Below are 288,358 nucleotides of genomic sequence, written 5' to 3' on the forward strand. Positions count from 1 at the left end.
CATCTGGTTTGCAATAATAAGGAGATTTTTAAAATGCAGGAGGGCAAGCTTATAACAAACAGTGCCTTTCTGAGCTATCTCATGAGAGATTACACACATTTTCCTGCAAGCGCAGTAAATACAACTTTTGACTGTACTTGTGTAAGAAGAGGAGGTTTAGTGCCTCTTTAAAACTCAAGTGTGGCTGCTTAGTCAGTACTGGCTCCCCTCCCACCCCCCTTCTTCCACTGCTGGGTAACTTTTGTTGCAATATGGGTGTGACTTTTGATGGAGCTCCCCCTCCCAGTTATGTCATTACTTCAGTTCCTTTGAATCAGAATAAAAAGTGCAGCAAACTTCAGACTTATTGACTGCAGGCTTAACAAGCGTCCGGACTTTTCTTCTTTCCGCAGCTTGCAAGGATATCTGGTTTTTGCAAAACAGTTCCGAGAAAACAATGGTCACCTTCTCCTTACGGGCAACTTTTGGATTATGTTTGCTGAAGCTTTGTCTAACAGAAACACGTACGTTTTTTATGAATTAAAATACTTATGATTGCTAATAAGTTTATGCTTCAGACAGCAAGAGCTCTTCTGCTAGATAGCTAACAGCTTTCTTGCGTCTATCTTTATATAAAGTTTTATTATTGGTAAGAGTTATCAGAGATGCTTTAGAACTGTAACCTCAGCTGTGCTGGTCTGTACAGTCACGGGAAGCTGTGTATTGCTTGGAAAGGGCAATTCCAGATCTGTAAAGTGAATTGTAGATCATTAAAGTTAAGTTTAAACTAAGAACAGAAGTACATTAGGGAATTTAGAACAGCTCTGGTAAAGCTCGGTTCAACAGTGTGACTGCTGTTACATACTTAGTTTGCTCTCCCAGCTGCATTTCAGACAGTAGGGAAAAGAGAGGGGGATGAGGGGGATGGGGATGGACCCACCCCCCAGCACAAATGCATTCTTGAGTTTACATGGGCTCAATTAACAGCTAATACATACTGCGTTTGGACACAGCCTTGCTGAACAGAAGCAAAACTGCAGTGATCTGTGACTGAAATTTGGAGAGCTTTTATGCCAAGCATGCTTGTTTCTGACTTACTAAGGTTTCTTTGGGGTTGACTGATGAGATTTTGGAACAAAGAGGGTTAGAAATGACCACAAAATTCAGTTGTTTATCAATTAACTTTCTGTAGCTTGGTTACCTGCTTCGAATATTTGTATTTAAAAATTATACGTTAATACAGAGACAAAAATAAACATTTTATGTTCAGAATGACAAAATGCTTTTGAAATTTCACATGGTGCAGGCTCAGCCGTGTTTGAGGGAAATGGCCATGCTTTTAATACACTCTCACTGTGACAGCAACTGCCTCGAGGCATTTTGTGGTTAGGGATAACAATTATGCTTCTACATTATTTTTCTACTCATCGGTTCCAGGAGTCTAACAAAATACATTTTTCATGGCCATTGTCATCCAAGGGCTGAGTGTGTGTATATTAAATATATATCTCATTTGTTTGAGCAGCAGTGGATACTTCTGTAAGGGTTGCAGTGCTGCTGGGCTGTGAATGGGTATATCGGAGTGAACAGTTCCCAGCGCATCTGTGATAGCTGAAGAACCCTCATTGCTTTTCTTTCTAAAATTGTTTGTTTGTTGTACTAAAATGCGTTTGCTAAAATCAGGTATATGGATAAAGCCCTTAGAGAAAGGGCAGGGGTACTGTAGGCAAATAAAGTATGTATGTCTCAGATGTGTTTAAAACCTTGGCTTGGTCCAAGTCTGTATGCTGTATAAGTATTATAATTATTTAGTTACCGCCTGCTCAACTGTTTTCCTTTTATGAGCTGCCAGGAGCGTCCTAAAGAAGCAGGGTCTGCACTGACTCTGGGAGTTATGCATTTTTACAGTGAGACGTAGCAGAAAACCCCATCATCTAGTCTTCAGCATAGCTAGAAAAAGTATTTCAGACTTCACATATGCCCCACAGGGAAGTTTCTTTATTGGCTTAGCAAGGTATTAGACTATAGCTACAATATATTTTAGTTGGTATGCAGTACATTCCAGCATGACTTTGTAGTCAGTAATGACTTCAAAACAACAGTTGATGGTGGTTTTATTTTCTTTTTTAAACCAGTGACTTTGCTGTGTATCATAGAGTAGTGGCCATTGCTGTTGGGAAACGCCTTGCTTGAAGACAAAATTCAGATCTGCTCCTGAACTGGAATTTTGATTCTTTTAGTACAGAATTTGGCAAAATTAGAAAGGACCTGGGATTACTGTTAACGTGATTACTAAAGGAGAGATGAGTTATAGCGAGCAGCTGAAAAACTTACTCATCCTGACTTCTGTGCTGTTGTGACCATACTGTCGCTGACATATGAGTGAGGTGTACTCATGGTATTGAGGTGACTTTTTTGTCTAAGGAGTCTGGAGCCAGGACGATATAGATGCTGACATCTTGGTTAATGATGATTCTGGCAGAGATTTTCCCCTGTGAGCATTATGTATTTGTAAAAATATTTCTCTCAAAGTTTTCCTTGATTAACACAAAGCAAATCCTAGAATTTTGACCCCCAAACTGGAAGAATCTGGAATAGATATAGTAGTGTGAAGATGAAATGAAAAGAGGGAGAGTGAGTCCACCAGTGGGAGGGAGGAGTTTAGCTATTAGCACTGGAGAGGTTGTCAGAGTCTCAGGTAAGAGGTAAGGCTTTGAGACAGGGCTACTATAGCTACAGTCAGTCACAAAGGAAGGGACCTGCCTGCCTCTTGGCTTATATATCCATCATGTAAATTTGTAAATAAAGCAGTTTGAAGAAGCTCTTTGTGCTAGTTTATTTTCACTTAGTCCTTACAGTGTGTATCTTGGCTATTTTCCCAAAGCTGCAAAGTAACTATACTTTATTAAAGTTCACTTGAACTTCCATCATTGTTTAATGGAAAAGTTATATACCTGCCCTTGAAATACTCTCACACACAGAGCCAACAAACCATGGCAGAGGAATGTCTTGCAGTCTTTGGAGAAATGTTTGTTGATTCTTTAGTTACTGGTGTTCACCACAATGCAGAACCATTACCTTGAAAACAGGAAGTAAGAGGAAGGCTTAATGAGGAAAGATAGCATCATACAATTGAGGAAGAACTTTTTAAACTAAATGTTTTTAAAACCACTGGTAGCTCTAGCCAAGTTTAAGTGAAATGCTCCCCCATACCTGGTGTGTCTTTCTTTCCAGAACAGTTCCCATGACTTTTATAGGCCAGGACTTGAAGACAGTATTAATGTTGCAGTTATTAATCTAGCACCTAAACATGCATGAGGTTCTACTGTAGCAAGAATGTGCCAGCAGGATGAGATGTCCTGAGATGCTGACAGACAGGTATAAACAGCAGAGAGAATCATGAGCTCATTACTGCTAAAATACTTGTAGAAAAGATGGGTTCTCAAGAATTTCATGAAGGGATAAAAAAAAATTCTTTCTTTGAAGGACAACTTCCATTTCAAATGAAAGAACTTATGGAAGAGAGCAGGAAAATATGGTGAGGAAAAATTTAGATCTCAAAGGGTTGTATGGCAAGGAGCATGGTGGATTGCAGGAAGCAACTAAAATTAGTTATATAGACTGCATGAAGTCTTGAAGAATTTCAGTTAGAGAAGAAATCTGAAAGGTATCCAAGCAAGAACCTAGTGTAAACCTCTGTAGACATTTCCACTAATTTGGATAGCAACTGTCAGGAACAGGGGAAAATAAATGAGGAATAAAAAAAGATAGCAGCAGCAATCAAGTTAATGTATAATAGGAGTGGAGCGTATAGATATGTGAAAAGTTGGAAAAAGTAAAAACTGCATTGCTGATGTGGAGGAGGAAAAACCTCTGGTGAGCTCTGTGGTTAATTAAAAAGGGTTAATTAAAAAGCAAAGGGCAGACAATTGCAAGATGGCAATGTTCTTGCCAGAGAAGAGCTGGTATTCAGAGGGAGTGGCTAAACAGCAGCAGTAATTAGGTTTGAAAATAAGTTGCTAAGAGACATTGTTTTTAAGGACAGATTAGATAAGCACAGACTAGATAAACATCTTTAAAGGACAGTTTGGGTATGGTGATGGTGCTACTGGGTAAGAAGACAGAGTAGAAGACTGGTAACTCTATTTCTTCTTTGATAAAAGGATAATTCTGGTTCTGAATGTAGTTGACTGGTAGTGGAATACATTGTAGAGAAGCAGGGAAAAAATGATGTAGAGCTTTTTATATGAGAGGATAAGTCAGCCCAAGAACTTAAAAATTTGTTGGAATTCCAGATGCTGTAAGAAGGCTTCTCCATTTGCTTTCTGGTCTTCTTGCCTCACATTTCTGTTCCTGCACTAATGGATAAGTGTTTGAAAATACACTCAAGATAGAAGATGATAATTCTCAACTTCATATGACAAGTATTCCGTTGTTTATAAAACATTGATTTATTTTTTTTTAAAAGAACCCTATGCGAGAGAGCAAGGGAAGGTGTTCTGCCAAACTCTCCTCTAAAATTGCTTTTTCCAGGACCAAGGCTAAATGTACATAGTTACCTGTGAACTGTAACTTCACAGAGAGGATAATCACGAAACCAACATGACCCACCACAGTAATCTTGCCTACTTTGAAAACAATACAACATTGTACTGGCACAATTCACAGTGTTCAAAACAAGTGATATTTTAGCATCAGCTGGTAACTGAGAGCATGCTTTATCAAATTTCACTTTTCAACACTAAATTGAATTCTTACACTAGAGAAGTTCAAAGTTCCAATTGAAGGCCAGCAAAGTGAGAGGAGCAAGAGAGAGGTTGGGTTTGTTGCCAACACATCTCTGATACACACATCATGGTTGCTACCGAGTAAAACCCACATCCACAGTCTATTTTGTTCTTTGCCTTTACCTGTAAGGGTTTATTTGTGATATATCTGGTGGTTATATCTGGCACCAGGACTGATGCCAGAGAGGATTGTGTCAGTCCTGAATGTTTGTCAGTTTTCTCCCCACCAAATCACAGGCTTCCCAACAGTGGCATCAGCAGTAGTATCAGTAGCAGCTGGCTGTGATTTTACTCCCTTGCCACGGCTGCCGGAGCTGACCCCACCCAAGGGACGACAGAGCAGCTTGTCATACGAATGAGTTTGCAGGCAGTAATGTGAAATGGCAACTGAGAGAAAGAGGGGTTTTCCTTGGAGAATCTTTTCAGTCAGACTGAAAGTTCAGCTAATTGCAATTTAAAGTTCAAACCTCCGTGACTGTTTCCTGCCTAAAGAAACCTGCAGTCATTTTTGGAGTCTGTGCCTACAATTAGTTGAACTCTCTTTTGTATGCACTGGCTTTGGGACTTTCCAGTTCCTCTACATAACAACACTGGCTACATTATATAATGCAGCAATCTTATTTCAGTACAATAACCTTCAACCCTCACATTGTGAAACAGAAAAGAAAAGAAGACAGAAAGGAGTTGAAGAATAATCTACAATTTTGGCAATTACTAACATGGAAGCTCAAGCAACCATGCCAATTCAAAGTAAAAATCACAGAGAAAACCTGAATTTTACTTACATTTGCAGTTTGAGAAATACATTGCTTCACTTCTTTCTTTCCTTCTATTGATGACTGTGCTAGGCTCAGTAGCTGGAAGCTCTAAGAGACTGCGTTGTATCTTTGCAAAAAAAAAAAGAAAACAAATCAGACATGCAGCAGCTGTGGTAAAGCTTCCGTCTCTGTTTCTGCTAATGATACTGTTCCAAAAGCAATGCGAGATGGTTATAAAAGAGGTTGCCAGGGTACAGGCTGGCAGTTGCCTGGGAAAAGGGAACTAGCTGGCAATCATCAACTACACAGTTAATGTCTGTTTTACTAAATACGTGCTTTTGTAAATAAGAAGCTTCCCTTGACAGAACATATAATAGTAAAAAAATCTGCTGTGACATAGCTTTTGTTGATTACATGTATCTCACAGTGGCAGCATGTTAGGAAAACAGGTTCTCAGAAGTATATTTCCCTAGGGGGCTTTTTTATTGTTATTTTTGTTAATGGATAGCTGTCTGTAAAGAAGCAGGGTGTGGTATGTGTGGGTAGATGTAATGAATAGTTTCTTGCAGTGTTCCCATACAGAAGGAAAGGTTAACTGGAGCTCAGCGTATGGTCTATGACCACCCAGGACCCTGTGGGCAGATGGGAGTGAGCTCTGTCCAGGCAAGCAACCTGCTATCCAAATTGGAGTCTAAAAGTCAAGCACCAACCTTAAGTTGGCAGCCTCTCTGAGAGAACATATCTTGCCACCAGGGAGGCTTATCAGCAAGGGATTGGTATCACACTCGTCAGAGCAGCATGACTGCAGCCGTTTTCAGAGAGCAGGCAGAGCCCACATGCCCACTCAAAACAGACCAAGCAAGCTGGCACCTGCTCTTTCTACAGCATGTAAATGTAAGAGTTCAACAGTACCGTAGGGATGATTGTGATGGTAGTGATTAGTCATCTACCTACTCTTTGCCATTGGCCGATGCACATCTTATAGGTAAGATGGAGTATCCCTATCGTGGAATGAGAACACTAAGGCAGTGATACAGTATGTCACTGCTAGGGGCAGCCAGGTCTTCCCACCTCCATCACGGTGCTCTGGGTGAAGCTTCCGCACCAGGAATATGGAATAGTTAACTGGGCAGGTTCAAGGGAAAGTAGTATTTGCCAATTATAAAGAAACATGATTCATTAATAATGAAGAAACTGAGGGTGAGGCCTGAACTCATCTTAATGTTTTGCCTTCACTCACTTCCCTATTCTTCCTCCTCCTGCTTGATTAGGTGTCCTCCATTAATTTACATGTCCTTTGCCTTTTCCATCATTCACTCAGGCATGTAAGTGTAGAAAAAAAGCCTCTTTTGCTAATGAGTCTTCATATTTATAAATGTAGGTTTTTTGCTCTCTGTTCCTATATATTGCTTATGCATAAATTCAACATATAGGAACATTTAGAACATGGAAGTGAAATGCTATGTACTGTGTTCAAATCAATTTCTCCAGTAGCAGTGCTATAAAAATCAGATATAACTTTTCTTTGTCGCTCTGACAGTTTTATCCTGTTTACTTATGTGTGTACTATCTATATAGCAAATGCAAAGTGTAGTTTTCTTAAAAAATTCTTATTCAAGACTTATCTTTTTATGATTAGGGATGTTTGAAGCTGTTTGGCAAATGAGAACTGACTTACATCTTTTGTCCTACTGTCAAACTTAACACTTCTTCAGGTTCAAGAACTTTAAAATTGATTTAATACTTAACTGAAGAATCATGTCTTAAATTTAGTCAAGTTTCTCTCCTGTTTGAAACAATACTTTCTAGTGATAACTATCAGCTATCTTCTTGAGATCTTGGAGGTACTTGTACATGAAGGCTTGATACTCTGGGAAGGCCAAGTGCCAAGAGACATAAAATACCCAGCAAGTCAGAGGAGGAGCCAAGAATAGACCTACTGTCTGTAACCCGAAGGTGGGCCACCTGGTCACAATGCCAGAAGGCCATGTGACCAGAACATTACAAGTCCAGAGAAGTTTGAGTGTCACTGTGCAGGAACTATGTGTGTCCAGGTGGTACCCAGGTATATCATTTAAATGTCCGTGTCTTCTTTTGAACAACTTTTTTTCTGTTTCTCACACCTATTTACTGTTTTCCCCACTAATCCATCTCCGTCTCTCTGGGACATCTGGCTGAAGCAGTCCAATAAATCTGATAGATAGACTCTTGTCAGCGTGTGTCTGTGATAGAAGGTTATATCCATTTGATCCAGTAAAACTTCTGCTCAGCAGGTTACTCATTCTCAGGAAAAATGAAGTGTACAGACCAAGTTCTTCTTCCAAGAGACAGGCCTCAGAGAAGACTCAATTGACAAGAACATTCTCTTACTCATATTTTTTATGATTTTCTTTTTATTTCGCCCTACTGTGCTGCTAAGTCTGACTTACTGTCATTGTGTTCAACATCAGGCTAATAGGGCAGGAGCATCCAGTGACTTCAGAAGATTGGTATTAACACAATACCACTGTTATATTGCACTAATAAGAGTCACTTTGCCTTCTTGGGAGGAGCAAAAACTCTTCTAGCACAGAAAATAAAAATACTTTTCTTGAAATCTCATATTGAGCTCTAAACTCTTAAACTCCTCTTTTCTGGAATGTAACAAAATAATTTTATAGCCTACAGAGAATAGATACTTGGTGGTTCCAGTTCATCACTGAATGAGCACAGCTAAGGTTTTAGACAGGCAGCTATCCAATTCACAATTCTTGTATTAAAAGCAGTAACAGGCAGACGTTGTGAGTATGTGAGACATGTTCCCATGGTGACTGCCCAGAGAGAAGTTTCTTTCCTGCTTTTGTGGCTTGCCTCAGAAAACGCTGGATCTATTTGCTCGCTGTTGTGGTGTAAAATGGTGCAGAGCTCTTCTCAGAGTGTGTATGATGATTTTTGTGTCTCCTGACATTTCTATTAGATCAGTCCTGTTCATTCTTTTTCTTATGGCTGTATTTCCTGGCTGCTTGTTCAGTGGGAAAAGATCACAGTAGTTTTGCTTTATTTTCTCAACATCTTCTTGACCTGCCAAGTCTCACACATTATCTAGCAGTCATATAGTTAGTGTTCATGCTGAAGAGAGCACAGCATTAACTGGCTTTTAAAACAGTGAAGCAGACACAATCTTAGAGCATCATGGAAGGGTCAGACCAGCACAGTTATTCAGTTTTTTTCAGAGCATCTCTAGGCATATGTGCTAGACAGCATTTTCTGTCTCTGGGGGTTGTTGTGAATTAGAGAAAAGTCCGATCGTCCAGTTTTCCAGGAGGAGGCATATCCTGTGACTTGGAGATTAAGACCAACGACTGAATCCAAATTTGTTTTCTGTTAACGCTTTGCTGAGAGTATATTTTTATCCAGGTAGTTCATATAACAAGTAGTTTGTGTTTCTTTCTGGAGCTGGAGATCTTTTTTCTTTGTCTTTTATATTTCCTAACAACTCATATTATTTATATACATGCCAGTGGGGGCCAGCCCTATGGTAAATTAGTGTAGCGTACCCAATATATTACATACAAAACAATGCAAGACTGGGAAAATGTTGCAACAGTACCCTTAAAGATTAGTGGAATTTCTATACAAAATTTTGCATTTGCAAATGAATGAATTAATTAATTAATTTCCTTTGCTGAGCAAAGGAGGAAAAGTTCAAAAAACTCTCTCTACCTGACTAGGTTACCCTTCAAAATAAAATATAGGCAATGTTATTTTCTTCAATTTCTTCTATGTTGTCACAATCCCATTTAAAAAATATAGCATAGCCACAGCATTGCAAGGCTTGGGCCCAGCAAGGGTTATATCCATTAATAACCTACAAGAGTGTTTGTTGATAACATCTACTTGATGATCTACATCCACATCTTCAAAGCTCAAGGTGGGCATCAGTAACAAAATGCAGTGGTCTCTCCTCGATATATCCTACAGCACCTTAAACATTTGAACATTTCGACATCAACGTATGTCTGAGATGTATTCCTTCCACTTGTCATCTGCTGGATTCTTCCAAGTACGGTAGAAGAAGAACTCTTCTTCAAAGAGATTTGACATCTTACGCTTTCTCAATGTATCACTTCAGAAACAGGTGGTATCTCTGAGGAAATTTTGTTCTGTGTAGTGCTTCTTTTTCTTGCATTACATGGAAACGTTACAGTTTGCATTACAGTTCTTGTTACAGTTCTGTAACTTGCATTACAGTTCACATAAATATTACAACATTTGGTCTAGACGGGGTTACTGTCTTATCTGGTGTGTTTCATCAACACATTCAGCACAGTTGGAATCAGTCTGAATGTGTTTAAATTACTGTAGAACTTAAAATTTCAAGTCTGGATGTAGTGTTATTTAACAGAGTAAAGATGATCCCAGCTAGTGAGAAAGAAGTGAACTGACAAATATGCTGATAGCAGACAACAATAACTAGGGTTTTTTGCAGCCCTTTGGAAGTCAGTGATTTTATTCCTGCCTCACAGGTAAACAGAGAGACAGCAAAATAAGTCACCCAGCAATGTAGTTGTAAATAGAATATTTTCTCCTAAGTCCCAGCCTGGTGTTCCATCAACAAGATTAGTGCCTCTTTCACTTGAATTTCAGAAAGCAGCTATGATTTCACATACAAGGATATTTCAGCTGAAATAAGCATTATTATTATTATTCATAAGAAAAAAGTCCTTGTGCACACATTCTTCTACTAGTGCAGAAGTGAACAAGAGTACAGAGGACCGGAGCATTCTCTGGAAAGCTGTTATCTTAAAACCAGGAAACTCTGTTCAGTTACTGACTGTTTGATAATCCATCATTGAGCCTGGCTACACAATGCTTACTTCAGCTGAACAATCTATGTAAGAAAATACTCTTTATGAGTAAGAGCTAAGTATTTTCCTAATTTTTGAAACACCCTTGCAACTCATTGTTTGCAGACCTGCACTGAATTTATTAACAGTATCAGTCAAATACTTTATCTGACTTTATTATTCATACTCATAGTGCTCAGGTCATACCACTTTATCAACACCAGTCACAATCGTATTACTGGTGACTCACAGCAATTGCAAGGCAACATATTAACACCTTTTTTCCACCCCTGACATGATACAAATATATCCACAATGATAGTCATAGCAACATGTTCAAGTCTTAATGTAAGTCTGTCTTTTGCTTTTTAACTTACTGGTTTGGTATCTTGAATTGATTGTTATATTGGGAGGTATCCCAATATCTCCCATCCATCCAGAGCAAATAGTTTTAAAAGTCAGCTGAATTAGCAGTGTTTCAGGAATTGATATAGTACGGTGTGCCTAAGACATGCTTTCAGACTGTTCAAGGAAGACAAATGGGATCTATACACAATGACTGGTAGCAGATCATCTGGAAAAGTGGTTCCACGCTATGTCGGCTACTTCTGCTGTTCCTAAGAGAGATCTCTGCTTTGCTTAAAGAACTTACTTTTATTTTTTGCAAGTACGTGATAAGATCTTCTTTCTTCTGATTTCAGAGTTCTTTGCTGGCTTGCTTTCCTTTTCAGCTCTGATACAAGCTTACTGGTCTTGATCCATCTTTTGTACTGTATATAGCTTGCTATTAATACTCATTATCACATGGTAATAATGGGTGACACAAGACGAGTTTTTTGCTTTGTCTAGTGTACTTGACAGACAACTCAATTAATTTTGCTTCAAGAAAGTTATTTCCTTGGGGGAACAAAAAAAATCTTGTGGTGCTTTATTAATAACAAATTACTACCTATCTAGGATTTTCTATTTATTAATATGGCTTATTCCTGATTTGCTATTTGAATTTACTCTTGCTTGAGTGAATCTGACTTCATGATGCCTTCCAATGTCATGAAACTCACAGTACTTGAATTGAGGTCTGTCACTGTATCATTTGCCATTCAAACATTGATTTAATTCTGGATCTTTTTGTAAAATCCAGCTATATCTCATTAAAATAGAAGATTACTAGAATCAATGAGCATCACAGCAAAATCACTGGCTTCACAATGATTCCAGCACTTTTGGGAGACAATGATGCTTCACTATTTGAGGATGATTACATGCAAACAGTAGTGCATTGCCCTTACATATCTCCACTGCCTATATATGTAGAATTTAATATAGTATTTGAATTCACAGAATATCGAGGCCACGCTGCCCATGCCTCTTTCCCATTCTTCCCCCATGCAAGTGAATCTTCACTGCCTCTCATGAATTAAGTTTAAATAAACTTTTTTTAAAAAAATAGGAAAAAATATATTAAACCCAAGGCATATCATTATTCTCAACACATTTGTGATAGCAACAGCATTGTGTACATACTAATGTTAATTGCAAGCTCTAGTTATTAAACATACCTTTTTCCTAAACCAGTTATAAAAGATTCAAAACTAAGACTGTAAGAATTATTAAAGAAATTTAACTGAACATCTAGCTTGGGATACAAATAACCTGCATGCATCTTAGGAAAGTTTCTTGCTAGTCAGTATTTTCAGTATAAATCACAAGATTCTTGAAACTGTAGTATATGGATGGATAGAGTGATACAGAGTCCAGAAAATGGAAACATTTTGCCACCAAAAATTCCAGTAGAAGTTGCCTGCTGGCCTAGGCATTCTGGTTACAGGCTACGGGATCCCTGCCCTTCTGATATTAGGGAAAAAACAGAGGGAGTAGTGTATGTGGCAGTGTTCTCTTCCATCGTCAGAAGCTTGCACTGATTTAAGGTAGCGTAAGACCTTTCCCATTGATTTCTATAGATTCTAGACTAGATTGGATTAAGTAGATTGTGTTAATCATTATATGTTTTTTACAAAGTGATCATTTCCAAAGGTAGCTTTTTGTTTGAACCATACTTACTTCAGGTCCCAAGCCAAGTCTTTCTGTCAGTGAAAATCTTAAGTTTGCTTTTTTTTTTCACTCTTTGTCCCAATATTTCCAGAGCAAAATTTCAAGGTCTTCAGCAAGTGGAAATGAAATGTGCATTTCATGAGTTTTATTTTTTTCAATAGTGTGTAGTATGCTCCCCAGTGCTTCTAAGAGCACCATAGTTGCCATCCCTCTATTGAAAATGTACTTACAGCTGGGTATTTCTTGGGTTTTTATGGAGAGGAACACATTGAGATCAACCCACTCTCCACCTCTGAAACTGCAGTAGCTCGTACACACAGCTGGATATGCAACTTTCATCTTTCACTATTGCCTGTGAAGTTCTTCAGACTTCTTCCATAATCTGTTCTTCAGAGAACGCTTTCTTCCAAGATTGTTTCTTTACTTTGTCTTTCATATCCAGCATTTCTGATCTCTTCAAATCACACCATTTGTAAGGTCTTGTGAATAACAATGACCAGACAGCACTGGTAGTGGAAATTACTCAAAATCCCACTGGGGAAAGAAAGCATGGTTTCAGTGTAACTTCACAAAGCGAGTCAGCTGCTTTTTGCTAACCATTGATTCTAATAAGTAACTTTATTCAGTTTTTCCAAGACTGGTACGTCTCTTGCTTGGGCAGTCCTCTCCTGCCATTATTTGTTACTAGGAAATCTGCATGGGTCATTTGTCCTTTGACATGTCTTACATTGTGAGGCATATTCTAAGCAGCCGCCTTCTTTTTAGTATGTCTGCCAGACTAATGTTATCTTTGTTTTAACTGGCTGGCTTTTAGAGCTTTTAAAAAGATTCTTGCGGTTCCTTTCTCTGTTGTTTTCTTGCAAAGTGGCCTTGTTAAAGTCAATAGATGTTCTACTTCTTATTCAACATCTTTTTTTCTCTTTTTCAGTTTTGATCATTGCTTGCTTTTCCATAATGAACTTATTGTACAAATGAGTTTAAAATGTTGAGAATGCTTATTCGAGGTTTTCCTGTATAACTCAGAGGAGCAGAGGAAATATAAAAAGCATAGTTTTCTAGTTTAGAAATTGTTTACCAAAAAAAAAAATAAAATTCAATATCATGTGAAAAAGTTTCAGATTACACCTGGTATTATTATTGAGTAGCATACTGCAAGTAATTAAAATTCAAAATCTGTCATTTAATTGGACTTGTTAATCATAGGTCTGATTTTGTATTAATTTGTTATCTAAATAACCACAGAACTTAAATCAGACTTTCTGTGACTTGCCAAAGCTTAGATGGAGGCTGAATGTAAAAGCTGTAAGAACACAATAAAATAACAATGTAATAGTTCTTTGCTCTTACAGCATTCTTTATCAGTAAATCTAAAATTGCTTTATTAAGGAGGTTAGTTGCAAACTGAGGTAAAGAGAGATGAATTGGCTTATCCAGGTTATATCAGCAGGCAAATGACAGAGCAGGGAACAGGGATAAGGCCCTTTGAGCTCCGGGCTAGGGATCTGGCTGTTGAGCAACACTGTCTCTTACCTGCTTTTATCCCAAATGACTAAACAATTTGCTTTCAGTCAAACAATGAAAATCAGACTCCAACTATTATTCACCAGCTTCGTTTCATGTATGTTTCTTCATCTGGATTGCATGGAACTGATCCCAACTGATACACTTCACAGTCCCTGTTACTCAGCCTTTGGGGTTAGACTACTCATTGTATAGCCTGAAGCTTTCCTAGTATCGACAATGATGATGTTTTCATCATCTCGAGGGGGGCATATCTGATAACTGTCTAATTCCAGGACTATGATTTCACTGCCTGCAATTTTTCCACTGAGGTGCTGCACAGCTGTACCATGTTCTAGTGGAGTCTGAAAACTTTCAGCTCACTGTTGGTGTAACTATTACAAAAAGAATAATATTAATGTCAGCAGCAAGGAAGTTGATCATAAGTGATGACACTGTATAGGCTCACTCAGGATGTTTACCAGAGCAACAGTTGCCAAGCAGATAAAGTATGTTTGGAAAATGCATTAGCAGACTTTTTTCTTCCCGCAGCAACTGCTGAGGAATGAAACATATGTCTTATACTTACTTGCATTTTGAGTGACTCTATGGATGCTTGATTCATTAATAGTGCCAGCCCTATCCCCACTTTTTTAAATTAGTAGCCAGGAAAGCTATCAGATTAAGAGACTGAAAATTTTTGCCCATCAGTAAACAGATACAGAGACAATGACTTTGGTGGCCAGTAGGCAGATCCGTTAAGAAGAACAATTTAGAAGGAAGTCAATGGCTTGAGCTTTGTCCCACATCCTGTTTCCAGTGTGCACTTACTGAAGTAACACAGAAATGTAAGGAATACTTATTAACATTTGGTGGAGAAAGGAGATCCTCCTACTGTAGCCAGAGCCCTCTCTGGCTACTGTGTATATCCCCAGCCACATGTCTCCTTTTCATTTCAGAGATTCAATTGAGCCCACTTGGATCACAGCATTAGCATGGCTATGTCGTGACTTTTTATGTAGTTAACAGCGTACAGGAGAGTGAGGAAGCTACTATCTTACTTGCCTTTTCAGCCCAAATTACTAGGTACCCAAATATAACTGAGTAGTAGGAACGGCTTTGGCACAACTTCAAAGAAAGGTCTGATTTTATGCCTTTGGATCTATGGAGAGACATCTTCACTTTCTTGTCACCACACCCAACTACTAAGAATATGTTATCTCTATTTATAGCAGGCACTCCTTGCAACATGCAGGTAAATTCCTTTTAAAGTGTTTTCCTGGACTTTATTGTCTTTAAAAAGCCAGGTGTGCAGACATTTTTTTCCCCCCTGAATATCAGCAATCTATTAAGGATATAACTATGTTTTTTTTTTTCCCATGAAAATTTTCAAGACTTAGAACATTTTCTGATGCCAAACTGAAATGAAAATATGAAATTTTAAAAAATTCTACAGTGAAATTTTGGACTAGGTTCCTTAAACCATCTACTTGTATTGTAACCATGTAAACATTTAAACTTAACTTTCTTAAATTTTTTTATTATATTTCATGCAAACTAATTAATTAAGTTTCAAAATGAAAGGCAGTTTCAAACTGAAAAACAAAGCCCTTGTTTTGCTTTATTTAAGTATCCAAGAGGGATACTTCGAGAACTGAAAATATGGTTTATTCCCACTGAATCTGGAAATGTATTTCCTATAAATCATTTCAGGTTTCACAACTTGGCAATACCCCAAGGAAAGTATTTCATCTGACAGCTCCCAAGAATCTGTATAGACTTACTTTCACTGTCACTATTTGGAGAAGCCTCACTTATGGTGCAGGTTTTTTATTTCCAGGTTTGTTTCTCTACTTTCTGTAGAGAATGGTGGCTAGCAGAGCAAGAATATCATAACTGGGAGAACAGAAAAACATCACCCAGCCACACTAATGACTATACATGTTGCTTGATCCTTGAGACTTTTTTGTTGTGATGGTAAAGGACTGCAGTCTCATAGACACATGCTTGCCTAACTCATGTGGATCCTGCAGAATTTGACTTCTAAATTTTGATCAGTGTGTAGTCTGATTTTCCCAGCACAATTTTCCTTTCCTCATCAAGCCCTTAGGGATTCAGGTATAGGTGTTAATGATGTCGACACATGTCTATTAGTGACTGGGGCTGAGATTAATGAATCATTTTACATAACCTAGCAAACAGCTATCCAGTGGTTTTTATCACTACTGACCTGGGCTTTAGTCCAACTTCTGACATAAAGGTGGAAGCCTCTGTATCCTATTACAGTTGTCTGGGCTGCGAATTGCTTTAGTGAATGGTTTTACTAATAGCCTCTAAAGAAATGGTGGAATACTCAGCAAATAATAATGCCATCCAGGCCCATGTGTATCGTAGTGTATTAGGTAATCACTGAATGATATTTTTGTACATTCAAGTTCTCCCAGATGTCAAAATGGCGGTAATTGGGCTATCTTAGTATGTCTGTTGACAAAATGTCTTGGATCCTGAAATGTTTCATGAATCCATCCCATATGAAATCTTGTATTCAGAGGGCATTTCCTCTAGTCAGGAATAAAATATGCATTCTTATTTAGCCATGAAGTAGTTGTCCTGAGGAACATTTAAAAAACCAAACATCAACTGGAGGTAGTCTGAACTGAGAGCCGAGATCTGAACTGTCCAGACCTCCTCAGATCTTAGGACTCATATGGCCCAATTTCTAGATTTGCCTGGAGAGGAACCGTAGTTACTAGGAGTCTCTTTTAAACAGATATTAGTCTGTTTCCAATGTGCCACTTTTTTCTCTATTTCATTACTAGCATGCATTAAAGCAGGTGCTAATATTAAAAATGTAGATATCAGTGCTAAGCTAATGGTAGTTCCTGTTCAGAAGTGTCAGTACAAGATTAAATGATCTGTGATTATAAGGAAACGTTTACCCATGTATATCCACCTAGAACTTGAAATCTGTTTAATAAATTTAGAACAAAGTTCTTACAATAAATGTAAAAACTATATTATATTAAAGCAAACAGAGAATGAAAACTCTCTGCACTGTCAAACCCCTAGTTCTGTCCCTGTTTTCAGCCCCAGTTTATCACATCCTGGTCACCTATCAATCATCTTGAACCACAAACCGAAAAGGAAAATCCCCATGAGAACAGCACGCTAACATTTCCTGGTTGCCATGCAATGCAGACTGTGGTTTTACCAAGAAGTCTGTTAACAGCCTTGTGTCTAAGTATTCTTCTACAGGTTTTCATTTAAGAGGGGGCAGTGTTTTTGCAAATCTTCCACTTCATTTGCTTTGATGTATCTCTGCAGTTGTTAAAATAACATTTTTTTTATATAAGACAGCATCCACCTTGAGAATGAAACCTCTAGGTATTGTCTTGAAAACAATGAAAAGCATGGAGCAATGCATGAAACATCCATGCAGTGGATAAAAAATCTTTATGGAAAATCAGCTCTAATGGGAAGAGTTTGCATGAGTCAGTGTTACTCATGTGTAAGGGTTGCAGAACCAGGGTGGAAATGGACATTGCACCTGGCTGTGACAGCTTCTAACAAGCCTCTAGAATTAATAATCAGGGTGTAACTCACACTTTCATGAAAGGACAATGCTCTTTAGTCTGTCTCAGCCAATTCTATCACACCAGTGGGCTCTAGCTAGCAAATTGTCTGTGGAACTGGAGTTAGTGATTTTGGCTGAAAAGTATTAATTGAGCCTGGTTTAGATACATGAATGGCAATAGCAGAGAAGGGCTTGCATGCAGCTGCTTGAGAAAGAGCACCATAAATCCCAGGAAATACAGGGAGAAGTGGCCTGTGTGAAAGTTAATGTTCTCCATGTTCATAAAACTCAGTGCAGGCTTAGGGGGATTCCATGGCTTTGGGTTGAGTCACCCAAGTCTCATGGTCTGGATGAGGTTAATGATCATGACAAGTCAGGCATGTCTAGTACTTTTTGCCTTTTTGAAGAGCTATTATTAAACATTTTTGTCTTCTAGCTGTAGCAAATCATGTGGATGTCGGGTAAAGATCCACGGCCTGTCAGCCCCCAAAGCCTGCCAGCTATGAGAGGGCAGAAGGGAAGGTTTGCGTGCTGTTTGTGATCCCTCTGTGAGTCCACTCTGAATCAGACCCTTTGAAACTTCAAAAGGATTGAAGGGATCAGTAATGGTTTGGCACACAGTGTGAGTTTTGCATTGCCTTGTCTCTTGAAACAGAGAAAAAATTCCATCTTTTGCATAACTGTGTTAAAGCCAGCTAAGTAACATCAACATAAAATAAATGGATTTGACCTTCCTGCACAATGGGAAAAGGTGGAATATGTGTTTAGATTTGGATTTGACAATCATGTTTCTTCCTTAACTCAAAATTAGTTTATAAGCCTCAGCATGGAAAAAAGAATTTAAGGTGTTAATTTAGTTTAGACCCCGTCTTTTATTTTTGGTAAGTTTTGTATTGATATGACTAGAAATATTTTCATTAATTCAGTTAAGGGTCCCCATTGTCTGGACGTTAAAATATGAGACCATAAAGTAAAAACTCTGGGTTCCCTGACAGCTCTGGGCAGTATGCTCTGCATCTGTATTTTGCCATTTTTAAAATGTGGTAATTATTGTCTTCACAGAGGACATGCTGCGTTTATGCAATTTGCTTAGACTGTGAAATGTCATGTGAGTTTTAGGTACTGCTGTAGTCCTTTTTCCACACTCACTGCTTCACAAACAGACTGTCTATACTACAGCAATGTTACAAACATTTTTAATAATAGATGTAGAAGATATCATCAAAATAAAAACAAAGCATGCTGTCTCAACATTACTTTAGGGCAAAGTGCCAACTAGTTGGATGGCCTCAAAACCAGTTTTGAGAGTTGGATTGCCACATTTTTGCCCGGGGTTTCCTGGAAACCCATGTGATCTCCCACGCTGCATGAGCGAGGCTTCCTGGGAGCTTTGGCCCTTCTGTGTATGCATGCAGTGCAGTTGGTCAGCACATGTGCAATAAGCCTGATACTTCCCAGAAGTGTCCTGGTGTACACTATGTACACTGTAGAGCCAGGCTGAGCATTTCCATGGAAAATGTACATGCATGTAACTGTAGCCCACAAGTAGTTCCATTAAGCCTATTTGTGTAAATAAGCCTATTTATTTTCAACAGTTGGAGTTTAAGGAATTGGCTGCCTAATAAGTGGGATTCTGACTATGACTGGATCTCTGGATGGTAATGGAGCATATATTGCAGCATTTTAAAACCATGAGTGGGCTGAGGTTTGATGAGAGCTGAATCAAATTCACTCTAAACAAAAATGAACTTCACTTAACATTTCAGTGAATCTGGGATGAACTGTGAGATTAAAATACAACCCAAAGCAAGTGGATGTGGTATCTGATTTCATAGCGAAAGTTCTTCAGGTATTAGCCTAAAGTTATTGGAAGAGGTGTTGATGTTCTAAACAAATCTAGTTCCAAAATCAGTAAGCTTGTTACTTTTAAGTAATCAAATAGATCTTTGTGATCTGATCCCCAAATTTAATATTAAGTCTTGGGCTTCACAGAGTATCTTTAATTATTAAGAAATTTAGGCCTGCCTTGTTCTACAGAGAACAGAGAATCAAGAAGGGAAAACTAAAGAGAAGCCTTTTTCCTATCTAGGTCATTTATGTTTAATACAGCTACTGACTGGACAACTTCCAAAATAATGTCAGGCTTTGAATATGGAACATTCAGAGCCAAAGTAGAAGTCACTCACATGGCAGCTGTGAGAGTAGCTCCATCTGATAGCAGTAGTCGTGGACCACATACTTCTGTGCAGAGTAGCTACTCGTTGTGTTGTTGTAAGAAAACATCTGTTGGGATCTGCAACCTGAACGTCTGTTGACTACATCTGTGACTTGTAGGTACACGTGGCAATGACTTTTGAGCATACAGTGCTGTTCAGTGAGGGGTGTGGCTGCAGAAGGTCTCTAGTGCATCAGCTATCCCCAGGACCAGTGCTGTGCATGTCTGCATCTGTCACTTGTGGAAGCACTGTGACTATTTCAGAATCATGTGTGGGAACTTGCTGAGACTATCATTCTGTGTTAATCTACTAGCTTCTCCTCAGACTCTGAAACTCAGCCCTGTTGCAAGACATTAAGTCCTCCAGGAAAGAAAAATGCATTTGTTAGTGTCCTCTTCCACACAGGTCCCTCATTCTTGCCTTCAAAACCTCTCATGACATGGCTGTCATCAGAGAAATTTTAATAGAACTATTTTTCTCTGGAAGAAAACAGCTGTGTCAAAGACATTTTGAGAAAACATGTTAGTCTTGCATAAATTTTACAAAACTGAAAATTATGTCCTCTTTTTTTATAACATATGATAATAAAAATATTAAGAACTGTAATAATCAAGACTGTTAAACAGCTATGCAACATATATCAATTTTGTCTACATTAAATGTTTTTGTCAGCCTAAATAATTGGGGGGGCAGGTGGGAGAAGAGATATTTTTTACATTGTTTTTGTGGAAAGGCAATCCAAGTAACCATAATGATTAATTCTGTTGCCTATGGTAAACGTATTTAAGCACAGCTTAAATACTTAAGTATTGGATGCACAGCTTCTGAGCTCCTTCGGACAAGCAGTCATCGATACTATTGGACTCCTACCTATGCTGCGAATAATGGTTGTCTTCTCATACACCATACAGTCTGGATCTAATCTGGTATTTTATCTCCTTGATGGTTTCCTGTTACCTGCGGAAAGGAACATTCCTTGCAGTTTACACTGAGTAGGTAGAATAACCTCAGTTTACCAATGAACAAAAGCAATTGAAGGAAGAGTGCACGCCTTGATTACTATCATTTGCTTTCACATCTATGCAATAGAAGAAAATAGACTGTCAAACAAAAATGACATTAGGAAAGTTACTTGTTATTCACATAGAATGTGTCAATGCAAATGTGCATGAATTGCATTTCAGGTCTTTTAGGAAAACAGTTATTATATGGCATCTTTTATATCAAATAGATGGTAAAGACACCCCCTTTTAATATTTGGAGAAGACTGGTCTATTTTTCCCTTTCTTGCACATGGAACTCCCATTAAAATTAAGAAAAAAATGAGGCATGCTCCTCTCTTCACTGGGAATAATAGGCTACTCCAATTAAGTGTGCTTTGCAGTTGTCATTCTAGTCTGGAGTTGCAACAACTTTTTTCTCTTGAGGGAAAGGTGGGGCAGGAACAGAGTTAATTCACATTGCTTTGAAGCATCCTGATCTTTCCCGTTTTCTCCACCCACGTGATTGTTCTTATTTGTATTATTATTATTATTATTAACTCTTTCTTAGCTGTTCCTGTTAAAAAGAGATGATAAATGTTTATTTTTCCTCTCATTTTACTCAGTCACAGACTTACCTTGGATTATACCATTTTCCCACTGTACCTGTTGCACTGTGTAGGTAGTATCTTTCCAACATAAAGATGAATGGAGTGTGATGTCCTCAGAGCCTCTAGCCCTTATGCCTTTTGTTCAGTGTCTGTAGTGAATTGTATGAGGTGCTCCTCTCCCATGTACAGCTTGTTCAGGGTTCCTAGGCTGAAGGCTAGAAAACAAATTGCACAACATAACTGTGGCACCTAAATTTTTTTAAAATTATTTTATTCATTATTTTTATCCTCATACTGCTTGCCATTGGAAGTTACTTCCATGTGCAAACTTTTACAATATTATTAAATTAAAATCCATCTAAGACATCCTTGAACATTAAATAAGCTCATTGCAGTACATGTTGAAACTCTGACATGGGTTGGCAGTAAGATACTTGTGTGTGAGTGTGAGCTCAGCAAGAGGAAGCCTTTCAAAATGGAGGGAAATACTGTCAAGATGAATGAACAGGGAGCGTGAAGTTCATTCACTCTTATATAATGTATATTTGACGCTTCTCTATCTGCCCTGGCAGGCTGAATAAGAAGAGCTTAAAGATTACTTTTTAGGGAGTATTAACAGCATAATGTTGTTCTAGTTCAGAATATCTGTGCAGCTCACTTAGTTTTTGTCTCAGGTAGATCATGCAACATCAAACCAATGCAAGCTTTCTGCTTTTATCTAGCTAATAACAGGAACACGTTGCTTGAACTAGTTCTGAAACTGGGGATTGACGTATATATTCATTTAAAAGGATTCTCTGTGAAGGGATCACAATGAGATAATTAAGGAACCTTATGATCATAAAGGCTCTGATTATATACCATTTGATCTTTAAAAAATTCTGTTATGAATTAAATATTTTGTTTTCAAATACATTTGGATATTCAGTTAGTTTTGCAGTAATGTGGCTTCCAAGACTTTCACAATGTTATTTACACCTTCTGCATGTTATTGTTAATGGTATGTTAATACTGACAGATACCACACAAAAACATGTTGTATTGCTGTTTTGGAAAGGCTGAAGATTTGGCTTGTGTCTCAGCCCAAAGAAGGGAAGTATGAAGAAGGTGACTGAAAGTGCTAGCTCTCTTTCTGAACGAATCGGTAGCTGCTACTTGTTGCTGGTTTGCATTGAAAGCTCTATACTTGAAAATAAATCATTTCCAGGTCTTGAGTGAAACATTAAGTCCAACAATTTGTAATTCCTTTTTTGTCTTTTCTTTTGATAACAGAATTCAATGTAAGTTGCAGATATGGAGGAGTTTTTCATGTTGAGAAAAATGGTCGCTACAGCCTCACACGATCTGAAGCAGTCGAACTCTGCAGAGCTCTCAATAGTACCTTGTCAACACTAGAGCAGTTGAAGAAAGCTCATGAACTTGGATTTGAAACTTGCAGGTAAAGAAATTATTGAAAAAATCATGACAAGTCCATCCATCCGTGCTATAGTGTAATAATTACAGTTGACTTCATATAGCTGTTAATTAGAAGGCCATGTCAGTCCTCAAGCAAGTTACATTCTGTGAGGAACAAAACATCTTTGTGCATGTGTATGTTTGCTCTGGGTCTGGTAATAAATAAGTCCTTGACTGCATATACTTTTTAACAATTATCTTTGAAAAATCGTAACCTCTTACAGATAAAATCTAAAGATAACAAAAGATTGACCGTATAATAAACGAATTAGGAAGATGTTCAGATCATACTGTATCACTGACTAATTGGTAAAATAAGTATGTGAAAAGTATTTACGATTTTTAATGACCTGATGTAAGGTCAAAGACTGAAGATGGTATATACAGTATAGGGAACTCTGTCTTGCAAGAAATAGTAAAAAGTAGCAAGTGGTACTGTGAGGGATGAACTCCTGACATCCCAGTGAAAAATATAGCCACAGGACTAGTGCATTCTTATAATCTGTGAATGAAGAAGTTTCAGAAAACAACCATAAAAATGATTAAAAAATGCAAAACCACGTTGTCAAGTGACTTAATTACCCTCTGTAATTAATTATGTATAGGGCAACAAGTGCAGATAATACAGATTCTTCAGTTTAGCAAAAAATAACTAGACCAAGAGACTGTAAGTTACTCACAGAAAATTTTGGATTCAAAAAATTGAGTATTAACACAACAAAATATGTGAGGATAATAATTATTGGCTGAAACAACTTACAAGGTTTGTAGTAGATTCTTTGTTACACCAAAATTTCATCAAGAGGAAATATTTTCCCCAAGGATGCCCTCTGTTCAAGCAGTAATCCAGTCGGGACAGTCCTATGGTCTGTAAATACATCAGACTAGATGATCATGTGATCTTGCTTTACAAAATACATGATACATTTATTATGGAAGTCATCCTGAACATTCATATGCATAAAAGAGATTGAGCTCAGGAGCTGTAAATTTGAAGTTTGATTCAATTTTTTAAAAATCAAATAACATAGATTCATCTTGGTAAACCATTATAGAGTTGAAATAAACTTCAGTAGATTTTCAACAATCTAAAATAAACAGCAAATATGGAAAAATGGAATTTATCTTCTAACTGACTGGAGTAGAAAAGTTCAGTGGACATTTCTCCAAAATTTAAAACTTTCATTCTGTTACCATGTTACCTGTACCATGTACAGGCATCAATACTGCTTGCAACTATTTCCTGTGAATTATTTCATTTCAGTTTAGTCAGTGGTGCTTTACTTTTTTAACGCCTAATGCATAAATGTTCTTTCCCACTGGCTTGCAAGCCCATGAGAATTGAATAAAGCTCCTTTCAAATTAATAGTATCTGAATGAAATAATTTGTAATCATGGAAAGATATATGTGCAGTACCTTGAAAGCATGCTTATACATATGTCATGCACTGCTATTGATGACAGCATATGGCATGTTCATTTTCACAAGCATTATGCCCTGCACAGTGGTGAAGGAGGTGGACAATAGTGCCAGGGAACAATGGACAGAAAATTCTTAGAAGATTCTTCCATGAGAAGTGGAAATGTCGTTTAAAATAATACCGCATAAAAACTATAGAGACAATTCTTTACTCTGAGGGAAAAGTCCTGCATAATATAGTAGGCATGTTCTTTCTCTAACATTGGCATATGAACATACTTAGCATTCTGAATTGTCCAGCACTACACAATATGTAGAGACTGAGGATCAAATCCTAACTAAACACTTAGGGGTGGAGATTTCTAGTGCTAGCAATTACGAATATTCTGCAACGTGGAAAGTCTTTTCTGAAGTTAAAATATAAAGATAATTGAAAGAAAGAGTAGAGGGAAATGTATTTTGCAGTGGGGAGCTGTAGTTTTTCATTAATGTTACAATTCTCCCTAATTCACTGTTTAGCGGAGGACAGATTTGGACATGTAAGGCATGTAGATAGGATTCCTTCCTCCCTTCTGGCCAGCCCTCCCACCCTCTTACTTTTGTTTGTTGATCCTGTGCTAGAAATCCTTGTCAGTAAGGCTAGGCTCTTATCAAGGTTGAGTAGGAGAGAAAAAATATACCGCATATAATCATCAAAATACATGTGGAATGGTGAGTGAATAAGATGAATCAACAGACCATAACACAAGTAGGTGATTAATGGATTATAAAGTGTCAACATCGTAGGCTCAGTTGGAAGTGTGAGTAAAGCAGTTTATAATTCCATCTACAAGAGAGTTTCAGAATTGCAAGTATCTGCACATTAGACATGTAACTGGAATGGGACTCACAGATAAAAAACTGCAAAGCTATGAAATTTACTCCTCCCTGATAAATTGTACCTCTCAAGAAGTAAAACAAAACCCAAACCAAACCCCAGTCCTTGTTACCATTCTATCACACCTCCCAGCTAAAGACATTGGAACTAATCAGGTATTATACGATTGCTAAACAGTAATAACGCATTGTGCATTATGTAGCTCTGTTAACCACAGTCTTCACTGAAATATGTGAGCTCTGTACACAATAGCCACATTGTTCCACTGAAAGATTCAGTAAGAATCTGTGGATGAATGAGTGTTATATCTGAATATTGTATTAAGCTGTCAGCTTTTGCAGGAAGTGATGTGTCTTACAATCATTCTCTAAATTCATAAATTGAGCCCCCAACATTTCTGTGTGAAATGTCACTGAGCAGTATGTTATGCTCAAAGCAAAGAAAATGTGAATCCCTGAAGAAAAAAGAAGCCAGTCTTCAGTGTCAGGTAATACAACCTCACACTGAATAAAAAGTGCACTTGCCTCCCAGTCCCTCACTTTCACTGCCTTGCTCTGGAACTGACCGTCCTAGCTAATAAGATTAATCACTTAATTAAATCACTTAATTAAAATGGGTTTAGCTCTAGAAATTACATGCAAAATGGTGTTGAGTGGCTGCAGACTGATGTAGCTACATGTGAGAAAGGAACACCTTTCATATACAAAAAGTATACATAAATGCATGCACTTTTTAAAAAATAATGTAAGAGGTGTCTTTGTAGCTTCTTCATGTTTGAGATATGTAGAACATTTATGCCATCTGCTATAATATGTAATATGGTGTATTTTCCTCTGTTCTTCCCAGGTATGGTTTTGTAGTGGGGAATATTGTTATCCCACGAATCAATCCCTATCATCTTTGTGCAGCAAATCATACTGGCATTTACAAACTTTCAGCAAACACAACTGGTCGGTATGATGCATACTGTTACAATGCGACAGGTATGTATATGCTTTTATGATGTATTTTAAATATAGCTTGACTAACAATAACATATGTAATCTCCTATTTAAGATACTGGAATGAGGGCTTCTATATGAAATAGAATCTGATTTTCAGCTGAGAAGAAATACAGTTTGTCAGCCTCTAGAAGTGTATCTATAATGCCAGCAATGAATTTGACCCATTTTGTCATTAGTGTGTTTTGAACTAAACCATTGGGACTGCCCTTGGGACTAACTTAGTAGCTTCAGAATGGTTCATTATAATGGCTTAGTGCAGTGAACCACTGCAGCGGTGAATCTAAAAGACATAACTGTTGTAGGCAATGGTGCTCAGCTCTTCTGTTCATGCACACATGAGCTTCTATAGCAAGCAACAGTTATTCGTGTTAAGGGATGCTAGGGTGGCCATCCCAGGTCCATGGACATGGCTGCTGCTCTCCTGTTTGCAGATTCATCCAGTGTTTGCTCTCAGGCAAATCTCCATTCACACATTGGACAGTTAGATAGCGAGGTGGGTCAGAAGTAGACTGCTTTCTTCTAAGGTTTTGAACTTTTTAATAGTTGGAAATATTTTACTACATTATTAGGAAAATGTAGATAATCTTGTGACAGATGCTGAACACAGTATTTGAAGATAAAATCCGGACTAACTTCAAGTGTCTTGAATTTCAGTAGATTATTACATTCACAGTGGAAACAGACAGATCTTACACAGAAAGCTGTAGGCAAAATTCATTGATGATTTGAATGGCAGTGACATTTTTTTATTTTGTTCTTGGTGGTTGTATCATTAAAAATCATCTTTGCATTGGCATAGTATCAGGTGAGCTGCCATCCTCTGTCACCCACAGGTGACTCTTCTTGTGCTACAGTGATGTCCATCCCCACGAGACCTTTATAACTCCTCCCAAGTCTTATTCCCTTCTGGCACTATGAGCAGGTGGCTCACACACTGGCCCCGAGTGTGGCACTGCAGCCTGCTGGAGCAAGCAGTGCTTATCAGACCAGGGCACACTCTGCCTGTGCAGAGCCCTCCGTGGAGGGGTCGGGGTACCTCCGGCTAAAAAGGATTAGAGCTGCCACTGCTGCCACAACAGTGGGGCTGTCTGCATTGAAACTGGGTCATAGGGCTATTTTAACTGGCATTGATTGCAACCATTTTCTGCAAAAGTTACAGAAATGGAGACTGTCATTGTTAGCTGACAGAACAATCTTGAAGTGCCCCACCTGGGTAGGAGCAAAAAGGGAACGTAGGTAGATCAGTGAATGTTTGATTTGGAAATTTGTTTTCAGTTGTCCACATCTGAAGCTGATGTTTTGTGATTATGTACAATTAATATGGGTATACATGTGACTTTTCCCCCAGTTTTCTCAAATTAATATTTTCTATATTCCTTCTTTTACAGAAACAAGGGACAAAGCGTGTGAGCCAATTGGCAGACTAGATGATACTTCTTTCCTCAATAATCAGGGTGAAATAGGTACAGTATTGATTAGAAAGACCTGCCACTTGTTTCAGTTTTAGGATCTGGTTATCTTTTTTTACATAAACAATTGCTAATATTAAAAATCAAGCCAAACATAAGAAAAAGAAGTCAAGAAATGTTCAACAGCAATTAAAGCAATTAGTCACTTGTCTTCCCCTAAATCCTATGGAGCTTGTTTTGTCTCAAGGTGCTACCAAACATTTTTTATATAGGTATTTGACATTTTTTAGCACCTCAGAGCTGCTAATGTTTCTTTGACATATAGGACTTTGCTTAAGACAGCAACCTTTTTACATCTCATTTGAGCTGCTGGTTAGAAAAGCAGCTGGAAGTGGAAGAAAACTCTCATAATAAATTATTTGTCCCATTTCTAAAATTCTGATTGACTTTACAGAGGCCAAGATTTCATGTTCAAAATAAAACTGTCTGATCAAAATATCAAAATATTTGATGCAGAGTAAGCCCTGTATGTTTGACAAATATATACATTAGCATATATCCATTAGACGTAGTTTAGTGATGTATGATCCAGACAGATTAGATAAGATGGCAAAAATGGATGAACTGATATTAATCCACAACTGTTTCTCTTTATTTTTTTGTTATAGGACTTAAACTGTTTAGCATTACTGAAATATAGCTATGTAGCTCCTAGATATTATCAGCTGCTTAATTTCCTCTTTCCAACAGAATTTCCTCTTTCCAACAGTCATTGACAATACAGATGACTCACGTTATAATGCACATGGCACGCGCCATAGCGGGGAGTCCTCAACCTCAGATGATGAAAATGTAGGTAGTGGATCAACACATGACACAACTCCCATGGATACCTCCATCAGGAGATCCAGCCCCTCATATTATGGAACTGCTACTCCAGTCTCACAACTGCCAGATCATTCTTCTGGAGGGGGTGAAAAAGAAATTCCTAGAAAAGATTCTGGTAAGGACAGTAGGTTGCCACTATATCCCCTTTAAAATAACTGAGTGAAGGATTACATTGCTAGTTAAAGGATATCATGAGGGAATGAGAGGCACCATCTATAATTTTGTACGCTGGAGAAATAAAAGGAGAATGTGTGTCTTTGAAAGAAGACAGAAGCATTCTCAATTTCTAAGGATTTTTTTGACTGCACAGGAGTACAAAGCGGCCACACATCAGCATAGTTTCCCACATAAACCTTCCCAGAATGTTGAGAATAGATGGTTCTAAGAATTTTCTCTTGTTCTTATTAAAATATTTATTTCATTAGTCTCAAAAGAATATCTAGCAGTGAACACAGAGAGGTTAGTGAGGCTGAGGGTATGGGTATATAGAGATAAGGATAACATATTCTTATCTGTTCTCTAAAAGGATGAATTGACATTAAGTAGTAAGAACAAGGAGGAGTTTACAGTACAAGTGATTTATCTTTGTACAAATACAGGGGGGGCGTTTAGGACATCTTCTTACTACAGCATATTACAGAATGCACAGAGAGATAAAAATGTCAAATTAAAGTGTTATTAATATCTTCTTCCTTTAGCTGGTAAAGCCGAATTCTATTTTCCTGAAGCCCTACCAAATACAAACGCCATACTCTTTTCTAGGGCATTGTGCAGGGTGGCAAATTAGTGAATTAGAGTGCCTTTCCTGTATCTTGGTTTCTTGTGAAAGTGGCATGTATTTTATTTCATCTTTTATGTTGCTTGTGTGGCTGAAATCATCAGAGGTCTGAAAGACTAGCTCCCATTGAACCTAAGGGATACAAATATAATTCATCCTCTAAGTACAGTAAAGTTTACTGTGTGATCTCTGACTACAGGCTTTTTATCAAATCACTAATAACTCACTAGTAGTTTATCACCAATCACCAATCAAATCACCAATAACTTACTACTAGTAGATACCAGTAGTTTGCATCATTATCCTCAATAAATACTGAAATTAAAAAAAAAAAAAGGGCAGAAGCATTAGGATTATAAAATTACTTTTCAGTGGTGGTATACTCATAATGTTATGCTTGTTTTTCCATATAGTTAGCATTATGAAAGGTGCTAACTATAACATTCTCTTCCTAACATTCTCTTCCTAAGGAACTATGACCAGAGCCATTCCCCAAGGTGTATGCCATGTATTTCAATTGCTTGCCATGACAACTCTTTATCAATTCTGCTTACATGCAGAGTTTAGATTTTTGGACTAAATCTCAGAATCTCAGTAAAGAGGGGAATACAAATAACTTCACTCGTTGCTCTGGAATCCCTGTCCAGATGGTACAATTAGAGCTTGAATCCCATGAAGAGATCATTGCCAGAATGTTCATTATCACTGTAATACATACTCCTCTTTAAATAATCTGTTTTGGTGATATCCTTATTATGTTAGTAAAGGAAGGCTATTTGGGGTTGAATTATATGAAGAACCTAGTCTGTATCTTTCTTCTCTCTTGGATCAATAAATGAAGGAATGAAGCTTGCAGTATAGAATAGTTGAAATAGTTGTGAGTACTGAGTTGCAACTCAGCTAATGAAATAGTAATGATTCATCCATCACCAGATGATGAAGTTTCTCCTGTATCAACTGACATCTCTTTGATGACGGCAGCTGATCGTTCCCCTGAAAAAGACGGTGGACAGTATCCTGCGAGTACTAGTAAGATTTATGTATTATAATAACTATGTCAAATATAGATTGCATTAAAACTGCTTTCTTCTTCCAGCAGGACATTCTGGTAAGTGGTGAAATATACATCATCTCCAATTTTGGAAAGACATTGAAAGACATTACTTTCCAGACTGGTTAAGTCAGAAATAAACTTCACTCTCTGGGAAAAGGGGAGCAAAAACATTTACTGTAGGTTTACTTCAACGTTTATACATGAGTTCAGGAAGATTGTTGTTTTGTGTTTCCCACTGCTTTTTTATCACACCTATTTACTTTATGAGGCACCACAAATTAGTGCAACCAATTATCACTTGAAGTCAATTTATTTCTGAGATAGAAAAGGACATTTTTGTCAATTTGTGATGAAAGTGGTTCTAATATATTTATGGTTGTGAATGTGGGTAATCCACGTCAAAACCATGGCCTTGTTCACCAAAGCAGTACTTTAAGTGGCAGTTTCAATTGCCAAGCCATTTGTGCACTGCAAAAACTGATTTCTTCCTTGTTGTTGGCAATATGCATGAGAAAAAATTGGGGCCTGTGGTCCCTTCACATTTTCTCTTCATCTCCCATCTTCCCTTCATCTTCCCTTCATCTTCCCTTCATGGTCCCTTCCCTTCATCTTTTGAGATCAGTAGCCATTTTCTCTGCTTGTGAAAAACTGCTTGTGATGTTTTTATCAAATATGTAGTGTAGAGCAGCTACAGCAGATAAAAAACTTTTAAAGTCATCTTACATGTTTTAAAGTGGAACTCTACATATATTCACTCTAGTTCTTAAGTTTAGAGTGATAAAGATCTTTGCCCCAGAAAATAAAGGGAGAACATTTTTATTATACAGAGGAGATCTACAGAGGTGTGTTGTAGTAAAGACTGAACTGATAGAAATAAAAGTTTCTTCCTGCTGACTCTTTTTTTCCTACCATGGAAGCCCATGAGGAGTGAGGAATTTGCTTAATTATTTGTTGGTTGCTGATAGATGGTCAAATGGTCTGTGTGACTTGGAGGGACGGTGCCCTCGTTACTGTATTTAGAAATCACAGGATAGGGTAAGAATGATTGTATGTCTTACACAGTTAGCAAAAGCTTTACTAAAAGACACAAATCATTCAACCAAGCATCGGATGTGAACGTTAGTAACACCTTATAAATATGTACATGGAAAAAAGAAATATCAGGTTGATTTCCCCCCAAACCTTGAAAGCAAGTAGAGAATTTTCTGGTGCTTGTTTCAAGTGAAAGGTTTTGCTGCAAAGTATTGTCTGTAAGTGGGGGGGAAAATCCCACCTGGTAACAGTGGGGAGTTTGTCTGGTTGACTGGTGGTGATTTTTCCTTCATGTTTATTTGCTTTTGTATGCATGTGTGACTTACTTAGTGCTTCCTTGTACAGATGTTTCTGTACCCATTGCAAAAATCTGTGCATTGTTTCTAGGCAGGAAAGCTTTCAGTTTTCCTTTTACTACTTGATTATCAAATGTATTGATCCTAGATACGTATGTCCCTTCCTGAGCTAACAGTTCTCTCTCATGGGCATGACTATTTTACAGAGGGAAACCTAGAGGTATTTAGTATTTTAAAAGATCAAAATAACTATAGAGCTATGTAATAAAAGATGTTAATACTGATATATGTGTATCACAGAAGTGATAGCATTGGCATGATTGCTTATTGGTTTAGGGTTCATAGATTGATTCTCTGGAAAAAGCCATGAAGGTACTACACCTGGGCTTTTCTGATAGCTTTAGCTATTCCTCAGCAGCATCACTTTAAAGCCAAACAGGCCCATTTCATTTAATTTTACTGCATTACAAAAGAATGAGTAATTTAGCACTGCTTTCAGAAGTGAAGTATAAGCTATGCAACTCCATGAGAAGTCATCAAATATTCAGTGGCATAGGAGAAAGTGACATGGAGAACAAACAAAAAATAAGATAAAACCATGCCCCAATGTCTGCTATTTGCATTGTGCAACAATGCAGGCTCATTGGAATATCCTGGCCGCAATTTAATTTCCCAGAGAAAAATTCCACAGACAGGAAAGTAAAAAAATTAAGAAATAAGTAAAGAACACTATACGGCATGTATCTTCAGATAGATGGCTAAAAATATATCTATCTAATTCTACAGTGTGTGAAAGAGAGAAACAAAACCAGTGGCTCTCCATCTGTACTACACACCATTTGTAAACTTCAAGTTTGGTAAAAAGGTGTCTAGCTTGATCAAAACACTTCTTAGCAATGGGTTTGTAGTGAGCAATTGCCACAGCTCCTTGTTCGTCAGATGATCCTCTTTCATTATTGCTCTGGCTTTGGACATTATTGGTGATGTTCTCCATCAAGTTCACGGTCCAGATTAATACACTGCCAGCACTTTGCCATTGACTTTCTCTCCTGGCTGATACAAGTTTTTCTCTTTGTTATTAACAAGTTATGATTCATCTGTAGATGTGCCATGGATCAGATGTCATAAAATTCTGCTGCTGATCGATGAGATACCTCCCTAAGTTATCAGAGCTAGTTACTCAAACAGTAACTGTGACTGATTTTGTTCATCCGTATGTAACAGACATTTTTATGCTCTGGTGGATTTTCCTTTTATTTGGTTTGGAGCATTCCCTGAAAAAAATCTCATCAGTGAAAAAAGTCTTATGTCCATACTTTGGCTGATCTGATAGGAAAGCATCTGCATTGGTATTTTGTATGTGGAAGGAAGCCATAAATACATATTCATCACTTAAGAAAATGAGCTCCTAAGGCCTGTTATGGAAAGCAGGTAGAGGTGAGAATTTTGCTGTGATTACAGCAAGTCAGATGGCAATTACTTGGTTATTCAGTTATTTTCTTGTTAACAGATTTTTTTGGCGTTATCATTTTGTTCACAGTTCCATCCCAATGCTCCAAATCTAACACCACCTAAGTATTGGTGGTCTGTTGCTCAGAGATCAGATTTTGAATGTCCAGGTTTCCCATTTTCGGACACCATATTTATTCAGTCAAGGACAGCTTATCAGAAAGACAAAATCTGTTAGGTATTGCTGCCAAAATAGCCACATCTTGAAAAAGTGCAGTTCTGAGTTTAAGTCCATACACTTTGTACACTTTGCAGTTTACAGATAAGCAAAACATAACTACTGCAGACTGAAAAATATCAGTTTATCCTGTTTGATCATTAGAACTTTGATTCCTAGGTCTTGAATTTTCCAATGCATTCATATATTGCACAACAATTGATCAAAACCAGTGTCTTTGATGTTAGTCATCAAGGTATTTTTCTAAATTAATTATTTAAAGATTTTTTTTCTGAATGAAAAAGAGTACTTATTATCTTTTCTTCATCTTCAAGATATAGAAGTAAGATGGTCTAAATGCTGATAAAAATATTGCTTATGAGGAATTGCCAGAATAAAAATATTTCCTGAGAAACATTTTGAAATAGATTTTGCTTTCTTTTGGTGAATATGTGTATGACTTGAAGCGCAGCACTTCTTGCAAACTCTGCTTCTCAGTTTATTGATGAATAACTTTCTTAGCAGAGAGAAAGGTTAAACTATCAACAGGCTTGCTTGAGGGATTTCAATTTCTATGGTGTGCATGCTTCTGTAAGCTTTGAATGCTTTTTCTATTTCAGATACAGTACATATTTTGATCTGTTACATGTACAAATGCTATGCAGAATTCATTGACTTTACAGGAATTTCGGAGCTGATAAGATAATCTTATACTTTAGTAGAATGTTTCAAACTTCAGTTACACTAAAAACTTCGGATATTTTTGCTGTTGGAGGAATGTAATGATACCATGGGTTCATACATTCACCTTGCACTCACATCCATCTCAGTAGCATGAGCATGCTCAAGGTGCCGGTGCTGATGGACTTGACTTTGCTGGAGGAAAAGTGCTTCTCAAGAAATACTAACAAGATCTTGGTTGAATGAACCATGTCCTAACAGCTCCAGGGCCTCATCATGACAACCTGGAGAAGGCCACCACCCAAGCTCAGTGGAATCCATTCTCAAATGACTGGTGGTGGTCACATCCTGGAGGGAAGATGCAAGAACCCACGCAAGCAACCAAGGGTAAAGAATGTCATGCGAAGAGGGTGCTTTGATTAGGGGCTGAATAACCAGCGCACCAGGGTAGCAAGCTTCAGAAGCATTAAGTGGAGGGGGGCTGAATGTGTGGTATATGTCACTGCTTTTCGTTACCACGTGTTTGAAGTGGGAAGAGCAAAGTACTGGGCTATGTCTCACTGACTGTACGTTTGGTAGCGATAGAGCAGTTGTCCGCATTGTTCATGTACTGCGGAGGTATTCTGCGTGTCTGAAAGAGATGAGTATGAGAGTCATTTTATAAGGATGTACCTTGGGTTTTTCTTTTTTCCTGTTTGGAGGCAATTTAGAAGTAGACTATTCCAATGAGGAGGACTTGTGGGAGAAAGGAAGAAAATGTTTTCAAGCCAGTACACTATGCTCACTCTGCTAGAAGAGGACAGAGTATGGTTAGTGCTGCGAGCATGCATAGGGCACTGAAATGTAGCTAAGAGCCATGTTGGGGCAGCTTCAGCAGGGCCATGGCAGAGTGATGAATCCCTTGTGGGTGGAAGAACCAGGAGGAGATACGGACCATGGGAAGCACGGTGCTGTACACTCTCCTCTGTGACTGTAAGGCTGCATGTAGGGGAGACAGGAAAGCATAACTGCTGTCAGCAGAAGACCTTGTTATTTAGGGCTTCATGGCAGATTTAACATCATCACAGCAGATGTGACCTCAAGTGGCAATGGTTCAGATGACGAAGACTCTTCAGAGGAGACGACTTACCCAACAGTGTTTCCAGGCTGGGACAGGAGTGTGGCCAAGGACGAGTATGCTCCAAGTACTAGTAAGGAACTTCCTTTCTCTTTGGATGGTTTCTTTCTTCTTTTACCTGTCCTGCCCGGTATTCCTTCTCCTTTGCTACACATATATCGTGTGAAAATTGGATGCTCTCCCGATCAGCTCTTGTTTCAAACAGATCTCCCATGCTACAGGAAAAGACTTTTAGATCTTGTGAGGTCCGTATCCTTAGAAGCACCATCTTCCATTGCTTCTAGAATTGATGTCTTGTCTCCATTCACATCTGATTTGTGGGCTTCCCTCGTGGCATGTTGTGTCTCAAGGAATAATTCCTCTTTGGAGGGAGTTTCCAGCCTCTATACAAGTGGCACAATTATTTTTGTTTGCATGCCAATACCTATTTGGCTTGCCTAGCACAGTGGACAAAAAGGCTGTAGATTCCTGTAGTTTTTCTAAACAAAAATCTCTTTGCATCCTTAAATGCCTGTCACAAACCTATATGGAACATTACTATTTGATATGCTATGTTCTGCAAAAATATTGTGCATAGTTAATGTGATAGGAGTAAAGCTGCGCCTCTCTCTCCATGCTATGCTGACGCCTAACTGGAAAGCGTTTCTGGTGTGGAGTTTGCTGACAGCATCAGGCCAAGGGGAGTGCATGTGTCTTGCGAGTGGAATGGCCATAGTTCTGAGCCCAGGTCCTTGGCAGCATTGGCTTCATGGGGTTGTCAGTAGAAGAGGAGGCTAAACTAATGGGTGTGCATATCTCTAGGTGTCCTTTTTGCCCATCATGGATACTTCTTTTACCTTTTGTATGTGATTTTATGTCATCTTGGTGGATGTTCCTCATTCTGTATTCTATCTAAGGCCATCTGCTCTCTCCTGCTGGCAAAGCCTGTGAGGAACTCATTAACCTTGTGGAATGTGAAGGGCTAGCAAAGACCCGCAGGGCTTTTTGATGACTCCTCTCAAGGGACCATGTTCTTTCTTGGGACTGCCACTAGTGCTTGCATCTGGCTAAGTGTTGGAGGAATGTAATGATACCATGGGTTCATACATTCGCCTTGCACTCACATCCATCTCAGTGGCATGAGCATGCTCAGGGTGCCGGTGCTGGTGGACTTGACTTTGCTGGAGGAAAAGTGCTTCTCAAGAAATACTAACAAGATCTTGGTTGAATGAACCATGTCCTAACAGCTCCAGGGCCTCATCATGACAACCTGGAGAAGGCCACCACCCAAGCTCGGTGGAATCCATTCTCAAATGACTGGTGGTGGTCACATCCTGGAGGAAGATGCAAGAACCCACGCAAGCAACCAAGGGTAAAGAATGTCATGCGAAGAGGGTGCTTTGATTAGGGGCTGAATAACCAGCGCACCAGGGTAGCAAGCTTCAGAAGCATTAAGTGGAGGGGGGCTGAATGTGTGGTATATGTCACTGCTTTTCGTTACCACGTGTTTGAAGTGGGAAGAGCAAAGTACTGGGCTATGTCTCACTGACTGTACGTTTGGTAGCGATAGAGCAGTTGTCCGCATTGTTCATGTACTGCGGAGGTATTCTGCGTGTCTGAAAGAGATGAGTATGAGAGTCATTTTATAAGGATGTACCTTGGGTTTTTCTTTTTTCCTGTTTGGAGGCAATTTAGAAGTAGACTATTCCAATGAGGAGGACTTGTGGGAGAAAGGAAGAAAATGTTTTCAAGCCAGTACACTATGCTCACTCTGCTAGAAGAGGACAGAGTATGGTTAGTGCTGCGAGCATGCATAGGGCACTGAAATGTAGCTAAGAGCCATGTTGGGGCAGCTTCAGCAGGGCCATGGCAGAGTGATGAATCCCTTGTGGGTGGAAGAACCAGGAGGAGATACGGACCATGGGAAGCACGGTGCTGTACACTCTCCTCTGTGACTGTAAGGCTGCATGTAGGGGAGACAGGAAAGCATAACTGCTGTCAGCAGAAGACCTTGTTATTTAGGGCTTCATGGCAGATTTAACATCATCACAGCAGATGTGACCTCAAGTGGCAATGGTTCAGATGACGAAGACTCTTCAGAGGAGACGACTTACCCAACAGTGTTTCCAGGCTGGGACAGGAGTGTGGCCAAGGACGAGTATGCTCCAAGTACTAGTAAGGAACTTCCTTTCTCTTTGGATGGTTTCTTTCTTCTTTTACCTGTCCTGCCCGGTATTCCTTCTCCTTTGCTACACATATATCGTGTGAAAATTGGATGCTCTCCCGATCAGCTCTTGTTTCAAACAGATCTCCCATGCTACAGGAAAAAGACTTTTAGATCTTGTGAGGTCCGTATCCTTAGAAGCACCATCTTCCATTGCTTCTAGAATTGATGTCTTGTCTCCATTCACATCTGATTTGTGGGCTTCCCTCGTGGCATGTTGTGTCTCAAGGAATAATTCCTCTTTGGAGGGAGTTTCCAGCCTCTATACAAGTGGCACAATTATTTTTGTTTGCATGCCAATACCTATTTGGCTTGCCTAGCACAGTGGACAAAAAGGCTGTAGATTCCTGTAGTTTTTCTAAACAAAAATCTCTTTGCATCCTTAAATGCCTGTCACAAACCTATATGGAACATTACTATTTGATATGCTATGTTCTGCAAAAATATTGTGCATAGTTAATGTGATAGGAGTAAAGCTGCGCCTCTCTCTCCATGCTATGCTGACGCCTAACTGGAAAGCGTTTCTGGTGTGGAGTTTGCTGACAGCATCAGGCCAAGGGGAGTGCATGTGTCTTGCGAGTGGAATGGCCATAGTTCTGAGCCCAGGTCCTTGGCAGCATTGGCTTCATGGGGTTGTCAGTAGAAGAGGAGGCTAAACTAATGGGTGTGCATATCTCTAGGTGTCCTTTTTGCCCATCATGGATACTTCTTTTACCTTTTGTATGTGATTTTATGTCATCTTGGTGGATGTTCCTCATTCTGTATTCTATCTAAGGCCATCTGCTCTCTCCTGCTGGCAAAGCCTGTGAGGAACTCATTAACCTTGTGGAATGTGAAGGGCTAGCAAAGACCCGCAGGGCTTTTTGATGACTCCTCTCAAGGGACCATGTTCTTTCTTGGGACTGCCACTAGTGCTTGCATCTGGCTAAGTGTTGGAGGAATGTAATGATACCATGGGTTCATACATTCGCCTTGCACTCACATCCATCTCAGTGGCATGAGCATGCTCAGGGTGCCGGTGCTGGTGGACTTGACTTTGCTGGAGGAAAAGTGCTTCTCAAGAAATACTAACAAGATCTTGGTTGAATGAACCATGTCCTAACAGCTCCAGGGCCTCATCATGACAACCTGGAGAAGGCCACCACCCAAGCTCGGTGGAATCCATTCTCAAATGACTGGTGGTGGTCACATCCTGGAGGGAAGATGCAAGAACCCACGCAAGCAACCAAGGGTAAAGAATGTCATGCGAAGAGGGTGCTTTGATTAGGGGCTGAATAACCAGCGCACCAGGGTAGCAAGCTTCAGAAGCATTAAGTGGAGGGGGGCTGAATGTGTGGTATATGTCACTGCTTTTCGTTACCACGTGTTTGAAGTGGGAAGAGCAAAGTACTGGGCTATGTCTCACTGACTGTACGTTTGGTAGCGATAGAGCAGTTGTCCGCATTGTTCATGTACTGCGGAGGTATTCTGCGTGTCTGAAAGAGATGAGTATGAGAGTCATTTTATAAGGATGTACCTTGGGTTTTTCTTTTTTCCTGTTTGGAGGCAATTTAGAAGTAGACTATTCCAATGAGGAGGACTTGTGGGAGAAAGGAAGAAAATGTTTTCAAGCCAGTACACTATGCTCACTCTGCTAGAAGAGGACAGAGTATGGTTAGTGCTGCGAGCATGCATAGGGCACTGAAATGTAGCTAAGAGCCATGTTGGGGCAGCTTCAGCAGGGCCATGGCAGAGTGATGAATCCCTTGTGGGTGGAAGAACCAGGAGGAGATACGGACCATGGGAAGCACGGTGCTGTACACTCTCCTCTGTGACTGTAAGGCTGCATGTAGGGGAGACAGGAAAGCATAACTGCTGTCAGCAGAAGACCTTGTTATTTAGGGCTTCATGGCAGATTTAACATCATCACAGCAGATGTGACCTCAAGTGGCAATGGTTCAGATGACGAAGACTCTTCAGAGGAGACGACTTACCCAACAGTGTTTCCAGGCTGGGACAGGAGTGTGGCCAAGGACGAGTATGCTCCAAGTACTAGTAAGGAACTTCCTTTCTCTTTGGATGGTTTCTTTCTTCTTTTACCTGTCACATATATTTTCCTTTCACATATATCGTGTGAAAATTGGATGCTCTTCTCATCAACTGTTCCTTCAGAAATGTCTCTTTTGTGATTGGATAAATCATATGAGGTCCATATCGATAATATGAATATCTCTTCTATCACTACTTGAAATTAACTTATCAGTTTCATGCCTATTTGAATGCATGCATTCCAAGAAAAAAAATGTTTATCTTTTTTATCTTTTTTCTTTTTTTGTGAAAACAGTGTTAAAAGAATTCTAGTTCTTGTTATTTATAATCTACATCTATACAATAGTAGACTTCCTCTCTGTGGTAGAAGATGTTCAGGCAAAATTTGGGGAGGCCAAACCCCAAGTGCCCTTTTCATTGGGAAGTGTCAGCAAAACAGTCTCATATTTGCTACCTTCCACACTCTTCCTATGCACTCTTCTAACATCATCTCATTTGTTTTGTGACCTCAGATGTTTAGGCATGATCCAATACCACAACTGAGATACAGCCTTTAAGACATAGCCTTATTTTCCTGATATGAATAGTCCCACAGTGATCATCTGATAGCTCTTTTTTAACTAAAAAAACCATCTGTACCTAAAACCATTTTGTCTCAAAACCAGAAAACCACCATATATGAGGATCAAAGCCAAATTCTGTGTGTCACTGAAGCACACAGTCTGCTACTTGGTCTTATGACCAGGGAATGGCCTCAGCCCTGGTTTTATTTTTCAGTGTAGATGTTGCCATTAATGACTACACTCTAACATTCTTATTTGTCAACAAATAATAATCTGTATTTAATTTAATTTGAGCACATCTTAATGTGTCTTTTGTCTGTGCACTTATTTACTCAGTAGTGTTTGTAAATCACTGTTTATAAGCAATTTTTTTTCTGAAGATAGTGGAGTATTTGGTTTTTTTCAGCAGTGGTCTTCATTTTTTGAAGAAAATACAAAATGAGCAAGTCATCTTGCGTTCGGATTTTTTATTCTTTTGCCTAAGTTTTGGGTATTTCTGGTGTTAGTTTATTTATCTTTGAGACTCTGCATTGGTGACTTATTCCACATGGCATACTGCATTCCAACTACCTTCTATGGCCTAGTGGTGTCTGCATGCTCCATGGGTGACAATGTATACAGTCTCTGATCATAGACTTTTGTGGAAGTTTTATTTTATCTGTTCAATTGTATTATAACTTTCTTGACTAATATTGGCTTCCTGGTGGCTGTCAAGGTGCTTCCGGTTTTTTTGCTGACCATAGATTTTGATCTCAGTGGTGGATATTCTAACATGAATCTGAGTACTTCTTGAGTACTTAGCAAGCATGTTTTACATGTATTCAGACATCTACCATATTCCTTAGGTCCAGCATTATTCTTCAAACTTGAGTTTAAATGTCTATAACTGCTGTAATGGTTTTGCACTACTTCCGCTATACATTATTATTCTATTGCTTGTTTTCCCCACTCTTCTTGGGAAACTGCATCTGTCCAATGCAAAGAAAAGAATGACTGGTTTGATGTAAAGGGATTTGATAAGAAGAGCAGAGAGCCTACAGTTAAGCTATGCATGAATTTCCATTTTCCATCACCTTTATGGCACACACTAACAGTAGAGTAATAGCTGTAGATGTAGAGCATGGTCAGCATTGAATCCTCCATTGTCCTAACAGCTGTGGACTCGCAACACAAAACACTTCTGGAAATCTCCACACAAGATCATTGGAACCCCGCCTATACAGATGAAGAGGAGCAGTATCCTAGCTCTGCTGGCAGGGGTAAAGCAATTAAGCATTTCAGATAATATTCAGATTTGTGACATAATTCAGTGAAGTATGAGACTGTTACGGTGCAACTGGTTGTAATTCCCATACCATTAGCCTCAGTTCAGTATAATACCTTTATATTATTTGTACTAGAGCCCCCAGAGGTGGCATCTATAACATTCATCTGTCATTCCAAGTCTATCTTTTGCATCTAATCTTCATTACTTGCCACTTTTCCTCACGTCTCTGGGATTTTTAAACTTGCATTGCCGTAGTGTAATAAAACTGAGCAGATTGTAACATTTGGTGACCCACCTTGGTGAGAAAAAAAAATTCCCTTTTTTCCACTTCAAAATTTCTATTGTAAAATCTGAAGACAAAAGACAAAAAAGGGAGATAGTGATTCAAATACATGAAAGTGTGCTACAAAAGATAATATACCAGGTGAATGTGAACATTTTGCTACCAGTGTTAGTGCCAGTAGCCAACTGAGATACTGAAGGTGTGCTCAAGTTCTTCAAGCCTAAAAACCTCTGTACGCAAAGGCTTATGGAGTGCATTCTCTAGCTATTTTTGCTGTGTACCTAAATAATTTCTAGTTACATCTTTTTGAAAAGCATAGCTGGATATGAGCTTCGTTTTTAGGATGTTTTGGCTGTAATGCACAGCTTTACCCTGTTAAGGAGAGGTGCAAAACTGAATAGCTGGAGGCACAGCTATATACAGCTGGACTGGGAGCCAGCCTTGTAATTGCATAAAGTTAGATTGTATTGAAAAGAAATACATTTCACTGGGACTTGTGGAAAGCCTCCTTATCCCTCCGTAAAAACAAGCATTTTCTACATCCTGTGGTAGTTCTTTGGATTTATACAATCTGCCTTCAATAGCTAGATACCTGTCTTTCTGGTTCTGAGGTTGTTTTGAACAGTGAAAGTTTATACAGTTGGCATCAGAACAGGTGTTATAATCACCCAGAAATAATTTTTGTGTTAACTTTCTTTTAGTTCTGAAGTATTGTTAGGTCAGTTGTGTTCATACATTAGTTAATTTTAACTTATTTTCTACAAGATTATCTATATGTATTGGGTTTAATTACAACAATAATGAATTACATTTGCATGAGTGCCCTCTTTATGAACATTTTATTGCCTGAATGTGAAGATAAATATTCTTCCAGTTTTGCTCTTTTTGGGAAATAGCGTAGATTTCTCTAGCTGGTGACTTATGGCATATGCAACAGGTCCAGCTCATTCTTTGCATGGTCTGATTAAGGACCTTTGCTTTACCTTTAATATATCACTCATGGAAATGTTTAGTACCTAAGGCAAATACATTTCAAACTGAGTTCTAATGCTGATCTCAGTGTTACAGGTATTCTTTTTTTTCTGGTGTATCTTTTCTAAGCCTTTTAATGTTCATTAGAAAATCTCTTATGGTGGTGGTACTTCAGGTGATTTCTGACTGCATCTTCTGCTATGTAAACAACAGCAAATTAAAGAGGGAGCAATGCATTTATTTTATCAAAGAGCTTTAATTATTACTGAATTCAAAACAAGTATGCTTTTCAGCTTTGAATATATGAACCTACTTATTTCATTCATCCAGTCCCAGAAGAAATGACAATTTCCTTGGAGCCAGCCTTGTAATTGTGTAATTGAGATATTAACTCAAAAGAGAAAGTTCATAATCTTTTTCACTTTTAAAAACCCAGAATACACAGACTCAGCAGTTAAGTTAGTATAATAAATATGAACTAGAGATGCAAGCTGTTGTTTCTATGTGTTCTTTCACTGCTTCTCCTATAGCTTTTCTCTGACATTAGTCATTGGGATACTTTCTAGCACACTTAAATCTTCTTCCAATCCTGGTCATGCTTTTGTGTGATAGGGTTTCCAAAGGACTTTTGTTTTCTTTCATCTTTCATTTCACATCAAATGCAACAATGAAAAGGAAAAGCCAAAACACAAAAGCCAAGCACCCTTGCTGTGTAGACCATGAAGATGAGAATAACATGACTGGTGTTTCATATTTTGATCATTATTGATTCAATCATCATCTTATCAGCACTAGTTACAAGTGAAAATGAAAAACGTCAAGGACCAACCCAACATCCACTATTACACAGTGTTCATTCTGGATGGATCAGTCAAGAAGAAAATCCTGCAAATACCACTGGGAGTATTGAACAACATGAATTTACTGTTGCAGGTGAAAATGATATTGAAAAGGAATCTTCTCATACAGGTAATATTACAGGTCACATTTAAGTAAATTATCAGGGTTTACTAAAGGTTTAGTTTTAGGATTTTTTTACTAACAGTTTTGCATTCTGAGGCCATAACAGAGGTCCTGTGAATAAACCTGAGGAATTCTGATGTTGTATTATATTTTTTAAAAATTATTTTGTTCTTCAGACCTATTCCTGGAGGTTTGTTTTCTCTCCTATTTGGATTGCACATCAAGACCTATAGTAGATTAATTCCGTAACTGTCTCCTACATTTTGTGTTCTGTGTTATGCAGTCACAAGGTTTTAAAAGGCTATCTACCAGGATTGTATCCGTAGGAAACAGTGAATGTTTGAATGGAAAAATAATAATGTCCCAGTATTTTTCCAATATTTGGGAGCTGTGTTCACTCCCCTGTTGCAAGTCATTATTGGACCTGGGTTTTTTTTTCAGTTTTTGTTAATATGGCAATTATATCTAAAAATTTTTATCTAAAATATCTACTCACCGCACTTTTGAACTATGACAAGGTGATGAAGGGAAGAAAACAAAGCGTAGTGTAGTATAAAAGAGAGGCTTCTCTCTTCCATCGGTCGAAGCAATTGAAATATAAAAGAACAAATTATACTATAAAGGTAGTAACTGAAAATTGCCATATATTAGTTTCTGTTCCTGTGAGTGTACTAAGTTTACTAGTTAATGACTGATGTGCAGTACTAAGCACTGCCAACGGTGAATGTAACACAGTCATCATCTGCTCCTGCAGATTATCAAATACAGGCCACTGAAGACAAGCATATCATAAACATTATTTGAGATGCTCTATAATGTGGATCTATTCCTTCAACTAAATGTAATCTTAATAGCAAAATTTTGTGTCGCTCACTGCTTCAGTAGTCCCTAAGCCCACATTCCTCTAAGGTATTCACCCCAGGTGTTTCATCAACATCCTTCAAAAATCTGGTGATGCAGTACAATGTATTACTGATATATAAAAATACTATACTATACTATGCTATACTATACTACTATAGCAACATAATTTGGCCTAGTTGCAATTATAATTTTAACACGCTATGGCAATTTTCTTGGGTTTTTTTTATTGGGTTAGGAGGGGTTAAGGAGGGTTGTGCTACTTGTAAGATGTGGGTGACACTCTGTTGCTGTGACTGTCTAATAAAAGCTACAGATTGGTTGATATGGTCAATATCATATTTTTCTAAATAACTGCAATATCAAATATTCTCCAGTTGAATGCTGTCTTATTTATTGTGTGCACCATTCACAAATCTGCAGCATGTGCTAGCCTTCCCCTCTGTCAGAATTCCTTGGCTATTTTCCTGGAAATGCTGCAACTAATAAAACAGTGAAATTTTGAGGGGAAAAAATTGGATATAGTCAATACGCTCTAATTCTGTGATTAAGATCTTAGTAATGGGTCATATTCTTGCAGTTATTTCTGCCTTTGCTGTTCTTAATTCTGCATCAGTGGGTATTGGTTTGATATTCAACCAATACAAAGTCAACAGGATGATTTGGGGCAATACTTTTCAAAAACAATGAGATATCTTGATTCTGAAAAGCATATGCTCAGTTTGAGGAAGAGGTCAGTTCTACTGGTGACAGTAGGCAGCTTTTCTAAACATAAACCAGGATGAGAAGGAAATCTGCTTCACTTCTCTTTGCCATTAAATGTGGTAGACATGTGAGCAAGGCCTGTCATAGAGACAAGAACTGAAGAGGAGAATAATATGAGAAATGGATCTTTATATACTGAGTTCATAATTGCTTCACCATCGTCATAACAGCTATGGCCTCCAACCATGGGGCCAAACAGAATGACTCAGCGCAAGACACATTGGTGTATCCAGGTTGGGACAAGGGAGAGGATTATACCACACAACCTGCTATAATGGATAGAATTATTCCTTCCAGAGAGAATAATCATGAAAAAGGATCTTCCACAACAGGTACTAGTAATACTGTCAATTATGTATATTTCATACTTCTGTCTCTCAGATGGCCTGTCTTGGAAAGATATTGCATGAACTTGTAGAAAGGAGTAACTTACTGATCTCTTTAACACAAAGATATAAATTACAGTGATTAATTTTCTCTGTGCTCTGCCTGGATGGTGGTGAGATAGAAGTTTTCAATTTTAGCTCTGTATAAAACATTTCTTTTTTACTTACCAACAGCACTTTTAGTGCTTTCTGTTCCCTAGTGAAGGATGACTAGGGAATTACATCCAGCTCATTACATAAGTTATATTATTTGGTGTTGCCAAACTGTCTTTACCATAAAGTTGAATTCATACTTATGTATATTTGTACATCAACAGGTTAATGCTTTTAATTTGTGAATATTCATCTGGGGAAAGAGTGTTCCTTTCATAGGTTTATGGAAACATTTGTCCCTCTGGTTCGTAGAATGATGAGAGAAAGGAATTTACAAAACTGGCATGACACAACATCATGATGCAGTCTTGTATAACACATACCATTTATACCATCAAAATAATGTTCTAAAAACATGATATGAGAAACACATGACTTATTCCTGAAATAAGAGGAAAGGTAACTTTAATCCTTTAATCCTTAAACAGACAATGCTCAGAACCTATTTTTAATTTTGTGACAACTAGTTAAATTTATTTTATGGTTGCTGTGTGTTCCTCTGATGGGATCTGTTCTTTTTCATTGCTTCTGCCATTATACAGCATTAGCCATTAGCCAGCTATTCTAAAAAAGCAAGGACAGCTTAGGTTATGAAGTTGGAAAGCTGATGACAATGAAAATAAATAGAAAAGCCTGTTTCCTTTTCTTCTTCGTGATCCAATTAGAATAAAAAACATGAAGTCTACTCTGCATATAAGGAAGACAAAAACAGCGTGGGTGGTGGGTTTAGTAAACAACCACACCACAAAGTAATTCTAACAGGTAAAATCCTTCAGTAATGCCAAAATTTGAAGCTGATTCTGGGAAGAAACCTAGTCTTACGGCTACCATGAACAGAACAACAAATTATAACCATTTTCTGTAACTTGTTATCACTCACAGAGTCTTGAGCAACAAAGGAGAATCAATGCCTGTAGAAAGGGTTCTTCACTGTCAGTACTGATATCTGTAATGTAAAACACACTGTAGTAGCACTTGACAGTGTCCCTGAAGCTGGAGATCTGTGGTAAGCCTGGGATGCAAGTCAGGGAATTCTCCTGACTGCTGTCTCTATGTCCTTTCCCTGTGCCCACTGTCCTTGGGAATCTTTTGGATTAACTAAAAAAGTGGATGAGAATAACAAATGAAAATGTCTGATCAATACATTGAGAGGGCAGTGATGATGTATGGGAGGACAGAAGGTCTCCCTTCTCTTCCCCTTTTGTGGTGAGAAAAGGGTAGCAGTGTTTTAAAGTGAACAGGAGACTTGAACGTGGTGGGAATGGGAGGGGCACGGCAGCACACACATGGAATTCACAGCTGATTAAATCATTGTAGTAACAGCTGTTGCCTCTCTTGATGGTGCCCACCACGAAGACCCAACTCAGCCACCTCTGCCTTCAGATGATGAACCAGGACAGGGCACTGAAGGCACCATGCATCCCACAGATGCCCCTGGGGATGAGGTCCTTATCACTGCTAGTATGAACAAAGCTGGTGATGACTCTCCTCTGACGGGTACCAGTAAGAATAATGGATCATGCTCATTTCTCATGCCTGGTGTGAAATGAGACATTATTTCTTCTGAAATTGACTCCTTTCCCTATCTTTCTCATCCTGGGGTCTACATTCTTGTTGTGAACTTGCAATGCAAACGTTTTTATGATTTTGTTGCATGTGAACATCCCAACAAGAATTGCTATCTGTTAAGGATATTTTTTCCCTGGGTCCCTTGTTTCTTATGTTCCCCAGCTTTTCTCCAGTTTAATTTCAGTAGAAGGTGATACTGAGAAAGCAATTGATTTGTGGGGGTGGCAGGTGGTATAAATGAATGAGAGACTTAAAAACAGGTTTTCATATCTGATCATTCCTGGTCTTGGCATTGCCAGAGATCCCCTTAATACTCTAAACTTTGAATTAACTTACTGCAATTTATTCATGTAGTTCTGCAAGGTTCTGACTTTGATCCCTAAGCTCTCTGCGTGTTATCCAATTAAAATTATCCCCAATCAAAATATTGCTTTTTTTATTCTAATGTTTTTATTGTTTAATGATGGATTTTTATGACATCATAGTGCTTTGGAACTTTTTGTTTCTTTCTTGCATTTTCTAAAAAAAATTTCTAAGGAAAAATTAGCATGTATGCTTTTCCTTTTCTTCTTTAAAATCCATTTTCATCAGGATTATTTAATCCACAACATTTAGGATTTGCCAAAGAGCTATGAAAACCAGAGATTGTGTGGATTACAGTACAGCTCTTTTCTGTACTCCCTACTCCTGTTTTCTAAATATGGAAGAGACCCTGTAAAGCTTCACAGTTCATTGTCATCAGCCTGTTAAGCTTCATGTGGTGTGACAGATCAACTGCAAATATGAAAACCCAAGTACAATTTTCCAATTTATTCAAATGTTTTCAATCAAGTCATTCGAATCTTATTCCTATGTATTACATGTATGTATTACATAGGAATACATAATTACATATTCCTATGTATTACATTCCTATGTATTACATGTAAATTCCTATGTATTACATAGGAATACATAGGAAGGACTTCTTATACTCATTTTATTCTGAAAATAATATATTTTTTCTCCCTTCTAAATAGTGGTTACTATGTATTTTCAAAACTAATACTTTAGGCTACTCTTGTTTGGAAATGCGTCTTTTGGTTTCTCCTTTTGCTTAGTGATATTAACTTTCGGTGGTGTAATTTTGCATGAATATTAACCTTTATTATTCAGTTAATATTTTGGATCACTTGGAAATTCTGAAAGTGCATTTAGTTAAGCTATGCCTATTTCTTAGCATGCTTTTGTGACATCCTTACTCTTTTGCATCAGCAGCAGTCTTAGCACTGCCAGAATGATGTGTGAAGGATGTTCATTAAATAATTTCATTCCTTAATTTTCCATTTGAATTAATTTTAAATTCTTCTCTTGGGAGACCAGCACACATTCTTATGATCATCTCATGGAAAAAGAGAGATGCCTAAATAAACTTAAAAATAAATTTTTTAATATCATGGAATTGTCAATCTTAAATAGTCAGGTCTAAGTGCCTGCTACCTACTCTTTGGAAAGTCTTTATGTGCTTTAATCCACACTGAAATTTAAGAAATGAATAAGCAACTATTAAAGTGATCAACAGAGTATTAGTGAAGGAACAGACAAACCAAAAATAATATGACATATACAGAAGATCTTGTTTGCTTGTGTTTTTTTTTTCTCACTGTATATTCTACATAGGCTAAAAAAGAAAAAGGTAAAGCTTGTTAAATTAAATAAAAAGGGAAAAATAGGTAAGGTGAGGTTTTGTAAACATCTTTGTTAGCCATCATCACAACAGTCACAACCTCCCCTGATGTTCTGAAACCAGAAGATATAACCCAGGAAGCGTGGGCACCTCACATCGTGGTAACAGCTGTTGCCTCTCTTGATGGTGCCCACCACGAAGACCCAACTCGGCCACCTCTGCCTTCAGATAATGAACCAGGACAGGGCACTAAAGGCACCACGCATCCCACAGATGCCCCTGGGGATGAGGTCCTGCACAGGACCACAGCTAGTACGAACAAAGCTGGTGATGACTCTCCTCTGACGGGTACCAGTAAGAATAATGGATCATACTCATTTCTCATGCCTGGTGTGAAATGAGACATTATTTCTTCTGAAATTGACTCCTTTCCCTATCTTTCTTATCCTGGGGGTCTACATTCTCTGTGTGGACTTGCAGTGCAAAAATCTGTGGTGGGATCTGTGCTGTTGATAGAATTACTTTCTGGACAAGGCATAAGGGACTCCTTGCTGGTACGGCAGTTTCTGTGCTTTGCTGAAGCACGTTTCTGGGTGCCCACCTGACTGTTCTGCAAGACACACTTCGGTGGTTCTGAATCCCCAGCCCCATCTTCCTTTCTTGCACATCAGTGGGAGCAGGCTTGATTTGCTTTGGCACCATGATTGGTGTGGTGGAGGTGCTCTGGTGGGTTAATCAGATGGCTTGTTCCTGTGACTCAGCAGCAGCACCATTACCGAGGAGTGCTGTCCATCCCAGTGGTGAGGGCAGGACAATCATAGAAGAATTACGTACTGTAAATTCTGCCTTCAATTCCTTACTCTTCCTCACTGGTGGATTGCCAGGCAAGACCGCCACAGATCTGGCTGCAGTATGACAGCTCACTCCTGAGTTACAGGGTCAGGTTGTTGCTGCTGTGGTCTCTTCTTCTGAAGGTCTTCCTTCTCCATCTGTCACTGGGATCTTTATGTGTAGTCAACGTCTCCCTCCAACATGGTGAGCATGTATGTGGTGCTCTTAAGCCAGAAGCTCTCTCAGAAGCCAGTGACAGTGTGGAAGAAGAAGGGGAGGCCTTCATGTCTTTTCTCCTTCTGTGCTTTGAATGAGGAAGATGGACATGCTTTCTGGCTTGCTGTGGTACAGGAAAAAGGGAAATAATGTGGGTGGTGGTTTTGTGAGTGCTGACTTTTAAAGCTGATCATGCCGTCATCATGGCAGTCACAGAGTCCGTGGATGATGTTAACCAAGAGAAAGCAACCAAGGAGCCACTGGCACCTAGCACTCCACCTGGAAGTGAAAGTGAACAAGCAAACACCACAGATGGTTCCCATGTCCATTGGATACCTGGAGTTTTTCCAGACATTGAAGATCATCTTAACCAATCGCAGACCCCTCTTCCTACTAGTAAGGACTACAAATTATGAGCATTTTCGTTTATCCATCAGTCAGTTATTATTTTGGACAATGGCGATCGTCCAAAAACGTGTACTAACCATAATTGTAAATTATTGTCATATTATGATTTCCTTTCTGGTTTTTATAGTTGTTTATATCCTGCTTATAAGATGTCATTAAAGGGAATCTCTTCCTGTGCAAAGTAGAGGACATTTGCTAAAAGGCTGAAAACAGTGTTTTGCAAATAACCTTTTCTTATATTCTGTTATCTGTATGTGGTAACACAACTATTAAAGTGAACAGGTGTAAACTTTCTCATCATGCCCATACATATGTGATAGCATTTTGTCTTTCTTTTTTGCTGGGCACAAATGATAGCTATGTAACAGTTAACTGTCTGTCACTTTTTCCCCCATCCATATTCCCTCTACATTATTTGAATATGTATCAAAAGAAAGGTAATTCTCTGTGAAACCTTTTTTCTAGGTGTATTTGCTGTTGGTATCTTGCCAGTGATTAATTATAGCTATGTTACTGGGCTGTAACTGACATGTCATTTGTGAACTTTTTTTTAAAAGGGTTATTCTTCTGATAGAGGTAGTGCAGTTAATGGTAACAGTGTTACACTACATATAGCCTTTCTTTTTGTGTGTGTGTGGTCACATGCTAATAGTACAGGAAATGAACAGATTTATCCTTATTCCCAAATGCAGTTTCCATACAAATAATCATCATAACAGTAAGGTTTTTTCCAAATGCTACTTCTCATGCATACTAATCCAAATACTATTCTCATGCACTTTCTTGGAAGTTAGTGGAACCATCCCAGGGTAGATTTTGGCCAATGCTCTGTGGACATTCTTTGCACATAAGCAAGATTATGTACCTATATTTTTATAGCATTATATAGCAAATGCTTTAAAGATAATTCTGTTATTAATTAATTAATTCATGTTAATTCATACATTGTCAGGTAGAATTTGGCCTACTTTTTTTTTCAGGGTTTTATATAAACCCAGTAAAATCAGCCCTATCAAAATTGCCTAAGTTACAGTATTTTGACATAGGCACAGCAATATAAATGCAAAATATGTATTTGATAGAATTTTATTGGAAAGATAAATCTGATTTTAATAATGGTTTCCTACTACAATAAACTAATTTCTTGACTTTTTCTGCCCTATTTGCTTAATTAATTCAAGCTGCCTCTTTAATTTTATGTGCAGACATTACACACTATGAAAAAACATTTGTTACCTTTCTGTTTTGAGCATATAAAACCTGTAAGAACTGGTTTGAAACTAATTTTCAAGGTGAATGTCTGTGTCGAATCTTTGCCTTGTCAGTGCCCTGGCAAAGTCTCATAAGGCCATATTCCCAAAACTCTTCCTTTTTTCATTTATCTTCTCTTGGTGCTTTTTAAAAACACAATACAAGGGAATTACTAGGCCACTACCATCATCATTAAAAAGTTTATTTATTGGAGGGTTCATTCATTTGTAATGCTGTCCCATATATCTGTAACAGAATGGAAAAGATCCATGAATATTTTGGCAGACTACAGTTAAAGGCTTTCTCTGAACAAATGAATGGCTTGATGTACCATACTACTTTCTTTCACTTGCTTTTTCTCTACAGCAATGTTTAAGCTGTGGTCTGACATCACAGTAATAACTGATCTGTTGTCCAAGTGTCCATGGAATAACAAATCAATCCACTGAATGAATCCAAAAAATAACTGTCAAAAAATCTAGTATGTCATCAAAATGAAATGTAGAGAGCTTTTGAGGATCTCTCCCTACCACTTGCAAGTACCTCCCCAGAGCCAGAACAGCAGGGGACATGACTGAATCCTGCTTCTTCTTCTCAGTGCTCAGGGGAGGGGAAGGGCGAATGTAGCAGTTCTCTAAGTACATGAATTTTAATAAATGTCTGCGTGCCTTTCTAAGGGGCTTTGTGGGGGAAAAGCTCTGGCATTTCTCAAGGATGATATAAAGCACCTTAAAAAAAAAAATCTGCTGAGATGTGAGGTAGACAAGTGAGTATGTTCCTCTTGGTCAGCTTTCTTGGAGGCTAGATCAGGACCCTTAGTTGCTGAATTAGTGCTCTGTCCTTTGTGGTGATATAGCACAAAACAACTCACCAGTCAATAAGTTTCTTGTTGATAAAAATAATGAAAACATCTGAAAGACTCACTAACTACTTCTGGCTAAACTTAACAGAGGGAAAAAACATGCTTCTCACTTTTGTATTTGCCAGCTGCTATTAGGAAAGGAGATCAGAATTGCTGGCTAGAAATTAGTTGCAATGTGTGTTAAAGAAAAAGAACTTTACAGCTGATTAGAAAGTGCTTAATTTGCTCTTTTAGAGTCTGGAAGAATTCAGAGCAGTGGAGATCTGTAATATCTTTTTTGTAGTGATAATGAAGTAGTAGTCCCAAATGAAATCACTATATCTATAGTCTGCTGATAAACTTGGGATATCCGTATGGCAACAGCATAGGCCAGAAATGTAAGTGCATAAAAGTTCAAGCAGTATGGCCAGCATAGCAAATACTTGAGACTGGAAGTATGCATTTTGAGTTAAGATCTAATCTCATCTTAGAACCAAATTACACAACTTATTAAAAAGGACAAGGGGATCCACCTCTAAGTTTACAGAGAGCATTTTTTCTATTAGGAAAAATATTTTGAATTTTTGAAGTCCAACTTTATACATAGCTATCAAATTTAAAAGGATTCAGAGAACTGTCCTTCCATTTTATGAAAGCATTAGAGTTTTAGAAATTCAGTTTTATCTGGTGTAGGAATAAAATTAAAAGTTTCAACATTTCTCCATATTGGTCATTTTAGGTTTAAAGGAAAAAGTTATTTTTGTTGTCTCTCTCTCTTCTTTTCTCACTCTCTTTTCCCCATGGAACAGACAAGATGGTTGACTTGTATGACAAAAACCTCTTCAAAAAGTTGCCAACATTTACATTTTTTCTTTTACATTTTCTCTGGAAAATTTCTAGGCAATTATAATTGCATTTTGGTTCACAAAAGTATAGCATAATCAAAACTGAAACATGAGAGAGACAAGAGGGGAAAACCATGACTTTTGTTACTCAAAATACTAAAACTAGCCATAGTTCAGATGAGTATGATGATTATAGTCTATGTAATAGTTTTCAGTATAAAAACTCTTTAATGACCTCAGCATGAACTTTCTAGAATATGTCTTCTTAATTGTGAAAGTCATAGTCTTTGTACCTTGCTGTTAAATATTCACTAAGCATATTTGGCATAACAGACAGTTTTGTTCTTTAGGATCTACCTCCAGTATATATGATACTCAAGGACCACACAAGGGACATTATGAATCCACTACTTTCCCTGGAGACACCACCACAACAAAAATAGTTTCACAAATAAAGTCAAGCTGGGTAGCAGGTAGGTTTTCAAAGTCATATTTAGCAATTTAAGCACAGAATTGTATTAATATGAACTGAAATAAGAGATGAAAATGTAGGTCAAGTACAGTTGTTCAGGCTTTGTTCTGAATCATATAATATTCAGCATTTTCACTAGTAGTCTGAAAAATGGAGCATATTGTAACTCGTATAATTTTCCAGCAGTATCAAGATAAGAGAAATCATGCATTTGGAGAATGGGATTAAGATCCAAATAACCTTTATCAATTGATATATCAGACAAAATTCAGTAAAGATATATGCGAAGTATCATATACATGAGAATGTTTGGTGAAAATAATAGCTGAGACAAGTGTTGCAGAATAGGGCTTGCAGATTAAAATGGAATAGAAAGAAGCCAACACCATGATACAATTGCAAAAGAATGCAAATAGGTTCTGGGAAATATTAACAGTAAAGTCATTTTTAAAACAGAGAATGTAATTATCCCACTCTACTTAGGCCTAGCAAGCCCGGAGCTGAAGCTCTGTGTTCAGTTCAAGGCATTGCATTAATCACATAGGAAAAAAACAGAAGAGCACAAAGAAAATTTTGGACGGGTAACCTCTGAAGCAGCTTTTGAAGAACTCATCATTTTCAGAGAAAACTGAAGGGACAGTATGCTACAAAACAAATGCTTATCAGCTTTTCACCATGGAGTAATAATTTGTTTCAAATGAAATGTAGGAGACTTGTTAAACAAGGGAAACTTGTTTCAAACAAACAAAATAAAGGAGTTAGCTCTTAGGAGAGGATCTCTGTCTATAACAGTAGCACAGCATAAAGAATAGGCTGCTGGGAAGGTTGTGAAATCTCCTTTACTAAAAATGTTAAGAGCAAATGGAATATTCCTCAGCCATCTTCTTATTGACCCTGTTTCACTGGAGTGAAATGTAGCTGCTGTGACCTCTTAGGGTCTCTTCCAGTTTTGTAGTTCCCTTTTTTCTTTTAGCGTTTGCCCCCAAAATACCACTTAAAGTAAGATTTTAAATGAAAAAATGAACATTTCACTCTACCTGAAAGTCATCCTGCTTTTGTGCCTAGGACTGCAGGTGTATCATGCTAAGCCTTTTCTTTTGCTCTTGGAGTAAATCAGTGATACAACTCCTCTTCACCTATGCCCACCAAGGTACAGCGCTTATAGGTGCTAATAGTGATGGGGTATTTCATCTGAGTTGGCCTGTGTATAGCTGAATGATGTATAGCTGAAAATGTATTCCATTTGCACAGAAGCACTTTGTAAAACAAACGAACATTCATGCAAGCTAGGAAAAAAGTCTGACAGTCTAAAGAATGTAAAAGAGCTTGTGTTCTTGCAGTTCTGTGAAATGGCAAAAATACATGAGATATGTTAACACGCTCTCCTCCCCTCCCTCAATTCTCCCCACAGAGTGGCTGGTCGTAGTTGCTGCTCTTGTGGCACTTGCGTTGATTCTTGCAGTGTGCATTGCTGTTAACAGTCGGAGAAGGTAAGGTAGCCGCTTTACTTTTTCAAAACACACTGCCTTGCTATTTTCTTCATTGAGAGGCTTCAAAGCTTCGTGAAAGAGCAGAGTAGAATAACACAGGAAAGAGCTTCCTCTGCAAAGCTCTGTGACCGGGGGTGTGAGGCCCCGGGTCACCGTGTCCTGCACAGGTCACACATCAGCCTTCACACTCACGTGGAACCATGTGAAGTCAGTAGCTGTATAAACCGTTTGGTCTTTACTTGTAGATGGAAACTAACTGTATATAGATCACAGAGAATTAATTATTGTCTACCTATTACTTATTAATAGGAGAATCCTGTCCACTGAGAGTGAAAACTATGTGAGATGGACATAGACAGTAGCAACCTCAGGATGAGCTGAGTGTAATCTTCGACCATTAACAGTGTTGTCTGTGTACAATGTGAAGGGCTGTATTAGACAATCACTGTCGCAGGATTAATTTGTTCCTTCCAAACAAAAGGCAGTATCACAGCTGGCAGTCACAGGGATATCTCCTAATATTACTATCAGAGCGTTCAATAGCTTTATTTACTCCACTTTACAGATGAAGAAGCTGAGGAATAGAAAGTTGCAGTGATCTGTGCAAAGTTAGCCAGGAAATTTGAAAAAACTCTAGCCTAAAGGGTAGGCTATAATGTTCTTTACTCTTTCTTTTCTCTGAGGGCTGTTCTGAGGTTACCTCTCAATTGTCTTAAACAGCTTTTTGCTACTTGAGTGTTTAAGTTGAACCCTTGAACAGAGTAACTATTTTCTACTTGAATGTTGAATTTGAAATTTTTTATCAGAGTAGCCACATAATATGTGGAGATTTTTGTTCAGGAAGCAGTGAGCAAATTTATTCCTAGTCTGCTGGTTGCCGGAAAGCACATGTTAATGCTTCTGTGAAATAGTGTCAAGGTCCTGCAAAGCATGGCGTGGGTGCTAGAATAAAACACTGCCACCGTGGTGAGGGAGAAACCCAGGCAGTCCCTGCCCATAATGCGGAAGGCTTCTCTGAGACAAAACAGTGCAAACTAAATGCCAAATTGTCAGACAGAGTAAACTGATACAGTTTTGCTGAAGTCAGTAGTGAGGTACCACCTGGTATGTTTGCCCTATGACTGTATCCAAAATATCGGTGCTTCTCTGACAATATTATTAGAGACCGTTAAAATAAGAAAGCTATCAAGCATATGGTGAGACAGAAAACTCCACAACTTTCTTTCTGTGAAGTGATTCTGGAGTTACACAGCCTGAACGGCATGGCTTATTGATTTATATGTTACTCTGTTATGCCTTTAAAAGTAGAGACTGCCATTGTTTCCTCCCTCTTAACCCAGAGTCACCATAGGAACAAACAGGGCCACTATGGCTAATTATAGATTGCATCTGACAAGAAATGAAACAATCTCAGAGCTGTAAATTACGCCCTAGATACTGTTGATGAAAACCATATCTTTTACTTAGAGCTTCCACGCATCTGGGAGTGAGTTGCAAAGAGAGAAAGTGCATGTGGGTACATGTATGTGTACGAATGCATGGATTAGACCCTAGTAATATGTGTACATCACTGTGAGGAAAACTTTTTGAAGCAGGGAGGTATTGTGTTATGCTTGAAACAAGTGGATTTTTTTCTTTCACTTTAGCAGGATCGAAATGATAACATTAATAAATCAAGGATCCTTTCTTCATGTATTCTGATAAGTGCTAACATGCTGAAAATTCATAGAGAGGTAGTTGCTGTGCGGTCAGCATACTGCACATGAATGCCAACTAATCTGAAACTAACACTTGCAGCAGTGCTATGAGAAAACTGGACAGCTGAGAAAGGAGGATTGAACATTTCAGTGTTAGCTGAGCAGTAAGTTGAGAATGTTTCAAGCATTAATTTATTTTAAAAGTGAGAACGATCTGTGTTTTTATTTGTGTAATGCTATCAGTTACACCATGTTTTAAATGAATGCTAACTGCATCATCTTCAGTTTCAGTCTCATTCAGGTTGTCTGAAAAAGCCTAATGAAGTGTAGGCCTCAGTTTCAAAGTATTTAACTTCCTGATTCAGAAATCAATAGATTTAGCCTTTCTAGTTAGGAGGTCTGTATGGCAGAAATTTCAAGCATTTCAAACAAGCAACAAGGCCTTCTCAGTAAATAGCAAATTGCTTGGCTATAGTATTTCCTTTTTTTTTTTTTTTTAAATTGGTGTTTTCATAAGTTATCTTAACCAAAAACCAAAATGGCCAAGGTTCAGTGTGGTCCTATTTATTTATTTATTTATTCCTCTTGTTGCAAAGAAAGAAGACTGCCTCTGTCTAGTGCCTGTTATAAAAAGTGTTAGGATCTCCTTCCAGGGTCCAACAGAAGATGCTGCCCAGCCTGACCATCACATCAGGAAAGACACTCTGAGCTGCTCTTTTGAGAGGCTGTGGAGCTCCACAGCTCCTTGCTGGCCTCTTTTGGCATTTCATGGCTGCAGAGCAGTAATCATTCCCAAGGGTGTGTGTAACTAGCTACTGTGAGCTACTTTGGATAAAATAACCCTCATCTATCGGTCAGTAAGCATGAAAAAAGTAATATTTCAGAAGGATAATAGTATAATTGAACTGACAGTCATTCGGGCAAAATACGCTTCATTTAAGAAGAACGCACTTTAAAGTACAACTTCACAGAGACATTGTCCCTCTTAAGAGAGCTGTGCTTTGTATATTCACTTTACACAAGGCTGTTCAAGGACAAGTAGGATGTTGAGCACTGTGTAGCCAGAGAACCATCTTAACAGTCTGGGGCAAATCTGATAGCTCTATAAGTAGTACTTTTTTACTACCCTGAAGAATATGCAGCCCACATTGACCAGCATGCATCAGTTTTGGACTGGTGACTTCTTAAAAGAGTGTGTGTGTGTGTGTGTGTGTGTGTGTGTGTGTTCATTCAGAGCTACAGATAGAGTTTATTGGGCAGCACTGTGGTGACTGTAACTTTAAAAGCACAGTAGCTATTTCCTACCTTAATTATCATAAGGACCTATGCTGTTGATAGTAGCAAGAGTAGTTCTCCATATTTCCTTGCTGTTGGTGGGCTTCTAGGCCTGACATGCTAATACAAAGAAGGAAAAAGTTATCTTGTATAATGAAGTGAGACCTTGATCCAAATTTTCTGCTATCTCAAGAATGTGAGCATTTCCAGAGGTGTGGTCCCAAGTCTGGATTTAGAATGATCCTGTCCTTTTATACAAAGTTCATAGATGTGGTTATATCCAAATGTTAGAAAATCTTTTCTAGCTTCCAGTAATGAATGTTATTCCTATCTGTAGTAAAAGTAAATAGAAATCGAATAAGTGAGCTCCTGCCAAATTTTATGTATATAATGGTGGATGCTTTCAAAAATAAAATACGCAATATGGAGAAACTTTACACTTTGCATTGTATAAGTCTGCACTGGCAGACAGAAGTTTAATTTCCTCTGCACTGGCAGACACAAGTTTCATTTCCAAGCACCTTTTCCTAAATATTGACTTCCAATTTTTTTCTTATTTCTATTAGTCTCCATTTATAGTACTTATTTTCTTCTTATTTCTTTCTAGATGTGGGCAGAGGAAAAAGCTAGTGATTAACAATGGCAAAGGGGCAGTGGAAGATAGGAAGACAAGTGGATTAAATGGAGATGCCAACAAATCACAAGAAATGGTGCACTTGGTTCATAAAGAACAGTCAAATGACCGAACAGGAGCATGTGACGAATTCCTGACCGTTAATGAAACACAAAATCATCAGGAGCTTGACATGAAGAGTGGAGTGTAATGGTACAAAGTTGCCAAGTAGATCAGAGCTGGGGAAATCAAAATCACATGGAACTTGGACAGGAATTCACAGATGCACTGTGCTACTGATGTCTTTTGAACATAATTAAACATAAGTTTTATTCATTTTTAATCACTTTAAAATGATGTCTGAGTTACAAAATTGACATTTGCTTTCTGAAATAGGATCCCAAGAGTTGCATAATGTTTTAAGTTCCCATTTCCTACAAAGAGGGCACTCACTGTGTCCTGGGTGTTAGGAGGGACACAAGTTTACATCATTGTTCCCCAGATGGAGGGTCTTCACTGTGCGGAGCTACAGAAGTATCCAGTCACTCTATCTTACAGACATTTAAGGTACTAAACTTGCCATGGTACAAGAGTAAGGGAAGAACAAATGTCAAAAGCAAACATCAAGTTTTAACCAAAAAGGCCTCCTATACAATGTCTAAAACGTCAGAATCCTTCAGAAATGCCTTCCAGCCAGGAAGAGCAGTAGATGCATTCAGAGTCTGCCAGTATAAAAAGTGACATTTTTATAATGATTTATGGCTTAGTCTGCAATGAGGGAAACCCAGAAGGACAAAATTGAATTAACTCTATTTTCAAATGTCTATGGGCATACAGCAAGTCTTCTTGGGAGGGGGAATAAAGAGATGAAAACACAAGCTGATACACGATAAACTTCTATACTTTATTATCCTAACAATCTGTACAGTTATCCTTGAGTTTTTGAGGTGTTCATTGCTTTTCCCCCTCCCTCCTTCATTGGTCACAGTTTGTGCATGTTTTTAATGAGTCTGTTAGTTAGGATAATGAATAAAACAGAATGACCCCAGCTCTATCACGCATGCACAAATCAAGCAATTGGAGATCATTAGGGAAGATGACAGTATTTTATTCCTGAAGAATAGGTCTCTCTCTTCTTCTGCTCCATTTTACTTAGGAGATGCTGAGCCTAGTAAAACTTGTTTCCCGTATAATTATTATGTCTTACGAGTTTGCTGGTATTTTAAAAATTGCCTTTCTATGATCTCACTCACTTCCTCTGAATTCTATTTCATTCACGTTTTCCTCTCTGCTTTTTAAAAATACCAAAAGAAACATTGCTTGCTTATTGGTACCAGAAGTTCATATTCTACAGAAAAGATCAAAGAATATTAAAGGAAACTCTCCCAGCCATGTAGTAAAGTAGCTGCAGCTGCATTGTTATATGCTTTTGTTTTGTCCTTATGTGTCTGTTATGTAAAGTATTTGTATTAAGCTATGATGCTGTGCATTATATTGATATGAATTGTCAGAAAGAAAATTATTCACTACCAGTGGTCTGTGCCATTTTTAAGAAAGCATATTGGAATGGAGGGAGAATAATAACTTCTAATTGGGCTGCCTCAAAAAACTGCAAGTAAAACCAATCTAACATAATTGCAACCAGTGGGCTGTGTCAGTTGTGGGATAGGGAATGTCCTGTAGCTGGGTTATTCAAGTGTTCCTGTTCACTGACCATAGCACCTGTCTTTGAAACTGTTCTGCTAAAGCATGTTATTCTGTGTTCTCCATCTGAAGCAATTTGGAGGATGAGTATTCAGCTGGCTAAATACTAACATTAGCTAGCACTGATCTTTACTGGAACATAAAGCACAAGACTGTTGATTATATTTCTCAGTCACAGCCCTCCAGCAGTTTCCCATGTGTTTCATCGAGTTGCTCAGTGCCCTGGTATCTGCAGGCAGATCTTCTCAGGGGCAATTTACGCCTGGGCAAAAGGTCCCAAGACGAGGTGTGATTTTAAAGTACACATAGGATGTTTTCTGACTTTATGTAGAGTCAGCATGTTTAATCTATGAACAGTCACACAGCTCGTGGTCCAAAGGTGTTCAAACAAGCTGAAGCTAATGGGTCAAGGTGATTTACACTCTCAGTATTTGTGGTCCACTATCAAACTTCTCAGTCCTTTCATGTATTTTAATACTGAACTGTGTAGTGGGAAGTCTGTTGACTCTGTGCATTGATTTTTGTTTAATTCCTGTAAAGTTTTTGAGCAAGCTTTTCTATTTGTCATTATAAATCAAAATGATCTGTTGAAGGCTGTGTTTAAAATGGTGTTACGTACTCATTTCACTAAGTATGGAGATCCAGAGTAAGAATTATTCCTCTCTTTAAATCCTAATTGAATATAGGTCTCAATCAAAAGGAGATATTTTATTGTATTGAAGGCTAAATTTTTCTTTAAAAAAAGAGAAAGGCTGTGGCATGTTATTCATCTCCCTATTCAGATGTTTAATGGAGTAATCCACAAACTCCTTCCTAATTTATCTAAAGTTCAGTAGCTATAAATGCATGGACAACACTGGTTGGCTTCTTTCTATATTTTTAAATAGGGAGATGCTCAAGTTCTCTTTACAGAGGCAATGCCATTATTTTATATATGCTGATTCTTTTTAGATTATGTCATGTGATTAATGTGTAATTAAGTTTCAGTACAGTTTCAAAACTAGATGGCCATTTCATATATGTAATATAGTACATATTTTTATTAATCTTTGTTTTATTATTTGAGGGGTTGTTTGTTGTGTGTATGTATTTTTTATATAGAGCACTTGATATATTTGCATATTTATTTAACAGTAATCAGAATGAAAGAAAATATCATCTCTAAATTGTAACTAGAAATAGTATTGCTAAAACCACATTGAATTGTAAAATAAGCTTCCAAAAATAAACTTGATTCCACATTGAGGGTAAAAACTAAGACCAGCATTATTACTGGGAGAGAAGTATTCAGTAGGATAGTTGTGTTCAGTACTGGTGAGCCAGAGGTCATTTTTTTCTGCTTGCAAATTCTAAATCAGGCTCAGCTGAATGCTATGTGACCTCGTCTGCTCTGCCAGCCTCCCATAGGCTCCCCAGATGCTCAGGGAGTTAGCAATTAACTCAGCTTCGCCCTGGAAGCAGACAACTTGGTCCAATTTAAGATCAATCCAGTAAGAGCTTAAAGACTATTCCTGGCTCACTGAACCAATGGCATTTGGGAGAGCACAGCACCCAGCAAGATCCAGCCCCTCCTTCAGGGTGCTGACAGACAAGTTGGGTCTTGGTCTACCCTTGGTGCCTGGGAAGAATGAGGATCTCTCCTAAAAATGCTGAGGAGACCAGGCTGGACCTAGAACAGACCCCATGATTAGCTTATGTTATTCCTTTGTCTTGAACAGTTTTAAATAAATGTAATCCAGACCACCTATCTCATGGAAATACTGTCTAAAGCAGTAAGCATATTTAAGAGAGGGAGGATTGTATGTTTTGTGAGAATGTAATATTTTCATCAAACAGTCCGGGGTGATTGTTTCACCTGTATTTTCTTGAAGATCTTACAAGGAATGTTGGATTAAAGCAGAGAAAGGATATCCAGCTGTCATGTCTACCTGCATGGACGTTTTAAACCCTTTCCACAACATCAGTTCCAAAATTACATTTCTGCACAATATTTTTCACATGATAGGGATGTCTTTTGTGTGTCCTTTGTCAACAAGAACAGCCTCTGTACTAAGTAGTTTGAAGCATGTTGCCTGGAATATTATTAGGAGACCAAGTGTCTCTTTAGCACATAGAAACAATGCTGGGCAGGGACAGAGGTCAGTATATCATCCTGGTTAGGGCTGGTCCTAACTACCCTTTCTGTACATGAAGGAAAGGAATTAAATCCTCTGACAACTGTGTTCTGCCTCAGCATACACAGATGCCAGGATATTTTGTAAGTCAGCAGTTAATGGGTTTGTTTTATGCTATATTAGGCCATTAGCCAATAATTATTTCATAGCCTTATTAAAAAATTCAAGGTTCTGACTTTTCTGGTTGCAAAAGATTTGATTAGCCAAATACAAACCCTTGGGTAACCACAGGTACTGACTAGTTTTTCCTCTGTGGAAGGAAAAAGGACAAAAAGGTGGCAGGAAAAGCGCTGCACTGGGCAGTTCTTTGGAGTGCAGTTCCAGCTGTGTGGGAGTGGGTGTCAAAACTCTGGTTCCTTACAGGGGGCAAGAATTGTGCAAAGTTGTTTTGGGGGTGGGAGCTCCAGGGGATTAGGGTTGGAGGGAGGACGCAGGCACTGGGAGAGGAAGTAAAGGGAGAATGAAATTTCTGTGCTACTATTGGGAAAGTCCCTTCAACACCCCCAGGACTTTGGCACTTGAATGTTTCACAGCTCCGAGAAGGAAAAAAGAATTGGCCCTTTCCTGTGAACCCCCCACCTCCAAGTCACCCTCTACATTCACCACCTCATTTGCAAACCGATTTTTTTTTCCCCCCGGTAGCTTATTTCTTGTTATTACTATGCCATGCTGTATGTGGCATCCACCAACACCATGCTGAGAGCAAGCAGCTGTGACAATGAGAAATGACAGGCAAAGCACAAATTTAGCAAAGATGAGTAACAGTTTCTTTTGTACAGCACAAAGACTGTACTTTTTGTCTTCCCTGTCTCACCCATTTGGACTAAGGTTAGCAACGGCAAGATTTCGAGAACATTTCTGTTCTTGCTCATCTTCCTGTTTTTAAAGTACCAGACTTCCACGGATCTTCACATAGGTCAAATATGCTGCTGCACAGTTTTTTTAAAAGTTGAAATTGAAGAAGCGAATCCATCATCAAAGGACCCCCCCTGACGTCAAGGGAGCTGATTATTGTTAAATTGCAAGTAAAGCAGAGGCAGTGAAAGCTTTACATATGCTTTAAACACAGCCTTCTTTCAGTTTTGTCTGGATGGTTCCAGCAAGCAGTAGAAAGGTTTTGCCTGAACGACAGCTTCAAGGAGTCTCAAACTTTCTATTAAAACTTCTTACTCCACAGGCAAAAGGGTTTTGGATGAACAAGTGGATGGGTGAAACCCATTTTCATACATTCTCTGCCACACAAATCTGTGCATTGAAAGCTGATGTGAACATCATTAGTTTTGTGTTTTCTTTCAGAAAAAAAAGAAAAATATTAAAATGATGAAGTTTAGCATCAAAACAAGTTCATAAAGACTGTCAAATGAGAAGATGACTATTTTTTGTTTTCAGAAATAGACATAGTTTTATCTAGTTTTAATATCCCAGATAGAAGATCTAGCTGTGCAAAATTATGGGGTTTTTTTGGAAGATTCACCATGCCTATGACATAATATAGGTTTCCCTTTGTACTAAAATGAAATTCTTACAGGTAATTTATTTTCCATTGGAAAAAATGTCTGTGTAAATTTACAGTAAAATAGTATTTGTCAAGTCAAATTTAAATGCATCTATCAGAAAACTCTCAAGCATTTTTTAGAATCTTAGGGAAAAGTTTCACTTTGAAATACCCACCTAACTCAGACTTTAGCTCAACAGCAGCTTTCTTCTGGTGCTGACGCTGAGGCAAGAGGCTGCCTTGTAAGCGGTGCCAAAGGCACAGCTGAAGTTAGGGGCGTGTGGACTGGCAGTGGGAAATCAGCATATGGCTCATAGGCAGTGGAGGCTCTGTACATCAAACAGGTTCCAGGTCTGCTGAGTTAGTCCCAAAGTCCTTCAAACTCCCAGAGCAACCCAGGACAGAGGAGGATGCCATAAGGCATTTTCCACCTCTTCTCCAGAGGCTGTAAGTTTTGTACCTGGCATCTGAAAGCCTTGCCTCAGGCAATCATGTTAGGGTGGGGTCAGCTTTAATGCCCATATGCTAGTCCAATGTTGCAGTGTATAAATGGTTTGGTTACAGCAGAGTTTTAGCTTTAAATCTAAATTTACTTGCAGTCATTGGTGTATATCTAGCTTCTGGCACCGCATACTCAAAAGGCCTTTTTTTTTTCCTAGCTTAATCTGAAAAAAAAAGATCATTTTCAGTGACCACATTTTCCTTGCATGAATTGAGACTCCATGCTTTCATTTTACCCAGAACAAACAGTAATAAACTGGGTATGTTTTGCCTCATGATTGGATGTTAAGTCTGAGTTTATATTCAACACTTTTTATCAGCCTGCTCTCTTTAATAACAAGCATCTGGTTCAGGGCTGCTGCTGCAAATTGCTAGCAGCACCCTTAACCATAGCTAGCTCAGAGAGACAAATTTCAGACAAACTCAGGATGAGTTTTTCTAAGATGGGCCTGTCATAGCTGAGCCCTGTATGCAAGACAGTGATCTCAGCTGACAACAGCACAACAAGGGAGAGAAAAGTCTTCCTGTGAGTGCTCTGGACTACAACTGTCAATGATACAAGTCTCACAGCAAATCTCTAGAAAAAGTATGTTGGGTTCATTTTACTTATCGAATCTACAAATGATTCACTGGTTTGGCTTTGTTCAAGCACTGGCAATGTATGTCTAATACTGCCTGTCTATCTGTACCCTAGTGTGCAAGTACATGGGGTTTGTTTTACTGTAAAACTGTTCTACAATCATCCACTCAAGCATGTTTTGTTTTGCACCAGTAGGTCATCTGATTCACCAGTGGAGACAAGTTTATAGTTATCAGGTACTTCCCTGCAGTTCTTTTGTGGTTCATTTTCTACTTAATGTTTAAAGAAACATTAAAGAAACATTCATCAAGCAAAAGTCTGAAATGAACTGTAGGTAAGGATGCCTGTTTGTTCAGCTAGTGACTTAAAAACCAAACTTACCCTTTGTTCAAGAAGCATGACTTCCCCCCCCCTGCAGAGGACAGGTATAAAGCCTACCTGTCAGTTACATGCCAGTCAAAAATAGGAGAAACCTGGTTCAGAGACAGCTCAGAGGGTCAGCTTGCTGCTGATTAACTGCAAAGGTCTGGGTCTTCCTCAGGGAGCCTTTTTAGAGCAATCTTCATTCATATGGAGAAGTACCTTCAAAAATCATTGCTAAACATAAGCTAACAAAGCTTATTTGATCCTGGCAATTTAGGTAATACTGGTAACCTAGGTGAAACAGTGGAATGAATTTTGAGTGAATTTCCTAGCCCGGTCCCTCTTCTTTCCCCTTCACAGAGTTGGGAGTCAGCTGTCTTTTCCCACTTGCACATCTCCACAACACAATTTCTCAAGTGGTGTCCATCGACCACAGGAGAGCGATCCATGGAGCACCTTCGGGCACCCCAGTAAGAAAACAATCAAATGGAGGTAGATCAGTCTTACAAACGACTGCGGGAAAGGGAAGTATATTTTTAGTTCAGTAACGAGTGAGAATGAATAGCACAACACTGTGAAAGACAGACCCTAGGTTGCTTTTCTAAATACTTGCCCTTGTACTACAGAAGCACCATAAACAGTGTGAGGCCTCCTTCCTCTGGATCCCATCCCTGCGAGTTTCCGTGGGTGGCAGTCAGCTTTGTAATTTATCTGTCTACGCAGACACGTTTTGCTTATCGCCACAGAACCTGCCTGCCTTGGTAATGCCGCCATGACCACAAGACCTGATCTTGCATGCAATCTAGTTTCCTTCCTGTGCCAGCTGTAGCAGAAGAGTGCTTTCGTTGCATGCTGTCCACATGAGACAGCAGACAGCCGCCTGCTGAGGCTGTGAAGCCACCTCAGCTTTGTGCGCCTGCACAGGGCTCTGCACAGCTCAGGGGAGCTTTGGCAGCGCAGTGGGACTAAACCCTGCTGGGGTATTTGTACATTCTTGCAGTATAAGTACTTGCTGCAAATAACTCTTGCTAGCCCAACTGAGTGTCATTTTTAATGTTGTTTTCCTCCTAAAGCACTGTAAGCTGGGGCCACCTGTTTCTTTCATATCCTTGTCCTGTTTACATGTACTACTGCATGTACTAAAGGAGACCATTTAAGGTTTAGCAGCCCTGAAATGTTCTCTTGGTTTTTCTTTCATGCCTGAGGGGGGACATAGAAATATCTCTTAATATGGGTCAATGATTCATGACTCACTGTCTTTTATAGCACCTTATAGCAGGTGCTTTCCTGCAGAGAGGGACACATTCTAGAAAAAAAGACACTCCTGAAATAATCTTTTTCTCTAAGGCTGAGGACATGGAGAAAGAGGGGTACCCAAGGGGCTTGCAAGGGCTTAGCTTTTAGGGTATGTATTTTCAAAAGGGACAACTTCATATAATTGTAGGATTGGCTCCTGTATCGGTTGTTTTTTTTAGGTCATTCTCGCAGAAACATTGCTTTGAAAAAAGCAACAAACACAGGTCACAGCGTTGAGCCTTTCATTTCAAACTTTTTGGCATGATGTGTAACAAAAGAATAACCACCTTTTATGGAAGGAATTTGAACATAAACAGTGCACATAGAATATGTGAGTGATGGGGAATCCTGAGCACAACAAACTTCAGGAGGGAATTTTACGTCAGCAGCATGAATTTATTAACAACGCTTGTTGATGAGGCCAGATCAAGATGTTTCTGCCTCTGGCAGAAAGCAGCAACATGGTACAGAAGTGGCAGCAGATAGTCAGGGCCTCCGATTTATCTTTTGCCCAAAGATCTTCCTAGCGCCGCATTAGGATTTGGTTCGTTACTGACTCAGAGGGCAGACCGCCAGCTGAAGTGCTGCCAAAGCCACTTCCTGCCATGCCTGGATTTTCTTTGGAAAATCCTCAAGTGGATGCTGGTCTGGGTTAGATTAGTAAGAAGTAAGCCCAGGGTTGTGCAGACTGTTCAACCTCACAACCTGGGTTTCGGTTGTGTCTTGATCACACAATGGTAGTTACACTATTTCTGTAATGCATGCTACTCTGAGCATAAATGTTGGTGCTTTCTCTCCATACTTAGCAACTGCCAGTCCTCTGGGCCATGGTTCACTCCATGAGCATGTCTTAATTCATGTATTAAATAGAGCTGATTTCTTTACAAAGTGGTCCAGGGGTTCATCTACAGGCTTTATTTATTATTTTTTTTAGAAAGGCTATGAGGAATTTTTAGCAGCCAGGGGAGGGAAGTTTCTAAAGCAACTGCAGCCATTGCATTGTGTCCTCCTACTCTTCTAACATCTCTTCCCACTTCTCTAGACTTAATTCCCAAGAACTGTAGTTAGTGCATCCTGGCCTTGTGGCAAACGAGCTCAGTTGCAGCTGGCACCCTGGAATATCTGGAGGATACAGTGAGATTTCTAACACTTTGGCAAAGTCACTTAACACTTTGGCCATCTTCTACCCTGCCTGCAGTTCTCAGAACAGGCAGCCTCTCACATCAGACTGCTTTATCTAAACTCCTACCTAAAGCATTCCCGTATTGAGCCCAGGCTGACATTAAAACTCACAGATATAAGACATGAAAATTATGAATCAACATTTATTTATGATATGTTCACAAGAGGTACAACACTTAGTGAAATATTATATTCACGACTATTTCCAGTATAGAAAGAATGTCTAGTTTGTTTTATACATGAAAGTTACAGAAATCAGTTCACACCGTAAGAAAGCATTAAAAGCAAACGACTACCGATCATTGTAAGGAGGAAAGGATCTGAACTACAAAAATAGACTCAGTCTAGGAGGCATTCCAACTACAATATACAAGAACAGAGCCCAGAGTTGGGAGAAATTTTACCATCTGCATTCATTAGTTTTTAAACAAACTGTGCTATTGATACTGTACAGAATGTAATTTCAAAATCTGGGGAACTTTTTGAGTATAAGGAAAAGACCAACCTTATCCCTCTTCCTTTTTATCCTTTTTATGTGAAACATTTCAAAACATTCCAGCTCATGCCTGGTCATTTTTAAGAGGGAGCAAGGGATGATGAATAGGCAGTGCACAGTACTGTAGCATGCAATTCATACTGAAGCATCGTAATGGGACTCACCAAGCAGGATACTTCCTGTGCTTTGGGGCCTGATCTTGATCTCTTTCCGCTTACAGGGGATGATTATATTTATGAGATCCAGGCCCAGGGTATCTAGGAACAAACCAGCTTCTTCTTGCTGTCTCAAGCTCTTTCAGAACCACCTTCAGGTTTTGCCCCAGAAAGCTCTAATTTTCTCACAGATCTGAACTGTAGCCCTGATTTCAGAAGATTTTTGCCACTGACTATATAGTTCATATGTCTGTTTTATAATCAGACATCATACTTTTTGTAAATAACAGATCTGTACAACAACCAGAGTAGCTCAAGAAGCATTTAGCTTTGCATTTAATTTCCAATAACTATCAATATCCTTTTTTAACAATGAAAGAAACAGTGCACCTTTGCCCATGAGTGTATTCATCTTTCTCAGAGACTGTTCCTGCCAAGGGGATGAAGCAGAGCTTCCTACTTTGATTTCTTGGGCACTCTGGAGAGAACCAGCAGCTCCCTGCTGCCTGCAGCCTTGCCAGTCACAGCTGTGTGACTGCACTTGCTTTGCTGGTGTCTGTGGTCAAGGAGGAACTGGAAGTGACTCAGAGGGATCCTGCGATGCCGTGACATGACTAAGGGCTGAATGATGCACACTGCACAAAGAGTCAAAAGAAGCCAGGGCATCCAGCGGGGAATGCAGTTAGATGGATTTCCCCTTATTCATTGTGCCAATTTAAACAGTGACTTACTGTTTAAATAAGCTGTAAAAAGAGTAAAGATAAATGATGATAAAGAGTCCCAACATTTCAAGCAACTAAGAAGAAAACAAAACAGAAACTAACCATTCTAGGTGAACATTAATTCTTAATGTCACAACAACTGCATTCACAAAGCAGCAAATCTATTCTGGGATCACTTTCACTCACTGCCAGGGAGGTACACACATGCAGGTACTAACATGTACCACACTGGTTAGATAGCTGAAAACTAAAAATAACATATTTACAATAAGTTTGCTGCATACATGATTCTGAATGTTATCAGAACAGGATACTCCATAATAGACAGATAAAGCAGTCACTAAGCTGTGGAACCTAATCAGTTGAATGGCCAAAAGGAAACAAATCCAGATGCAAATGAAAAACAGAAAGTAGAACAAAATTTTAAAAGACAGTCTAATTTTCTACTATGGCTCAATACACAGAAACCAATTAAATTAAATTAAAGCACTGCCATGCATACTGTATACACCATTTCACTGAAATTACATGTTGATAGCTACATTATCTACACTAAGTGCAGAGAGGCACTCGACATCATGCTTCAACAAAATGTCAAAACTGGTATCAAGGTTTTACAGCTATTAGTAACTCAGCACTATTCTACCTGGAGTTCCTATTAAGATAATACCTGGTACATCTGATTTAAAATACAAGAAAGAGATTAAAATACAAGAAAGAGATTAAAATACAAGGGTATATCAACACACTTCTTACATGTGTATCTAGTAGAAATTTAGTCTCCAAAACCTCAGCAGAATAATGTGGCCCCATAGATTTCTGAATAGTTGAAGAGACACTGTGTCCCAGTCACACTGGGACAGCACTACTTGCTATTCAATGTTTTCTTTGTTTTGAATCACAGTCAAAGAGCTAGTAGGCCATTAAAGATTTTTTTAGGATATAATTGTTATGAATATTTATATTAGTTTATTTTTATTCCTCTAAAAACAGTTCCTTGTTAATTAAATAGAAATTATTATAGCCACAGCCTTAATGCCAACAGGTATTTGCCTAATGGGAACAGATGACCATAACAGAGAAGCAACTCTCGCTTGTCCCGGTCAAAAAATATAGTGGTTGTTCTCTTTAAAATACATAAGAAAGCAGGAGGTATTTGTACAGATACTACCCAACTACATTGGTCCCAAGGTGGTTCTGTTGGTCCCTTTTCAAGAAGGCAAAGGTAGGTGGCCAAATCGTGAACTCTTTCCACAGGCTGAACTCATATACACTATTGTAGCAAGATGGACTGGGTACCTAATAACATATATTTTGTCTATCCAGATCTCCAGTTTTCTATAAACTGTATTCTGAGTCAGTCAATTATACATGATCAGATCCTAAGAAAGAACTGCAGGATTTGGCAAAGATAACACCAGGAAAAATGACAAAAATTAGGGACAATTGCCCAAGACAGTCAATCTAGAAGACTGTTCAGATTATTATAACATTGTTCCATAATGAACTGCAGCATTTAAGGACATCTTGAAATTCCTATTTGCTTCTTGCATTTTGTGCTTTGTTTATAATTTATCACTAAACGTAACACAAAAATATTTCATTGATCCTAACTGTTATAAGAAAACTGGTTTTGTTCTGAGGTACAGATCACCTTTAAAAGATTATCCCCCTACCTCATACGGTCATATAGAAAATATTATAAGAAAATATTAGTGTGTCTGTAAATTACAGTTACTAGGAAATTTAGTTCAGTCTACACTGTAGTTTCCAGAGAACAAGTACAAACCCCCAAAACCTGTATTAATAACTAAATCAGTATTGAGCATATAATATTTAACAATGTAAACACACATGCATCTTTTTCTCATGCAATCTACAAGCTAGAGTTCACACCAGATCACAGGAAATGGGATATATAAGAAAGGAACAGGATATGTTGGATGGAAGTGTATGCAGTTATCTTTAAGAAGGAAGGACAACCTGTAGTACACAAGAACTCACAAGCCCATACAAAATACTAAAATGGAAATGCTATAATCTACAATACTGACTGCAAAATCAATTTGTAAACACAGTTTGCATACAGTCCTTGAAAAACTGTAGAAAAAAATAGAAAAATGATCCCTGCAAACTATACTATTTATGTACAAAGCAATATTACAGGTACCAGACAATCCAGGTTGTGTGATGCTGCCCATGACAGTTTCCCTTTGTGTAATGGTGTGCGCCACAGAGCATCATTAAAAACAATTGCAGGACTCCTGAATTTTGAAAAATCAGACTAGAAGGATTAGACACTCTGGCATCCATCAGCATTGGCTCTGCAGCAGAATGTAGTTAGAACTGAAAGAGGATCAACTGGTTGGGTGAAATGAGAAATGTCACAAGTCTTCTTGCCTCCCCAAATCCTGCATTAGCCTCTTGGTTATTTCTGTCCTGCACTAGTAGAGACCTACTCAGTGGCTCAGTCATATGCTCTAGTTTTTTTCAGCGTTTGGAGTCTGGGTCTTCCATAAGACTCATAGTTGCAACTGCACAATCACCTTATCCGTTAGGATTTGTATCAACCCGGTAGTGGCAAGTCACCAGGTTTTCCCTGAGCAGGGGAAGATGACTCTGGGATGGTTTTGCACATGTGAGGGATGGTCCCTCAGAGCCTTGTGCCAGGGAGCCCATTCATACAAGAAGTAAAAGAATTACCAGCGCCTGGGCATCAGCAGCAGTTTGACTCATTCATAGCAGCAGATTTCAATTTAACATCAAATATGATCAGGAGGAAAAAATGAGGGAGGCACCCATTGTACAGTCTGTACCCAAGCACTATTGCTGGGGACTACACTGGGAGTCCTGCCTTAGGTGTGCGGAACTGCAGAGTCTGTGCTTTGTCTGAGGACCACGGAGAGACACAGCCTTGCTGTGTATGTGGGAAGAAAGATCAATGACTTTGGAAAGAATATGCACTAAATACTAAATACTAAAGTTGTTTCAAGTAAATTGTGAGCAAGAACATAATACTTCAAAAAATAACATGGCGAAGCGGAACAATTTGTTTACGGTGGACTGCCTTCTTTGACACTTCAGTATTGCGATTCCTTTTTTTTTTTTTTTTGCAGTACTTGAAGCTACACTCTAGATATCATTATTCAGACAAAGGAAATTGCATAAATATTTTTCCTTCAAAATCATCAATATAATTGGAGAGAAGAGAGAAGCACTCATCTTCCCAAGAGTGCTTTCTGCTGGGAACAGGAGCTTCTACATAGTTTTATATGGTGAATTATAGCTGAGGTGAATTGTCCCAATGGACTATACACCAATCATAATAACTAATGTGAAAAATATCTTAATCGTGGCCTTAGAAGTCACAGTAATAAAACCAAGGATAGTCTTCTGGCTCATAACAGAATAATATTACAGTACATCTTTATAAATTGCCTTTATTTATCCTTCTGTAAATTAATTCAAATGCAGCAATAAAAATAGATGAATGGAACTTAATGAAATGAGAAACAGTTATACCTTTACATATCCACAGGATTCTTCTTCTGAGCCCGGTACTAAAGCTCAGAGCCTTTTTAAAGACAATTACAGAAGTGAATGTCAGAGGTGAGGTTTAATACTGCCTATGGTTTTGGGGATTTGTGTGATTGCTGCTGTGTTGCTACAACAAGGCTGCAACAACACAAGTGAAGGCAAGGAAGCAAAGAAAATCCAGGCAGTTGCCAGAATAAATTTGTTCAAAGTCTCTTGCTGCAGCTTCTCAGATGAACAGTCTGCTCTTCTGCATATCTACTGCTGGAAAACTAATGACCTTGGGAGTGACGGACAACAAATCAGAAATCTATATTACTTGTATGTTTTAAAGTGGCACAAAGTTGGAATTCCATGTGCTTTGAAAAAGAAATGGAGATTTCTTTTTCCTTGAGCTGTATCTCAAGGAAGAAATGGAAAAACACATAATGATAGTGATCCTTATTTTTGTGCTGAGTTTTAAATTCATTGCTGGACTCGTAGCATAGAAACAATTAGGCAAAAAAGAACCATCTTGGCAGAAATCTTTTGGATGTGAGAATCAATGTCAATATAAATAGCAGACAAAGACTATTGCCTAGGATGGGATTGTGAAATGTCATAACTTAACAGAGACAGGAAGGGACTTGACCTTTCCTGGAAGCCTGTGACTCCCATAGATTTCAGTGGGGCTTTCACGTAGTGCGAGCATTGCAGGCACAGGTTTTACTACAGCAAACACAGTTTTTCAAAGACATTCTAAGTTGCTCACTGATTCAAATGCAAGGAGCACATCCCATAATACGGCTCAAATGCCTTATCCCCTACCTCTTTGAAGCACCGTCGTGTATAAGACCCACGCATGTTTCTTACAATGCTGGTGCAGCCTTTGTCTTCTAAGCAAAGCAATGAAGAAACAAATTCAGTAGCGAAGTGCTCCACCTGTTCTGTAGTTTTAATGTATCATGTGCTTTAGTTTCAACGAACAGATATTAAGAGAATGCCAACCTAGCTTCAGCAGTAAATGCATAAAGCAAGTGCGTAAGCATGTACTTAATTAAGCACACAATTAGCTGAGTCTATGCCTGGTCTAGACTTTTGCATGTGCCAGTGTGCTGTCAGCAATCCAAAGGTCAAAAGGTATCACAGTTGCACAGACAAGGGTGGGGGGAACTGACAGAGCAGCAAATGAGATGAATGTAGAAAAAAAATGTTAATTTGTTTAGGAACTACACAGAAAACAAATCACTTTCTACTGTGCTTTTCCTTTAACTTTGCCACCCCAGCACTGCGAACAAATACAAAAGATTTGCCAGATGCAAATTAATGCATCAACACTCAGTGAAACTAAAAAGAGACTGGCAAGTAACCAGCACTGCCTGCTGAAACATGAACCTTGTATTAGCTAAGGTGGCTGGTCCCTGGGTTATTTTCTGTTTATTTAGTTAAGTAGCAACTCAGCCTCATGTGGAATGAGCAAATTGAGAAATGCAAGCCAAGAGTGAGTTACATTTTCCCAGAGAAATAGAAAGCTTTTTGATGGTTAAACACACAGTGCCGTGCTGGAGTAACACTATATTAAATATTCAGTCAGGCTAAAAGCAGAGAGTATACCAAAACCAACATTTCTCCTTCTCCCACATCCACATTTAAATAAATACCATCGTAATTGTATTTTGAAACGTCCCTGACTTACTTTATCTACAGAATTACTACTTTTAAATCACAGTCTGCTATTCTAGTCCTATGAAAAGACCCAAATTTATTCTCCCTTCGCTATGGGTGGGTGGCAGTGGAGTTTCTCTACTCATTCCTTCCTCCCCTAGTCTCCATCCAAAGAAGCACTCTTCAAAGGACAATACGTCCCAAGTAGATAAGTGTAAGCACATTCTAAGTGTTCTCAATATATAATTTTGTGGAGCTGCTTAGTCACATGTTGCTGGCATTCCTATTTGCTTCCAACTGCTGAACAGTTTCAAATGACAGGTAAAAGTGTATGGACCAGTTTTCTGAAGCTACTTTCAAGGCAAGCAATCGGTGTGGCTGCTCCTAAGAAACTGCTACAGTGAAGAGGATGGAAAGTTATCTATTAATGGGTGAGCTGTGCCATGAAACAGCTCGAAAATGCTGGATATAAACCGGGGTAAACACTGTGTGTTATTCTTGGATATAACTACCACCCAAGTCACAGCAAATTTCACTTGATATAAGCCACCACCCTCAGCGTAGGGAGCATTTTAGAGTACCTACACACCATCCCAGGCACATTTCTGGCACATAACCCAGTGGTAAAAATGTCTTCGAATGCAAACTGGGAGAAGCAGCAGCTAGCTATAGGTTAACTCTGGATATGCCAATACCAATGCTGAAGAAACGAGAAGACAACCTGCCTGCCACTTCTCTGAATATCGTACAATTCCATCCCTCACAAAAAAAATCCATAAGATGTTTCAGGAGGCCTCTGGAAAAGGTCTCCACCTCTAATACATGTTAGAGGCCTACAGAATTCACAGTGGTTCAATATTTGTTAAATTATGTAGGCCATTTTGCTTAGGATTGTAGCCATAGCATGCAAGTGAGGACAAAAATACAATGGCAAGAAAAATATCCCATGACAACAAATGCTTAAATGAGGGATACTCTGACAATGGACTTGATCTTGCACATCATTAACCATGCAAGTAGCCTTGGCTGGCTCAGGTCTGTGTGCATTTTCAGAGATATTTATATGAATGCAGATGAGCAAAAGCAGATGATATTTATATTTTAATAGTTTCTACAGAGCCAAATACCACTCTACAGTTAACTGCATTATCCCTGTTTAAACCCATGACAGGTCTAAGCACAGACACTGAATGGCCTATTTCCGTAAATGTTTCAACTCTGTTTTCTGCCATTTTTAAGTTCACCATCTGCTTATATTCTGATTCATTCTGGGAAACTTTGAGAGCTCCCCCAAAAATTGCACAAAGCTTGTTCTGTGGGTAGAGCCTCTGAAGGCCACATGGCTCAGCTTTGCTATAGAACATTGCTAATAATGTAGTGGCATTCACCAGTGTCTTAAAATTGCTGATTATTAACAAGCACCTTTAAAAACACTTCACAGGGTGATTATTGTGACTGTAATTTCTTCTGACAGGATGAGTCAGCTATACTATCTTGACAAAACACCATCTCATTAATTCAGATGCCATGTGCTCTAAGAAACATTTCACTGACATTAGAGAGTTACATGAATTGTTACTCTGCAAGACAGAGAGAGAGAGAGAGATGTATATTCAATGTACTAGTCTAAATCCTGAAATTCTGGTTTATTCTTCATTCAGTCCTAACCCTGGCCAAATTCTATTAACCTTACATGGAATTTGACTTAGCAATGAATTCAGGATTTAGCCATTCTCTGAAACATGACATATACTTGAAAGATGGCTTTCACTGCATACCAAATGCGACTGATGATCACATTCAAAACGTCTCAGTTTCTTAGAGTAATGGGTTCAGAATTTGTTTATAGCTCATTATCAAGTACCCAATCATGATACCTGTGATCAATCTTAGTAGTACCTTACTTGAGTAGCCCCGTCCACATGAGGAATCCCTCTGACATCAGTGGAGCAGGGTGAATAGTAAGGTGCTACCTACTTTGATTAAGAATGGCGTAACTGAGCCCATGGTATTCTGTATTTTGTACATCAGGCATAGATTTACTGAAGGAACTACCACCTCTGCAATAATACTGCCTTGTATTATATGATGCATTGTGGTCACAAAGCAGCACAGCCCCATCATAAAATAAAGGCTGCACCTGCACATACAAATCTAAGGTCTTGTCTTGATGGTAAGTATTAGTTGTACTGATCTAACAAAATGTCTGGGATAATTTATTGACTTCTATACATTAATCTTGCCCCTGGATCTAAGTTCAGTTTAAAGTACAGCTAGGCACAGTGCTTGTTATTATTAAAACAAATAGAAATCTTTATGGACATTTTCAAAATATATTTTAGCCGTACAGTGCTAAATAGATCAGGTATGCCACAGGAGTCACCAAAACACTTGAAGGTTTATGTGGTTTTATGATTCTCTTGTATTTGTAACCCTGAGTCCCTGTAGTGAACCGTACTGGCACTTTGATCTTCTCATTTTGCAGCATTTACATTCTCTGTGTCTTGAATGAAAGGGGAGGCGGGTGAGAGCACATTGCACTGCATGGAGTATTCTCCAGCTGCATCATCCAAACAGTAACAAAAGGGAGACAGATGGTTATGCATCATTGCTTGGCAAAGACACTACAATGACTTGATGAGATCTTTGCTAAGTTTCAGTTAAGAAATTAAGTAAGCAGAAACTGTAGATGTTAAATAGAAAAAAGTGAAATCTTCTTTAATCTTGATATCTTTTGCCAGAAGATAGCTTCAGGGTTTATTAAAGATAGAGCTAGGAACCTCTTCCCTTAGTTGTCACGTTTCCAAGGCTCCTCCTCAACAACACGGAAGTCTGCAGATTTGCCATTGGTTGCCAGTGTTACCTGCAAGTAATTATCATCAACAACCGACTTAAAGGCCAAGGCACTTTCATAAGAAAATCCATGGGTTTTATATGGAAGATCATGACATTTACAGGAATTACATACACCATGTCTTATTATATATGTAAAATGTATTTATTCAGAATTCACAACACTCCCAAATAGTGAGACTCCTGTTCATTTATTATACTGACTAGAAAACATTAGCAGTAGAAAAAAAGTTCCATATTTTCTTAGCCTTTGCTGTAGTTTTTTTTTAATAAATATTTCAGATTCTACTCCTTTCTATCTCCTATAGATTTCTCTGGATTATTTCAAAAACAGATTACTTTTTTTTAATGTAGAAAGTCATATCTTTTCAGTGGAACTCCTTAGCAAAGCAGGGTAGCTGATGCAAGGACATGAAAAATATGCAAGGCCAGAATAATCACAGATGGGTATCTATAAAAACTCACCTATAATTACACCACCTTTAAAGAAATGGAGGAAAAGATATGCTGTGAAAGTGTTCATCATACCACTATTTCTAACAATGTAGTGAAAGATTTTGACTATAGTCAAACCAAAAATTCAATGCTATGTAATGCTATGTTTGTTTCACACAAAGTACAGAAAAACATCACTCTTGCCTGTAAAGATATGTGCTAAAATTTTTAGTTTTTAAGTATGGTAGAAGACCTATAGTGACCTACCAACTCACAGTGAACACTGGCCAGTACATTGCAACCCAGAAATCACTATAAATAAACCCATGCTTCAAGAAAGATAGCTCCAGTCAAATGACTTCAAAAATTTAAAAAACATAAAATGTCAATTTAACTTTATAAAAGTGATTGAGATCTTTATAATTGTGAGAGAACTCTTCATTTAATTCTAAATGGATGGCTCACTCTTTCCTAACTTACCTTGTAAGTTAACATCCTCAGCTTCAAATGAAAACTTAAAGACAGAGCTGAAATTCCCCATGCTGGATAAACTGGATGCATGGAAGCATTGGGACATGGAAACATGACAAAATGCACTGATTTTTTAAACATAGTCAAGCTTTTTCTTAATTGAAAAGGGGAAACATGCAAATACAGGAATGAACAGCTTATTCAGAAATGAAAATCACATAGAGTCATGTGAAATATGAAATAAAAAAATACAAAAATATCATGCAATAACAACCACTCTACCCCCATATAAAGGTAAACTACTTATTAAAAATATACATTGACCATGCAAAATTATAAACTACTAGCGTTATACATGGACTATATTACAGAAAGTAAGTAGAAAGAACATGCTAGTAGATTAGCTTTTCCAAATTCTGACCAGAGTTGCAGTGAGCTTTTCAACCCAGCAGTGCATTTGACAGGATGACAAGATGTCTCTTCAGATTTAACAGCTGGCTGTTTTGAAGCCCCAAATCCTACACTCTGTTGCTTTTGCTACTCTAACACTTGGGAGCTGTAGACCACTTCAACATGATCCAAATGCTTTGCAAATGTCAGCATATATTCATAGATTATAAAGCAGACTGTAACACCACATCCTTTTGGCAGCTTGCAGACAGACACACAGACAAGACAAGTGACTTGCTCAAAGTCAGTCTTGTGCTCAATCCAGTAAACTCTGGCTCTTTTCATGAGTTTAAAAGTGCAAAATGAGATTGCAAGCAGAGCAAACCTAAAACAATGAAAAAGGACAAACACTTCTAGCTCATAAATCATTGGTCCTAAATTTTAATTAAAGGGTGTGCTTAGGATGACATACCGCACCATTAATCCATGTTTTTGAGGTAAGCTAATGCCTCAACTGAGGGAAGTGATAAGAGAAACTGAAGGAGAAAAGAAAGTACAGCAAGTATTGCATCAACAGGCTACTATCTAGCTTGACTTGGATCTCTGTGCAAATGGGAGAGACTGGAAGGAGAGAAAATTATCAGTATTCAGTTCCATGAACCTGATTCAGACTGATATATGGTAGCTGAATTTGTCTTAAACCCACTGAAATGAGCATAGTCTATTTCACTGAAAAATGGTTTTCCAAAAGTTCCAAAAGAAGTTAATCAAAAAGTGTATGTGTGCGTGCGCACGCTTTTTAATGAAAAAAATCTTTTATCAAATGAGATCTTTCTTTTCAGGGAGTTTCTCTTTTCCTTCAAATTTTTACCTCTTCTGTGTCCTTTCCTTTTTTGAGAAACACAAATTAATGACAATTTTTAATTTTGTGTAAACATGTATTCTCTTTCCATTTCAAAATTTTTTTTCTTTAATTTTTCTCATGGAAAAAGAGTGGGTCAGAAGAGGAAGAGGAGAGCCATATCAGAACAAAATGTTTGTTTTCATTTTAAAAAATTATTTTATTAAAAACTTAGAAGATTCAGGGGAAAATTTAGGATAAGATTAAAGTTCTTTCTTTCCTGAATTCTGTATTAATTTTTCCCCTGGAAATTCAGGTTTGGCCTGATATTATCTAGAAGTAAGCATTAGACAAAAATATATTCTAAAGAGCATTTCCAGCCAGGCTGAAACAGGTGAAAGTGAAAGTGATAGAATAGGACTTATATTTCCAATATATATAGTGATCTGCCAATGGACTTAGTGTAGGCATTCACAGTTAGATACTGGCTCAGTTGTGGCAACTGGAAGATGCAAGATAAATTTGGATAAATGCTTAAGGTAGGCTAACTGGCAAATTCATTGTGTCAAAGACAGTGTACAGGATCAGATCAGAGTATTAATAAATTTTAAAAAGACTACGAAATTAAAAGTTCCATCTTGTTTCACTCTCTCTCTCTCCTCTTTTTCAAAAACTCTCTCTTGATTTTAAACTGCCCCATCCTAGTGGTGGGTGCTTAGTAAACTTTTAACCACTAACTTCCCCAACTGTTTTCTCATTCAACTGGTTAGGTTTCTCAAGCTCACTTTGCTCTGATCAAGATGTTATTATGACTATTAATAATCCATGTTAGTTACAGCAAGGATTAGAAAGCGAATATTATGTTTGTGTCTTAATGACTCAGGAACGATGATGGAAGCAAAGCGTAAGCACGCTGTATGAGTGCAGGAGTGAGCATTCTGATGCTAAAGTGCATTCAACATGTCCACTTCTGAACAGCGTATCATGGGAGGCAGTCAGCAAATGACAACACCTGTATCTGAATTGCAGCTATCCTTCATTTGGGTTGGCAATTAAGTTCTCTGTTGCCATACACAATTCAGTAAATATGCATAGAAGGTGATGCCATATTCTCCGTGTCTTGGCATATTCCATAATGCACTGCATTTTGCCTTTTGATATGTAAACAATGTACATGATTTTTTCCCCTCAAATGACAACTTTTAAGAAGAGTGAAAAAAACCCATCTTTTGAATTGCTCAAACTCATTCAAAATGTCTGGGATTTATGGACCTTGTCACGTTGTTATTTACAGAACAATTTGAAAAACACATGCAGGTTAAAAAAAAAGATAAAATAAAGCATGCAGTGCTATATACATGTCTCAATATCCATAAATGTGAAAGGTACCTTGCACTCATCTACTATGACTGAGTTGTGAGCTGCAAAAACACATTGGTTTGAGTTGTTTTCCCTATGATTTTTCATGTCATCATAGATTGACTGAGTCTTGGTCATTTCAATGTCTTCATGCCCTTTATGATGGGAATCAATGGTGTCAAGTTCTGCCTTGGAAAGGTGGTAGACAATGCCAGCACCAAAAGAATCCCCCACTACATTGACCGACGTTCTCATCCGGTCCCTACAAAAGAAGCAAAAGGCAGAGGATGAATGGCATGAGAGGAAGAAAAAGTAGGGCATGGCAGCCCTGTCAGTGTTACAGTTACTGCATTTATTTCAGAAAGTGTAAGGCATCTTTAGAACAGAAAGATGGGAGCTTTCAAGTGAAATTGAAAAAGCTTGCTTTCCCAGTGGACTTTTCAGACAGGGAGGATGTGCAAACTCCCATGTCCCAGCTGCTCATACTCAAGGATTTTGGCAAAGAACTTGCGCTAGAGACACAGCCAAACTGCAGAGCTGTGCTTGACTGAGATCTCCCCAGCGCCTGCTTCCGGAGCTGGAGGTTTCAATGCCAGGGTGCCAGGCTCACATCATTGCCCTTTGTTTAATGTGAATTTATCAGAGCGATGAACTTAATGCAGCCAGAGAAAAGGATTTTGGATCTGATGAAGTGTTCTCATTTCTGGGACAGATTAAGAAATGGCCTCTCCCTTTATTCTCAGTGAGCAAACTATGGGGAAAAAAATGCCTGAAATATCTCCATAAGGCTCAGGCCATTGAAGTTCATCTCCTGGCACCATCTTTACAGATGGTCATCTGTTAGCATGGCAGCATGCCCACTCACACTACTGTATGCCACACTACTGTATGCCACAGCCAACCAAATATAGGTCATGGCCTACAATATGACGAGCCTATGACAGCATTTCAGTAACAAGTGCCCCTCGTTGTAGGAGGGTGCCAACAAACGCTCACATGCTTCATTACAAAGAAGCATGTTTGTTGGCACTTCTTGCACAGGATGACATTGGACAGACACGCCACCTTTCTCTTGTCTCGTTTTTAGAGTGTGGCTCTATCTGTCAGCAGTGAACTCAAGGTTGTGGATTTTCCCTGGTTTCAGAATTCTGCCCCAAACCTGCTGAAAATTCTGCAAAAATGGGAGATGGTCTTACAGAGCACTGCAGGACTATGGGCTCCCACTATCTTTCCTACTGCAGGTAGACTGTATTACACATGTTGAAATCATTTACAGTCTAATTTGCCTCTTCATATCTGAACTAAACATAAGACTCCTAAAAACCTTCTGACTGAGGGTTGCAATTTAAAGCTACTGCAGCAACTGAGTCTAGCTTTTGTCAAATAGGTCAGAGAAGCGATTGTACTGATTAATTCTCAGAGGTATATTCACGAAGACTTGTTTTCAATGGGCAGGTTGAACAGTGTGGACATTTGCCAAGTGACAGAAAAGCCAACATGTAAGACCTCATTTCCCGTGACAGTGATTAATTTGAAAACACCCCTTCTAGTATTTCTGGTAATAGATTTGTGTGACATCTTCTTTTCCTGTAGAACACCGAGAAAAAAAACCTAAATATATAAACCCCAAACTGGTAAACATTCATTACACATGCCTATTCATGGCCATACAAACTTTTGAGCCCTTTTTAACATCTTTGCTCTAAATATCTATAAATCCGCCTTTCCCAGCTGTGGAACTGTATTCCCTTTCAAGTTTCTCCTCTCCCTCTCTACATTATCATGCTTACATATTTGGAGTTTGTGGTGTAGTATCTTAGTTGAAGCAGTTAATTTTTATTTTTTTGTCATCAAGAGAATACCCAGAAGGAAAAAACCCCTCCAATAATCCCCCCGAAAAACAAACCAACCAACAACCCATAGGAGGAAAACATCCTTCCAGTTTGGCTTCACACAAATGAAATGCTTTATACAGTTCTCATCCCATACCTGTGAAGAGTGTTTTAAACATGGTCAGAGTGGCAGAATAGGAAAATATGACTTTCCGAGTGTAATTTTAAATTAAGACCATCAAATATACTGAACCCAGCAATATAGCTACACAAAAAGAACACCTGCTTAATTTTTTTTGTATGAGTGGTATTAAATTTTGAAAGGATTCACTGATGCCAGATGACAGAGGGATAGTATAGGATGCCAAAAAACCAAGGTGGAGAGAATACATAAATATAATTGAGGCATGCTTCAAATTATGAAAGGGTCATTTGAGGAGATGCTCCAGCCCATATGCATGTACTACTAGGCATGAGATCCAGCGATACAAACTGCACACTGCTGCAGAACATGCTATACTGCATGAACCAAAGTAAACAAGTAAGTTCCTTACAACAGAAAGGACAGTGTCTTGGCTGTCAGGAATCAACAGCAAAGTGCCAGTGACCTCTTTTGGGCCAAAGAACACCCTAAGAAGAACAAAGAAGACTGTACTTACTCTTTTATGTTAAAAACAACCAACTAGTTAATTCCAGCTGGAACGATGTCAACAAAATCAGTATCAGAAAGTTGCAGTCTAGTAAATTACTTGCCCCAACACAGCTACTTCTGCATTGTCCGTAACAGCTTCTGAGAGGAATAATGAGACTGCAAGTCAAAGTTCTCTATCAAAAGCCAATTCAACATCTGGTAAGAATGGGCTTTGGAATAACTGGGAAGTAATTTTTTAAATCCTGATAAGGATTAATGCCCAATTTCCTCAAACTGGCATAAATCAGAAGAACTGGAAGCTTAACAATGTAGATGAAAGGAATAGAAAATAAGAAGAACTGCATCAAGCCCCCTTGTTATTAATGTCATAGTACCTATATAGCATGCTAGTATGCAAAAAAGTTACTCCTGTTCCCTGAAAGCTTGACATCCCAGTATATCAACCTTACTAGATTTTAGAAAGGAGATTAAAATCTTAGCACACCTGCTAAGTCAAAGACCAGGTGACATGTTTAATTGACTCACCTCTGTCGTTACAGGAAAGAGCTCCTGTTTCCTATGGTTTAATTCGATTTATATAAGGCCCTGTTCATAACATCCAGACGTCAACTGGGTTTGAATATTCTGAATTTAGATCTAAGCCAAGGTACAGTCAGAACTCAAGAAATCTTTTTCTGAGTTACTGAATGAAGGCCTAAATACCAGATCAGCCGTCCAAGCCCATTTTCTCTAATTACTCTCTCTTCACTGCAAAATACCACTCTATTTGAGGTTGTGCTATGATATTTGCTAAGCTTGTCATTCTCACATCTGGAAAGTAGCCAGCTTTTGGCTAGAGCAAAAGAAGCTGGTTTTATTCCAGCTGTTGGCCTATAATTACTGACCTATTAAATGTCACTGCTCTGTTGTGCTTAGTTTTAAACTGAGAAACTATGAGAGTTGTGAAATCTTGGGAAAGTTGCCTGGTGAAATAGCTCACACTGTGTATGTATGTGTAGGAGGGGGAAAGGTTGAGCAACCTAATCTCTAGATATTGGAGAGGCTTGAGAAAAAATCGATACAGAAACCTTTTGGCTCCAATTTGATGGAGAGAGTGCCAAGTTTAAGGACAATCAAAAGTCAGCTTTTCATAACACCATGAGCAAACCATGCAAAACTAGTTTTGGTAAAACCACAGTTTCAGATGATGGTAGCATTGTAAAATCAATTGATGTTCTGATATTTTCCTTCATCAGAAATGTTGAAAAACTCATAAAGTAGGAAATTTTTTAAAAGCTTTCATTATCTGGAATTGAAATGTTATAAAAGAGCTATTCCAAATATTACTACATGGCTGTTTGCATTTACACACTGATTCCAGAAAAGTGGCTGGAATTGGGTCTTAAATATTTTATTAACTTTCTCTTCTACATTGTTAGAAATAGTGCTGTGACGTTATTTGATGATCTAAGGAAATGGAAGAACACAATATTTGTAAGTAAAGAAAAATATCTTTTTATGACCTTTCCTTTCAGATATTCTTTAAGTCTGGTTTGTGTGCCCAAAAGCTTGCCCAGAAGTTGGCTTGTGTGCCTTTTCTTAAGATCAGCAATGTCAGCAGCATCGTTTTCCATATCTCATTAGATCATTGTGGCTACCACAACACAATCACTGGAAGATGGAAAATAAAGCTATTAGCTGTTGACATATGTTAATTAGCACAACACTTCCACCAAACTTTGTCTTAACTTTGTAGCACTAGTGGCATGACACAGAGCTTTTCATGTCCTTTTTTTTCTCTTTTCCCTTTTCTCTCTACCTTTCAATTCTGAATCATGCTGCAATTGCACTGCTGGTTGTTAGGCCAGGAGGATCCAAACCCAACCGTTTGTGCTAAAAGGTTCTTTCGCCTGGCATTTATTTTGCAAAGATACCTTGAAATATTTTTTTCGTAAGTACTGTCCTTCCTATACTTACATGCATCATCCCTACAGCTCCACAGTACAGATGTTTTTATTTCCTAAGCAGGGTTGGATGAGCCAGCAGTAACATGGCTGCTGAAGCCAAGCCTGAAATGCAACACCTACTAGTGGATCAGAACTGCTGGTAAACTTACAGCTCTGAGGTTTGCTAGTGTGGGCAGAGCTTCTCAGTCCACAAGAATATTTTTAAATGACATTTCCCTAAAAAAACAAACAAACCACAGGCTCCTTTTGCATATCCTCCTACCAGCTGCAGAAACCTACCTATTTGCCTTACTTTGAGAGCCAGCAAAAACATATATTTAAAATGAGTATGCACCTCCCTTTTGCTGTCCTCCTCCCAGCTGCAGATTCCTATGCTGCTTTCCTGTTTTCAACCATGACCTCATAAATATAATAAACCCACAGAATATCACATTTTTCCCTATGCCAGCTGTACTCTGACTGCTGAACCCTGCTCATTTCACCATTCTGAGTCATGATATAATGATATTCAGTTATATATAAAATATGTAAGTCATCTTTTCCCTTTGCCTTCCCAAGCTGTAAATTCCTCTTTCATTTTTCCCTGAAGCAGAAACAGGCACTGTGTGCTATTCTTCACAACTCTTAGTGACAAGATAGGTAATAACAGATAGAGTATACCAGTGGATCCAAAATACATGTCAGAGGATTGACCAAATTCTTGAATTCTTCTCAATAAGCCAAAAGATAATGACAGAAAATTAATTTTCTATTTTATCTTCACATTCTCAACTCTGCTATTCCTTCTTGCATAATTTTAGTAGTGTATCTGGGACTGAAAGCTACCACAAGCGGGCAGCTGAGGCTGCTAGTGTAAGAGAAAATGCACAAATAGTACAGAGCGGTACTTACATCTCCCCTTCTTGGCACCACGGCTGGCACAACAGAAACATATGTCTTTACTATGTAAAAGAATATTAGGGGAGAGATGGCTGTTGCTGCAGCAGTACAGGACAATATAAATGCCTCTAGAGGCCAGTACTACTTAGAGGACTACCTAGTCACTGTCAGCTCTGTGCAGAAAGATATCCACATTGTCAAATGACAACATGAGAAAGGATGTGGCTTGGCATATGTGCTGTCTATATTTACAGCTTCTGTATTCAAACGTTGAAGAACAAAAGCCTTGGAAAACTATCTGTGGGTTAGCTGTTTCTTGTTGGAGGACCTGCAATGGCACTGAAGGACTTTGATCTCAACTCCTTGAAAATGAAAGTCAGTCTTTCCAGTTTGAGTGATCTGTCAGGAAAATCAAACTAGGGAATTACCTTCTCTCCTTCAGTTTGCTTTATTATTTGTCTTTGGTTTATATCCCGCTCTAGTACAGTTTCTTTCTTAAAAGTATTTTACTTTCTTATGTACAAAAAGAAATAGACTGACCCCACTACGAGCATAAAACATTTGATACTACAAATGCCGAAACCACCACGTAAGTTGCTGACACTGTCCTGATGGAATCTGCATTTTCAGCATTTGTCCTTAATTTTAGACCACAACTATAAGAAACAGAAATATGAAAGCAAGATCAGAAAACTGCTCTTGAGCTATGTCTGTGATGGAGAGGCACCATTAGGAAGAAGAAAACATATAAGTGTGAGCCCAAGGGTCTTACAAGAAGATCCTTGGCTCATAGAAACTGACTTTAGTAGCTCTACAACAATTTGTACCAGCTGAGAAGCTGCTTTCTTTCAGTGTCTCCTACATCATCAAATAGCCTATTTCCTCCTTTGCTTCATATGTAGAGGAGAGTTCTTTAAGATCAACAGCTGAAAAGCACTAGGGACAAGCATTACCTCGCTACTTTTTCTGCACTGAGCAGTGGAGTCAACACAACTTACAAAAGCCAGTCAACAGCAACAAGCAAACTGATGTCCTGGGTAGGGAGACCCACTGCAGTAAGGATCAGAAGCATAGTGACAAGTCCCGCGCTGGGAATACTGGCAGCTCCAACACTTGCAAGGGTGGCGGTCAAACTGCAAAAACAAAAATCAAATGGGGGTAGCAGGAAGAGGAACATACACTTTTCATTGCATACTCGTGATCATTAGGAAGGTCTTATTTTTAATGAGTTCTTTCCAGAAAACTAACAACTATATGATAAATCACGGTAAGCTCAGCCCATAGTTTTGATGCTTGTGTTTCTCCAAAATTATTTATTAGGGGAGGCCAGATCTATGGGGTTTGTTCTGAGAGTTATAAGAGGGTTGTCTGAGAGTTTTAAGTTCTGTAAGTTGGTTATGACATTCAAATCTTTGGCCTGGTGGTGTTTTCTGAGCTCTGCCAACACATCCAGAGTCTTGAATCCTGAGTTTTGATCATCCAGACTTACTGAAGTTTGGTGGCTACAGGTTGAATTTTCAGGGTGGTTAATTTCTGTTTATTTATGGTACTTGAAGACTGAATTGTGAGGTAATGGCTGAGAGAAAGTGGTTATTATCAAGTATAGAAGAGTAAAAGTCTTGGCATCCAAAACTCCCACAGTACAAGCCAGTGGTGTACCAAGCCTAGATACAAATCACCCTAGATGAAAAAGCAAAATTCATCTGATTGTTTCATAAATCCAAACCTGTCTTTGTTTTTGCCTCTCTTATTTTTTGATGAAGACCAGTAGAGTGAATGTCTATGCTCCAAATGTTTGTAAAAATACAACACAGATCATAACTAATATCAACATAATTGGACAATCCTACAAAGAATGGAAAATAAAATTGTCAGAGAACAAGCCAAGGGGAGAAAAACAGGAAAGAGAAGGAGAGGGAGAGGGAAGGAAAGGAAAATGCAACAAGGAACAAGGAAAAAGGAAATAAAAAGTTATCCCTGTCTTTTTAAATAGAGAGATGAGTAATATGGTTGTACTTCTGTGGATGTACCCAACAAATCTGAAAGTGTTTCCAACACAGAAGTAGGGGAGAAAGGTCTCTGTGGGGGAAATCCTCGGCCATTAGCCACAGAACTAATCTGTGAGGATGTTAGCCTGATTTAGAGCTGGCAGATGGCTGGGTCTGACCCAGACAATCCAGGCTGCAGTGTGTTTGTCAGGTGTCTGGGTTAGAGTGCAACCTGGCCTACTAAACACCGAGATAGGTCCAGCAGGTATGCAGGCAGGATGCTCTGCTCTGCCGTCAGGCTCTGCGCACAGTGCCAGCTCCTCAGGCACTTCCAGCCTGAACTGGTAAGGGATTGCTTCCAAGCTCTGTGAGGAAATGCTCCTGCCAACCTTCCCACAGCAGTGCTTACAGGGCTGGAGAGGAATGAAGGTCCATGTTTCAGGTCTAAACAGAGTCTGGCTTAGCTACCATTTCCAAGATCACTCTCTCCCAAAGAAGAAAGGAAATCATATTTGTCATGTAGATCCTCTGAAGTAACTGGGGCTGGTCAAAGGCTAATTAAGTCTTTGTGAGTTTATGTCTGGGTCATTTGAATATCCTCAGTATCACAAACTGGATTTGACAGACAAAACCTAATAACTTTTCATTCATTTGTATTGCCACCTCAAGAGATAGTTCTTGTCATATTGTTGTAGCAAAAATGCTATAGCGCGTGAAGAGGAGAACCAATGGTTTTCTTACAGATAGCCCAAAGTTGCCACCTGCTTAGTAAATGTGAGTCACAAAGCTGGCTAAACCAGCCTTGAAATGGTGAGATCAGGAAGAGCTATTGGGTCAGTCCCTCAGAGGAGGAGAAGAGGAGTAACTCAGGTTCAAGCCTACCAAATCTCTTAGACAACAGCTGATTCCTGACTTGAATTTCCCTGATCTCAATTTAGTTTAATACGTCGCATCTCTGAAATGACTGTTTTCAGTCTTAGCAACAAATATGCATCATGCAGGTCTAGCATCTGCCTTCATCAGAAGCAGCCCTGAACCTTTCACAAACCTTGGCTGTACTATTTCAGGGGTTGGGGCAGGAGGTAAAGAAATGGAAAATGTGGAACTAGTATAGCTGGGCAATAAACATAGAATTAGACATCCCTTTGCAGGAGTTTATTTAGTGTTAAAGGGGTTTAATAAAAGAAGGGTGGGTGGGTGAAAACTACAGGAAGAAGGCAAGCTTGGCAGCCTCCACTAGTGGTTTACATTTTAACTATTCAAAACGTTAGGCCTGGTGTCTTCATCAAGTTTTCCATTGTAAATTAACTTTAGCTGCAGCAGTCAACTTTGCCATTGTTTTTTAATTAGTCACCCTACCTAATAGTCTTAAAACTCCGTTACAGTAAACAGTTTTCAATCACTCCTATCCACTTTAATGGGTACTTTCCCTTGTCCTTCCAGATATTCAGCTTAGTCCTCAATATGACAATTTGATACAAAAAGACTAGAAGTAATATTTGCTGGGTTAGAAATAAAAAGTCTGGGAGCATCCAGACCATGCTGCAGGCAATCTCACCCTCAGGCTAGGCTATTCTTAGTCCATTTTGTTTGCTGTTCACCAAAGTCACAGAAAAAGTACAGGAAAACATAAATACATGGATACATTTTTAGGTACACTTTTTTCTTCCATGGTATATAAACAGATACATTCTAGAAAGTTAATGCCCCATATATCACTCGTAGCATCCCTCTATACTAAAAAAGGCATTGCACCGGACAGAGAATGCTGTATTTCACATCGTATTGTCAACTGCAAAACTGTGTAAAAACACCACCAGCATGCACTAAGGCTGCAAATGATAGAAAGCGCGTGTCACCAGAGAACCAGGACCTACGTATATGACATTCCTTTGCATATCATTATTATAAATCCATGGATTTCACAGTGAATCCCACAGCTACTGAGAAGACATCGCTTTGTATTTTACAGTCTGTAGAAACAAAGCCTACAATATTTTGAACTGACCTCACAGTAACTATCTGACCTCCATCCAGCTCAATTCCATTCATCTGTGCTATAAAGATGGCAGCCACAGCTTCATAAAGGGCAGTTCCATCCATGTTAATAGTTGCTCCAACAGGAAGAACAAACCTTGTTACACGCTTATCAATGCCTAGATTTTCTTCAAGACACCGGAATGTGACAGGTAATGTTCCAGCACTGAAGGAAAGAAAGCAAAAAAGTAGAGAAGACATAATTACAATATAATATATACACATAAGGGAGCAAAGTCAGAAATTCTGCTATCATTGTTTACATTTTTTACTTCCACTTTCTGCTGTGATTCAAGCCTTTTTAGCCAATTTTTAAATTAAGCCTTCATTCAGCTGGAGGTGGGACTGAGGCCAAGACATGAACGTGACTTGAAATAGGGATGAGAGCTTGAGAGAGTGTAGATGAATTTTTCAGACTTATTTATTAATTATTTCTTGCATTTTGTTCAAAAACACAAGTTTTTGATTGACAGAACTATGAGCGTAGGGACAAATCCTAATTTTTTTTGATTGTGAATTTGCTCTGAACAGAGAAATCAGTGTTGCACTAAGGAATAAAAAAGCCAGGCAAAAAGATAGAACCCATGGAGTTCCCAGACACTGGAGGACAGGAAAGGATATGAAATACAGCTGGAGGATAGGAAAAGATGAGAAAGATGGCTGGAAGAGGGGAACAGCTTCTTGCACAGATCCACAGTGCCTTGCCTTTGTGGGAATAGTTCAGGCTATTACATTCATGCGCAAAATTAAACACCTTCATCAAAAAATACTGCTGAAAACAGAAAATACTCTTTTTTCCCTGTAGATGTAAATATCTTCTACTTCTTCCCTTCCCTAGCAGGTCTGCCTGCCTCAGGCAAAGGACTTACTGCAACAAGCATGAAACCCAACACAGGAACATGTTTTGGTTCCTTACTTTTCTGTGTTACCTCTGAGGTCAAGTCCACCACTCAGTGAAGTTGGTTGTTGCCTGAGAAGCTGTTCTGAAAAGAAAGCTGACCTGGGAAATTCCTTTTAATTGGTGTTTCATACAGAAGCAGCGGAGCACATCTGTTGTGGTTTATTTGTTTTTCTTCAGCTGAGTTGGCAGAATTTCTCAAAGGTCTTCACTATTGTATCCCACTAATTCTGGTGTCATTGCCCCTACAAAAATACTAATTTGGTCATAGAAGAGTAAAGGACTAGACTCACCAAATTTTCTCAGATAAGTACTTGCAGCATATTGTTGCTAGTGCCTTGCAACTTCAGGGTCTTTCCAACTCATTCATTCATCCACTACCATAGAGATGCTATTGGGTAAAAAAAATGTAATCTTTCCATTTTACAGATAATTAAACCATGGAAAAGGGAGATTAATGAATGATTGAGATACCTAACTATAAAAATGTAGTGTTGTAATAAACGTCCTAGGTTATCTGGAACAAGCACATGAGGCTGACCTAGCTCGCGTGGGATCTATGGAAAACCCAAACCCTTCTGGACTGGCAGATGCCTGAGTCACTTCCTAAATTACTCGTCTTGTCCCACATCTATGGAAACATGAGTTAGAAGATAGGAGCTTCTAGATCCCCACCTTGTGCTCAAATGACTGGACCATTCTTTGTTCACAGAGGTGATTTTTTAAACAGATGTTGATAAGCCAGATACATGGTACCAATCATTTGTGTTCTAGCATCTTTACAAATATATTTGTAATTATGATTTATTTTACTGTGTTTTAATGGTAATCAAATGCTTAATATTCTGTCGGTTTAGCCAAATAAGAGAGAATTCACACTTTCCAAAAACAATGTAGTATATTCTCTCGTAAGCTACTCTTTTACAGCAGATGATAGCAGAAAATATGTAGTGAGTCATTAACCAGTAACTACTAGTCAGTTTTCAAGTCAGTTCCAGGATCACTTTGCCTCCTACAGCAAAGATGTTCCTATATCTTATTAAAATAAAAATAGAATAGAAAATGTAGTTCACTGACACACATTGAAACTCAGTCAGGTAAGGTTCTTTTTCTTCAGAAATAGAAGTCCCACCTTACCTTTACTGTTACAAATCAGATCATCAGCACAAGGTGTGTACCAGCCATGGCCTACAATTGTTGCAATGAACCCTGGTGGGCTCAGCAGTCAGGGACTATGCAAATATCTTTCCCCTTCAGTTCTGCCACCATGAGCAAGGACAGGTGGGCAGGCCATGGAGACAAGGTTTCTTTATTAGAAGAGCACAATACATAGATGCCTTCCATGGTTCCTCAGCCTGGCCAAAGAGCTTTAATAGGTCCCTGAATAGGAAGCATTTGCAACTTCCAGAGCTACCAGGTTAGACCACATGATTGTTGTCATGTGGTCACTTGTCTGTGGTGCTACGAACTGGTCCACTTCTGTTTCTGATCTGGATAGCAGCCAGGTGGTAAAGCTAGTATCCAGGTAAACCCATATGCTGGAATCACTTAGAATCCCCTACATTTTTCCACTTTGGTACTCCAGCAAAAAAACATTTCTTCATGCTGAAAAACCCCCACAAATGTTGTGTATGGATACTGTAAATTTTGTATTGAAAATCTAAGTGGAAACTCGAACACTTCAGTGAACAAAAGCCTTAGGGAAATTGTGGTTTAGTGAAACTCCTGGCCAGACTATATCTCCTATAATCCCCCATTGTTTATCACAGAGACACAGAATTGTTGAGGTTGGAAGGCACCTCTGGAGGTCACCTATTCCAACCACCTTGCTCAAGGCAGAGATATCTAGGGCAGGTTGCCCAGGACCATGCCCAGACAGGTTTTGTGTATCTCCAGGGATGGAGACTCCACAACTCCTCTGGGCAACCTGTGCCAGCATTCAACCACCGTCACAGTAAATCAAAGTAAAAAGATTTTTCTTGTGTTCAGATGGAATTACTTGTGTTTCCATTTGTGCCCACTGCCTCTAATCCTGTCACTGGGCACAACTGGGAAGAGTCTTGCTTCACCTTCTCTACACTGTCCCATCAGATATTTATGCACATCAGTAAAGTCCCCCTAGAGCCTCTTGTTCATCAGCGGAGAAGCAGAGTTGTTTGGGTTGACTCAAAGAGGCAGACGAATTACAGTTCTTTCAGGGCATTCCTGAAATCAAAACTGCTCAGTTTTCTGATGGTCAGTTTTGAACTAGGCTTTTTTGTTTTCACTTTTTTAATTAAAATGTAAGATTAAATTTTCTTCAGAAATAAAACATTTATTGAAGAAAAACACTTTCAAATATGGTATTTAACTGAAAAATATTTTCAACACAAGATCTACTGATGCCCTAATGCAAAGCACCAATTTATTACTGAGAGCTGAGTTGCCTACACACTTTGTTGAGTCTGTTCTGTGCATTAGCAATGAGTCTAAAATGCTCAGCTCTTCAAGGAAGTCCCCTTGCTCTGCCAGAATGGATGAAAGAATAAAATGAGAGGCTTTTTAATTTCTTTCTTGAAACCTAGCACTGTTTATTTTTTTTCCCCCAATTCAACGAAACTGGTCTTAACGTGCTTTCAAAATAAATAGAATTATCACTGTTTCCTAGTTGAGGAAACAAGTACAGAGGTAACACAATTTGGACGTCTTTTGGCCAATGCCAGAAAAGCAAACAAAAAGTGGGTCTCCCAACTCTCTGCAGTTGGCTGTACAACCTCTCTAAAAAATCCCAAAGATGTGTGGTTATTTTTATTTATTTCAACATGGCTGGATTAAAAATAGTTTTTATTCAATGGCATAAAATAATTTTGCAGTGAAGGTCAGAGCAGCAGATGTATTATCTCTAAACAGCAGCTAATAATCTGCTAAAAAATAAAGCAAGCTGTTATTTCTCAAGTGTACCTGGAAGCTGTGCCTAGTGCTGTGATCCATGCCTGGAAAATCCCAGCAAGGAACGAAAATGGGCTTTTCCTTGTTATCACAAAGTAGAGCAGAGGCAGGAAGATCCCTCCATGGATGAGAAGACCTACAATCACAGTGACCATATACATGCCAAGTTGTCTAGCAACTACTTCTAAGTCCTTGATTGCAATGATTTTTCCGCAGATGAGGCAAGCAATGCCCAAAGGGGAATACCTGGAGAAAGAGAACAAGCATAGACAGAACTAGTCTTTGCAGCGCAGTCACAAAAATTGTGCTCAATAGAGTATAGACTGGAGAAAGAGTAGGGGGTTCCCAGGCTCAACACTGAGATGCAGATCAGGAATTGATGGAAATTCAATGGATAGCTTTCACATCTTTTTAGAAAGTAATGGCCATCTCCAGCAAATTCCCCATCTACTTCATTTTATTCCATCCCATCGAATGGAATATGCATTTCCTGAATAGTCTTTGATCCTGGAATAACATCGTACAAGAATACTATAATTTTACACAGGCTTGGATCATTATGAAGAGTGGTGTAGTATTTCTTCTTAATACATAACTTTTACAACCCATTGCTTATCTGATTTCAGGGAGCTGCATTATTTGCTTCAGTTAAACAATTTGTTGAAATTAATTCCTTTTATCTTGAAGGCTGCAAATGTTTCCATTATGTTCTTTCAATAATTTGGACAAATGCTTTCAGTTTATGGATTCTTCATTAATTATGTGCTTTTCTTACTTAGGGTAGGGTTTTTGTCACCTCAGTCATGTGATTCCCTGATGGCATAAATGGAACTTTTAAATAGGATGATAACAGTAGCACAGTTTGGCAACAAAAAATTTGAAATTAATGGATATTATTTAAAAAATCTAATAATCAGCTATAGTGAAAAATGCCTGAAAGTGCATGGATAGAAGACAATATTTATACCTGCACTGGTAAAGGTTAGTATATTATATAATTTTAAGTGACATTCACTTTCTCTATCTGTTTTATAAAAGTTAAGTTGGGAGAAAGTAATGTGTGTAACGTGTGCAGAAACAGTAAACAAAATGCCTCTCTGAAAATAAATGGTAATGTATATTTTCAAAAGTGATTAGTGATTTGGATGCTTAATTAAAGACAATACAAAGGAAACTGACTTTCAGAATAAAAGTGCTTCATGTTTTCTGTAAGAAACATCTCATGGTCTCTCAAGCAACGTGCCCCAAACCTGGAAAGTCCTCAGTCACTTGAAATGCAAGGCCAGTTGTTATACCAGCTATCATAAAAAGCCATGTTTCAATGAACTTCATGAAGCATATTTCTCATAAAGAATTACATGGTGTCAGAGCCAGATGTCTGATTTGTTTTATGTTTGTGTAGCAATGCCATGCTTCTGAGAGTCTGGAGTTGCCACAGGAGTTACAGCTCTCTGTGCAGAGAAATCATAAACCAAACAAAATGTAACTCTGCACAAAGAAGTGCATTTGTCTTTATAAACACACATTAAAAAGCCTGCTTCTGGCCACAACAATTCTTTAAAAATTCTAGACAGAGATGAGCAAGTGGAATTCCCAACATCAATCTCCTTTCTCATGAAAAGAGAAATAAAAAGTACATCCATAAAAAATAAACATTTACAGTGAATTTCTTGAAACTTGGATGATTTCCTGCCACTGCAACACTGACTAATAGAGAAAATTTATACTGTAGGCAAGGTATTATGTCTTGGGTGTACTAACTGGTGCTAAGTGAAGTAAGAGTAAATTCTAGCTCTTGGAGTGTTACGAGAGTATAGTCACCGCCTCTCTGTAGAGTCGAGAGCAGCAGGTTACAATAACTATTGAAAGCAGTATGGCTTTGTGAATAAAAACAACGGGTTTTTTATGCAGCAAGATCATCTACAGAAAAGCAGAAGCATAACAGGAATGCAAAGTCATTGCTTCAAGTTCTTTCTTTTATTCCCACATCGCTGTAGCTATCTGCATCACTCTTGCATAACAGTCTCCCTTTGAAACACTGATGATGCTGAAGATTTGCGCTTCAGGCACCCTGCTCCCTTTTTTATAAAATGTGTCCATCTAGAGCCTCAGAGAAGAGGCATACTGCAGCATTGTACCTCAGGAAATCACCTCCAGGGACACCAGGGAATCACGGAGAGCAATGAGCCATGATAGGTGTGTTGTATTGGACTGGCTATTTCTGCTCTCACAGACCTAGGAGATATGAAAGACAGTAGTACAATGCCATAGCAATGCGTTTTTATGTTCTGAAAAACTGGGTTTGTGCGATATGGCCACGCTTGGCACTGTGTAAAAATAGCTCTGGGGAAGCCCTTGGAAGAAACATCTCAAAAAAAAAAAAAAAAAAAAAAGAAAGAGAATCCCCTTCCAGAAATGTAAACAAGGGCTCAGTCTTAATTAGGTAAAGTCACTCCCTTGAAGGCAAGCCAGGCCCCATTATTACAAATGGTATACTTCAAAACCAGGACTGATACCTTCCAGTGACCCCATTGCAGCAAGGCTGTAAGAAACAGATTCTGCAGGAACTATAGATGGAGGGACTACACATCACTGAAACCAACTGGAATTTTATTTAGTGGTAAAGTATTTTTACTACAGAAGACAGTGAATAAAGTCTCCAGGCTTCTTTGTAATTATACCTCCTAGCTAATACCCTGGGATTATGCTAACCTCCCAGGAAGATTTGGATGTTATGTGGGGTGTTCTTGCTTGCTTAGGTGTCCTTCTGTGTAATGAACTTCCATAATCAATGTGGCATTTGAAAGCCTTTGCTGGTGCCTGCATGTCTTGGATTTCAGTAAACAAAAACCAGAATACCTTCAGAAATATTTCAAATCGGGTCCCAAATAGTCCTCACCAAATAGAGATAATGCTGCTGTGGTTCTAACATACCTGTCAAGACTTTAAAAAATGAACTATTTAATTACATTGTTTACTAACAAACTGTGGTCACTACATGCTATATTAGGGTTTTATGAGTTTTTTTGTAAATCTTTTTTTGTTCTAGAAGTTAGAACTTCAAACTTACCACATGATCATAGTTACTAACTTCATTACAATCTCATTCAGGATGTTGAAGAAATCCACCATCATCTTGGCCTGTTCTCCCATTTTCCCCATAGCAATGCCAAAAGCAATAAAGAATCCTATTAAACCTATTAGGAAAAAATTGCAAGACAAAAAATGCAAGTAAAACCATGGTTTTTAGGAAGGTTTTGCACCTAGTCAATGTCTTGATACTACCTGCTAATCCAGTTTTCAGAACTACAGTGTATTACACATCTCTTGGGACTTTTTAATATGGACTCACTCTCAACTTTCACGATCAGAACATCTTTTATTCTTCAATATTTTACTAGATTCCAATTTCACAGCCCAACTATGTTTTCTTTTTTCCTGAATTGATCCAATCATCAAAAATTACCTCTACCATAGCCTTCTCAGTGCCATGCAACCATTAGAAACCTCATAGGCCCTGGCAAATGGGAGAGGCAACACAGCGCCATATCATGACTCTTCTTTGTTGCTAAAACAGTCACTAGAGACCAAGAGCATTTTTCTCAAGCTTTACCCTTGACAGATTCAACCTACAGACTAGTCAGTCCTGGAGTACAGGGAAAGGCAAAAGCAGCCCCAGAACATAACTTTCGCAGGCCAGGAGTATTCCAGTTAAATGAAGAAGGTGGGGATGGGAGGAGAAGGTGGGTATTGCACTTTAAGCTAAACCACAGAACTCCCATTAAACAGATTAACCTCAATGAAACTGGCTATCAGTGGATACATAATCATAGAATTTAATACAAGTAACATTTAGCTCCTAAATTTAAATGCTAAGGTGTGAAAGTCTGGAGTGTTGCACTATCCGTGTGAAAAACCAACTGACTGCATCTGTCATGTATTACTTGGGAGCTGTGTCTCCAATGCTAACCTTTACCCTCCAGCAATTTTCAGTGTCCAGAGTGGGATTATTAACTGCTATTGACAGATGGTTTGAATCTTCAGCCACCCTTTGAGGCTAAACTTTCAGTCATTATATGAGTTCAGTATTTAACAAATGTGTGAACTCAGCTGGGAAATTCCTAAGGAAAAACCCATCAGGACACAAAAGCATTCAAGAGAAGGGAATTTCAGCTACCAGTACTCTGGGAAAAGACAGGCTGTCCCATATCCTCATACTGGGTTTAGCAACCAGACTTTTTTCTTTCTTTTTTTTAATCCAGTCTCCTGGATATAAAGTCATTCTTTAGCACCAAGCTATCTTTGTTGAGTCACTTGAACAGGGAAGTGAAGGGTGTGTTTGTGTGCTGCAGAGCGTAGAGAAATGATGAAAAGCTTTTCAGTCGAAGACCAAGTAACTTCTTGGAATTCAGACTCTGCATCAGAAAATGTTAGTAGGTGGTTTTGTTCGTTAATTCCAAATGAGCTGCTACATTAGTCATAAAAGTCAAGTTGGTTCATATTTGCAGGAATTTGCCTGGCTTGTACAGTACAAGCTGGATGGCAATTCCCCAACATTTTCACTTCTTCATTCAAAATGAAATCACCAAACCAAACCAAAAAACTCTGCAACACTTGAGAGTCATTGGTCAAAATACTACAGCAAATCCCCCATATAAACTGTGTATTTCCTTTCTGTAGGAATTGTATTCAGCCTTCCAGCTCTTTTCTCCATGACAGAGTCTGCACAAAAAAAGTCCAGCACTAATGTAATGCATCTCTCACATTAGAAATACTGTTTCATTTTAATGCATAAGCAGAACTCCAGGAGAGAAAAAAGCAGGTGAGGGTAACAGCATGAGCAATGAGCTGCTGCCTCACACAGGGTGCAAAATGCCAATTTGCAGCTTTGAAAGAAAGTGGTTCCTCTGCCCACAGATGTTGAACGGAAGGAGGAGCCGTGGAGGCAGGCAGAATAAAGTGGCTCCTGGCTCTTGTAGAGCAGGCTGCTTCACAGAGAAACAAATCATCTGTGATCAGCTTACTGATGCTATCTCCCCTACATCTAAGCAAAGCAGCCACTGCCTACCAACTCACCAACACCTGGAGAAGCTCTGCAGGCACAGCAGCCACTGTGTCAGCAGGAGCAGCTCATCAGCTGGAAGGAGTCTGTAAGGGGCCATTTGCCCCTAAAAAGTGGTGTCCTAGTGGTGAGATAAAGCAGTGGTTTAGGTACTGCCACATACTGTCTCACTTTGAGGACAACACCTATAAAGCACAGCTGTCAGCCTCAGCCCTGTGGACATGCTGCCACAGAGCATGTGTATCTTCAAGTGTAGGTGTGCCAGTGAGGCTACAAATTGAGGGCTAATTTGTGACTGACTTCACCCACATCCAGAAAGTAAGAAGGTGAAGGAGGAGCACTCCTCTCTGGGCTGACAAAATGGTGAGTCTAGGCACAAAGGAGAAAACAGAAGTGGTGTGGCAGTTCTTCGTTCCCCCATGCCCCCATCCCAGTCCAAACAGGTGCTTCACGAAGGGGTGGGAGATAGGCAAAGCTTTGTACCACCCCCACTTACTGGCTTGTCCAGACAAGATGGGACAATGGCAGCTGTTCATAATTGGCAGCCGGTAAAGGTCAGCAGCCAAGACGAAAGGAGGGAGTTGTGACTCAGAGATGTGTCAAGCCTCTCTGGGATTTTTCTTGGGTGGTGCGGTTCACACCCCACCTGTCACTTCAGGCTCTGCCTCAAGCCAAATTCTAGTTCAGCATGCCCGAGACAGCTACTGGAAACAACTGAGCTCAAATTCATCAGGGGGTGGGTAAAGCACTGGCTCTTGAAGCTCTACCCCATATTGTTTTGCCAATATGGGTTAGTATTAGTCTAGGTAGGCTACTTCTAGGATGAAAGGATATTTTGGTTATCTCCTACATGCTTCCCCACTGTACTCCAATTAATACCTGCAAAGCTGCCAATCCAGAATAATTCACTTGATTGTTTCTGTGATACAGTCATATTTCTAGTAAGACCATTAGATTTTCATCTCAGAGACCAATGGGCAGCCAGTAGGTGATAACATTTGATGATTATATGGGGAGACTAAACTTGCACTGAAGAGCAGATCAGACAACGCTGGCTACCCAGTCACAGCCAAAAGCTATGTCATACATATGATGTACATATTTGACAGGCAAAAAGTTTTCCTACCCAGGACATTCATGCCATCCTTAAATTCAAGTCCCTTCTTAATGACCAGCTGGGCTTCTGGTGGTGCTTTGTGCACTGTCTCATTCATCATAGCAAAAGCAGAGTCAGTGACATTAGGTGGTTCTTCAATGGGTGGTGGCACCAGCACTTTCTTGGTGACAGTTTGGATCTGAAGGCAATAAAAAGGGAGGACAAGAAGGGAAACAGACTAAATGTAATCCATATGGGACATCAGGAAATAATAATAAAAAGAGTCTTCATTTGAAATTCCAGAGAACTATATTTTTAAAGGATTAGACAGGCATTCCACAACCTCTTACCCCCGCTTCCAAAAATAAGTTTGTTTTTCAATAGTTTCAAGTGTCACAAAGTCCTGGGAGTCTTCCTCATGACTCTAGTGTGAAAAGTATGGCAAATACTTGTTCCTTACTGCTACAATGTACCATTTTAGATACTTAGCCCCTTTGTCCAAATGGTGCTTCACAGATTGTGTTACATGTTGATACCATTTATTTAGCACCAAAAGGCAGGCACCTCTAAGATCGGTCACAGCAGCAACTCTGCAGTAAGGCTTGTTATTCAGGATGCTTTGCCCAGCTCAAGTTATCATAGTTTTATGGTTAACTTGAGTCAAAAACTTAGGACATTTCCAACACTTCACTTGGTGACTGCGAAAGCTCAATAATGGAATACACACAGTCCCCTGAGCTCTCTAATTAAAATATTGTGAGTGACAGATAACAGAAAAATTATCAAAGCTGCCAGATGCCTATTAAATCAAACCTGACCACGTCAAAAAAGAAGACATCAGCATCTGAATGGATCTGGACCCCTCCTGGCACATGAAAGGCATGGTCAAAGGAAAGCTGGGAAGGAACAGTAGGGAGAGAAATGGGCTTGAGTTTACAGCTAGGAAAAAAGGGAGGAGGGAGTGGGAAAAAGAGAGATCTGTGACTTGCTGCTTTTAGAAGGGACATTTTCCTCCCACTTCACACCCTAAGCCTTTCCTGCCTCTTCATGGCTCTAGGGCAGGCAAAATGGTTAGGAAGCTACGACAGGTTTGCCATGGTTTCCCATCTGCTCCCTACTTTCCTTCTTCCTAGAAACATGTTTGAGCAAGGCATCAGAAACAGTATATTAGCCTTTCAAAGAACATTTGCACTCTTTCCTGTTGGGATGGACACTGTAGTACTATGGATGATCATCCAGATTCGATCCATATATTTTAAAACCATAAGGTTTTTTATATTTTAAAACCATAAGGTTTTATGGTTTACCAATTATATTTTAAAATATAAAACCTTATGGTTTAAAACCAAATATAAAACCTTATGGTTTAAAACCATAAGGTTTTAAAATACCTTATGACTTTCCTTTCAAAACCTGCTGTCTAAATCTAGAGAGGGGGATGTAGACAGAAAACCTACACAGCTTTGTATGAGAAACTCTTCAGTTGTCCTGAAACAACCCAATATTCCTGCACATATACATTTTTTTCAGAGTTAAATTTTATCTGAGAGATGTTGTCAACACAATATATTTTATGTGAGGTATCCAGAATGTAAGAACAGAGTCACAGACATTAAACTTAAAACATTTGACTCTACACACTCACAAATTCCACTACAGTCACTTAAGTCAAAGGTCCTCAGCCCTTCTTTGCACAAGGCCACAGTCACTAAAAATGCTGAGCCTAACATCGTTTAGATTCTGACAACAATGTCTGAGGCCAGAAAACCATTTAAATGTCAGTCATATTTATAGATAATAGTCCCGTTCTCTTTCATGTCACATAAAATCTTAAGTCTCTGCTGGAATAGCAGTTTTCATTATAAATTAAGACTTTCTTGTGGACCATACAACAATTCAAGAGATACTGAAATTCCATGATGGTTCAGAGTTCAGTTTGCAAATGAACTATCTCAAAATTGCAAGTAAATCCCTTCACTGCTTTCTGCCTGGTCACAAGGGAAGGTGTGTAAAAACTCCCCCACAGACCACAGCTACACCATACCATTGCTGTGCACCCTTCAAATCATTCTTCGCAGGATTTCAGCAAAAAATTGCTTCCTCCTAAGGCAACCTGGAAACACTGAATGCTCATGGAGATAGTCTGTATAAATGTAGGAAGAGAAAATACGTGCTGACACCATTCAAAGCAGTTAATTTCCCTCCTAAATAAAGACACAAGTAAAGCCTAACTCCTTACTGAGGAGTTAAGGGCTAATAGAAGGCACAAGTTCCATCTGGAAAGGAGCGTTACTTACTTTGCAAATGAAAGGTGGCTTTGTGGCAGAGGCTTTCACTGGCAATTAGTTTGGAATCTGATAAAATTAAACACTGGAAAGCCAAAAAAGCTCAGTAGCTTTTTTGACTAAGTTTACAAAACAATCAATGGAATTGGTGATCCATAACTACTGAAGTGACCTGAACATTGATATTACACACACTGAAAAAGCAATATTAAGGTTCCAAGAAAACTATCTGACACAGGTAGCTTAATTCTTCTTTCTCCCACTTTTTGTCCCTTTGCCAAGATATCTGACCACTTTCAACTGACCAGAAATATAATTCTCCTCTCTTCCACAGTTCAAACAAGGGAAAGAAAGAAAAAACAAACCATAAGCACCCTGCTTTCCCCTCACTCAGTTTTGCAAAAATACATTTCACATTACATGTGATGTTTAGCCACCCACAGTTTGACCACATGACTGACATTCCCATGATTATTTGGAAATATTGAGAATGTTCTCTCTTTAAACCCCCAAGGACTATGTGTTTTTATGTGGAAGTCCATGGAAGAAGTGAAGCAATCCAAGCCCTTTTGGCAGCTTAGGTTGCCCTCCATTATTCCAAGCCCCGTGGCCTCTTCTCCGTTCTTCGTCTTCTCTTCACTTTATTCTTTGGCCATAACCACAGCTCCAGCTATCATGCCATTTCACACAGGAACACTTAAGAACAGGTTTGGCAACAAATCCTGTTCCATCCGAAAAAAAACCAGTCTGCATGATTGCCAAACAATTTAGTTGTAGGAAAAAGCAGCTTACAAGAAATATACTTAAGCACAAATTAGGAAGCATGCATTTTTCATTTATTTTACCCCTTGAAGTGAAGCTGTTTTGATTAAGCATTGGTGAAAAGCTTTTAGACAAAATCATCTACCTACAGAGCAAGCAACACATGGTGCAAGCATCCTTCTTTCCCAGTATGCTTCAAACCTGGCCTGACGGAGCCACCTGTAGGTAGGTCAGCCACTTGACTGTATTATCCCCACCTAGTCTGGACTCTAATACAGCAATAGAAGTTATGAGAGGTTGGGTTTTGCGGTGCATTTCCATTGCCAACCAGCTGGAATGAAGATCATCCATATATTACAAACAGGGCATTGCAGAACCATGAGCTCTGTAACTAACAACCAAGATCAAATTCAGCCTGGGTGAAAGATCCCATAATTCATCCGCTGTTCAGCCCCAAGCCATAATTCATGAACATACATATTGTATAAGAAGTGAGGAAAAAAATTAAGATTACTTAATAACAAACTAAAAATCATCTTCTTTAAAAAAAATCTATAAATTTAAGTAATAACTACAACATAAAACAAAGCAGCTATAAATAATGTTCTTTCATTTACCTGCTCAAGACTTAAGACCTGTATTTCTCTTTACATCATTTCTATCATTCACCTAAACAATGACGTTAACTCTACAGACATCCCTGGTAAGCAAAAGATGTAAAAAATATTACCAAGGAGTTGTAAAAAATATTACCAAGGAGTAGAAGGATTTACCTGCTGAAAGCATGCTTGGACTAGATTTTCAGGGAACAGGTTTCGGATCAGATCCAAGAAAGCATCCAGACTAGATACTTCATCATTCTTCTTCCCTTGACCAAGCTGTTTCTTGAGTTTTGGATTCCCTGGATGGATGGCTAAAACCAAAATCACACCCAGCACAGCAGCAATAATAGTGGTGGACATGTAGTAGACCATGGCTCTTGTACCCAATCGGCCACTTGCTTTAGCATCTAAACCAGATAGTCCTGCAGGTGTTTTATTTTAAGAAACAAACAAATATGTTGAGATTCAATATCCGATTCAATAATCATCAAATAAAATCCTTTATAATTTGCAAAGTTTAATGACTGCCTACAGGTGCCTACTTTTGTCCTTGTGAAATTCTCACCACTAGATAGATTACTGAGTCTTCTCCCTCCAGTTCCTATGTGAACAATGTCTGCTGCTACTAATTTGAAAGAGAATCATTTAAGATTCCATCTAATCACAGAGGAGGCATTGAAAAATAGAGAAGATATCATAGCATCTTTTGCCCTTGATTGCTGAAAACTGGTCATGGTCTGGCTGACACCACAGCTTTAAGAAGGCTAGGCTCACTAGTGTCATGCCATCTTATTTGCAAGGTCCAATCCAGGAATTAGGTGAAACAGCATATTAAGAAATTTCTGATGTTCAAGAAGGTAGTATGTGTGCATGTGTTTGAAAATAAATTCACTGGAGCATCTACATATTAAAACCAATGAAGTTAATCAGAAATTAACTCTGAAATACACATTGCAACTGCAAAATCCCTGACAGGATCACACTATTATTCTTCCTACATCACAAAAAGCAAATCAGGTGATATCTGTAGCAAGCATCTTAAAGTATTTATGGCTAATAGATCTTACCTGTGATTAAACTGGAGATAATTAAAGGGAGTATCAGCATTTTTAGCATCCTCATAAGTATATCTCCTGGGAAGGCTATTAACATGATGATATCAGGGTCAATAGGTGCTGCTAGACGAAGAAGACCCCCACACAGTGCACCCAGGATGACACCTGGAAGAAGAATAAAAGAGAGCAGGTAGGTAACATAAATATACCTGAATGCTCATTGATTACCCAGAAGAACAGCCTAGAAGAAAAATGGTTACACAAGGCAGCTGATTTTTGGTACAGAGACAGATTTTGGAAGGCTTAGCCTTCTGATTAATATGAGGCTGTAATTACCACGTATCTCATGATTAAAGAGAAGTGGTCCTGATGTAGAATCTTCTGCCAGTTGAGCTTACACCTAACATACTATTCTGCTTCTGCAAATACAAATTTGCTGTAAACCACAATACTATTGAGGTTTGCTAATACTGTGTAGGCCTTGTAATACACTGAAGGATAGTCAAATATAATTAATCTCATTGTTCTACAGATGGCAAGATTGAGGCACCAAGAGGTGAAGTGATTTACATAAGGCCATACAGAACTGACAGAAGAGCCAGGGTTAGGACCCAGCTCTTTGGAGTATGACATCCAGCTCTCAACATAAGAATGGTACCACTTGAAAACAAGGTCAGCATGAGTAGCTATTCTACAGCCTAAGAAAAACCCTGTAGGAAAGCTAGAATAGTCCTGTGAGGAAAACAGATTCAAGTTTCATTTAGGGGGGGTGGGGTTGGAAGGGAGTGCCTGATCTGGAATACTGCACATATCATTGAAGAAAACTTGATTCTTAGTACTTCTGTATTACTCCTTCCCTTTGATGATCTGCATCCTTTTCTTTGTGCTAACGTTCTCAAATCACAAATAATCCCTTCATCACTTACTTAGACTTGTACAGTGATAACGCCTAAACCCCTCTCTCAGGATTGAGCATAGTCTAGGGAAAAAAAGGCCATGTTTACTTTCATAACATTGTCTTTGTGAATGGATGTTTTATGTTTACATCCAGGATGCCTTTGTTTTCCTGATCCCAAGCCCAAATCTCAAGTGTAGTAAAACTTGACAGCAAAGCCTGAGTTCTCATTTGCAGCAACTATGACTCTTCGAAGTATCAGTTTGACACAATGGAAAATATACTTGTATTTAAAACTTTTTCTGGAATTGCATCAGGCATCTTCTGAAGATGATTCAAAGCAAATACTGTCTAAACACTTCAGCAGTGAAGGCTGAAATATATGGATGTGAAATTTGCAGCTAAGGACAGCTGCAGCTGGTCTTTCAAACAATAACAAAACAGAGTATGCCTGTGAATTTGCTGCATTTGGCTGTTAGGCTTTCAGTGAAAAAGAAACAGGCAAAGATCCAGTGAACCACAATGAAATGTCAAATTGTTCCATATTTGGAAGCTGCTAAAGCCAGAGGCAATATTCAGGATGAGATCACAAGAGTGCTGGCTTATGGCTACAGAGAGGGGGACAAACCTTAAAAGCAGTGGAGCATGAACTGAGAGATAAAAGATGAAGGAAAGGAAATTTGAAGAGTTTTTGTCTTTTTTCAAATAACAGAGAAAAAATGTGTAGTGCATTTAGTTCTACTGAATGGCATGGATCTGACTGGCCTTGGGACTTAGATCACACTCCATTCAAAACCAGATATAGAATGTATCTCAGTGGTGTGGATTTGCTCTGTTTTGTGTCAGTAATACCCTGCACACCTGAACTAAAGTGACAATGCCTATGGGTGTCCTACTTACTCTCTGGCTGTTCAGCTCGAACAGCTGATGACCACAGACAGGGTCTGTGGTACTACATGAACAAATACAGATACACACAGAATGTCCAGACCAGCAGATGTAGCTTACCGAATACAGTAAGAGTCAGGAGCAGATTCCTGTGGAGTGACTGGCAGAACTGCACGCATATGTTCCTGGATCTGTGTTCCACTGGACTTAAATGACTTTCATGCATCCGCACTTCTACTTGCTTAGGCATATTGTTGGCACTAGAATAAAAAATGAAAATCAAGTAGAAGTTATAGCACAAGATGCCAAAAGTGAGAGGAAAGTCTGGATTACTTCCATCATATATAACTGTGGAATCTGATGCATATTCCATCTCTTCCCACATTTCACAAACACTGTATACTTAATCCTCTGAAGAAGTCTCTGAAATAGCAATGGTTTGTCCTTCTAAAGGTGTAGCCTTTAAGGTATTTTTTGCAGTTATCTCTCAAATGGTGGATATGTAAGCAGAATTAATTCACTGGACACATCATCCCAACTCTTTCATGGAGTAAACTATTGGGCTTGAGCTGGAAAATTCAGTTTCCCCAAAGATCATGGCTGTCTACTTAAGTAGGAGAGATGGCTGAAGAACAACGTTTCTATTAGCAGGAAAATGCAGATTTTAATATCTTATTTAATTCCAATTCAGGAAAAGAGTTTTAAAATGAGGATTTATATGCAAAATAAAGCATTCCAGACTATTTTGCTTAATCTTCCCAAAACGTTTCACTTCAGCATTAATATTTTATTGTAATATAATCAGAATGCTGAGGTCAAAAGAATCTTTTTCAACTTGGTTCTAATAAGACTTGAACTGCCACTGAAAATTAGGCAGAAAACTACGCATTCCCCAATAAAACGTTTGGTTTCATTGAATTGGCAATGTTTAGAGGAAAAAGCTTTTTGAAAAACTTTTTTCAGAGTTTGAAAAACTCTGGTTTATATCTGAGTAAGTGACTTGCACATGAGTGCAGGACTTGGAAAGCCATGCCTCTAACTTTCTCAACGCCTCAGAAATCATTAGCAATAGACGCTCTTTTTATATACAAAATATTAAAATGTACTTGAAAAAATACTAAAAATATTACTACAAATAAAACATACAGTTTCCCTAAAAGTTAAGGCTGTCTACTTAAATATGAGAAATGGGTAAAGAACAGATTTTTTATTATGAAGAAAATATATATTTTGAGATCTGGTCTTATGCCAGATTAGGACAAGATTTTAGAAAAAGGAAACCAAATCTTCCTCTACAACAGCAGACTGAGGTCTACAGACCTAAAACAGGTCTGAAAAGATATATAAAGTTTCAATGTTCTTAGTAATAAACAAAAAACTTTTTTTTTTGTTATATATAGTATAGCTTGTTATCTTCATCAAGTTTCTCAACAGAAAGTTACAATTAGACCTGTAATAAGAATTCAGTCATTTTGATGCAAATAGTTCCATGATTTTCCCTTTCAAAGTGAAACAGCATTTCTTTCCAATACATTTGGCTGATAAAAAAGTAGCAGCAGCAGAAAATGCATTAGAGGATACTCCTTTTTTTTTTTAAGGGGGAAAAAACCCTCCAAGTGTTGTCATTTTCATTTTGTACCCTTTTAAATATTTTACAATGGTGGTTGCAATGAAATGTACTGCTGATGGTGGAATAACAAACAAGAGTATCGGTGCACATTCTGACAGCTTAAATGTGAGGCATGCCTACTTCTTGAAGACTTACGAATGCAAGTATCAGAGATACATAAGGATTAGCCAGGGGATAATGTGCACAGAGTTATTTGAGGAATTATAAGAAAGATGGAGACAGTGTCTGCAGTTTTCATGCACATGGGCCACAAAGCCATGAAATCACTGGTGGAAGTGTGCCACAAAATCAAAGGAACTTGGGGTCCAAACTTTGCAATTGGGGATTACATCTAGTTTCACTTGCACTCTGAACATGAATGCATTAACTTGTTTAGACCTATTATTCACTATAGGCAGATTATATATTCCTCCAAAACTTTGAAATATGGACAGCTGAAAGTAATTCAAAAGAGAACCTTAGAGGCTCTTCCATTAGCAAATAATTAGGCAGAACTGGAATGGATCAGTAAACAGAAGCACTTGATGATGTTATATGTCCTTCTAGGATTTTGCTTTGGGCTAGGTTTAGTCTGGTTTCCTGGACCCTTTCCCACTTGATGCCATGCCTATAGCTTCACACCGTCCAAAGGAAAGCCACCTCACAAATATCTGCTTCCTCAGCTTTTCTCCAATTCATGGACAATGGAAGCATATCATTGCCTGGACACCATTGCTGAAATAAGTCCTCCCATGCAGAAGCAGGCCTCTGGTCCTGTTCTTGTATTCAAGCCTTATTTCTATTCCTATCCATTTCTAAGTGACAGCATAGTGTTTACTGGCCAGATCCCCCTTCCACTCCAAGTCTGGTCAGCATACAAACAAAGGTTCATGAAGTGAGGAGATGGTGGACCTACTTCCACAGCTGGGATTATACCCCAAGTGAACCAAAGTCAGCCCTGCTTGAGGTGGTCAAACAACACAGAGCTTTTACTTGATAGCAACCATCTTCTACAAAAGTTTAGCCATGTAAAATGTAGATATCCAAATACCCTCTGAGAAGAGAAGGAAATGAGGACACAAAGCTCTTTAAGGACGTTCCTAAATTTTCAGGAACTTAATACCATATTGTGTGCTTCTCTCAACTGCAAAATATGGGTTTTACACTCTCCAGCTCTTCAGGATTGTACATGAACCTTCAGCATGGACTGAAATTCTGACTGGTATGGGTTTTTTAAAGAAAAAGACCCAATACTAAAATATGCTAACCATGCAGATCTGTTACAAAAAGTGTTGACAGATGAGTATCATCACATGAAAAATGGTACAACAAAGGATAAAAATCTAAGCATTTGCACTGTTAGCACTGCTCTTAGCAATGAGATTTCATCACCAGACCAGAGGCAAAGTATTCTTCCAGGCTTCGGAGTATGTTGTGGGGCGGGGGGAACAATAACACAACAAAAACCTTCTGCAAAGGATAAGAGAAGCTTCTTGTGTAGCACATGACAAAATCAGTATTTTGCACCAGAAATTTTCTATCCAATTACTAGAAGGTGAAAATCTGTTTGACCTCTGAATCATGGAAATGAACTTTTGTCGTATGGACTGAGTCATCCTCCTTGTGCTGTTTTATGATGCAAATAGGCATCTTGTAAACTGTATTTAGCTCCAAAAAAATGCAGAACTTTTTGCACCTGAAACCTGCAGTCACATAATGACATAACTGCAAGAAGTTCCTACTGAAGTCAATGGAAGATGCACAGATGTAAGTTAGGGCAGAAGCTGGGCCCTCATGGACCAGATCCCCCTGGATCTGTCCTACTCCTCTGCTGTCTGTCACTGACATTAGCGCATGCTCACATACACAGCTTTCTCCATACCATGAAGGCCACAGTGCCACATGAAAGCATGCAAAAAAGCCTAAATATGTATAAGGCTTTCTTGTGCTTCAGATTTTCTTGCTGAAGGAAAAAATTAATGCATGACAGAGTGGAGCCTGACTGAACCCCAACTCATGGGCAGTGCTGGAACTCAAATGCAAAGCCAAAAGTGTACCAACAACATGAGCCCCTCCTACACAACTGAACACCACTAATATAACCTCTATGTTTATGGTATCTCTGTACATAGGTAAGTATCACAAAACAGTGCAGAATGCATTTTAGCAGCTGTGATATTTCAAACATGCAAATGATTACCTTGGTTAAATAAATCATTGTTCCACTGTACTGAGCTTCTATGGCTATTCAAACTAACAAAGCATTCTGAATGCTTGTCTGAAACCCATTGACCAAAGCCACTTTTAGTCTAACTTCACTGAAGCCAGAACATGATAATATAAATTAATTCTACTCATTATTTTCATATGTCATAGTGACAAGCAGCCAAACAGCTAAGCTCCAAAATAGGCCCACAGAGAACTGTAAGAACTGAGACCTTCAAAGAAGATAATATTTTCTGCCAACTACAGGCACTTGAAAACATTGACAAGACTTATAAAAAAATGAACCAAATATTGAAAATGTGTAGTTACATGAAACAGCACATACCAAGAGCTAGACATATGTGGTGGCTTTTGAATGATTGAGCATGATCCTCTGTCTAGCCCAGTGTCACCTATCCTTCTCCCTTTTGAGGCACCACTTATCCCTAGAAAAGGAAAGGAACTCCTTTGAGCTCAGGAGATTTTATTTTTATTCACCTTAGGAGAGTACAGAGGTGTCTCAAAGTGAAAACAACCTGTATTTTCACCAACTTCAAATACGCTTTACTCTGCCAAGGTGATATATCAAGTGCCTTAATAGAAATAAGTATCAGAATTAAACTGCAATTTTAAGCAAAGAAACAACCTCTTGCCTGAATAATCAAGTTAACTACTTGCTCTTTCCACTGTCCCTCATCCCCACAGTATGCACAAGGTACAAGAAAAAAATCTGTCCTTAAGCACTTGATTTTAGATTATCTAAATATTTACAGTTAGTTTTGCATGTGAGATACATAGTGCTATATGAGATAATCTATTTATCTGCGATTTTTAAGCTGTAGTCTGTTTCTCTTGCTGGTTGCTACGCATAATGGTGTCAAAATACAAGACAACAATTTATTAAAACACCAAGGTCCCTGGGATTTCTTGTTCCTATTTCCTCCAGGCATTCTTCTTAGGTTTTATTTTACCTCCGTCTGGGAAAGTCTGCTCTTCTATTTCTTTTCAACTGCTTCTTTCTTTCTCATATTCCCACTGAAGTTTCTAGGCCTCAAAGCTGGAAAACCTGTTTGCTTCTTTTCCTTGGTTACCTTTCCTCACAAAAGTTAAGGGTTAACAATTTACACAGTGCTTGAGTGACAATGCCCTTTTATTTTCAGTCACTTACAGGGAAAGAACTCTGCATCTCTCAGATACTTACCCAGCTTGGCATAAACCTAGAGCAGAGACTAGAGGATAAAAATAATCTTTCATCTAGGCAAAAATGTAGGGAAATACCATAACAAGGCTAGTGAAAACAGATGCTGTGGACAGGGTAAATTAGCAGATACTGTGTTTAATCTGTGTAAGGTATTTCAGCTGTGTCAGTTAATCAAGCAGGTAATTCTCAGTATAAAAGTCTGCTTTGGTTAGCACTGCCTGGAGATTAATTTGGTCTTTAGTTTTGGGAGATGGTAAGCTGTTTAGAGGAGAGGTTCTTGTTAGCATAGCAAATGGCTATTTTAGAGTAGGACAACAGAATGAGGATAATACTATTTTTGGGACCTGGCAAAATAGCTTTTGAAATTTATTAAGGGTTATTTAGTAGAGACTGAGGGTTTCAGCAAAATATTTAGGGAAATAGCATTTTTTTCCTGGAATACCACGAATAAAGCACCAGTTTATGTTTTGTAGCAATTACTTCAATCTAGGTAGCAAGAGTTATTCTTGAGAAAACAACCTTGGCCAGATTGGTTTAAGTTTCAGTTCAGGGTCTAAGAACATCTCTTGAGCTAGATGTTTGCTGTCAAACCAAACACTGCTCTCTTCTGAAGCAATGGGTAAACAGCAGGCATAAATGTCAGTACTTGTTCAGTTGTTCCTAGGAGGACTAGTCTTAAGGAGAAAAAAAAAAAAGAGGGAAGATTAGAAAGTTGAACTAGCTTTCTTGACCTCAGAATAAAAAGTGAACAAGCTGTCTTCTTGCCAACCACCTAATACTCAGACAGGTGGTTCAAATGTAGTCACAGCTGAAAAGTCATGCCAACAATATGGTATCATGGAGTTTGGTGTATAGTAGTCTTGGTGAATCCTCACTGACAGAGCTCGTCCTAGCAATCAGTGGAATTGCATGGGAGTAAATGAGAGCTTAATCTGCCCTGAAGGATATTTGTTAGCAGCAAGGCTTGGATCAGGGTTGTATCTCTTCCCCTTTCCCTGGAGGGACAGTGTAACACTGATGATTCAGGATCGTGTGCTGTGTTCATGACGGAGAGGGAGTATGGATCTGTTCCACCCCACACCATCAGCTTACTCCTATCCCATATGTAGGAAAGGGTCTACTCTGGTTGCTAGATAAAAGATGAGTGACTAGGAAAACTTATGCAACATCACCAGGACGAGAGGGATCTCACTAGCTGGATGTGAGGAGTCCGGACTGTCTGCCACAACTCTTGTGAAATTAGGGCTCAAGCATCAGCTTACCAAGAAACTTCTAGTTTGAGTTGAAACAGAGTTGTCTGCTGCTTAAATTAATTAAATCAAGACAACAGCTGCTGAGCTTCTTTTGGGAGACAGTCTGGGACTATATTGTTCCATTGTGCCATGGCATGTGCTGTAGTGTGGGGGTTTATCTTCTTAGATTAGATGTATTTTTCAAACCACAGTGGAGCTGGTAAAGGTCATCATATACTGCCACAATATGACAGGCCATGCAGGTGAAACAGCTAAAATACTTTTATTGTGCAAAGTATACATTAGCTTTGGCATCACTCCTGCTATGTGATGTCCAGTTGTTAAATGTTGTATTTTACACCAATAAAATATTCTGGTCAGGTCTCAGCCTCTTCACAAAAATTAAAAAAAAATGCAAAAACAAACACACAAAACTACTACAAACAAGAGTAACATAAGCTTTAGTCTGCATTAATGAGGGGTTTATTTTAAGCCTCTTGCTGCCACTAAGCCCTTCTATTGAATTTTAACTGCATTATGTAGATTTTTTCTTGTTATTTGTAGGACATTAATGAATTCTGAGTGGACATTTAGTCATTTACCATGGAACCTGATTTGGCCTGCGGATTGGTATTACAAGCAGCACCCTGAAGCATGACTTGCCTTTTTGCAGTGGGAGAAGAACTTTTCTCCCCGGCTCATTTTACAACCATGTTGTTTCCTCTGAGTTAGCATTTCGTATACATTTTGTGAGTTTAACATAATCGTATGAGTGAATTTAATCATAATCATATCAGGACACCCAGGTGATCAGGCCCAGCCATCATGAGTTTATGAAAGGCAGGTCCTGCTTGACCAACCTGATCTCCTCCTGTGACAAGGTGATCCACTTAGTGGATGAGGGAAAGGCTGTGGATGTTGTTTATCTGGACTTTAGTAAAGCCTTTGACACTGTTTCCCACAGCATTCTCCTGGAGAAACTGGCTGCTCACGGCTTGGATGGGGGTACCCTTTGCTGGGTAAAAAACTGGCTGGATGGCTGGGCCCAAAGCATTGTGGTGAATGGAGTTAAATCCAGTTGGTGGCCGGTCACAAGTGGTGTTCCCCAGGGCTCAGGACTGGGGCCAGTTCTATTTAATATCTTTATCAATGATCTGGATGAGGGGATCGAGTGCACCCTCAGTAAGTTTGCAGATGACACCAAGTTGTGCGGGAGTGTTGATCAGGTTAAGGGTAGAGAGGCTCTACAGAGGGATCTGGACAAGGCTGGATCGATGGGCTGAGGCTAATTGTATGAGATTCAAAAGCCAGCAAGGCCAAGTGCTGAGTCCTGCAGTTGGGTCATAACAACCCCATGCAACGCTACAGGCTCGGGGAAGAGTGGCTGGAAAGCTGCCCAGAGGAAAAGGACCTGGGGGTGTTGCTGACAGCTGGCTGAATATGAGCTGGCAGTGGCCCCAGGCGGCCAAGAAGGCCAATAACATCCTGGCTTATACCAGAAACAGCGTGGCCAGCAGGACTAGGGAAGTGATAGTCCCCCCGTACTTGGCACTGGTGAGGCCGCACCTTGAATACTGTGTTCAGTTTTGGGCCCCTCACTACAAGAGAGACGTTGAGGTGCTGGAGTGTGTCCAGAGAAGGGCAACGAAGCTGGTGAAGGATCTGGAGCACAAGTCTTATGAGGAGCGGCTGAGGGAACTGGGGTTGGTTAGTCTGGAGAAGCAGAGGCTGAGGGGAGACCTTATCGCTCTCTACAACTACCTGAAAGGAGGTTGTAGCGAGGTGGGTGTTAGTCTCTTCTTTGAAGTAGCAAGTGATAGGATGAGAGGAAATGCTCTCAAGTTGCATGAGGGGAGGTTTAGATTGGATATTAGGAAAAATTTCTTCACTGAAAGGGTTCTCAAACATTGGAACAGGCTGCCCAGGGAAATAGTTGAGTCACCATCCCTGGAGTTATTTAAAAGATGTGCAGACATGGTGCTTAGGGACATGGTTTAGTGGTGGAGTTGGCAGTGTTAGGTTTACAGTTGGACTTGATCTTAAGGGTCTTTTCCAACCTTAATGATTCTAAGATGCTATTATTCTATATTGAAATAGCTGACCAGCAGCATCCTTACTGAACCTGCAGGGAAGAGTGAGGTCTGTGAGGAAGGTCTGTGTGAACCCACTCCTGACTCTGAATTAGTTAGCAGTTACATGCATCTCTTTTTTCTGAATTTTTAAAAATATTTAGGAAAATATTTCATTTAGGAAAACAACTCTTCATGATGTACCTGAGTTTGCAATCTTTGAACTTAGGCTCCATTTGTTTGCGTTTTTAAAACCCTATTAGAATTGGCAGGAGGTTTCTGCTCACTAAATGCTTCCTTTAACAGTTTCTCCAGCTTTTGAATCTGGCTCAGGAAGCTTAATTGTCCAGTGGAGAAAGGGTAGTCTAGAGATCATTTGAAAGCAGGAGCAAAGGAAAATGAAGTATAACGTGACACCGTTTTCTTAAAAGCACATGGTCCTTTTTTACATATCTATCCAGGTCTTTCCACAAATACTTATCACCGTGGAGCAGAGACTTTTTTTCCCCCCTGGGGTTTCTTTATGTCTGATTGACTAATGTATTGACTTAGGTATTAACAGGACTGCAGCAATACAACCGAACAATAAGAAAGAGAAGTAAAGGTGATGGATCTGCCGGGCAGGAAGGAATTGTTTTCTACTCACAATCACACATCCTGTGGATGTCCAGAGACACGGCTTTGAATAATCTCTTTAGACAGACTGCAGTGCATGGATAAAGCCTCTTCCTGTGCAAGATTTTTCCTGTTAACTTGCAACTTAGATTTTATATAACATTTTATGGCATATTATATGGAAAAGAAAATGAGTCCCTATGGAAAGGTTGTGAACTAAAGTTCACTTTTCATGGAACCCTGCACCATAAACCACATGAAGCCAACAGATCACACTGAATCACATTCATTTTGTTAGAAAGAAGATAATTGTATTTTACACAAACAGGTATGTAACTGCATACCTAGAAACGCTTTGGGAGTGTCGGGTCGGCAGGGGAGAAAGCAATCAGGATAACACCTAGGTGTCTGAAAGGAAGAGAGATGGAAATCTCTGCAGTTAATTACAAAAAGGAGATCTGTAAACCAACTCTCTACCAGGTGGTGGGTGTGATGGTAGGGAGCCACGGGAACCTTTACAGGTAACCTTCCACCAAGCAGCCATGAACCCACTAGCTGTGGGACCCCACAAAGCAGTGCCTTTGGGTGTCTCTTACCTAGTCATATGAAAACCTGATTTTAACACCTCAAAGAGAGTGTGTGTCAGAGTGTCTGTGTGTGGGCACATGAGCAAGAAAGTTAACTAACTTTCTAATTTAGTGGCATGACAAAGCCTGACAGAAAAAGATTAAGTTACAGTTCCTAAGAACAAAGCCAAGGTAGTTATCCAGACCTCACGCAAGACGGGTGTCCTGGGGACTGCCATGGTCCTTGGCAAGGAAGATCCCCAGCACTTTACTAGGACAAAAGTTTAGTTTTAGTGATCAGAAAAGTTTTAGTGATCAGAAATCCACTCCTTGCAGAAACATCTGAAAGACCCAAAGGTGCTTCTTGCATCTGGACGCGCTGACCAGTCTACAAAGCAGAAGGAGTGACCAAAGATTTATGTTATACTCCTCTCCTTGTGAGCATCTCCAGGGTGAAATAACACTGCCTTGGTAGAGATTAGCTGTTGTTTGTAGGAAGACAGAATTTGTAATATAGCTCACATTTTAGCAGAGAAAGAAAAAGCTTCCATAATTCTTCCTATTTGCCAAGTCCTCTGATCCATAACAGCTGAGGATCTGGACATGAACTTTTTTTTTAACAATTATTTAAATTTGGCACTGCCATATTTATATGAAGCTCTGGCTCTGCCTTTTTACTATCTCTGCTTTTCTGATCCTGAATCTCACACCTAATCAACCTAAAAAAGCAAATACTACTATGACATGGTAAAGATTTAGATTTACTCTCAATTTCAGACCTTAAAGGGATATCAGTTCTTTGTGGAAGCAGGGCTGCCAGTTTTTTTCTTGTTTGGAATAAACAAGCTGTATTTCTATCTACAGGGATTGTATTCTATCCATCATTCAGAGTCTAAAGCAAGAAAGTGTGTTTTAAACCATACAGTATAATACCTACCATAAAGATTATATTTTATTTATGTAATGATGCACACATGGAATATCTTTTTTAACTGACAAATTTCTGATAGGGCTTTATAGTGTAACAGCCTGGGGACTTGCATGCTTCATTACCCCAGAATTATGTACCGAGGCTGAGATGAAGAGTAATAGAATTAAGGATGAATCATATTATTATTATGGCAAAGGATATAATAACAATGTGCAAAAAAATTATCTACTTACATGCTCAGAAACTCAGAGACAAGTAAAATCATGATCTTGCATTTGCTTCTACCTGGGGTGTGCCAGGTAGCACAAAGAAAAAGGCTATGAAATGATTGGGGATTAACGTAGTTTTCAAGGGCACTGAGCAAAGATTAACCCAGTGAGAATGTGAGAAGATCAGAAACATAGCAGCTCCTAGACATGCTGGCTAGGGACAAAAAGGAGTAGAGGTGTGGGGGTTTTTTATATAATTCAGAGTAGTTCACAGAAAGGCAGACTGAACAAGGAGCTCTGATTGAGATAGTAAGAATTAATTTTGTCATGACAATGGGAAACAAAATGCAAGTTCTCCTATGAATTTATTTCTTGAGTGATGGCTCTTGAAACACTTTTTCCTGCAGTAAATTCTCACAGGTTTGTCACTGAAAGCAGCTACACCAGTGATTTTGGACCACATCATGCACACAGAACAAGTTTCTAGTGGCCATGTAAACCCCCATGGCTGAATTGGTGCATCAGGGCTCTACAATTAAGTAAGTCTTAACTAAATCTGAACACAATTATTAGCATTCATCTAGACACCGTTAGGGATAAAAAGACCCAATCTTAATTGCTTAATTTTTTTCTCACCAAATCTGTATATTAACCATTTATTAACGAAAGTATGGTATGTGTCAATGAGCAGAAAAAATACAAAAAATGAGGAAAACCCTCCTTGCCTCTCCTGTAATGACTATTGTTCTTGGTATCCACTTTGAAAGTTCCTTATAGCTTTGATAGCAGAATGGAAGTAGCCATCAGATGCATTAGGAGTCTTATCAATGCTGTGCTATAATGAAGTGCTATAAACTTTCAGGTGATTTCAAGAAATACAGCTCCAAAGTATCTTTCAACTGAAAATAGTGACCACAGATGGTACTGCTTTAACCTGCCAACAGAAGTCCCTCTCATACCAAAGCTTCATCTTTCTTTTTCAATAAGCTATATATCCAACTAGTTGCTTCTCAAAGTACTAAAAAACCTTTAGTTTGTAAATGTTTTCTGAGAAGTGACTGGATAGTGCTAGGTTTGTTATACACATTCAACCAGAAAAACTAGAAAAATCAACATGGAAAAAAAAAAATCAGAGCTCCTCTCCGACTTCCAGTGGCTAAAGTCTGAGATAGCTGACCCTTCACATTTTCAGTATTTTCCTCTAAACCCTGCAAATGGCACAAACAGATCCAAGTTTGACTAGACTTCAGATAACCTTAATAAAAAGCAACCAATTCACTCAAAAATGCATTCAGTTCCATGGGATGTTTGTCAATGAGCCAGCACATAACATTGAATCCAGCACTAATTCTGTTCTAAACCATTTCACAGTGCTTCCTGTGGGGGAAATCTCTCTTCCAGAAAGTATTGTGGATAGAGTCAGAAACTGTTTGCACAAAGAGCAACTACTAAGGAGACAAGAAAACAGTTGAACTTCTATGCAGAAAATGTTTGCTCCTAACAGATGTCAATTCTGCTTCAACTATAGATAATGGCATTTCTCAGCTGTTCTCCAACATCTGACTTACAAGGAAATTTTAAACAACTGTAAAGCTAATTTACCAGTGCAATCTATGAGTGCCAGAAACCTCTATGAAAGTGCAGAGGTCTCACAGCATAACATTATAAACAGACTATATTTGTTCACCAGTACAATGTTATCTCATAAGCTGAAAAACAAAAAAGACATTTTAAGCTTTTTCTCTCACCATATGGCATATTCTACCTTAAAATGCATCCTCTTCAAGAAACTTTTAGTCATTCTTTTCTGTTCCTCGTTTTGTTATTTTTTTTCCAGAGTCCCTGCTTTTCTTTTTATGCCAATATGCTTTTATTATATCCAGACATTCAGATTGCTTTAATCACAACTATTGCTCTGACAAAACTGCTTTGGCCAAACTCTGCTCATGTTCCTTGAAAACAGTCTCAACAAAAATTACTTGGGTTGGGCCCTGAAAAAGCAAAGAAACTTAGTTTTGAAGACATACCAACTTCCTGTAGTATGTTAAAGAGATTACAGAAAACAAGTGCAGCATAATAGAATCACTTGTGACACATTATTTTAGCTGTACAGCACAGCATACTCCTTGGAGCAGTATTTATGATCACACACTGCAAGCTTTGATGAGTGCATGCCATCTGCTGGAACCAAAAAGGCTTCTTTCAGAGGAAATCCTAAAAGGCAGCAATAATTTTCACTCAGTGTAAAGCATCTTCTTCATTGTCTCATGTGCCTTCGTAATTACTGTTTGGAGCCTTTTTTTCCATACTGTACCTTTAAAACAAATGAAAAACAGTTGTAAACACACTGTGACCACATTCTTGGGAAAGGAGGTAAGTTTCCTATTCACAGGGACTAGGAATTTATTCTAGTAGCTGTATGAAATGGAATGGACATTCAGATAAATAGGTTGCTCGGGTGATCTGTTTATATTGTTCCCTCCTTATCAACATATCAGAGATGTCTGCTAGGAAACTACCCAGAAAACCAACAGTATTAAGATAAGAGCTCATAAATACAAAATAGCTTTCACAAAGAAGTGTAATTTAGGATTATGGGCCTGAAGATGGATGATTGGGTTGCTTTCTACCTTATATATTATACATGTGATGCTCTCAGGGCACACGCCACTCTGTCAAGGGAGCCTTTGTCTCCTCCAGGTCTGCTTACACTCATTTTACAGATGTTAAAGAGCTGAGAGAATTTCAGCGCTGGCAGGATCAAGATTATTTTTGGCATTCCATAAGTCTCTATCCTAGCAAGACATTTTCTTGAACATTTTATTTTTGCTGCTTATTTAGTATTGTCCACTTGACTGTAGCATAACACTTTGGGTAGCCTCGGCTGAACTACTTCAGTTCAGCCTGGTGGTGCCTTCTTAGGGAGATGCTCCACTTCAAGACAGAGCAGCACAGTTACTATACATGTGTCGAAGACAAATCTTTATATTCAAAAGTTGTGAGGGTCAACAGCAGGATGCATTATTCTGAGCTGCAGCAGTTGGTTTTCTGCATGATACAACTACTGTCACTGCATAAGGACACCATAGCTTCTGTGAAAACTAGGATGGATATTCTAACCTTAGCCAAATTCAACCATGGAAACTTGAATTTTTCAAAGTTAGTGGAAATCTATAAAGGTTAATTTTCCAAATTATTCTGTGCTCCTCACCCTAATGGCTTTTAATATCAAGACTGAAGCAGGTCAGACTAGAGGGCTCATTTATCCCAGTTTGAGATCTCTGACAGTGACCAGCTCTAGATACCCAGGACATGACTGTAAGACAAGCATGTAGCACAGTATTTCCCGAAGTATTGTCCTGGCATTCATCAGCCTGTGGGTTGTGGATTTCAAGTGCTATCTGGACATAAACTGTAAGATTCCTTCAGTGCAAAGTTAGAAAAAGGAAGTACAAGCACACATCACAAGCAATTCTTCCCATTCTTCCTTGTGAGACTTGTAATCCAGATTGCTTAAAGAGAGACCGAGCCTGAGATGGCATTGGGAACCTTTGTAGAACATGCTGTACAAGCAGAAAGCTTGCAGAGTTTTAGCTTGAATTATGCTCAGTTACATCTCAAATCATAAATTACAGAACAATCTTAACCCCAACCACAGTTACTATGTCTATGTTTTCCATGGTGAATTCCAAAGCATATTATGTAAACATCATCTCCAGCAAAATGGTGACGTATTGCAGGGTGCTTTAGTCCAAGGAATAAAAAGTCTAAGCCCAATAATGAACTCTCATGAGCTAAATCCTAAGGCTTTTATTGAGTTTTTACTGAGATTTCTACTAAAGTCACTTGAATGTTTACCTAAAGTTGGAGCTACGGAAAATCTCATTCACTTTTAGAGGTACTTATTGCTAAGAAATAAAAAAAAGCCCACAGCACTAAATGTCTAAGCAATGGATGTCTTCAAGTGAGTTTGAAAAGGGCTAATAAAACTGTGTGAAGCATGACACCCCTCAGTGTCAACTGCCCTGTCCCTGCGCCAATGTCAGAGTAAATACACAGAACTGGAGGCTCACTTCGCAGCACACGTCACACCCAAACACAATCATCTGGTCTTTTAATCTAATGAATAGTGATCTCCTAGGACACAGCTGTGTGTTAACTCAGCAGCTCTTACACATGTCCTTGAAGTTAAGTATATGTTTATCCGGTTGACTGAACTGGTCCCTAATCAATGAACCGCTGGAAGATACAGCCCTAGAATTTACTAGGCTATTTCTTGTAAAAAAATTCTTACAATAGAATTGCAAACTGAAAGCAATCACTGCCTAAATAATGATCAAGGGAAACACAGATTTTTGACTAACGGCTGTACGCATCCTAGCCTATCTTTTTAATGCTGACTAAATATTAGGCTTCTAAGTACTTAGGGACTTTGAAGCCAATACTACTTTAAAAGACCTTAATGTTTTTTTCATTATATGTAGATAATCTAGAACATTCTGACTTTTAGGACTATGGGAGGCTTTAGCTTACATTGCTTTTATTTATTGCATTTGTATTTTGTTGCTTGAAAACTTTAATAGCAAAGGACACCTCAAACAATAATTCATTGCCTTCTTATTGTCGTTTGTAGCCAGAAGTGAGCTGGAGTCCTAGCTGGCCATACTGCTTCTCAGTTCTGGCACTCTCACTAAGCTCTGGCTGTCAATCAGCATACCACAGGTGTCCTCGATGCAAGCCAGTAGACGTTTTGATCATTTACATTTACAGTTTATTCCTCATCAACAGTTTATTCTGTCAAAAACAATGCAGTGGGGAAGCAGCCATGATGGACACACTAAAAATACAATGGACTAGGTAATGCTGTGGTTGTGCCCACATTCTAGGGCAAGACAATGCTCAGGTTAGGCCGAATTTGTAAACAGGCACAGATCAACAAGATCACGTGCTGAAGTTGCGACACAGAGTTTTATAGCACCTTACAGCACTGGCATGTTGCTTTCACATTAGCGAAGAAATCGATACTAAAAATCCACAGAGTACATGACTTAGCTCTGTGTCACTGCAAACAACACAATATGTGCTAGTTTAATTGCTTGTCTTCAGTTAAGTATTTAGTATACAGATTTAAGTGGGAAAATTTGACACCTTCTTTTGCTCAACAAACCTAACTGAAGAAGCATTCTCTTCAAATGCTCTTTAAAACTCTGCTGCCCTTTCCACGTATCCTGCAGTAACAATGTGTCTGTTTAATCTCTGGTACTTTTCTGCCTGATTAACTACCAGGTGACACCAATCAAAGGACAAAAATTTGTACCACTGAAATACTTGAAAAGCTCTAGGAATGAAAAATCTGTGATCATGCATTTGTGTGTCTTTCCTCAGGCATCATGGAGTCACTGACTTGAACTTACCACATATTTTTGTTCAGTTTTCTTCCCCACTCTCCTTCTGCCCAGCTCAAGTCTCATACACTAACCTCGCTACTTTCTGATTACTTAAAACTATAGTTTTTCATGGTTGTATTTATTGTAACACAATTAAACAGGCCAGTCTTGCCATTCTTGAAATACTTAAATGAGTTTCTTCTGTTGTTAATGCTTCTTTAGGCTGTTGGTGCAGCCCAAATATCACTCCATTACTCTCTGAGTGGCCAGAGGTCATGACCCAAGCAAATGTCTCCCATGACCATATGCCTTTCAGTCACTGCACCCTTCATACGGCACCAGTCACAGTGTGTTTCAAAATACACAAGTGTCCTTGAGGACATTTACAAGCACTGCTCATCCCCAAACGTGATGAGCAAGCTCCTTCAGATGATGGAAAGCAGCAGAATCATCAAAATGTTTGCCCTAGAGAAAATACCAAAGGATTAACTTCTTGAAAAGGTGCTCTCAGCATTTCCTCTGACCAATTTCTCTCTCCAGCTCTTGTCCCCTTCATTTGTCCCCATTGCTCTCCTCTGCAGTAGCAGGTGGCCATTCCCCACTCCTTGTTGTTCTCCACCGCCTGCTCGCAGAGAAACTCCAGCTGCACTGTGCTGCATGCACAGGCAGGCTTCTCAGCACTCAAGTAAAAGTCACTTTCTAGGAGTGTATGAGAGCAACATTTGGGAAATTTCAAGCCAGAACCAATGTATCGCTCCTCTTACAATAATTATTACATTTATTATATTTCTTGACAGGTTCACTTGACCTTTCAAGGGGCAAAAATACAGTTTGTTTCAATTAGCTGCACTGAACTCTCCTTGCCAGCTGCAGCAAGGATAAAGTCCATTGGAAACAATACTGTCTTCAGCTTTCCTGGCATGGTGTGAAGTTTTACTTCTAGCAGTCTTCAGAAGGGTTTTGCCTGGCAACCATGGCACCACCTACAAAGAGAAAGATCTCTTCTCCCTCTTGCTACACAATAGAAATCTGTTGGGAGATTAACAGGCATACCTTTTGCAGGCAAAAAATGACTTCTAAAACAAGTATCTTATGCATTGATATACAGTGCCAGAAGGCAAACTGGGCTAAACCAAAATCCAGTTTCCTAAGGACTGCATGGAGCTCGAATTTTGGCCCAGACGAATATAAATTTGGGGACACTCAGGACTTCCTCTATTTTTTTTCAGTTCTGGGCTTTAATTGTCAGGTGACAATTAAATCATTTTATAATACAATTCACTTTATTTTAAGCTTGGATTTTTTCCCTATTCTGCCTCCTTCTTCCTGATTCTGCTTTAAACTTTCCAGCAACTGGAGCTTAAAATACCTAATGAAAAGAAGCATTTTCAACTGAGCAGGAGGACGTGATTTTTTGTAGTAACCTGAATAGCACAAGGGCTCCATTTCAGAGGAAGGAAGACTGATCTGAAATGGCCAGGTAATCCGACCTGTCCACTTTTAGTGACAGGAGCTACAAAATATGATTTATGGTGAAGGTATACTCCTCGCAGCTTTCTTGACGTACCTCCACGCTTGATTCCGCACAGTGGTTTGAGAGCTGGCACAGACTTGCAGAAGGCAGCAGAGGCTTGGGCAAAGTGGCACTGAATAGCTCCTCACACTGCTGCGCTTACTGGTGTCATATGAGTCCAAGTTACCCAACAGGCCTTGCCTTCACAAATCAGGCAGTGAAGAAGGATTTCAGCTCGTGAGAACGATAATTAATGACCTCTGCATTTTTGCCTCTGGCTCTTGGTTTTAGTAATTTGATCACTTTCATGGCAAAGACTAACACAAAAGATTTTTATACCCTTAACCCTTTTATACCCTTTTATACCCTTTTATACCCTTTTCCATGCATTTCAATACTGCCTTGCTTGCAAATTTATTAGTAGCACAAATAATGGCTCACAGGTGTTCTGCAAGTGATTATTTATAACAGGAAGCATAGGTGTTAGAGGAGAAAATAGAAACATTCTTCACCTGTGCTTAAAAATAAACATGAAATGTGAACAGTAAGGGTGAACACACATGCTATAGCCAAATAAGTGGGAAAGTATAGAACAACAGAGCAAAGTTACAAAACAGGGCCTTACCCTGTAGTATTCGTGTATGAAATCCCACCTTTGAATGACAATATAGGACCTTTGCATTTTAACTGTATATTTTTATCAAATAAAATGCTTCTCAGCTTCTCCATCTTTTAGTTATTCATCTCTAGAAACATGGAGCTTGACTATCCACTACACTAGAAGAGCTTAGCGCTAATGATGGAAAAGTCAAAGGCCACAGGATGGTTGCCAACAACCCACTCCATTAAAGAACGTCGGAGTACCTCGGGCTTCTCCTTACCACTGACATAGCCCTGGCAATTCCCCAGGCTCTCCCTGATCTCTCTTTGGGTTGCAGACTGAGAGCCACTAAGGTCTCTCCAGGGCACAAAGTGATATGTTGGGGGCACAGGCCAGCCCTGTGCCAGATGAGGATAGACCATGCTCAGTTCTGCCAGGAGGCTGCTCAAAGGTTTCCTTCAGGCGGCTTAACCTCCTCTTATTGAAGGTCTGGCCATGCTACACCCATTCAGGTACACCAACTCATTGTGAATAAGTTGTAAGCCAAAAACTACTCAGAGAAATAGAACAAATATTCCTGAACTAGAAATACATTAAGCAAAAAAGCTTACTCTCTCCATGACTAATCCTCTCTATCTCTGTAGTCAAATATTTGCATCTTGCTCACCATGTAATACAAAAAGTTCCCTAGCTAATACATTCATTTGGATTCACTGGGACATGTTCTACTAAGACGTGACAATGCTCTGCAACTCAAACCTGGCCTTGAACTTATCTGAGAAAACAAAGCTTTAGCCCTGTTCCAAGAATGACCTTCCCACTCTGTCATTCTTCTTTGCTTTTGAATACTTTCAGATTTCCAGGTTCCAGAAGACAGACTTGAGAGCCACACAAATCTCTTGGCAATGCCTGAAAGAGATGGTTTGGACCAAGCAGCTTCAGCAAACATCACCTCAGTTTCCTTCTACCTAAACCCCTGAATAATTTGTGCTCATGCATCTCCTGTTAGCTCATACATCCCAAAAGCCAGACACAATGGAATTATGAATTTCCCTGCCCTTGCCTACTTTGGCCTTTATCCATATCAAGCAGAACTTGGAGTCTGAGTTCTGCTCAAGTTACATTGCCTCCTGCAAGCCTCTGTGTATGGTACTAACTCTAACTGCCTCATGCCAGAGCCTGTTACAGTTTCCTGTATTGCCTATATGAAGAAACACATTATTCTGATTGCTCTGCCTCTTACACATCACTTGGGTTGAAAACAACTTGGCTTGTTATCGCACTTGCAGGAAGTGTGTTATGGATTGTCTGGGATGATGAAATGCACACCTACACTAGCAACCAATCTACTTTTAAACTCATTAAAAGGGAAGTTGGCATGCTTTGTTAACACAGTTTTTTTCTAGCACAAGCACATGTTTGTCAAACATGTTAAGCCCAGGTTTGTTTTTACATTCAAATAGGGTTTATCTGCATGTAGCCTAAAAGAAGGGGAGGGGTGGGAGAATTCAACAGAATGTTACTACAATTTTTAAGGGTAAAACAACACATTTTATACCCATCACTCACCCATTAGACACATGTGAAATATTGTAAACACTTCACAGCCCTTAGAGCTGCTAAGACACTCATACCTGACTTGCCTGTTGCTAAAATTGTTCTCAAAGTGGACACAGTCTGCTCAGCCCATCTTCTGCTAGCTAATGATATACCATCATTACTCCTGGAAAATTTATACCTTTCAACTCTGCTTACACCTGGCAGGATACAAATTGATAAAGGACAAGCCTACATCTTAAAGGCATAGGATAATTACGCTTTACCAGGGGCAAGGATGAAATTATGTTCTTTGAGTACTCCACAACTGTTTGACTCTCTGAGAAGTTTTCTTGCACCTTTCTCAGGACCACTCCTATGGGCTGACATCAAACATTGACGTAAGCAGGTACAGCAGTAAATAGGCTTCCTAAAATTAAAGGGGTTGTTGGCTATAAAATTTTCCTTCTATTATTTTCTCAGAACTAAGAGCAAAGGGAGTATTTTACAGTACGCCTTTGTACTCTGTGATTACTAAAGCCTGCATGAAGCTATACAACAGTAGCTCGGGCTTCTTTTCTATGGGTACAGTTGAGGCCTATGCTGGATTTTCTGTCTTTGAGGAAATAATCTTTCTCTGACTTCTTTGCCCCTGCCCTCCTCTCTGCTCTCAGATCCTGTTGGCAATTCTGGCTTTTGCACAATTAAAGTGCCTAAGCAGTTTAAAGAACTTCAGCGCAGGATGTGCATGCATACATATATATGCCACTTTCTGCTTTCAGTAGAGGATGCAGTACAAGTGAAAACACATCTAATTTAGCACACAATCTGTAGAGGGAAGATTTTGCTGTACCCCAGTGCCCCCCATATTTAAGCCATCAGTGTTCTGGGATGAAACCCTGACAGACCCAGCAGGATTATTCATAATCTTGCCAATTTGTATTGCCATTCATATTAGTGCGAGACGGGTGCAAACCATTCCTGGGTTCACAGTTGTCCGTAGGTTTATCCTGGCAATACTTTTTCGTTTCCACTGTGCATTCCCTGAAGCCTTACTGTGGACTACAGCAACCAACCTCTGTGGACTCTAAGAGCATCCCCATCACACTAGATCTGATGCATTAGAGCTTTCCTAATGTATACAAAACTTCCTCAGAAGTACTTTGTACCAGGAAACTACAGAGAGGAGAGGAAACCATGCTAACCTAAGCCCCCGCAGCTATCCTTGATGCCAACAGGTTCTGCCCTGATTTTACACTAATTACCATTAAAATCTTTGCAGAAGCTTGGGCAAGAAGCAGAGCCCAGAATCTGCTTTTGATACCTGCTTTATAAAGATCTGATAAATGCCAGAAGAACCAGAATACCATTAGAGAGACACATTATAAAAGTGCAAAAGTTTTAATGGTAATTCTTAAACTTGTTTGTTGCTGGGTCTTGCACCTCTGACTTTCCTAACAAACAAAATTTTCTAATGCTGTTTCCCCCTCTTGTCCGTGTCCTAGACCACCTTTGTCATGATACCAAGAGTCCAGATACCAGTATTGGGTTTGCTAACAGCCACTGCGGCAATCAGCAAGACCCAGTCTGCTTTAAGCAGGTGCTGCTGTTTTGAACAAAGTAGGCATGGACAGACCACATAGTATTTATCTTGTGAAGGCTATCTGGACTTCTTCCCTGATATGCATTTGTACAATACAGGGTCCATTAGGCACCAAAAGAGTTTAGCTAAATTCCAGTATTTTGTGGGATCAGACTGTGCCCTGAATGCAATTTTAAGTACTCTAGCCTCAGAGAATCTCCTTAGTGTTAAGTACAATTGAAATTGCCTTCGGTCATTTCCTAAATCCTTTCTTTCCTCTTTGTTATGGGTGATATGGCTACACGTAATCTTGTAACGAGGCAGAAGACTCTTCATTGAATGCACAAAGGATTCTTGAATGGTAACAGAGATGGAGGATTTCTTATACAAAAGGAAGCATCTGTCCTAGCTGGAAAAGGAAAGCTGACTACGGAGAGCTGCTTTTTGTTTAATTTGTAAATGGCCATTGTGTCTAATTCAATTACTTGTTGTACACTAATATAGTAAGGGACTACCAGTAAACTGAATTTATCAACAGCAAAAATAAGAAAAAAACCCTGTTAAATAGCAGAAGCTGATGTTTGTGTAGAAAGGTTTTAAGTCCAGCACACACTTGTCTTCAACAGTAACCCAACATATTTCATTGTTTTCCAAAGGCCAACTCCTATGTGCCCTGTGGCCTGAGCACTTGTTCCCTACGCAGTTTCCCTAGATGACTGATAAGTCTTATTACAAGTTGTTTATGCTGAGTTTTATGAGATTTGAAGAGGAAAGGCACTGAAAATCAAAGTTCTTCATCTAGGCACAAGATAAGTGTGTAACCAAAAAGCCACTGAAGCTCATCTTAAACAAAGTGCTTCAAATATCTTCTGGACCAAAAGCCTATTTTTTAGACTGCATATAGCCAACAGAAATTTGTCCCTGATCACCCGTTCTTCTATATATCAGCTATCCCACCAACACATTCTATTAGCTCTCTCTGCTGGTACTACATTTGGGTCACTGCCCCAAAGATTGAAAATTTTTCTACAACAGCAAATTGATCAATGACTACCTTGAGGCATAGCCTCACCCTCTCTGTATAAACCAGTCCTATGCCACCCATTTCAATACCCCTGGTAACATCTACTTGTTTTTTATCTCTTCTTGTTTTCAGTTTCATATTTAACAGAAAAAAGTGTTATTGTCATTAAGACTGTACAAGATGGACACTGTCTAATTAAAAGGGCAAGTCCCTTATTTCATTTATGTGTATGTCAAAGATCACATTTCAACTCACTTTGCTCTTTCTTACCTTGGAATATAAAAGGTTGATCCTCCACACTTCCAATGAGAAGTTTTTCTGCTTAGAAGAGATTCTAAGAACAAAATTATTCACAGGTTTTCTATGAAGTCACTGGACTGGCATGTTACAGTCCAGACCCACTTCTACTAGAAATAATAGCTCTTCAGACTAATATTCTGTATAGTAATGCTCCAGACTGTTAATAAGCATCACCTAAAAGAAAGCTCACCTTCATACTGAATCCTGAACCATGTTTTTCCTCTTTATTAATTAGCTTTTCCAAGTTAACCAAGGTCAGTACATCTCTTTTTTGTCTCTCTCTTGCCTGCCCCTTTAATCTCCTTATGTTTCATTTCTTTTCTGAGCTGCCACCTCTCACACACTGACAGAGACATATAGTTTATACAACTTTTTTTTAAGGCCTCAGCCCACTAATGAATTGTCTTGGGTTTTTATTTTGTCTGTTGGGGTTTTTTTTCCTGTCACTTCTACAGAGGAAAAGATTATTTCCTTCTCTTGGTTGCGTAGATGTGTATGGGAAGGAAAGACCTGGCTCTATGAGTGACGAAAATTAGGAGTACATAAAGCTTAGCAATAATCTCTTTCCCCAAATGAAAAGGAATTTATTAGATGAGACTTTACCATGTCTCTCAATTGAGTGCCTATTTACTCCTAATTCAAGGCTTAGTCAAAATTCAGGGCTTGAGCAAAATCCAGCGAGACAAAGTTCAGAATGTATTCCCAGAACAAAATAATTCAGTTCAGGTATGCTAAAATGAAGGTCTCTGGTTACCTCAGGTCCATATATTTTTACCTGCGTAAGGAACATTAACATGATTCACTCTTCCTGTCATAAGACATAATATGACCTTTAGCTCAGCCTATTAAGAAGAATGGGAAACCATCTGGGTACTCAAATTACAACTACTACGGCAAGACAACAGCATACTGCATTGTGGCAGTTTGATAATTCAGCCAAGGTACTTCTGATCCGAGTTTAGTTTGAAGTGATTAGATTTCCATAGGAGGAAAAGAAAGCATGCCTCAAGATCTCTGTCTACACATTCCTTCCTCACGCAGACTCTCCAGGCAGTTTAAACATCTGCTATAAAATCAGATTCACAAAATTACCCCGATTTTCTTGAACACGCTTCATCTCTGGCCCATATCTCTATGATAAAAGACATGAAACACCCTAGAATTCAGGAAAGCCAATGTTTTAGTTTAGTTGTGACTTGCAACGTTATGCTTTTATCTTTGAATCATCAGTTGTCCAACACAAATAAAGCAATATATATGTGCCCTTCATGCGCTCTTTGCATAAAATATAAGCAAGAAAAATTCTGGGAGGTCTACCAAATGCAAATATGCAAAACCAAAACAAACATGTCATCACTACTTGCCAGGAGACATGCTTGTAACACCACTCCTCAGCGTATATCCTCAGTGAGAAGTTAAACTACCAGTAGATTTACAATTTCTACTCTTTAGATTCCTGACTATGGGTCACATGAATTATGATGAAGGTCAAAGTGTAGTGGATCTTCATACTGAAGCAAAAAAAAATTACAGCTGCTGATTTTGCTCATTCTTGCTAAAAAAATATATTATGTGCAACCATGTGGTTGCACATAAAATCTAGGAAATATTTTCCCCTCAAAAGCAAAATCTATAAGCAATTAAAAATAAAGTTACACTGGAAAATTTTTAGCAGCCTTAATTTTTAGCAGCCTTAATTCTGGCTGCTAAATTTGGACTAATTAATTTAGTCCAAAATTTTTAGCAGCCTTATCACTACTGGTCAGGATTAATATTAGCATTCCTAAACCCAAAAATTGTTATGTTAAAAAAGATAATGTTAGAAGTTGTTAAACCAGATGATTAAATCAGGAGAACAGACATAAAGATTAATGTTAGTATTTTAAAAGTATACCAATAAACATGTTTATAATCTGGAACGAACCAAGACAAATAGGAGAACTCAAATTATATGTAATACAATAAACAATGTCACATGGCCACATCTTCCAATATCTTTTTTTTCTTTTCCTGGGCAAATCTTTCATTGTGGAGGAATATTAAAGTAGTGTATGTTAGAAAAGATTCTTTAATGCACAAATGCTTTGGGCTCTAGAGGTTCTCAAAGAGCTTTTGAAACTCTGCACATGCAAAGTAAAGCATCATAGGAATTTTTTCACAGAAGCATGAGATGGGAAGCAGCACATAATAAAGCTGTATTCAAGTTGTATTTGGCTGTGGGCAGGAAAGTTGGAAACTCATTTGCAAGAAAATTAGACAACACAAAACTGCAATCTTATGTTCAAACTTCCTCACCTGTCCTACAGTTTGTACTTGACCCTGATTTTTTGCAGGCCATTCCTTTCACACAATCTCTTACAGGGAGCTGAAGCAAAATAAAGGATCCACACACAACTGAAGGAGAGGGCACTGAAAACACGATACTGAGTTACATAATGGTAGCCTGGGCCCTTCAAGTCTATCTCCATGCAGCAGTTGTGGAGAAAAGAGCAAATGGGATGCAACGAAAAACAAAACTTTGGTTTCTGCCACCACTACTTGCCAGAAAGACAACAGAACCACCTGACTAAGTTACCCATTCTATTTCATGGTCACTATGCTAGATTATATGTTTTCTTGTATAAAATGCTGCATCTGTTCTATGTTATTTAGTAGATTTAACCCATAGACTACTTATGAACTTAAAAACAAAACAAAAATCCCAACAGCAATTGGGATTTAAAAATGAAACATATACTAATAAATTTACTATGCTTTACCTGGTGTAAGTCCAGCAACTTGAAATTCATATGGAAAATTGTGTTGAATGTTAAATCAGAGTTTAAAAAAACAGAGCTCAATGTTTCTATTCACTGTTTGCTTTTCTCCATCTCCTTATGTCCGGCAGTCCAACCGGTCGTGGGTCGTGGGTTTGGCTCTTTTAAATACAAAATGCTTCTCTTACTTCCCTTCAATGTAGAAGGGGGGAAAAATTCCAAAGAGGAACCTTTACAATAGAAACATTCACACTTTAAATGCTTTTTTCTCAATGTAGTGTGAATGGTGCTGTGAAAATGGACCTTAACATAAAGGTTGAAGTGGAATTTGGCCAGAACATCACCTGCTCCCATGTCTCTCATTTGCCAGTTGCCCATGGCTTCAGCATGTGTTCCATAGTAATACACAGGCTGCATGGTGGTATGAAGAAAATGTGTATCACAGATATGTGAAGGAAAGAGAATTAATAACCAGACATTTCTTGTCTGTTGCCATTTTCAACAAGCAAATATTCAGCCTTTTCACATCACCCCTGTGTGAGGTGCTATTGGGGCAGGAGAGCTCATTCCTAAAATCCTTTCCTAGAGAAGGATGTAGGGCACTGCAGTGGTGAGAAAGGTCTTACAGAAGCAGTGCAACTGTATTGCCCTGGAGAGATGCAAAGTCTGTTCTCCTCTGCAGCCAGTTGTCTTCCCTTTTGTCTCTTCTGGCACGGGCTGTGAGACACCATTGTGCTACACAAGACAGCAGCAGCAGCAGCTCACCTGCGCTTCCTCTTCCCTTTCCATTCACCTAGAAGCACCCACAATGGGGCTTTTAAAATTAACCTTCTTACTAGGGCATGATCCTGAAACCATGACTAATGCCCGGTGAGACTCATTCACCTGAGTAGTTTTAGTGTATGAGGTGGTATTTGAAGCAGGAAAAGTGGCATGTCTGGCTAGCAAGGGCTGCAGCATTCATATAGGTCTGAAGGAAGATGGGAGTCCAGTTTGGTCCTACACTGTCCAGAAGCTTTAGAAGAGCTGTCTCACAGTGAACGTGTATTTAATTCTTCCTGCTCCTTGCTAGAGATTTTCAACCTTGATTTCCCTATAGCCTGAATTAACATTTTTATTTTACTGCAACCAGTCATAAAAAGCGGGGGTGGGGGGCAGGCAGGAGGAATATTTTTTTTTTTTAACAGCTGAATTTGCTGTCCCTATGTCAAGCAACCTGTAACCAAAGAGAACTATGAAATGTGGGATAAAGACTCATAATGAGAGATTAATAAAGAAGTAAGAAAGCAAGCAACACGAACAACTTGAACAAATGCCACCTTTGTTCTTTGTAAATGCATGTGAATGTCCCAACTCCAGTTTCACAACTTCGCATTCCGATGTAAAAGGAGTGTACACAAGGAAAACAGAAAGAGGGAAGTTTTAATGGGAGCTATTAACTTCTAAAGATAAGAACAGGACCTCATGAAGAAGAACACTTTCTCTTATTTGACTTTAATATCCAAGGAAAAAAAACCTCTCCAAAAGCAAACTTTGCCATGGGTACACTCAAACCTCAAATCTTTGAGGGGCACAAAGCTTGTACTATTGTGCAATTAGAAGTGTTGGACTGAACAAAATGTTATTGATGATGGAGTAGCTTTGGTTTAGATCTTGTTTTAATAAAGTTTCAGGAGGTGCATCTGTGACTGGCACTCAGGATAAAGGTTAGCAGACAGCAGACAACATGCCCTCACTGTGGTCAGTCTCTCTGCTTAGTTGCTGTTTTTTGCAGATTTCTCTCTTGATTGGTTACAGATGGAGAAATAGGTACAACCTTGATTCACACTTCAAAACAAACAACAGGAAAAACAAACATGGGGGGAAAAACAACTGCTGTTTCAAAAGAATTTGCTAGGGCCTGTGAAACCTCTGAGCTGATGCAAACTATTGCAAGTCTGAGTCTGTCCTAGTCCAGACCTGGTGAGCTCTAAGACTTTGCTCTTACAGACTTCCATGGGTTCATTCAGGGGATGAAGAGAGGACAAGATGCGTGGTTTTTACAAGGATGCTTTTGCTCTGTGATCTACTTTATACACTTCTGCTCATGCTCGTAACACAGTTTCACCTCAGATTTCAAAGGAGCAAGACATTACTTTGGAAGATCTTCCTTACACGCAACCACTACAGACTGAGCTCAGCAGGTGGAGGCTCAAGTCCTTAAGTGCTTGGGCTGTGTGATATGTGCGGCTTCCTAGAGCTGGGTCATGTACACAAGACATGCTGTCATGATCTCATGGGCTTGTCTGAGATGATAATGCTAAAGGTTTTAAAGAAAGAGCCTGTCTGGTTACTTAGCCTGACCCAAACTGTCTTAAAGCTCAATCAGTTATCACTGGATGCATCCCCCCTGAGCAGATGCCTCAGGAGCCCTTTTCCATAGAGAATAAAAAGGCTACAGACAGGAAAAGTAACTGGATATCACAACAGCCAGAATTGAGGATTGTCATGAAAACTGCTTGGGACTTGGGGCAGTTGGTATAATTTAAAGTATTATAGGAGTATAATAGATTCAAATTATGCCATCCTGGGCTAGTATTATGGTCCTGCCCTCTAAGGCACATCATGCCACTGCATGACCCAGTCAGTGGTTGATTTCTCTTCTAAGTCAGCTGCATGATAATTATCATATTATATTTTAATGAAAAATCCAAAGCTAAAGTTACACAAGCTGAGTTCTTTGCAAGCAGTAGCTTCTCCAAAGGAAGCAGAAAGGGACTTGAACGAAGGCCCCCATTATTCCATGCCAACCAACTGAGATGACCAGGTGCAGAAGGCAGCACACCATGCATCCTCCTACATGTGTGAGCAGAGCATATTTGCCTTGGGTACAGTTCTCCAGAACTGCACAATCACTTAGAGCCGCAGGGCTCTAACATGAGTGACTTGCTAAATGTTAGACAAGTTGAGACAGAACCCAGATCTCCTCTCTTCTTCTCAGACTCCATACTTTTGAACCTGAACCAAACCATACTAAGTTAATGGAGGATTCCTATTTCTTTTAGTGAGTTTCAGAGAAAGTACTCAAACCTCTGGGCTGCCTGATAGGAGGATGTGGGCTCCTTGCTCTCTGAAAATCTTGAGCTGCATGCCAGGAAAGAGATTTACCTGAGTAGGAAGAAGGAGCTATCCCCTTCTTGCTTTTGTAAATCTACAGCTCATTCACTCATTGCTGGTTTTATGCGTAATCTCTCCTCAGTTGCTCAAGCAAAACAATGCAGCTGGCAATAGATTTTGTTTTATATCTTGGAAAAAAAAACAGATGCAAGCACATCTGGAGAGCATGCCATCCTCCCTCTGGACATAAAAGAATGACAGTGATGGTGGGAAGACTGCTCAGAGGTTTGGCTGTGCCCCACAGTACATTTTGTCACACTCAGCAGTTGGGTTCTTTCTCAGTAAGCTACATAGGATGGCAACTGTAATATCCTGGCATTTGTAATGAAAAACACACTTAAAGCTGAGGGTACACAGAACAGAGAAGCCTCCACCTCATTTCTTGCACTCATCTTAAATACTGTGTAACAATTGCATTCAATGTACATCTGTGCCTTAGCACTCCCTTACGCACAACAAAGAATGTGGAAAAAATTCCAATTTCTTCAATGTTATTGGCTTCATTACATAAAGCTCTGTCCAAAAAAGCAGACTAACTAAATTGCTAAGACCAGCGATTCTGTTTCTGTCTAGTATGGAAGTTGTGCCCTACAATCTCACAGATACTAATCCATTCTTTCCCTCACTGCAACACCTCTTCCAAAGACTTACACTATACTCCCCAGCTCAGTTTTCTCTAGCTCAGTTATGAAGCTTTCAAGTAATTAAAAAAAATCATTCTGTACTGATATGTACAAGGGAGCTTCAAACCTTTTTTTCAGCAATTAGGGTCTGCAGTGCCATCAAAGAATACTCCAATCTCCAAAATTTTGTTACTGGAACATGGAAATAATGGGATATGCAAGTTCCTTTTGGAGATACTGAGCGTAGATGTGCAATGTCGTCTTGGGGAAAAAAAAGTTCCATACAATATTGTCAAACACATACCTAATTAATTCCTTAACCAGAACACCCTCTGACTTTTTGGGAGTGTATAGCTTAGCTCCAAATGAAAGAAGAGATTTATTTTTAAAGCATGCAATATTAGCGTGAGCTGAAATAAACTCAGAACAATCAGTCCCCTTGTTTCAGGGAGCGCTCCTGCGATCAGAACAAGAGGAGGTGCCCGCATGATTTACTACCAGGCCACATGTACTGAAAGGATCGTATTTAGTTTTACACATGCAGTGTGCAGGTTATTCAAAACATTTGCCTTTAGAAATGTTATTTATCACAGCTTTTTGCTGATATGTTCTTTCTTTCTAGACTTCCCAGTCTAGGTTTGAAAAGCAAACAGGATCTCTGCATTTGTTTATTTATTTTTCATTGAAAAAATACAAAGTTCATGAGAATTTGAAAAAACTTATTATTAAAAATATGTACAGTTGTCAGTTTGAAAGAGACATAAAAACAATCAATCCAAGAAAAAGCTAAGTTCTGTGTCCTACACAGACATATTTTAAAGGCAGAACTACAACAGCTATAGGAAAATGCAGAGGAGTTACATTCCTGATCATATCCTTTTTCCTTTAAGGTTAGTGGAAGATTTGCCCATAGGCCTTGCCTTTTTAAATCTAGCCAAGAAAAAAAAAAACAACAAAACCCCACAACTGATGAACCCTGGGAAGAAGTGTCAACCAGCCAGAAAGAAGTTGTGTGGCAGACTTGATAGAAAGACACTGCCCACAACAGTGTTGTTAAGATGCAGAAACGTGTTTGAAGGCCACTACAGAAATACAGTGGTTTAATTGCTATTTTATTTCAGCTTTGATAAGGAAATTTGATTGAAGGGGCACAGGGGAAGTGGCTCCCTGGCAGAGGAGGCCAGCAGCGCACGCACCGGGGGACAACACCAGAGACCCATCAATGCAGTGACTCAAACTGGCTGATATGGCACCGAACACTGTGAGACTCATGGCAGAGCCTCGAGGCTTCTGCCACTTTATGCTCATAGACAACCTCCTGAGCCTGGAAATCACACAAATAACTGCCTCAGAACAGAAACCTAGGAGAAAGCCTCACAGCTCAGCAGCACAGTCTATCTGGGCTGGTGGTAGTAGACAAGGTACCTGTTTCGGTAGTCCTTACATAGCCCAGAACTCTCCACAGACTGTTTTCCAATGAAAGCAAACACTGACCATTACTGTATTCAAGGTCCTTGCATAGCATCCCTTAACGATTCTAGCTGTATAAACTAAAAGCCAGTGTGGTTTTTTTACCCTCCCCTTCCTCCCAGCAGTCTTCCAGAGAGCAAATGAGTCTGTAGTGCATCTTCCTCATTTCAAGCACAGACATGATCTCTGCAAACTTGTATCCAAATCCTTTTATGCTATCTACCTTTTGCCTTGAGAGGAAAAACAGGTTTTAAAGACCTGTATGGAAAATGCTAAGGCATCATTATATGCTGTTGAGAATGTCTGATGTTTCTTAAGAAAATTTTTCACTATTTTATGACCTTCCTCTATCTCAACCTACTCGCCTGGATTTGACATTGATGTCACTTCTAGGTAGCATTTATTTTACAAAGTTAATATTAGGACTCACATGCCTTATATCTCAATAATCATTAACACGGGAAGGTCATGCAAGGTAAGCTAGTGTGTGAGTGTCAATACACCCTTACCTTGCATAATTGCCTGTGTAGACCTAAGCTCTCTTCCAAAGCAGAGTCCTAGACACAGTACAGAGAAGCTAGTGCAAACCTTAATGTACTTCTTAGTAACTTTATTTCATAACAACCCATACTGTGTTTCCTGTTTCAGAATGCTAGATCCCAGTCACCCCAATAAAAATCAGAAATGATTCGCAGGAACTATGTTACAATGATAATAATATGTAGGCATTTTCCACAGAACAGACATCTAAATCTCACTCATACAATGACATTTAAAAATACTGTCCTTAGAAAAAGTATATAAATGACCTGACCCTCAGGTTTATTACACCAGTCTTAGAGAAGCCTGATTTTGCTGAGTCTAATTCTCCTTATGCTGGCATTAGACAATTCGTACTGGAGTCAATGAGAACTGCAGCGAGAACGTGGACAATCAGCTCATTGGATTCACTCTCAGCATTGTAGCAACGCACATGAAATGACAATTAAGGCAAAGTCCTGGAGCACTCTGAGGCCAGAGTCACCACAGGCTTTATTCCTCCTTTTTAATTTTGTTATACCATTCAGCTTAAGAGAGTTACAACAGCATAAAACTAGACTAACCAACAATGCAGTATTTTGCTGTCTGCTCAATTAGTTTACTTAGCTGTCAATGGATAATCATCTAAACATTTTCCTCTCAAGCTTCACCGCTGACTTAATAAACCATTGTGCTTTTATTGTTAGATTCTAGGAAAAATTGCATCAGAAAGTAAGGTGCTTTAATCCAGACAATGTACTAAACTCTTAATTTTGTTCTAATTACACTTCCCAAACAGTGTCTTTACAGAGGGAAAACAAAGAGGAAGCTAAAATAGCCTAGCAAATTAAATCCCATTTGTGGCTAAGCAGAATAACAAAAATGAAACATGTTATTCGAAGAGCAGAATATGCCTCCTAAATTCGCAACAAGCTTATATTGACACTGTCACCCTTATTCACAATGAGGATCATCAGGTTTCAACTCAAGACTCTTCTCAAAATGCAGCCAGTATTATAATGCAGAAGAACAAATAAAGATTTTCTAGAAAGAAAACAAATATTGAAAAATAAGATAGACATCACTGGCCTTACTGTCCTAATGACAACACTCCCTTAGGTGAGCATGCAGAACACTTCATGACCCAGTGAACAGTGCAATTGATTCCATCTTGTAAAGTTCTTCACTTTTCATTTTTCTAAATCCAAAGGCCAGTCTGTGATTTTGAGAGCATATGCTGAGGCGCAGAGTACAGCCTATCACTACATTTGGCCCAAAGTGCCAGACACATAAACACCATAATACAGCAAAATGAGGCTAGTCCCCAAAGACACCTTTCTGACAGTCTTCAGTAAGAAGCAAAATAACTTCCATTTATGATCTGGGAGTTAAAGTAGGCTCTCTGAACAGATGTAAAAAGGTAGTTTTCACAAAACAAGGATTCTTTTTGCAAGGTGCATACAAGAGAGGCCCTGAATCTTCCCTGCTGGTGAAATGGTTATGTTGAATATAAGAGGTTATGTTGAATATGTTGAATATAAGAGGTTATGTTATGGTTATGTTGAATATAAGAGGTTATGTTGAATATAGCAAACCATCATTAAAATACCACATTATAAAATGAAGTGACTGATAGCTTTATTATGGTCAGAACAAAAGGGGAATTTTATTCTGTGGTTGTACAGTGGGAACTGAGTACTGGACTGCATCTCTTGTAAGCTTTAATGTAACAAATGTAACTCTTCCCATTCAAAGTTAGGTATTTAAGTTAAGATAAAACATCAAGTGGGGATCAGAAAAGCATTCCATTATGAAATAGGCTGCTCTATGGGACAGAAACTATTTTCTATCTGTGGCTGTAGTAGATAGAAGGAAAAGAACTTAATGTTTAGCAAGGAGGCTACGGTTATGTGTTACGAAAACTCTTCTACTCTGCAGAAGTAACCTGCAGAGCCTGGGGATGTCCTTCACTGACCCTCTAGTTTAAACAAAAACCTGTCAGAGATGAGACCAGAGTGATTGTTCCTGTCCCACATGAAGGATGGAAAACCCCCTTAGGTCCCTTGCAGCATTATTTCCTGACACTATAATGGTTGGGTTCCTGCGTTGTTTTGGTTTCCACTAATGTGCAAAAAGCATTAACACAAACAAACAGCAAAGGGCTTTGGTTGCTTGATTGCATTTAATCTCTTACTAATTATCAGCCTGCCTCAGACAGTGAATGTGTTTTACAGTTTGTGCTGGGCAGAGGAGTCATGCTGCTCTCTGTGAACTAGGTTTGATGTGTTAAATTCCTAACAGTGGTGTCAGGGTTGTTTGGGATGTAAAGCACCCTGCCACTTTCCAAATATCAAGGCATTTTTAGGCACCAAAGATTTCAGTGGTGTTCATTAGTGGGAAGATTCCCACTGACAGGTCTATATGCTTGTTTAATAACATGATGCCATTTAACCATTAAAAATAATGCAGAAGTTCTGTTTCCTTCAAAAACCCAGGGTACCACCACACCCCATCTAGTGCAGAGGTATTAAAATTCATATTTTACACATCTCAAAACAAGATAGGTGTTTATTTATTCTTGCATTGTGATTCCATGTTGTTTTAAGCACTGGTGTCTATTTGTAGTCCTTGTACCTATTCATGGATAAAAGCATGACAGTTTATTTTTAGTGAATTTTTTTTCCAAAGAGTTTTATTTTAAAGCCTGACTAATCTTTGCTGCACCACAGACTAGGCTGATCTCTTTATAAATCTTAGCTTAGATTGGTGGTGAGCTGCAAGGAGACACCAAATGCTTTTTCAATTAATCCTCTTTTATATCTACCCTTCAAAGAGGGTAAGAAAGGCACAGTAAAGAGCCAGAAGGCATGCAACGCTTCCCTGGGATCCTAGTGCAGCCTGGAAAAGGTGGGGGAGCCACAGGCATTTAGTTGTCTTCTGTTTCTTACCATGGTCTTTTTAGCAGCTCTACAATGCATGGATTTGTCTGCTCTGCCTGCAATTATTCACTGCATCTCAAAGACACAGGAAAACATGCATCAGATTTGCTTGCTCAGATTTTCTTATTTTTATCTTAGCTTCTCTAATGACAATGTTGGAAAAAAAGAAGGGCTAAGGGAAAAAGGTATTTCAGTTTACAGAATGGTGCATTTTAAGACACATATTATCGTTAAATTTTAAATAAAATAAATAATAATAAAAACAGTGCCAAAGCCATCAACAGTCTTTGAAGCCTTTCTAGCAGAGCCTGTGATTGGCAATTCCACAGCCTGAGCCTGCAAGACAGAGAGAGAAAGAGGAAGACAGACACACCTCTTTTCTGTTCACAGCCTTGCAGCTGCTAATTCTGAGTGCCCCCTTCCCTTGTACTGAGAAACACGGTGGTATGATTATTGCAGGTGGCATAAAGGTAAGGGTCACTTGGCCATCATGCAATAATTAGGAGGGATTTCTCCAGTGTGAGGGAGGTCACAGAGGCAGAAATCTACACATATGTGCACAGCAGGTATAAGAGTACAGGAAAGGCCGTTTCACACACAAGACTTGTGAGGAGGACAAATAGCCGACTCTATCTGTCCTGAAGTGACAACCTAGACCTTGGATTACTCCCAGCTGGGTAGAGGCAGAGAACCAAATACGTTCTCCTAATCTGTGTGGGAGTAATGGTCATGTGGAAAACAGGGAGCTCTGGCAGGCACCTCCCCATTTCACCACATCTCAGGCACAGACCTTAGTCTGATTTTCTTCAGTCAGAAAAAAAACCTTGGCTTTAGCTTCCTGATGTGCTCTGCAGAGAGGAATAATGCAGCCTTTATTCTTCTAAGTAACCTCACAGGGACTGCTTATGAGAGCAGGCATTGCAAAACCAGGCCTGAACTCTTCTGCCCCGTGCTTAAGTAATCCTCCTTTCCTTTCCATTTCAGGGAGGGAACTAAGAAGATACAAGAAAACACTGGATAATTCACATTTTTTGGTGAAATGACACCTAGATGTACTATTCAGCTTGAGGTGTTTATTGAACTCTGGGCAGTGGAATGCCTTGCAAGTGCAGGTAAATGTCTCTAAAAATATTTGACTAAATCTTATAAACGAGACTCTAGCTGTAGAATTGTGCCCTTCTTGGGGCATGAATTTCAGCTCTTAAATCCCCTAGCCAATCCCCCTAACACCTCTGCAGGGAAATCAGCTGAGTGGGGTAGGTCTTAACACATGCCAACCTGCAGAGAGCCTGATGGTTATCAGCTGTCTGCAAGAGATGGCTAGGCTGGCTGCAGGATGGAGGAAAAGATACAAATGTTAGGGATGGGTGGGGAATAGCAAAAAGGAGCACTGCTCTTGTTACAATCAGAACTTCGGGGTTTTCTGGTAATTCTCTGTTTTTATCTCGGTCATGAAGCAATGACTGGGTCCAAACCAGTACGTTAAGCACACCAGAGGCTCAGGCCTTTCCCATTCACCCATACGCTGTTGCACACCAGCCTTCCTTTGGGAGGTCCATTACAGCCAGCCCACATGGGCCGAATGGTAATCAGCACAGAGCAGGCAAAAAATACATATTATCACCAAGCCTTGTGTATTTTCATGAAGATTTACTGATTTTTATTTTTTCTTTTTCTTCTACTATACTGTTTTCTTTCTTTTTCTTTCCCTTTTTCCTTTTTTCTTTTTATTTTTTCTTCTTTTCTTTGCTTTTTGCCATCTGATTTGTAATGTTTCCTTTTTCAGTCACAAGCAAGAGGGAGTTGCCTTGAATATTCCTGAATCATGATTCTATCTAGGTTTACTGAATAGCTGAAGTATCTGCTCAGGATAACCCCACCACTAATGTTATGGGACCGCACATTCCCCACAAGCCACCTCTCTTCCTCCCCACTGTCTAGTTTTCAGTGGATTACCTTTCAGGATAACTCCTTGGCCTTAGTAAATATTTCATTTCCCACCTTGGACTGCACCCTACATGGGGAAGGAATATTTTCTTTCCTGCTAAAAGGCAGCTTTTGGACAGTGGTGCAGATGCTGCAGTGATGAAGAAACTGGAGATAAACAAGTGCTTTCCTTACTATTTTGCACGCTGACTATGTCCAGAAAAACTCTGGTGGAAGGTCTCAAAAGCCCAGAGGACAACAGGATACCACTGCAGAAAAAGGAGGGCTGGATTTTTTTAATTTCCATTAGTGCCTTTGGACCTTTCTCTTCTCAAAGAAAGCTCTAAACCAGATATCTAGTAAGTCATCTGGGCACTTTCTAGGAAATTCAGGTGGTGTGCCTTGTGATATATTAGAGTGATTTGTCCAGTCTGCTCATTAAAGTTTTAAGGAATTTCTCTTCCACTGCTTCCCCTGAGAATCTCCAAAACTGTCTAACGAATCTTGTCATTAATACATAAATACATGCATACATTTGGAATTCAAGCTCATTTTCCCATGTTTTTTCCATCCGAATATTCCTAATTCTATCTCAGGAGGACCAAGCAAATTAATTTCCTTCCTTTCTTGATGGTACAAATACTTGTCTCAACCTGCAGCACTACATCTCAGCTCAGAGCCCAGCAGAAGAATGTCCTCAGATAAGCACAGGCAACCTAAAACTTCAACTAAAATCACAGTTTCTCCTTCCCATGGCAGTAATGGTAAAGGCTAGCTCTGCTTGTCCCTCTAATTTCAGTGGCCTAGTACAGAAAACTTACTTCTAACAAAAACCTGACAAAAAGCAAGAGTCTGTGCTTTGAACTTCAAGTTTCTCCAACAAGCCTGCTGTGCTGCCACTCATTTGAGGTCAGCTGTTTGGCCCGATCTGCTCCCAGCTTTGCTGAACAGCTGAGGTCTCCCATTCCCTCTGAAATGGCATCACACATTTACCTCTCTAAAGTTGCAGTGAAGCATGATCTGGCTTGAACAGTTAGCAAAAAAAGCTGCCTACTCTTCAGTTTGTTGCTTCTCCTAGAAATGATCAATGCCACCTGCCAGGTGTCTCAGCAAAGTGAGGCATCCTACAGCTCGGATTTCCTGGTTTTACCTTTTTTTCCAAAGGACTCATTAAGGGCCTGTGATGGACAGCCAGGCAGATACAGCTCTTGTCTGTTCAGCTGATGAGGTTATAATATCTGTCCTAGACCATCAACTTTGTATTTCAAACCCTGCATGTAAAACCTGTCTTTGGTCTCATTCCTGCATATCAAAGCCTAGCTGGAGTGTGAAGAGAGGAAGAGAAGAGCTGCAGAAAAATCTGCACTAACAAAGACTACAAAAATAATTATCAGCCTACAGTGACGTCTGAGCATACCAGCCATCACAATGGGAAAAGTTGGGTTGGAAGGAGAAGACATCCGTGGACTTTGATTAAGCTGCACAGCCCTACAGCAAGCTCTGAATTTGGCCCAAAGATGCAAGTTCCTGCTCACGAGGCGTGAGGGTGGAGCTACGCACAGCACCCTACCTCAGATACCCATTTGGAAAAGAAAGGTCTCTCTCCCAGAATCAGCAGCCTTGCAAAAGACCCACATACAACCCTTCCAGATCTAACATGAACATTCACCTATCTGGGACAGACCATTTGGGCAGCATATTAGTCCTAGGTAGAAAAATTTATGATGTGATTGATATTTACTCAATTATCTAGTTGTTTCAAGAAACAAATTTATGATCATATCCCCAGTATTTTTGAGCATAACTACATCTACCAAATTTCCTCCTTGGCATATCTGTTAAACACCTGTATTTTCCTAGGACACATTCATAGACTATGAATAGTGGAGGTTAATACCTGTGTGTTTCTTACATCAAATTTTAAAGACTTTCTGCCATTTTTGTAACAAATATTCAACACTACCAGAAATGTAATTCTTATCTCGGGTCAACAATTAAATCCCTTAGTGAGAAAAGACTAAGATAAAGACAATCTGAATAACCAAAAAACCTGACTGTCACACATGAGAAAAATTGTTAAGCAGGATCACATCTTTAAGTAGGTTTAAAGCAGTAATGTAAAGTCCTACAGCAGCAGTTATTCAGAGCCTTTTGAAAAAGTAAGCATTGTGTCAACCAGTTTTGTAAGCTTAAAGGAGTTGTCTGACCCTTCAGAGAATAGCTGCGGTCTTTGCCAATACCAGAACACAGAAGTATACATATTAAAGATGGAAAATATTCTGCCCTCAAAATCATGCCACTGGTATGTTTCATTTCCAAGTGAATTGCCCTCTCTCTTATCATCATGATGTTTTTCATACTAAACCCTAAAAACTATTTCCAGGAAATTTTACAAAAGAAAATGTTTGAAATATGTTTGGGGAGGGGTGGGTCTGAGCAAGGAAAATCCATTACAAAAATTCTTAATAAATACTGCAAAACTGGAACTTCAGAGCTCATGAATTTAGCTTCCATTTTCTTAGAAAATTAGAACACTACAGTCTTTCCCTACATATGTATTGGTTGGAAAAAGTTCGTGGATTACTGAATGTATAAAAAAACCCCTTAAAATCTTCTGCAATACTTTTACAACCATGCTATTTCTGCATAGAAAAGCTGTATGAAAAACTAGCAGGCACCAGACACATTTTTTCCCTAAATTTTGATTTTTATAGTTACCACCCAGATTCTAATTTAAAATTGTAATTTATTAAATGTCAGGAGGCATTTCCTATACAAAATTTAAAACAAGTGAGCTTTGCATAGGAATTTTGAAGCTCAGAGGAAGAAATTCCCTTTTAAACATAACCCATTCTGCCTGTCTGTTAATGGTTAGATAAACTCCTAGAGGTGCTTAAAGCTTGAGAGTAGATGACAAAGTTCCAGGAAAAATATAAGGAAAAGAAAAAAGATCTTATAGTTTACATAATGTACTACAAAATCCCAGCGCTACAAAGTCTTGCACTATTTTCCCAATAAAACACATGACACCACAGTGCACCACCATCAGGAACAGGATTTTGCATTTTCTGCTGCTGTAAACCACTAATAATTTACTCCTGACTGACAGTATTAGGTTGCCATAGTAATGTCTGAGATCTCTATTCACAAAAACGTATCTGGGCTGCTTTGAACATGAACAGTGCATGTCTTGACAAAGGGTAGATGTGTACACACTAAAGCTGACATTGCCCCATAAAAAACAGAGTCTGCAACTGACTGAATGATGGATTGTCTGTATAAATTTCAGGCAAGCAGAAGGTCACACTCTGCTGATGTAAATTGACAGAACTGCACTGAAGTCAGCAGAGTGATGACCAGTGAACACGAGCAGAAAATATATCTCACTGTCTGCAAGGTCTCCTGGCTGAGGGAAAGGAACAATAAATACTCTTCGTTTCCATTTTCTTTTGCACTGCACTTCTTGGAAAACAGTTGCTAGGTTTCATGTTCACATTATAATAGGATCTGTTTCTCCTAACGGAGCACCAGTTGCGTGTGGGCATACATAGCACACGTACAACCACCCTCACTGTGAAGTTAGAATGGCTCCCGTCTGTGTCCTTTGGCCATAAAAGTCTGTGTCACATTTTTGCACAGCTCCTTCAGTTCCCTGGAGCATGAAAGTAAGTCAGGAGGAGTGGTGATGGATGCATGGGATGCTTTGTGGTGCTGCCCATGACTTCAGAAGGACAGTCTTGTAGCTTAGGCAATTTTACCAGCCTGAAGTAATTATTATTATTAACAACAAATAATTCACTACTGCATGACTTGCACACATGTAGTCAGCCTTGCTTCTCTAATAGGGCCACTCCTCTATGATGGATGTAGCAACATCACAGTGTAAAATCATGAGGACTTTTATTTTGGGAGAGGCAGAGTGAATTTTACATAGTGGAGGGTGCTGGTGTTGCAAGCGAGTGGAACTGGATGCCTAAGGGAGGGGAGCTGGGCTCATCCCTGGACCCAGTCCAGCCTGGCTCGGCTGTGACCGAAACACGCAACCACTAATGGCAGTTTTGTGATATATGTGAAATGAGTGATTTCAGTTCCTAGGGAGCAGTCGCACAAACCATGAAAATATTACTTGTGGTAGACACAGCAGGGAGAAGCCAAAGGATAAATTGCCTGTTGGGATTAGATTCACTCCCTGCAAGACACAGGATGAGATTTTTCAAAGACACAAATCAGATGCTTGAATATTTAGAGGCCCCTCTGGAAGACCGTACTGAAGCAGCACCGAGACCTTCCTACCCATGGACCAATACTGACTGAAATGCATTCTTCTGGGTTGCTCATTTAGCATCATTCATGAGCACTGAATTCACTCTGACTTACAGCAGGCAACAAGCATGCTAACATGAAGTAAAGCCATCAGGTAACTATGGTTCAGATTAAAAACTAAGGCTAGGAAAGAAAAAAAATCAGAGGAACTGCATATGACTAAGCTCTGAAAGGCAAATGAAGAGGAAAGAGAAGCTCGGCATGCATGTATTTGGGATGAGCTGTGAATAAGGTAGTAGTGACAAAGAGGGTAACAGGTGAGAGAAAATTAATTCATATTCTCTTATGTTGCACTAGAATATGACTATCCACATTAAAAGCATTGTATTAAATGCACTAAGAATGGTGTCTAATTGTCTACACAGGATTTTAGTTTCCTAGAGAATGGGTGCTGTTGGTGGGTTGGCCTTTGGGTTCAGGTTCTTGTCTGGAGACCTGATGGAGATCGGATCTCAGCCCTGCAACAAACAGCGTCCTTCCTGCTCCACCAGGCAAGGCGCTCTGAGGTCAGCCTGCAGAAGGGCTGGTGCACCACGGCCCTGACTCCCAGGGCTTGAGCAGCATATGGCAGGCAGAAACAGACTCCCTCTGCTCACGCTGACCAGAAGGGTTAGCACGATACCAGACACAGGCTAACAATCCCAGCTGACAGACAAGGTACACTAGCTCAGCCGCAGCACTGAGCTAATGCAGCTGCACAACTCTCCTCAACTGGAGCTGCCTCACATCCCTCCAGCCCAGAGCACAGGCAGAGCAACGTCTGCACAGCAAGGGTTTGAAAGATTTGCACCTTGAGGCTAACCATATGAAGAGGCAATAAGAAAGTTTCAGCTCTCTAAGTCCATTTCTGACCAAGCCTAGCTCTTTCTGTACCTCAAGCATCCACCTCCATGTCCCAGTTTGAGTTTTACCAGCATGTTACTTTAAACCCAGATACAGCAGCATTAAGCAAACAGGGAGGAGCAGAGACTGACCTTTCTCCACTTCTTAAAAAAATGTGATTAGCTGGGTTTGACGATATGAACCACCGCTTCCTTTCCTTTCCGCTTTGGGGAGCACCCGAAGAAAATCACAGATGTAATTTTCAAAATACGTCATATTGTGTATCATAAAGCAGATCTGAGTATTATGAATTCTATTTTTTTAATACAGTAAGTCTTTGCTGTCCATCTGCTGGCAGAATTGAATTCCAGGTTTGTATTTTTTTTAAGGCAGTAAAAAATGTCACACCACAACTGCAATTTGGAAGTGGTATTGTCAGGGTATTCCTAAGTGGAGTTTCATTAGCCTATTTATGGTATTTCATTAAAAAAAAGTCCACTTACCATCTGTGAGCACTTTCCTCACAGCCTCATTAGGGAAGCACCTACTTGGCTTGCTTTGGTTTTCTCAAGTCATCTTTTTTTAGTGCTAATTACACTCTCCCATACAGCCTTGTTGTGTCCTTGTGGTTATATATTACTGTATGGCAGCATTTACTGTTAACAAAATGCCCTGTGAAGGGAGAACTGGGAACGTTAGCTTTTTAGCCCCCATTTCTGCATATCACATAAATGTTTCTGAGCTCTACCTGTTTTTTTTCTCCAAAAGAGCCACAAACAATTGCACGCTACTTGTTTTCACGAGTGTCCTGCTCCTCTTACACCCACAGCGCGAGGGAACTGCACCACAGAGGGAACAAAGCAAAGTTTGCACAAGCAAAGGCCTGTCACTCTGACACAGCTGCATTATATTTCTAAGACAAGTAAGTAGGAGTCAAATTAATTTTGTGCATAAAATCCATCTGTTTTATTAGCTGCCAGGCTCAAACTTGCTGAGTATCTCGTGTACTGCTAGCTGGTAGTCAGAAACAAGCAGAGTCAAAATCAATTCTTTAACCCCATCTCCTGGCCTCATCTGGGCAGTCACATTCAGAACCCAGCCAAAGAAAACGAAGCTGGTGAAACTCACAGTGAATTGAAAGATGTGATTTTTTTAGGCTTTACAACTCTAAGGCCTGCCTGCACTGGGAATCTATTGCGGTGCAGGCAAAGATACCACGCTGGCTGTCCTACACTTCCAACGTATAGTCAGCTACTTCACCTTTGCTTTGGGGTAAGCGTTTCTGCATGAGGAATTAGTGCAGAGTCGCTAGTGCACAGCCAATTAGCCAAATAGCTTGCTTCAGAGTAGGCAAGCCCATACATTTCCAGACAGAGTGCTAAACGTGTTTGTGAGTAGCTGTGAAGGATTTCTAAAGAAAGACTTTCAGATCAAGAGGTAATCCAGCAAAGCATCAGAATTTACGTGTGACACATATCACATATTCTATGAAAGTCTGGACTTGAGCAATAAGACCAGCATATTCCACTGACACTGCTTTCTTCCTGCTAGCCACACGGGCAATAGTCTCACTGAAGGAAGAGTAAACCTGAAATGAAATTTTCCTCCTCTATAACTGATGAGAAGTGATTGCCCCAACATGGGCAAATAGTCAGAGCAGTCTGTACTGGCAAACCCAAATAAACTATGCATAGTTGGCCAGGAGAGCTGCAATTAAATGTGTACCACCTTCCTCACGTTCCTTTGTAATTAATTTTTATTCGTTCTTGCAGTGAGTAAAGATTTAAAAAGTAACAAACAGGCAGAATACCCACCTTTCACCTATCAAAAGAAGTATTCGGAAAGCACTGTGAAAATCCTACAATGCCCTTTTTTCCTCACTTCCTTTTCAAGAAAAACCTGATATTTGTATCATAAATTAGTTCTAGCAACTATCAAGTCTGATTCTAGTTCAGGTGACCAACTATTGCCAGTAGTCTGAAGAAAAAATATGATATAGAGGCTTATACTGTAAACAGAACAGAGCAGGTAGCTAGAACTGTTAAATCCTACTTCGGTTTTTGTCAGGGGGTCACTATTTGATCTGTTCAAAAAACTGAGAATGAAAAATTTTCACATCTAAGGCATGCTAGAATGTATGGGCAAACTTGTGGGACACTGCATGTGAACACTGATGTCCACATGAATGTGGGTATTTGTACTCACAGTCACTGAGAACATACACTCACACAAGTGAGTCTGCTTACTGAGCCTGCCAGGAACCATTAAGGAGTGCAGTGCATGTAGGGTCTTCAGTACAACCACTATCCATACAGGCACTAAACAAGATGTAGGAAACTCCCACTTTTTATGTGGATGAGTGAATAGGAAAAAAAAAAGAAACTAAACATAACAAAAGTGTTATGGGCAAATAATAACTAGATGGTGAAATATAACTTTTCATTTTTCATTTTTGCACAGGAAAACTCATAATGCGTGATCCCACTGACCTAGAAGGATGCATTTTAAACAAAACTTACAAACTCTGAGATCTTCATATAGAATGTACACCTGTGCATTGATGTGAAACCCACTGAAACATATTTGAGTGGTGTCACTGATATGGAATCCATAGATAAAGATGGAGACTACTAACTGTTGTTACCAATGTTGAACAGTAAGACAAAGGAGGTCTCTCTCCCTGCTGGGGGAGTGACTGGTTGTTATCCTTTGCTGAGTTGTGAGTGGATTTTTTTAATATGAAATCAGATTCAGTATTGTCCACAAAACAGATAAGCTAACTCCCATCTTTTATTTTACAGTGGGTATTTACTGTAATTTTTCTAGCGATACACTGTAAGCCTGCATGGGATTTGATGTGCCTTTTTGTCTGCCTTATTACTGTTTTCTGACTTTGCTTCTGCTAATCCACCTAATCTTTGTGGGACCTCATGGCACTTGAAAAAACACACATGAATCACTACAGCAAGTTAATGCTGATGGTTTGAAAACACTAACAGTGGAATCACTTGTCAGGGACAACTGTCAGTTACACTAAAGGATTTTAGAAGAGGACTAGATTTAAGGCTGAAATCTGGAGTCTTTTCTGTTCCACATACATAATTTGAGTATTTCAGAAGGAATTAAGAGTGCAATTCTTGGTCGGAGGGATGCTTATCTGAGAAGACACTGAAAGATACACATACAGCTTAGCCAACTCCTGTATCACCTTCTCCAGAGACTCTGGACAAAGGATATGTTGAGGAGGAAATACAAGATAAGGATGTCTACTACACTGACCAACCATTGTAAATGATCCCAAAGGCTGAAAATTAAAGCACCTGCTAGAATATTCTAATTTATACTGGGATGGGACTGTGAAGATCAATTCCACAGAGCCCAAATACTTCTTCTACACTGAACTCAGGACATGGTGAAACAGCAGAGAGAATCTGTCGATAAATCTTTAAGATTTATCCTAAAGATTTTGAGGCCAGCAATACCCAGACAGACAAAAAAAATGATAGCTATGTCATCTCCACTTTAATGTAAATTTTGCAGTATATCAAATGGGACAATTTAAAACTATGCCACGTTTGTCAGTTTTGTTCCAGAGACACCTGGCAAGTTGGTCGCAGATCACAGCTTAGACATAATAGTGACTGCATGTTTGCACGTGTTTCTTTTAGTATGTGTCTGTATGTAAAAACTTCCATGGCTCAGTAGATGTATGAGCATCTTCTTTAAACAAGGAAGACCCTTTACAATAATTGTTTATGGGCAATTTCAAGAAAACACACCATTCCGTTCTTTTACACTTTGTCATGTAAAAAATGCCCTGCTGGGGTGTTATCTTGCTTACCTAATTGCTTGTTCGACTGATAAACTAACTTTTTTCTGTCTCCTGCTATTCTGTCCTGCTAGGCAGAATCTGAAGTTATGTCAAGAGCATAAGCCATGAGAAAGAATCTACCTGTTGAAACATGACACATTATGCCAGAAATTGTTAAAGAAACAATCAGCTTCAGATAGGTTTTGACCTTCCTTTTCCTGCGTACTTTTTTGTAATAGTCCGGAAAACAAATAGTGATGGAAGGTTTGTGAAATGCGATAAGCTCGTCATCTGCCAATAAGGATCTTTCCATTCTGGCTTTTGATGTACATTTGGCACTAGAGTATTTCCCATCACTGGGAAATCTCCTATCTATCCTTCAGGTATGTACTTTTGATGTCTAAAAGCCTAGTTTTACGAATCAGCCACCGTTAATAAACACATCAATTTCACAACAGTGCTTAGAAACATCAGTTGTGAAAAATGCAGTCTGCCTCTAAAAATAAATAGTCATCGTCAGCTTTTTTGATATTTTAAGCTTCAGGGAAAAAAAAACTGAGAGGAAACAAAAGGACAACCTAAGCATTCACAAACAATTCAACAAATCTGAAGACAACCTGGTATTTTCTTTTCGCAAGAAGAGGGAAGCCACTGCAGGTCCACGCAAAGAAGCAAGTTCAGCCCCTCATCTGGCCTCCCTTTGCTCTAGTCAGGCAGCAAAGGGGCAACCAACATCACCTGGGATGAAAAGTGTGGGAAACAGACAGTTTTGCATTACCTGACTGGCTGTGGCGACAGGACAACTGTTCTATCCACAGCCACGGATTCCTGTGTGACAGGGAGCAAATCTCACACCTTAGCTCTCCATCTATAAAGATGAGAATATATTACTTCTCCTAAGCTGTCTCTGATTTCTCTGCTCAGACAGGAAGATAAATTAGGAGAAATTAATCTTTCTGTACATGTCATTTTAGCCTCAAAGAGGCATGTCTTAGGCATTCTGGTATCACAGCATTACTAATAAATAGATTAGAAAAACAACACCTCGATGTGGCCACTCTTGATATGCCATGGATGAGAAGGGAGATTACCAAAACTACCATCTTTCTTAATGGCAGAAGGAGTATAAATAGCAGGGAAACTGGCTGAAGTTAAGTCCTCCTTCTCTTTCCTTTCTCTCACCATTGGAAATAATGAAGAAACAGTATATGACAGCTACTGTGATTTCCTTATGGTGTCTAAAATGACGGAAATACTTCACTTAGAAGATGATGTATGGTCACTGTGTAACCTAGGGTAATTACCAGGTATTAACACACAGGTACAAGATGGTAATTAGTTTGTCCCCCCCTTTTCAGTTCACAGTCTTGAGGCCAAGTCTGACATCCAGGCACCAACTGCTGTTTCTGTAGCTCCCATTCAATGTGCCTGTCCAACCTGTGACCCGTTCTGGCAGGTTCCTCTCATCAGCTCTGACCAGCTTCCAAGTGATGACTTTCAGTGCTCCCTCTGCAGATATAGAGCCGGTGGCTTTAAGGTGAGAGCTCTAGCTCCTTCTTCCCATGACCTCTAGCACTCAGCAGGCAATGGCTGTCAGGAGCAGTCTAGCGATCTCAGACATGTGCTGACTGCTGAAATCCTCCTGTATTTGCACAAGGAGGAGGGATACAATGGCTGCTACACTGATTCAGGTATCACAATGATTTCATACCTTCAATGCAGAGCCTGAATAGAAAATACTATGAACTGTTACCACCCAGTAGAATTAAACTGTCACTTAACACTTTTTCATGTCAATTATATCAATCCTACACTGTTGTTACATCAATATATCAAGGAGTCTAAGTAATGAACCAGTTTCATATGCAGGTTGAATAGCATGACATACACGGAAAATCACTTGTACTTATCAAAGCAAATGGCACATCTAGACTGAGTGATCCAGACACAGGGGAAAACTTCACTGATGAAACAGTATTGTTCTTCATGTTTTTATTGTTAAGGGCTACATATGCTGGTTCTGCAGGACATTTTGAGGGCAGCCCAAAGTTCAAAATGGACAGGAATAAAGATACTGGCATTTGAGTCTTTCTATGACTACATCTTTACTATTTCCTCAAGATAAGAAAATGCATTCTTTTCTCCTGATTTGGAGAACACATACAGATTAACTAACGCCATTGTTACTTTGAATTAGAAACATTTCTCTGTAGGTTAGTGAATACATAAAGCCTACAAATTGAGTTGGTTTCGGACTCCACCTTACTCCTGCCCTCACCGGGGCCCCTACTTCAAAGGGCCATAACAACTGATGGTGTCTTTTTTCAGCTAGAAAAATGCAGCGCACAAAGAAGTGCTGGTAATAAACACTGCCACGCTCTTGCTGCAGCAGTTTGCTGGATCTCTGTAAGAGAGTGCAAGTTGTCTGAAGCAGACAACTGTCTGTCTTTCTACTGTAAATGTATGTAACACTTCATGTACAGCTGGGTTCTGATCCCCAGCCCAGGCTTTTGGACACTGCCAGCACAATGATGAACGGCAAGATCTCAAGCCAACTGATCTCCTACGACGCAGAGGCTTCCAAAGCACGCACAACTAAGAAACTGACGTACCTAAACTCAACAGCCTACCTCATTTGTGGAAAGGCAAAATAATATAACTGTTTAAGAGCACTTGGTAACACAATACCATCATCTAAGGCAGGAAGCTGGTGAGAATTCAGGTGGCCAGAACAGGATTCCTTCAGTCTGAATTTAGCTACGTATATTCCTGCTTTATGTTTCACAAAATCCTTAACTGCTACTGATAGTAGCATCTCATTGCTAAATATTATAGATGAAAAAAAAGTGTCTTGGCAAAAATAGCCAGGTATGATAAATACCAACCAACATATTGGGATTTTACTCTTTGCACTATGATTTTGCACCTACTGCCAGGTCACCTAAAAAAATGGGGCTTACACAACCACACCATCCTTGTGGGTTTTACCTGTTTCCTGCTGCCCAGTAAGTCTTTCCACCTATTCACTGATTTCAAGCCAGACACAATCAGGGGATCAACATCTGAAAGACATTCAAGCCTTGGTTACTGAGTGAGGGTGAAGACCCCCTAGACCTCCCTGACTGAGGGAGAGAGTCTGCAGCAGGAGTTCAAGCTTTATTCTGTTTGCAAGGGTGCCACCATGTGACACAAACCCATTCCCAGAAAAGGGAGACAGGAATGTCCTCCTCGAGGCACTCCAGCAACTCGCTTGAAGAGATGGTGACTGCTGTGGGGCCTTTCTGCCCTTAACTTCAAGCCCAGTACTGTGCCTTTCACAGGGTCCTCCAGGCTCCCCTCAGAAAGGGCTGTTGGGAACCCCCTTCGGCAGACCACCAGGGAACATACAGGGCAGTGAAGCAAACGGGACAGGAAAGAAGGCAAGAAGGAAGGCAACAACTAATCCTAGAAGCAGCAGAAAGCTTCCTACTGAGGTGCTTTGGTATTACAGCGAGACAGATTTTGTAACGCTTTTGGCCTACATAGCTGTGAAGGTTCCTTCGGCACTTTTTATGTCAATAGAAATAGTATCTCCTGGCAGTTTCCAGCATGGGACGTTGCCATCTGCCTGTTCTAAGTCCCCCATAAATGTCGGGTGAGGGATTCTGATCTGGTTTTCACTTCCTGTCCTAGATTGCTATGATATAAATAGCAGCCAGGTGTTAATTAATTCCCATATGAGTGCGTGTGTGGGGATACCATGTGTTTATACATATGCGCTTTTAAGGACAAATCTTTTCTCAGTTACTATAGCAAGAGTAGTTCTTACACAGATAAGGACCAGATGCTTAATTAATGAGATACCTTTTTGCCTCAAAGGAAGTGTACTACAACTGTACATACTCAGTATGCTGCTTCTGCCACTGTATGGGGCCAAGAGCTCTCTGCACGTTTGGCATGAATTTGCAACAGAAGCCTCCACATGCTGCATGACTGGAGATTATGGTTTACCTCCAGCCATGCTTTGCCCCAGTCTGTGCTCCTCGTGACGAGTACGCGAAGTACTGTTCACCAGCGGCTTACGTATGCAAATGTCTCAACAGGCCATGGCAGCATCTCGGCTTGTGGCCGCAGAAGCAGCTGTGCTGCCGGCATGCACACGAGTATCCAGAAGATGACAAGAGCCTGCCAGGAAGTCATCCCCCAGTGGGGAGCACTTACCTGAGCAATATTAGTAACCAGCTGAGGGTAAACTTATCTTAGCAGTTTAGTCCAAATCAGGAGCGAGCTTCTGGAGTGAACTTCCTGATGACGCCCACCTGCGGCACTCTAGTTTGCATTGCGGAGCTGTATTGGGGCAGATGCACTGAATTACTTTTGGATTAAGCTACACCAGAAAATGCGCTCCAGGAGCACACCTAAGGCTCTCCACATACTAACCAGTGTCGTGTGGACTTACCAGGACCAACTATTCCTGTTGGGCTGGACTATTATTCATGTATACATAGGCTGAAGCCAATCTCACGAAAAACCAGTAACATGGACATAGTATAGTATGGTATGGTGTGCCAGCAGTATATGGCATCACAGCCATATCCAAGAACTGAGATATGAAGATAATACATGGAGACAGCTGCATACCATGTATTTGTGGTATACAGAATCTCAGAACAGTTAAGGTTGGAAGGGACCTCTGGAGAGCTTCTAGTCCATTCTTATATCCCCAGTTACATGTTACATATGTGTTGGCATTTTTTTAGATTAAGGAAGCCATGGTCCTAGATGGTTGGTGGTTAGTAAAAATCACAAATGCTGGCCATAATTTTCATACTCTAAAAGAAATAACATTGATCTTTTTTTCCTTGGACTGAGAAACCTGTTGAGAAACAGGCTTTCAGGCTCTGTATGGGCCTGACCTGGGACATAAAGGGTACCCATGCCTGCCTCTGTGCTTGCCCGGGACATCCATACTAGCGCTCTTGTGCGCTCAAATTAATTAGCCTGACTAAGAGGCAGTCATTAGCCTGGATACAATGCTGGGGCTAATACAGTTACACCACCTTCAGGATCTAAACTGGTCCCTGATCATGTTGCTCCTCCAGGTTGGAAAGATGTACCAGAGGTGTCAGTCAGCCCCTCTAAGAGGATGCTGCATCAGACACGCTTGCCCAAAGGAGTAGGAACGGACAGGTTTGCGCACAGAGCCTGCCACACAGCCTTTGTGAATGATGTGCAGTGTGTCAGAAGCTTAGCCGTGCACGTGACTTGTTTACCGGTGATCTCTGTCATTGTCCCTGCAAGAAAGCGAATCTCCAAGATCCAAACTTAACTCAGCTGCTGGGGTTAGCACAGTAAATGACAGGAGGAAGTACAATGAATGGTTGGAAAGGCAAACACCAGGGGCTCCTGCCTCGGGGGAGATGAAGTCCACCATCTGGAAACCACATGGTATGGCTTAAGGAGGCCACAAGTAAATCAGCGGTGCAGTCACTCTCAGATTTGAAGGACAAATTTGGCAGTGGGGCTAAGCGAGACTAACTTGATTCACACAGAAATGTGAACTAGCAGGTGAAATACTTATAGCTCCCCTTAGACCTGTTTATTTGTCTTCACTGGGGTAGATGTACAGGGATAAATTAATGCATTTACACTTTTGGCAAGTATCAGTTTGAATGCAGGTTTTACTGCTACCCCCTCTAAGTGTACCAAACTGACCATCTTCTCACCACACAGATTTTACACTGATTAATCACTGATTATTCTGGATATGCCGAAGGGATGATTGGTTAAATTTAAACTTGCCCTGAAACATGTATTTCAGAGGTGCTGTCCGTTATCTTCTTACTGGGGATGCAGATAATGAGCTATCACAGAATAAGAAAAAGCTCGATTCCTGGATGGAGCTCAAGGACCTTGACTTTGGTAATGGCAGTTGCATCCTGCCCACCCAACAGAGACAGGAAGGCAGCCCCTATGCCTATATATAGCTACCAGTATTAGAACCAACACGGCAAACCTGCCAATGCGAAAATCAACACCGCAAAATACACTAACAGGTTTTGAGATTGACAGAGAAAAGGCTCAAAACTTCCTGGCAATTTTGGAAGCAACACCAGTGAACCAGCTGAAGACAGAATCAGATATGCCTTTGCATGCAGCCAGAGAAGAAGAAACATTTTACGCCAAACTAAACAAAATAGTACTGAAGCATAGAGACTTGGCAAAACCTCTTCTCAGCTGGCTGTCTTCACAGAGACGCTAGGTGAATTATCAGTGTCTAGTGACCAGGAAAGAGAACTATTAAAAAAAGACAAAACAGAAGCCATGAAGGACTAGAAATAAAAGAATGACAACAGAGATGGCTGAAATACCAAATATCTAATGGTAAAGGAGAAAGCCAAAAGTTACTGTGGAAATATATGACAGAGGTGGCATTAAAATGCACCGATATGACAGAAACAGCAGCAAAGTCTACTAAATAAAACTGTTGAAGGAGACAGTATCTGAAATGGAGCAATGAAGCATACACACACATAAATATACATATACATAATGTATATTATAGTTGTAGGCAACTCCCTTCTGAGGGGAACAGAGGGTCCAGTATGCCAGACAGACCCTCCTCTTAGGGTAGCCTGCTGCCTCCCTGGGGCTGGGTTAAGGACATCACTAGGAAACTTGCTAGACTGGTGCAGCCCTTGGATTATTACCCATTACTGCTCTTCCATGTGGGTGGTGATGAGGCAGCAATGTGTAGTCCGAGGGCAATCAAAAGAGACTTCAGGGCCTTGCGACAGTTGGTAAGGGAATCTGGAGCACAGGCTATTTTTTTCTCTCTCCTTCCAGTTGCGGGCAGCGACATTGGAAGAAACAGACACACTCACTCAATTAATACATGGCTCCACGGCTGGTGTCACTGCCACAATTTTGGGTTTTTCAATAATGGGAAGGCCTACACGGCACCAGGCCTGCTGGTGTCAGATGGGATTCACCTTTCTCAAAGGGGGAAGAGGGTCTTTGCTCACAAGCTTGCAGGGCTCATTGACAGAGCTTTAAACTAGACTTGAAGGGGGAGAGGCGATAATATCAGGCTTGCCTGTGACAAGCTGTGGGAAGACATGCCAAGGTTAGAGGGATGGGGTGCTAGTGAGGGCCCCTCAGCCTGTTGCTCTGAGATGTGCTGGCTACACTGGAGCACACTTGAAGTCTTACGTAGATAAGCCAGGGGCTCCTGAGGTAATAGGAGCCAACAGGGAAACACCAGTGAAATACCTCAAAGGAATTAAGGGGTGTTCCTCTAAGAAGGTGACACGGCCGACAGCCCAGCTGTCAACACCAATGCACGCAGCACGGGCAACAAACAGGAGGAGCTGGAAGCCACTGTGCTGCTAGAAAGCTATGACCTAGTTGCCATTCCTGAAACTTGGTGGGACAAATCCCATGACTGGAGTGCAGCTATCGATAGCTACAGGCTGTTCAGAAGGAACAGGCAAGGAAGGAAGGAAGGGCAGAGGAGTTGCTGTCTATGTCAAGAAATTGACAGAGTATGAAGAGCTGTCTCCAAAGAATAGCCACAAGCAGGCTGAAAGCATATGGGTTCTTACACATTAGACACCAAGGCAACAAAGGGAACCTTGTTGTTGGTGCCTACTACAGGCCACCTGATCAAGGGAAGCCTATTGATGAAGACATCTTACTACAGCTACAGGAGGCATTGCTCTCACAGGCTCTCGTCCTGCTGGGGCACTTCAACCACCCCGACATCTGCTGGAAAAGTAGCATGGCGAGCTGTAGGCAATCCAGGACTCCTGGAATGCACTGAGGATAGCTTCTTAACCCCGGTAATAGACAGCCCTACCAGAGGGGATGCGATACTGGACCTGTTGGTCACCAACACACGTGAGCTAATTGGTGACATCCAGATTGGAGGCAGCCTGGGCTGCAGTGATCATGCACTGGTGGAGTTCGCAGTCCTGAGGGATATGGGACAGGCGAAGAGTAAAGTCAGGACCCTGAATTTTAGGAAAGCAAAATTCCAGCTGTTCAAGAAATTAGTCACAGGACCCCCTGGAAAACTGCCCTCAGGGACAAGGGAGCAGAACAGCGCTGGCAGATCTTTAAGGATGCTTTCCATAAAGCACACAATCTCTCAATCCCCAGGTGTAAGAAATCAGGCAAGGAAGGCAAGAGACCAGCATGGATGAATGAAGACCTGCTGGTCAAACTAAAGGACAAGAAGGAAATGCACAGGCAGTGGAAACAGGGACAGGTATCCTGGGAATAGTATAGGAACACTGCCTGGTTGTGTAGGGATGGGGTCAGGAAGGCCAAGGCGTGGCTGGAGCTGAACTTGGCAAGGGATGCAAAGAATAATAAGAAGGGCTTCTATGGGTATGTCAGCCAGGAAAGGAAGGTCAAAGAAAGTGTACCACCCTGATGAACAAGACTGTCAAACTGGTAACAACAGACAAGCAGAATGCTGAGGTACTCAAACTTTTTTGCCGCAGTCTTCACTGACAAGCTCTCTTCCCAGACCTCTCAAGTGGATGGACCACAAGGCAGGGCCTGGGGGAGCAAAGTCCCTCCCACTGTAAGAGAAGATCAGGTTTGAGACCACCTGAGGAACCTGAACATACCTAAGTCTATGGGACCTGATGAGATGCAGCCCAGACTCCTGAGGGAACTGGCTGATGTAGTTGCCAAGCCCCTCTCCATTATATTGGGAAAGTCATGGCAGTCAGGTGAAGTCCCTGGTGACTGGAAAAAGGGAAACATTGTGCCCATCTTTAAAAAGGGTAGAAAGGATGACCCTGGGAACGACCGACCTCTCAGCCTCACCTCTGTGCCTGGGAAGATCATGGAACAGATTCTCCTAGAAGCTATGCTAAGGCACATGGAGGGACAGGGAGGTGATTTGAGACAGCCAGCATGGCTTCACCAAGGGCAAGTCTTGCTTGATGAACCTAGTGGCCTTCTATGATGGAGTGACTACATCAGTGGACAGGGGAAGAGCTACGGATGCCGTCTATCTGGACTTCTATAAGGCCTTTGACACGGTCCCCCACAACATCCTTCCCTTTAAATTGGAGAGATATGGGTTTGATGGGTGGACTGTTCAGTGGATAAGAAATTGGCTGGAAGGTCACATCCAGAGAGTAGTGGTCAGCGGCTCAATGTCCAGAGGGAGATCAGTGATGAGTGCTGTCCCTCAGGGGTCCATACTGGGATCAGTACTGTTTAATATCTTCATCAATGACACAGACAGTGGGATCAAGTGCACCCTCAACAAGTTTGCAGACAACACCAAGCTGAGTGGTGCAGTTGACATGCCTGAGGGACAGGATGCCATTCAGAGGGACCTGGACAAGCTGGAGAAGTGGGCCCATGTGAACCTCATGAGGTTCATCAAGGCCAAGTGTAAGGTCCTGCACCTGGGTCAGGGCAACCCCTGGTATCAATACAGGCTAGGGGATGAAGGGATTGAGAGCAGCCCTGCTGGGAAGGGCTTGGGGGTACTGGCAGATGAAAAGCTGGACATGAGCCAACAATGTGCGCTCGCAGTCCAGAAAGCCAACCGTATCCTGGGCTGCACCAAAAGAAGCGAGGCCAGCAGGTCAAGAGAGGTGATTCTGCCCCTCTACTCTGCTCTGGTGAGACCCCACCTGGCGTACCGCATCCAGCTTTGGAGTCCTCAGCACAGGAAAGACATGGACCTGTTGGAGTGGGTCCAGAGGAGGGCCACAAACATGATCAGAGGGATGGAACACCTCTCCTATGAGGAAAGGCTGGGAGAGTTGTGGTTGTTCAGCCTGGAGAAGAGAAGGCTCTGGGGAGACCTTATTTACGGCCTTTCAATACTTAAAGGGGGCTTATAAGAAAGATGGGGAGAGACTTTTTAGCAGGGCCTGTTGCGATAAGACAAGGGGGAATGGTTTTAAACTAAACAAGGGTATATTTAGACTAGATATAAAGAAGAAATTTTTTCACAATGAGGATGGTGAAACACTGGAACAGGTTGCCCAGAGACATGGTAGATGCCTCATCCCTGTAAGTGTTCAAGGTCAAGTTGGACAGGTGTGGGATAATAGCTGGAGGTGACTTAGAAATTAAACTTATATTCACACTTTTAGGTAAGGTACAGCAGTGAAGAAGATTCCTGGGTGGAATGCAGCTGACATGCAAGGCCATTCCATGGAAGTTCCGTAGGCCTGTAACCTTAGACGTCGGTGACGCCAGGGGAGCTTGGTGTACTGACTCTAAGAAGGTACTGTTCGGAGGGTGGAGCGGTGTGGAGATGCCGTGGCCAGGCTCTGCAATTAAAAGGGAACTCAAAGGTATTGTGTGTGACCAGTAAGCTGCACATTTGCTACCCTGGGCCAACAGTCTGTCACGTTTCTGACAAAATGCTGTCCTTTGATGAACTTTGCTCATTATAACATCATTATAATACCAAAACACACCTCCATCCCAAAAGCTACCCGCCTCCAAGGTGCGACCACCCCTCACTGAGCTTGTGCTTTGAATTTTTCCTAGCCTATACCTTTAAAGCGAAGCAAGAAAACTTTACACCAATCCTAAACAAAGATGTATGACTAGAGTCACTCAAGCTCTACCCGAAAGGTGAAAGATAGTATAAAATGGCTTAAGAGAAAGCGAATGTTAGGGAAGACACCATCGCGTACCACTCTGACCTCTGGGATCAGTTGACGGGCTGAGCCTCTCTTCCCCCCCATCGGGACGCCTTTGGGTAAGATTTGAACACTTGGTTATACCAAGTGCCTCCCCGGGAAACTTAGAAATCTCTCTAGAGTTGCTTTATCATCTCTAACGCGTTTATAGCCGGCAGTGTCACTCATACTCTTGGTATTTGCACGTGCTTTGCAGACAGTAAATTTATCACCGGTAATCCAAAGAATCTTTGTATCTGTTGCTCTAATAAACTGCACTCTTTATTAAAGTGGCCGTGATAGTTCATGCAACACAACTAGACTGGGGGGTGCAGCGCGTTTAAATTAACGCTGTCGCCTTTACTCTGATGAATAGCTGCATATACAGTCCTTAGAAAATAACCGTTGACCAAGTCTGAGACTAGGACTGGACTTAGCCGCCCCTAGACTCCTCTCTGAGAAGGAGTTTAGAAAGCAAGGGGGTCCTGTCTGAACCTCGTGACTCAACGGGAGGGTTCCACCCCCCTCAGCCACTCCTCAGACTCCTACACACAGTAACTCTTAACGCAACAACAGGGCTCTGAGCAACCTGACCTAGCTGAAGATGTCCCTGCTAATTGCAGGGGGGTTGGACTAGATGACCTTTAAAGGTCCCTTCCAACCCAAACTATTCTATGATTCTCTATAAATGTAAATGCCTACAGGAATAGCCCAGAGTTTAACTCATGTGTTGAGAAAATAGTAAAAAAGGCTACTGAGCAGAAAGCAGCCTGGGAAAATTACTGATTTTTGACTTGGTGTTTATGTTTTTAAAAAGTCAAGAAATAGATCAGTCACAGTCACACTAAAAAAGATATGTTTTGAGTTTGACAGCAAAACTTAAAAAAAAAAAACCACACACAAAAAGACAAATATTGTTTTAGTCAACCCAAAATATTTCCTTATTATGCAGTGAAGTGTTTTCCTTTGTATTGAGCCCCTACATTTCACTTTAGTCTTCCTTTTTTCATTGACCTTTTTTTCAATTGAAAAACAGGTTTGAAATGAAAATGTTTGGGCTGAAATGAAGCATTTATTTTTGAAAAATAAAAATTAAATGTTTTTCATTTTTAAATTCCCCTTCCCCTTCCACCTTAAAACACTTCAATGAATTTGATTTCTCAGACATGTCAGTGAACCTGAAATACTGCATTTTTGTGAATTTCACGCCATTCTCCTAAAGATGCCTGTAATTAGCAGGAGTGTTCCTTAGTTCTTTTATGCCTTGGTTCTTTTTTGTTCTTCCTTGTAAGGATCCCCAATTTGGAATTGCTTACACAGGATCAAATATGTTCTAGATAAAAGTTAGAAAATATGATGATCTTTGAACCTAGTCTGTTATCTTTCCCAAGCACTGAGACATGTCTAATTGTCTTAAAGCTTTAAGTACACTGAGAGGCTTTGAAATTAATATAGAGGTAGGATTAAATACATAAAAGCACCACTATTTTTATTGCTTATATGCTTCTGGAAATAGAATTTTAAACTAACAAGCTGGAGACTAAAAGTGTGAAACATTGTACTGACTTGGTGAGAGAGGAGTTTTGATTAGCAGATGGACAATAACAGAGATGATGGATTTGACAGATCCAGCCAGTGTTTTCATGAACTCATACAATTAATTGTTCTAAATAGCAGGTATTGCAACACATTGGGCTGGCGAAGGGAATTAAATCATACAGAAAATGAAAAGGTATTAAATGAGAAGGTACTGAAGATGAAGGCCCACTTGTTAGCACTGTGCCTTCTTTCCACACCCCTCCCAAGCACACAGCTTGCTCCTGTATGAAGACAACTCTTTGCAGAGATAGCCTGGCACTGCAGGCTAGGGTTAGTGTGGGCACCGCGTCCCCCTGCATACACAGCCCCAGTGCTCCCACTGTTGCGTACACCGAGAAGGAACCCGCATGCCAACCACACTGCTACACAGGTGAAACAGGACAGAGTTTTAATAACAGCCTTTTTTAACTGAAACACTGTGACCCTTTAAACACTGCTCACAAATTTAAAGTTATTAACAGTCTTGGCTGGGATAGCCTGTAGATCAAGGGGAAACAGGAAGACGAAGAAGAAAAATGAAATGCAGTAATTTGCTAGTATAGAAATACAGTACTGCTTTGTATGCTAAGTTCTTAGTGCACTTGTACGTATACATCTGCATGTATGTTCATGGAGGAGCGTGTACATATGTGTTTATTTATCTCATGGAAACCTACAGTAAGGCAAGACTTTTGAAAACTTTAGCCATTTTTTAAGGAAGCACTATCTCCCTTTAGCCTTTGTATATCTAATCCAATACTATAATCTGCTTTTTCCAAAAAGTTCAGAATAAGCCCCTGTAGGCTTTATAAGAAGTTTTTTTAATTCTTGTGCGTCTATGCACCAGAATGGATCTAGATATGTAGAAAAATGGAGTTAATGTCTAGGTGACAACTTCTTTTTGAAAGTGGAGCTCAAGACCAAACTGAAGGTTGGGGCCATGAGAACTATCATGTCATCAGATTAGTTTTAAGGAACATGAGTTATCTTCTGTAGAGCCTAATTCTATTTTATTGAAATCTATGAGAGATTTGCAATTGACAACAGTGAAATGAGGTCAGAGCCACAGCTGATATGTCTAATTAATAGGCTACATCCACTCCATCTGTCCTACAAAATGTCTGAGAAAGAGCACAGGGTAAAACATCTCCATCCTGAGTCAGTACTCTTCAAATCCTGCATAAAAATAACAGTGAGAGCACTTGGAGGATTTCATCCTCTTAAGTATCTAAACATTTATGCCAGCACATTTCATCAAGTTTCCATTTAGAGGAATTTTGTGGGTAAATTAAAGAGTAAAAACTCAGATGACAAGAAATCTGTGGGTGTGCTTGTTGTACATATTGTGGCAGATCCTGAAAACCCACCCTCCTATGTAGGTGCCTGAACCCTACCATGAAATGCAAAGCTAGTTCTTCTGACTCACAGAGGTGTGTCCCATTGTCTCTGGCTCCCTTTCAGGCTTTGTCTTGACAATGCAGCAAATGGCTTTAGGACTCCTACTCAAAGATCCAAAACCACCACAGCCGCAAGACTAAAACACTAATCCTGTACAATAAATTAATTCTTATGGTTCAAATTGTTCAAAAAATGTTGACAGGTTAACTTGCATCCACAGGGCTTGATGCCAGGTAAGTTATTTATTATTTGTGCCTCTCATCTTTCTACAGCTAGTATAAAACCTGTGTAAGTTCCATACTATATGCTGTGGCTAATTTTAGAGAAATCAAATCATATGCTCCCTGATCTCGATCAAACTCATATTGTTTGGGTGATCAGGTAGTACTGACAAACGGTATTCATGGCCATGGAACTGTAGCTTCAGAGACAGTGAAACTTGGGATGAAGATAGAGAGTATCTACAGAAGAAGAATGTAGGAACAATCAAGTTTGAGGAGGAGGAATGGACCACAGATGGGGTTTTTTGGGTTGCTTTTTTTTTCCTGTTAAGTGAGATATTGATAAAGTCAAATACCAAGCAGGGATCTCTGTAGCTTGCATGCAGTATATATGCTACTCTGAACAGAATGGGAGCTCTGCATCCATGCCATTTCATATTACATAAACACCATTTATATTACGTGTACATAAAATTGTGAAGCACTTACAACTATCTCACTAATCAAATCATGATGCTAAGCAATTACCTAGACTTATGTATTTTCAAACATAATAATGTTTCAGTGTACTATTCCACTTCACTAGATTTATTTTGTAGCAGGGTGCATACACACACGCACACACAGACTTGCCTGTTAACTGTGTACCATATATCCATAAGGGTAACATCTCTGTTCTTTTCATAAACCTGCCCCGGGACTGTTCTCTAGCACTGAGACCAATGGAAATGGAAGAGCCCACATCAGTATTATTAAACTGTCCAAAATATGGTGATCACATCCAAACTGCCCACTGGGAATGGCCATTGGCTCACACTGACACCCTAACCATGCCTGTGAACTGGGAGAGAGCTGCTTGGCCAAAGCCATGGTGCAACTGCTCTGACGCTGACCTGCACGCAGTGAGTTGAGCTCCCAGCTCGGACACCCGCTCTGCCTCTGTTTAATTTACTACTACAGATGCAGTGATAGTGTCTCCTAGTGGCTATATTCCTGAAGGAACAGACCCAAACCCAAACTTCACACCTGAAATTCCCACTCTTCAACGGTATACAAAATACAAACGCGTCTCCAGATTTTTCGAATATCTAAAACAGAATCTCTCAAATAGGTAAAACAAAATAAATAATTTAAACATCAAAGTTTAATATCTAAGTTACAAAGTCGCATGCTGATTCAACATCTAAAACCTATCTCTAAGGCATACAAATGTGGGGTTTTTTAAAAAAACAGTAGCAAAGTATTGCATTCTTTCCCTTTTGAAACAGTAACACTAAAGAGAGATGAGAGCCATAACAAAAACATGTGAAGCAAGGTGTTCAGGACTTTGCTCAAAGGTCTGAAGGCAAACATTGGCATCAAGTGGATCAGAGTCATCCTCATTTAACCTTTAGGTCCTCTCAGACCCTGTAAAAGCAAAGGAAATGCTTAAATGCTCTGCTACAGTAAGTCTCCATAGGTTCAACCTACCACATACTAAGCCCTATGCCAGACACCACAATGTGTGAATATGAACTAATGTTGCTGGATCTTTGAACCACGCTAAGAAGTCACAAAAGGCGATGCCAGAAGGCCACTGCTCCCAGCAGCACCCTGTTTGCAGTCATGGCCAGCAGAGGATGTTTAAACAGAGAACATAAAAACAAGCAACCCTGAACGGTATCAATACTTGGTTCTAGCCCTTCCTCCTTGACCTAGCTATTTTCTGTTTTCAGCACCAGCTAAACACCAAAAATCCATCTTGGTAATGAGATCTGTATCGGGATTTTGTGAAAGGAAGACTTAACAGTCAAGATACAGACAGCATATTCAACAGTAAACCAAAGCCCCGCTAGCTGGAACTACAGCAAGGTAGAGCCAGAGGACACGAGTCTGATTTTGCCATGTTGGGGGACATTTCCTTTCTCATTTTCAACTGACTGAAGTTTCCCGTTGTCCACCATCCTCTTGGAACAGAAAGATTTGGGCAGAAAATTTCCACACACAGATAAGCTTAACCAAATAAGACATTGCAAGAAAAAAATAATGACTGGAAAGGCGTAGACAAGGAAATCTTTCCTAGCAAATCCTGGCTGTAAGCGACCACTACTTCTTAACAATGGAATACAGATTTCCCTTCCTCTGTGTATATATTGGGGCCTTTTGTTGTTCGCCAAGTATCCTGTCACACCCCTGACATCCCCACTTTGAAGATTTTATGTAAGCTCCCCTGGTAGAGGAGAAATAACACACTGCAAAAATGACTGTGGTTGGAATAGTTCTATCACAACAAAATAAAGCCTTTATATACTTCAGATCTTGACTAACGTATCTATCTGAACAGCCCAAGAGCCACCAGACATAAACCTGGAGTGCATACAGTTTGTCCCCACCTCCAGCAGGTCTTTCTCCATGTACCTGTGTGTGCCTGAGATACACTGCTCTGCTTGCAGCAACGGGCACTTTCTGCTACCTTTTTCCCACTGTGCCGGTGCTGGTGGAAAGCCTTTCTTGAACAAGGTCTGGTCAGTATTCACTTTCCCTGATGATCCTTATGGTGCTCACCTTTACGCCAGAGTGTAAAGCTTATCTCCATCCTCAGCTTTTTACCTGAGGGGAGGGAAAGATGACAATTCAGTTTTGGAAGAGGTTCTCACTGGTAAAAAGGGATTGACAAGTGAAATCCTTCCCACTCAACTTGTTTTCCACACCTCCTTCAGCTATCACCAAGCACTAGTTGAATCATACCAAATAAATAGTTTCAGCTTGTCTTAGTCTAGATAAATTTCCTAAAAAGTTTGAAAGCAAAGCCTGAACTTTTTGTTTCTTTTCTCACCTTGACAATTTAGCTCTGTCCAGTAAGGAAAGCAAAAGCATCCATCTATTGAAGCCTTTCTGTTTCTGGCACTCTGATCTGTTTTAGCCCACCTGTTCAGCCAACTTCTTTTAAAAGCACCTCTCTTTTTACACACATTTAAAAGCTCCTTTCATCCAAAGTTGACCAATCCCTCTAACACAGCCACCTCTCTTCATGTCTCCTCTTACTAAAACCCTGCACAGCAGATCCCACATTCCCCACCAGTCCGAAACAAGCATAGACCTCTACAGCCGCCTGATGTGGGAATGAAAACAGCAGGTGACTGGAGCACCCAGAGGGGAGCAAAAGTTGGGGTAGTCCAAGGATACAGAAGGGACAGAGAAGACAGACCTGCAACCCTACAGATGTAGGCTGGTTCTTCCATCTCCGAGCTTCTTCCTTGTGGCTCCAATTATTTATTGACAGTATCTAGTTAAGTGACTTCATTGTCAGAGGAAATGCTACAGGGGAGATAAGCTGCTGGGCTGCTACCAAAACCAGGAATGTACAAACTGGAGCAGAAATTCCCCACGAAGGCAAGGCAGTAGCAAATGGTAAGTCAGTTACCTCTGTCACAGTCCCGTGAAGAGCCCGAAGAGCCCCACAGATTTGCCCTCTGTCAGACCTGAGGGATTGTCCTTTTTCTAAAGCAACCAAAGCTAATACTTTCTAACCTTCCACTCCTCCCAAGCCAACTGCTCAAGGGCCACTCTGCAGAGAGCCAGTTCCTTCCTTTGTCCAGGTAACGGGACACTTGTGTGCACACCCTCCCAGACATGTCTCGGGTTATTTAAATCAGCTCAGCAAGTCTTTCAGCCCGAGAGACACAAAAGCAATATGAAAAGAGCTTCCTTTTGCACTCTGTCCTCAGAGAGTCCTGTCCAGAGCAGATCATGCTGATACAACCTGACAACATCCAGGGATAAAGGGGAGGCTCACACTAGACGCAGTCTAATACTAGCCAGTATTCTAAGAGGACAACCAGAGATCAAAGAAACATTTTCTTTTCTTTCCTACTGCCTGTTACTCTGTAAACTGAACAAGCCCCCAGCCCCATCTGAGCAATGAAGCGGCTGATCCTCATAATCATCATGGGTAGGGAGAAAGGTTTCCTTCCAAGGGACGCTACCAGGGCTGAACTGTGTTTGCTTTTCTTTAAAGCCTCTCGTATAACCTTTCGCCCTTCCCAGCATTTCTCTTGCTAGCACTGTAATGCATTTGGCACAAAACTGCAAAACTGGAAAACTCCTCAAGAAGTTAGATTTGTTTGTTGCCTTTTTAAGGCGCGGGTGGGGGGACAGCTCCTCGATTCTTTTTGAACTTTTGATTACTGTTATTACATTTAGGATTATATCCTCCCTCCACCTCTGAGTTAACCATTCACTTGGACTCTTATTTCAGGCAGGTGGTTTAAGCTTGATCTGCCCTCCAGGGGTTAAATAAAGAAGTGATGAGAGGAAAAGCAAAACCCTTCCAGTGGCTCATATTTGAAATTCTTTTTTCCCTCCCTCTCTCCCTCTCCTAAATGGGGCTCATCTGCTTCTCGTTTCCTCTCGCTCCCTAATTATTCCGTTAGGGAATGGCGAGAGGCAAGGATTAACAATGAAGCAGATAACAGGAAACTGTTACCAAAAGCACAATGCCGGACCCCCCCTCCCCGCGATCCTCCCGTTCCTCCCTCCCAACAGACAGTCCCCCTCACCCTTCTGTCGATGCCATCGTCCCGAAAGCCCCCCTGTCTTCTCAAGAGTCCAAGGGATTATTTTGGACAGTAGGGCGCGAAGGAGATTGGCTCTTTGGGATAACCCTCGCTCGCGTCTGGGAAGGAGCACGCAATTCCTTGTAATCCTGGGAGCTCTGCAGGGCGAGGATCCGGCAGCTCCGCTCCTCGGCTCTCCCCCACCCCGCCGCCGCCACCCCAGCGAGGGCTCTCCGTGTCCCGGGGACCAGCGCTGCTGCCACGCGGCCGCCCAGCAGTGGCCGGCGGGGCGAGGAGCCGCTGGTACCTGGGCTGCGATCCCCGGCTCCCTCCCCTCGCCGTGGGGTGCGTGTGCGTGTATGAGAGGTGGGGGTGACTTCACATCGGCGCGGTGTTGGCTGAGGCTGGATTGGAAGGTTTTAGCCCTCGAGCCGTGGATTTGCAGTCTATCCCTCTCTATTTTAGGCACGGGCTGACATCACGAGCCGTTGTTACTCCTATAAATCCCCCCAACCGCTCCTTGGCAGAAGCGAGGGGGGGAGGGGGGGCAGCAAGCCCCTCGCAGGGGGAGGGCCGGGCCGGGCCGGGCCGGGCGCTGCCGACCACGACCTGCCCCGCTCGCCGCGGATGGCCACCCCCTCCCCGGGGCAGGCCCGGCCCTCCGCACCGAGAGGGCCCGCCGGGACTCCGGGGAGCCGGCCGGGACCGACGGAAAGGAGCGAACCCCCCACACACCTCCCATGGGCGTCCGGCTGCCACCTCATACCCCTCATGTTCCCTGGCGAGCAGGCCGGCACTCCGGCGGGAGAAGACTCCCGCAGACCGCCCGGCCGAGGGGCACGCCGCCGCCTCCCCGCCTGCTGGGCCGCGCCCGCCGCAGCCAAGGCACCTGCCCCGCCACGCCGCGGCGGCAGCCTCCCGAGGCTGCATGGCCCGGCACGGCGGTAGGCAGCCGCCCCTCGCCAGGCGCGGCCCGTTCAGCCCTTCGCGAGAGCTGTCCTGTCTCGCCGAGGCGGCCCAGGGCTGGCCGCCGGCCGCAGCAGTACTGAAAGGCAGCGGCGAGCGGAGCCGCCCATTCTAAGGTACGAGCACGGCGCGGCGCGGTCACATCGAGTGCGCAGGGCCCGAGCCCGGCCCGGCCCGGCCCGGCGGCGGCGAGGGGCGGTGCTGCCCCCTGCCGGGGAGGCGGAGGCGGCGCCGCGGCAGAGGCCCCACCTGCCGGCGCGGCGGGACCCCGGCCGGGGCGGCGAGGCCTGGCGGCGGCGTCCCCGCAAGCTCAGCCTGACCGCGGAGCAGAGCCCGGGAGCCCCGGAGCTGGCCCAGCCCCGCGCCGCCGCGCCCCGGGAAGCGGCCGCCGTCCCGCGGGTGGCCGCAGCGCCTCCCTGCGCCCTCTGTCCGCTCGCACCGCCCTCGACCGCGCCCGGGCCCGGGCCCGGGCCCGTCCCGCACCGCGTCCCTACCTGCACCGCCCGCCGCTGCCGCGCCCCTCAGCACCGCCCCGCTCCGCTGGAGGGCGCCGCACGTGGCCGCGGCCTGGCGGGCCCGGGGGCCAGGGGAGGCTGAGGTGCAGGCGGAGCCTCCTGCCGGCGGGGCCGCAGGGCGGTGATCATGGTAGTTGCTGGGACGCGGACGACTCCCGCTGCGGCGGCCCCACCGAGCTGGGGCAGGAGCCGCCGGGAACGCGGGCGGGAAGGCACGGCCGGGCCACGGCCGCCCTAGCAGGCCCCTCGCCAGAGCAGGGAGGGTTGGATGGGCACTCACAGCAGTTCGGCTCACAGGAGAGGACAGGGACGTCCTGGTGTGACCCCTCCTCCTCACCTCATCACGCTTGGGAATAGCAGCAGGGAACAGGAATTTTCCAGATCCTGCTACCAGCCACCGGCCGGCCTGGCAGCCCACTGCCTGGCCTGCAAGCTGCAGCCAGGCCATGTTTGTAGCGAGGGCAGGAAGTTCGCGTGCTGTTTGGTAACTGCACTTGTGCTGGGGCACACGACACTCATGCCATGTCAAGACACTGCCATGCACCTTCACTTCAGTTTCCCCCAGCTGGGGCTCTGCCTGCCAACCTCGGTGCTGTCTTTCCATCCAAGTCTGACCAGTCTCATGTTCCGTTTCACAGGGAGGAAACATTTCTGCTGTAGCCTGGTCACTCTGCACCAAGGAGGCGGCACAGAAAGCCAGCAGCTGTGCAGGAAGCTCCCTGCCATGATAAAGAGCTGCAAGGCTGCAGGGGATGCACAGCTGAGCAAAGGCTGCTCGACCCTGCCCACTGCTCCCACTCCCCCAGGATGCCTTTCCTGCAACCCAACCGATTCCAGTACCTGTCTTTAAAAATGGCTGAATGCAGCTTAGTATGCATTCCCTAGTCCTACTCAAATACACATTTTTTCTTGTAACGTTACCATGGAGTTAGGTTCTCAAGGGAAACGAGTTACCAGGGCAATTCCACTAGAGTCACTGAAGGTATGCCTGAGAAGAGCATGTACTTCAGTATGTCCGTTTCTTACAGTGCTGTTTTTCAGCTGAGCACCCTGGTTTTTGGAAGTGATTTAATGCACCCCCAGACCCAAAAACATACAAAGGGACAAGTATAAATCCCTTGGAGTGAGTAAGAATGCAGAGACTGTTTTGCTCTCTTTTTTTCATAGCAAAATCTTTACGGCCTTTCCAGAATGCACAGCTATCTTCCTTGGAGGGAAGATGTGTTGATATCCATGTTGTGCTATTTCACACCCTTTCTCCAACAGATGGCATAGATCCTCACCTGTTTAGAAAGTGATGTTTGAAATAGTTTTGCATCTTAAAAATAGATCCTAGCTATCAAAGGGATTAGTGATTCTAGCTCACAGGTTGGTTTTTTCAAACTTTCATCCCCTATTTTCCCTCATTATTGGTGTTAGATATTAACCCCTGTTCTGCTCAGGCTGTAAGTATGGAACTACTGTGGGTCAGCCTGCCAGACAGGATGGACAAGCTGATTTGTAATTCCTACGAATACTAGGCATGGTGCAGGTGCTTGGATATGTTGATATGACTGCCCACCCATACATGTGAATACCTATGTCACATAACAATACAAATAAAACATTATGTTTGCATTTAGAGATTAGCCAGAATTGAATCTAGGATTCAAACATCATTAAGGTCCAGAAGTAGAACCAAGTGCTACAGCTAATTCCTCTTTCTATAGAGGACTGTGCTAAAATCTGAATCTTGGGGTTGAGAGGAACCTGGCTGTTTTCTTGCTTCTGTTTTCTTTGAAGAGCATCATGACTGTAAAAAGAAGGGGGGTTGAATTCTGCTCTGCACACACAGCTGTAGAAATCTCCTCCAGTGATTTTCATTCCCTGAATTCCTTCAAGTTTCTCTTCAAGAATATACTTTTGTGTGATATACAGCCAGTGAACAGCTATATTGCTGCTGCCCAAGCCCAGAAACTTTCAGCTATTCCTTGCCAGATCTGTGTGTGGTTTGAAGCCAAATGCGGATGGGATTCAACACTGAGGAGGAGTTAGAGGATCAGTAAATACTAGGCATGGCTGATCTTTAGTGAAAGGACAAGAGTGAGGGCTAAAGCTGGAATTAACACAGACTTTTGCAGATCTGTGTGGACTGCCTAGTTCTCTACTGGACAAATCCTAGAGGGACAAAAACACATTTAGAGCCTCTTCTTCTCTCTCATTTAGCAGTGGAGAACAGTAATGCTATGGAGAGCAATGCCATTACAGTGTCATAACTGAGAAAAGAACCAGCTCACAGACCGGTTTCTGTTTTAGAAGATTTCTGTTTTAGAAGAGAATTTCTGTTACCATTAGAGTGTAGAGACTCTCATTTAATGGAGGAGGTCTGACTGGGCAAGCCAGGCTCCAATAAACAATATTCCTTTCTCATTTTATTCTTCATTGATAGTCTTAGGAAGAAACACATTTTGACTTTCTGCAAGTTTGCCTTTCTCCAAAACTGTCACCTAATTTCCTCTTAACGCCTTCTGTCAGCGGGGGAGTACCACATGTTCACTGGCACGTGTTCCTCCTAGCAGAGGAATGCAACACATCTTATTTTTCACATTTAATTCAGAATTTTTGTTGCTGTTGTTGTCATGCAGTTTGTCAGCCAAGCATAATCTCCTGGCAGGAGGAGACAGAGAAACAAGATAAAGAGAAACAATATACTTTGGTTGTAGCCCTTAAACTTTTTGATTCAAGGAACATCACCTGGTCCTATTGCCAGTGAAAATAAGAAAGGTGCAAAAGCATAACACATTAAGTCTTTCTGCCCAGGAAAGCAAAATATAAATTACATGGAATGACCTCCAATACTAATTGCCCTTTTAGCAGCAATTTTCAGATTCAAAAGTAGGTGGAAACTACTGAATGCTAAGAAACTCTTAACAAGATTTCACAGCATCAGAGAATCAGAGCTGAAATCAGACTTGTTAGCTTACAATTGCCATAGCCATGCAGGCTAGGCAGAACATTACTTCAGGATCTGAGTCCTTCTTGGTGAGAGTACTAAATCCTTTCATCAGATCCCCAGGCTTCACATCCAACTATTGCTGTGAGCTGGTTTGGGCACTGTAATAATTTGGAGGTCCTACAAATTCCAGGGTGTCATAGATGACTTTTCCAGGAGTCATTACTGATGGGAGATGTTCCCCTGTCCCTCCTCCCCAACTTTTTCTAGGGCTCATCTCTAGTCTTTAGCCACAACTGAACAGAGAATGATTTAGGGAAAGAGCAGTAATTAAGGACCATGAGGAGACCAAAGTCTCTCCACTGGACAACATGCCCAGTGGGAGAATCTTACACTTTGATGTCAAACAGTCCAGTCAAGAAAAGCCTCTGCTAAGTGTGAGACCTTTATTCTTCACCCTGAAGAGCTACAGAGGAGTTGTTTTGCCACAAAAGTATGTGAACTGATGGAAACCAGAAGTTTTCCTGAGGTTTTCATAGGTCTTTGAAATAATCCACATGCAAAAATGTTTTTAAAAGTATGTTTCAGGTTTTCATCTGTTCAGAATACAAGGTGGGAGAGAATCTCCTGTATGTTTCATTGCAATGGTTCATGTAGAACAATAGCGGCACTGGATGTATTAAGAAAAAAAAAATCTTGTTATTTATGTAGTAATTGAATTTTGTGCTAATTCTGCCTTTCAGTGTGCCTGAAGAGTCCCAAGTGAGAGTCACATGCAAACAGACAAGGGCAGTAGAGAGTCCCTAGAATGTGACACAGAAGCAACAAGGAATCTAAATAATGTCAGACATGGGCATGTAGGTTAAAAAACCAAACCATGGTTTATTTAAATGTGTAAAGTACTTGGGAGGGAAAAAGAGTACATTGTAGTATGGCAATACAGACAGCACATACTGTAACAAGCTCATCCATCGTAATGAATTCAGGCTACTCTTTCCAGCCTCCTAATCCACTCAGTCACACAGATCTCTGGGAGAGGCTTGCCATCAATTTCTCTAGGGGACTCCACACTACAGATTAATTTCAGTCAGAATTTGCTGTCCTGTTTCTGTATGTCAGACTCAGGAGCAGAGCATCATCCTCCCAGCAGGGGAGACAGGTGAAATATGGCAGAACTTCTCATGCACTAAGACCCTCTGTCATGGGTTGAGTAAAAGTAGCCTGATGGAACATCTGATCCTAGGAAAAATTAGCAGGCTGTCTGCTTTAACCTTATCCCAGATGTGGCTCATCACTGGGATGAGAAGCCTAAAGCAGCAGAGACTGAGAGAGATACTATGATAGTTATAAAATGCCATTTCCAGACACAGCTTTTTATTTCAGGTTCTTCTCAATCCAGTCTTTGAAGGGAAGAGCTTTGGTGTAGCCACTGTAGAGTTCTAGGCTGCAAGTTTTATCATAACCCCAGCTCACTAATCCTATCAGGTGCCACCTTAGCTCAGGAGTTGCTTTTCCTGGCAAAGTTATGGCTGCAATCCCACCAGTCTCAGCAGGGCATATATTAGAAAAGGCTGTGTGGTCTTGTTTGGCACAGAACATGCTGTCAGTGATGCTGACTTGTATCCCATTATCCTCATACTGTTGCTCACACAACAGCGAATCCACCATCTGAACAGCTCCCATGCGGATTGTGTCATTTTTGTATCCGGGATCTTTAATGTCAGCCAATACCTTCCAGCCAGTAACCATTATTTTTAAATCCTCTGTGGATGAAGTCAAGTCATGAGAAGATGACAAGCAAATGGGTTGAACACGACTGCTCATTCTGGCTTTGTCCAAGAGTTTTATGATAGCTATGTCAGAATCAAGTAATATAGGGTCATAATTGGGATGCACTATGATGGCAGAAATCTGGAAGGGAAACAGAGTAGGAAGAATTATAGAGTTAACAGCAATGGCACGTCAGCAGAACTCTTTCCATACTACTATAATACATGTTAGTTTATTTTGCATACTTCTCCTCTACCCTCCACTCCCAAACTGTTCTTTCACCATACTGCTCACTCAAATGAGAAACATGCAAAGAGATTGAGCATCTTCTGACTTTTTTTTTTGCTTGGGTTTCAGGACAGTTTTTATTGCATGAAATTCTTCCTAATGAAAAGCAGTCAAGGACATTTTCAGCAAAATGGGGAGTTAATGTGCAATTCAAGTTTTTCCACTGTTTACTGAAAAGATTTTACCTGCCATGCCTGTAGAATTTGAATGGGGGAGGGGGTGGGCTTTGAATTAAAATGTTATCTTCTTATTGAAATTCAACCATCTTCCCACCAAAAAAGAATACTAGCACTACATTACATAATGTTGGGGCCAAACCTTTACTACTAGTTACCTTGATGAAACACTACAAGAATGGATAGGATTCCTATAAGGAAATCCTGTAAAAAATAATGTATTTCCTTACAGGAAAAGTCTGAAAAAGCTGGAATTAGAGAAACTAAAAAAAACAGGGGGGGGGAGGAGAATCAAATTAACTATGATTTCTTGGATAAAATCCATTAATTAACTTACATACCCCCCCCCTCCAGAAAAACAGACACACACCCCCAAAATTGCTGTATTTGTCCTCATTTTGACTTCAACCTTTCTAGTTCTACTTGAAAAAAATGCCACTCTGGTGAACCTGAGGTGCTATTTTTGGAGCTGGAGTCAGACATAAACTTCTTTTGAGGTTAGAGCTGTACAGCCTTGGGGCTGCTGAGATGTGAAATGCGCTCATGGCATCAAAACAGGACCAAGAGCACAAATGTTTCCCTCATAAATTATGCTAATCACTTTTGACAGTAGCTGGCATCTCTTCTACTTTTTTTCTGGCAATATCACTCAAGACATTATGGCCCATGGAACCTGAGCTATTTTCTTAGTGATCTGTGTGAGGAGCTGAACATATGAGTTGGACAGTGTCAGGGGAATTTAATTAACTACAGCATGTGCCCCCCTTGTGCCATGACAGTTCTGTAAGTTGAGTCTCTAGATATGCATTTCAAACAATATATTGCTCAAAGGATAACCTTTTTCTCCCCATACAAGATGGAAGTGATCAGGAGCTGTCTGTGCTCATCGTTTTCCACTCCCAGCAGACTTACTCACCCGCAGGTTCTGGATGGTCTTTTCATCCCTGTCATCATCTCTGTAGAATTTCCCCAGAACCACCTTGAGCTCTGCTGTCTTGAGCACGATGGTCTTGCCCAGGTCAGTGACACAGTGAGCTGCCACCACCACGGTGCGCTCGTTCACCAGGGCCCCGCTGCAGATAAGGATCCAGGCCACTTTCTGGAGACTGTTCTCCTTCACCCTGTTGGCTGTCCGATAGATTGCTGCTTGCCAGGGCCACCTGGTAGAGGTCACTGTCTTCTGAAGGGTGATGTTTTCTGCTTTTCCACAGACTGAGTAAACATGAACCAAGAATGAGGTAATGCCTTCTCCCCACCAAAGAATCTGAATATCACTCTTGATTCCTGCTTAGGATGTGCCAAAAGAAACCAAACTGCAATGGTTAGCATGAGGGACAGCTTTCTAATTAACCTCTGTTTCCAGCCTGCAAAATTACAGTGTAAGAGTGTTTTATATAGCTTTTAAAAAAAAACTTTCAGTTTTTCCATTATTATCTGAACTCCTGGCTGAAGCAGGAATGTGGATTTAGCACTTGAGCAGGTGAATTTTCATGACAACCTTATCAACCTGCACTATAATGAGATGACTGCATAAAGAAATGGAAAGAACACCCCTGATTCATAAACACCATAAAGCCAGAAGTGCACTAAAACTCACCCTAGGCAGTCACAGAGTAATTGTGAGGTCCTCTCCTAGAACTGACCTTAGCACAGATGAGTTCACGCCTATGAGAACAGACTTGTCTTGCAACAAGAACCTTGAAGCAAATGCATCTAAATCAACAGCCATCCTGGAGAAAAGAAAAAGTTCTGCCCTGTTCTAGACCTGGGCTCAGACCTGGGGTAAAATCTCCTGTATTAGGAAAAGTTTATTTCAGTTGAAGGAGTTACATCATGTGGTCAGATTTTTTAGTCTCCTTTAGGACTTCTTTTTTTTCCTGGGATATAGTATGTTCATGCCCATAGTGAAAAGGATTGAATGAAATACTTTTCAATACATGAGATGATCTCAAAGCAAAACTACAAACAAGAACTCTAAAAATTTTCTTGATGTTAGGATCTACTTTTCACAGTTCGCCTGATGTCAGTAGTGGGTTGTACCAAATCTTGTGATGTTCCTACACTGACATACTCTGTGCACTAGCCCTGGATAAGATTTTTATCTGGACTTACAGTTTGCAATATGAACCCTTCCTTAGCAGGATATATTAAAGGAAGAGCATCTTTAAAATGCAGACTCTCCATTCTATTACTTAAATTTTGATGTTTTTGTCAGCTGTGTGCCAAAGTATAGAGATGAAAGAAAAATCACATTTGCAGTAAATAATACAGGAAAACATGAAGTGATAGTAGGAAAACATTTTCAAATCAGGAGAGAAACTCACTACACCTTTTGCTCAATAAAAAAGTAGAAAAATTGATGGCAAATTACAGTGCTGAAAGCTTGATCCCTTTACCATCAACTGTACAAGTTCTACTGGTGGATAAAAAGAGCCATATATCCTCCAAGCTTCATTGCTCCCATCTTCCAGCTGGAAGTGTAGGCAGCCTACACTGCTGGGACTCCCCAGTTATCTAAGATGAATACACATCCTGTTCCCCCATCCACCCAGAGATGTGTGCATTTTTTTTTGGAGACTCACTTGGAATACACACAGGGACTCTCCCACTCCATTTTCCTGTCTTCAGACAAGTCCTCCTGCTGCTACCCAGGCGGCGGTAGAAAGGAGAAATGCACTCATACTGAAGCTGAGTGTGCAGATGCTGGTACCCTGGGGGCAGGTCTCCAAATGGCAGCGCTGGCTTCTTGGTTGGATAGATTTCAAGCTTTTGCTTGCTGAATGCAGATGAGTAAAGTTGATGCAAAGGTGTTTCCCTGTTTCAAGGCACAAAGAACACAAGGTAATAATAATATTATAAAAGCGATCATTACCATCGCTTTATCACCAGATGTGTTAAGTATCATTTAAAAGCATATGAAGTTTGCTTGTGAGAGTAAGGCAAAAATATCATTCCAACATAGTTTAGCAATACTTCCATTTATATCCCAGCTATTTTATTTACATATATGTATACGTACACGTATATAAATACACATATGTTTATAAATTTTCTGTTTGTGTCTCTTTTTTTTCATTTTACAGTTTCTGGATTGTAACCAGTTGCCTCTGCATGTGGAACAGTTTTTGCCATTCACAAAAGGACTGAGATACCATGTTTTTAAATAAAGAAATTACACTGGAAGTTGGCATTGCTGTAATTCATTCTCACTAGAGAGGAGTTAGGCACATCTTTTTTCTAGTGAACATTTTAATAGGCAGTATTAGGAATCGATTCAGATTAAATCATGTTGATAAAGTTGCTTGATTTAGCAATTAACAGAGATAATTGCCTAACCACAGAGATTTCATAATTGCAATAATCACTAAGCTTCCATTTAGAAATTGTACTGATGAGCTGAAACATGGTACATAATTAAAAAAATAAATATATGCACCAGCCTAGATATGGACCATAAGCCTGACTACAGTCATACTGAAATCTTCATCACTTAGAACGTGTCCCTTGCTCTAATGCTTAAAAGCACATATCCTCAGAAAAAACTATTTATGTCTGAAAAATTCAGCAGGAAATTAATTTCCCTTGAGATTTCTGGTACTGCCAGAAAAGCCATAAGCATGTTTTTTCACGTGGTCATTCCATTTTTGGTCACAGAGAGACACAGACTGCCTCCGTTATACAGAATCTGTGAGGCGATACATAACAGCACTCAAGGAAAGTAAAGTTATTAAGAACAAGAGCAATGGCAAGTTTCCTGTATTTTGGAAGAAGGATGAGAGCTGCTGTGGTCATGCTTAGACTGCCAGGGTCCCATTCCCTACTCACATGTGACCTTGCAATATTGCATAATCCACTTTGCCTCACTATTAATCTATGAAATGGAGATCCTACTTCAAGGGATAAAAACAGTCCACAAACATGAGATGCCGTCATGATGCTATGGAGGTGGGGGCATGTATGCACTCTCATACAGCTGGTGTTAATATCTGAAACATTTAGCATAAAAAGACCTGTGTTCAAAAGCGAATTGAGAAATTTAAGCAAGAAAAATCCCCTGATGGCTACTAAAGCCTCCTGATGGCTTCTCAGAGCCATCTCTACAATCATACATCACAGAACTGGAGAGTGGGAGAGTATTTGGGAAGTACGTGCTTGCCTTGTTTCTAAACTCTTCTCTAGGCATCTGCTACTGGCCATTGCCAGAGATAGGATATGGCTTGAGCTGCACCTTTATTCTGACCTGGTATGGCTGTTCTTAAGACCAAAGATGAGGACAGTTCTTGCACTGCATCATGTACTGCAAAAAAACCCTGAAATGAGAAATTGCTACTTGGACAAAAATGAACCTGAACATTGCAGCATAACTAATTCATATTGGGCTTATTTCAAGAAATCAGCAGAAGGGTAAGCCCAGACAGGGTCTGAACTTTCATTCCTTCCTCCCCTCCTACTCTACTTCCTCCTTTCCCCCATGCCCACCCCAAACCCAACTTTATATCAATTGTGCTACATTACTTTGGATGGTGAAACTTAATGGGAGCAGATTACATTGCTATACCCCCTTCTCTCCTTGTGCTCTCCCCACTCATTTCTTCACTAAGACGGCACGTGTTCATATTTTAAAGACACATCATTAGCCCCAAAGAACTGTTCTCAGACTCTTCTCATAGCCTGTCACAAGCCTGCAAGCCTAATTCCGGCATAGTCCAGTAGTTTGCACATCTCTAACTGTGCATTTCTTCCTGGCTGCCTCCAGCAGCTTGCAGACCTGTGCTTAATCAGACCTCCCCTCCCAGCAGCTCTCATTGCTTGGTTGTCAGTGGAGTTGTAGGAATGGCTGCTCAGGCAGGCTAAACACACAGGGTGGAAAGGAGAGGAGGGGAAAAGCAATCACATTTTTTCTTTAAACTGTAGTTGAGTTATTGCATTCTCACCTTGACTGAACCTGCACTGGAAGCACTTTCTGTCTCACCAGGTCAGAGATCTTGGGCTCTCTGCAGGCTAGAAAAAATATAATGTTGCACAGTACTTTTCCACATTCACAGCTCAAGTGTTATGGTTCATACACATTTCCACTTTTTCCTCTCACTAGCTATAGTGGACTGGATTAAGAAAAGAGGCAGTAAGTTACGTGCATTAAAATAAAGATAGGCCCTAAAACCTAAAGCCTTGGAAAAATACTTCCCCACAGGTCACCAGATCTATCCCATTTACAACAGTGGAAGCAACTGAGCGTCTTCTGCACTGGCACTTTCAGCCATGGAGGAAGATTTGTCCATCAGTGTGTCTGAATCCCAGATTTACACCAGTACAGCTGATGGTTTGGAATCTGAGCAAACTTTTGCAATAATGGAATTGTATACAAAATACTTAATTTCCATCTGTGTAGCCACACATGGCTAATCCCAGTGACTCAGCATACAGAGAAAGGCTGCAGGATGTTACAGACTTCTAAGAGTCTGTTTGCTTGTGCACCCATTGGAAGGAGCTGGAGAGTCTGATTCAAAGGAACACCTCAGAGTTACCTGAATATGCACAAAATAACAGAAGGGAGATCCAGGATTTCTAATTTTGCATATTCAGTTTATTTACTTTAAGACCAGGATAAAATACTCAGGTTTATCAGTTCAAATAACTCTGCCATGATGTCCTTCCTGCTGCGCACAGTGGACGAAGAGGAATCTTGCAGGATGGATTTTATCTGTATGCCTGAGCACTTGTGTTCTGTGGGATTTAACAATAAAATCTTTGTGATTACTGTATATGTTAACCTTTATGTCACTATCAAAGTTAACATCAATAAAGATGCTTTCCACAAATTATTATTGTCAATACAGATGCTTTCCACAGATGATTATACACTTCAAGGAGAGAGTATTTCCATCTAAAATAACAGAATAAAGCAAATTCCCCAGGGGACAGATATATTTCCTTATATTATCTTTACTTCAGTTAAAAAAAAAAACATTAAAATATGTGTCAAACAATTGCTTTGAGAAAATGAATTTGGCAGTTCCCTAGCCCAAATTCATTCATCCATTCAGGGTTTCAGACACGCTTAGAGTAGCTCCAGGTCAACAGCATAATTCCCTTTCTAGCAAAGTATTTAAAGATATGTTTCAGTGGTTTGATGAATACAGATAGTTTAAGCATGTCCTCAAGTGGTTTTCTGAACCAAACCTTCAAGGCTGCAATCTACAGGCTTGGCCTTTTACACTCATGACTGGTCCCATTGACTTAAAAAGATTGTGAGAGGAGAGCTTGGCCCTATGACAGCAACTCTGATGAGACAATTATTTCCTTCTATTTCAATTCCCTCCTGATCTTCTTTGATTTTGATCTTATGCAGGTTTGATCCTAGAATGACGGTAATAAGGGTCTTAGGGAACATTCCTTTCCATGTTTAAAGATGGAAACATCTTCTGGAATCACTGGCATCTTCTCTGGCTGAGTTTAGTAGCCAATAGAGTTGACAAACTACCAATCTCAGTATTAGGTGTCAGTCAGACAGTTTATTCTTATAAAAAATTATTGTTTGGCAAGTGTAAATTATATAAAAAAAACGCCAGTAAAACAGCTTTTGTGAGTATAGCAGCTTTTGTGAGTTGTGGTAAAAAAGATTGTAAACTACCTTTTATGCAGATTGGCTGCTTCCCTGACCATTCTGCATCGTCTTGGCAGGTCCTCTGTTCATTCCCACTAAGAACATACGAGTTGTTACAAAAGAAAGCAATGACTGTGCCAATTTTTGCATAGCGTCCATTCAAGAGCCCAGTGTCTTCTACTACTCTTCTGTAGCCATTGAGTGGGCCACCAGGATCTAAGCAGTGTTTTTCATCTAGAACTAATGATAGGGGAAAAAAATAGTAACCATTTTATCAAGTTCACAGCATTATTGTCACCCATCAGATTGCTTGGCATTTCATTCAGACGTTACTACACAATCTACACTTTATTAAAGATGCCTTTTCAAGACTCATCTGGGATCTCTGTCTTTGAAAAGATCAAATATTAAAGAAGAAATTCTAATATACAGATGTCTGTTTATAATACACACCTTAGTCTTCACTGAAAGTGTAAGATTCTCCAATTGTTAAGAAGACCTTAAAACGTAGCTGACAATCCTGAAAAAGAACCTTGACTTTACATGATGTTAATGTCCCATTAACATTAACAGGACTACTTCAAGAGCATAAAAGGATGTACTTAAACTATTTGCAGGAAACAGGCCCTTGGCGTTCTCTTCCCTTTTCTGTATTTTTAATACTTCACTGGACTTGGATAATAAAACTAGACTACTTAACTTTACTTTTATGTTTGGTTGCATTTTGGTTTCTGAGCACTGAGAGAGAGATCTCAATAATCCATGGAATTATGGGAATTGAAAGAGAACATATATATATATATTTACTGATACTAAAAATTTAATATGGAAAGCTTACTCATGCTAGGTTCTGCCTATAAAACCTCTTTTACTTCCTCCTTCCCAATATTTTCCCCTTCTTTTTATTTGTTGTTGTGTTTTTTTCTCTCAATAAACTTAAATTTTTGGCCTAAATCTGGATGACAGTATTCCCTATGTGATGCTAATAAATGCTTTTCCTTATATTTTTCACTCCTCTGCTCTTTCTATGTAGCAGCTGAAAAGGTACTTTTTTTTTCCTCTGGATTTCATCTCAGTTTTCTTGTCAGGCTGACAGTAACATGCAATTCTGTTTAGTTCCTCTGTCTGATGTCTCATTGCATGATAACCAGTGAACAGCTAGTTTAGACAGATAGTGTTGGTGCTGCTCTGCTTATGGAGAGCTGAGAAGACTGAGACATATCAATTGACCAGAAATGACCTCTTCATGTCATTGCTTCAGACTTGGCTGCCTGCTGAGCCTCACTTCACAAAAGCACCAACATATAACAAAGCACTTAAACATTTATTTAAATCCCTGTGAAATCAGCACAGTAACAGTGCATAGGTATGTCCCTGTCCTGTTCCCATATCCTCATGTCACCAGACAGAGCCAGCTCAGCAAAGCATGTAAACACATAGCTAACCATAACAGTACAAGTTCAATGAAGAGCATATGCTCTTAACATTGAGTATATAATTCAAGCTAAGCATATATTTCAGTGCTTTCTTGAACAACATTGGATTTTAGCATATGCTGAAGGTTATATATATACTTAAATACTTTTCCACATGAGTCATATTCAGTAAACAAAGAGGACGTCTGAACTTCCTCTCAACCAGGAGAAAGGGAGAAGCAGAACCCTGTCTCCTTTTCATTTGGCTCCATTTTTCTTCTCTGTACCTCACAGGCTCTCTCACTTGTGAACCACAAGTGACTGATAACTTGATAGCAGCTAAACACTACAGGGAATCACCCACAGTACAATGCTTTATTTGGAAGTTGCTTTCTGCACTGATATCTAGCCTAGAAGCATCATCTGATGAGCAGAGTGCATGTTTCCAAATGTACCTAAGCTTGACCAAATAAGTCAATGAAGGCCTTCTCTTATTTCATCCTATGCCTGTCAGTAACTTGAACAGTAATTCTCTTCTTCCCTAAGCTCAGGGTTATGACTTTTTTGATAGATTAAAAACAAAGAGAAAACATCTGGGAAGGAGACACCTAAATTACACCACCTAGCACTTCAGTAACAGCCAAGTCTAGAGACAGATCTTTCAATAGATCTTTAGCCAGGGACATCATGCAGCAGGGACTTCAGCACAATCCTGATATTACATTTACTGCAACTGGAGATGTTCTCTCTAGATAGAAGAATGCCTATTGCTTGCTCTTTCAGATGAACTTATATACAGCTGTTTCACAACACTCCCTCCCAGATATACATTGTTTACCACAACACACTTGTAAAAGCACTTTTGCAATTGATACAAATTATTCTGGAATATAGAAATAAAATTGTGCAATACAAAACAACTAAAGAAAAATTAAAAGTCTCTTCAGATGAGAAGAAGGGGCTTGGAATTTCACAGCTGAATCAATGTGAATGGTAGGCATGCCACCTTGCACAGCCAGAACAAATGGAAGTTTCTCTTTTATCAGTTTTTCTCTAGGATGGGAAGTCTGTTGAAATAAGAATCTAGTCTTCATGCAGAAGGCCCCTAATCACCTCCACAGAGTGCACCAGACTTCTGCAGAGAAGGTATCAGAGGTACATAGTAATAGAAGTAGCTATTCATTGTTGCACAATGTCCCTCACTTGGTTTTGGTCCTAGACATTTTCAGTCTGTGTGTAAGAAGGATGTATGCCTAAAGTCTTTGAGAAAATTATTTTTCAGTCATTTGATATTTCAGTCAGACCTTTATATAAGCAAGTGTTGCCGGCTTGGATTCCAGCAGAGTAAAATAAGAATCCCTACTGCTTCTTAAAGACAGGAAGACAAACGAACATCATGTTAAGCCATGGATCTACCAAATTTCAAGTGAGATTTGGATATTCTAGTTTCATGTTAATACATTGGCCAAAACATTTGATAAGAATCAAAACTTAAAGTGACCTTACCACATTCAGGATGATGTGTTGACCAAATCCCATCAAGCTGACAGTAGGCAACACGGCTGCCTTTTAAGCTGTAACCTGCGTTGCACTTGAAGTAAACCTGGGCCCCGTATTTAAAGTCATCTCCTTCCACAATACCATGAGCGGGAGCACCTGGAGTCCTACACATCACCACTGACAGTTCAGATATTTCAAAAAAATCCACTTTATTACAAAAAAAGGACTGTGTTAGGATGATTTTTTATTTAGAACATTGAAAAACCAATTAAAATGGGCACAGGAGTCAAAATTACAAGACAGGTATAGGCCGATCTTTAGAAAGTTGTTTAGACGTCAGTTCTACACACACTTACATATACGCCACTTTTCAAAACATATCTAGATCCATTCAGTTCAGTGGGATTACTCAGAAGTGTGAAGTGATCATGTGCATAAGTGTTTGTATCATTAGGGCTCATTTGCTAAAAATATTAGTACTTCAAGCACTTTCCATCTTAACAGGGATTTTGAATGAACTACCATGCTTGGTCAAGAAAAAATTTAGATCCTTAAAAGCCTTATATTGAAATACTTTCAAATTCTGCTTTCCATTTTTATATAGTTTTCCAGATAACCTCACTGAAATATTAAAGCATCATTATTTGTGTAGATCAAACATTATCATAATGACATTAAAAAGGAACCTTGATATTTACCAAACTGTGATATTTACCCTTTCCACAGGGCTTTCTTTATTGGGAAAATACTTACAGACAATGGTCTGTTTAACTACTGCAAGTGGTAAATATTAGATTAAACATCGTAAGCAAGATTTCTCTGAGAGCATCAAACCAGCCATGCTAAATCAGAACAAAGGTCCATCCAGCACAGAAACCTGTCTTCAATGGTGGTAAACCGTAGATTTGATGGAAGGAATATAAAATGAGAGCAAGCATATAGAATACTTTCCTGGCATATTCTGGCAGCATTCAGCGATCTGGGGCTGAGAGACTACCTGAACTACAATGGTATTTTTGGTATAACATACCCTGGTGATATTTTTTTTTAACATTAATTTGTCTGAGTATTTTCTAAACGCAACTACATACTTGGTGTCCACAATATCCTGTGGCAATGAGTTCTACAGACTAAGTGTTGTGTGAAAAATACACTGCCGCCTTTGGTTTGGTTTCTAGCCTGCCACCTGATAATTTCATTTGTTGCTCTACTTTCTCCGTTATGAGAGACAGAGAACGTCCATGCCCTATTCCCCTTCTGCAAGTCACTTTTTATGACCAATTTTCTGTATGGAGAAATTGTATGTATGTATTTCTGTATGTAAAAATTACAACAATGTAGGAAACACAAGTTTTAGTATCTACACAGTTATCCATCTCTCTGTGTGTCTCTGGCTTTGCCTGGCCATTCATTGTGGAAAACTGCATAGGAAAGGATTCAGTGCAAGATTTAGATATGCGTATGGGTTTTTTACCTGGGAGCTGTGGTACTCCGCTGAAGATAGATAGATGAATGCCAAAGAGCTCATCCCTACTTCATGCTTTTAGAGTATGACTTTTTCTGTTTTGCCTCGTAACTAGTTGCTTATTAACCTACAGCCAAATTCTGATCCTTTCACTTCCAGAGGAAAGACTTTTCTAAGGCCTCAGCCCTGTAATCCTTACACAGAACACACATGAATGCATCTATTTATATGGATTGTGGGTGATCCAATTATTCACATAAGGGAGAGATTCTTGAGTAACAGTGCTAAAGCAGCAGCATTCGCAAGAACAAGGCTCCACAGAAATTCCCCTCATTTTACGGATTACTACAAACATCAAACAATGAGTCAACAGAATCATTTGTGCACTAGCAAGCACAAGTCTTGGAAAGAAAACCTGTCTAACACTTAAGTGTTAGAAAAGGGCTCAGACTCACTGCTCCAAATCAAAACACATCCAGTTAGGGGAGCTCAACATTTCCTCTTGGCTGCAAGTGTTCTGCACCGGTGTCATCTTTAGCAAAAGAATAATGATAAAAATTCAACAAAATTAATTCCTAGCCCTTGACGTTTCTCATGTGAAATACAGGCACACATACATATACATGCATATATAGGTGCATATGTGTATACACAAGCACATACATAAATGGAAATAATGGGAGTACAGATTTTCTGGGTGTTTTAAATTCTCAGAACACTTGTCTTCTCAGTCATGATCTTTGTATTCCCAGTCACGATCTTTGTATTCCCAGTCACTTCCTCCATATCTTTCTCTGAACAGCAATTCATTTCACTACATTTGTATTTCTCTCTTTCAATGTAAAGTCACACTCAGCTTGTCAAATGAGAAAAGATGATTAGAAACATCTGTGCACCACTCAAGAGTTCTCCTTTTTATCGTAAATACAGGTTTTCTATTTTGCTTGTGGTCCAGTTCAGCTCTGCAGAACCAATGTTTTGGTGCTTTTGTGTTCTAGGTCCATCCTGGAAAAAATGTCACCAAGCTACACTTACTTTTTTTTCCACAAACTATAAGTATTTGTTCTTGTTCAGTCTCCTCATGATTAAGATACTTAGTTTCTAGTCCTTTTGATTTGCTCTGGTTGACAGACTTTCTTTAGATTGTCTGTGCCAGTGTGACCCAGCTGGAACAACTCTGGGTTTATTTATGATGTAAATTCAGTGTTTTGTGCATAGATTCATTTAGTACTGGAACTATGGCCTAGAGTAGAGGATATGGAGGCAGAAGGTCATGAGATCTAATCATAGTTATAAAACTGTAGCTATGGGTAAGTTGCTTTGTCTGCTGTATCTAACAAATGAGAGCACCCCTTTCCTCACAGGGATGTTATAAGCACTAGCTCATACCCACTTGTGTCACAGAGTCACTGTGGGGTTTCTCTGATGGCAAAACAGCAAAGTATTATTAACAGACGTGTCTCTTTTGTTACCCATGCCTTTATCTACTGGTTTTCTGTTCTCTTGTAACACAGGATCTTCCCTCATGGTCTGTCCTATTCTTTAAACTGCCACTGGAGGCACAGTCACTCATTTTTTCTTTGCATCATTTTGTAAGTTCATTCTTTCTCTCTACAAATTAAATGTGTTTTTGAATCTTGAGATGTTCCCTGCATCTCAGTATCACAGCTGAGCTCTCTGTTTTCAGCTATATTATCTAGCCTGAAAGTCCCATGCCATTACTCTAGTACCTGCCTCTACTGCTTTGGTTTGAGCTCTATAGCTTTTTTCCCTCTTCAGTTTGACTTGCCTTTTATCCCTTTCGCCTAATATTTTCAGGCAGCTCTTCTGCACCTTTTCCCTTTACTTGTGAACACTTCAGGCAATGGAGTTTTGAACAGTTATTGTGAAGGGAATTCTAGCCCCTGTGTGCTTCATCCAATTGTCTCTTATCTTATTGTGGATCAAGAGTGTGAAATTGACTTTTTCTTACATTTTTCAGAATGTGTGGTATATTCCATTGAATTTTAGGATAGCCTCCTTTGTTTGAGATATATTATGGAAGTCTTTCAACATTCTCTCCTGGTGTAAGACTATATCCAACTCTCCAACAGACGTTTCTCACAAGTCAAAAAGAAAGGAAAAGAACATTTTGTAAATGTCATTCATACCTAGCTCTGCCCTTACCCTCTGAACACACACACTAGCCATAAAATCCAACCACCTGAGCTGACCCAATTCTCTTCAGTTTCTAAGCTCTCTAAGATATTTGATATTATTTCAGATTCCCTTGCCTAGGCAGGATGGGCCTGATCTTGCCATCTACTGAGTATTTCTGAATATCAGTCCTCCTTCTCTGCATGGTCCAGCTTTCACAGTCACGCAGGCTGGATCACCCTCACAGTCCTCACCCACCCACAGCCATCCCCATCGCACCTTGTATCCACCCCCAGCTATACCTGTGCCTGGTCTAGCCTGACCGCTACAGCAGAGACAGGGCTGTGAGCCGTTTGGGCAGCACTTCCTCAGGCTGGCCAGGAGCACTCCATAGGCTTGAACTGTTCCTAGGCTGCTAGTTAGACTGCTCTGCTCCACATGAAATAAATGGTTCCTATTGCCTTGTAACTCTGGCTTCCTACCTTTAAGGTGTCTTAGACATGTGTTTTTTGTGCTGTGTTTGGCTACAGCATTACTTGTCCATAGCAAAATGAGAGAGGAAGGAGTAGGAAAATCTGTCTTGAGTCCATGGGAGGACTTCCTTACTGACACAGCAGTGGTTAAAGAAAGAACTGACTTCCATAGGTCTTACCCTACTTAAAGGCCTTATCAACATTTCCCTAGTGTTAGTGCAATGCCCTCTGAATAGCAGTCACTGCCCAGCTTTTCACAAGATTAATACCTTACCTTTTCTCTCAGTGCACTTTGCAAAGCAGACAGAGGAAGAAGCAAAAGACAAGGTAGAGAGCTTCAGACAGAATTATCTATTAAATGTACCATGAAGTCAGCAACTCACCCCAAATGGTACGGTTTGAGACAACCCTGCAAAATGGAACTAAGAGTGTCAGGATTTCAGGTTACAGTGCTCGATCTCTGCACCTTTCTCTCCACAAACAGAAGACCAAAGCCACGATAAGCCTAGAAAATGTACTAGATGGCTGCAAAATTCTACTATGAGATGGTAATGGACAGCCAAGTATGAAAGGCATTCATTCAAGGTCTGCCAAAAAAAGTCTGATCAACCCAGAGACTCCATGAGGAGGCTGATCCCATTCTTCATGCCATGGTGTCATCACACCTATAAAGATTCTGGTGAATTTATATCTAGAAAACAATAGCAAAACTGGAGAGATTTCAGGGAAAGGTGAAACTAACGTTAGGGAAATACAGTCTTGGGAGTGACTAAGAGCTAAGAATGACCACCCTGCTCATGCAAAAGCTAAAAACTACAATAATCTAAAAGCTAAAAGCAGAAAGGATACAGTAAAATGTTTAAAGGAAGACAAAGAGGTATATTTAGGCAGGATAAAATTAAGAACAGGAGAATTCTTACTCAAGAAAAACTCTATAAAATTCTCCTTGACAAATGTTTGAAAGGCATAGTAGGATGTAAGTGGAAATTATATGAGTCTCATCATTTGAAAATTGAAACTCCAGCTAAAAAAAGAACTGGAACAGACATTGGAGAGAACATGGTGGCACTAGCAAGCCCATTATGAGCTGAGGGATTTTTTTTTGTTTTATTTTTTTCATATTTTGCTACACAATGTTGTTCCTGGGAAGTTCCACAATTAATCTATACAGGCATATAGGTAACCCTTGTCACTTTAGGGTCTGAGGTGAGTTTTGGCCTGACACAGCTCTGTAAAGTTCATAAGAGAGCAAAGTAGGAAGGTATAAGACAAGGTGGCTACAGCCACCTCTGGCAGAAATGCTCAGTTGTGACAGCCCAGTTTTTAGAGAGAGAATAAAAACCAGAGCTGCCTTAAGTGTCTATATAACAAACTCACAGATTCCCGATAAAACTTATTACCCTTCTTGACTCCTACTTTGGTGTTTTGGAAAAGAGAAAACAATATTTCTGTCCCATATGAAACATTAAAATGGCTCCTCATTTCACAGACAACTTTCTGCAATCTGAGAAAAACTAGACTAGAGGAACAGTAAGTTCCTGAATTTTTAAGTAAAACGTTCCATTATTAATAACAACAGTGCAAATTCCTCTCCCTTTTAAGTTATATGTAAGAGACGTTCCTCAGGTCTGAATTATGTGCCATTTAGAAATACTTTTCATGCTCATTTTATCACCAGTGAGATGAATTAGATGATCCCTTGAGCTACACTTTTCCCTCTTCAATGTCCTTCAAATACTGCCTGATGGAATTATCATTTGCTTTTGTCCCAGGGTCTCTTCATTAAATGAACACCATTTTTTTCTGCTGCCTTCCTCTCACTCGCTTCCTCATTAAATAATATATACCCACTCACACATATCATATGTTAACTCTAAATTCTGCACAACCTTTCAATAATATATTGCATGCCTGAAATAAACCTCATTTCTCATTGCTGGTACTAATAAAAGGTTTACATTTCCATTTTTGTCCCCCCTGAAATATTAGGTGCAAGAGCTTGTAATTGTATGGAGTTCTGTTCTTAATTTGCTTACAGGATTTTTTAATACTGCTACTGCTAAAGAACTTTATCTTGTTGCATATTCCCAAGTCAGAGTTTGGCTTTCAGGCTGACCCGTACTAATGTATATAGCACATTTTGACTATTTAGTAGTGGCTGCGGGGAACATTTTTCTATATACTTGTAATATTGCTTTCTCATAAGGTGTGTTGGCATGCTCAGTGGAGACCAAACACTGAAAATGGCCACAGAAACTGCACTTGGTAACAAGTAGGGAAGTAGAGCAGCTTCTGCTGTTATGAATCCTAGCATATGTCTTCTGCAGCAAGAGAGCTATGGACTTGCTTTGGGACCCCGGGTGCCACCATCCTAGCCAAACCAGGCTAATGACTGTCAGAAAAAGCCTGATAGAGACTGAAACTGAGGAAATTTAAATAATTATCTTCAGAAAGAGGACATTTTGTTGAGAGAAAGCCTAAATGACATTCTTTTCTGCAGTGAATGCTATCATGACCCACCACTCTGCTAAAAGCCACAGCAGCCCCTGAGACAGAGAAAAGCTGCGCAGGGAACCTCAGCATCAGGATTTTGGATCCTGGCTCCACGGCAGTGGCTGGCAAGTGCTCTGGAGCCAGAGAACCTGGAAGTCCCAGAAATCACAGCTCCAAGATGCTGTTGCTGGAGGGAGCATAACATGCAGAGTATGTGGAAGTGATTTTTTTTTTCTTTCTGATTAAGAAAATAATAATTTAAAAAAATTCCAGCAGAAAATATAAATTTCTTTGAAAATTTACTGCTATGGAACCATTCTAACAGAAAACTCCCAGCCAGCTCTATCTACATGCACTTCATGCAGCTCACTGATACTTGCAGTTGCTGCCTATGGCCAAGCCTGCTAAAGTCAATAGTGGTAAATTCCATCAGGTTTGACTTTTGGCCTGCAAGTCTCTGATTTGATCAAATTCTTTTTCTTGGTTTAACTTTTGTTTCAAGGGCAAGTCTGATTACATGACTACCTGAGTATCGTTATATAACAGTTCTTAAAGCTTATAATCTCTGTATTTCCAAAGTTTTTTATAAAATTAGTGTCTGTCTGCATTTTACTGCTGGGGAAGCTATAGCACAGAGATATCAAGTGATTTAGCTGAAGGCAAACAGTGAGTGAGTAGCAGAGCTAGGAACAGTTCTGTCATCTCCTGATATTCTTACTACGTCTACATTTAAACTGTCCCAGCCTTGTGCAGAAAGCAGCATTAAATAATTATACCATTACATAATCCACACATTATTCTCAGCAGCAGTGTTTTGTACAAAGGTGATGGAGCCATATGGGAGCAGATAGTTCAGTGTGCCTGAATGCACAGCACAGGAGTTAAGGAGGGAAACAGCCATGAACAGCGTAGCAGTTACTGCAGGGTATTGTGATGCCCTTTCCAAAGCCCTGTTGGTAAAGAGCTTTTCTGAACTTAGACTTACAGAATTTGTTGTCTTCACCCATAACAGAGCTTATTTCCTAATCTTGGCCCATGAGCTCTGTCAGTCCATGTAAGTCTCTGATACCATATATTCCTACACTTATCCCTTCTCTTCCCAGTGTGCATCCACAAGGTGAGGACGCCCCAGGTTCTCACAGGGTTTGCTGGCAGAAAAGAACTGATGTGGGGGAGGACTCAGATGGCTCTCCTGAGACATCATCCCTCTGCATCTTGGCATAGCAGCCTAGAGAGGGTTAATGCCTAACACATAAGCCCACAGAGGCTAACTTTAGCGAAAAGCGTAAGGACATTGGCTGTCAAAATGTTTTTGGAATGGCTGTGTCCTCAAGGAGGGAATGAGGTGAGGGATTTCTGGAGACCATGGCTTAGAGTGCTCAGGAGAACTGCTTTCTTATTTCTTCTCATAAGCAGTGAGCAGGGCTTTCAAGCAGGGCTTTCTCTTCTGTGCAGGCCTGCCAGACCTTGATGTATCAGGTCACACACACTATGAGGCAGGAGCCCTGACTGCAGACTTACGCTTTAGGAGTCCCACTGTTCTTTTCTGTCTCCTGTCTGCCTTCAAGGTTATCTGCATGCTGGTATCATGGGCACATCATAAATCTGCTGATAGCAACACTGGATTCATGAAGTCCTGCAGCACCTCATAGAGCAAGCTGTATAAGTTGTGGTGGGAATGTCCTTCTCTCTGTGACACTGCTGACACTCTCCCTGAGCCTGCAATTGTTTCAGCATAGGCTTTGTTCCTACAAGGAGCTCAATTCACAGTGATGGTACTTACACTCAGGAGAGAGCCTGGCATCTCCTGATGCTGCTCTCAAGATAAACTCTCAGCTGAAGCTCTCCTGAATAAATGGTAGAAAACATGGCGAGATCCACCAAAAGGACATTAACCTTCTTGCCACCACCTCCCTGAACCTCTCACCTCTCCTACTCTGGAGAGCACTGCTGACAAGGAAGCCAGACACTGACAAGCAGCCCAGCTGTTCTCCTCCAGACCCTGGCAAGAGCTGGATGTGAATGAGAGCAGGAGAGGCTCGATGGCATTAGCTTTGCTATGTGATCATCATTCTTCCCCACAGCAGGAACAGACTGCTGAGAGCTGAACCACTTTGGAGGACAGGTGGTCTTAATCAGGACTCTCTGAAGTAAATGCTTTCTGGGAGTGGTGTGTGTTTACACACGCCATGTCTGAGGGGTCTGGTGATGTCTAGGATACTTCCTTGTCTTCTTTGTTGCCCCTCAGAACTTTTACTTTTTGGAGCTGGCAGGCTCTGCGTTTTAGGTGAAAAAAGAGTGTGGTTGCAACTTGTACAACCAGAAATTAGAAGGGGGTGAACAAGGAAAGCCAAGAGTGGTATGGTTTGGGTTGAAAATTATTTTTTTTAAAGCAAGACTCTCAAAGCAGAGAACAAATGCATGCAAACACTGCAGCAGATCCTGTACAGGAAAGGGCAAGGAAACCACTGTGATAAAAAGGTGTTCACAGCAATGGCAGTGTTTTCTGGAATAAGGAGACTCTTGGACCTCGAAAAACAAGGATGCTCTGAACAGCTACAGTCACACACTCAAGCAGCACTGCTCTGCCTGTCACCACAGACTCTGCAATGAGTGGGTGAGACTTTAGGTGGGGGTCTCAGAGGTACCTCCAACGTCTACATTATCACAGGCACTTTAGCCGGCAAGGCTAAGATACAGCTCCACAAAGGTGCCCATGTCATGGTGATTTCAGTAGCTAAAAGAGCAAATAGGTACCTAGATGTCACTTAGGAACTGGCCTTCAGTATCAAATACAAGTCCTGCAGGGGTAACAAGGATTATTCCCCAAAATTGCCCCCCTGCATTCCATTCAGGTTGCTAGCAAGGGAGGATTTTGGATAAACTATCTCTGCCCTCACTCACTTGTGTTTCAAAAGAGAAGAGACTCTCCATCCTCCTTCGTGCTTCTTCCGGTACCCTAGGACACATTCTCCCAGCTCCATGCCCAGCTCCAACCACAGCTTATGCAGAAATGCTGGGACAGACAATTCACCACAAAGACTTTGGGCCTTAATTTATCCCCCGTGAAAGAGTTCTGGAAGTTCAGATCTCCTCTGTTGCATTTTGCCAGTCCTCACATTAATCCTGGAAATGTCAAAGGAAATCATAACAAGAGCAGCTGATCAGCCAAGCGCAAGTACCAGAGATAGTAGATTTCCCGTCCTGCTTTCTGGGCCTCTTCACTTTTGCAGTGGTTCCACCAGCTAGGAATAATTACACAAAACTATGATGTAATCCCTGCTGAAATCCAAATCTTTTCATTCCCTTCCAGCCAATTGGAACTCACCCTTGATGTTTTCCAGCTCCCTGCTTCTGTGAATGAGACCGTATCCATGTGAAAATATGCTTGGATCACCCACAGTGATTTATTCATCCGGAGGCAATTTGGAGGTTGTTGCTTACAATTAGCCACTTGATCTTTATCAGCATTGTTCTTAGCCCTTAAAAAGCTGTGTCTCTGGATACAACCTTTCCGGTACTTGGATGGCCTATTTAATTATACAACTAGACCTGTTTGTGCATGGGATACTGGAGTGAGTGAAATCCTAACGATCCTCAACACTCACTTTCTCTATCAGTGGCCAGAACTAATATTTAGAACAGGTTCCCCAATGTGTCCGTTGGAAAACAACACAATATCACACTGCAGTGGAGAGCACTATCACTCAGAGGGGAGATTGTAGGGCAACAGAGAAGCTGATATGCTCATTATTATACCAAATTACAAAGGAGAGTAAATCATCCTGAGGTGTTTCATTTTGGAGATGTCAGCTTTCCAGCTAAACAGAGACAAGCTCAGGCAATGCTGGATGAGAAGGATGTTCTAAAGAAATGCATATTGCTTTGAAATAATGTTTGTGAATGTCTATTAACTGTAACAGGAAAACACCATTTAATGACAGATTCAGCCTGGCATAGCTGACAGAATAGTTTATTCAGCCTTTTGCAGGGATCTGAGCTGGATTTCAGACAGAAAGGAAGATCTAGCATTGCCTGTTTAAGAAAAAGAGATGGAAATTACCAAGTGTTGAGATGAGAGTGTAGGGAAAAAGAAAATGAAGGGAACTAAAAAGCAGGAGAGCACTAAGGAAGTAGCAGGGCAACTTGGTTGGCTATGAAATGCAGTTCCTGAGCTCTTGAAGAAACCAAAGAGAAGTATGGGAGCCATAAGAAAGAGCAAGTGGGATAATGCCTGGTCGTTTGTGTCATCATTCCTAGTGCCTGGGGCCATTCTGCCTTGGCAGTGTTTTGTATCAGCTGCAGACAGCGTGCAGGAGTGAAATCATGCCCACGAGCACAACAAAGGGAAGTGTGTAAGGTAACTTGCCTTAGAGATGTTTGAGTGTAAAATCCTCAAGGAGGAATGAAGCCTTTGAATGAACTTTGGGGGGAAAAGAACAAAACTGTCAGCATTTAAGCATGCTGGTTATTCCAGCAAACTTTCAAAGTAGTTGTAAGGTTACCCCAAACCACTGCAAGAACGTATGTCTGTATGCTTGGTCTGTATGCTTGCACCCCAGAAGCTATGAACAGTGTATGAGTAGTCTTCAGAGAGGACAAGGAGTGGCTAGAGGCAGAGACCCCAAATCTATAATCTACTCCGGGCCCTTCTCTCATTTCTTCTAGCTGCAAAGAAACCAAAAGATACATCTCCTCCCCCTCAGCTAGGAGGCAGAAAACATCTCCATCAGGAACTTCTAACTGTATACTAGACCCCTGTAATCTGTGACCTTTGCAAAAGGTGGGGGTGAGCCTAAAGTGTGCCAGTGATGCAGACTCTTTTTTTGGCCTGCATGCAGTTATTCTGGGATGAAGAGCTGTTTTGTGCCATACCTTAGAGCAAACCTGTCAGGAAGACTTAGTCTCCCAAGTGACTCACTGATGAAATGACAGGGAAAAGTAACTTTGTCCCATCCAGCGTGGCAAGAATACCCGGAATGTAGCATGGTCCAACCTGTCCTCCTGCAACACTGATTCATCCTTCCACATGGTAACTCATACCAGGGAGAGTCCTGTGGATTGTTTTATCTCTAGGGCATGTTAGCAGACTGAGGAAAAAACTCAGGATTGTTTTGGGGTGGGGCAAGTGGAGATTCCCTATCAATCCATTTAATGTGGTGTAGAAATACATCTCTTTTCCTATGGCAGACCTATCCTTGGATAGATTACATTAACAAACGGACAATTTCTGCTTTATTTAGATGATAGCAATGCCTGGGGCTATGCTCTGGGCAGAATAGCATTTTTTTTACCAGACATGTTTCACTTCCTGAAAAACAAAAAAACCTGGCTAGTTAATAGACACTGAGAAAGTAAGAAAGGGACAAGAGGAGTTATCAATAAAGCAGATGTCCTGTCTCTTTCAGCCTTGCTGTCAGCTACACTTACTCACTGGCATTTCAAAACACTATGAAAATATTATGAGATCAAACACTGCTAAATGGTATGAGCACCTTCCTCCCAGAGACTGCATGACTTGCCCAATCCAACAGTTGTATTGACAGAGCTGAAGGAAAGAGTAGTCCTAGGGACCAGTTTTCTGCAGGCTGATTCACAAGCAGCAGTTGTTTAGTGATTGCTTCAGATGTTTGTAGCAATTTCCATCCTCAGCCATCAATCTCATTTTTCACTTAGGCGTTTCTGTCCTCCTATGGGGCATCTTGGCTGTTTGTGTAATAGGAGCCAAACAGCTTTAGTTTATTGCTCAGTGAATTAAGACAACCCAAAATTGATGTTAGGTTACCTTAAAGCACCAGACATAATGTTTGGCAGTTGCTGTGTGAACAGTTCCAGCATCCTTCTAACCAAGGGAGAAACTTCCAGGAAATATACTGAAGTGAAAACTGGGAGCAGAAATCTCTACCTCCATCTCAAGCCAAGCCCTTCAAACTCATGTACTAGGCACTAAACAATACAGATCTTGCCTCATAAACACATGATTCTTCTGGAAAGGAATATACTGTGGGACAGTATGGGGCAGCAGGATAAAATCCTATCAAATGTCTAGCCAGCATCACAATGTTCTTCTGATCAGCTCAGGAGAACAAAAGAGGGCATTATCCCACCAGACCTGAACTCGGAAGGTGACTTAAAAAACCTCTCTGAGGACTGCAGTACTATTATCTTACCCAGCTTTGCAGAGACAAGTGGGTCAATGAAGCTTCCTGTATGACTGCACATGTGTTCACTGCAGGATTACCTCACCCTGTCTGAACTAACTGTCCTTCTGGACAGTCTTGCCCATAAAGAGCAGTTTAACCAAGTAATAGCGCTCAAGGCACAAGTAGCGATACTACGTTGCCTCTCAGAGGGAGTCCCAGGAAGGTTCTGCAGAACAAGCCATCTCTGAGAGCATCCTGCCTGTGTTCACACTACAGGGTTGCTGTATGACAGGCTAAAGGGCGGTGCTGGTTTAAGCTTTAGCCTGTAACCCCTAATGGGTCTGCAAAACCTGAGAACAGCCACACTGCAGTTAAAGATTTTTGCTAGTGTGTGGGTCTCAAGGCAGGTGAACCCTTGGACTGTGATAATGAAAAAAGGCCACTAGCCTTTACTCCTTAGCAGCTCCAGGTATATATGTGCTTTGGCAGCAGAAGGACTTGGGTTATTTCCCACCCTGTACATGCAAGCCTATACGGAGGACAGTAGAAATGTGATGGAGAAAAAGTGGCATTAATCTCTTCTCTTTGACATAGCCACCAAAAAAGCCACCTTGATACAAGTGGGGAAGAACTCTGTCCCTTTAAAAAAGCTGTAATAAGCTATTTTCCACTGGAAAAAATAAGCAAAACCCAACAACCAACCAACAGAACCAATGGCAGGGCTAGGAGTAGGGAAATTAAGAGTCATATTTCTTTTTGGAACATTTTCCCTAACTGGAATAGGACTGATTTCCAGGCCAGAGTGGCAAGAAAGGGCTCAGGGGCATTTGGTTATACCTGAAGTTCTCCATGGTCTAACACACGTGGGCTGCAAATGGCACAATATATACCAGTGATTATAGAGAGTGATTATGGCACTCCTTGAAACCTATTACTGAGAATCTTTCTGACAAAATTTAAAAAAATTCCAAGCGTTTCCTTAGAAGACTCTGCATTACATGTCCATGGTTAGGTAAGAAAACTAGGTTTAATGTCCCGAACCTTTTCCCAGTGCCTCATCCTAGACTCTGCTGGGATTAAAACTCTGTCTAGCCTATGCCAAGCACTGACAGCTGGGCTCATTTCTCCCATAGCAGAAAAAGGCAGGGGGTGGGGGAGTGTTAAAGCTTTCTCTCTATCTTAAATATCAGTCAGTCAGTCCATTAAGGGTGAGGGCATCCCTAAGATCCAGCCCAAGTCACAGTTGTATGGGGCCAAGAAGGATGGAAGGGGATTATATCAGCACTGGTCTGAAAGCTATATTCAGAGGCCTGTTGGAAGATAGTAAGGCCAGCCCTAGCAACATCAAAGTCTACAGCAAGGAGTTAGTTTATACAGCTTAGTCAGTTGGATTAGACCCTTCATTAGGATGCAGAACAAACCTTTTCTTCTTGGCAGACAGGAGCGAGAAACAGAATAAAAATGGAAATCGGATCTGAGCCCTGAATTCCCCATTCAGCACGATTTCCTCTTATTTGCGTAGGAACTCTAGCTCGCCTGGCTTTGTTTGAAATAAAGGTAACAGGAAATTTCAAGGCAGGTGGAGGTCAAGGTCTCTTGCTTTGGAGCCAGCAAGCCCTGGGAGGACTCTTGAGTCAGAACACCCTGTCCTAGGAGGACAAGCAGGGGGGGAGAGCATTTGCCATGGGGTACCAGCAGCACCATCTCTCTACAGCTGCATCTTCAGCAGGCAAACTCAACACTGAGACTTTGGAAAAGACCTTTCTTAGTTTGAGTTGAACAAGTAGTTGTCACGCTGTACAGAGTCATTGACAGTCTGATACTTGCATGGATGTTTTTTAGAATGCAGAGCACCAGGATGAGGCCACTAGTCAGCTTGTTACTTTTTCCCTGATGTGCATCTTTTGAGGAAGCTGCTGCTCTGTTTCAGGGTATTGCAGGCTACAAGAACAAGATGATCTGGTTTTGGGTTTTTTTTTAATGCCTCTGACTGCAGGATTATTTGCATTAAAATTCACAGAGGTGAGACAGAAAAGCCTGAGTTTTACCTCAATCATGTCAGCATGGCTAAGTGGTCACTGGACGGGGTATGCAGGTATACTGCAAATTCAGTTTAAGATCAGAAAGAAGCCCAAGTATTTAAAATAGGAATTAGTTTTCTCTACTTACTGTATGATCATAACAAAGCATGCTTATGTGTAAGAAGGTATTTGTTGCTGGTCTCTAGGACTTGTCTTTATTGTGTTTTAGGGCAGAAGAAAGAAGGAAAGATCTCACTCTTGGTTAGCATTTGTTTTACAATTTCATATAGATTTTTTTTAAAACAGTCTTTGGAGTGAAATCAGACATATTTAGATAAAATATTTCTTGCCCTGAAACAGGACTGATTGAAATATTAACAGCTGTTAGAAAGATACATGCCTGCATTTCACTTCATGCTGTTGAAGCCTTTAAATCACTATATTAGCCCCTCAAATTGTAAACAAAAAGATAATTTCCTGGCTGCCATTAGAAGAGACAAGAGACTGCTAGTTATAAGCAACCTGTGCCTTTAATTATTTTATTAATATTGCAAATTGTAACTGACAGAGCAATTAGTGTTGAATATTACCCCAGGAAAGCAGCTTGACCAGTGTTGATCATCCTGTTAAATAGATGGAATTTAGTTTAGCAGAGGAAAAAATAGGTTCCTTGTGGTTTATCTCATTAAGGTGCTTTCCATAATTCCAATAGTGATTCCCACATCTTTAAAACTAAACTTGGTAAAAGACAAAAAGACACAGCTGCACTGGGATGGCGAGGTACTTAGATTTCTGATTCTGTCATGAAATGTCCATTGCTGAATTTGTTTAATTTGGCCTTAATTTATTCCTCAATGAGATAATCCCACAGTCTCCCTTCCTCTGAAGTATGTCCCTTGGATTTCTTTAAAACCCTCATATCTCTCTGGACAACTTCTGTTGCACCACCTCAAATCTTCTACATGTACTTAACATGAAGGGGCTCTAATTTTCTTCTCTCTTATACCTATTTTTCACCAACATAAATCCATTGACTTTAATGGGATTGCACCTGACTTGCTGCAAGAAAACCAGACTGAAAGAATCAGCCTCATAGTGTCCAAAGTCATATTCAATATTCCAAAAGTGACCATTTTACGATTGTTTTCTGCAGAAATAAATTTATTTCCGTTGGCTCCACCTCACAAGACAGCACTGTTGCTGCAAGACCTAACAGACAGAAAGATTCTGAGCATGATGCAATCTCCCTTTAACATTTAAACTGCAATGCTGTTCAGGAAACTACATGACTAATTTTTAAAGAATTACAGCCACAGATATTTTTTCCAGTTCTTCCTTTTGCTCTTAAAAAACAAATCAAACTTTAATTTTCTGCCTTTTTCCCCCCATACACTGGAAAATACTTAGGATACATTTTGGCAAAACTGAAGGAAATATCTTAAGAAAAAACTTCTTTGAAGTCAGAGAGAACAGAGATTTGCCATGATGTTTTCACACTGTGAGGTTTGCTATTCACATACAAGAAAAAAAAGTCAACCTTTATCTATGTTATGGAAGGCAGCAATATAGGTGCTGGAAAAAATATTTCCTAGCATAAGCCCACAAACATAATAAAGTAACAGTATTTTATCCACTTAAATTGTTATCTCACAAATCAAACTACAGGATTTCTGTCAAGTTAAAAATCTTACTGTATATATTTTTAAGTGTCTCCTCCCTTTTATTCTGTTACTACCTATACCCTTCATTGTTTACAATAAGACAGAAGTCTCATCCTATTGTTTTTCAACTACTTCCTCTGTTGTTTGCTCTGTGTGTTGCATGAGTGAAGTTTCCACACTGGAATTACAAAAGAAAACTAGTAAAAGAATGTGAGCTTCATTTCTTGCCTTGACTGTAGTGTAGAGCCTGCCAAAACTATGGTTGAGGTTTGCTGGAAATGTAATTAATTTGAAATTTAGATTGGTTCTGAACCAGACAGGAATCTTTTCTTTTTTTAAACTCTCTCCTAAAGACAGGAACAGAACTAATCTCACTGAGCAGTTGCAAAGAGCTCAGGAGTTTCCAGTCCCTAAATGACCTGCTAAACAACTACTCACAGGAAAGAGGCTGTTAGCAGAAGAGCCAGCCACATTAGCCCTGAGGTCAGGATCCCTCAATTTTCAGCAACCTACAGAAAACATACCAGGAATCTGTGTAGTTTGGCAGAATGTGGCATGCTGTTCAGAGCCAAAACTTTTTCAGGTTTATAGAAAATGTAAAACTACCTCTCTTCTGGTCTGCTGGGAGAAAAGTCAAGTCTTATGAGCTACTTCTGGATCTGTAGAAATCGAAAGGTCTTTTATCTCAAAATGATCCATGCAAGGAGGTACCATGTCACTATGATTTAACTCCCCTGGTTAAGTAAACCAATTCCAGGAGAGAAATCCACTCCTGACAATGGTATGTGTGGGGAAAAGATTTTGAAGTAGTGAGGTTTGGTCTATATTGGCTGCTCTGACATAGAATTGAAAACTCTGGAAGCAGTCAAGGCATTGTGTGCCTCATGGCCAGAGTAATGCCACAGCAGGGCACGTTAAACCATGCTTTCTGTCTTGGGCCAAATATGATCCCAAATGGATTTCACTAGTATGACTGAAGTCCTCCAGGGTCAGCTGGAGCTCTAGCTCAGTGAGTCTAAATATTTCACAACACTCCTTTCAGCTAGTAGAGATGATATAGCCTTTATCATAACATATATTGCACAATTCTTACTCCTTGCTCTTTCAAGCCCTGTTAGATGAAGACATTTGCTCAAGCATAAAGAATTAAATCACTAGAACAGACAATTGATTTGAACTCATTTGAACCCAATTATTTTACAATTCGCTTGGCAGGACAAAACCAGGTGTATGACTATACATACAGTGAGGACCACCAACACAGATATGGACAGAATCTACCCTTTTTCATTTGATCCCAAGTCTCTGTCATTCATGGTGCCAGAACTCTACCTTTCAGGTGGCTGTGAGGGAAGACAAACTTCCTAGGACTGACTCTGGCTAGAGCATCAAGCGCAGGGCTCATCTGGGGTATGTGCTTTTAGAAGAAAACAGCTGAGCCACACAGTGGAAAATAGCAGGCAGGTATATCTCTGTCTGATAAGGCTAGTCAATTACAAGATTTATTGTGGGCTGTTTCCCAGCTCCAATTCTGTTTTACCTTTTTACCCATAGATAAAAAGCTCCAGAACTATTCAGTGGAAATCTTCATAAACTGCAAGCAACATGTCTTTAAAAATGCCACAAGAAGCTCAGTGCATTCTCTGGCACTGTGACTGACCTAACCTACATATCAATGACACTCCTAACAATTAATGGCCTGCATCAGTGACAACCCTGGAGGCTGGTCATACACACACTGCCTGTACTCACAGTTTTCACAGCGATTCCCTGTATAGCCAGCCAGACAGGCACATTTGTAGGTACCGGTTTTGTCTAGAATGCACGTTCCATCATGAAGACATGGAGATGAAGAACAAGCTATAAAAGAAAAGCAAGAACATTCATGGTCTCTCATAGGATGGGGGTCCTGTCTATTTTTCCTCATGATGGTTGTGTCTTGGGGTAAATTACATATTCTGGTTAAAAGTTAGGAAGACACAGTAAAGGGCCTAATGCATGTCAAAAAGCCTTCTGCTCTTCTTTCTTACTTACTGGAGAGGGGATCTTATAGGGATGAACAGTTCTTTTCCCAGCATTCATCACTTACCCTTACCATTTTTCTTTAACTGTAGTCAAGTGGTGAGAAAGGTTTGTGGAAGAAAAATAATTTACAGCAAGCTCCAACAGTGTTTAGCGCTTAGCCTAAACTAAAGAAGTTTAATATCAACCTACATTTCTCCTGCCATTCATCCCAGAGTTTAGGGATAAATTCTGGGATCCATGGTTCTGGTGGGTTTTTTGGGTCTTGGATCTTGTCATCCCAGACTTTGGGAGTTGCTTTGCCCCTGAGGGGCACTTCTTTGGTCTTGGGTTCAGGAAGCTCTGAATGGTCATGATGACCCTAAGTCTGCCAGGGAACCTCTTCCACACCACAAATCTAGCAGTGATACACATCAAACTGTACATATTAGCATAAATTAATAACAGAATGTGTAATTGTGCCATTTAACATCAGCAAATTCCACTGTGCAATAACACACACACTTTCTTTTGTGCCTGCACTAAGGGGAGATGAGTGAGTCGAACATAATTTACTTTCAAAAATACAAAGTCATTTCCACTTAGATTATTTCCCAAACTGAGTGTGGGTTTTAGCAGACAGAAAGTAGAGCCAAAATCTCAAGATTTAGATCCAGTTTAAGATTCAAGTAAACACCTGAGGAGTTCAGCATCTGATGCCCTGCTTCAAGTCCATCTTAACAAAACAAGACTCTGCAGCAAAGTTCACATCTGGATCCATACCAGAAGTTGAGTTCAGTTTCAGCTCACATTGACTACAAAACATATTCCTTGCCACCTTAAAGAATTATCCAAACATGCTTGATAACTTATAGTCTTTAATAGTCTGACCAGTTATCCCCAGGGTATTCAGCCCCCTGAGCTGGAAGACAGGGACGGAGAGCAGAATAAACCCCCATAATCCAGGAGGAAGCAGTTAACGACCTGCTATGCCACTTGGACACTCACAAGTCTATGGGGCCGGATGGGATCCACACGAGAGTACTGAGGCAGCTGGCGGAGGAGCTTGCCAAGCCACTCTCCATCATTTATCAGCAGTCCTGCTTAACAGGGGAGGTCCCAGACGACGTGGAGGCTTGCCAGTGTGACACCCATGTACAAGAAGGGCTGGAAGGAGGATCTGGGGAACTACAGACCTGTCAGCCTGACCTCAGTACTGGGGAAAATTATGGAGCGGTTCATCTTGAGTGCGCTCAACAGGCATGTGCAGGCCAACCAGGGGATCAGGCCCAGCCAGCATGGGTTCATGAAAGGCAGGTCCTGCTCGACCAACCTGATCTCCTTCTACGACCAGGTGACCCGCCTAGTGGATGAGGGAAAGCTGTAGATGTTATCTACCTGGACTTTAGTAAAGGCTTTGACACTGCCTCCCACAGCATTCTCCTGGAGAAGCTGGCAGCTCATGGCTTAGGTGGGTGTACTCTTCGCTGGGTAAAAAACTGGCTGGATGGCCAAGCCCAGAGAGTTGTGGTGAATGGAGTTAAATCCAGTAGGCAGCCGGTCACAAGAGGTGTTCCCCAGGGCTCAGTTTTGGGGCCACTCTTGTTTAATACCTTTATCAATTATCTGGATGAGGGGATTGAGTGCGCCCTCAGTAAGTTTGCAGATGACACCAAATTGGGCAGGAGTGTCAATCTGCTTGAGGGTAGGAAAGCCCTGCAGAGGGATCTGGACAGGCTGGATCGATGGGCCGAGGTCAATTGTATGAGGTTTAATAAGGCCAAGTGCCAGGTCCTGCACTTGGGTCACAACAACCCCATGCAACGCTACAGGCTTGGGGAAGAGTGGCTGGAAAGCCGCCTGGCAGAGAAGGACCTGGGGGTGCTGATTGATAGCCGGCTGAACATGAGCCCGCAGTGTGCCCAGGTGGCCAAGAAAGCCAACTGCATCCTGGCTTGTATCAGGAATAGTGTGGCCAGCAGGAGTAGGGAAGTGATCCTGCCCTTGTACTTGGCACTGGTGAGGCCACACCTTGAATACTGTGTTCAGTTTTGGGCTCCTCAGTACAAGAAGGACATTGAGGTGCTGGAGTGTGTCCAGAGAAGGGCAATGAAGCTGGTGAAGGGTCTGGAGAACAAGTCTTATGAGGAGCAGCTGAGGGAACTGGGGTTGGTTAGTCTGGAGAAGTGGAGGCTGAGGGGAGACCTTATCGCTCTCTACAACTACCTGAAAGGAGGTTGTAGAGAGGTGGGGGTCAGTCTCTTCTCCCAGGTAACAAGTGATAGGACGAGAGGAAATGGCCTCAAGTTGCATCAGGAGAGATTTAGATTGGATATTAGGAAAAATTTCTTTACTGAAAGGGTTATCAAGCATTGGAACAGGCTGCCCAGAGAGGTGGTGGAGTCACCCCTGGAGGAGTTCCAGTCATCCCTGGAGGAGTTAAAAAAATGTGTAGATGTGGCACTTCGGCACATGGTTTAGTAGGCATGGACATGTTGGGTTGATGGTTGGACTAGCTGATCTTAGAGGTCTTTTCCAACCTTAATGATTCTGTGATTCTATAAACTTTGAAATCATAATTGCTAGAAAGGTCTGCATTGTAATTCATTTACAGATCATCTTTGTCCTTCCACACTAAATACACTGATTACTTCAGTTATAACAGAAATATGAATCTTTGTACCAGCCGTTGAGTGTTGCAACCATGAGCAACCAGCCCTGGGGGACCTATGGTGAGGTTGTGTACTATTACATTTAAAGCATTCTCTCTGCTGCAGTCCAGAATGACAGATATCGAATCAACAGTTTTCCTTGCCAAGGCTTCACTTGAAGTACAATCTTTGAGTATCTTATATCCAGATGGCAAGAGGCAAGAAATATATAGATGCCATATATGGATTTCTCTGGAAGTTTCATGTTGTGAAGTAACAGCAGTTCATACATGGCTGGGCAATGTATATCTTCCAGGTCTTGTTGAAGACTAAGGTCTGACTAAGGACAGTAATTCATTCATTAAAAGGAATATATATATATATATGGCAATTGTACTGTATCCAGCTAACGGAAAATATCACTGAGAAAGGGAAGGAGAAGCAGAAGAGCCTGTACAGACTGATATTTTGTAGTCACTGGTTTGAAGCCAGTGAACTTTCAGCTTTGTACTTGCCCCAGCTTTGTCTCATGATTCTGTAAAAGTAAGCATGTCAAGTGAACAAGAATAAGTGTCAGATACTGTCCTTGAAAATGCCTGATACTCAAGAGCACTAAATATTTTTCATTTTAAAGGAGTCTTGATTTCCTGTCTTCAGTCAAACAACATGGGACAGTACTATAAAAGGTAAAAGCCCTTATGTTGTGTCAAAGATCACTAGGTTGGGGGTACAGAAAGTAAAGTGTTATTGAAATTCAATAACAGGCTTTCATCTAACTAGATCCGGAATATGTCTAATCCCTAAGAGACCCTGATGCCTCCCCATCTGGCACCCCATCCTTCTCATCTGACGTCTGTTGAGTGACTTCTAGTCACTCATGCCAATTACTGGTTCCCATTTGACAACTGGCATGGGATGGGACCTGCTTCCAGACTAGGCAGCACAGCAGGCCATGTGGTTTTGTCCTTTAATAACTACACATGCAGTGACCTTTCCTAAAGGGGATATAGGCTTTGCAGCTTATTTTGTATCAATCAAAACCTTTCTGGCTGTTGAACCAGTGACCTCTGTGCAGTCAGTGCCACTGCTTCAGCAAGCTATGACTTATAAGCCGCACAGAGCTCAGAGGAAGGGAAGACAGAAAGTGAAGAAATTCAGTTCTGACAGCACAAGGCACTTCTTCAGTCCTCTCCATTACACCACTAAGGTGGTGGGGACATCAGATCACCTCCATGGCCTGGTCCACATGCTGTAAGCACAAGTGCTGCTGCTGCTCTCACCTGCAGCACAGGGAATTGCTCTAGCAAGCCCTATGCAATCTGTTCCCGGGACCTTGGCTTTTCCACAGTGCTGTGCACAGAGGGAAATTTCAGGGGAAATGCTTCAGTTCGCAATGTCCTGCCAGAGCTTTTGATCCTGTGCTGCCCCTGCTTTAAATTCTACGCTGCCCCATGCACGCCATATTCTTCCCCTAAACTGTCCTGCTGGCCAGGTTAATGCTTCACATAAAAAGACACTAGGAGCATTTTAAAAGCCTTTCACTACAGCTACACATTAGGCCAGAACACATTAGGCAAATAACACCTCCTCACAAACTCTAAGAAGCCCTTTGCAATGTGCTCTGTGTGGATTACCACGCTTGCAGCCACCCAGCCTCAGAATAATTACCACTAACAATGGGGCAGAAATAAAGTGTTCAACAGTATTTGAAGACCAAGTGTTCCCTGCTGGGCAGAGTAAACAGAAACAATTCAGCTTGCACCATATGGAAAATGTTAGTTCCCTGAGTGTAGGCAGCCCTTATGCAACATAGCCCACACCACATTCATTTGTTCTATATCACGTCTCCTGCTGTAAGCCCAGGTGAACTATCAATAGCTAACTGCTCCTGCTGTGTTACTAACAGATACTAAAGGTAACATTTGAAGAACAGGGCAGGCTAAGAAATGGCATAAGCACTGCATCCAGCAGTATGCACATTTCAGATTGCTAGTTACATCCCTGATCATTGTTAACAGCTGATCCACTGTAGGTTTGTGTATTTATATAAGGATTATATAAACTAACTAAACATCCCGAGCCAGATATATACCCTGGATGACCTCATGAAATGTGGGTCACCAGGGTGTGTGGAAGGCAAGTTATGGTGAGTCATAGATCCTGCAGGGATTATCGATGGCAAAGCAGCACACTCTGATTAGCCTTCTGTGCCAGGAGTACTGTGGATAGATTTTACCAAAATTCCCTACATAGCTAAACAAGGAAGATCCAGGAAGAGCGTAGAGGCTGCTTCAAATGCAATGGCAAAATGAGGAGCCAGCTACACTTCCAATGTTATTTTGCAGCCAGAAGGAAAGGGTGGAAAGCAGTGTGGGGGATTCAAGCATTGAGTACTAGCAAAAACAAAGGAATTCTGGAGCCCTGCTTCTGTCATTCATAACACTGAGTTCATCACAGAATGGGAAATGCCTTCTTTTTTTCTTAAAGAAAATAATCTGTCCTTTGTACACACTTTTTTTTTTAAGCCCTAATGGTATGATACATGAGCCAACACAAGAGTCATGTCAGGGCATTTTCACTGAGCTAATTATGAGGCTTTGCGTCAGGTTTTTGCTAATTGAGACAGTGACTGCTCCTGCACACAGCCTTGAGCAATTCTGCAATACACATGCCCCTTCCTCTATTTCCTTCTGTGCTCTTAGTTCTCAGATTCAAACAGAAAAGTCTCACAAAACAGCAGCTTTTCTGTGCTGGCTGATGTGCTTATTCTTCACACAGGTAGAAGGAATTCAGTCTTTGTTAGAAGAACCTCACATTCACATGCCATCTGATGGCTTTGGAATCTTCCCTGCACTGACTTTGTGTAAGTTGCTGTTGGCAACACAGCATGAAAGTTTTTAATGAAGCAAAACAGGGAGAGAGATTAGTGAAATTGAATTAATGAGAATGGGTAGCATGTTCCACTTTTGGGTTATTTTACCTGTAATTTCTTCAAAGACAGCATGAAATCCATCAAAGTTCTTGGATCCATCAGACTGGAAGAGGACATGGAGTGAAGACCCAGTGCTTCGGATGGGGGGTGGCCTCTCATTTCCGCAGAATTTCTTAATTAGTCGACTGTCCAAATTGTCCCCATCACGGACCTCCACATAGTCATACTGGCACATGTAGTCAAACTCCAGGCTCAACATGGAAAATCTTGGGGAACAAAGACACACAGTCAGACTGCATACTCTTACCTGTGTACCCTGACTCTGATTTGTTTGGATGTTTAGTTATGTTAATGCTCCCCCCCATCAATGAATCAACAAGTCCCAAATCACACGAAGTCCCCCTCACTTCATCTCAATTTTTGCATCATGATCCTTGGAAGCCAGCTCAACTCTACACAGTTGCTCCATATTTAAGTGGCAGAAGAGTGAAGTCTAAATTAAAGTCATACACTCTGTTCACATGCATCAGGTCCCTAACCACATTACAATGTTAGAACTTTCATCTAGGGTCAGACACCGTAGGGGGCATATTTCTATCGTGGCTGTTTGCTAAAAATTGTTCTATTTCCCCTAAATAAAGTTCTAAGTACTGAAAGTAATAGTATCAAGGACCAAGGCTCAAAAGGTATTTAAATGGTGATGTTCAGAAGTCAGCAATTAGGGGTACAAGGAAAGCTTGGGGATGTAACAGAAGCAGAAATAGGCGGAGAAAGGGAATCCAAAACACTACAGCACGTTTTGCATTAGAAAGCAAAATGGTACTAAATCCCCAATGTCTGTCACTTGCTCTCGTTTTGAGGGCAGAAATAAGGGGCAGGAGTTAGTGCAGAAGGGAAATATTTAAAGCCTTTTCCCACAATGTCTGTCTTTCCTAGCTTTGATCCAGCCACTGTGCGAGGCTCCTGTTTGTTAACAGCAATGTTATATGCTGCTGTTTGAATTCAGTGGGGCACAGAGCCAAAGCATCCCACCAGAATATGAATGAGAAACAGAGTGAAAAACACCAAATGCCTCTGGAGAATGAGGAATGGCCAGGGGTGCTGGGCCCAACGTTGGTACAGCAGATAAGAATAAGAAGATCTAGGCCTGGGAGAGGCCATGCTACTAACTGTTCAGCAGAATATTTTATAAATGAAACTTGTTGTGTACTCAATCTTCCTGATAACTCCTAAAGCCACAGACGTGTATTTAAGATTAGGCTAAATCTAACACATTGCCTATTCCAGTGTGGGCATAGTGATTTGCAAAGACTGCATTTTAACACCAAAGAGGTGAGACACATTTTGGATCTGCTGCTGGATCTCACAGTCTGAAGAGGCAAGAGAGTACTGGAGCCTATTTCCTGCTCTTCTCTTCTTGGGACTCAGGCCCCCATGTTAAGGAGGCCCCCTTGTTATGTGAAATGACCTTTCTTTGACAACTCATGAGCTGACTTAAGAGGCCTCTTCACTCAGTCACCTTTGTTCAGCTCATATGGTTGGTTTTAGAGCATCAGGAGTACACTACATACGGAGAAATTAATGAGCAGTTGTAGGAAGCTACACCAATGGAGCAGAGTCCCGCATTTTTTAAATCATCTGGTGGAATGTAGAATAAGAAGAAAATGACATCTGCTTTTAATATGCATTAGAGATAGATTAATTCAACTTAGCTTTGCATAAAATGCATGAGTTGAATTCTAGTTCTGTCAGGTTTGCCAGAGACATCTTCACAGGCATCAGGTTATACACTACATCTTCAAAACATTCTTTCACTGGCGGATCATACCCCAGGGACCTACCCTTATAGAAGTTATAAACCCATTCATCCTTGTCACACTTATCAGGCTACAGTTTATCCTGACTCAATCCTAAAAATATTTACCATTTCTCTGAACTGGTACATTTCTGATTAAAATTAAGTATGTGTGTAAGTACAGAAGGAAAGTTTCTGGGATGCCTACCATGTAATGGGAGCAGTATTATCTATAGATGTAAAGGTAAACTCTGTCTAGCAGCGTGTTCCTGGACAAAGAACATCAAGAGATACTCACCCAGAATGAAGGCACGGAATGAAAGAGCCATACACAGAATACTGTTTTTAATTGCTTGCTTTCTCTGCTTTAAAAAATGATGAAAACAGAGTGGAAGATGTGAAAGGCATAGGGGGTTCTGATTTGCATTTTATTTAACTTGGCATAGAAGCAGATACACTGTACTTATGACATGGAATCCCATGATTGAGACTCAGCATTGGCAGGTCAGGAAACCTGCCAAAGCTTTTCAAACCTCGTGGCTATGGCCCAGTTGACGGGATCATGAGGTCTACTGCTGTTTAAACCACAGGTACAGGCAATGTAATGAACCTCAGTTCCCTCACCTGTGAAACTGTAACTATATTATAACTAAGTATTACGAAACTAAGCACGCCAATTTAGTGCTACAGGTAATCAGATACAAAATGGAATGCAAAGTATTGTCTTGATTTCATCAGGGTCTGCAGTGTCAATACATTCACCAACCCCTCTGAGGAAAGCTTCTAGCCAAAGGGAAATGTTTAAAACTGCATCTCTGCTGAGGCATTAAAGAAAATGATTGAAAGTTGTGAACTACCTCTACGTGTCATACCTCTATGGTATGACATCCCTGACATGGCTCGGGCTGAGGGAGCCTATACATCACAACCCAAAGAAAAACAAGGCTGCAAAAAAGCAGAGAAAATAAACTACCACCACAGTCTGGGCACCATTTATCAAAACAGCTCTGCTTAGCTAACCCCCAAAGGACTGTGTGGCACAGCTTGAAGCAAGGAAAGATTTATCGGTACTCCTGAGAGTTTTACTCTTCCTGCCCTATGTAAGCAGAGACAAACTACTTTGTTCCATATCATGCTGTCCCCATCCCTGCCCTCACAAGCCATCAAAGTGGGAGCAAACACGATTTGTGCACAGAGAGAATGAAGAAAGGAGTTCTTTTGTTAGCAGTTGTGCTGATTCAGCGTAATGTTGGCTGTGCATTACAGCTCTAAGCAGAGTTAGCACCCATAGAGGGGATCAGCGCATTTATATGAAAATGCAGTGAAGGCAACGCTACAGCATGGATGGCAGACCCAGGAGACTCTGGTGGCCTGCTTAGTTGTACCTCCCCTTCTGTGTAGGAATGGCCTAAAGGAGAAGCTTTAGGCTAAATGTACCAGTTTTCCACAGTATCTAACTGCTGAAGTACCTCAATGGCCAGCTTTGAGGCGGTCCACCTTGAAAACCTCAGCTGATTCAGAACACAGTGCAGGGTTACCTTATGTGAGGTAGATATAGGTCCTCCTGTTCTGTGTTTGCCCTGGAGGTTTCCTCCTATGCCTCCTGACTTACAGGGTGGCAGGATTAAGTGTGGACATTCAGAACAGTTCCTGATCTTTCCCTAGAAGTTCCGTGTCATCTACTGGGATCTTTAGGTACCCAGACATCAAGCTCAGCTCAGGCTGGGCACAGGGCTTTAGGCTTCTTCAACACTACCCAGCTCAGATAAATGTAGTTGATGACAATAGAAGGTTGGTAGCTCAGGCTTCCCTCTTGGAGACTTGCACGGTTGCAATGTAACATTATGTCACAACGATGAGATGCCTAGTATTGTGTTTGTTTGACTGTAGGAAGGATGGACATGGGGAGAAAGAGAAAGGCAGTCTCTGCAGGATGCCCCTCATGTTAAAGTTTTGCATCTTCTGGTAACAGCAAAAGTAAACAGAGTGAACAATACAGACCTCACGTGACACTAACATCTTCCTAGCATGCATGTGGGTGGCCCTCAGGGTCTAGAATGGAGGTCTGATTTCTCTGTCAGCTTACTTTACAGCACTCCTCATTCCTCTGCCTTGAAAACAAATCACAGTCTCCTTAGTGCAGCCACAGCAAGTACTGCTGTTCGATCCAGTGTTCTTTGTTAAAATAGCCTTTCCTCCCTTTCTTGTACCTTGTGCCTGGTGCCACCTGGCTGTCAACTCTTTACCCAGAGATGGGTGCATTCACTAGTGATGTGCATGCACAGGATCCATTTCCACTCTCACACCCACCTCCATAAAAGTGAAGACAGGGGACATCTGTAATTCCTGAAGCACTTTTTAAGCCTTACAATTGACAAAGCCTTGTTCAGAAATGTAAAAAATACCAGGTTACCACCTTCCTGAGCTTGTGCTGTGCTAATAATACACTTAGCCAACAACATCTTTTAAAAACAAGGTAGGTACAGCTCATACCTGCTAAGACTGATGCAAAGTTGTGTCATGAGAACACAAAACTCCTCCTCACAGCATTGCTCCCCTGTGTCTCCTACATGTTTCTCCAGAGTCAAGAGGCTCCAACGCTATCCAGGCAATAATTGCAGCTGCTGCTAACTACACAACAGACTTGCATTTGCAAGTCTGAAGAAAGGGTATTAGTGTGGGAATGCCACAAGCCCTTCTTTTCTATTCAACTGATTTCTCGTCCTCTTATTAAATATTAAGTCTCTCTTTAAACATATAGGAAGAAATCTGTTTGTGTGTCTAGCATAGTTCTTTTGCCTGGGCTCCAAAGCTGGTGAAATATTGATGTGAAGGCTTTAGCTACTATTTTTATTATATTAGCTAGTGGGTTTTGAATACAATCCGCTCCCAGGTTTCCTGCTGCATGTGTGAGCTCCCTGCTACACATTTAATGTATAGCATTTAATGTAATGTACACATTTAATAATAATTATCCCAACTAGGGTCTCTCCTGCACTAGGCAGGATACCCAATCAAGAACTGTGAGCTTGAGTCAGCAGGGATAGGTTAACAGGTCTAAGCATACACAGGTCAGAGGAACGATGACTTGCGGGAGAACCAATCACATCCTCCAGACATAGGAATGGTAAGAGGAATAACTGAGGCTGGTAAAGGACAGGGCTGGTAAAATGAGTGAAAGAAAAATAAGAGAGGGAAAACATAGGCTAAATGCAAGGTAGGTCCCATGGGCAACTCTCTCCTGGCATGAGACATCATATCAAAATGTTCCTACAGCTTTTCTTCAAAGAATGTCTTAGTTCAGCTGAGTACACTCTTCAGAAAATATTGGGTGCTTTGGTGTCAAGGTCTTGAAGAGACCTCTAGAGAGATACATTGTGCCCAATATCTGCGAAACTCTCCTTAGCATCCAGCTGTCCTAAATGGGAATTGAAGGTGCAGCATTGATGATTTATGCAGTGGCTGCCCGTCACAAGCTAGACCAGGGGAAAGAGCTGAGGCATCAAATGCAAAGTGGTGGCAATACCTTCACTGCCCCAGGGCTCCCAGCTGTTGACCCTCATTGACTCTTGGTTATCCACATGCCCCAATGTCCACCTGAAACCAGTGCTGGCTAAAAGTCAGTATGACCTACCTTAATTCAATGTTAAATCCAGCTTGAACATGAATAGTCCATTCGCATCGTGCGTTCAGTGGGTAACCCTCCAGCAAAATCTGACCTCTAGAAGCCCGAAGAACCTGCCCACACCCTGGCGAGCAAAAGAAGAAAAAAAATCTGTGTGAGGGACCTTCAAGAGGCATTTGAAGACAATACATGTAGAAACAACACTGGAATGAGAAGACAGGGTGGCTTAGGAAGATACAAACTTTCTTACAAGGCAGTGTATAAAATAATGGGACAGTCACACAATGGCTATGAAGAGTTACGACTCTATTAGAGTATTGTCTAGGCTAAGAGCACTCCTAGAAAAGTTTTAGTTGATTGCTTCTCCCTGGTTTGCAATGCAGCCCCATGAAACCATTTCTTACAGCTTTCACCCCACTCTTGATTAGCCCACCCACCCACCTGGCTGACACTCCAGCTAAGACCAGTTTTGATGGATCTCATGTTGACCTGTGTAATCACTGCAGCTGAGGAAGCTGGCGGGAAAGTGCCAAAGGTACAATGAACACTTGAATTAGCTCAAGTGAGCAAAACAATGAAAGGAGGAGCTGTTGCACCCAGCATGATAGTTTCAGGTCCTTCACAAGGAGACTCTTGGAGGACAAACAGCTGATGTATTCCTGGAGGAGTCATCTGTTTGTCCTCAGGATTCACCACATCGTCCTTATATGTTAATGCCACCATGCCAATGGTGACACATAACCACACAGCTCCTCCACCAATGACTCAATGGAACACATACATAATATACAGCCCTCATTCCTTCTCTCAGGTTCATTCCTATCCTTCCCCTCCTCCTGTCCCACTCTGCCTGTGTCACTCTCAGCTTTTCACCATACTATAAAATGTACTTCAGTGCCCAGCATCAACAGAATAAGATTAAGTACTCCAGTCATTTGTGCCCAGTCTGAGAAAACCATCAGAGGACAATGACCTCAACAAACAGCAGACAAGGTTACACACTGAGGAAGCAATATCTTTTCATGGCTATCCTGCAGCTGTCCCTAGGCAGCTGTCCAGGGATAGTTGTCCTAATTCCTCATCTTGGATGCTGAACATCTTTAGCCCAGAGAGTTCCCTCACCTTCAGTAACCTCTCCCTTTGCCCCAGCTATAAAATTTGGCTAATGGTATTTTCCTCCATGGAGGAAGGAGAGTTTTTAGTGATTTTTGTAGAGCCATCTATGATCTGTAAATGCAAATGCTAGCAAAATGCACAGTTAAATCCTTACACACCAAACAGAGCTAATTTCTCAGTTTCTACTTTCCTGACTACATCTTTCCAAATGGAGTCTTGCACATGGCTACATTCCCTGGTAAGCCTTCTGTTGCTTTGCCAGGGGGATGAGCCTGTATCTGTAAGCGAGAAATTGCAATTGAGTCTAACAGCATCACCAAACCAGGGGACTCTGATAGGCTGCACACCACAGATAATGAGGATAAGTAAAAAGACAAATGACCCAAAAGATCTCCAAAGCAACTGTCTCACTTCTTTTTACCTCTTTAGTCCAACAGAAAGCCCTTCTCCTTCCATGTGTTTCCAAAGAGGAACCCTAAACTTTTAACCAGTAACACAGGATGAATGTTTCCTACTGAAATGGTGGGTTTTAACACTCACCTCAGGGCCCTTCCTTCCTTTGGGAAAAGAGGATGACAGTGACCTGATTTGGTGAAGTACCAAGCATCTGCAGTTCCCATTGATCTTAGTGTCTGGAAATCAGTCCTACTGCATCTGGTCTATGGGGAAATGTGAAAACTGCAGATCTCTTTCTTCTTAAGAAAGTGTTGCTCAAATTAAATACCTTTTGTTCATTTACCCTCAGTTACCCTTAATTAAGCAGGACCCAAGGAAACAAATACTGCTCAGAAGAGTTCCTCAAAAGTGTTTCATCTTCCTCTGTGGCTCACTTACTTCCCTCTGTAAAAGGCAAGGATTAATGACTGTGCTCAGCAACCACATTAGGATTCAGTGAGTACAGCAGGATCTGCTGTGGTGCACATGATAATGCTCCTTCCCACAGCAAGAAACAGGACCTTGTGCTGCCACTGGCTCCTGCCTCAAAAACAACCTGAGACAAAGCTGCTAGAAATTTTCAGATGGTTTGACAGGGGGCTTGGACCACCTCAAAGAAAGTTTCCCTTTTGTCATTAAGGGCTTTTGAGTTTCTGATGCCTTTAACAAAAGAAAGCCAAAGAACTGGTGCAAAGAGATACTTATGTGCACAGCATACTAAATGCACTTTTCTGTTTGCAGTGCTACAGCCTGAACTCTCTGAACACTGGTGCCAAGGAATTAGGTTTGGCCAGCAAAGCAGGTGGTCCAGAGGCTAAAGAGGAGCCATTCAATGACCACCTCCAAAAGAACGTTCTCACATTTGCCACTGCCCTTCTCTGCATGAAGCACCTTTACGATCACATCAGATTTGTGCTCTTGTATCTCCAGCCCTTCTAGCAGAAGTTAGGCTGACTTCCCAGACCAACAGTTCAATCATCTGTTGATCAAAAGAAGTCTCTTCTTGTCCCATTCTGAATCTGTGGGAGACCTGGAAAACTCTCAAAAATAATTTACATCCTAAATACAAATGCTGGAAAATTCTGCCTAATTTACAAAAAAAAAAATCCATTTTGGCGGAGTGTCAACATCCTTGTTCCGTTCCTGTTCCTAAACAAAAGGCAGTTTTCAGGGACACAGTAAGATCTTCTCTAAGGCTTGTTACTAACAGAAAAGAAAACAATTCAGGAGACTTCTGAGTTGTAGCCCACGGAGACCCGTGGGTCGATGCCGGGAAAGGTCCTGAGGAGACCTCTGGTAAAAACTCATTATCCACTGTTTGAGTGCTACAGCATCTATGTGGGGCTCCTTCAAAGGTCAAGAGGACTGAATAGAGGAGAATGAGAGTAGAAACATTACTTGTATTCAGAAACAAACTGATACAGAAAGGCAGCTGTCCCTTGTCATGCCTTGTGGCTACCTGTTGGTCACCAGTATTATGTGAAACTCTAACATTCGCAAAGTGTCTAAAACTACAAGTACTGTTGTTCATCACAGGGACCACATTCAGACAGCAAGGCTGAGGACAGCTGTTAGATAATACCACTTTCTCCCCCGCTTTGATGGAGTATGTGTTCTCAAGTGACTTGACAATCAGAGGTTGACAAAGGCTGTTGGAGTGCAGAGTACAAAGGAAAGGGTGCTGCAGGGTCGTTTTTCTTCTGGTTTTAGATTCTGATGTGCGTTTTAGGTCATAAGAGTCCAATCCAATAAACGGTCCCATTAGGAAATATCCCAGTCCCCAATTAACTCTATTCAGTGTGTTTTTTTCCTAATAACATTCCTTTGGACTACCTTATACCATTTCTCTTTTTACCAAATGATCTGGTGTCCTTTGGCTGTTTTTCAGCCATGTCCATGCGTCCATCTATGCCAGCAGACACTACGAACCAGATGGCCCCATGGGCCAGCCCATGCTACTTCTTCCTTGCCACAGCCCTCCAGCTACATCATCACTTTTGCTGACAGTTCCTAGAAATTGCCTCCAGGGGCTCACACTGCCCTAACGATTGTGGTCAGCCCCTTGACCGCTGCCCCGTGGCTGGGGCAGCGCCACCAGCCCATGGAGCCGCACAGGGCACCCCAGGGCTGCTGGGCTGCCCCGTGGGCAAGCCTTGCTGCTCCCCATGGGGTAACCAGAGCCTGCCCCACAGCTGCCCCCCCCACACCAGTGCGGTATCAAATAGGCACTAATCCTGCCCATAGGCTAAATTGCAGCTGCGCGCTCCTCTGCATCCCTGGCATTCATCCCTTTGTGCCTACACGTGCGGCCTTTCCCCCATCTCGCTAACAGGAGCGGGCGTGGGACCTGGGGCCTGGGGCCCTGCAGCGCGTCCTCCTACGGGGCCCCCGGGCGCCACCTAGCGCCCGCGCGGCGGAGGTGACGCGCGGCGCCCGCGGGCGGGCCGGGGCGCCTGAGGGAAATGGCGCGCCGGGAGGGCGGAGTGGCGGAGGCTGCGCCGCGGGAGGGGAGTCCCTGCCCAGCCGGGCCGGGCCGGGCCGGTTTCTTAGGGCGGTCCGCTAGTGAAGGGACGGAACTGCCGGGACTCTCGCCCGCTTACGGCGGAGAGGAAGACAAGCGCCCCGAGCCGCTCGCCGTCTTGGCCGGCCCCGGCGCACTCGGCCCCGGGAGCAGGAGCCCGGGGCCGGGGCAGGTGCTCCGCCGTAACGCCTCTGGCGCCCCGCGGGAGGGAGACAAAGCCCGGCGCTCCTCGGGCGGCGGCGGCGGGTCCGCCCGGAGCCCTGCCGGGTGCCCGGGGACTGCCCGCCCGCACCTCCGGGCTCTCTCCTCTGCACCGGTCCGTGCTCTGGGCAACCGCCCTAAAGCGTTCAGGCGTGGCGGGGGGTGTGAAGTCTGCGGGTAGGTTGCCCTCGGCGCAGGGGCAAGGTAGACGCGGGCCTTGCTGGGCAGGAGGAGGTAAAATCTGGGTAAGCAGCTTCAGCTGGGGATGCCTTGCAAGGGCGGCTTTGCTCGGAGGAGCCCTACTTTCTCGCCACTGTGGCAACGCTGTTCCCCACAGCTGCCGACCTGGTGTGGGGTGAAGCTTTCTGTGCAGCTTGTGCGCACGACCAGCTTGGTCAGGGCAGGTCCCACAGGCCATCCATGTGCTTGCTAGCAGAGGGCACCGGCGTTTGCAATATAGGCTGAAGTAGACAGATTACATCCCCCAATTACTGTGGTTGCACTCCCCTGTGTTCCTGGGATTTATTTGCACTCTGCCACTGGTGAGATGCCTGGGGCAGGCTGCAAAGTTCCAGATGTGATCCTGCGTGCAGGTACCAAAGAGAGATGCCTGCCTTCTCCTTCACTCTCCAAAATGTGTTGTGTTAGCACATCCACTGCTCCAGCAGCCAGTGCACACTGTCATTCAAAGGCTACTCACTGGCCACACTCCAGACCAAAAGTCACATAGCTGTGAGCCTGCAGGCCAGCACCCAGCATGGTTATAGGCTGCTTTCCGGACATGCAGTCTCTGCATGCCTGAGCCTACCATCAAGGCCAAAAGTGAGATAGCCATGACAGCCAGAGCAGGGGAACTCAGGAGTGTGCTGGGATCACAGCTGTCCCCTGTGCTCCTCTTTAAGAGTGGAAGAGACAATAATGCTGTCTGCCCATCCTACCCTGCCTCTGAAGTACTGCAGAACCACACAAAAGAGACCACATCCTCAGTGTCACACTGCTTCCCTCAAAAGAGCAAGTACTAAGAAAAACACTGTAAGACAAAGCTCTGCAAAATTTAAGTATTGCAAAAATGTCCAAATAGTCTGCAGTATGACAGTGTATTTGCTTTAAAACACAAGTAGGCAGAGCAGGCTGAAATACACTGTTAGGCAACCAATCTACTCAGGCAGAGGGAGGAAGGATTAGATGAGCTAATGATTCTTTCTTGGCTCTGCTCTTATAAAAAGTGCCAGGGGAGCTCTAGCATCAACCCAGAGCAAACAGGACTTTAAAGTGCTATCAGAAATCACACCGTAAACTGCAAGAGACTCAGTTTATCAACTTCCAAAGCACCAAGGTTGTGTTAGCCCTGTTGCTGAAACATGTTGATTCTCCACACTCTGCTGTTTCAAGCAATGATTTTATTTTGTTTGCTTTCACCTCCCGAATGGTCATGGGCTGTGTTGGGAAAGTAGGTTCAATTGTTGCTTTAAAGTCAATGACTAAGAGGAGGCAAGACTAAGATGTGTAGAATAATGGACAGAACAGAGCAGGAAAAGCAGACTCTGCTTTTATCCCTTTCAGTAAAATGTGAACAAAGAGATAGTCAATAAAAATTGAAAGAGGGTTGATGAAAGGCTATACCTTCGCTGGTGGGAAATTAGTAAAGGAAATACTAGTCTTAAACTGTATCCAATTAGCTTGTGGAATTAATTATTGAAAGCATTGGGACCAACAGCTTAGCAAAATCCATGAAGCGGGAGCTTTTGTATGCTGTCGGGAACAAAACCTTCAGATATCGCTACCAGAGCCTGAAACACTCCTGGTCCATCACAGCACTGTTAGCAGTTGCAAGACACTGTTTTCCAGAGGTACCTTGGAGTGTATTGGAGCTGTGCGAAGGACCGAGGGAGCACTGGGACTTCCTTGGTGCTGGTTCTGCAGTCTGGGGGTTGAAGGAGGACAGAGGAGAAGCTCTTTGATATAGCTGTTGCCCTTGTAAATATTTATGCTTTGCTGAAGGGCTCTGGGGAATCAGTTATGCTGAACTATGTCCGAGAAATGCAGAGACCAGAAGATTTCCAGAGTCCCAGTTGTTAAGTTTTAAAATAAACCAAAACAAAACAGAAGTTTAGTAGGGTTGTAACCTCCCGTGACTTGGGGCCTCGGCCAATCCCTAGCAGATGAGCACTGGGAGAGAAGTTTTTCCCAGTGTAGATCTGCTTACTGCCTGATTGTGTTTGCCGTCTCCTGCCTGTGACCCCTGCAAGAGTCACTGTACAGGAATAGCTGGAAAGGCACAGCATGGCTCTGGCTCCGTCCCACCACTCCCTGTCCCTGACATGCCTCCCTGCCCGTGTAGGACACTTACTCATGCAGTCCCCTCCATACCAGCCAGCTCTGCACTCTGCACAGTAGATCCCCTTGATGTAGAAGTCATCAAGCGTCCCTCCCCAAGAGCCATTCCGGCAGGACTTGCAGTTCTCAAAAATGGTGCAGCCTGAAAGGAGAGCCACTGCGTTAGAGGAAAGCCAAGGTGGATTGTCCTGCGGGGAGAGGAGCAGCCTCTCCCTCTTCTCCACAAAAAATGCCAATAATGTTAGTGATTGCTGCGTTGCTGACAGCTTCCCCACCGTGAACCATACCCAACCTCCACCCCCAAACCCTAGGCAGCTCAGACTCTGAGATTTGGAGCTGAACTCCCAGTCTGACTTGCCCAAACCTCTAAATCTCATTGCTCCAACTGTAAATGCCCCTCAGGAGTCTGAGTGGATGCTGGTGCTGCTTGGACCCTGCCCAAGTGATTCTGATGTCTTCTAACCTGGTCCTGTCTTCTCCTGCCCTTTCACTTTGCCCTTTCCTCCTTGCTAGCTGGACTTCCAAGTTGTCTCTCCCTTCTTGCTTTGGGGATGCAAATCATCTCAGAGCACCTACAAAACACTCCTGGTGTGAAGCCAGCTGCAACATCACCCTTTGGCAGCTCCCAAGCCTGCCCAAGATGTGCACTGCTGGTAGAAAGTGGGTTTTTTTCTGGCAGCGATGCTACCTGCTGTGGGGGCACCTTGCCAAGTGTCTTGCTGCTGTCAGCAGAGTGGCAGAGGGAGTTCCTGAGGAGATGTGGGGCAATCCCATGCCCCAGTGAGATGTGCCTGCCCTCGCCACTCCCCTGCCCAGCAGCTACCATTACATGTTCATGCCTTGGCCAAAGATCCGGTGTGAACGCAGTGTGGCCCTAAACATACCTGGGTGGATTAAGCAGGAGTCGCACTCGTTGTCCTCATTCCTGCAGCAGGGAATGGTGTAGCCCACTCTTTCTTTCTGTCCTGGGCAGATGCACTCAATTTGGTCATATTCACAGCACTCCCGACACATGATATTCCACTCAGCGCCTGGGCAGTTTTCATTGATCACTGTGTACTCTGCAAGCAGGGAACAGAGAGTGGGACACACAGAAATAATCCATTATCTGCCGAGGATTGACAGGATCTATTATTCAGCAATTTGTCAGATCATGTATGGCATGAGGCTAGCTGAGGTCTTTGGCCTTAGGAAATCCCAAACTATGTGGTAACACAAGACAGAAACATCGGCTCAGTTTGGGTGTCTAAAGAACACACGGACAGTTTTGGAGTGCCAGTCAGAGGAGGCAAACAGGCCAGAGGGAAGGAATATGTTCACTTAGTCTTTTCTCTGCAAGGTGTTCCCACTTCTGTGGTGAGAAAAATAGTTTAAAGAAACCACAGAGCATGATGTCACATGAGAAACTCTTCTTCAGATCACAGGACTGATTTATGGCCTCATATGTAGTATACATTATTTAAATTATAATAGCCTGTTTTGGTTGTATTTCTGTTTGTGAATTTGCTACTCTTGAAGACTAGGGTGTCCACCAGGAAAGGCCAATTTTGAGGCTGTGTTTTAGCCAGTTTCACTACCTATTTTCACTCAGAAGAACATGGTGTTACACTCAGCTTCACTGCCAAAGGAAACATGATTTTTCATTATTTTTAAAGGTTAATTTTATCTGCCATTTCTAATATGGTAACATTATTAATATATTTTTATTATTTAGCATAACCTCATATGATATTACTTAAGCTATACTGGAAGTGCCCTTTTAGGAAATTACCTCAGACTGTGATTCCAGACTGCCACAGTAAGTGCAGATCCCATCTTTCTCCACCAGTGTGCTGTCTGAATTCCACAAAGTGAAATCTAATGAGTGCATGGTGCTGTCAGCATGTCTCCTAACCAGCTAACAGACCTGATGACTGTTTTCATGGAGTTTGATGGTAAAAAGAGAGAGAGCAGACTAGAAAGATGAGACATGAAGGAAACATAATGAGGCTATCTCTTTCTTCTTCCCTCTCTCCTCCCCTTTTTTCTTTTTTTTTCATTGTGGTTAGGAGACATCCTTTTTCCTTTTGTTTTAAACTCTGAGTAACAGGGCTGCCTTGTCATTGCAACAAGCCATACATCTCTAAGGCGCAGCACTCTCGTCCATGCCTGTACCTGGCTCCCTTCTCACACTGCTGTTTTTTGTTTCATAGTGCCTCATAACCTAATTACCGTGTCTGCTGGAGCTCCCTGCCACTGAACCTTGCTGCTCTGTCTCACACGATTCTCCACGGCCTCATGAAATCTGGTTCCTGGAAGCTTATCTTTTCCCCTAATGATAGTTACTGGCCCCATGAAAAAGGGACCACCAAACTGTTTCTTCATCTTTTTCCCTTTGGCTGGGAAATGAAATTCAGCCCTTCGTGCTCCTCAGAACTGAGCCTTTCCCTTGTGCCTGGTGTACCAACTGGGGAGAGTCCACCGCTGCTCTGAGTTTGGAAACCAGGCTGCTGTTTGTGGTGAAACCTTTCTATTTCCCCTCCCCACCCCATAATCATTCTAAAAAGAAAAAGAAAGCTGCTTCTGTCATTCAATAAGGTTCTGTAATTTTTTATTCTAATAATAAATTCTTGCATCAAAATAACCTTAGTGTTTAGCAGTTATGTAGCCTTTTGCCTCTAGATCTCGACTTGCTCTACAAAGTCCTTTTTCCAGATGGGAAACTGAAGCACAAGGGAGGTGAAGTGACTTTGCTCAAGGTCCCAGAGAAAAACAATAGCGGAGCCAGGAATTAAACTCATGCCTTCTAATTCCAAGAAGAACAGTCAATCAACTTGGCCAAGTTGGGACTTCTTAACCGATGGCTATTATTCTCTTTTAATGAAGCCATTTATCTATGAACTGTATCTGATTCAGATTCCAGAGCAAATTGATTACACGTGTCTAGTTATCTTATTAGAACTGACACTCAGTTTGATACATCTCACCATACATGATGGAAAATAGCTGTTTCTGTGGTGTACAGGGGTTGGGGTCTCAATCCTTGTTGAAGGAGGACTCCCCAAAGTCCGAGTAATAAATAACTATCCAACACTCAGGAGCTTTTGCAAAGCTTCCTTCAAATTCTCATTTTTCCCAACTCAAGCTAGAAATCTAATTTCTCTCAAAATTGCTAAAGCTTATTAATAAAATGTCTATATCCATTTGGGTTGTGGCTGTAAATTGCCCAGGAGAAATTGCTATCTGTAAAATGATCCAGATGTTCACAGGCAAAGTTGCACTGGGGTGACTAAGGCATGTCTCCATCCTTGCAGGAATTCAAAACCTGGTGAGATAAGGCTGTGAGCAACACAATGTAAGTTAGCACTTCTCTGAGAGAGGGGATGGACCAGATGACCTCCAGAGGTCCCTTTCAACCTAAATTACTCTATGCTTTCATAAAATATTACACATGTATTTGTATGTGTGTAGAGAGTGTGTGTGTGTGCATATGCATATTTATTTTTATATGTAGAGCTTGTATACACAACAGGGCCAAAAAGCAGATGCCACACTTACTTTTGGTGAATCAAGTGGGTGTATTTGTAGCGTAAGTTGAGTTTAAGGTAATATTTAGTGTTAAGATGGGAGCAGCAGATCCTGGCCCTTAAAGAATTGTAAAAATAAATTTGCTGCCACCTAGAAATGCTGTTTGCTCACTTCTTGCCCTTGTCTCAATGGAGACAATGAAAATAGACTGTCTTTGGATTTACTGATAATTTAATTCCCTTTCAGGTTCTCAGGTACTGCAGTTTGGGCAACATATATAGCCTTGACAAGGAAATTTGTGGATTTGAGATTTTTTTTTGAGTGATCCTCTCTAGGATTTTCTTCACAGAAACCATGAAAACTATTATTTTGAGGTTTTGTAGAAGCTATTCTTTAAAGAAATTTGTGTGAAGACTTTATGCACCTCTTTAATAACAGTAGGATCCCTTTTGTTTTGCATAAGTATCTCCAGGCTACTGAACAAAAGGCAAAGGAAACCTTTCCCTCAGAAATTTAAAAGGGAGATGTACAGAGCCACTAGCATGTGTAATGAATGTTTGTTTGTGTTGCTGAGCTCAGCCTGGGCTCCAGTGAGGAAGAGGCATAACCCCGCTCCCCCCTGTATGTTTGGGGAACGGTAACCACTGGCGGCTCCCCAGACCAACACTTGGCCATTAGTACCTCAAAACAGAAAGGAATGAGGCAGAGAACAGCTGGGGGAGATTTATTGACTGAGTAAAATACTGGAAGCCAGACCTTGGCCAGCTGTGGCAGAGATAATTGTGGGGTGCTTTGTGGGCCTGACTTTGATAATCTTCCAAAGCAGGCAGTCTGGCTTGCAGGCAGTGGCTGCATCTCCCAGTGTCAAACACAGTACAGAAGGTGGCTTGACCTCATTTTGAGAGAAGCAGGAAGAAGCTGCTTGACAACCCATGCAAAATATTTAGCTGAAAAGAACAAGCAAGTCTCTGGACAAGCAAATAAACAGTGGATTAATTTATGGCATTTTAATGATGGAAGAAAAGCCCATTAAATCCAGGCATAAATAGCACACATAGAAGCAGCTCAAGGCCATGGAAACCAAGAAAGAAATGGCTGTGTTGGGAAGGCACGCGAACCTCCGGGGAAGGTGCCGGAGGGAAGTCATCTTCGGCCTGGGAGACTGGCAGAGCACAATGCAATGTTACACCCAACGCTTTGAGTCCAGCCTGAGGGACAAGTGAGGTTGGAGATGAGCACTGAGGCATACGCAGCGTGGGTGGTAATTCTCATGCATTTCCAGGTTTGGATGGCAACACATTCATGCTTTTCACAGACATCTACACCTAGTGAGGCCGCCTAGTCCCTATAGCACATTTCAGATCCTAAAGGCTGTCAGTGATGAATTTTGTAAGATGGCAGTAGGAGGGGATGTTCCCAGTCAATGTCCTCCCTGTTAGCAGCGTCAGTCCGAGGGCTGAGTTACAGCGATGGCAATTCATCACAATGATGCTGCCACCTCCCCTGCTCCCCGGTGCTGAGCCGGGGCTGTGGAGAAGCAAAAGGCTCCTCACTTTCGGGAGCCCTCCCCACTAACAGGTGGGCCCTGAGCTTCCTCTGTGAAAACCTGCGTGCGGGTGATAAGCCGCAGCAAGGAGAAGATGCAGCAGGACGATGTGGAGGGGTGGTCCTGCTCTGGCCTTCTCTGAGCTGGTGCTGGGAGCTGAGCTACTGAAAAGCAGATGAGGAGCATCTACAGAGGAGCTGGCACTGAACCAAATGCACAGCCAATTTGCTGAGTAGTTTAATGCTTACTGACCTCCCCTGTCAGTAGCAGGACGTCAGTTTCTCCACAGATCCTCATGACTGCAAAGGCAAAACTTTCAGCCTTTGCTCTTGATTTTGACTCAGCTCAATGTTTGCCTTTTTAAAAGTGGTGCTTGCCTGCCTGCATCTGTACCATGAACCCACAGGAACCAGTAAAGGGAAGGGGGTTGAAGTAGGTTACTCCTGGTGCTGCAATAGCTTGAAGGGTAAATAGTTTTAATCTGCTGGATTTAAGCTTCTACTGTCACTCACTTCCTTTACAAAACTGCAGCAAATCTAGCTCTGATTTGACTTGCCAGGCTCACCACATCCCTCACTTTCTCTGGCCCAGAATTCCTTTTTTTGCTTCTTATTTTTGCTTCACCTTTTCAAAATATCCCGACTTCCTTGGCCAAGATGTGCTTGGGCAGCCTAGTGTACAGCAGAGGAGCTTGAACAGTTAGCAATGTAGTCATCATCTCCCTGACACAAGTGTGTCTGTTTTTCCTATCACCCTCATGGTCTGGGCACACATGACTCAGCCATCTCTGTCCTCATTAAACCTCAAATACTATCCTGTTCCAAACTGCAGGACTTTGGAAAATGAGGTGATAAAAACCACACAAGAAATTCTTTTATTAGTACTTGGGAAGGGTCCTGATGGAGGTTTGACAGAAATATTGTTTGAAATTGAGTGGAAATGCAGCCTTCCAAAAGGGTAGTTTTTACTGCACCACTCTGAAAAGCCAGAAGTCTCCTCGGAAGATAAGTGAAGGCTCCATTAGCACTCACTCTGAAGACTGGAGATATGTTACTTATTCTTAAGCCAGTGAGTTCAGAGAGGATGCCCAAGTAATAAAAACAGCTGCAAGGGTAAGACCATCTTAAAGCACTAGATCTATTCAATACAAGGTCTGCTGGAAAGAATAGTGATGAATCCTGTGGGATATACAATGATCCCAATCAAATCTCTCATTCAAGGGAAAAGCAGAGACCTATCAGGGATGGAAAAAAGTCTGATCATCAAAGCAAGCTATGCCTTAGAGCTCAGGGACAAAGGAATAACTGCCAAAAGCCAAACTGCATTTGACCTTGCAAAGGAAATTAAAATAATAGCAAAAAGTTCTTCAGCCACATAAGGAAAAAAAAATAAGAGGAAGAGAGACTTCTGTGGGATGGGGGTGCAGATGAAATGTAAGACTGTGGTGGAGAATGTAGTGAGTTATTAGCTTTAATCTTCAGGGAGGTTGTTTATGGGGAACCTATGAGCAAGGGTTTGAGCATGTGGAAACAAATGAAGTGTGATCCACATATTAGTGAACTTCTAACCAACTGTAGTTTGCACCTTGGGATATACAAGTAAACCAGCTTCAATTTTGGTTTATCATACTAGGTCAGGCTTAAAGCTTTGGTGATTGGGGAACAGATTCACAAGCACATTGCTGCCTCAGGGGTGGGTCAGGCAGCTCATCATGGTAAAACTTCAGCATCAGCACACTTGTCTTTTGCCATGGTGAATTTGTCAGTCATAGATACCTTCCTAGATAGAAAGGGGATTTCTCTTTCAAAGGTCTGAGAGCTGGGAAAATTATATGGCTAAGAACTAAGGTGAATTGAAGCAAGCCCAATTACACCAATTAACTCTTGTGTCTTCCACTTCTTTGGAAGAATTACTTTTTTAGGCTGTAGTCACTTTAAGCTGATATAAGCCCATGCTGCTGCTTAGATGGGACACTTTCCTCCCTTCTCTCCCTGACTTCCCATTCCCACCCCCTATCTTTGTGCTGGCATTAGCTGCTATGTGGAGGGATCGGAGGACTGAACCATCAGAAAACCAGTTTGCCATCTCCATCCGTCCTTGGGGGGAAAAAAAAGTTTACAACCTAAATGTGCTCTACAGTCCTCCAAAAGAGAGAACACCTTAGGACTCTGCTGGATATATATATTTATCAGAACTCCTGAAAGATGGAAGAAAGTGCTTTATAAGGACATTCATATCTTGGTCTGAACTGATGGAACTTCGTATCCTACAAGTCCATTCTGTTATCCTGCAAAGATGAGTTCTCCTTCCATGCCTCAAATTATCCATCAGCACATTGCTAAAACACTACTTAGGCTCAAAGTAGTATTATTTCAAATTGCTTTGAAAATTGCCATACAAATTAACAGTGCATTGTAAATAAGAGTAGATATGAACAGATACATCTCTAAAATTAGAGTCCATAGAGGATTACTTTTTCGAAGTGATTATTCAACCAGTTCATGTTCCACAGATGAGAACATGCTCCTTTTTATTTGATTGCATTTTAATTTTTCAGCATGATGCTCAAAAACAATTACTGCCTTCTGCAGAAATGGGCATTAGAGTTTGAAGGAGCAAGGCTTTCTTAAGGCTCTTATTAGGGAATGTTTGGCCATGTAATAATTCTGAAATGGAGCTTTCTCATTTAAAGAAAAAGTAGCTCCAACAGAGGTGAAACCTAGTAACAGCTGATATTTTCTTTAGGTCTGTCTCATTTTTATTACTGTTTCATACTGCTCCTTTCTTACTCAGCTCTACTGTCATTGCACGGATGTGCAAGCTGGGCCCCACCCCATAGGTATCATGTGTGTGGACATTAACATTAACAAGAAGAGCTCTGAGCACACAGGAGATCTAGAATTTGTCAGCTGGAAATGAGAAACATGTTGGGTGAAACTGTGGCTCCACTGTGATGAATAGTAAAACTCTCCATTTGATTTCAGTAAGGCCAAGAGGAATAGACCTCGGAAAGGAAGAGAGATGTTTCGTTTAAGAGGCTTTCACTGGGGCTCTTGGAAAGCAGTGTACCCCAAACCATTAATAATGAAGGAAAGTGCAGGTCTTTATTCTTAACCTCTTTTTGTCTCAGATAACCTATTGTGCGAATGATGACTGTTCCGCATAGATGTGTTAAGAGGATGAAAGGGATAATGCTATCTCTAAAAACACTTGCTTCTCTTTCGAAATTATGTACCTATTATTCTTTTTGGCAGCTGGCCTCTTTTAAATGGCAGCTGGACATTTAAAAGAGGAGCTAAATACATCCCTGTTTTAGTTTTACTCAGTGTGCTTACTTTATGGGTCGCAGACCTTTGCTGAATAATTAGACTGCTTCTCCTACACAGTCAGTTAGCATCCTTTCCTGGCCATTAGTGTGTGCTTTCACACAGCGGTAAAAGTGGGGGGAAAAAAAAAGATAGATATTAAAGATATTAAAAATATCAAAGCCAGTGGGTGAACACAGGGAGAAATCTACTATACTAAGGTGAATCTGTCCACTTAATAAATGTGCATTAACTCGACTGTCTTTTTTAAGTCCCAAATGCAGGATTGTGTTGAAAGCAGACTAAAATACTACAGAAAGTATATTCTGTTTAAGAAACCCATTGAAAACCTGTCTAGTGTAAGTACAACTGTGTTATGCTGGATGAGACCACCATTGTCTTAAGCTCTACCTTTTTAACAGTTCAGATCATGTTTCACATAGAAAAAAAGGCTAATGCACATTCTCCTTTGATTCAGGAATTGGGGTCTGCCTAATGTTTTCAAGTAGGAGGGTCTCTATTTCAGGTTTCCGGATGTCATGTAGTGTTTAGTAGCTATAAATTCAGAAATAAATAGACCTGATGTTGTTCCTGGTAGACTGTAGGTTTGCTTCATCATGCTCCTACAGTAGGGCCTTTTTTACATTTGTAAGCTTATATTCTTAACTAGGCTTTGACAAGCAAATCATAAACTCCCAACACTTCTGCTCCAAGGAGAGAATAATTGTTAGTTCAATAAAAAAATTATTTTTGAGGTCTCCATCGGGTCCTTAACAGCATTTCCTATGTGACTTTCACAGCTTGTATCTCTTTCCACATTGCCTTGTTTTGCTTTGTCTTTGATAAAAATCAAGTATCTTGGTGTAACTAAAAGGAAAGCCAAATAAAAATTGTGCTTCCTATTTGTGAGGTCTAGACTTTGCCCATTTAAGTGCTTTAATGGTGGGTTAATGCAAAACAGCACTAACACAAACAGCTCTAGGGTTTTCTGTTTCCAGTCTTAACTGAAAACAGGACTGTCAATTCGGTCTTTCTACATGTTAAAGCCTCAGTAATCCCACTACCCCCCAGCCAACGTTGCCTCAGTTGTCATGCCCAACCAATTGCGTCATTCCCACCATTTTCCTCTTTCAATAAACCTGCATGCCCTGCAGCCCCTCCTCTTGCCTGCTCTACCCACTACTACGGAGAGGGCTGACAGGTAGCTCTAGGGTAGGATGCTTGTTCCTATTGGAAACTTCCCATTCCCTTTCTTCCTACATTTCAGTAGCCCTTGCTCCCTGGTGGTAACTTGCAAAATAGAGCCATACTCCACACCTCCCGAGTTGAAACTCTGCTCCTTTCCCCATTTTCTTGCACCAAACCCTTATATCCCCTCCTTTCCCTTTAGGCACAGGCCGGCTGGGCCACAGGCCGAGAGAGCTGCTTCAAGTGTTGTGCCTCCACCACACTTCAGATCCAGTACTAGTTTAAACCTCGTTCTCCTCTGCATGCGTCTTCCTCTTGCCCTCAAAACACCACACAGCTTCCTTTTACTGTATATTTTTGTCATAGTTGGATTTAAATTACAGGCCATCTATGCTGCTAGCCAGGATGTTTTTAGCATCTAAAGCAACCTGAAGAAGTCTGCTCTAAACCTCCCCCTCCTTCAGTTTCTTCTCTGTAATTATGAGCTGGCATTTGTGATCTTATTATTGGCACTGTGGCCTTGTATCTTCACCCGAGAAGGGCTGTGACAGGATAAAATAGCCAGGGTAAGGCTAAAACTCAGAGGTTGCCGTATTACCCTTCAGGCCTTGATTTCTTTCTGGGATAGAGGAGCTTATTCTGGCCAGAAAAATTATACTAGTGTGATGAGGAAGAGATTTTGTTTTCTCTGTACTGCAAGACAAGGAACAGGAACAGGTAATGAATGTAGCACTTTTGAGTTAGTGACAGCATCGATGAGGTTAGAGAGCCCAACCTTTGCTAATGGGGTCTGGGGGGCAAAGCTGGACTTCTGCAATAGGGGAGAATATTTGGGAATCTGTGGAGAAGCAGCAGCTGCATTATTGAAATTCATGACCATATAACATGAGAATGTGCTTGTGTTATAAACACGGAGGAATGGTGCTGGACCTGTCTTGAGTGCTTGCTTGCTGTAACGATGTGAGACCTGGAACACATTGGCAGTTTACTTGCAGTTTACCTGCACCAGGTCCCTGGTCCTGCAGGAGGGAGAGGGGCATCCATGTCCTCAAGGGAGCTTGTGCTGCCAGCAGCACCCACATGGCCCTGCAGTGGTGAGGACTTCCTCTGGGCCGATGGATAGCCAAATCCTGGGCACCAGCAGGCTTGCAGGGACTCCTGGGGGCCCCTTGAGGTGGCCTTGGGGTCAAGAGTGAGTAATCCCAGCTTTTCTCCAAAATAAAAAGCAAGTCTCTTTCCCTTTGTCCATGCTAGGAACCTAAACATGTGAACTGAAGTAACCCATTTTCTAAGATTGAATGCATCTGGATGCATTTGAGTGCATCTGGCCTCCACTTCTCTAGACAGAGGCTGGAGGGGGAGGAGAAGAGAGGTTGGGAAGGATTTAGATAGGCAGAAACACACACAAATACACATATATTTTTAAGGAAATATGAGTCACTTGCACTTCAAGTTTATTCCAAAAATCAATTCCCAGACCTCCCTGACTCCTGCCCCGAACTCTTGAGGCAGGCCCTGTGCAACTGGGTGTGATAAATATGGATAAAAATTGGATACATCTGTGGGGAAGAGGCAAAATGCTATTTTCCAACCTGTCCTGACATGCTAAAGCCACCGCACTTTTGAATTGCTCCCGTCTCTGAGTGGCCCTCCCACTGCTGCCAGAGGGGACCTCCTGGCCCCCTCCTCCATGCTGCCAGCTGTGTGCTAGGCAAGTGCCCACGCAGGCTGCTCCACCAGCAGCAGGGCAGGGGAGGCAGGGTGAGGAAGGAGAGGGGGCAAGGGGGATGTCTCTCCTCCATGTGTCTCCCAGGCCCTTCTCACACTGCTCCTGGCGTGTGAGGAGCTGGCCTTGGGGGGGAACTGGCATCCTCCCTCCCAAGCTCCCAGCCCCACAGCCCTTGTATCCCATTGCCCAATGTTGTCCTTCCTCCTGCCTCCCCTCATCACTGCTGCTGAGGAGGCCCCCAGCAGCCCGCTGCCTGCCCACTCTGCTGACCGGCTTCTTGCCATAAGAGAGACATGCCGACTCCACAGCAGGAGAGATTTGTTGCCCACCTAGCTGCTTGACAGCTGCAGCCCATGCCTAGGGCTGTTCTGCCACCAGCAGAGCTATTTCTGTGCCACCCTGGCATGTGTCATGGAGCTACCTTGCCTGGCCAGTGCTCAAGGTGGCACATGGCTGAGGGACAGGCCACCATGTGGACAAGTCAGTGGATGTGGGATGGAGGTGTGGAGAAGCTCTCTGTGCTCGTGCCCCAGGAGGAAACTCTGGCAGGAGGTCAGTCTCCCAGGACAGCTGCAGGCGCTGGTGGCCAGCCTAGCGGGCAGACATCCCTGGTCACCACCTGTCACCTGCACCCTGGGCCCTGATGGGCTGGCAGGGAAGGGCACTGCAGAGGCAGACCCTCTGCCATGGCCCCTGGCAAGGTGGGCTCTGAAGCTCTGTCCTTGACACTGATTATTTATAGCCATCGCAATTGGAGTGCCTACGTACCTGACAGCTCCCCCGGTAAGTGGCACTTACCTTGCCAGGAGTGCCACAGTCTGCGTCAGCTTGAAGGGTGGGTGATTTGAGGGCACCTCACCTACCAGTCCTTAGGGCTGCAACTCCTGAGAAAGTAGCCTGGAATGCTGACAGCTAGCTGCTGCAAGCAGCTCCAGCCACCTCCAGGTGTAAACAGCCCACATCCGTGGCCATAACAACAGCAAATTTGCACTCAACAGTAAATGCTTTTTGCTTAACCTTATCAAGAAGAAACCATACATGCTGTTTCAGCAGAAACTGGAGTGAGGCTTGAGTATAAAAAAGATTGTTCTGCTTTAACGAGGCTTCCCCTTCGAACGAATCATATTGGCAGAACTAAAGCCCAGATTGGAAACAATGTGTGACTTTTATTTTCTTTTTTCCTTCACTTTTTTCCTCCCTTAACTTCATTCTTGGTATTGGGGCTGGAGGGGAAAGTCTCTGTCTTGCCAAACTAAACAAATTACGCTTTACAATTCAGAGACTTAAATGCCTCTTTTTATCATCATTTCCTTAGTGCTGAGTGTTGAGAAAATAAAGCAGTAGTAAGCGAAGTGATTGCATACCCTTTTCTTGATGGCCATTGGCAAACAAATCCAGCCAGTTGTTTCTCTTTAAGGCTATTAAGTTTGCCTGGAAATAATCCCTGGGCAAACCTCCCCCCACACACACTCCCTGCCAGCAAGAAAAAAATAAATAAAGCAGAGCCCCTTCTTTCTATTGTTACCATCCCTGCAGATCTCTCTACTTCCCATGACAGCACATGAGATCAAACCCCTCTGACCACACTGAAGGAAAAGGACTCATTCAGCTGTGCCGGGAACGCATACGCTCACTTACGGTACCTCTTGGCAAGCAGGAGATCAGCAGGAGCTGGAGGAGAGTGAGTCCTACATGTGTCCAGGGGGCTCGCTCCATACTGCCCAGGCCAGTGCAGCGTTGTGACTGCTTGGGAAGGGAAAGCAGGCAAACAGCTTTTACTAGGACCTCACCAGCTCCAGGCTGTGAGGGATCTCGGATTTCAGACCTCAGCTCACTCCCATCCTCACCAGAGGGGAACTACCTTCAAGAGACTTCTCAGGCGTCCAGAAGCACGACGTCACCCCAAACGTCTCCAACTGCTGCCTTAACCCTTTCTGGACTCTGGCAGCCGATCCCTTTTGTGATGGGTTTATTGGCTCAGTGCTCAGCTCTGAGACAGCGGTTTTCATCTCGGAAAGAAAGATATTGTAGAGGGGGAAGAAACAGAAATGTGAATATCTATTTATATGAGTCATCCCAGTTGCTGTGGGTGAGCTGAAATTACAGACGTCTCCAGAAGGAGGCACTTTGTACATGCTCCCTTTGGGTTTGCAGGGGTCAATGTATCCCCGGGGTGTTGCCCTTAGGCAGAGCTTCGGGTGGGGTGGGTGCAGAGAGGGATTCCTGGCCCATGCTCCCGTGACTGGGCAGCCTGGCCAAGTGACATGTTCCACTTCACAATGCTTAAAATAGCGGTGCATTTTTATGGTGGGGCAGATGAATGAATGAGGCTTACTAAAAGTTCACTCCACAGTGGATGAAAACCACAAAACACAAAAGGAATCACTTGACATACACATGCTCGAGCTAGTCAAAACCTTTTTATGGAGTCCATTTCTGCCAGGAAATGCAATTTTGGCAAAATTGAAATGTTTTGTCGGAACATGTTGATATTGAGGAAATGTTCAATCCAAACAAAGGAGACCATTTAATTTGGATTTTATCTTGTGTCATAAGTTGTTTTGCCTTTTCTATTAGCACATTCTAGTGATTTTATCTGGTCTTCAGCCCATATTTCATAGCAGTATACTTTATTTTTTCTAATATTTTTCTTGCACAATTTTTCAATACTATCTAAAGGAAATATTTCATAGCTCTAAATAAGACTTTCTCAATTTCATTTCTGTAGCAAGTTTTCAAAATTTACATATATTGTGAGGGTGAAAAATTGAAATATTGGCATTTGCTTTGGAGTAGAAACTCAAGTATCTCAAGAAGCTTTAACAAATACCTACAGCTGTTTGTAAAGCTGTTAGGCATGTTGAGCAACCTCAAAATGGAAACCTTGAGTAGTTTACTGCAGTGGAAAATCCATTACACCTTCAAGTGGTCTTTCATGGGGTGAATTCCTTTATCCAGATATCTCTCTAGGTTATGCTTGTCTGTCTACCAACCTATTGACTTTTAACTGTGAACAGTCTTCGTAGTGTTTGTGCACCTTCCATATAAAACAATACCAACGTATTCATGATAGTCTTTTTTCTCTAAATCTCTTAACACTGATGCAAACCCGCCATTGAGAATACTAATACAAGAAGACCTAAGGTAGATGCCAAGTTTTTAACCATTATGGCACATATTACTACTCAGAACATGTCAACATAACATGGTACTTGAAGGACATTTTGCACTTAGATGCCTTTTGACTTTCTGCATGGCTTCCAACAGTAGAACCGATGCTAAATACAAATACAGTAATGATCAGTCAATAAACCTGTAGTTTCCACTTCTCAAACACCATCTTTTTAACTATTTCAGTATGATCTATACATACTAATTGTGGCGGGTTAACCTTGGCTAAGGGCCAAACTCCCACCCAGCTACTCACTCACCCCCACTTCTCAGCAGGACAGAGAGTGAAGATAAAGACAGGGAAGTTCGTTACCAATTACTGTCAGGCAAAACAGACTCAACTTGATTTATTGCAAATTAAAATAGATTTGCGTAGTGAGAAACAAAAATGAAAAGTAAAACAACACGTTGTCCCCCCCGCTTTCCCAGGCTAAGCTTCACACCTTCACTCCTGACTCCTCTACCTCCCCCCCCGAGTGGTGCAGGGGGACAGGGAATTGGGGCTCCGGTCAGTCCATTGCAGCTCCTCTCTGCTGCTCTTTCCTCCTCACACTTTTACCCTGCTCCAGCATGGGCTGTCCACAGGCTGCAGTCCTTCAGGAAATATCCACCTGCTCTGGCTTGGGGCTGTGGTGTGGATATCTGCTCCGGTGTGGGCTCTCTGTGGACTGCAGGGGAATCCCTGCTCTGCCTGAAGCACCTCCTCCCTCTCCTCCTTCTCTGAACGTGGTGTTTGCAGGGCTGTTTCTCACTTTTTTTCTCTCTTCCTCTGCCTGTCTGGTGTTTTTTGCCCTTTCTTAAACATGCTTTCCCCAAGGCACCACCAGCCTGGCTGAGGGGCTTAGCTGTGCCCTGTGGGGGGGCATTGGAACTGGCTGGAATCAGCTGGAACTGGCTGTGTCAGGCATGGGGCAGCCCTGGCGTCTCCTCACAGAGGCTCCTGCAGCCCCTGCTGTCACCACCTTGCCAGGGACAACCATACAGGAATTTAGTTTCCACACACCCCTGTCTCTCATAGTAGCTCCTATTCGCCACCTCTGACGTCACAGGCAAAATGTTCACAGCTTTTGTAAAAGGTGAAGAAACCAAGGCTGTCGAGTGGAAATCTCTCTCTGGGCACAGGAATCATTGCAATGATGGTCCGTAGCAATCTGAAACTGGAAGTCCTAACAAGCAGACTAAAGCTTTTCCACCGATCCTAGCGTGTGAGCCGTCCTCGCTGAGCCTGGCTGCTGCCTTGGGTGCTCGGCAGCTCAGGAGGAGGCTACCAAAGCTCTCCAAGTCCCACTGGGCCCTATTATAGTTCGGCTACCATGTTCCCCCAGAGCCCTTGATGCCCTGGAGCCCTGAAACCCTGCCTTGGTGGCCCCCTGCTCCTTTCTGATTGCTCACACATATGCTCAAAACTCTTTCCTAATTCCAGCTTTGGGTTCCTCTAACAAGCCATTGCTGGTCAGTGGCAGGAGGAAAAAAAATAAGGAAAAAACTGAAGCCCCTTAAACCAGATGAAAACAGTGAAAATGGGGAGCCCTTACCTCTTCACAAAAAATCACAAAACTATTTTAATGTCTGTGGAATCATGATTAGTTTATTTCCTAGCCCTTATTTCTAGTAAACAACTAAATTATTTAACTTAGTAAGTTCTTTTAGGACTGAAAGTTGGCTTACAGATATCCGAGGCTTACATATCTCTGAGAGGGAGTCTTATGAGGATGTAAGCCAAAATCTGGTTTTGCTGTGTGAAGTTGAAGGGAAATCCCAGAGCACTGAATGAGGCTGGACACAGGGAAACAGAGTGTTAAGGCCAGACATAGAGGACATAATACTTAGATTTCTCATAAAGGCCAGAACCATTGCAGAAAACATACCCACAAGGGCCACAACTATTTGTTTATTTGAGCCAGTTCCTGTGTCAAGATGTTCAACATGGTAGAAAAGGAGTAGCTGAAGTTGCATCTTTGTCCTGTGCAAGGAGCAGCTCTGCAGGGACACCTTCTGTTTTAGGGTGGAAAAGTGGTCTTTCTGTTTTATGGAGGAGTGGACTAAAGGGGAAAACTGGTAGATCCATGACATCTTTTTGTTTTTCTTGTCTCTGAGGGAAGATAGTTATGCCACCAGGAAATATAATTGCACTCAGCGTTACTCTACAGTGCTTAACTTAGCTTGGCACCTTGCAAAATCAGTTTAGTTGGTGGATCCACTGCCTCCTTAGAGAATGGCCCAGCAGACAAAGAAGTGAATTCAGCCATGATCCCACAGACTTGCACATGGCCTGTTTACACGGGTAGTCTGGTGGAATGTAGCTTTAGCCCCAGGAATGACTCTGGGCAACTTACACAGTTCTCCTGAATGCACTTCTTGAATTCTTATTAAGAGGCAGGGACCAAACCAGGCAGATCGGACTGGCCAAATATTTCAGGCTGTATGTAATCCTCCATGAAAGAAAGCTAAAAGCTCTTAACCATGTGGCTGTGCTGATGAGGAATCTCACTGTAGCATTTGGCTGCAATGTTTGTATCTATCTATCTGCCCTATTGCTGAACATACTTAAGTATAGGCTTGAAAATTACATTCCACTGAAACTGAGTTGTAAAACAGAGTGCTGCAAAAATTGGTAGAGTTATCATATTTTAATAGTAATTTTAAAGTATCTAGCAATCCATTTCAACCTAGGGTAAAACAAGCCCTTTGATAATTAATAATTGACCACTGAGTGAATAATTAGTGTGTAATTAATACTACTAACTTTTACTTCTAATAATCTGCCATCAAATCTGAGACGTGAAAACACTGTGTGGTCCAGTCTGCAAGAACAGAAAGAACACCACCATTTTATAGTGGGGAAAAACTGAAATGCAGGGAGATGAGCTGAGGTTCATATCCTGAAGCAGTGGCCAGTCAAGAAGGGAACACAGTAACTTCACCCCTGTTCAGTACTTGAAGCTCTGGATTGTCCTGCTTGAGAGGACTCAGTGAAGAATAATTAGGGATAAATGTATAGTTCTGAATAAAATCAATTTGGACTTGAAATAAAATCACTGTCTCGGAGCCAGAAGAATTTGTTTTAACTCTTTGAAATTTTAGTGAACTTTTTATTTCCCCCCTTTTTCACAAACTACCAAAATCTCTTGTTTCTGTTACTGGAATATTACCGGAAAACTTTCTTCTTTTGTGACTTCTGCTCAGATGATTCCATCCCAAATGGCCCTGATGATCTTACAAAGTTCCAGAGGTTCTGCTGGAAGGAAATCTGTGATTTTCAATGTTATTCATTTATGCTACTACAGATTGGATGCCTTCATAGGACATCGTTCTTACAAGAACATTTGGAGCCCATTTCTCTCTCTTCTCACAGGCAAGATTCCCACTGAAACTAGTGGAGTCTTCTGCCAAAGAAAGAGTTTGAATCATCTGATCTCAAACATGCTCCCAGCAGGGCTGATGGAGTTAGATCTTGAACTTTAGTAACTGCCCAATAATACCCATCCCACTCAAACAAAATCTGAAGAAGCCATTTGAAACACATTGTAAAAGAAAATGGACCCATTGAGAGGCTGGAAAGGGCTTGTACCTCAGAGGGAAAATCAAGTTCAAATGAAACTCAGACCTGGAGCTTTAAGAGTAGCAGCAAGAGCAGTTAATGAAAGATTAGCACTAATGTTTTATTCCTCCCCTCAAAACATTATTGTCAAATAAGGGGGTCCTCTAAAAAGAGGAGAGATTACAAAGTGTTTGCCTTTAAAACACAGCTTTTAAAAGAAATCCCAGTCCTTACCATAACATCTGAGGAACATTTAATAAGTTTCTAGGAATATTAAGAGTATACTTTGCCCTTTGGGCTTCAACTTCTGCCAAATGTGTGCAATGCAATATCCAGCATTTATAAACCACAGTAGAACTGCGGCAGCCTACCTACACAGGCACCTACAGGCAAGGGCACTTTATTCAGCTTTTTCTGGCCTGAGCTCCACAAACTATTCACATCTCTGTGTGGGACGTTAATCCTCAGTGACTGAGGCATCACAGTCCAGGAAAGCTGAACAGGTGAGAATGGGAGAAGCCAAAAGAGCTAGGAGCTGTAGTGCCAGCACACATTACAGCCCCTGACCTAATGGGACTTGTAATGACAATGGTAATGCTTGTATTTGTTAAAAAGACTTTGTCAGGAAAATCGAGGTAGTTTAAAGTTTATGATTCCAAATACATTTCTGGGCAGGTGATCAGCAAAATATGGCCAGAAAAATATGACTGCTTAATGGCACCTGACAAGCAATATGTTTTTTTTCAGTTGTTATTTCATGTCTTAATCTGTCTGGATGTTTTTTTTCAGTTATCTTTCTGTGTTTCACTTTTGTATGCAGTCTGTGATGATCTTCACCATAGCAACGTGTAAGAAAAGAAACAGATGGAAGATTTGGTATGAAATTAAAACTAGCCAGTAGTCAAGCCTACTTAACAATCAGTCAGACACTGATATTACAGTCTAAGGGGGTAACAAAAAAGGGCTGCAATTACATATTTCCCTACATGGACATGAACAGCCTGTAGATTCAGTCATTCTTGTGATACACATTTTTGCTTCGTAGGTTAATAAATAAGGCTTTCTAGGTTAATGAATAGAACTTATAGTCTGTATAGCAGATTCAAACTGATCACCAAAATAACAGACACACAGAAAATTAGCAACTGGTTTGGTTTTATTTAAGTTGGCCTTATGTTTTATGGTCTTGGATACATGTGAGTCAGCATGGAAGCCAAGAAGAGAATATGATTTTGAGACAGAAACCTAACCATGCCCCACCTAGAAGGCCAGCCTAGCACTGCAGCATGAAGTCCAGCCAGATGAATACATGCATGAAATAAAGATCAGAAAAAGGTATGTTGGAAGTAATTGGTGGAAGGTCAGCTTTTCAGAGGTGCTGAATGTCTGATTTTCCAAACTGGAAATGTAAAAGTGTAGCACTTCTGAAAGTATGATTCACATGAGCTGTAACTGCATTGCAGTTAGTTAGATAATGGAGTGATGTAAGACTTGAGCAGTGCTGTCTAAAAAATTAAGAGCTTAGTTTGAAGTGCAGTTTTTTTGTGATCTCCTTTTCTCCTTTCACTGATCCCCATAAAAACTGAAATTAAGGCTCACTTTCTCTGTCCCTGTAGGTCGAATTTGCCAAAATGTCCTTCTGAATGTTCTGTGAAAAAGTCTAGTTAGGAGCAACTGTGAAATTCTAATTACAAGGAGTAATTAAATCATTCACCTTTTATACAGTTGTCTTACATGTCATACAAGTAAATAATCAAGAAATGTACAGTAACATGTCATGTATCTTCCCCATGCATCTTTTGGGAGTTCTGCCGTCCATCATATAACACCCTCTTATGCTAATCATTTCCCAGTTTTTCTGTCCTTCTCCCTTGATTGACTTGTCTGACATCATTGACAAAAAGAGGGGGACCTGATTAAGATAACAGAGACAATAAAAATATAATGATTCAGAAAGAGAGAGCAACATTGCTCAAACTAATAGATGAAGTGGCTGAGATCTTTCAGAGCAGTAGTCCATTCTGAGAACAATTAGACAAGGTCACCAGGGTATTGCAAAATTTGATCTAATGATATAAAAAGATATACTGACCAAAATCTCAGACCAATAGGCAGTCATGTCTTCAATTTTATTTTGAAAAAAGTCATCAGCATCTTCAACTAGTGGAAAAGCAGGTGCTGAAAAGCAAGTTACTGAAAAGTAGCATCTTGTCCACCTCTTCTGTCCCTATCAGACACTGATGTGGCAGTTGACAGTCCCAATGATCCTGCTTCCACATATTTATTCTCTGTGTCATCCTTGTCATTTTCGAACTCTGGCATGCCAGACCACTATTAATGTTTCACTTAAAAACTTGGAAAAAAAAATGAAAAATGTTTCCTAATAATTATTATTTTATTCTTTTTTAGGCAGTGATATTGGGATATGAATCAGAAAGATCATATGTTGTAACATACTGTCTGTCAGTATTTAAGCTATGTGTAATTCTGGAGCACAGATCCCACTGCCCTTACATTAATTCCTATGAGAAAATTTGTTTTGCTATCATCTGTCAAATCACTAACTGTTGCACTTTTCAGGAATGCATGCTCAGTGAGTAATAGGATATGTCTGTATCAGGAAATCCCCCTCTGTGGATCTAACACCACAGCAAAAATGAGTCTTGGTATAATTCTGTTACTTATAGCTATATAAGCTGGGGAGATTTAGAAGACTTATAAGCTGTTAATCAAGGAAAAAGACTCTATACACAAAAAACGTGATGTAAAAAGTGCATTCAAGTTAATGGAAGACTTTGTATAGCTCATAAGAACTCTGTTTAAAATATCCATGAAGATACTACACAGTACTGATCGCAGTGGTATTTTAAGCTGTGACCTCGCAAAGACTTAAGCATGTGCTTAACTTTGGTTAAATCAGTAATCCCACTGAATTCAGTGGGGCTAAATGACACTCTTTTAAGTTTTTAAAGCCTAAAGGTGTTAGTGGATAACCATAACTGAAAATGGGAGAAGTGACAATGTCAGGGGCCACAAGGAAAGCTTTCTGCCCGAGTCCTGGACTGGCTGGACTTCCCGCACCTCCAGAGATGTGGAGCACTGCTATCATTACTGCAGTTGCTGCCCTCAGGCTCTCATTTTGCAGTGTGCTGCCTGCGTTGTACAAGAAATAAAAAGAAATAGATTCCATCAGATCAGATTTCCCACTGGGATTGCCAACAGACCAGCACCTGACCACTACTTCGGAGATATTGAAAGAGTGACAGGAGTTTCCAAATAAGACAGCCTTCAACATTCATTGTTAATAGGTGTATCAGAGTTTTTAGTAAATATTTATGTAGCAGCCTCCAGGATTAGAAATCAACACTGATGCTTCCTTTTAAAGATTGAAAAAACTCAGTTGAAGCAAAGTAAAAGATTTTACCACACCATTGTTGCACCCCTTGACTGTTAGCATTCAGTAGTGTGCAAGCTGACAGAGTGGGTATTGATTTTTATTACTTTGAACATTTCTTCGTAGAAGAGAAGCAACAAAAAGGAGTAGAAAAGAAATAATAGCAATTCCTGTTTTCTCCAGCAGGACTTTGATCTGACAAGTTTAAGCAGTAAAAGAAAGGAATAGTCTAATCTGTTGCACTCTGTCCTGCTAGAAAATCCACATTTCTCCATCCTTGTTACTATTTCTCTATCTTGAAACCACAATGAGAGCATGTGACTCATAACAGCATAGCTTTAAACTTCTGATATCTATTCATGGCTCCTTGAGACCTTCCCAAACTCCCATTGCACTATAACACACAAAATCATGCAAGGAAAGAAAAGTCTACACAGAAAAGTCTGCTTTGAGTAGTCTAAACTGCTTCAGGAAGGACCCCAGAAGAGCTGGTCTTGGATCCAGTAGAGAATTTTTAGTTTGTACTAAAAGAGTATTGACTATTGTGAGTTTTTTTCCTATATATTTGGTTCTGTCCATAATTCATTGTTTGTATTCAGTCATTGTCTTCTGTGTGAAGAATCTCTTGGCAATTGACATTTGTTTTAGATTTCTCTTAATGTATTTTTAATCCAAAACAGCTTGATCCAAAGCTGCTGAAGTGAATGGAAAGACTATCACTGAGTTCAGTGGCCTTCAGAGCAGGCCCATAAGGATCCTGATGATTAGCTGATACAAATTTTTCTGAAATTGAAGGCCATGTCTATGTTATGTTGAAACAGAAACCTCTGGAGTGTTTGTGAGCCTGGTTTGTTTCCTTTCCTGCCTGTCTTGACTTACCTCTTGGCTGGTCTGGGCATACATTATCCTATAGATGATGGAAATGCTGCTCCAGTGGTACCTCAGACCATGCCTGGAAGCTCACCCTGTGGCAGATAGGCAATTCCTCTGCTGGGGCAGTCATGAAACCATCCTTTGCAGGCAATATAGGCATAGTTAATATGAGTGCACCACTTCAAATAACTTTCTGATGTAGATCCGTGTGACTACAGGAAAAATTGTAAATTAAATATAGTATTTCTTCCTGTATTAAATGTGCTCATGAACAAGGATTTTCCCAAACATTATCAAAACAAACATTAAGAAAAAATTTCCTTTATGGACTGTTTATGTCATAACTGTCCAAAGTTGTCTTTTCTGTGCCTTCAGAAGTAGCCACTGTCAAAGACAGGAGCACAACTGAGTACATCCAGCTATTTGATCTCTGAGGGAAATTCTTCTCTTGTTGGTGTCCTCAGCTGTGTTTCCCAAATATTTTGGCATGTTAAAATTTGTACACTATGCATTTTTCCTGAGTCACCTAATCAGCATTGGCTTTTAGACAGGTAGCTTATAACAGTAGTATCTCAAGGCCGAAGCCAATATCAGCACCCTGAACTGTTTAATGAATCTTCACGTGCAGCTTTCATCTCTCTGCTCTGAACATACAACTGTCACACACGTCATTATGAGTAAGAGATCTTAGGCAGAATCCTACAATAGCAACCCAATGACCCACTTAACGGGATTGTTGCGTATGGTGGAATATTACAATGCATAACTAAGGTAGACAGCAATCACTTTCCTTTTCATAATACATGGCATTTCTGCTCTTTCAATGGGAGTCAATCAGTGAAAATTGGTTTTCCTGCCTCATATTCTATTCCTGATCTAAGGTGTAATGCAACTGACATGTCTTAGTCCTGGCCTCTAGCATTTTGTACTCTTTCATGGGTCTTCCATTTCAGACATGAGGATAGCATCCATGTCACCAAATGTTAGATGATTGTACGTAGATATCTGAGCTAATGCTTTAGGTGCTCTTCATTATAAATGGAGAGAACTAGAAACTTCTGGTATGTGATTTATTAGCACTCTTTTAAAAATCAGCATTAGGATGAGTTCTCTGTTCTTCTCCATGCGCTAGAAAGGGTTTTTAGATGACTACCTTTGATGTAAATACTGACATTTAGGATATCTGGTGTTAGATAAGGTGAACCCAAACCCAATCTGGTGAACTTATTTGAGGACTGCATGCCATATAAAAAAGTAAATTGCAATATTGACTTAATCTGAAAACGTGTATTTCATGGGACAGATTGCACTGGTTCAGGTTGCCATTCATCATGAAGCAAATTATTGTCTGCTTCTGCAGAGTACAGATGCCAGAAGGGTGGCAGATAAGTACCATGTGAGGATCTGGCCTTCAGTGCCAGCCCTTCTCTGCTGTTTTAGCAGAGTAAAGCCTTACTGGCCAGCACAGATGAGCTGCTTTAAATGTTTTATGATTTTCTCAACCAAAAGAAGCCACATGGGCCACAGAGTAAACAAATACATTGGAACAATGAGATGCAGACAACAGATTGGCATATTCCTGGCTATCTGGAGTGTATTTAATATTATATCATCCCCTTCCTCCATGTGATCACAATTCAGGTGGAACCACTGCTTTCTTTTACAGCCTTTCCCTTTGAAGTATGACATATCAACTGCAAAAAAAGGATGAAAACATAAATCAGGATGTCTTAATAAATAGTACTGCAAAAGAAGTTGGTGGAGACTTTTTTTTTCTCTCTACATAGGCACAGAGTAAACAGGTTAATCAGTTTAAGATTCTTTTATGAGGTCACAGTGTTCAGTATGATTAACTGGAGATTAAATTTGGCAGGCAATATGTTCATAATATGATCTAATCATGTTTGGTAGTGTGGGGAGGGAAATAAAGAAATTGGCTGAGAGAGGATTGCTTAAAAATTGGCAACCTTGCAAATACTGTAACTTCTCTATGGAAATCTCATCAGAATTATGAGGCAGCCAGCTTTTCCAAGCCTGTCCAGAATTTTTCCTTTCAAAATATTTGTGCCTGAGTGATAATGGATGACTTCTGTTACTGGATGGCTCTTGCAGTGCACTTCAGGACTGACCTGAAGTATCCCCTGCTGTTTCATTATTGGACTACAAACTGCTCTGCCAAAAAGCCTCACTCCTCAATCCCTCCTTTTCTTTCAGGCCTAAGTTTCACAGGTCTGTTGAAATATTGTCACATAAACACAGTCAGGCCAGACAAGGTTGAGTATCTTCTTTGTATAGTGTTCTACCTCCAGAAATGACCAGGACCATATATTTCAACAGATATAGACAGTAAACTCATTGAGATAACCTGTTCCAGCTCACAGTTCTATCCTGTTCTCCACTAATAAAGAATAACTCAACTCCTAAAGTGTTTATGGTTTAGCAATTATACTCCTTACCTCTTGCTATCTACACATATGTCTAATACTTCTTTTAAACTTGCTAAGATTTTGCTCCCAGAGGTATGCAGTGGAAACGATCAATTATCTAACTACATGTTGCACCAAGAATCATTTCTCTGGTCAGATTTGAACTGACCACCTTCTATTTCATTAAATTATCCTTTGCTTCCTAAAAACCAAGGCAAACACTTAAACCATACATCTCTAACATTTTCTTGATTCAGCAGGTTACTATTTTTTGGTAAGACAATTCTCATTGGTTTTTTAATTGCTACCAAGAGACCAGTTTAATGCTTTTTCTCTGCCTCTCCCCTTTTCCTCTCCATCCTCTAGTCCCACAACATCCATTTGAAATGCAGTGATGGGGATGAGGTGAGTAACCCACAGGGGCCATCCCGCTGATTAGGTCAAAGCATTGCATCATTCTCTTCATCATACTCTCCTCTGTCCATACTTGCTGGCTTGCTGGGATGCAGCTGCCACTGCAGCCACCACCTCTTCAGCCTGCCCAGAGCAGGACCCAGCTCACTTGCCTGAACAACTGAACCTGAGATAGAGCTGAGCTAACCTACAACTGAGAAGTGCAGGGGTAACTTACTCTTCTGATTCTTGTATTGAACTCGGCTTGCCATGTTGTCCGCTTCCCTAGATCATTGCTTAGACTATTCTTGGAACCTTTGCAAGTTCCTCATAGACATTCCTTGGTCTGGACTGATCAGCTTAACCTTATGCTATCTGCCACAGTTGCTAGGTCTCAGCTCACCCCTTTTATATGTGTATTAAACTACATATGGCTTCACATCCATGTTAGACACCTCACTACACCTATGTTGTCAGGTATGAGAAAAAGACATTTGTTCCTACTCTTTCTTCCTATCTCTCAGACAGTTTTTGACCCATATACTTTGTTTCTCAGCCATGATAGTTTAAATTTATTTCTGTCTTTCTATACGGCACCTCAGAAGGGGCGGCAGGGAGGTCTAACTGAGCTATGGCAACCAGCTACCCTCTACCCGCTGCTTTACTCTCATGTAAATTCACTGGATTTCTGTCTTGCAATGCCCATTGCTATTCCGAGCCCAGAGCTCCTCACAGCACTGGCACAGCTACCACTGTCCTCATCTGCTGAAGCCTCAGATGGTTCCTGCTGAACTTCTGTCTTTACCTCTGCAATTCCCCATTATTTACGATATGGATCTCACTGTCAAGTATACATGCAGCCCTATCGGTATGAGCGATTGGTGTGAGCATTGCCTAATTTTACCACAGGAATCATTATTTTTTTATATTGCTTCATGCACTTTTTTCCCATATGCTCAAATATGCAGGCATTAGGTCCCATTGCAACATCACTATGCAGTGTCTGAAATTTTTGCACCAAATAAATTGCTTATGTTACAAATGAGAAATAATAGCACTACTGTCACTAAAGAATGATTCATCATTCTGTAAAGCTTTGGCAACATGACAAAGGGCAAATGTTCAGGAAAAGAGAATATGTTCCCAGTGTTAGTAAAATGTTCAACAAAATAAATATGAACTCCCTGGAGATCACAGGCAATGAACATCTAATTTCAGCCTTCATAGAAATGCATCATTGTTTCTTTTATTCTTTGTAGTTCTGCAGAATAAGAAATATATTTATGGAAGAGTAATCTCTAGATAGTGGGTTTCCCATGACAGGCATTTACCTTTTCTGTACTCTTTTTTGACTGTTCAGAAGCTAACACATGGGTGTTCTGAGTATTAATTGCCAGACAGTTATTATTTGGTCTGGGGTGCAGCCTTGGGCACACATTATTGGAGAGATGCTTTTAGCATTGCAAATTGCCTTTGATTTATCCATCTTACCTATTATGTAAAATAACTTTTAATTTATGAAACACAGAACTAAATAGGTGCTGGGTGAGTGTGACAGCGAACTCCATAGCACATTCTGTGAGTACTTTTACTCGAGGCAGAAACCCTGCTTTGGAGCAGGTGCTTCAGTCCCAAGCATGAACCCCGGTTTCCAGAACTGCTCTGCCATGGACAGTGGGCCTGTCAGTGTCTCAGCAAGTGCCTGCCAGAAAGGGAAGGTATCAGTCATTAAACCTTACTGATAGCCTGCCTAAGGGCATTTTTCACTACTTTGTCCGCTACCTTTTTGCACTTTTGTTTTTATTTAAGTAAATCATTGTATTCTGCAAGATTTTACATCCAGAGTGTTTACTTTCCCTGCTATGGGAGTTACAATATTATCCCAAACACCCTCCAGGCAGAAATACCAGAAATAGATGCTCCTATTCCTGTACCCCACAGGATGGCAGCAGCAAAGATGCCACAGTGACACTTCCATAAGGGCACTTTGGGTACAGCAGCCGCCTGCTGAAGAGGGTAACCCAGCATCTCTACAGATGGTGCCCTCGGACAACAGGGAAGAGAGGGCAGCTTATGGGGAGGCCCAGTCATGATCTGGTGGCTGGCTGATATGGGAAACTGCACCAGAAACAGGCAACCCCATCCTATGGTGGAGCATACACAGTCAAAAAAGCTCTCAAATATATGCATATCTTCATAAGGATAATGTTTACAATTGAATGGGTCCTTAAATGCTTTCTTGAATAGGGATGGACTAAAACACATTCACCAACCACAGTTGTTGCACTATCCTGAGGGGAAGAACTGTCATATCAAGATCATAATCTGGTTTAAATGACCTATCAAATGTGAGGCTTACAAAGTTTTCAGATGTCTCCAGAAGTGTAATTACCTTATATTCCTCGCATAAGGGATTAGCTGCTTTTTTTTCTTATCCTTTGCTTTTTCTGTCCTAAGTCAGCCTCTTTAAACATATTATCCTTGTGTAATAGAGGGAAAAGACATGATTAAAATTGCATGGCTAGTAATATGTCACAGTTCGCAGGAGGAGGAAAATTATTGATTAGGCCAAGTGATACAGCTGGAAAAAACAGACAAGCTTTCAAGCACACAAGCATGAGTGAGCCCAGAAGCTTGTCAGTTTTTCCCAGCCATATCATTTGGTATAACAAGAGCTATTTCCTCTCTCTATGAACTGGCTTGTATGGATCCTCTGGGGGCACAGCATGGAGAATGCACTGGGAGCAAGGGAATCCATTGAAGTGTCCCTAGCATCCCACTTTATAAATTGGCATAGCCTTGGGTGAAAAGCGCCTTGTTATTATCCAGTTGCCTTGAAATTACTCTTAATTCAAGCCAGGATAATATCAGTTACAAATAAAAGTACTTATCGATGAGATAAAAAATAGATAATGTTGTCACAAAATTTATAAAAGGTAAAGGTGAAGCAATGGAAGGAAAAAAAACATTTGAGATTCAATAGGGAGGGACTCCCTCTCACGCTCTCCCTCCCTGTCTCTCTGCCTTTCTCCCAGCAGTTCATTGCAGCCTTTCCCCATGCTTACCTGGCAGGGGTGGTCTCTGTCCATATGCCTTTCACCTCAGCCTTAACCTGCAGGAGGACTCAGCTGGGCAGATCATGACAGCTCTCAAGCCTGGTCTCCCCTTGAAGCCTTCCAGGGGATGCAGGCAGGTGTGATCCCTCTCTCTGAAACTAGTTTATTTCTTTTCTATCCAGGCAGGAGCCTGATCATTCTTCATTAAAATATGGGTTGCTTGACTTTCTTGGAAACTTAAACATCTCTGCAATGGACCAGGTGTTATTTTCCAGTCTTTTCTGACCACTTGCCCATGCATTATGCTTCCTTCCATGTCCTCCCGCTGTCATACATGTGTGACACTACATTTGTGACCTTACACTGAACCCCATACGTCATAGTAATCTGTACCTTAACAAGTGTGCTTGATATCAGCATCTCTGTGGAATAACTGTATACATCTCCTGACTGGATTTTGACTGAAAGCAGACGCGAAGGCAATTAACCTCTTTATGGCAATAGTGGATTTAGGGTTATTGACTGCAAATATCTTTCCTCTAAACATACTTGAATAAGTATCCTACCCTCATGAATTAATGAATGCTTTCTCACAGCTCCTAGCAAGGAGGTGATGACTGTATCTCATTTTTTACTTGAGGGGCTGAGACAGATGGGCTGACAGATTAAGCTCAGGAGTGTATTTGTTTCCATGGTCCAAAATGAGATGCTTAGACAGTTTTTTTGTTTCTTTGTTTGTTTGCTTTTAAATTATGTTGTTTCTTCTAACAGTACCAGAGCAGACTCCCGTTGGCTTCCATTATTGCTGTCAGTGCCCACCTTCCTGCTGGTCAAATCTTGGGGTGGCAGGTGAGGAACCTGCAAAAATCGAATGCAAATAGCTGAAAAGCTTGGCTTAAGGAACCCAGATGAGGTGTTCAGGCCTTCTGTGCCACTCTATAACAGAACTGTGGATAAAATCTGCAGGATTCTGCTTCTTTGAGCAGAAGACACTCTCCTTTTCTTGTATTCCCTGGTTTAATTCTCCACAATACCGCTAATTTCTGCAGAATGTAAGGCAGAGGTCTGACTACTTCCCACCCTTGGTAAAACAGCATAAGGCAACATCTGGCAAAGCTTTCCCTTTGTGTCATTTTGTACAAGATATGCAAAGCAATTGGTAGAAATGGTTGTTTGGATCATGCATCTTTGTTCAGGACTTTCAGTGCTCCCAGAAAACCCTGCTGTCTGAGCAATCACTGTTTTGTTTTTATTTCATTACTTTAAACATTCTGGGATGTTTCAAGCCCAGAATCAGTTACAAGGTCGACTTCTCAAGGCTGAGGGGGAGACACACAGCTGGGCTGCTTGCCACTGGGTGACTTTCCAGACAGAAACTTCTGCCTTGACTGCAGCTCTTTTGTGACATTTCCTGAGCTATAAGGAGAAGGAGAAAAGTGAAATGGCAAAAGGAAGTGCAAGATGAGTCTGTGCTCTTCTTGTTCCTTTTTGAGACAGATAAAAAAAGGCCTGAAAAGTGGGACTTTTTTTCCCTCTCAAAAAGTCTCCATTCTCTTCGTGGTTTTAACCTTTGAAGCATCAGAAAGGTCAAGGCTCATCTTCACTGCTTTTTCTTGTGAAACTGCAGGGATATATGTGATATTGGCTGTATAGAGCAGACTGAGTTGAATCTTTAGCAAATTGATATTTTTTTCTCCAGCTGTCTATAGGGGGGTTGCATTAAACATGTACTAACAAAACCCAGCATTTTAAACAGCCTAGATAAAATTTACTTCCTCTCTCAGCTATTTGTGCTATACCTTTATCATAGATACCATAATCCTATTAGTTCTCAAGCTGTCCAGAGAGTCTATCAGGAAAAGCAGTAGAGACAAGATCTGAATTTTTCACGTACAAAGTATCTGCTGAGAAGTTCTCTCAAAATATCTGTAAAATAAAAACTCTTTCAGGCTTTCTTTATAGCTAGAAAAGGAAAGAAAAGGCATGGACCCATTTGTTCCTCTCTTGAGATTATCTCCAAAAGCTGGGAAAAGAGCTGAATTTAACTCAAATAAGCTCAACTCAGATCTTAACAGGATGCCATGGCCCCGGCTAGCCTGACAGTACACGGCCACCAGTTTTGATCTCCGACACTGGTGACAGCCTACTTGCTGCAGCGCAAAAGCCAGCAAGGCCAAGTGCTGTGTCCTGCAGTTGGGTCACAACAACCCCATGCAATGCTACAGGCTTGGGGAAGAGTGGCTGGAAAGCTGCCCAGAGGAAAAGGACCTGGGGGTGCTGGCTGACAGCCGGCTGAATATGAGCCAGCAGTGTGCCCAGGTGGCCAAGAAGGCCAATGGCATCCTGGCTTGTATTAGAAATAGCGTGGCCAGCAGGACTAGGGAAGTGATTGTCCCCCTGTACTCAGCACTGGTGAGGCCGCACCTTGAATTCAGTTTTGGGCCCCTCACTAAAAGAAAGATATGGAGGTGCTGGAGCATGTCCAAAGAAGAGCAGTGAAGCTGGTGAAGAGTCTAGAGAACAAGTCATATGAGGAGTGGCTGAGGGAACTGGGGTTGGTTAGTCTGGAGAAGCAGAGACTGAGGGGAGACCTTGTTGCTCTCTACAACTACCTGAAAGGAGGTTGTAGAGAGGTGAGTGTTGGTCTCTTTTTCAAAGTAGCAAGTGATAGGACGAGAGGAAATGGTCTCAAGTTGTGCCAGGGGAGGTTTAAATTGGGTATTAGGAAAAATTTCTTCACTGAAAGCGTTATCAAGCATTGGAACAGGCTGCCCAGGGAAGTAGTTGAGTCCCCATCCCTCCAGGTATTTATCCCTCCAGGTAATACCTCCAGGTATTTAAAAGACATGTAGACGTGGTGCTTAGGGACATGGTTTAGTGGTGGACTTGGCAGTGTTAGGTTTTCAGTTGGACTCGATGATCTTAAGGATCTTTTCCAACCTAAATAATTCTATGATTCGAAGAGTTTGCTGGGTCTGTAGGCTTCTTTCCAGATACAAGAGGCACACAGCTGAAGTAGAGAAAAACAAAAGCCTTTCAGTCTTCAAAAGATGTTCATATGAACAATAAAACCTCTGATCCCACTGGCTATTATTTCAGAAATGTTGGGTTCTACCTCCATGCAAAATGTATCAGGGTTGCATCAGGAAGTAGTATCACAGAGATTTCCATTGCGCCTTGAGCAGAACTCTACCAATGCTTAATACAGACAGAAGCTGTTCATGTTTATACAAAATAGGCAGGTGAGTGAGGCTGAAAGCACTGGCACTATGTTGTCCTCTAGGAGCTGGCATAAGACAAGAGCCCTAGTCCTGAACAGAGCTGTGTGAAATGTGCTCAGCTGAAATACAAAATCACATGGAATGAATGTGACACACTTGAAAACAAGCAGTTTGGTCAAAAAGGATCCCTTCATCTGGAATGTACCTGGCCCCAGTTCTGAGGAAACTTGGATGAAATCGTGAAAACCATAAACTGCCTTTTTTTTTTTTTTTTCACTTGGAAATTGCTGAAACTCAGAGAACACAAATCCACTAAGACAGAAGCCAAAGAAAAAGACTGTCACTATTCTCATTTATCCTTGTACCCACTTCTTCATGATGCCTTGCCAGGACACACACTGAGAAGTTTAACAAGTCCTTGAATTAAGGAACACAACTCTCTTTCTGTACAATGAAAGCAGATATATTTTGGTGTGACACCAGAGAGAGTTATTCAACAATTATGTTCTTTGTACAAATGAGAGACTTTGTCCAAGAGGAAGATGGCTGTGACGCTGATAAATCTAATAATCTGTAACTTCTATATGATGTTTTTCCTCCTCAGATATCAAAGGACTTCACAAAGGAGGGTATTCTTATCCTGTCATTATAGAAAAAGGGAACTTATACAACAAGAAATTAAGGAACTTGTCCAAGATCAAATGGTAGATCAGGGGGAGAGAAATAACCACTGTGCTGTTCCTGTCCTCTGTGATTAGCCTGCCCTGTGAAACACGCTGAAGGTGAGAGTTGCTTCCTCAGTCTGCTCTCCAAGAGGGAGGAATACACACTGATGAAATTTCATCTTCTCCCTCTACTGCTCTTGCTACTCTTCATCCCCTCTTGCCACCCTGGCACATGTTTTCTGCAAACCCTGAGCAGCCTGGACACAGAAACAACATCACTAAGAGAGGGCAGGTTTGCTGTAAGTTTCCTTGCTTTGCTGCTGTCCTGGTTTCAGCTGGGATAGAGTTAATTCTTCCTTGTAGCTGGTATAGTGCTGTGTTTTGGATTTTAGTATGAGAATAATATTGATAACACACTGATGTTTTAGTTGTTGCTAAGTACTGTTTACACTGGTCAAGGACTTTTCAGCTTCCCATGCTCTGCCAGGCGCACAAGAAACTGCGAGGGGGCACAGCCAAGACAGTTGATCCAAACTGGCCAAAGGGCTATTCCATACCATATGATGTCATGCTCAGTATATAAACTGGGGGGAGTTGGCTGGGGGGTAGCAATCGCTGCTCGGGGACTGGCTGGGCATCGGTCAGCAGGTGGAGAGCAGTTGTATCATTTGTTTTTTCCTGGGTTTTGTTCCTCTCTCGCTCTCTTGTTGTTTTCCTTCTCATTACAATTTATTGTTGGTTTGTTGTTTTTTTTTTTTTGTGTTCCAATTATTAAACTGTTCTTATCTCAACCTACGAGTTTTCTTACTTTTGCTCTTCTGATTCTCTCTCCCATCCCACCGCGGTGGGAGGGTGAGCGAGCGGCTGTGTGGTACTTAATTGCCGACTGGGGCTAAACCACAACAGCTGCGCTGTGGTCAGTGCTCTGAGTAGTGTGCTACACAAACATTGTGTACCACACACACGCAGGGACAGTTCACATCATGCACACTGTGACCCACAGTGGTCTCAGTGTGTTTCAGTAGCCTGTCCTGTCCCCAGAGCAGCAGACATTGAGGCCATATGTCTCCTCCTTAAGACTCCGCACAGCCTGGGACAGGCTCACAGCAAGAGCCTTGGGGTAAAGGCAAGGACAGTGGGGAAATGCAATATTGCCTTACAGGAGGAGAAAATTGGCCAGTCCAGGGAAGACATGTTTAAAGAAGCTGAATAAGAAAAAGAGATGGAGTCACTTGCCTGAGATTCAGATGTCATTGCCATTGGATGCTGAGAAGCAGAGTCTTGTGATGTCATTTCTTTAAATTAAAAAAACAGTTAAACACACAGTAGAGAATTGCTCCATTTTTTACATCTGTTTATAAATACGTCTGTTTCACAAAGATGTGAAATTCTTAATTATTCCAAATTATTATACATACATCATTAGGAGGTAGCAGCTCCAGGAGCCTGGAAATCCAGGTGCTGAGCTTTGCAATGTGATGTGCTGCAAGGGAACAGCCTGTCAATACCTTACACAACAAGTTCACCCAGTGATTATATGGAAGTAGCTTCGCCAGATCTGCATTCAGATCTGCTGAGCTGAAGCCTGTGTCCCAACTTCAAAAGCCTCTGCCTTCCACTGAGCACCTTCAGACTATTTTTCACCTGTCTCTCCTCTCCAGATGTTTACTGGAAACTACTGTGCCATGATGGTTAGAGATTCAGATCCACAAAGGAAATAAAAGAAACAAGAAAAAAGTCCTTTGGGCTACTCTAGATAGAAGCCAGAAGGTTTACATATAGAAATTATCTGTTTACCAGGGATTTAGGGGTTGAAGGGAGACCTGTGAAGTGTCATCACTAGGGCCAGGATAAACTGGGACAAAACCCAGCATATCCTGAACACATACATAATTTTCAACAGGGAGCTGTCAATTAGCACAGAGCGAGTCAGATGTCCCTGGAGAAAAATCTGCTCGCAGGGAAGGGAGGAATCTCTCCGTGACTCAAGAGCAGATGGTTTGGCAGCAGCAGCTCAGCCAACTCCTATCACTGGCTTAGCAAATTGCACAGATATGTTCCCTCCTTTGTATTTACAGCACATGACTGGAAAGAAAGCTCAGGAAAAAAGGATAATGTGAGAAGAGCTGTTTCCACATGTAATGTCAGCTGAGTGGCCAGAAGAGATTCTGATGAAAGCCAGCAGCCTGCAGCAGGACACTGCCTGTCTGTCTACCTCTAGCACATATACCTTGCTGTTTAAGGGCATAGGATCCCATCTTCTCATCCCAGATAAAACACAGCGTTATAAACTACTGATATTTCCCTCTCTCTAATTCCGAGCGCTTAAATTAATGCTGAGCCTGTGTCTTTAAGCCCTGTTTTTGCTCCTCTTGTTGCCATAGCATTTAGTGTTTCCGTGTTGGAGATTTCCTTTTTTTTTTTCCAGACATTACCCCATCAACACAGTTTCAGACCTGAGATTCCAGACACTTTTGGCTAAAGGGAAACTCATTTTTGTTGCTATAAAAATATCAAGCCATGTAAGTGCCTGTGGCTCAGATTTAAGTCCCTGTGTCTAGGAACAGCAGCACAGCTGAGAGTGAATGAGAGAGGAGAAGAAGAAGCAAACAGACTCTGTGCATCTCTTCTTATTCCTCTGAGTCTGTTCTCTCAAGGACAGGGAGAGGAACAGGCCTTTGCCATCCTCTGGCACAGTAGCAATCCCTATGGCTTTTTTTTTTTATGTAAAGGATGCTTGCTTCTTCAGGTTGCACCTGCAAGAGAGATGGCCAAGGCCAGCATGCCCCACCTGAAGTGCTGACCCATATATAAGGACCTGGTCTGAGCCATAGCTGAGAGAAGGTGTCACCCACTCAAGAATACAATGACTGAAAGACAAAGAAATTGTTCAGTTTGGGCATAATCCAAAGTTTGAGGTGGTAGAAACTCAGCCAGTCCTTTAAGAGGTGCTGGTCCATGGTTAGACCCAGCTTGTCACTGTCTTTGCTCGCATGCAGTGGATGCGGGACAAAGTGTAACATCAGAGGCCTATCCTTTGCTACATCCCACCTTTGCAGCCTGCATAAAACTGAAGTCAAGTCTGCTCTCTGCACTCAGGAATGAGTGAGATTAAGGGTCCCTCAAGAGACCAGAAGTGGCTGGTGTAAGAAGAGAGATAAGCTGAGCCTTCTGAAGTGAACTATCTTCTCCTGAATACCAGAGAGTTCAGAGGGAAATTTTGGCTGGGTAGAGTATAAATTCTGTGTTGCTTCTTGTGCTGGACTCCTGCAGCATCTGCAAACCCCTAGAAAACAACGGTGTGGAAAAGATATGGCAGTACCCGCAAAATGCAGATCCCAGATATTAACACTGCCCTGAAATCACTGCACTAGTCTGAGCCTCTGGTTGCCTATCTGGAAAACAGAAGTAATGAATGGATATGTAATTGTCTTAGTAAAGTGTCTGCTGATATATGGATGGAAAATATGAGCTAAGCACAAAGTACCACTAATATTAAGCTATTTCTTACAGCATTGTTAACACTGCTTTCTGCAAATCATTGCTGTTGACTCACCCTGGCACTCAAATTATTTATGCTGCACAAAGTGTCAATCATCTGTTACATTGCAGCACAGGTTGAAAGAATAAGATAAAATACTCTAGGGAATATGGCATGAAGTTTTAACTAGCTCTAAGTAACAGCTACTGCTAATTATTAACATTATACATTTCACTAAATTACATTTTAAAAAAAGTATTTCAGCTACTGTATTATGTCATATTGTAATATATCAGAAGCAGCAGTGCATGCTAGTCAGGAAATTACATTTAAAAATGCAAATAATTTAAAAAGGAGGGAAAATTAAATTAAATTTGAAGTAAAATTGTGATGCAAACCCAAACATTTTCTACAGTGCTTTTTTAATTTTGAACACTTTGTTCATTCAAATTCTATTCATGAGCCTCATGAATTTTGAGGAGAAGCAAATCTGAGATCATTCCCGGAACTTTTCATGAGACTAAAACGGGAAGTGTGGTGCCAAATTTGAACAATTTTCCTGGTTTCTACCCACTTGTGTTTTCTTGTGGTTTTGGATTAATACCTCCTGTCTAATACTCATGGGTTATGTTGCTGTACAGGGAAAACCCCTGAAAGAAAGGAATTTCAATAAAGAGTTTGTTGGCCATACTACAATGATTTATTTTTATTACCACTAGAAGTAGTATCTTCTTTTTTTTTTTTTTTTTTTTTTTTACTTTGCACATGAAAGGCAAAAATGTTTCTGGCAAAGGGGAAACTAGTAAAATCCTCAGGGTCAAAGTCTCTCATTTGGACTTTCTTGAAAGCCCAGGAGAAAAGAGGGCTAATGACAGCAGCAAGACTGAGGGAGCTGGATAAATCATGGTTATGGAAGCAGAAAATGATGCTCAGCCATGCCATTCCTCAGCAAGTGGGCAAGTGGGAATCCCCAAGCATCGCTACCAGAGCATTGTGTGACCATGCAGAAACTTGCTGCAGCAGCAGTGAAGAGCCACTGCTCTGAAAAAGTGCAGGCAAGTGTTCTGGCTTCCCTATGGAGACTCTTCAGTAGAGGCTGATAAACTCTGGCATAGCACATAGTCTGCAGCAGAGCAAGGATTACAGGTACATTTGCTGGGCAGCCCAGACAAATGACTGGTGGACAGCACCTGACCTCCCCAGCTGGGATTTCTGTTACCCGAACAGTTCACATCATTGTATCTCTCTAGCTTTGCCAGGATCCATAATGAAGTCTATTCAACTGGACAACAAAGAGCACAAGTAACTAGTAAAGACTGAGAGCTAAGTAAGGTGATCTGGATCTTCTTTTCCAGGCTCCCTGGCTATCAGTGAACCTGCCCATTTCTGGGCAAGTCAAATTAGAGCCTGTGGTAAATACCAAGGGGGATATAAAAACATTTGTAAAATCAAGATGCACATTCAAGCAATGCTGTCTGATGCTGCACAGCAGAACTGCAATTGTGAAAATCAAATCACGGCTTGAGAGGGGAAAAACTTAAGTTGCATCTAAAATCCTAAAGAGGATTTTAAAAGACCCTACAGAGGATCCTAAAGAGGATGTTAAATAAAGATCCATGACAGATGGAGTTTCATGAAGATTAGAGACATACAACCATGTACTGAAACTGCACATAGGAAATCCTCAGCTCAAGTTTCTTCTTAGTGCAGGGCTCAGGGCCTTAGTGCAGGTAAATCAGGGTGGGGGCAGCCCTGGATACACCTTCTCTTCCCTGAGCTCCCTTCTGTATGTGCCAGGCTACAGATGATTTATCTTCCTACCTCCTCACCAGCCAACCTAATTGCCCCCTCACCAGCCAAGTTAATAGCCAAGCTAAATTCAATGTTTGGATTTTCACCAATAGAAACATCTTGGAAATTTAATAGCACAAGTCTTCTCCTACCAAGACTGCCTGAAGAGAACTCCTACAGGCAACCAGCTTTCCTGGAGTACAGATTGATTCCATCTTCTGTTACTTTATTTTAAAGATCCAAACCCCGGATGATATCATCTTTATGCCAATTACACTCCTGTCAGCACACTCAACCACATCCAAGAATACAGGATATCAAAGGCTCTGAGCTCCAAGAAATGTCTCAGCTGGCTCTTGGCTCCCCTTGGCTTCTGGACACAGTGCACGTGCACAGAAGGCAGTCACTATCTCATGTCAAACCTGACATCCCAGTCTGTAGAGCTCTCATCACGAAGATTGGTTTTGATTGTGTGGTTTTGACTTTCCCACACACAGTGATAGCCCCATGTGCCACAAACACAAATCCTGTGCAAGCTGCACAGGGCAGAGGTATGATCCAAATTCTTATTCTGCTTGTTCACAAAAGAACCTGACCTCCCTTGTTTCTGTGACTCCTTTCACCTCAGCACCTTATTGATTAAACACTGTTTTCTTGTGCCTTTTGCATCCTTGACCTCATTCCATCCAGGGTGGGGAAGAAGTCTCGTATAGACAAGTCTTGAGAGAGCTGAGCTATTTACTTCTATGTTGGTATTCTGACCATCAAGCCCTACTAAAAACAATAAATCGCAGAATAACTTGCATTTAAGTAGAGACTCTTAGTGGTACATTGACAGCATTTTATCTGCTTTGGACATTTCAGAGCATTTGACCATGAGCAGATTCAACCTTGACATTTTAAGCTAATAAAGCAATTAAGATGGGTGTTGCACATTAAATATTATTTTGTTTCCTGAGCAGAATTCATAATATGACCCCATCTGAGCATGTTGCAGCTGTAGTCTTAAGCACAGCCTGAGCATCATCCTCACACTGCATATTTAACCCAGTGAATATTATGCTTTCTTTGGTTTTGGCAGCAGGAGACAGGAAGCTCTCAAAGTCCTCGTGTGGGCTCCTGAGTGCTGCAGCTCCTGGTGAGGGGATATACAGAAGGAAGGTCCAAGGTCTTCACATAGGCTTTGTCCTGGTTGTCCTTCACCCTAGCAGGCAGAGGAGAGAGCACCAAAAGTCATTTTATGTAATTGCTTCAGCTTGCCCATCCATACAGTGGCATAACACTGCAGTACAGAGTGCTGAGAGGGTTTGTGGCAATGCAAGCCCTACAAAGCTGGATTGCTCCATGATGGTACTTAATTTGAGGAACTGTGTAAAAGGGTGATTAGAGAAATGCAATGTATTTCTTACACTTAGTTCTGTCCCAGAATAAAAAGCATCTGGTATAGATCTTGTGAAGGGACCTGTAATGCCTGTATCTGCCTTGGTGATTCCAAAATCTTAATGCAGACCTTAAAGACAATCTTTAATGTAAGGACAGGGAGCCAGAGAGGGGTGCAGGTGGGTCATGGTGATCTGAATGGAGGGGCTGACGCAGCACACATGCCCATGCAGCTGCTTTTCCAGCCCGGAGACACCCAGGACCAGCTCAGCTCCTCTGCACCACTACTTGCCATTTCTTGTGGGGCAGATTACATTAAGCCACGTCTCTAGTGCCACTCCATATCTGAGGAAGTTCAGATGTCTGTTCAAATCCATCTCAAAGCTTAAAAAAATAAATGTATATTTTCTCCATGATGCCTTTGTTTGTTTGTCCTGCCTCCTGTAATCTCCCTGGTCTGTTTTTTTGTGACTCAGTGGAAAATCAGCTCCTGTGACAGCTAACAAAGAGCAGGAGGAAGAGAGAGTTCACTTCAGTAACTCATGACTATGTTTATTTTTCTCTTCTTTCAGGGATTTATTTTATGACTCTCACTAAACTGTTTACAGAAAGTTCAACAGCTAGGCAGAAACTAATTTGCAAGGAAACTGGGCTAAATTAAGACAAAAATATTGGTCAGTTTCCCAGAGGAAAAAAGAGCTCTTTTCTGTAATGTCTGTGCTGCTCTTCCTCTCCATCCACATACTGAGGAAGTTCAAATGCGATAACGGGGAGCTGAGCAGGGATGAAGACTGAATGAACTGTAGCTGGACTGGAAGATGGGGAAGCTCATTTATCCCCCAAAACTTTTTGCTTTTTTCCTATCTTTAGTTTGAGATCAATGAGAAGGACACAGTCCTACACAAATCAGGAGTTACATGAAATGACAGTGTATAGCAACAACAAAAATAATAAAATTCTACTGCATTGACTTTCTTGAGTGTCCACCAGCTCTTCCCAGCTCTCAAGGAGAACTCGAAGACCTCTTTAGACATGTCGTGGTTTAACCCCAGCCAGCCACTAAGCACCACACAGCTGCTCGCTCACTTTCCCCCCTGGTGGGAGTGAATCAGAAGAGTAAAAGTGAGAAAACTCGTGGGTTAAGATAAATAAGATTAATAAGTAAAGCAAAAGCTGCACATGCAAGCAAAGCCAAACAAGGAATTCATTCACAACTTCCCATCAGCAGGCAGGTGTTCAGCCATCTCCAGGAAAGCAGGGCTCCATCACACGTAACAGTTACTTGGGAAGACAAAACACCATAACCCTGAACGTCCCCCCCTTCCTTCTTCTTTCCCCAGCTTTATATGCTGAGCATGACATCATAAGGTATGGAATAGCCCTTTGGTCAGTTGGGGCCAGCTGTCCCAGCTGTGTCCCCTCCCAACTTCTTGTGCACCTGGCAGAGCAGGGGAAGCTGAAAAGTCCTTGACTACTGTAAGCATTACTTAGCAACAACTAAACCATCTCTGTATTATCAACACTGTTTTCAGCACAAATCCAAAATATAGCTCCATACTAGCTACTATAAAGAAAATTAACTCTATCCCAGCCAAAATCAGCACAAGACATCATCAAATAACTTATCTTCACAGCATCCCATTCTGCAAGTGGAGAAACTGAGACACAGGCAAGCTAAGTGGCTCACCGGATGTCTGAGAGGGGAAATGCAGTAGGGCCAGTTGTAGAAACTAACACCTACATTACCTGTCTTGCCAAACTATTGGATGCAAGAAAGGCTGAGGGAGAGGCTCACTCTCATGCTTTTGTATTTCATCATTCCTGATAAAAGACACACTTTGTGCAGTATGTTGTAAGCACAACATGGAGCCTCCTACACTGCTCTTAAATTGGCTGCCAAGAGTCCTAAACCTGTCTCAGGCTTTTGGAGGAAGATGAGCAGCACCTCTTTCCCCAGCGAGGTGGAGGAGGCGTATCCTACCAGAGCACGTGGTAGAGTGTACAGCCCAGCTACAGCAGAACTGTAAATGATATCTTTATTTTGTAGTTTTACAGCCTAAAGCTCCAGCCACTAACCAGCGTTACTCCTTACTGCTGCGCTGTTTAGTGGCCAGCCATAGGCTTTGCAGGCTGAGGAACAAAGTATTGATTTGGGCCAGTTAAGCAATGCAGTAACTGAAATGCTTTCCTGTTTGTAGATAAAGTGTTTGGATTTCATTTAGAGTTAAAACATATTTTGATTTAACAAAAGCATTTTAATAAAGCCTATTGAATATAAAAATGTTTATGGCACTTAGATATTGGGCAGATTCAGTTCCTGACTGCAGTCCTTAACCTCTGAAGGGTACTTTCCCAATTCCTTTTAAATCACATGCAGTAACTATTGCTTGCTTCTGACTCTTTATTCATTCCTTAAAAGAATGCTAGTTAAATACCAGATAAGTAAATACATAATCAATGAGACATTTATTGAATGTTAATGCTGTGTTTAATAAGGCTTAGAAATTTAAATGGGTCACATTAAGATGTAGAGTGCTCAGCAGGGAAACTTCTCAATGTCACCAACTCCGATTACAGAAAAATCATGAGCTGGGACCTTCAAAACTGGGACACCTTCGTGACTCAGATGTGAGGGGGTTCTTTTATTTCCTGCTTCTCACCCCATCAGCAGGAGGGCTCCTGACAGGGAACATCACTGCAGAACAGACTGTGGTGTAGGGATCACTGCAGTTGCAGAGACCCAAACTGGTAAGTCCATTTGAGTCTTAATTTATGCTAGTCATGCAAGTGTGGCAGTATCCCTGTGCCCGGGCTGAGCCCAGGCTGAGCCCTGAACCTGAACCCGGGCTTCTGAGCTCAGGCAGGAAGCCTGGCTAATGCAGCTAGATCACATCCAGGCTCAGCTGGTTTATCTTCAGACTGTTTGGCTGTCCTTATATACATCAAGGTAGACCCTATTTATTTGCTTCAGTGAAGACTGAGAGTGTCAGTCAATAAATTGATCCCAACAGCTGGAATGTGTAGAAAAACTATTACAGTAGGAATTGCAGCCACAGCCAATGCTCCCAGCAGAGACATCTGCTGGATAGAGCTAGGAGGGGTGGAAATCTCATCATCTGAGTCACTCAAAATAGGACGAAACAAAACCCTAGAGACTTTGGAGAAGGAAGAGTCCCCACAAGCGAGGAGAGAGCCTCAGTGTGGCCTGATGCAAAAGACTATACTGTCACCTGAGATGGGACCATACCTGTTCCCAGTAGTAGATTTGCTCCCCATATGTGGCTGGAGGTCACATCCTGGAGCCCACAGGGTGCTGCATATGCTAATGTGTACACTGCTCATTTGGCATGCTATTGTATAGCCCTAAGTGACTGAGTGTCAGGCCAGGGATGCCCCTATGGGCAAGCTACAGGCTCCCTGGAGTGCCTGGTGTGGGTAAGAGATGGGCAGAACTGAGAAACCCTGCACCATACAGGCACAGTGCAGGGAGGACCTCCTCTGGCAGGACCCATGGGCCAAAGGAGAAGGACTGGGAGACTGCTTCTCATTTCTCACCACCTCACCTCACAGGTTCATGCAGGGGCGGAGGACACCTTCAAGGAGGGGAGAGGCTCGTGGAAGAAAAGCAAAGGTCCAGGGAATTCATACGTTTCTTTCTTCTGTGTCTTTCCCGTCCAGCACTCTTGGCAGCCGGAGAGGCTCCTCTGTCCTTGGAAAGAATCCAGCTGCCTCTCCAGGCAACACAACAAAGAGAAGATATTAGGAGCCTCAAAACTGTGTTTGCTATTTAAGCTGGTCCTTTTCTCTGCTTCGCTTAGAGAGAACTGAACAGCTGGCTTTCCACTGATGCAGCCGGTGTTTTTACCTTAAGACTAATTGGAACAGTTTCACTGGCAGTGCAAAACCTGTACTTTTTTAGGACTTGCTGAAAAGTTTAAGATGTGTCCTGAGTGTATTTTTGCAGTAGAAGCTAAATTTTATGACCCTTTTTTTTCCTTCCTGTAACAATAGTAACTCTACCTTTAGCCTGGCCTCGTTTTTCTAGTCAAGTGTGGTCCATCTCAGTTTTTAACTGGGCCTGTCACAGGGCTGTCTAAGCGCCTGGAAAACACATTAAACTGAGGATATTTTTAATAGTGAGGGTATTTAACCCCTGGCCCAGCTTACCAGAAGGCGATGGAGAGTCTCTACCTAAAGGCAGTATCTTTCAAAATCACAGAATCACAGAATCGTATAGATTGGAAAAGACCTTTAAGATCAAGTCCAACCATAAACGTAACACTACCAAGACCACCACTATACCATGTCCCTAAGCACCTCATCCAAACGTCTTTTAAATACCTCCAGGGATGGCGACTCAACCACTTCCCTGGGCAGCCTGTTCCAATGCTTGATAACCCTTTCTGTGAAGTAAAATTTCCTAATATCCAGTGTAAACCTCCCCTGGCGCAACTTGAGGCCATTTCCTCTTGTCCTATCACTTATTACCTGGGAGAAGAGACTGACCCCCACTTCTCTACAACCTCCTTTCAGGTAGTTGTAGAGAGCAACAAGGTCTCCCCTCAGCCTCCGCTTCTCCAGACTAACCAACCCCAGTTCCCTCAGCCACTCCTCATATGACTTGTTCTCTAGACCCTTCACCAGCTTCGTTGCTCTTCTTTGGACACGCTCCAGTGCCTCCATATCTTTCTTGTAGTGAGGGGCCCAAAACTGAACACAGTATTCGAGGTGCGGCCTCACTAGTGCCGAGTACAGGGGGATGATCACTTCTCTAGTCCTGTTGGCCACACTATTTTTGATACAAGCCAGGATGCTGTTGGCTTTTTTGGCCACCTGGGCACACTGCTGGCTCATGTTCAGCCGGCTGTCAGCCAGCATTCCCAGGTCCTTCTCTGCTGGGCAGCTTTCCAGCCACTCTTCCCCAAGCCTGTAGCGTTGCATGGGGTTGCTGTGGCCCAAGTGCAGGACTCAGCACTTAGCCTTGTTAAACCTCATACACTTGGCCTCGGCCCATCGATCCAGCCTGTCCAGGTCCCTCTGTAGACCCTTCCTCCCCTCAACCAGATCAACACTCCCACACAACTTGGTGTCGTCTGCAAACTTACTGAGGGTGCACTCGATCCCTTCATCCAGATCATTGATAAAGATATTAAACACAACTGGCCCCAGTCCTGAGCCCTGGAGAACACCACTTGTGACCGGCCGCCAACTGGAGTAAACTCCATTCACCACCACTCTTTGGGCCCGGCCATCCAGCCAGTTCTTTACCCAGCGAGTAGTACACCCGTCCAAGCCATGAGCAGACAGTTTCTCCAGGAGAATGCTGTGGGAAACTGTGTCAAAGGATTTACTGCAGTCTACATAGACAACATCCACAGCCTTTCCCTCATCCACTAAGCGGGTCACCTTGTCATAGAAGGAGATCAGGTTGATCGAGCAAGACCTGCCTTTCCTAAACCCATGCTGGCTGGGCTTGATCCCTTGGTTATCCTCTACGTGCCATGTGATGGCACTCAGGATGATCTGCTCCATCAGCTTCCCCGGTACCGAGGTTAGGCTGACAGGCCTGTAGTTCCCCGGGTCCTCCTTCCGGCCCTTCTTGAAGATGGGCGTCACATTTGCTAATCTCCAGTCAACTGGGACCTCCCCAGTTAGCCAGGACTGCTGGTAATTGATGGAAAGGGGCTTGGTGAGCACATCTGCCAGTTCCTTCAGTACTCTCGGGTGGATCTCATCAGGCCCCATAGACTTGTGAATGTCTAAGTGGTGTAGCAGGTCACTAACCATTTCCCCCTGGATTATGGGGGCTCCATTCTGGTCCCCATCCCTATCTTCTGACTCAAGGGGCTGGGTACCCAGAGAACAATTGGCCCTACTATTAAAGTCTGAGGCAAAGAAGGCATTAAGTATCTCAGCCTTGTCCTCATCCTTTGTCACTATGTTCCCTCCCCCATCTACTAGGGGCTGGAGATTCTCCTTAGCTCTCCTTTTGCTGCTAATGTATTTGAAGAAGTATTTGTTGTTGTCTTTTATGGCAGTAGCCAGATTGAGCTCTAGCTCAGCTTTGGCCATTCTGATTTTCTCCCTGCACAACCTCGCTACACCTTTGTAGTCCTCCTGACTTGCCTGTCCCCTCTTCCAAATCATACATACTTCTTCAAGTACAATTTCATGGGTTTGCAGAATGCGTCAGGAGGAAAGAAGGTCTATGGGCTACTGTCAAGGTGGTTTGACCTTTTCTCTTCTGGAAAGACACCAAGTTTGGGTTTCCCCTCTCTCTTCTGTTATGCTACACCAGGGCAGGTGCCTGGAATTACTGTGAACTGTACCGAACAATATTCTTCACTCACATGTTTTGGCAGCCAGAAGAAGGAGAGCAGAAGAGTTATCGATACATATTACATGAATATTGCATGCCATGGGATCTGACCCTTCGGGACCCTACTTGGAAGCAGAGGCTAGTACTCAATGCATTATTTGTCCTCTCATGTGGTAATTACCTTTTGTCTCCCTAAATTGCCTCAGCAGTTTCACTTGAAGACATTTCTTGAACCTCTTTATTTCCTGGCCTAAAAAAAATGTGGTTTTTTTTTAATGGACACAAATGGCTACATTGCTTCCCTCCAGAATGGACTGTATTTCAGGGTGAGCAGGGAGCAGTGACCTCCCAGAACTGTTCTAACGTGAATGCTGCAAGTTTCACTGAGCCGTTCACCACTGTGCAGCTTTGCCAGTTCAGATCAGCCAAGGATCTCACCCCAAGCCATGAAAAGCAAACCCATCATGCCTGATGTTGCTTATATGGAAAACCCTCTGAGATGAATCATCAGCTGTCTGGAGAGGCTGGGTTGTATTTGTATAATAGATGCTGCTGACCTATCATTTCAATATATTTCTTTCATGACTGTTCTGCAGAGCCTGCTTGTCGAAGACCCTGAGAACATCAGTCCGAGCATAACACAAATTTCTTTCTGTCTTTGCAGTTCACTTTTAATAGGGATGAGGACAAATCCCCTAACTGACTGAGCATCATCAGGCACCTGACAAGTCTTATTAACACTTTCAAGAGCCAGGCACAAGAGGTCAAGCACTTACTCATTTATTGCTTTGATATTAAAAGCAGAGAGTCACAGATATTAAACACAGAGAGTTCCAGAGTACAGGGGAGATAGGATCCATTCTGTGTATGGAAATTGCCTAGTTTTGTGTTCTATGTGGTGCTTCAGATTACAAAAAAAAATCCTTGTAGAGTGCCATCTGTCTGGAACCTTTTCAGCAAAATCAACTATGGAGTCAAAGCAATATAAAAGCTTCCAAATTTCTCTATTCCAGGCTGAGACAAGTTTATAAATACTTCTGGAAACTGCCAACATGCCTGCAGGGCAAGGTCTCTAGTATTCACCTCCCTGCTATGAAATGCAGAGCACCTTAACTTCTTCAGCCCTCCCCCAGTCACAACCAGCTATAAATCCTGCCCTTTGGTTGCTGGAATATCTCATCATGAGGGATGCTTTTTTTTAGGTTGAGAAATACAAATCCACCCTAACAGAGCCATGGTCAGGCATATACATGGGCTGTGTTGCTGATATATTTGTACAAAGCACTCCTAGTGCGGAAATAACTTATAGTGACACTAAGCACATAACATTTTTGCACGCTAACTTTTTTGCCAGTATAGTTTATTCCAAAATTCCCACCCTTCCCCAAGAGAAACAAGCTGTATTGGCAGTAGCATTGTTTTGATGGTAACCCTGCATCTGTACTAGATGGCTTTGCAGGCACAACTCATCTCCCCTAGCCAGCTAGTCTAAGTAACTTCCTTGCAAAGGGAAGAAGTGAAACACACAGGCCACATGGATGAGGGGCTCTGTGCAGGAGCTGCCCTTCCTCCAGGAGGCCACAGGTTCAGGCAGTGCAGAAGGGCAGTGTAAGGTGCTCTCACTACCAAGCCAGCACCAGGGAGGCTGCATCAGTAGGAACCTGTCATCAGCAGAAAAGGAGTGCTGTAAATCAGCCAGTATAGGTTACTGGGATGTGGAGAGCTGATACTGCCCTGATGGAAGGCTCCTGAGACCCACATTTTCACTGATGCAGTGTCTCAAAACACAAAGAGAGGAAGTGTGGAGGGACAGGAACATGCAGCAATGAGGAAGCAAGGGGCATCATTTCGCTACAGCCTGTCTGCAGGAGCTTTCACATCCCCAGGGCAGACCCCAGTTCCACAGGTGCAGGCACATTGCACCATGTGCTCAATGCTCCTCTCCTGACAGCAATCTCAGGTGGTCTCTTTAAAAATGGCTATCACTAGTTTGCGAGCTCATTGGCACCAGCTCACTGCCAGGAGCCAAAGCTACTAAATAGGGGTGGGAACAAGCTGCTCAGGGACAGTTGAGGAAATGCTGGATAGAAATAGAGGCATTTGGTAACCTGATGGATAAAAAAGAAAGAGTGCAGGTAGAGCTGGAGAAGTACTCAAGGTGGAAACAAGCTGTATAAAAAGTCTTAGGAGGGTGAAATCTAGAAAAATTACGCTGGACTGGACCAAAAAGCCCCTATTCCCACCCCACCCAGGATCCTGAACCACAATTCAGAGAAAATGAAGGACTTGTGTTGTGCTACTGAGGGAGATCACCATGAAGCAGTAGCTTAGGTTCACCCACTGCAGTCTCCAGGGAAGGAGCTCACAGCCTTGCTGAGGTTAATGTGGCAGCTGCCAGACTCAGTAACTTGGTGTTGAGGTGAGTTAGATCTGGCATTGGGTATACACCAAAACCAATGATGAACAGAAAATGTCTGTCAGTATTCAGTGAAGGGAGAGAAATTTCCATGAGCCTGGGAAGGATTTGAGGGGGCTAATCTTGGTAGTCCAAAAAGGTCTGTGCTGGGAAATAACTTCCATGGCAATTCCTCTGAAAGGCTGGGGTGGAGGGTTTGTACTGCAGCCTTGAGCTGTGGGAGAGTATCAGATGAAGGTATGCAATGCTACCACAGGCCAGAACTTGTGTGAGCCAGAGAGTGCCTATGCATGGCTGGGGCAGCCCTCCCAAGCTGTCCTCCCTGCCAGCTGCAGCTCCAGCCATGGGAGGAGGCTCCCTCCTGCCCCAGAGAGCACTGGTGGATCTCTGGGTGGTTTGGAACTGTTGATAGTTTCAGGCTCTGGTGCAATGGAGACTCATTCTGTGCCTGCTTTGCCAGCCTTCCTTGCCCAGCAGAGATTGTTAATAGAGGCAGGGCCCCTCAAGTCCAGCATAGGCAAGCTGTGTCCAGAAAAGTGAAGACCCCATCTGCTTCACCCTGATCCTAATCCTATCAAAGCCCATTAGAGTTTGGCCTTTTACTTGAGTATGAAATAACTTTCACTGCAGGGGAGAAATCTTAAAGTATCTTTTCAGTCTCCATTTTTTCTGCTTTTGATGGGAGGAATCACTGCTGCCTGCAATGAGAGCTGTTCTGCATCACCAGGAAGCTGGGTACTAGGGGTCAGGAGGGAAATGAGGAGAACAAAACCTTCACTAGGCTAAAATCAGTGCGAAACACTAGCAGCTAGGTATTCTATGAGCCTAGCTTTGTCAGGCAGCTAAAATCAAGTTAATATAAGAAACAACGTAGGGAAGCCAGAAATTATTTTGTTATCTTTTTACTTGCTAGGATTCTAGGTCGGGACGGTGGCCAGCTCTCCCTTCCGAGTATAGGGCTGAGAAGCCTGGAGACTGTTCTCCATCTCTCCAAGATGCTCATTGCAATGTCTGCAAAGCAGTAACAAGACATCTGATTGACCCAAATATATCAGTGATCACAGTTTCAGGAATGCTTAACATGCTGTAAATTGAACAGCACGTCAGCTTGGCTGATATTTAACCCACTACCAATCATCTGGTTTTAAAAATATTCCGACTTGTAAGCAGGACTGTTAGCCAGTGGGATGGCTCAGCAAAACTCTGGCTTGTTCTCCTTCCAAATAGTGTGGTTAGGAGGCTGAATATTTGGCAGAGATGCTGTTTTCCCACCTATTGATTTAAGGGTGTAGTCACAGTATAGCCTGTTGATTAACTGCTTAGCTTACAAGAGGCAAGCTGTAATTGAAATGAATGTAATGCATAACTTGGAGCTTATATTCACCTTAATAACAGGAAATGTCATGTCCTTAACCATGGTAATGGTACTTCACCAGGGGGACTTCCTAGTGCAGGCACTGGCAGCTGGATGCTCAGTATAAGCATAATTCACCCTGAAAGAAATGCAAATAATTCACTTAAATCAAAATACATGTCCAACCTACGTATGGAATAAATTTCATTTTCTGGTTTCAGTCCTTTTCCAACAAGCTATGAGTTTTCTTAAAGCTATTTCAAGCCAGACAGTGGCAGAGAACAGAGGCAATTCTGTGCCATTTTCTTTGGTAAAAATATTTAGCCTACCGTTGCATAAAAGCCTGCTGCTTAGTGTAATGGTACTGTTCTTATTGGCCACTGTGAACTGTAGCAATCACCAGCTCCAAATCACACTCCTGATGTTCACCATGCAGCTCATGTGGCTTCAAAGGGTGAAAGTGTAAAGCATCGTGTCAATAAGGCTTCAGGGTCAGAATAGTGTGACACCTGAATTCATGGGTAACGAGAGAAAAGATTACAGATTGTATTGCATTTGAGGGAAGCCAGGATGGTGACTATTCCTCATTATTTCAGCAAGTCTCTATGTGCGTAAGGGACCCCACAGCACTGAAGCTCCCAGTTACAACAGTCGCAATTAGATGCAAGGTCTTGTTAGAAAAGGCATCAGCCACAATTTTTGACACGCGCTGGCTGTCCCTTCTATGCCTGGCACTCCCGTTTCTTGCCAAGAGACCCCTCCACCCAGGAGTGAGCCCTTAACCTCCGAAGGGTTTCCTGCAAGTCGGTCTCCTCAGCCTGGGCCCTGCTGGGGTTGGGGAGGGATAGGGGCAGCGGGGCCAGGCTGCCCGCCCGGTCCTCTCGGTGCCGGCGGCAGCTGCAGCGCGGCGCCGTGACCGGTGGGAGGAGCTGGTGCGACACGACCGCTCGGCTCCCCGGTAGAGCGCGGAGGAAGCCCTCGCTTTGCTCCTCTCCTCCTCTGCCCTGGTTCGGAGGCAGCCGGGGCCGCCCTCCGCCGTGTGACCGCAGGAGAAACGCTGCCGCCCGCAAACTCTGCGGTGCCGCGGGGCGCGCTGGAGGCAAGGAGGAATAAGGCATTGGCGTCTTACAGCCAGAGCTTCCCTAGGAAGGCTGTGGAGTCCCGGTTTAAAGGGGAATTTGAGGCAAAAGACGGAATTCAGCGTCTGCTTTCTTCTTTTATCTTCTTTTTTTGGAAGTTGTTATGGTGGATCCTGGAAACAGGATTAACAAAATCTTGGGAAAGAGAGAATTCCCTTTTTCTTATATTAAAAGAAAATAAATTGCATTTCATCCAACCTGGAAGACTGGTGTGGTTGGAAAACTAGTTGTGATATCTCAAGAGAGCAGGAAGAATTGAGGAGGTGAGAAAGAGAAAGGAATTTTTTTCTTTTGCGATGTTTAAGATTATACGGTGGTTTTGCTTCGCTGATCCAACTCCAATAACTACTTTGGAGGATAGCCATGGCACTGATTGAATAAGGGAGAGCTGTTTAATCCAACTTGGCTCACAAACATGTTCTCCCCAAGAGAGGTCTCCAGTAAAATACAGAAAGAGCAGAGCTAAGCTTCCTTGCCTTGGGAAGGCAGGAAACTGGAAATGGGGGGACAGAGAAATAGCTGCTCTTCTAATCTTCCAGTATACACATAAAAGACCTCATAGGGACAAAACTTGAAGAGAAGGGCTGGCTGTCGTTCCCTCGGGCAGGAAATTCCGCGGAGCAGGACCGTGCCCTGCCGCCGGCTCTGCAGGCTTGAAACTTCCTCTTGGGGGGGGTTAAAGTGCCAGGAAAAGCTGGTCCGCACCGCACACACCGGTGTGTAAGGAGCGAACGGCGCTCCCCTCCGTGCAGACGGGCCCCGCACTGACTGTCCTCTGCCGCCGCCGCCGAAGCGGGAGGAGGCGGAGGAGGAGGTGATGCTCCGTCGGGTCTCACGACCATGCCTCGCCCACGATCAGCGGCGGCCCTGCCCGGCAGGGAGCCTCGGCATCATGCCGCAGTGTCCCGGCTTGGTCCCGGGCGTAACGCTCCTCGGGCGGGCAGCTGTGTGTGTCCGTATATGTACCCATACGTACACATGCTATACGTGTACAGCGTGGCGCCTGTGTTTCGGGTGATCTCTTTGTACAACCACCTGCCGGCCCCCGGCCCCCGCTCCCGGCCCCGCCAGAGCCGGAGGTGGAGCGAAGGGGGTGCCGATCCGCCGGTGACCGCGGCGCGACCCCGCCGTGCCGGCGTGGGCGGGAGGCGGCGCGGCCGCGCCCGGAGGCTCCGCGGGAGGCCGTGCACCGGCGCGGGGGGCGGCCCCACCGGCGCGCGCACCGCCTTCCCCTTCCCCCTCCCTCCGCCGGCGTACAGGCTCCCTTGTGCTGCCTACAGCGGGGAGGAGGAAGCGGCAGAGCTGAGCGCCCCCGCCGCAGCACTCTCCCTTGCCGCGGGCGGCCGGCGCGGCCCCCACGCCACCCCTCACCCTTCCGTCTCCTCGACGGGGCGCCCCGCCGCTGGTGAGCCGGCCTCCACCGCCGCGCGGGACATCGCCGCTTTAAGTGGAGGGCCACGCCGGGAGACGGGGCGGGCCGGGCGCGTCCCCCCGGCTCCCCCACGTGGTGCGGGTGCCCGTGCCTCCCGGCCGCCGGCGGAGCTGCGCGCACACAGTGCCGGGCTGCCGCCGGGGCTCACCGGGCTCGCCTGCTCCCGCTGCCGCTCCCCAGGCGGCTGGTCCGGCCCGGCCTGCGGCCATGCGCCAGCGCCGCGCCGAGCGGCCGAGTGGCAGGGCTGCACCGCCGCCGCGTCCCGCGGCAGGGGCGTGAAGCGGCGGGAGGATGAAGCGGGCGAGGCGGGCCGCGCCGGGCCCCCTGCCCGTGCTGGGGCTGCTGCTGCTGGGCGCCTTGCCGGGGCTCTGGACGGTGCTGCTGCGGCGGGAGGCGGCGGCGCAGCGGGAGCCGGATCCGGAGCCGCGCTCGCCTGCGGGGCCACCCCCGGGGCGGTGGGGCTGGGGGCGCTCCCCGGCGGCGCGGGGCGAGCCCGGCGGCGGTGGGCAGAAAACTTTCCGGGCGCTGCTGGCGGTGCCGGCGGCGGGCCAGGAGGAGCGGGGCGGAGAAGGGCGGTTCGCTGCGGCCGCCTCGCCGCCGGCCGCCGCCTCTCCGGTGGAGCGGGGCATCTTCTGGAGCCGTGAGCTGGAGGAGCAGGTGCCGCCGGGCTTCGCGGCGGAGGAGGCGGCGGAGTGGCTGTCGGCCGCCCGCGCCGCCCGCGTGGCCTCGCTGGAGCGGGGCGGCTGCGGGCGCAGCTCCAACAGGCTGGCGCGGCTGTCGGACGGGAGCCGCGCCTGCGTCCGATACGGCATCAACCCGGAGCAGATCCAAGGCGAGGCGCTCTCATACCACCTGGCCGGGGTGCTGGGCATGCAGGAGCGGCTGCCGCCCATGGCCCTCGCCCTGGTGGAGGCCCGCGGGCGGCAGTGGGAGCCGGTGCGGGAGGAGCTGCGCGGCTCGCACTGGGCCGAGGGCGCCGTGGTCAGCCTGACCCGCTGGGTGGACAACCTCACCGCCGTGGTGGCCCCCGCCCCCTGGGGTGCCCAGGCGGGCGCTGGCCGGCGGCTGCAGCCGCTGTCGGCGGGGGAGCTGGGCGGCCTGCCGCCGTCGCAGCTGGTGGAGCTGGTGCAGTGGAGCGACCTGATCCTCTTCGACTACCTGACGGCCAACTTCGACCGCCTGGTCAGCAACCTCTTCAGCCTGCAGTGGGACCCACGGGTGATGCGCCGCGCCACCAGCAACCTGCTCCGCGCCCCTGACGGCGGGCTCGTCTTCATGGACAACGAGGCGGGGCTGGTGCACGGCTACCGCCTCCTCGCCATGTGGGACCCCTACAACGAGCCGCTGCTGCGCTCCGTCTGCATCTTCCGCGAGGGCACGGCGCGGCGCGTCGCCGAGCTGCACCGCCGCCGCAGCGCCGCCGCCGAGCTGCGCCGCCGCTACCGGGCGCGGGAGCCGCTCTGGGCGCGCCTCGGCTTCCTCTCGGAGCGGCAGGCTGAGCTGCTGCAGGCCCGCGTCGACTTCGTGCACCGCCACATCGCCCACTGCCGCGCACAGGCCGCCGTGCTCTGACGGCCCTGGGGCGGGCGGAGGGTGGCGGCGAGAGCCGGCTGTCCGCATCGCTGCGGGTTTTCTCCCCTCTGAAGGAGCGGGACTTACTTGTCCCGGCGGCCGCCGAAGGCTGGGGCGGTCCCTGCCTGCCACCTCGGTGCTCCGTAACCGCCGTGACTGCCGGGGATGGGGGAGAGGGGGCGGCCGCCGGGAGCGGACGCTCACGCTCGGATGCGGCTAATAACGGGCTGCCTGCCTGCCGGGACTGTCGAGCAGAGCAATTAATTCGCGTTTGTCAAGATCTCTGAAGATGCAGAGCGCGGTCAGTATAATTTTAGCCGAGTTCCACTCCGGGACTCTGCTCCCAGAGCTTGAAAAAATGAGAGGATTCAGCATCTTGAGTGCTTTCCTTAACTCTCTCGGTGCACTGGCCCTCATAAGAGACTCTGTAGGAAAGCTGTCGTCTTTGTCTGGATTGGGGTCGCTGCCTTTTCCTTCCAAAGAAGGCAGGCAAAACATTTTTTTATATATTCTTCCTTTTGCAACAGCATATTTAAGTATGAATGTTGATATTGATAGACCAAGAACTGATTGTGTAATAGGGGAGCCCCTAACTAGCAAAACTGCTCTATTTATGAAGCTTGTTTCTTACTGATTTTCTTTAACGAGAGTGAACCTTTCTGCTGACTGTTAAATCTTGTGGATGAGAAGTGTATAGGAAGCCCATATTCCATTAGCTCTTAGCTTTTGTTGTGGATGCATCTGGTTAAATTGTTTTGATTCTTAAGCATTTGTTTGTAATCATCACCATCATCATTTCATCTGACGAGTAAAGTAACTGACTAACGGGTGACACGAGGATCTCCCAGGTTTTAAAAACCTTGCTATGTGCTAAGACTTTGATGCAATAGTTAAAGTGGAGAAAAAACTGTTTCATGCACTTTACTTTGACTTTTAAATTTTTTTATAAAAGAAGACCTTTTTATTTTACAAAGTCTGCCTTTTATGTACATTATGTTCATAAGCTTTTCTGTAACATACTAAAGAAACTGATATTTCAGTAAAGCGTGTTAATGTTTTGCCTTCTTTGTCCTGAATGTTTGCCTGAGCTTTGACAGGGAGGCATGCACCTCCTCAGTCTTCCCTGATAGGCAACAGAGACCACCTCTGTCCAACTTCTTGCTCCACCGAACTGAACAAACTTTACTCATTTACTTGTTCTCTCCAAGGCAAGGAGGGGTAGAGTTAAGCTTTCAAATACTACCCTTCTCTTTCCTAGCTGTTGTATCACTGAAAGGGCAAAAGTTCTTCGAGTGGCTAAAATAATGTGACTATTGCATACTTTAGCTGAATAGGCTTTTGTCTGTTTTTTAAAGCCTGAAATGAACTGCCTTGACTAGCACTGAGACAACTGAAGCAGTTAGTTTCAGCAAACTGATATAGATGGTGTGGGCTTAGCTGCCATCAGCCTCTTTGGGTGCTGGGACTGGGTACCAACCTCTTAATACAGGTCACGTCAAGTGTTACTGTACCAGAAACATCCTCGGAGGTGGCAGTTGCTTTCAGTGGGTGTTTGTAGTGGTTCTCAGTCCTCTCTTCCCATTTTGTTTATCTTTGCAATGGGGATTGAGGCAGAATTGAAGAATAGGAAAGCTTTTCAATCTCACTAAAATAGTTAGTGGTTTTTTCCCCACAAAAGTTTTGTTCTAGGTAGGGCAAAGTGGTAGCAGTGGGTGTACAAAATAAAATATCTGCATTTCTTCTTTGCTTTTTTACCTGTACCAGTATTCATAGAAGAGGCCATTGTATGGCTCAAGAATAAGGACAAAGGACAAACCTCTTTAAACCCCAAATGCCGGTATATATCCTGCTATAATCAAACAGGAGCATAATCTCTTCTACATCTAGACAGGCATCTCTCTTGATGAAGGCAGTAGTGTGCTCAGTGGCTCTTATGCAAGTAGGTGCTGTCTTCAGTATGCCGAGCTCTAACCTTCCCCTGAACTTAGAGAGGGCTGTGCATTCATACCTGCAGGCGGTATTTGGTCTGTTAATATTCATCTATTTAGATTAAACTTCACATAAAGACAATTTTCTTTGGCCATTACACTGTTTTCCTTTTTTTCTTTTAATAGGAAAAGATGACAGGTTTACAAACAACTTAAAATTAATGGTCTATTAATTAGCTATATTAGATATTACAACTGTGTGTATGAGTATTTATTTTAAAATGTACCAGCAGCCTCCAAGGCTAGCTTTCATTCAACTACTTAACTGACAAGGCTCTCTATTGAGCTTGTATTTATAGTTCACTGCATTTATCTCTCCAAACAATGTACAGAATCCCATGTGACATTCCTTTTCCATTTACATGATAATACACAATTTAACTGTGTCATTCTTAGTTCTTCTTTAGCGTTGCTTTGTAACTCGAATGTAGCAGCTCTGTTGCATTCACCTAATGAAAATACATTTAAATAATAAACTGCTGGCATAGATTTTAAACCACTGTGAAGAGCAAACTACTGTGCCACAAGCATCTAAGGTTTCATTTCTGTTTAAGTACTTCTGTAAGTATGGCGCAACTGTGGTTTTGATGGCTAATGGGAAATAAATCTCCTTTGCAATATCTTTAGAGCCAGAGCCTAGATAATTATACCTTTCGAGAAGAAACATGGTTTTCTGTTTGGTGACTGGTAACTACCTCAAGTTATATATAGGTTACATGTTCAAAAATGGTGTAGCTGTAGGTTGGTGTGAAACTTGAGATGCTGTGCTAGAGAAGCTGTGCCCTACTGGGAAATATGTTTATTCAAAGGGGATGGAGAAAACTAGCTTGGATGGATGATGATACTTCACTTCGTTGCTGCATTTTATTCTTCTGGTGCAGATCATCTGCTTCTGTGCCAGAGAAAGCTTTGAATTACCATCACATTAAGGAAAACTTACTTTCTTCCCTGTGATTTCTTTAAGGCAAACAGTGCTTTGTAAATTAGTGGTCTGGTACACTTTTTGCATGCCATTTTAGCTGTATATGCTGTCTGATGTTTGGCTATCTTCCTGCAGAACCAAGGGGTGAAACTCTGTAAAACTTTTTGTAGTATAATTTCAATGGCACTCATATAACTCTGCTTTCTTCTGAGTTACAGTAATCAGACAGGCAAGGAAGACTATTGCTTATTTGAGAGCAAGAAGACTTTAGGACCTGGAAGTTGTGAGTAGAAGGCTGTTCTCAATAGCAGGATCAGCCGGTTCTGGCTGTGCATTGCTGGCAGCTCAGCAGCACTTTACCTGAGGCTCGGCTGTGCAACTTACATCAGAATGGGGCTGTAGGGCTTTAGGCCTCACTCAGCAGAACACTTTGGGATGCACTTAACTTCCCACCACTTTTCACAGCCTTTCAGTGAAGTACGTGTTTACAGGTTGGCTGCACTGGTGCCTCGGTCAGATATGGGCTGTTGCACAGATCTGAGAAGAGTCTTGAAAAGGTTGGGTGGGGTTGGCAGCATACTGTCTGTCCTAGACACAAGACAGGATGTCTGGTTTTCAGCTCTGTGGAGACCCACGTGCTTAACTGATAACACTAGCTTCAAAAAAAGCAGGAAAAAAATACCTAGAGGATGTTGTAATTTGGATGCACTTCATTCAGTCCCATGTTTCTGTATGTTTCCCTGATTAAATTCAGAATGCCTCCCACAGATTTTTTCTTTCATTGGAATCTAAGGAGGCGTGTAGGTTAAGGGGTTGTTACTACTCCCAGCTTGAGTTCATAGTCACTGGGATGTTGCCTCCAAACCCTACTAGTGTGAAGGGAGGACCAAGTTCACAGTTTCTGAGAACTCCCTAAGGGGTATCAAAATTGTGCTTGCAGTAGCTACTGCACCCCCAGGGAGCACCGTACAGCAGAGCCTGGGTGAATTCAGTGGGGTTCCCACTCAGTGAAAAAAGCAAGACTGGCATTCACAGCACAAATCTCCTTTGCTTTTGTTTGCTTGCATCTGAAGTAATTTCCAATCTGGATTTATTTTCTTTGTGGGTTTCCTTTCGAGAATTTCCCTTGCTGCTTGGGAAGCTCTTCCCAGGCACAGAGTCCCCTCGCCTCTCACACAAAAGCAGCTGCCCTAGGGATGGAGCTGAGTTGACTGCTGGCATCACACTTCGCTGCCAGACTGAGGCCATGTCAGCCCATTCAAAGGTTCAGGAAATAACTTGGGGCCCGTGGAAGACAGTGAAAATACAGTTAGTTACACTTTGACTTACTGGGCATACAGCACGCTCTTAACATCACCGGCATAGTTTTTGTGGTTTGCTTTCCCTTTGAAGTTTGGTGCATTTTTTACATGATAATAATACTTAGAATTTTCTCACTGACATTACTAGGTGGTCCAGGACTAGCTTGGATATGATATCATATTAACACTTAATCCCATTTTGCCTGTTATTCCTACTTTGCAACCACAGCATAAATTTGAATCGCCCCTTCAGAGCTGCACTCCCTGGGTTCAACGCACTGAAGCTCCCACGAGAACGGGCTGGGCCACACAGTAAGCAGTGCCTGCCAGGCACCTGCACAGCTCCTGTGACTCTCAATCATCTAGAAAACGTTTTACCTTGCCGTCTCGGGTGCTAATAGTAGCTCTCCCCACTGAAGTAATGTGCACTGTGTCTGAGCAGAAGTTATTTCCCAACAGGGTGACTCACATCTGCAAAGAGTATTTTGTTATGAATCAGCTGGTGTTTTAACAAACATTGTCAGTCCCACCCTCAGGGACTGTTTAATCTAACTCGGTATACTTTGTGTATGGGGCAGGAACAAGGTGTTATACCTGTAACGTTCTAACCCCTTCTCATGCTGTGGCTTTCCATTGTCTGCTCCAGGCGGAGGTGCAGGATGAGCTTATGGGAAAGAAGCATGCACACAGGCCCGCGTGAATCAGGATGACTGCTGTGTGCAGGTGTGAAAGGAGCTGTGCAGACAAAGGAAGGAGAGCAATCCCATCTGAAAGCAAGCCAGTGCTGCATTCAAGGAAAAGAGCTCCGGCTGGATTATTGGAAGATGAACGACAGTAATAGGACAAAAAAGGGCATCTGATGCTGCAATTGGACTGGCTGTTTTTGCGTGATCCTCCTATTCAACCACTTCTTGAGGGTTTTGGGTTGTGGGTTGTTGTGTGCGCGGCACAGAGACCATTTCTGCAAGGAAACAAACCCAAGGGAAGACTGACTGCAAAATGCAGCTATTGCTGATGCAGGGAAAATTGAGCAGACATCCTGAAGACCCAGACCCCTCCAGTTCCCATCCCAGGGAGGGAAACGCAGGTAGGGGGATTTCAGGTGGGATACAAGCAGAATGCAAGCTGAGGAAGAGTCAGGTACAGCATATTGTAATACAATTAATACAGGCAGATTTAAATTGCACCGTTACATGTACTCTCAGGATATCATCGTGCTTGTCTACCCTGTCACCTAGGCTTTTTTGAGTGTTACACAGCGTCAAGCCAATCCTCAGTGTCAAGCCAGCAGAAGGTGTTTTCAAAGAAGTAGTCAAAGGCATGAAAGTTCCAAAAAAGAAATAGACTTTGTGGCACATAAAAGTAGGCGAATTCCACCCCAGCTATGTCTGCAGCAGTGGGACACGTTCAATGAATTCGTGTGTGCCACCTTGCGAGGTATAGAAAGACACAGGAACGGAGGAGAAAGCACTCCAGAAAAGGACAGAGAAACAGTTGACTCCTTGCAAATGCTGGGGATGGCAAGTGGCAAACATCTTTTGAGGAAATTACATGGGTGCAGAAGCAGCATGTCCCCCACAGCACCTTTCTCCACCTTCTGTGACAGGTTTCCTGCAACAGCCTCTGAAACGGGTCTTTTCTACGCAGCCTGTGTCACAGAACAAGGAGAAAAATGTGTGTATCAGGAGGCCTTCAGCCCTTCCCCTGTGTAGGCCACTGACAATTTGTGGTCTTGAAAGCACAGGCTCATTTTCAAAACCTGTCATTAAATGTTTTTGTTATCTGATGGATTTCAGCCTGCATAACATTATTCATGTTCAATAGTTTTTACTGCCCTCAATATTTCATTCAACCCATTCAATATTATTTACCAAAACTCATGAAATGTTGAAAATGTTTTTACTTTCACCATTCTGAGTTGTGGGCAGTTCATTAAAAAGCTCCCCTTTGGTACCATAAAATCCACATATATAATTTAATATCCAAGTATGTAACAGCCCAGGGTTTCCCAAACTATTTGGACTAGGGGATGCTGTTTCAGCCTCAAGGCATCCTCAGAGCTTACACCTGCAGCTGTGTGATGGTGAGGATTCACAGAGGTTTGAGGTTGGTGTGGTTTTGGGTGAGTAGCGAGGCTGGGAGGGCCCCCTCGCTGCTGCTACTCACTGCTCCTCATGTTCCCCAAAAATATGTACGGGAGTTCAAATTACTGTTTGTCTGTATGGACTGAGTTGAAGTTGATTTTCCTCTTTTAATTGAAATGTAGCTGAAGGGCTTTGTTCCTAAAGGTATCTCACAGAAAGCAAAAGGCAGCTGTTAAAGTGTCCGTGTCCGGTTGCCCCCTGCCCCGCAACTACCCCTCCCTTAAACTCCTTCTTCTCCAAAAGTCTTCTCCCCTCATGGCTGGGATCTTAAAAAAATGCCTTGCAGTGAGGACAGACAGGCATTTACCTGAAGTGATACTAACACACTAATGCAGCCCGGTAATGAGGTAAGGAACGAACACATTTTATATCAGTATCTTCAACCCCACCACAAAAGAAGAGGGGTGTATTTCTGCATATCATATGTTTCAGTCAGAGGAGTCATCATTTTTTAATGCGCCTGTCTTGCCAATTTCCTTTTTGTGTCCTGCTGTGGGGGAAAGGGCATTAATAAACTATGGTTTAAAGCTGCCGTTGTGATTTTTTTTTATCCATACATGATTTCTTGTAGATGAGCTACGAGTCTGCTTGCAGTATTTATTTGTTTAAGTGATTGCAGTTAGTCAATTTGCTTTAGTTTAGCTGGGTCACCTTCATCATCCCCAAAGTTTTCAATGCCCTTTAGTATGTTCAAGCTAAGGAAAAGTAATTGCTTCCTTTGTTTTGTTAAAAACATACAGGATTTGCTCATCTGACAGAGAGTTGTTTTTTTTTTTTAACAGTGCAGTGTGAAGTCAGGTGGCATACATTATGGATGAGTCTGGATGCAAGGATCTGGAGGATATTAATGTTATGATTTCCTTTCAAACCAGCTACCCAGCAAGGCAACTGCTCAGTGGAGATATTCCTGGTTTGATAGCCACCAGAGATCAAAACCAGGCCCTCTGTTTGCAATTTGTTAAATGCAAGTAACAGGCTAAATTCTTTTCTGATTTACAGCCCTCCAGGGATAATAGCATGAATTTGCCTGCAATTTGGATGCAAAAGCTGGTGATGAGTATATCCACGATGAGTATTATTTAAGATACTCTTTGTCCCACTTTTAGAAATGATGAGGGGGAGTGACAGTGGTGCTTCTTGCTCCATTCTTTGCTGATCAAGACAGCAGACTGCCGGCAGCCCAGTTAACCAGAGCCTGCTGTGAGAGTCAGGATGTCAGGAGGTTTTATGAGCTCCTCTATCAAGGAATATTTCAGGTTGTGCCAAAAATGAGGCAGTCATCTTCTGGCTCATAAAAACAATTACCTGTCTAGAAATGTATCAAAAGTAGCAGCAAAGACAAAAAAAAGGTTCAAACTGGGAATGTCACACTGAGTCCAGCTATATTACTTTAAAGGCTCATTAAAGTGGTTAGTAGATAGCATTGAGTCATTCCCTTCCCAACAACGTGCCACAGTGCAGAGAGGGATGGAAAGTCTGGGGACCAGCACAACATGTTACATGGGATGCCGTCCAGCGACAGAGTCTGAGGCTCCTGAAATCGCAAATGATAGAGCATAGTGCAGTCATTTATCCCTCCATTCAAGCCAGCTCTTCAGGTGCCTATCAGCTGTCGAACAAAAGACTGCAACCGATGACTGACAGTTTTCTTACCAGTTTGTCATTTATTATGGAGCCGATGAAATGTCTGACTTTCTGAAGATGAGTGGTTGGAGCTGATACAGATTGGTTAAATGGATGCTCTGGGGTTAAGTCTCCTGTTTTTCTTTAAGAAGAAAACCAAACCATTTCCCTTCCTTATGTTTCTATTAGTGCTTCAGATGATTAAAACTAAATTAGAAATGTAATTTACTTGTCAGTGAATAGTCTAGATAGATAGTTATTTTACTTGTATTTTGCTCCTCTTAATCAAGGCACATAAATTAGGGCCTTTTTGTCAATAATGAGTCTCCAGGCAGTTCCATTCTCTAGACCTCTCCTACACAATCAGGACACTGCAGTAACTGTACTGTAGACTCTACAATTGGTATTCCTTGAAATTTAGCTATTCCCATAAAAATCATTAAAATTATTTCTTCATATATTTTGTAAAAGAGAATATTTAGGATTTTTTCCTTGAGAATCTTAACAAGCCAGGCTACAATTTTTTCCTCTTTCAAACTGTCAGGTTTAGCTCCTTTATGCTGAAGGGAGAGCAGATAACTGCTTCATGTGGCAACATCTGTTTCCTATAAAACAGCACGGCAATCCCATCTGTCTTCGTGCTTTTGGTGACATCAGGAAAGTTGTCTCTGATCAAAGAAGCATAGGACAGGTAGGTTACTTAGTGAAGTATGGATCTAAGGCTTGATTGCTTCATGGGTGATGTACTGATGCCTTGTGAAGGTATGTACAGGTTTGGTTTAGTTTGGTTAGTACGTAGATCATGGATGCATACACAGTGTCAGCAATTGATATGAATCAGGACAGTGGTGAGTGCAAGTGTTAAGAGAGCCTTTGTTTGGTCCTGGGAGAAGAAAACCCTCAGGATCAGCCCCAGTGCAAACATCTCCCTTCCTCCTCCTTTGCTTCCCATCCCCTTTGGTTGAAAATAAATGTTTAAGCCACGGAGCTACACAAAGCGCATTCAGACAGGATCAAAACAGGTAGCCCAGGAAGCTGCAAGACCTGTGCTAACCCCACTGATGTAAGTGTAATCTGGGGTTGGCAGAGTGGCAGCTGGCACAGGGGATGAAGCCGGGCTCCTCCAGGAGCAGTCTGCCACGAGCACTGTGCCACAGCTCTGCGCTCTGGCTGGCTCCAGGCACAGCTGGCCCCACGGTTGTGGGGCCACGCATGCCATGTCATCAGCTGTGCTTGGGGCCAGGAGCCAGGACAGGCACAGCTCTCATCTGACACAAGTGGGAAACCCGACACATGATTTCTAGCAGGTACTGAGTGGCAAAAAAATGGTTGTTTCTGTATATTTGCTAACAAAAGGTAGTGCCTTGCTCCAGACTTAGTGCTTCTCCCTGCCAGGATCATCCTCAGCACTTCAGCAGCTAAGACTGCTCTTGAGACACAGGGTTCAACCTCAGAGCTGGGGAGCAAAAGCAGAAGGATCCATCAGGAAGCAGGGAGAGGTGTCCTGCAAGCCAAAGATGCAGCTGCGTGCCGTTCAGCTGAGGTTCGCAGTCCCTGCCAGTGGAAAGGCTGGGACAGGGGCACTGCCAAAATGTGGGGGTGAGACAGCTGCTTCCTCAAGAGACTCAGCAGAGTCTCAGTGAACTTGTCTGTTCCAATGGCACTTAAAATGCTTAAATCCTTATTTACGACACCCTGGTGCATTTGAGTGCCTTGCCACGGGCTACGAGTAGCAGTGGCAACGAACAAATACCACATCTGGAAAGGGAACTTGAGCATATTGACCCCTCGTCCTGTTCAAACCACTCAACTCCTTTTCTTTACCATCTAGATAATTTTTGCTCCTGTCCATGCTTTGCTGCAAGTTCTCAGGCACCACTGGTATTCGCACATGCTGGTACACATTATACCATACACAGACAAGTCTGCCCACCCCGTGGGGTGTGCTACCTCGTCTTTGCTACTCTGGGCTAGGAGGACCTACCCATACTTACATGTAGTGCCCCAGAAACACCAGCTAGGGTGGTAAGAAACACATGACATGCTACTTTATGATGAAATGCAAATAAATGTTTTCTTCATTGTAATTTTTCTATCTGCTGTCAATCTAATTATATCCATCCTTTTCTTTCAGTTCCAGCAACTATCCGTATGTTCACAGTCTTCAAGAGAATTTCTTCTCAGAAAGAAAAGTGTACTCACTGAACAACTTCAAAAATTATCCTGCCTGATATGATTTACTCACAAAGCTTGTTAACATTTCAGTTCTCAGTTTGCATAATAGTTGAAAAATATAGGTGTGCTAGATGGAGCCTTTTGTGCATTCAAAATGCCAGAATTTTGACTTCTAACATTTCAGATGTGCGTACAACTTCCTGAAATTGTTGGGAAAGGGCAAATATAAGAAAAGCATTTACACCATCTCTGTACAACTGCCAAGGAGCTGAGATACAGTATGGGTAGATAATAAATAGTAATATTCATGCTTAGTGATAATGACATGAACCATTCAGAGATAGCAGTACAATAGCAGTGTAAGGGTGGAGCCTTCACCATCTGCCGTGGGCAGAAAGGGCCCTTGTTCATGGCCCCTCAGGGGACCCGCTTCCCCCAGGGTGGCAGCTTAGGCTTGCCCACACTGCTGCCAGGAGCCGGCAGAAAGCTCACTCCTGCTGCTTGGCTTCCCCCATGCTTCTGCCTGGTGCCGTGTTGCTGCCCTTGCAGGAGCAGCACAGCCACATTGCAGAGCTCACCTTGTTTCCCAACAATGCCAGGCAGGCTTCAGAGTAAAGAAAAGGTAATGCAGTCCTGGGATTATAGTTACAAGCCTCAGGGTCATAATTGCAAGTAAAAGAAAGCTGTGACATGGTTATAGCCTGTATTTAATGTGGCATCTTTGCCATTGACTCATATTTCTCCCAGAGTACTTTTGTGACATGTGCCTCGAAGGGCAGCGATGTGAATTTAATAGAATAACCCGACTGCAGGCACTCCTCAGTATCCAGATGGATTATTTATCTTTTTCACTATATTTACACTAGATCTTTCTGCTCTTAACAAGCACAAATGTGGCATCAATAGCTCACATGCCTACATCTGTTGTCTTCTGGGACCCCCACCCTGGGAAGATGGCTTAATACACAACCTTAAAGTATGCTGAAAATCTATAAGGTTTTACCCAACAATGCTGTATTAACTGTACAAATTTTCTGTTGAGACTATGGTCTTTGTGCTTTCGTGCCTTTGCTAGAAATCAGCTAGAGCATCTTTGGATACATTATTAACAAGAGACCAGGAAGAAGCTCCGTGCTGGTGAAGCCTTTTCGGGCCAAACTCCTGTTCCTTAGGTACCGTTGACTCAGGACTGTCAGGCTTGCAATGTGCAGGTATGAGTTTGTATGGTTTTTACTCTGATGTGACGCACCGACCCTTCTGGTGTTGTCTCCATACTTACTTGTAGCAAGTGGCACCCGCTACCACGCGCTGTCTAGCCTGACCCCGCACTTGGGTTCCCCTTGCCTTAGCAGGAGCACACGCAGCCTCACAGCATGCCTGGTTCAAAGCTGTTCCTGGAAGAGCAAGAACTTTAAAACTGGAATTTGAAACTGCTTGATTGGAGGAATCAGTGCAGCACTATATATTAGCATTGGTACGTGCACTTACTGGGGGCACAGTAATGACTTAGAAAGATTTGGGATTGTGCTGGTTTTTCATGTGGATAGGCACACAACTAGGAAATGATTTTTCCACTGCCTTGTGTAGGAATTTGCACTTTTAAAAGTGTGGATCATAATGATTGTAAAATAAAACCATACAAGAAATGTATACTTTTATGCATTTTACTCACTCTGTGGTTAATAAAACCCTAGGGACACAGCAGAAGAAAATCAGGCCATTTTATGCTGTTGACTACCTAATTTAATTACTGTTCAGCCCAACTTCTGAATAACTGGGTTTGATAAAAATAAAATAAATATACCTTTATTAAGACAGAAAAGTAATGAACTTAAATCATTAGATGTGAGTGAGGCTTCTGTAGATCATCAGATATCAAACCCAATGTAATCACAAGTGCCACCTAATATTAGCAACACTTCCAGGGTTCAGGAACACAGGAAGGACCTTCTTTTGGTTTAAACCACTGCAGCTTGAAAACTGATTTTCTAGCTTTCTGCCAGTAGAAGTCAGATCAGAAAAAGGTTTAGAATGTAATTAGTCCAAAATGTAAACATTTGATCTTTCTTGGTGTTTTTTTTTTGGGGGGGGGGGCTGTTGTAATAATACACTTGTGTAATTAGTACACACACTTTCTATTATTACTTTTTGAGAATGACTTGTTTGCATGTTTGTCTGTTGAGGGTTGGTGATGGCTCTGTTAGTTTGCATTAGACTGCGAGTAGTGCCAGCTGAAATAAGTCTGACATTCATATGTTCCTCAGAGCCTCAAATTTTGCTCTATCAACACTTTTCTTAAATGCATTGCGTTAGGGATTCTGTATGACAGGTTTGCACCTGGAGGCAAAGCCTGTTCCCTCCCCCTCACCTTGCCTGAAACCCCAAGTCTTTTCACATCAAGTATTTAATTTTCCTTTGTTCAGGATAAAATGATATGTAAAGTATGTGTTGCCATGGATGCAAAACTGAGAACCTATTGATCCTCCCCTTATCCAGGTAGATTTCAAGCAGGATATTTAACATCAGAGGGCACTATGGCATGAATGGCAAGGCAGAAACAGATTGGGGCGGGGAGAAACAACTTTAAAATTGAGGTTCCCGTAGCTTTAAAGTGTCTTGCTGAAATAAAGCAAATCTTGTGCACCCTGGGGGGTTGCTGGACTTGCTCTCCATGTGCTTGGCAACGTTCCTCTCCCCTCCTCCATGTGCCTCCTGCCATGCAAATGGCACGGATCATTCCCATTTCCCACCCAAACCCACTCAGATTTGAGCTGTGGCCTGGATAAGTAATTTTTTGTGTATGCCGCAGATTAAGGAGCAATGGCATTTTAAACACCATGGGACAGTGGTGTAAAGATGAATGTCTGAGAGTGCTGCAGGAGGATCCCCAATAGCTGAATGACCCAGCAGGGTCAAGCTGCGCATCCATCTAGGGCAAGCAGGTAGGGAGAGGGAAACACACAGCTGCTCACGGCTCAGGGACTTCTGGAGATGACACCACTGCCTCTGTGTTCTCCTGTTGCAGCAGGTGCAAGAGGAAACCATGCACCTGGTTTTCATGAACAGCAGGCGAGGTAGTGTCGAGCCATGGGCAAGAGGCAATCATCTCACAAGAGCACTATAGTGCCAGAGAGGGACACAGAGGGGGTGTGGTATAAATAAATGCATTTCAAAAATGGTTTACAATGTTCCCCTAACTTAATTTCAACCTTATTTTTTATACCTATTGTATTTGCCATGGCTTCATATCCTT

The 288,358-nt window shown here is 41.6% G+C and overlaps 4 protein-coding genes across 31 annotated transcripts; 2 read left to right on the plus strand and 2 right to left on the minus strand.

Annotated features, from left to right (window-relative positions):
- Positions 1–295: 295 nt before the first annotated feature.
- On the plus strand, positions 296–62,029 carry CD44 (CD44 molecule (IN blood group)). Of its 16 annotated transcripts, XM_072866214.1 has the most exons (13): positions 300–503; positions 22,556–22,721; positions 25,882–26,018; positions 27,428–27,502; positions 28,218–28,451; positions 30,048–30,143; positions 40,909–41,013; positions 43,066–43,245; positions 45,036–45,197; positions 49,897–50,082; positions 53,382–53,504; positions 54,915–54,993; positions 58,573–62,029. In XM_072866214.1, exons 1-13 carry the CDS (start codon positions 437–439, stop codon positions 58,787–58,789), a joined length of 1,827 nt encoding a protein of 608 aa, XP_072722315.1. In that variant the 5' UTR covers positions 300–436; the 3' UTR covers positions 58,790–62,029. The 16 variants fall into 16 exon arrangements, with proteins under 16 accessions (XP_072722321.1, XP_072722323.1, XP_072722325.1 ...); XM_072866215.1 differs by lacking the exon at positions 40,909–41,013 and having other exon boundaries at positions 301–503; XM_072866217.1 differs by lacking the exons at positions 300–503; positions 22,556–22,721; positions 25,882–26,018; ... (1 more) ...; positions 28,218–28,451; positions 30,048–30,143 and adding exons at positions 34,914–35,033; positions 36,187–36,311; positions 36,962–37,114; positions 38,269–38,394; positions 39,045–39,197.
- A 5,971-nt stretch (positions 62,030–68,000) lies between these two features.
- SLC1A2 (solute carrier family 1 member 2) lies at positions 68,001–171,456 on the minus strand. 11 transcript variants are annotated; one of them, XR_012042918.1, is made up of 12 exons: positions 170,617–170,901; positions 106,699–106,838; positions 104,808–104,960; positions 103,912–104,162; positions 100,122–100,290; positions 97,004–97,130; positions 93,946–94,179; positions 90,079–90,273; positions 87,081–87,215; positions 80,804–81,035; positions 76,773–77,287; positions 68,001–69,267 (listed from the first exon to the last, which is right to left on the minus strand). XR_012042918.1 is itself a non-coding variant. In XM_072863806.1 (12 exons), the coding sequence occupies exons 1-11, from the start codon at positions 170,652–170,654 to the stop codon at positions 78,228–78,230; spliced, it is 1,710 nt and encodes a 569-aa protein (XP_072719907.1). In that variant the 5' UTR covers positions 170,655–170,903; the 3' UTR covers positions 68,001–69,267; positions 78,193–78,227. The 11 variants fall into 11 exon arrangements, 10 of the variants coding, with proteins under 10 accessions (XP_072719907.1, XP_072719906.1, XP_072719908.1 ...); XM_072863806.1 differs by lacking the exon at positions 76,773–77,287 and adding an exon at positions 78,193–78,263 and having other exon boundaries at positions 170,617–170,903; XM_072863805.1 differs by adding an exon at positions 78,193–78,263 and having other exon boundaries at positions 68,001–77,287; positions 170,617–170,903.
- Positions 171,457–175,180: 3,724 nt separating this feature from the next.
- PAMR1 (peptidase domain containing associated with muscle regeneration 1) lies at positions 175,181–235,214 on the minus strand. 3 transcript variants are annotated; one of them, XM_072863799.1, is made up of 12 exons: positions 234,972–235,214; positions 222,938–223,114; positions 222,067–222,195; positions 215,453–215,567; positions 210,072–210,289; positions 204,192–204,299; positions 186,054–186,224; positions 183,160–183,372; positions 181,463–181,529; positions 179,111–179,343; positions 177,445–177,740; positions 175,181–176,205 (listed from the first exon to the last, which is right to left on the minus strand). In XM_072863799.1, exons 1-12 carry the CDS (start codon positions 235,042–235,044, stop codon positions 175,669–175,671), a joined length of 2,337 nt encoding a protein of 778 aa, XP_072719900.1. In that variant the 5' UTR covers positions 235,045–235,214; the 3' UTR covers positions 175,181–175,668. The 3 variants fall into 3 exon arrangements, with proteins under 3 accessions (XP_072719900.1, XP_072719901.1, XP_072719903.1); XM_072863800.1 differs by lacking the exon at positions 186,054–186,224; XM_072863802.1 differs by lacking the exons at positions 183,160–183,372; positions 186,054–186,224.
- Positions 235,215–273,198: 37,984 nt separating this feature from the next.
- FJX1 (four-jointed box kinase 1) lies at positions 273,199–277,619 on the plus strand. Its single transcript, XM_072864707.1, has one exon. It carries the CDS (start codon positions 273,672–273,674, stop codon positions 274,950–274,952), a length of 1,281 nt encoding a protein of 426 aa, XP_072720808.1. The 5' UTR covers positions 273,199–273,671; the 3' UTR covers positions 274,953–277,619.
- Positions 277,620–288,358: the final 10,739 nt, after the last annotated feature.

Source organism: Ciconia boyciana, chromosome 6, assembly GCF_034638445.1.
Source record: "Ciconia boyciana chromosome 6, ASM3463844v1, whole genome shotgun sequence".
NCBI classification, from domain to species: domain Eukaryota; kingdom Metazoa; phylum Chordata; class Aves; order Ciconiiformes; family Ciconiidae; genus Ciconia; species Ciconia boyciana.

Coding starts and splice junctions, on each gene's coding strand:
- FJX1 (XM_072864707.1), top strand. CDS start 273,672: ATGAAGCGGGCGAGGCGGGCCGCGCCGGGCCCCCTGCCCGTGCTGGGG.
- PAMR1 (XM_072863799.1), bottom strand. CDS start 235,044: ATGGAGCGAGCCCCCTGGACACATGTAGGACTCACTCTCCTCCAGCTC. Junction 215,568..222,066: donor GTATGGAGGGGACTGCATGA/GTAAGTGTCCTA, acceptor TTTGCTCGCCAG/GGTGTGGGCAGGTTCTTCGG. Junction 204,300..210,071: donor TGTCTTTGAAGAAATTACAG/GTAAAATAACCC, acceptor TTTCTTTTATAG/CTTGTTCTTCATCTCCATGT.
- SLC1A2 (XM_072863803.1), bottom strand. CDS start 170,654: ATGAGGGGTATGAGGTGGCAGCCGGACGCCCATGGGAG. Junction 81,036..87,080: donor GTTGCTGTTGACTGGCTTTT/GTAAGTTGTGTT, acceptor CTTCTTTTGTAG/GGACCGGATGAGAACGTCGG. Junction 77,288..80,803: donor TCATAGTAGATGAGTGCAAG/GTACCTTTCACA, acceptor AATTACTTGCAG/GTAACACTGGCAACCAATGG.
- CD44 (XM_072866214.1), top strand. CDS start 437: ATGGTCACCTTCTCCTTACGGGCAACTTTTGGATTATGTTTGCTGAAG. Junction 27,503..28,217: donor CAATAATCAGGGTGAAATAG/GTACAGTATTGA, acceptor TCTTTCCAACAG/TCATTGACAATACAGATGAC. Junction 53,505..54,914: donor AAAGTCAAGCTGGGTAGCAG/GTAGGTTTTCAA, acceptor TTCTCCCCACAG/AGTGGCTGGTCGTAGTTGCT.